This window comes from Puma concolor, chromosome B2 (genome assembly GCF_028749965.1).
Source record: "Puma concolor isolate L17-30 chromosome B2, mPumCon1.1.hap2, whole genome shotgun sequence".
NCBI lineage: Eukaryota > Metazoa > Chordata > Mammalia > Carnivora > Felidae > Puma > Puma concolor.
Genome location: NC_141671.1, coordinates 149,964,655 through 150,253,012, shown reverse-complemented (window position 1 = coordinate 150,253,012; position 288,358 = coordinate 149,964,655).

Below are 288,358 nucleotides of genomic sequence, written 5' to 3'. Positions count from 1 at the left end.
TGAGAAAAACAGTCAGCTGGTAAACATTTGACAACAGTAGAGGTCATCCCCACTGGTAGTCAAGGACATGGGCGATTAAAACAACATTTTCAAATACCAGGTCCGAAGCTACTTTGAAAAGTGTTACTACTCAGTGTGTGAGTCCTGGGGGTTTATTATGCTCATCCCCGGGCTGGTGGGGATTTTAACTGGTATCCTCGTTCTGAAAAGAAAAGTTTGTATCACAACCCTTTGAGAAAGTTCGTGTAACTATGTATAAGGCTACTTGAGACATTTGCATGGTGTGAATGACGAATGTTTATCAAGTTAAGCACACCCGCCTCTATGATTGTGGGTTACTGTTCGCATTCGGCTCCTACCTGCAGCCCAGCTCCTTCTTGAAGATGCTGAGAGACACAGCCAGGACCCTCTCTGACGATGCAGGGAGGGTGGGGAGCTCATAATCATCAAGATCCCAAGATTGGCCGAGGAAGAGGCACCAAATCATAGGGCAATTTCTGGAATCTCCACACCGCCCTTAAGTCTCAGCCAACCAACCACAAGACTCAAAGTTGTCTCCTTTGCCAAGTAAGGTGGACAATGGCCACGAAGGAGCTCAAGGCACAGCTGAACTTGGGATGGATTTGGAGGCTTCTGTGGGCGATGCCCTGAACTCCTGGCTGGACCTCCCAGTGGGGTTAGATAGCTCGGACATGGGCTCTGTACATTGCTTTATTTCATTCTCTGCACTTTCCCTTATGTTTTCTCCTATCTCCGTTAGGGATTATTTTTTGTAGAGGGTGAGCTTTACTGCCCAAACATCCCCACACCTTTAGCACATTGCCTTCTAAAGGACATACACCCAGTAACAACGGATGGTTGCTGCTCTGTGAGTTTTCTCATATTGTCCCTCGCTATCTCGTCTTGTATTTTGAGCAAAGCAGATTACATTAAAAAGCAAAGAACCTAACTAGCCTAGCGTGGTCCAATCCAGCACGGTTGACAACGCGTATAGCTGTGCATTTAGGCTTTTCCATAGATGGGCAGCTGTTGTGGCGTTATTTTCTCACTCAAATTATACTTGTATTTGCTTGAGTTGACATCTCAAGTTCACTGTGTAAGGGTTACCTTTAGAAGTATAAGGACAAAGAAAAAAAATTTTTAAGTTTTATTTATTTATTTTGAGAGAGAGAAAGCATGAGTAGGGGAGGGGCAGAGAGACAGGGAGGGAGAGAGGATCCCAAGCAGGCTCCACACTGTCAGCACAGAGCCCGACGCGGGGCTCCGACTCACAAATCGTGAGATCGTGACCCGAGCTGAAGTCCGTAGCTTAATCAACTGAGCCACCCAGGCGCCCTGAAAAAAAAATTTTGGTCAAGTGAAACTTTTACATTCTGCGTATTTTTTCCAGGTCAACAAAAGCAATTATGAAATGATAAGGCACAAAGGAAAGAAAAAGGAGAAATAAGGGGAAACTCCCCAGCCCTGGTTAACATCTCTGTTGGAATATCTGCCCTAAGTTGAGGTGCTGCTTTGTTTTTTTAAATGTTGATTTATTTTTGAGAGAGAGTGCATGTGAGCTGGGGAGGAGTGGAGTGAGGGGGACCGGGGACCCAAAGCAGGCTCCGTGCTGACAGCACAGAGCCCCACGCCGGGCTCAAACTCAGGAACCGCGAGATCATGACCTGAGCTGAAGTCGGATGCCCAACCAACTGAGCCCCCCAGTCGCCCCTGAAATGCTGCTTTTTTTTTTATTTTCGGAGGTTTCTTTGTCTCAGCAGTGGTCATGCTGACAACTGGAGACCAACTTACTGTGTTCTTTGGAGCCTCCAAAGTGGCTGGCCCCGGCTGTAGCAGATATGCTCCCATCCACTGAGAAGCGGGATTATACGGGAGTTAGGATCCCAAACGGTAATTAATTCATTAAAACGAGGAATGAAATAAAACAGCTATCTTACGAAATCATCTGCTTAATTCATAAGCTAGTGGTTTAGATTTCAAATTTCCGTTCAAACTTCAAATCAAGTCATTAATTCGATGTATAAGCCAACTGCTGTCCTGGGTATGGAGGCCGCTATGGACATGGGCAGGTTAGACCATCAAGGAGCACACGGTCTGGCCATTTCTCTTCAAATACATTGTACCATTGATTCAAATGCTGGCATATCTGAGGATGAGAAGCTGTATGGTTCTTCAGAGAGATCATGGTTTCCATGCTAAATAGTTTTCAGAAGTGCCGAGAAATTCATTGACTTTCTGAAGAACTTTGCCCGCCCGGTATCCATCCTGTTATGTATTCTAGGTATGAAGGGCCAGGCCTTCAGAATTTCGCACGGTGCGGTTGGTTCTTCATCAGTGTGGGGGCTCCTGTCTCACTGTGCTCACTGGAGAGGTTGGTAAGTTCTGCCCGGTCCATTGTAATTTCACTGTGACGGGTGCTGCGATAGTGATGTGATGTGGTGAAGTGCATTTCACGAAGCACCTGCTGATAGCGTTTGAGCTCTGACATACCCCCTGTGGTATGTTTTCTCTCCTTATAATATGGTCCATGCTTTTTTTTTTAAGTTTATTTATTTATTTTTTGAGACAGAGAGAGAGAGAGACAGCGAGCAAGCACCAGCTGGGACAGGCAGAGAGAGAGAGAGAGAGAGAGAGAGAGAGAGAGAGAGAGAACTCCAAGCAGACTCTGCACCATCCGTAAAGCCCAATGAAGGGCTCGATCCCAAGAACCTTGACATCACCACCTGAGCCGACACCAAGAGCCAAACACTTAACCGACTGAGCCACCAAGGTGCCCCACCATGCTTTTTTTTAATAAAAAAAAATATGACCCATATTTAAAAATTTTTTAAAAATTTATTTATTTTTTACGTTTTTGCTATTTATTTTTGAGAGAGAAGCAGAGTGTGAGGGGGGGGGGAAGCGCAGAGAGAGAGGGAGACACAGAATCAGAAGCAGGCTCCAGGCTCTGAGTAAGACGCGGGGCTCGAACTCACGCCCAGAGAGATCGTGACCTGAGCCGAAGTCGGGTGCTCAACCGACTGAGCCACCCAGGCACCCCCATACCCATATTTTTTAAAGAGGAAGAACGAAAACTTCCCAGAGCAAAGACAGCCCTCTCTTGAAATGTTCAGGGGAGGGAGATAGCATTTAGAAAGCTGTTTAAGCTTTTCTTTTACAGATGGCTCACTGCCTTTAAAATGTCGCGATCGTATGGCAACTTTTATAAGTAAAAGAGGAAATGCTCTACCTTGGCAGAGACTGTGGAATGTTTTCATCCATTGATAGTGAATCTTCTGGACTCATTGTTGATGAAAATCAGTGGGCCTCTCTTTGAAGAATGCCCGGGTAGTTTATATACAGAATAGGATCTTCGATCCTTTTTATTTTATAAGAGCACACAGTTAACGGATTTCTCCGGTGTTGGAAGCCTTCCCCAGATTGCAAAGGCTATCAGGAGCCAAGAAGCATCACGGTCATGGGGAGTGGGACCTGTCTCATTTCCTGCCGGAAGTCCTTCTTCCAATGCCCCAGGCTTTCTTTTCCCTTGTTCCTTATGAGTTCTGCCCTTCGAAGAAGAGGGTGAATTCATGAATTGATAATGTTTCTCATCGTTGCAGAAAACAAAATTTGCATATATATTTCAGAGCATAAGGCATTGATGCGGATGACAAACAGAATCCTTCTAATCAATAGTTCAAATGTCGTCTGGTGGTTTTTAGCCCTGGAAAAAAATATATTTTTCTGGAAACTTATAACAGGACACTGGATAAAGTCTCTGCGATCTGCTCAAGGCAAATGTCTGACACACACTCCAATCGGGTTTTCTCTGATGTCATTGTCGGCTGAAGGAAAGAACACATCCTATGGTGTGAAATACAAGGAGTATTGACGGGGAAAAAGTCTGCAAGAGAGACCTAATGAAAACACTTCCATCACCATCAAAACATCTCCTACCAACCGTTATCTTGGGAAGAAAAGTCATCAGACTGGCTAAGACCTTACGTATGCTCAGTTGTCCTGATCTGCTTTTGAGGAGTAGCATCTATCTATCTATCTATCTATCTATCTATCTATCTATCTATTTTTAGTTTATTTACTTATTTTTGAGAGGAAGAGAGAGTGACAGAGAGAGAGAGAGAAAGAGAGCTGGGGAAGGGTAGAGAGAGAGGGAGAGAGAACCCCAAGCGGACTTCACACTGTCAGCACAGAGCCCTACACGGGGCTCGAACTCGCGAACTGTGAGATCATGGCCTGAGCCAAAACCAAGAGTTGGACACTTAACCGACTGAGCTACCCTGGCGTCCCGGAGGAGCAGAATTTTTTAAAAATGATATTTGGAATCAATGTCTTCCTCTGATTACAGGACAGTAAGTCCGCTGTGCCTGTCTTTCTCCTTCCCTCCTGCCTCTCTCTTTCTCTCTCTTTTTCTCTTTCTGACATTGTGGAATAGAACGGTGACATTTTAAGCTTAGGTTATGATCATTCCAATCTTTTATAAAGGAAGGGAAGAGTAAATGTGCCTGAATTAGATTTTGGTGGAAAAACCGTGTCTAAATAATACTCGTTTTCAATGCATGTAACTTTAGGGTCTAAAATAATTCAGTAGTAATTCATTCAACATGTATTCCATCCGCACTTACTCCCATAACAGGGGTGGTGTCCTCAGTCGGACCCTGGGATTAACAAGGTGACCAAGAACCTGTCCCTCTTCTCTAGAATTTCAACATCCAGTCAGGGAGCCAGGCACATCTGTAAATGATTTTATTCCAGGGCAGATATCTGAGGAGTAAGGCACAATATGGTACTGAGGGCAGAGAAGGGGAGAGGGCTCCTTTATTTGTGGATATAGACATACACACACACACATATACAGTCAGTAGAATAGCCTCTTGAAGAAACCAGAACTGGAGAGATCATTTGAAAGATGTCCGGAATCAAGAAGGGTAATTCACGCAGAAGAAACAACTTCAGTGAAGAAAGATTAAGTACTGATTGTGTTAAGGGGAATAGAACTTCATCACCTTATGGGATTTTTAGGGGCCAGGGTGAAAAGCTGACAATAGAAAGCTACGGAATATTTTATAACAAAGGAGTGCCCTTCTAACAGCTCTAACAATGTCAACAGCAACAATAACATTCCACTGTCAAGGGCTATGGTAGCGAGCTTGCAACGGGGCCCTGAACAATTCTCAGACCTTGGTGTTGGTGTCTATACTGGGTTGAACAGGCTCCCCCACCCTTCTCCTCTAATCATGTCCACCAGAATCACAGAATGTGGTATTTTTTTTGGAAATAGGGCTTTTGCAGATGTAATTGAGTTAAGATGTGCTCATACTAGATTGGGTGGATCTCTAAATCAAATGGCCGATGTCCACATATAAGACACAGACAAAGCCTAGAACACCATGCGAAGGTGGGTACAGAGATCAGATGATGCGTCTACAAGCCAATGATGGCTAAGAATCACCGGCAACCACCAAAAGCTAGGAGAGAGGTGAGGAAGAAGTTCTTCCCTCCAGAAGGAAGTGACCCCTAAAGACACCTTGATTTTGGACTTCCTGCCTCCAGAGCTGAGGTAGAACGTTGTTTTAAGTCACGTGACTTGTGGTACTTTGTTACAGGAAACTAGTACAAGGTCCTGTGCCATGCAGTCTTCTCTCGTGTGAGATAGGGCTGGCCTGCATGGCCAACGGGATATTGCCAGAATGACAACACGTGGCTTCTACCTTGTTCTCTTGTGCATGGAACTCTCTGGGGAAGCTGTTTGCTATCTCTGAGGACACATACACACAACCCGGTGGGGGGGTTCATGGGGTGAGGAGCGTCAGGGATCACCAGCACTGACCTGCTCGGTCTGAGAGCAGGCCACCTTGAAACAGACCTTCCGGCCCCGGTCAAGCCCAGATGACTGCAGCCCCAGTGCCCCTCTTGGCTGCAACCTCCTGAGGGACCCTGACCCTGAAACTCCCAGCTGAGCTGACCCCCGATTCCTGTCCCACAAAAATTGTGTGAGATACTGAGTTTACTTTCTTGAGCTGCTAAGTTTTGGGGGTAACTTGTTATATGCTAATCCCAAGTATGCACATTTGGGAACTTTCTTTTCCATGGCTGCTTTTGAGTAGGTTGTGTGGAGTATGCTCTCTTTAATGATGGAATAACTTGCATTTTACTCCCTGCTTATGCAGAGTTTAGCTCTTGAAGCCTTTTTCAAGACCTACCCAATGGTCACGGAACTTTTTAGACCAGGATCATGGTTTTCGGGCAGCACCCTTTCCTCAGAAGCTGTGGGCATTCTGACCTGTTTATTTCTGGTTGGCTGCATGTGGGACTGACCATACCCCAGTTCATTCCTGGACATGCCTTTTAGCTTTTCTTCCTCTGCCCATGCTTCCCTGCTGCCATTTTGAACCTTAAACCACAGGCTCAGGGGTGGAGTCTGGTATTGAACACACATCTGGGCCACTGGTCGACCGAGGAGTCTCATTAGCCTTTGTGGCCCAAAGCTCTGATTGGTCTTATTCTCTTCCATTTGGGGCCAGAAGCACTTGGTTTTTCTAACCAGACTTGCTCAGTTTCAGATGTTCTGTGTTTCCTTTAAGTTCTTCTTGAAAACCATCAATGTGTTGCCCAAGCTTATTTTATCCCTTGCGAAGGGCGGACCAAAGCAGCCCAAACACAGTGATGCTCTGACTCTGTCCTGACCCACTATGCTCTGTCGACCACATTACTCAGGACACAGTTTCACCAGCTGTTTTCCATGGCATCATGAGACTCTCCAGTGTGCCGTGTTGCCTGTCACCTTCCTGCTAAAACCATGTCACAAATTTAAGGTTTCCTTAGGGCAACACCCCCCTTCAAGATAACAAGTTCCGTATGGGTGACTGTAGGCTGATTGCTATAAAAACCAAATGCCCAAGTTCCATGGGTTTAACACAGAGAAAATTTATTTCCTGTGCCTCTAACAAGACCCTATGGGTCCAATTCAGAGTTGGTAGATGTGGGGAATTCTGTTCCTCGTGTTTCATTCAGGGACCCAGGATGCCAAACATTACCATCTTTATATCACTGGGCAGTGTTCGGCCAGCAGATATATAAGAATATGGTGGATTGTGCATACAATGTTTTTACAAGTATGACTTGGCGGGTTTACAAATCATTCCCGGCGGCCGCACATGGGAAGTTGGAAAATGCAGCCTGGCTGTGGCCTGAAATACGAGGAAAGAGGATTGATGGTCAGTTAGGAGTCTTGGACACAGATATTGAATCTCAAGAAATACCATCACTTCAGGAGTAATTATAAGAAGAAAGAAAAACAATACGATTAAAGAGAAGCTGTTCAAGTAGAGTGAGGACCAGCAGAATTCAGTGACCAAAACGAAGCAAAACAAAGAAAATGATAGTTCTAAGGATGGAGGGGTCAGATTTGTGTTTCAGTCATGTACATTTCTCCTCTCACCACTTACATGTTCACAGAAATACGCTACACGCATCGGGTGTGTGCGTGTGCGGGTGTATCTAGAAAGGATGGGTTCACACGCTGGGTGTAAGCAGTAAAGTAGAGAGCAAATGACATCTGATTACCTACAGTATCTCCTATCTTAAAACCTACACGAACATGTGGAATGAAGTAAAGGAGGAGCAGATTAAAGTTATCTCTGCCCTGGTTATAACACAAGTTGATGTGGTTAAGTTGGTCAGTTCTCCAGGCAGCGTGGTCGAGATGTGAAGAACGAAGTCTCCGGCTTCAGACACATTTGGGCGAGAATCCCAGACCCGCCTCTCTCGCAGTGAGACCCTCTCGGGGTCTCAAGTTCCCCATCTTTAAAATGTAGCAATCACGGTACTTATTTTGTACAGCTGATAGGATTAGTTAAAACGATAAGTGGAAATTCTAAGCACAGTGCCTAGAACATAACAAAATATACAGCAATAGCTACTTTCTTCATTTTTAAAGAAAGCGTCCAAGCAGCTTGTGGTTGTGGCTAGAGAATACCTCTAGGGGGCGTGCAGTTTCCCAATCCCCTCCACCCATAGGGATGAGCCGTGCCAATGAATATGGGGAAAGTGACCTTCCCTCTGGCAAGTAAGTCTTGTACACTTTTGTAAGTAAAGTAAGTAAGGCTTTTGGATGGCAAAGCCCAGTGGTTAGAGAAGATCTGTTTCATGTCCTTTTCTGATGTTTTTTGTCGCTTAGAATCATCTCTTATTGTATTCCGCTTCCACGAGGGTGATGATGAAACATGGGCCAGAATTCCTCCAACATGGGGAAAATACTTCTCCCGACCCTCTTTCTCCTAACTCCGAGTTAGAAAGCCGCCTAGTTGCAACCCATGGGACCCAGGACAGAGTAAGCCTGGGAGAGACCACATAAACTCTCATTTTGTCTGATCTTTACTGAAGGAAAACCCAACATTTCATGCTGACACTGAGAGCACACTCGGACTTTTTATGGAGATTGGAGGCTGAATTTCTAGGAATCACTGAGGTGCAGTTTTTTTCTGGAGTGCCTTTTGTGATATGTGCCCAGAGGAAACTAGCAGAGAATGAATTTTCAGAAATTCTGATTCTTTGGTTCTCTCCCCAGAAGAGAGAACATAATAGTGATGAGAGAACAAATCAAATTAGTAAGTGAGACTTCCACCTGGAACTGAATTTTGTTCCCTTTCTAGTTTGAATTGTTTCTCTCTCAATCGATCATCTATCAGCTTTTATTTTAGGAAATGTTGGGAAGCACTAATCATTTCTTTTTTTCCTTTTTTACACTTTTTTAATGTTTGAGAGAGAGAGAGAGAAAAAGAGAGAAACAGAGCATGAGCAGGGGAGGGGCAGAGAGAGAGTAGGAGACAGAGAATTTGAAGCAGGCACAGAGCCCGACGTGGGGCTCGAACTCCAAACTGTGAGATCATGACCTGAGCCGAAATCAGGTGCTCAACCAACTGAGCCACCCAGGCGCCCCGAGAAGCGCTAATCATTTCTAACCTACACATGGGTACTTCTTGATAAAGTATTTCTTTCAGTACTATAAATACTTCCAGAATGTCTTCCGTAAGTTTATTCACATCATGTCCAGTACAGTTTGCTTCGAACAATATCTAAATAGGATACACTGTTGGGGTAAATCAACTGTTGAACTTCTTTTCTTACCATTATTTGGGCTGTGATTATGTTACTGTGGTAACACGGCTATGTCTAATTCTGTGCTATGCACTCAATAATGTTTTGAGGTCTGAATAACAATTAAAAGCAAGCCAAAAATACTAATTTTGTATCAGAGCATGAACTCATCTCTTTCTTTCTCGGTAATAAAAATATTTTTATGACGTTACTTGTTTCTATTCTAATTTCAAAAGAAATGTAACCTCATAGCAGGGTCTATTAGAAATAGAAAAGATTGAGGAAAAAATTAGAAATTGTTACATAAAAATCATTGCTAACACATTTTTATATTCATTTCCTGCAGTTTTTTTGGTAAACATATATTTAAACCCGTATTTATGTGGTGAAAGAATCTGCTTACACAAATATAGATGTAGAGAACAAAATTGGGGTAACCCTGTACATGATATTTTGTGTGACAGAGTTATAAAACGTTTTTGACTTAATATGATATAATGCGCATTTTTAGATGGTATTAAGTATATTTTTAAAAATAACCTAAAAGCATTGCATAAGATCTCAGTATAGATTTGCATTTTAAGCCTTATTCCAATGTTAGTACTTTGGTTTTCTGTTATAAATAATGCTGTGAATACTAATTATTATATTTATTACTATAGTTATCATTATTGTTTCTTTAGAATAAATTCCTGGAAGGAGATTGAAAGGGTGCAATCTTTTTTATAAACCTGCCCTGATTTGCTTTCTCACCAATAATGCATATTCACAAAATAACTGCTTTAAAATCTTGACTAAGATTAGAGAGAAATATACTGGCATGTATCATTTTTTTCAAGTTGTAGTTCCGTCATTTCTCATGAGATGGAATTTTCCCATATTTTTATCAGACATTTGTATTTCTTTACACTCCTAGGAGAAAAAAAACAAGACAGAAGGTAGGTGGTGGGGTGGTGGTGGGTGGGGAGGAGAGATGATAGCAACACCCTGACTTTGCAGGTCAGGGTCACAGGGAGAGAGGAATCAGGACCACTCCGTGGCAGTGCATGCTGGGATTTGTGGCTGGTTTTGTGCTTCACTGGTTGGGACTATTAGGAGGACCCACCGTAGAAGACCCAACAGAGCCCAACTGGATGAATGTCTACTGAGCACTCGGAGAGTGGGATAGAAATTATGTCTGTCAACTCGTCCTGCACCTGAATATCCAAGGAGGGATTTTGGTTGTCATCCAAGTGGATGGGGAATGGGTCAAAAGCAAGCCACATACCCTTCCTATTGGTAAAAAAATGTTTCTGCCTAGAATTTGACTTACTTTATTTTTATTTTTAAAAAATGCTTATTTTTGAGGGGGGCGGGCAGAGAGAGAGAGAGACTGAGGATTCAAAGTGGGCTTTGTTCTGATAACAGAGAGCCCAACACAGGGCTCGGCTCCTGAACCGACAGATCATGCATGACTTGAGCCAAAGTCAGACACTTCACCTACTGAGCCACCCAGACGCCCTTGAGAGCTTGACTTATTTTAACAACAAACAAAGTGTTTTATGGAATACCAAAAGTCCAAGTGACTAACATCTTGAGTCATAGAGAGAAGTTTACATAACCTTTAATTGCTTTATGACCCAAATAAGAAGAAAAACGTAGAAAACTGCTTAACGTTAATAGGTTGTAGGGTAGAATAAACTCAGAGAAACGCATAAGAGAAGAGAAAGCCTCACCAGGGTAGAATAAATATAGAGAGGCATGGGGCAAGAAAGGGCTGCAGTGAAAATTTAAAAACATAATAGTACACTTAAGTCAATGTGAAAGATTTGTCTACAAAATCATGACTGCATTTTGGAGTTAGAAGTGAGAACAGATCCATTCCTCTGTCCACATAGGTATTTTTTTCTTTTTCTTTCTTTCTTTCTTCTTTCTTTCTTTCTTTCTTTCTTTCTTTCTTTCTTTCTTTCTTTCTTCTTTCTTTCTTCTTTCTTTCTTTCTTTCTTTCTTTCTTTCTTTCTTTCTTTCTTTCTTTCTTCTTTCTTTCTTTCTTCTTTCTTTCTTTCTTTCTTTCTTTCTTTCTTTCTTTCTTTCGTCTTTCTCTTTTTCTTTTTTTTTAAGTTGACTATATTTTTTAGAGCAGTTTTAGGTTCACAGCAAAATCGAGCAGAAAGTACAGGGGGGTCCCGTATGTTCTCTGACCCCACACGTGCACAGCCTTCCCTATGCTACTTTTCTTTGTAGTTACAAGAGCTTGGAAAGATTCTGGAAGTATTGGAGACATGTGAATAGTTTACATTCAGAGGTGCAAAAACTTCACTTGCCCTGCCTCGTTTCCTCTGTCCCCAGTTTCAGAAGACAATTGTGCTATAGTCAACAATTTTCAGGATAAATGCCTGCTACCCAAGAAATGTGCCCGGAGAAGTCTTTTATGGAGAAAGGCATTTAAAGCATGTTTAGATATACAGGAACGGGGAACATATACTGCAAATTTGCTCTTCTTAGAGAAAAAAGAATACTTTGAACACGTACCAAGATGTATTGAAGCTATGACTTTAAGAGCAAAATATTCATGGATTCAAAGGGCTGATGAGGCTTCCCTTCCTGGTTTTCACTCCAGATCCCGGCATCCAGGGGTGCTGTGTGCTCTGGCCTGCTCCGCAGGTGGACCCCAGCTTCCCTCGGTGGTCCCATACCTGTCTGTTCTTCTCACCAGGAGCCCCCTCCCCTGGCCAGGCCCCCCACAGAAACAGAACCTCCTGCTCAGTTTCACGTGCACTTAATACGGTTGCTTTTTTTCTCTATTAAAACTTAATTTTGGTAAAATAGGTCCCTCGTTTGGACTCTGAGACCAGAGAATTAAAAAGTCAGCCAACAGAATCTATTTTGAAGTGTATGATGCTATTCCTATTATAGATTCTCCATTCCCTTAATTTAGTCCCTGGGGTTATTTAAAACCTCTCCTCTACTGACAATCAAAATATTCTCAAGGTTCATTAGTTTAGGATTCTTTCAACATGTATTTATTTACTGATGATTTTATGCCAAGTTACTGGGCTGGGCACTGGGGATAAAATGATGGCAAAAAACAAACATGATTCCTATCCTTGGGAAATTTAAACCGTAACAGGAAACACAAGCATTAGTCAAACAATCCACAGACTCATGCAAATGGCTATAGTGGCAAATATTGCAAAGAGGGGGTGCACAGTGCTGTGAGGCCTCGCTAGGGAGTCAGAGTAGTGTGCGAAATGGTCATTTAATACATTGTTTTTGTAAACATCAGTTAAAATATCTAATACCGCTTTCCCCTCCTTTTTGTTATTAGAATCTGACCCCAGCCTGTTCAGGGCAACACCATGCAACTGCGAGGGGGAGTGGGGGTGGGGGTGGGGGTGCGGGGGGCAGGTGAGCTGGTGCTGGCCCATAGGATGTGCTGGGTGGGGTTATCAAGAAGGCTTTCTTTGAACCAGAGACTCAGTGGACACGTTCTTTTAGCTCTTTGCTCTCCACAGTTTGCGTATTTCCTCCATTTACTTGAGGAAAAAATACAGCTCAACTGAGATATAATCCACAGATCATCATTTTTTTCTTTTTAATTTATAGGCATCAGTGGTTTTCAGTATATTCACAGAGGGGCATGCTCATCAGCCCTGTCTGGTTTTAGGTGTGTTTCATCCCCTCCCCCCACCAGGGTTAGAAAACCCTGTACCTGCCAATGATCAGTCCCTCGTCCTCCCTTCCATGTAGCCTCTGGCAACCAGTAACCCGCTTTCTGCTTTCCTGAGTTTGCTGATTCTAGACATTTCACACAGGTAGCACCAAGCAGTCTGTGACCTTTTGTGTCTGGCTTCTGTCACTGGGCGTGCTTTACGGGTTCATCCATGTCATACCTGTGACAGTACTTCGTTCTTTCTATTGCCCAAGATATATCATTGTATGGATTTGCCACATTTCGTGGTGTTAATTCCTTAAACATTCGGTGGAATTCACCTGTGAAGTCATCTGGGTCTGGACTTTCCTTTGTGGGAACGTTTCGATTACTAGTAGAATCTCTTCCCTTGTTATGTGTGGATTCATATTTTATCCTTTTTCTTGAGCCCCTTTTGATAGTTTGTGTCCTTCTAGGAATTTGACCCTTTCTCGTAGGTTATATAATTTCTTGGCACACAGTTGTCCATAGTATTGCCTATAGTCCTTTTTGTTTCTGTAAAGTTGGTAGTGATGTCCCCTCTTTCATTCCTGATTTTAGTAATGTGAGTGTTGTCTCCCTTTTCTTCTTGGTCAGTGTAGCTAAACATTTGTCAGAGAACAAACTTTTGGGTTTAGTTGATTTTTCTCTATTGCTTTCTATTCCTTAGTTCATCATTTCCACACTAATCTTTATTATACTCTTCCTACTGCTTGCTTTGGGTTAACTTTTCTCGTTTTTTTTTTTTTTTTAATTTTTTAAAATGTTTTTATTTACTTATTTTTGAGAGAGAGAGAGAGACAGAGCATGAGCGGGGGAGGGATCGAGAGAGAGGGAGACAGAATCCGAAGCAGGCTCCAGGCTCTGAGCTGTCAGCACAGAGCCCGACGTGGGGCTCGAACACACGGATTGTGAGATCATGACCTGAGCCGAAGTCGGATGCTCAACCGACTGAGCCATCCAGGCGCCCCACTTTTCTCGTATTTTTTCCAGTACCTTGGGTAGAAGGCTAGGTTATTGATTTGAGATCTTTCTTCCTTTTAAATGTGAGCACTTGGAGCTGTGGAATTCTCTCTGTTCCAGGAGTACTTGAGGAGAGTGTTCAGTCTGTTGTGGGTGGGTGTTCTATAGATATCTGTTCGGTCTGGCTGGTTCTTAGTGGTCTTCCAGTCTTCTATTTCTGTTTTGATCTTTCGCTTAATTTTTCCATCTGTTACTGAAAGCGGGGAAATGAAAGTCTCCAACCATTCTTGCTGAATAATCTGTGTATCCCTTCAATTCTATCGGGATTTGGCTCATGTATTTTGGGATCTATTATTCGGTGCGTGTAAGTTTATAATTGTTATATCTCTCCAATGGATTGACTCTTGTTATGAATATAAAATGTCCGTCTTTGTCCTACTAACAATCCTTGTATTACAGTCTGTTTTGTCAGATATGAGGTTAGCTACTCCAGCTCTCTTTTCATTACTCTATGCCTGGGAAGAGTTTTCTACACTTTTAGTTCCAACTTATTCGTGTCTTTGAACCTGAAGTATGCTTCTTGATCTATACTTGGATCGTTTTTTTAAAAACTCATCCTGCCAATCTCTGCCCCTAGATTTTAGTGTTTAATTAATTTATTTTAATGTAATTACTAATGTATGTAAGATCTGTTATGGTAATTACTATTTGTTTTCTGTATATTTGATGTCTATCACCTTTATTCCTTATTAATGTCTTTTTATGTCTTATTAATGTCTTTTTTATGTTAACTGAATATTTTCTAGTGTACCATTTTAATTCCCTTATTTCCTTTGCTATATTTCTTGAACTAACTTTACTAGTTCCCCTGGAATTACAATTAATACTTTAGCATCTAACCATTTAATTATAAATTTAATTTTTTAATCTTTATTGATTTTTGAGAGAGACAGAGAGACAGAGACAGAGCATGAGCATGGGAGGGACAGAGAGAGAGGGAGACACAGAATCGGAAGCAGGCTCCAGGCTTTGAGCTACCAGCACAGAGACCGATGTGGGGCTTGAACTCACGAACTGCGAGATCATGACCTGAACCGAAGTCGGATGCTTAGCCAACTGAGCTACCCAGGCACCCTATAACCATTTAGTTTTTATCGATTTAATTTCAGCAGTACACAAAAATGTTGCTGTTATTCAGGTTTACTCTTCCCCCTCCATTGTGCTATTCTTGTACAAATCACAATTTTACAATCCACGATCACAGTTTTACCATTATAGCTTTATGAAGTATTCCTTTAGCTAGAGGGATGAAACCCTTGCCAACAAAGACTGTTTATGCTGTTGTTTTACACTGACCTACATAGCTCCCTGGACTAGCGCTCTGTCTTTCCTCACGTGGATTGAGTGGCTATCCATTGTCCTTTTATTTCCGTCTGAAGTGCCTCTTCTTGGGGATCCCTGCTACTGACAAATGTCCTCAGTTTTTGTGTTTCTGGGGAGATCTTCATTTCTCCTTCATTTTTGCAGGGTGGTTTTGTTCAGTGTAGAATTCTTGTTTGACATTCTTTTCCTTCCAGCACTTTGAATGTGTTATTCCATTGCTTTCTAGTCACCGTGAGAGATTAGCCGTTAATATTTTTGAGGATAGGTGACAATTGGCTTCTTTCTTGCTGCTTTCAGTTTCTCTCTTTGACAGTTTACGATGTGTCTTGGTCAAGATCTCTTTGAATTTTTCGTATGTGGAGTTTACAGAGCTTCTTGAATGGGTAGATTAACATTTTCAAAAAGTCAAATTTGGGGCGGGGCGGGGGACCTGGGTGGCTCAGTTGGTTAGGCATCCGATTTTGGCTCAGGTCATTATCTTACAGTTTGTGAGTTCGAGCCCGGCGTCGGGCCCTGTGCAGACAGCTTGGAGCCTTGTGCTTTGGATTCTGTGTCTCCCTCTCTCTGCCCCCCTCCCCAGCTTGTGCTCTCTTTCTCAAAAACAAATAAATGAACATTTTAAAAAATGTCAAATTTGGCAAGTTTTCAGACATTATTTAAATATCCTATTTGCCCATTTCTTTCTCCCTTCTCTTTCTGGGACTCCCATTATGTATATGTTGGCCCAGTTGATGGCCCATAGGTCTCTGAGGCTCTGCTAATTTTTCTTCATTATTTTTTATTTCTGTGCTTCCGACTGGAGAGTATCAATTGACTGGTTTAAAGTTTACTGACTTTTTCTTCTGCCAGCTCAAATCTACGTTAAGCCACTCTACTGAACTTTTTGGTCAAGTTACTAAACTTTCCGACTCCAGATTTCCTATTCAGTACCTTTCAAAACCTTCTCTTTTTGATATTTCTTATTTGGTGAAGCATTCCCCCTCCCCCCATATTTTCCTCCAGGTCTTTAGATGTGGTTTCTTTTACTTTGAACATATTTATGATAGTTGACCTAACATCTTTGTCTGGTAAGTCCAATATGTGGGTTACCTCAGGGCTCATTTCTATTGACTGTTTTTTCCCTGCACATGGGCCGTATCTTACTGCTTCTCTGAACGTCATGTGATTTTTTTTTTTTACTGAAAAGTAGACTTTTACATAGTAAAATGTGACAACTCTGGAAATCAGATTCTTCACCAGCCCCTCTTCAGAGTTTGTTATTGTGGCTTTTCTTTTTGTTGTTGTTGCTGATGATTTTCTTTAACGACTTGATTGAACAGATTCTGTGAAGTCTGTCATGTAAAACCACTGAAGTTCCTGCCTTGTTGACTTGGTGGTCAGCTATGATTGGACAGAAGTGTCTTTAAATTGAGTCACTAGGTCTCCAGTGCTTGCTAAGAGCTCTGCGTGTGTGTGCTGGGTTTCCACCTCAGTGCTTCTGTACTTTCCAGCTCTGCATTGTCTCCTCCTCACGCTTGCACAGAGCCTCAAGGTTCACGAGATGGGGGCGTTTAGGACCTTGTAAGGTGTTTGCTGGGAATTCGTGTAGCTTTGCATGTACATGTGGGCTTCTCGATTTCCAGAAGTATGTGGGAGTTTTTCAAGCTTTCTATGGATGTCTCATGCTTTGGATTTTCTTTGTAACCGTGTTTTTGCAAACCTCTTGTTGTATCCAATGGTTATTCCCTCCTCAGGTGGCTGTAATGTTTAGCAATCACCACCGATCATTTTTAATAACTGTCTGGAGGAAAGGAGCTCAGAGCGTGTTACTTCTGAGTAAGGTCAAATAAAGAAAACTCCGAAAGTAGGGGTTTCCAGAGAGTTCGCAGATGGGTCAAATACTGACAGTTCACTGAGGATGGGGCATGGGGGCTCTAATCCAGTTCCTCCCTGTCCCATGGTGGTGAAGCTGCCGGCCTTCCGATCGGCAGTGGTGGGGCTGCTGGTTTGCAAGGCTCTCATGGGGGGAGGGGGGTGAGGAACACAGCAACAGGGCAAGTGAAAACACCAACACCTCACTGAAGGGATGTTGTTTCTCTTGAATAAGCTCTTCTTGGAGTGTTACAAGCCTTTGTTTAATTTCCAGAGTTCTAAAAAGGTTGAGTTGCCATTTTTGCTGGTGTTGTGATTGCTTTTGCGGAGGAGTGTATTTTCATATAATTGGTTCTTCTTTTTTCAAGAAAAATTTTAAGTTTATTTATTTTTTATTTATTTTGAGAGAGAGAGAGAGAGAGAGCAAGCAGGGGAGGAGCAGAGAGAGAGGGGGAGAGAGAATCCCAAGCAGGCTCTGCACTGACAGCACAGAGCCTGCTGTGGGGCTCCATCTCATGAACCATGAAACATGACCTGAGCCAAAGTCGGATGCTTAACTGGCTGAGCCACCGAGGCTCCCCTGTAATTAGTAGTTAGTTCTTATTAATGTACTTGGTCCTTACTCCACCATTCTGAATGTTACCTCTCCCTCTCCCCACTCTTCTTACCAGGAATGTGGAAGATATGTTTGGAGTGGGAAGAGAATCTCATTACCATGAACCCAACAGTTGCACAAGTAAGGGCGGTGGAACAGGAAGATAAATAGAGCTTAAATCCTTTATATGGTTGGACCGTCATGTCCATTCTGTACTGGGATTCCTATTTGTGGGAGAGAATCAAACCCTTATTTTAAAAAATCGTCGTTTGAGTTTTGTTGTTGTTACTTGTAACTGCAGGCAAGCGCAACATGGGGTGTGGCATGGAACACTTGTTTAATACATTCTTTTTGAAAAACATTACTTGATCATCTCAACTATATGCGACTGAGCAGAGGTTTGCTAAGAAATGCTTCTTCTGTGACAATTTGTGCTAATTTAATGAATGGCTTTACTATGGAATGCCCCCCCCCCCCCGGAAACTTACCTCGAAGGAGTTCAATGGGCAGAGCAGGGTGGGAGGGGGAAAGTGTTGGGAGTAAGCATGGCGAATGGCAAGGAGACAGAGAAGGGTGGGGCCCAAAAGGGGATGCTGAGGAAATGGGGTTCCATGCTGGGATTTGGATTGAGAAAGCCACCTTTCCACCAGGCATCAGAGCGTCTTCAGTGGCATGTTAGGGGGTCTGGCCCTTCTAACGTATGCAAATAGGTGGTGGAGTCTGTCTTTTCCCCCAAGTTAAGAAAAACCCCCTTAAAGATACTTTCAGCCTTTGCTTTAAAAGAGTGAGAGCCGCACACCCCCATTTTTCCAGCCTGCTAGCTCTCGGCTGGCGTGGAGAGATAGCACCGGCCCAATTTCAATTTCGCTATCTCTTCTACAAACACATTAGAGCATGGCCAGCAATAGAAATGGAAAACTCATCCTACGGCTTGATAAATGCCTCTCGAGAAGTGCCTGTTTTCCCAGGGGCAGCATCATCTTCTGCAGGATGGGAGGCCTAATGAGAAGGGCCACTCCACCGGTGTGAAGGGCAAATAAAATGCAGAAAACATGGAACCTAAATTCTTCCCAACAACATAGTATTGTTTCACAGAATCGCTCCATGACGGTCATCTTTACATGCCTCTTTAAAGCAAAACAACTGTGTTACAACTGTTTACCAATTTGTGGTGAAAGCTCTCCCACGTAGAAAGGGGAAATACGGGAATGGCTAGTTTTTATACCAGGAGACACGGGGAAAACAGTTCTTGCGGAAACATACAAATCACGAGCACACTTGAAGTTGACTTGAACTGGATGTGACAGTAGCTATTAGGCTACCCCACCCCCGACCCCCCGCCCCCAAATAGGGAGTCACTGCAGCCCGGGTTTATGTTTAATCCATGGGAGGTCCTTATGAAATGTTATTTTCATGTTATTAATACTCCTGTCCATGAATGTACTGCAAGTGAGAATCAGTAAAAACACATTCTTTCTGGTGGGAGCATATCACCCCTCTCAGGGATATATTTCAAGAGGAAAAAGCAAGAAAGTAGGTTGAGAGGAATTGATCTCTTGCCTACGTGGACAGTAAAGGTCAGTGTTTATGTGTGGGTACAAGACTCCATGAAAATGTGTCCCTCGTTTGCTTTCCCGTCTCCGTCAATATTTAATCAGCTCTCAACTTTACGGGTCTTTACTTATAGTCTCTCGCTAGATTGCATGAAGGAGACCATTATCTCCCATGATTACCTGCCTTGCGTTCTAACCGAAAACTGCCCAAACTATCCTTTCTCTTGCTCAAAATATAAAATAATGAAAGCTTTAAGTTTCCATTAGGTAGCCTCCCTGAGTACCTTTACAATATCAGTATAGGGCTGGACAAAATGGAGAATTAATGTCTTTCTCCTTTTGGATCTGAAAATAATGTGCTTTCCTTGCATATTATTTTTATTTTTTAATTTTTTTTTTGAGAGAGAGAGAGAGAGAGAGAGAATGAGCAGGGGAGGGGCAGAGAGAGGAAAACAGAGGATCCAAAGCAGACTCAGTGCTAACAGCATAGAGCCTAATGAGGATCTCCCAAACCACGAGATCATGACCTGAGACCAAGAGTTAGACACTTAACCAACTGAACCCCCCAGGCCTCCTTCTTTGTGCGTCATTTTATATTAGTGCTGTCCAATAGAACTTTCTGCAGTGGCCACTGAGCACTTGACATGTTGTTGGTGGGAGTGAGGAAATGTTACATTTTTCTGCTGTTAATTAATTTACATTTAAATAGACCCAAGGTATTAGTGGCTAATGTACTGAATGTACTGGACAGTGCGATTCTAGAAAACTCAGTGCGTAGTTCAAATCATAATAATTAGACAGCATGCCCAGGAAAACTTTATTAATTTATGTCTGAATGCACATTTCCTTTTGAGCTTCAGAAAAAGACCTCTGCATGTGTGTGTTTGTTCTTGTGTCTGTGTTTTGTTTTTTAAACTAAGATTTACCGAGGTCTAATTTACATACAACAAAATACACCAATTTTTAGCTACAGTTCAATGAGTTTTGATAAGCATTTACAGTTGTGTAACCACCACCAGAAAGTTCCCTGCACAGTCACCCAGGTCCCTCACCCCAGCCCATGGCCACTGCTGACATCTTTCCTGTTGTTAGGACCTCACTGTTCCTTTTTGTCCGACGTCATCTCTCTGTAATGTTTTGGGGTTTACTCGTGTTGTGTTTTGTATTGGCAGCTTGTTCGTTTTCGGTTGAATAATATGCCATCGTAGGGATCCGCCATAGTTTGTTTGTCCTTTTACCTGTTCAGGGACATTTGGATTGTTCATATTGTTTTGTTACTATGAATAAGTCTCGGTGAAAATAATTTTTACAATTTATTTTCAGTAGGTTGGAGGGAGATTGCTGGGTTGTATGATAAAAGCATGGGTAACATGTAAGAAATGGCCAAAACCGTCTTCCAAAGCAGCTGTCCATTTTGCACTCCTGCGGGGCATGTGTGAGGGTTCTGGTTCTTTCCTTTATTGGCCAATAGGCAGAAAAGTCAGTGTTTTAATTTTTCACCATTCTAGGGCATCTGTCATGGTATCTCACTGTGGTTTTCATTTGTACTTGCCTAATAACTACTTACAGGGGGCATCTTTTGTTATGCTTATTAGCCATTGGTATATTTTCTTTGGTAAAATGTCTGAATATTTTCCCCATTTTTTTCAGATGGGTTTTTTTTTTTTGTCTTTTTATTGAGCTCTAAGAGTTCTTTACATATTCTGGATCCAAGGTTTCTTTCTTTCTTTCTTTCGAGAGAACGTACGAGTGGAGGAGAGGGGGCAGAAAGAGACAGAGAGAGAATCTTAAGCAGGCTCCTTGCTCAGCACAGAGCCTGACACGAGGCTCAATCCCATGACCCTGGCACCATGACCAAAACCAAGAGTTGGAAGCTCAACCAGTTCAGCTACCCCGGTCCCCAGTGGACCCAAGGTTTCTAAATTGGATACACATTTTAAAAATATTTGCTTCCAGTATGTGGATTGCCTGTTTCATTTTTAAATGCCTTTAAATAGCAAAATTCTTAATTTGAGGAAGTCTAATTTTCAATTTTTGTTTTATGGTTTGTGCTTCTTGAGTACTACCCTTGAAATCTATTCTTAACCCACAGTCATAAATTCTTTTCATATGAAAATACAGGTTTAACTCTTACATTTAGATTTGACTTTTGTTTGCAGTGTAAGGTGAGGTTGAATCAGAGGAAATCTGAATCTGCCCTCCTCAGTGGGGTTTGAAATCATTAAGGTGGCTAAATCCACGTGAAAGTTTAGAAATACAACTTTAGAGTTGTTTGCATTCTTTAAATTTTTTTTAATGTTTATTTTTAGGAGACAGAGAGACAGAGTGCAAGCAGGGGAGGGGCAGAGAGAGAATGAGACACAGAATCTGAAGCAGGCTCCAGGCTCTGAGCTGTCAGCACAGAGCCCGACGTGGGCCTCAAACTCACGAAGTGCAGGATCATGACCTGGGTCAAAGTCGGAGGCTTAACTGACTGAGCCGCCTAGGCGCCCCAAGTTGTTCACATTCTTAATTTCATTAGTTACCTTAGAAAAAAATTCTGGCAACTCTTTGGGAGAGATGAAATTTTAGGCTAAAATTAACTGGCTAAAAATAGGCAGGAAATTATCATTCTTTTGCAGAAGATATACCCTTGCAACAGCTTTCAATGTCTTCTTCGTTGTCAGAAAACATATGAAGCTCCCATCTCTTGGCTTCTTTAACCACTAGATTATTCCATGTATTCCCTCTTGTATGGAAACAACTCAAATCTACCAGCCTCTCCCCTCCCTGTAACATTTTATAACACCTAGTAATTTTGGCCGTAGGTTTAGATAGGGTCTACTATCTGGAATTTACTTTATCTGCCGACAGTCTTTTATTTAGGGATTCATAATATATATTCACCTACTTTATCCACCCCATTAATATTTAGATAGATGCCCACCAATTAAGAGAATGGGCTCAGTACCTTAAAAGGTATTTACAGAAGAAGATGCACATTCTGAGACTTACTCAGCTCTTATCTCGCACCCATTTGATAAACATATCTATCTTCCCTTTATGGATAGATCAAAAATGATTACAAGGCCAAGCCCTATGTTTTTATCTCTTTTTCTCTTTCTCATCGTGTAAGCATTCGGTTGGAACCGAGTCAGCCACTTACTGGTTCATTGAGGATGACTGCAGACCTCCATAAAGTGCAGAAGGTTCATGTTCAGAGGGGGCAGAGGAAGGGCACTGGACTGGGGCATGGGGAAAAGACCAAGAGGGTGAGGGTTCCATGGCCTGAATACAGTGTGGTGGGTGCCCCCCCCCCCCCACTCTGGGGAGTTTGGAGGGAGGACAAGATGGCACTGAGGGGTTGAGTTCATTTATATTGGCAAGAAGACCTAGCTGGACGTTGGTGGTGCCTCTAATGGACACATGACAAGAGGGAAGCCAGAGAACCCAAGGTAGCAAGGCCAAAGCCTCAACTAGATCAGAACGCTGATAATACATGGGGGCCATATTCACTCCCCTCCCTTCATAAGCACCCTGCTCAGTGTTGGGGGGCAGCGTGAATGCAGTGCCCGGCCTGGGGTTCTATGTGCAACGTTATTTTGGCAACGTCACTCTCCTGCGGTGGCACCTGACCGCCTGCACCTGCTCCAGTCCCTTCTTCCTGCCTCTGATCAAATGACTCCTCCTTTTAAATATAAATGATAAAATTAAATAGTCTCATCTGGATTTTTTTTTAAATATTATTTTCACAGCCCGGCGTCTGCGGTTTTATTTCTAATCAAAACATGTATTCGAAGACCCTAGTATCTGAACACTTTCAGAAAGTGAAGTATTTTATGACATAAAATATGGAGAAGGGAGGCCTCGCTGGCTCCATGGGTGGAGGATGTGACTCCTGATCTCGGTGTCATGAGTTCGAGCCCCATGTTGGGTGTAGAGATTATACTGTTAAAAATTATTATTACATTATTACCATTATTAAAAAATATGGGGAATTGATGATACAGGACAAGCCCATCGTACTGGAACATCTATCGTTCCCTAAATGTGACCTACAATTTTATTCTTTCTGTTTTTTTTCTGTGGTATCCTTTTCTCCAATCCTTCCCAGACTGAAGACCTTGCTTACATGTGGAATCCACCAGAAGCCTTCTGTTCTTCCTGTGCTGCCGTGAACCTGCCTGTACTAATCCTCCCAGGATGGCTGTGCGAGAAGTCTCTCTGTATTTATTCTCTTACGATTGTGTATATACCTCCACTGTAGCACATCTTATATTTGTCTTGTTTGAGAGCAGGTTGTAAAAGTCTTCCCGAGGAAAGGGACCTAATTTTTGTATGAATTTGCCTCAAAACACTTAGTGTACTAAAACATAGAGTGGTCCTTATCACGTTTTGGTTGAATAGGCTTAAGCTAGAAAGCATCAAGAAAAGCATCAGAAAGCATCAAGATTTGAAAATACACAGAATGATAGAGCCAAGAGTAATAAAAGCCATGTGAATATCCTGTCACCGCTCTCAGTCACCCATTGATTGATGAGTTAGCTCGGAGAGGGTCAGTTAAGAATGTAAATCGTTTCCGTGATGGGTCCTGTCCTGGTTCCTCTCATTAGCCTCTCCCCATAGAAAGAGCATATTTCTAGACACATTTTACAGATGCTACATTCCTTGTTAAGTGTGAGACTCAACCACTGTTTGAATGTGCTAATGCCTCAAATTAGGAAACGAATCTTAAGGGAGTTCACCTTGAAATAAACACACAAACTATAAACTTAATTACATAAATGAAGAATTTCTTAGTGGGGCTTTCCTGCCTAACATTTGGTGATTATCTGCAACACAAATTTGCATACATAAATATTTTTGTACATTTAGAGTACATTAGGGTATTTTGGTCTCCTAGTTATGTGTACACACACACATGCGTGCACACACACACAAGCATGCACATATGTGCACACACACACAGATGTGCATCCAGAAGCATGCACATGTACACACTCACAAAAAAGCATGCACACATGGGCACATGCATGTACACACACACAAGCATGCACACACACACAAGCATGCACACACGCATACACACATGCACACACAGCCAGTTCACCCAAGTGAATTAATGTTGTACCTTTAAATCGAATGTGATTGTGGGGCCCCTGGGTGGCTCAGTTGGTTAAGTGACTGACTCTGGGTTTTGGCTCAGGTCATGATCTCATGATTTCACGAGTTCAAGCCTGTGTTGGGCTCTGTGCTGTCAGCATGGAGCTTGCTGGGGATTCTCTCCCTCTCTGTTCCTCATCCATTCACACTGTCTCTGTCTCTTAAATAAAGAAAAAAGTTTTAAAAATTTTAAATTGAGTGTCATTACTTTCATTTTAAGACATTGAAAAAAAATTTAAATGGTAGAGTTAGTTTCTCAAGGCTTTCCTCGTGTCTTATGTTCTTGGACTCTAAGCTAGGACTTGGATTTTGGTGCCCATCTTTTAGCTGTCATGCATTACGTAATGTCTAGGCATTATCTTGCCTCCCCATGACTCATGAGCATGTGGAGACGTGTAAGTAACCTATAGCTACAAGAAATGAGGGGAAGATGGTGTACCCAAGGAACAATACAGTCATTACAGAAAGGTCACATGAATGTAACACATTTACTTTCTCACAAAACGGAACAAATTAAGACCTGAGGAAACTTTGAATGTTTGACGAGAAAAAATAAATTTTGTTAAGGAAAAAAAGCTCCTATATCTTAAACAGTTCCACAAATATTGAAGTTAAGGAGGGGTGACCATTGGAAGACACTATGAAGAGCACTGTTATATAGGGTGTGCTTTTGACTAGTGGATTTATGAGGTGGCCCTGGGGACACGGTCTGACCTGGGAGTGGGACATGAGTCCATAAGTTTGCACTTTTCATTTATCTTATTGTTTTTTTTTTTTATCTTGATGGTGATATTTATAAAGTTTATACTTTTGTAGAACAAATGGAATAATCACTTGCCTCGTACAACTTACAGAGAGGATTCCGTACGCAATCATAGTTTAAGTTCTGTCAGTAAATGTACGTACTTTTCATAAGTATTGGGATTTTAAGTTGTTCTAGCACACAGTTGGGGTGGGGGCTATGTTGTGTACCCTCTTTGTTTCCCTTCCCCCCTGCTCCCGGCCATGTGCAATCAGGACCATGGACAACCGCCAATGTGGTAGTTGTATCTGTGCTTTCTTTCAATGCTGAGACTTCTATGATTTATGTTTAGTCTTTTTCTTTCCTACTGAGGTTGGGTCCTAATGTATTGGACATGATCAATTTTTCTGTATATATTTCTAAAGAAAATACTAGACACGAAATTGGTTAATGAAGAAAGCGTGAAGAACTGTATTTTACCTTATATCAACTGTAAATGGGATTCCCTGGGCCACCAATTCCTGTTACTTTAGTTTATAACATTGTATCTCCTATGCCTTTTATTATTCCGTTCTTTAAATTCATTCTCCATTGATACACAGAGTTTTATGTTTTTTTATGAAGAATTAAAAAAGGATAGATTTCTTTGGGTTTTCCAGTTTAATAATGCCTTTCTTATTTTTTTCAAATTTTTGTTAAATTATAGTTAGTTAACATAAAGTGTAATATTGGTTTTGGGAGTAGAATTTATTGATTCATCACTTACAGATAAAACCCAGTGCTCATCCCAACAAATGCCCTCCTTAGTACCCATCACCCCACCCAAAATTGTGCTTTTAAATTTACCTGGTTATGGAAGTCACTTGATATCATATTAAGCTACTTGATACTGGAAATTGTGTTCTTGAAAACAGTGAAATATTGAAGCTGAAAATCCTCAGACTTGATCTGTAGTTCTAATTCTACATCAACATGCATTAAAAAAAAAACAAAAAAACCTAATTTTAGACTGACTTTATTGCATGTGACATCTCCATCCACATTCGGAGCACCCTTATGTCGAATGAGGGACTGAAATACCATTTTCCACGGAAAGGAATAACAACTACTTAGAGAAATAGCAGTTCTGGGTCTGTGGCAGTAAAACCTTTAGACATTCTATTGTGCTGCAAAGTAAGGAAGCTATCAGAGACTGCAGGGGCAGCTTTCTTTGAAGTTTTCCATTGTTCAAATTAGGTCCTAGGCTTGATCTCCAGCGCTGTTTGCCTCTGGCTGCGGATGGGAATATCCATTTACATAGAGTCAAAGAAGTTCACCGACCTTCACATTATGCTCTACATTGCGATTCATGGATCTGAGCCTGCCATTTTCTCTCTTTAAGGAATCTATGGCACTTGGGAATATCCACCCAAATCTGCAGTCTTTATAATTCTCACTATCCCCCTGTTGTTGTTGTTGTTGTTGTTGTTGTTTTTCAAATCCTGGAGACACTGCAGGAGGTGGTGTATCTCCTTCTGTGTTTGTCCTGTTCCAGTTTACAGAGGCCAAGGCCTCAGCACTCATACTTTTACGTACCTGAGGGGTCCTCCGAATACACCTCTTGCCGTGCCAATCTTAGCAACATCACTGCCTTAGCAACGCGCAGCCAGGCGTGCAAGTCCAGAAGCCCATCCATCCAGAATCCCTTCTTAGGACCTCGACTGTCACCAACCACATTACACTGAGTTCCCTAAAAGAAGTTGCCTCTGCAGGGCTCAGTGGATGTGATTTATTGAGAGAGTGTGCCCCCAGGAAAAGCTATAGGTTGGGACGGCCAGGAGGGCAGGGAGAGCACTGAGCAAGCTGGTCTCAGGTAAGGTCTACTTCGATGGGTTTGGTGGACCAGTGGCCACCAGTGGCGGTGACCCGGCAGTCATCACAGATCCATCTACAAGGAGCTAACTGAAGCTTTGGGGCATAGACAAGCATCCTAAATCTAGGATGTGGGTGTATTAATTTGCTGTGGGGGACATAACAAAATACCACAGCATGGTCTAAGTAAGACAACTTTATTTCCTTACAGTTCCGGAAGCTGGAAGTCAGAGATCGAAGTTTTGGCAGGCTTGGTTTCCCCTAAGACCTGTCTCCTTGGCTTGTGATGGCCACCATCTCACAGTGTCCTCACATGGTCTTCCTTCTGTGTGCCTGTGTGCTAACCCCCTCTTCTTGTAAAGACACTAGTCAGATTGAATTAAGGTCCACCCCAATGACCTCACTGTAACTTAACTACCTCTGTAATGACTCCCTCTCCAAACACAGTCACATTCTGAGAGGTAGAGAGGAGTAGAGCTCCAAAAAGGAGTTTTGAGGGCACACGGTTTAATCCTAGTCCAAAAAAGGGGGTGGGGAGGGGAACCTGCTATAGGTTAAAAAACATCAACAAAGTGTAAGATAAGGGCCTTCCTAGGTCCTAATTCAAGCAAATCAACAATAAAAAGATATTTTTGAGTGAATGGCACCTGTTGGGATGAGCACTGGGTGTTTTACGGAAACCAACTTGACAGTAAATTTCATATTAAAACAAAAAAGAAATCCCAATTCAGACTGGGTATTATAAGATATCAAGAAATAAATTTTAATTTGGTTAAATGCATTAATGGTGGTTTTATTTTTATAAAAATGTTCTTACATGAGAATAGGTACTAAGCATATATTGATGCCTGGGATTGGTTTATTTATTTGAAACGTTTTTTTTTTAAACATTTATTCATTTCTGAGAGACAGAGACAGAGTGCAAGAGGGGTGGGGCAGAGAGAGAGGCAGCCCTGGAATCCGAAGCAGGCTCCAGGCTCCGAGCCGTCAGCACAGAGCCCAACATGGGGCTTGAACTCACAAACTGTGAGATCATGGCCTCAGCTGAAGTTGGATGCTTAGCTGACTCTGCCGGGGATTTATTTTAATGTAACCTAGATGTGCTGTCCCCCATAACAAGAGTGGAAGCGTACTGCTGAAAGAATAAAGGCAAAAATTCAGACGTGTTTGAAAGTGGGTCATTGAAGATTCATTGTGCCACTTTTTCTAATTTATTTTTTTTTTGCATTTTTTTTTTTTATTTAAAAAAATTTTTTTTTCAACGTTTATTTATTTTTGGGACAGAGAGAGACAGAGCATGAACGGAGGAGGGGCAGAGAGAGAGGGAGACACAGAATCGGAAACAGGCTCCAGGCTCTGAGCCATCAGCCCAGAGCCTGACGCGGGGCTCGAACTCACAGACTGCGAGATCGTGACCTGGCTGAAGTCGGACGCTTAACCGACTGCGCCACCCAGGCGCCCCTTTTTTTTGCATTTTAAAAACGTCCATAAAAATGGTAATTAAACATAAATTAAGAAGGGTGTTCACATTGTTCCTTGAGGAGAACATATATGTTGAAGCAAATAGACACCCCTTGCTCTCGCTGTGTATTACCATGGGTCAGGGTGATTAGTGCATTTCTTTTATCTTAACTATTAAAATGGGAGTTAATTGAGGGCAAAAAAGCAAGTTTTCTTCATCTTTTTTACCCATTACATTCTTCACGGGGTCTTGCACAAAGCGAATTCTCAACAAACAAGGGAATTAGCTACGGATTAGAATGTCAGGTTCATAGCATTTATTTTTTTGTTCTTGTTAGATGTTCTACATTAAACATTTTTTTTTTGCCTGTATTGTTATTTATCTGAAATAATTTGGATGATTTCCCAAAGATTTTTTTTTTTTTTGGCTGAGTAATTTTGACTTTGAAATTTCTCATGCAATAACATTTTTGTCAGTAGGCATATTAAATACATTCAGATAGTAGCTCTCATTCAAAATCTAATAGGCATAGTAAAAAGGTAGCATGAGTAACCATAGAAATTTCTTTTGAACACCCTAAAAAAAACCTCTTCTTATGAAGACTTGAGGTCATCGTACTGATGGGCGGCCAACATATGAAGTGCTCATAAACAAATGTTTATGGTTAATATCTATTTAAGACCTTTTTTCTTTTGTTTTCTCTTTTTTTTTTTTTAATTTTTTTTTTCAACTTTTTATTTATTTTTTGGGGGACAGAGAGAGACAGAGCATGAACGGGGGAGGGGCAGAGAGAGAGGGAGACACAGAATCGGAAACAGGCTCCAGGCTCCGAGCCATCAGCCCAGAGCCCGACGCGGGGCTCGAACTCACGCACCGCGAGATCGTGACCTGGCTGAAGTCGGACGCTTAACCGACTGCGCCACCCAGGCGCCCCTTTTGTTTTCTCTTTTTAGGGGCCTCCCAGTTGACGCTGTAGGAAGTAACAGCCAAAGCTTTAAGTTTCCTACAGACCAAATGCCGGTGAGATGCTCGCGTCTCCTTCTATCTCCGTCCCTCTCTGTCCCTCTGTCCCTTTTTTACTTTAAACCTAGTAACAAACATAGAGTTTGAAAGCTGAGAAGCAGGTATGGGTTACAGGTGCCAAAGCATTGGCACACTGGTCTGGCTTCTCATCTCGGTCACCTACCAGATAATGACAGTCTCTTGCCTGTCTGTGCACGCAGTTGTCAAATTTGTGGTGGCAAATCTCATGCACTTAAGTGGAGACTGCATGCTCCTGCTTGTCCGGCCCTTTCTCAAACTCAAAAGAACCCACCAAGAGGCTGAAGTGCCTTGATACAGTCTGCCATTTTACTTTGGAGTTGGCGTTTCTTCCCCGGCGCACTTTGGTCTCCTTCTGCTTTCAGAATATCTCTGTTGGCAGCCTGAAAATTGCGGAGCGTGTTGATAAAATTCGGATTGCAACACTGAGTCCCAGCTGGAAGACAGGCCCTTTGGCTTTGGGACATTCTTTATGTTGATGCATAAGATTTCTTCTTTTCTGCCTACTCTGTTCTGACCCTTGTTTTATTTCTTTAGTGGTAGCCTGAAAAATCTGGCACGGCTAAGAAGTGTCATGTTCTGGAAAGATTAGTTCATGAAATAACTTGTATTCGTGGGCAATGTATTGGAATTTAAAAAATCTTTAGTAAATAAAGAGTCCTGGGGACTCTTTCCAAAGTTTCAACTAAAGGGCACACGATTTAAATCAATTCCACCGTTGGGGCGCCTGGGTGGCGCAGTCGGTTAAGCGTCCGACTTCAGCCAGGTCACGATCTCGCGGTCCGTGGGTTCGAGCCCCGCGTCAGGCTCTGGGCTGATGGCTCAGAGCCTGGAGCCTGTTTCCGATTCTGTGTCTCCCTCTCTCTCTGCCCCTCCCCCGTTCATGCTCTGTCTCTCTCTGTCCCAAAAATAAATAAACGTTGAAAAAAAAAAAAAAATAAATCAATTCCACCGTATGTTTATTTCACTATTGTTTTTGTTTTTTAACTAAACAGACAGACAAAAAAACCCAACAATAACACCAGCTTGGGAAAAGGGCTTAAGAGTATGTCATCTCATAAAACAAGGTTCCAATTACCTTTGACCTGCATTTCCTTTTTTTTTTTTTTTTTTTTTGGCCTCCATTTTCTGTTTGGATCCAATTGTGCTAAAACAGCAGTAACACAAACAAAAGAAAACACAAGCAGCCTCATTATTTCCCAGCCTAGGACACACATGAGCCATATGGACCTCGCACTGAAGTTCTGATCATCAGTCTATGGCAGGGCATTCACGTTTTATCTCCAGAAGATCAAGCAGATAGAGAAGCCACTTCGCGTGGATGGGGAATTCTTACTTAAAGCACAGACAGCTGGAATACTAATGAAGGAAATTCTGCAAAGAGCTAAACTAGTCACAGGTGCAATTTTTTCTTTCCTTTTATAACTTTACCAAGTCTGAAAATTCACGGACGTAAAGACACGGCAGAGAAGAAGAGCACAAATACAAAGTTTCTATTTAAAGTGGTGAGCTAACAGCCATGGATTAGTGGGTCACAGAAATCCCGATGATTGTCCATCGGAAATGCCACAAGGAATACCCTACACGTCTTCCTCTTTGGTCCCAGTGGTAGAACAAGGTGTTAAGAGTATTACAAATATGTACATTTCGTTTTTTTCCACACTAGAAGAGGGGACATTCCTCTTCTCGTCCTCTTCTGAAATACCAATAAGACACACACACACGCACGCCCGTGTGCGCACACAGAGATCGCCACACAAGTGTCGGTTGTGATGGCTGTCACATGGCATTAATGGATTGTATCAGGTGGCACAACGTGGGAACAACTCTGCCTGTGAGTCATTTGTGAGTTTTGTTGCTTTTTCTGAAGGTAGAACCTGTATCAAGAGGAATGTAATTTGTTTCTATAAGAGGAATGGGTAACTCTTGTAGGGTCACTGAGGTATGACGAAAGCTGCCATACTTCATTAGACCAGCTTGTCGCACACTGTTTAGTGGAAATACCTTCCAGCCTTTCTGTCAGTTGTTCTGACAGACCAGAGAGACCTCAGATTTTAAGGAAATATTCCATTTGACGATGGGAAGGGAGGTTGCAGGGTGAGAGGACGCAGGCACGACTAGAAGGCACAAACGCACGTGGAAAACGTAAGTCTTCCCTGGGTGTCACCGGAATTGATTTCAAGATGCTGCACAATGAAATTTAAGGCAAAGTTTTCCAGAATCTCGCAATTCAGAACATCCTCAAGTCTTTGGGTTCCACGTGAAGGTTAGTCTGGCCTATTGATGCTAGAATAATACTATTTTCATCTTACTACTAATTTCTGACATTGCATAGTTTATCGTAGGTCAGGGCACAGTGGAACGCGCATCAGCTTACGGGATACACTTTTCCTGTCACATTCATATTCCGCTGTTTTTATTTTTTAACTCTGGCAGGGGTAAGAGTAGCCATATGCCCTACAATTAAAATGCAAGCATCTATTTTTATGCGAATTTTCTCATCTAAGAGAAACTTCCCCTTGACTGTTGGCACATTATATATGTTGATAATAAATAGCAATTTATGTTTGGTATTATGGAAGGAAAGTCACAAAAAAGGTCTTTGATCTCAATGGGCCCAAGTAGATAAAACAGGATACTGCAATTAGCAACTAATGTAAGCCCTGGAGAGGCATAAAGAAGAGAAGGAGGAATAGGCATTTTTCTTCTGGAAGGATTTTAAGAGAACTAAAGCAAAGAAGGATATTAAAGCAGGAAGATAATGGTTTCTTTTATATGTCTACCAGGATAACAGTGTCCATTGTTATCTGTGTGAAAAACATTCATTAAACATCTAATGGCACACCGAAGGATAATAACACTAATTCAATATTTTAGTCCAGAAATCATTTACGAAAGTTGTTAGTACCATAAAATTCTCCTTGGAAAGTTCGACTCCATCAACATTTGCTAGAAGAAGAGTTCCATTGGTTCAAAGCAATGCATACCACGGTTTCAGGGGCTGCAAAGTCAAATTCTTTGTGGAATTTTGTGATACCCTCGTTGTCTCTTAAAACCATAACAGCATTTGTTTTTTGAATTTCAGAGAAACTAATGTAATTCAATTCTGAGGCTCGTTGAAATGCCTAAGCATGCTCTTGAAACCTTTGGCAGGAGTAGCAATTTCATACATCAGGCTTGGAATTATTGAACTACGGGAAGAGGTGATATGCTCAGTTAATTTGATAAATTTCTGATTATGAATTCACAGTAAAATGTTTTAAGTTTTTTTGTTTTTTGTCTTTTGCCATACAGCCAGTGGAAAACACAGTGACACATTATAAGCATACAGCCGAATGCCTGATCACACGGGCAGAAACCTACGATTCCTCCATCCAGGATGGGATGACATTGAACAGCGCAGACACCTTCGAAGCCCTCTGACCTCTTCCCCATGCCTTTCCTGCCCATAGATAACCATCGTGTTGGCTTCTAACATGACGGATTAGTACTTGAGTCTTATGCAAAACGAATCATATATACATATTCTTTGTGTCTTGTTCCTTTCACTCATGGCGATGCTGGTAAGTCTCATATCTTGCGCGTAGTGGCGGTTTGTTCATTACTTTGTGATGCCCCATCGTATTCCACAATCTATTGTCTCTCCACTGCACTGTGATAAAAACTGTCCATTTATGGGGCACCTGGGTGGCTCAATTTCATGACATTTGTATGACAATACGGGGGCGAACTGGCATACAAGGTGGGTCTCTCCCCTGTAACTTTCTCTGACGTCATATATTTTTCGGCGTACCAAACATTGCATGACAGTGACTTCCACGTCTGTAACAGGAATATACGTAACTTGTAAAGATGTTATATCAAGTCATGTAGTACTTTTGCTCTTTTTAAAAAAAGTTTAAAGCAATCGTAAAATTATAAACAGGTTGTGAGACAGGACGAGGCTTTTAAAACTCCTGAACTATTCGATGCTTCATTTCCTCTAAATATTTTCATCTTCATCTCCTACGAATGCTGACGTCTTCCTACCTAACAGCGATTAAAATCATGTCATTAACACTGATACAGTAATAATATTTAGTTCAGGCTGCATTTGAATTTCTCTGATTGTCCCAATGACATCCCACAGCAAAGGAATACAGTTCAGAATCAGCATGTTTAGTTGTCGGGTGTCTTTAATCTACCCCAGCCTGGATGAGTTCCTCAATATTTGACTTTGGGGGACCGGGCACTTTTGGAGATGACAGGCCAGTTATTTTGCAAAATGTTCTTGGTTTGGGTTTGTCTGCTGTTCCTCATGATTAGATTTTGGAGTTGAGTTTGGTCAGTGTGATGGGCAACTGGACAGAAGCGACCCCGGAGAGCTGGTAAGCATCATCCCCCGGTGTGTCTGTGAGGGGGTGCGTGCAGGAGATGAGCATTTGATTCCGTAAAGAGACCCATCCTCACCACCGTGGGGGGCACGGTCCCATCCATGGGGGGGCACCATCCCATCCGTGGGGGACCTGATGGGACAACAAACCGAAGGAAGGGAAAATTTCTCTCTCTTTTCTCGAGCTAACATTCATTTCTTCCCCCCCCTCCCCCCCCCCCCCATCAACCACCGTGGCTTCTAGTCCTCAGGCCCTTCAGCCTCAGACCGAGTGACACCAGAGGCTTCCCGGGTTCTCCAGCCTGCACATGGCAGGTGGCAGGACTTCTAGGCGACCGGAACTGCGTGAGCCAATCCGTGTGATAAATGTCCCCTTCCATGCCGACCTATATATCCTATCGGGTTCGTTTTCTGGAGAACCCTAACACAGGAATACAATGGTGGGGCTGTTCTCCTACATCTTACACGGAGGCTCAAAAACTTTATTTGTTCTGCTGCTGAAGATGATGAATTGGATCACAGTGATGAATGCAGTGTCTGCCAGGGTCCCTCCTGTGAAGACACTTGTTTACTCCTTGTAATTAATGAACGTGTTTTTTTTTTTTATGGGGAGGGATTTCCAAACCGTGTGGTATAACCCGTCCCTTACGCGTGGAGGTATGTATGTAGCTATCGGGGACTACTGGTTTCCTATTGTATCCAATGAATTACAATTACATTTATTTGTTTGTTGTATTCTGATGTTTCAATGGTCCCAGATTTGGCCACTGGAGGTGTTTCAACTTGGTTTCTGTGTCCTTTTGCACATCATTTTTTGAGCACTTTTTTTGGTTTGTTTTCAAGAATCGCAAGATATTCCAGGTACTTTTTTTTTTTTTTTTTTTTTTTTTTTTTTTACTTTCTCTGTCCCAGATCTAGAATCAGCCCATTCTCCAGGGAGCCTGGTTCCTTCTGGCACACAATGGTGTTAAGAATGTACTATGTGTGCAGCACTAGGTGTAATCATGCTGCTGGGGCCCGGCTGCTCCCAGGCCTGGCAGTAGAGTGGGACACTATACGAATATGTGTACATGCACGATAGGGGCGTGTATGTGCATGAGTGAGTGTGTGCATGGACACGTCTATTTGCTTCTATACATTTCTGCATATTTTGAAGAATGTTAGCTCACACTGACAACTCTAATTATGATCTCATACCATAGCATTACTTCTAGCTTTCTTCTCCCTTGCAATCCACGTTTTTTTATTTATTTTTGGGACAGAGAGAAACAGAGCATGAACGGGGGAGGGGCAGAGAGAGAGGGAGACACAGCATCGGAAACAGGCTCCAGGCTCCGAGCCATCAGCCCAGAGCCTGACGCGGGGCTTGAACTCACGGACCGCGAGATTGTGACCTGGCTGAAGTCGGAGGCTTAACCGACTGCGCCACCCAGGCGCCCCTCCCTTGCAATCCAAAAAAAAATTTTTTTAACTGTTTAATCTTGAGAGAGAGAGAAAGAGAGAGAGAGCAGGAGAGAAGCAGGGAGAGAGAGAGAGGGAGGCACAGAATCCGAAGCAGACTCCAGGCTCCGAGCTGCCAGCACAGAGCCCGAAGCGGGGCTCGAACTCACGAACCGCCAGATTACGACCTGAGCGGAAGTCGGACGCGCCCCCCGGGCGCCCCTCCCTTGCAACTTTTTGGTCACCTGTTTGCAGACATAAACCTGCTCTCATTCTCTTGAAGATGTTTACCTCCTTGGCCAAGCCTCACATGTCACCCATCAATTTCTCCTCCCCCCTTTCCTTGGATGGGGACGCTCACCCTGTCCAGGTTCAGACGCCACAGGCCAGACCTTCCACCCTGCCGGCGCACCCTCCTTGGCCCGCTCACCACTCTGGCTCTGACTTCCCGTCTGCTTCCCCTCCAGCCCGAGATCACCCTGCTCACCCTGCTTGGAGTCACTGCACAGCAGGCCTGCCCCTCTGCTTGGGTCTGAGACCCTGTGGGGCTCCCACGCACGCATATCTTCCTTCCACTGTTCCGGTTCCCAGACTCCGCACTGGGCCACCCCCCAGGCCCCAGCAGAAAGCCATTTTGCTTGGCTCCGCACCGTGGCTTGGAGCGGATTTGTTCAGGAAGAGAAGGAAAGGAAAAGGCAGCGCTACCTCTCTGTATATTTGTTTCCTCTTTGCTGCTGGTACTAAAAAATGCGTTCGAATTTGGCATTTTTACTTTTCTACTTTCGTATCTGTAGCAGGTTAGAGAGAGCAACCTTTGTAAACATACCCATTAATTCTAATAAATTATGTATAGACTCTAGTACATAGTTTAGCACCTAGCTATGCCTCCCGTAAATAGTTGCAGGTTTAATTTCACTTTCCCATCGGTATACTTTTCTTTCTGTTTCTCTCCTAGGTTAGGGTGGGTATGTAATAAGGGCAGCAAGTAGGATTTTAACACAACCCACTGTGGAGGAAGGCTTCGAACATTCTGCCACTGAGGATGTTTTTGCCATTTTGTGTATTTCACAGATGCCCTTTATCAGATTAACGTTTACGTTCCATTCTTAGTTTGCAGAAAGACTTTTCATCCTTTTTAAAAAAAAAAATTATTTCGAAAGAGAAAGAACAGGGGAGGGGCACAGAGAGACAGAGAGAGAGAGAGAAAGAGAGAGAGAGAGAGAGAGAGAGAGAGAGAGAGAGAGAGAATGCCTGCACTGACAGTGTTCAAGCTCACGAACTGAGAGATCATGACCTGAGTGGAAATCAAGCTGAAATCCAGAGTCGCCCGATTAACCGACTGAGCCACCCAGACCCCCATCCTTAATAGATACATTATAAACATGTTTTCTGTGTTCATTGATTTAATTATATGAATTTCCCCACCTACTCTATTGATTTGGAAAATTACGATGAGTCTTGATATTATTACTAAGACCTTGCTTTTGAGGTCACTTCAATATATCTTAGTATATTATCCTTTTTATTTGCTGCTTGATTCAGTCTGCTTCTTGTTCAGGAGTTTTGTATCTATGTTCATGACAGATGGGTCTGAGTTTCCTTTTGTAATGTTTTTTTTTAGTTTTGTTATAAAGATTTTCGCTGCCTTGGCTATTCCCTAAAACAGTTAGTGTAAGAATGTCATTTCTTCCTTCAAAAACATGCAGAACTTTTTGGCAAAGCTTCCTGGAACTAGAATTTTTATTGTTTCATTTTTATGTGGTAGTTTTTCATTGTAAGTTTACTTACTCTCATCATAATAGTGCTATTCAGTTAGTCTATTTTATTTCAATATACCCTGGAAAGTTTTGCTTTTTTGGGGCATTTTCTAATTTCATCTAAGTTTTTAAACGTATTGGTCACTACAAAAACTACAGCGAACTATTGACTACTGGCAACATCTCACCTGCTTAGGGCTGTGATTTTAGTGAAGGCAAACACGAGCCGGGGCAGAATTTAAAAGGACGCTTAGATAATGAGAAGGAACTTGAAAAGCTCTGATCTAGTCCTTGTGATCTAAAAGGCTGCGTGCATATGCACAGCTGTGTGAAAGACCAGCAAAGACTTTGGGAAAGAGTAAGTACCATGAGTTCACCTCTGGCTGACCTTGACTGTATGCACAGCAGGAAGTGAAAGTTAAAGCTGTCTTGTTAAGCGCCTGATGTTTGAAGACCTGTATCCGCATACTGACCCACTTGGCAAAAGTAGGAGACATACAGAGAAGGCATAGAAAAATATCTTCCAACGAAGTAATCGTTGGTTGGTCACTAAATTAGACTGATCCAGGTCTGACCCATATGAAGCCAGTTTTAAAAATAAAAATGAGGATTTAAAGAAAAAGTTATCAGAGAAGTCAGTTGCTTTATATAACCTATATAAAATAATACATAATAATAATACACGATACATAGTAATACATAATATTATATATAGGATATATAATGCTATCTATCTATCTATCTAATGCTATATATATATAATGCTATATATATCCTATATATATTATAATATACTATATATTTCAATACACAGAATCTATAGATTAGTTTAGGAAAGTTGCTAAACAAGTGAGCTACAACGAAGAAAATTAAGATCGACAACAAACACAATAATGGGGTGTGTGTGTGTGTGAAGGAGTCTAATACTAGATATGTTATTATCTAAAATGTTCAGGTTTCGATAAAAAAGTATGTGTCATACAAAGAAGTAAGAAAGAATGATGCACTTACCGTAAAAAGAAGAGTTGACAGAAAGTGTCCCTGGGGGGCTCAGATGTGTACTTAGTAGACAGAGAGAGTCTAAACAATGAAAGGAAAATGTGGCTACAAGGTCTTACCAAACAAAGAATGTCAATAAAGAAAGAGAGATTTATCTTAGTCAGTTCAAGCGGCCATAACAAAATACCCATAGACTAAATGTGTAAGAATATAATTAATTTCTTAAGTTCTGGAGCCTGGGAAATCTAAGATCAGCGTGCTGGCAGATCGGGTATCTGGTGAGGACCCTTTTTCTGGTTCATAGGCCATCTTCTCATTGTAGCATCACATGGGGGGAGAGAGAGGGGTGGGGGAGAGCTTTCTGTCGTTTCTCCTTATAAGGGCATCAATCCCATTCTAAGGGCTCCACTCTTATGACCCAATTAATTTCCAAGAAAATATCCTTCTGATACCATCATATTACGGTGAGGGTTTCAACTTCTAAATTTTGGGGCATACAAACATCGCTCCATAGCAAAATTTATATAGCAAAAAATAGATTTATATTATTTATATCATCTCAAATAGCAATTTTGGACTCAAAAACTAAATAACTGAAATAAAAAATTTCCTAGATGGACGTAATACAGATTTGAGCTGTTAGGATAAAGAATCAGTGAACTTGAAGATCTGTCAATAGAGATTATACAGATTATACATAAAGAAAATGGAGTGAAGAAAAATCAATAGAGCCTCAGAGACCTGTTGGACCCCATCAAGGGTACCAGCAAATGCATAATGGAATACCACAAAGATTAGAGAAAGACAAAGGGTCAAAGGGTCAGAAAGAATATTTGAGGAAATAATGTCAAAAATTTCTCAAATTTGATGAACAAAATTAATCTACACATCGAGGAACCCCAACAATCAATCGGGGCAGTGCATCATATTCATAGAATAATGGAAAAATCAGATGAACATTTCAATAGATACAGCAAAAATCATTTGACAAAAATCCAACATGCTTTTATTATAAAAACTTTTACTCAACAAACTACAAGTCGAGGGAACTTCCTAAATCCAACAGAGGTCATCTGGGAAAGTCCCACAGCCAATATCATACTTATTGGGGACACATTAAGTGCTTTGCCCCTAAGGTCAAGAACAAGATGCTTCTATTCAACATGGCACTGAAGGTTCTAGCCAGTGAAATTAGGCAAGGGAAAGAGGTAAAAACCACCAAGATTGGAAAGGGAGATGTACAGATAGAAGAGCTCTATCTGCCCATTATATGATCTTGTTTATAGAGAAATCTAAGAATTCCCCAATAAAACTATTAGAAATAATAAGTTCAGCAATACGCAAATTAAAAATGGGCAAGTGATGGGAATAGATATTTCTCCAAAGAAATGGCTAATATTTCTCCAAATGGCTAAAAAACAAAGTGAACAGGGACATGTAAGTTAGAATCACAACTGTGTGATGCCACTTCCTACACGGTAGGATGGCTATAATAAGAAAGGCAGACAATGGCATCCATCAGCGAGGCTGGGGAGAAATTGAAACCCTCCTACATTACTGGTGGGAATGTAAAATGATGCAGAACTTTGGAAAAGTGATAGCTGTCAAAAGATTAAACATGGAGTCACTGGATGGCCCAGAAATTCCGCTCATAGGTATAGTGAAGGAAAGCAGGCACAGAAGACCATGTATGGTATGATTTCACTTGTATGGTAGGATTTCACTTCCATAAAATGTCCAAACAACACATACGGAAAGTAGACCGGTGGTTTTTAGGGACTGGGGGGTGGAGAAGGGATTGGAGAATGACTGTTACTGAGGACAGGTGTTTTGGGGATGGGGTGACGAAAATGTCCCAGTGGTAATGGTTGTACAATGATGTGAATATTGAAAAACCACGGATATGTACATTTTAAATGGGTGAATTTTATGATATGTGAAATATATCTCAGGAAAGATGTTTAAAAATCGAAAACTTTAGGGGCACCTGGGTGGATCAGTCGGTCAAGTTCTGAATCTTGATTTCAGCACAGGTCATGATCTCACAGTCATGGGATTCAGCCCTGAGTCGGGCTCCGTGCTGAGCCTGCTTGGGATTCTCTCTCTCCCTCTCTCTGTCTCTGCCCCTCTCCCCTACTCGCACACACACACTCTGTAAATAAATAAACATTATGTAATGTAAATAAATTAAATAAATTTATTTGTAAAATTTATTAATTTATTTATAATTAATTCATAAATTAATTATTAATTAATTTACTTATAAATTAATCAATTTATTTATAAATTTATTAAATAAAGTAAATAAATTTACATTACATTATGTAATGTAAATAAATGAACATTATAAAAATTGAAAAATTTAGAGTCTCTGGATCATGTCCTCCTTCCTCATTTTTTTTTTTTTATAACATATACAGAGTATGTTAAGTAATGAAGTAATCACTTAAATTCTGGTGAGGATTGTTTTTAAGCCTTGTTCAGGCTGGTCTATTTTAATAGCCTCGTCCTTATTCTGAGAAAGTGGCCCCTCTGGTATTTTTATTACAACTGCTCCACCTTGACCCGAACTCCAATCTCTGTGACATTCAGTCCCTCTGTGTTGAAAATGTCAAAGTTCTGGGTAATGGTGTTGGGATGAATGTGAGGTCTCACCTCATTCTGCTTCCCTTGGAGGACAGGGACACTTCATTCTTTCTCGCTTTGGCTATGCTCTGAAGTTTTTTTTTTTTTTTTTTTTTTTTTTTTTTTTTTTTTAGCAGTGCTTTCTTCATTTTCCCAGATTTCATGTTTCCTGCTGGAGATATAATAATAACCCAATTCTCCGTGACAAGTACTGAACACCCCTCTGTAGTGACTGCTTTTAGCATGGAGAATCTCAAGACCTCTATGGCAGACGTCCTTCGTGCTGACACACCCGAGTGCTGCCTCCCTCCTTGCAGGACGTGGGCGTATTTCAAAAACTACCAGGACCTCCATTCCAACCATGGGATCTGAGTGGGAGCTGCCAATCACGCCCTCCCACCCCCGGGCGATCAAATCAACCATAGATCTCTAGTTTTTATTCTTCACTGGTTACATACACTCTTTCCTGTATAGTTACACCAAGAAGTTTGTCTTATTCTTTGAGTTAGTTCCTACTTTTGTCCTAAGCAACGAGGCTTTGGATCTGTAGACCAGGCGGTGACTGTTGTGCCTTTACACCTTGATTCAGAAAATATGTATGTATATTGGTTTTCTGTCCACAGTTTGGGGACCATTGCTTTAGGCAATAGGGAGAAATAGAATATTTATCAAGAGAAACACATGCCTGGATTTATCTCAAAAAGCTAGTTTTGATCACAAGGCAGCACAGGAAATAGGGAGGGAAGAATCAGAAGTCAGAGAAAAGAATTGAGAAGCGCAGTGTAATTTAGATAAGTAACAAACCAGGAAAGTTGTAGAAGATGAGCAAATGAGAGAAGATGGGTATGAGAAGTATTCTGGCAGGAGGACTGACAAGACACGGATATTGACGAGAAAAGAAAAATGAAATAAGAAGAAATCGTAATTTCAGAAGTTGCCAAGAACTGTCACAGGGGAGGATAGGATAGAGGAAGAAACCTCGTGTGTGTGTTTCCTGGGCATCAGTCCTTGAAAATATTGGTGTAGACCACATCTTACCCTGTTGTCACAAGGTCTGATCGTGGACTACACACTTGGAAACAATCGGAACTCATCTATCCTTTGTTATTTCCCTATTCTCGCTCTTTGATCTATTTCCTGGGATGGCTTCAGCTCCCTAGCTTCTCAGAGATTTGGGATGTTATAACCATGCTTATCTGTAACTACGGTGATGTAACATTGGAAACGATACCCAGCTTGTTGGCTGGGTAAACACGTTTTATTTTTCTAATCATGTTTTAGATAACAAAAGAAGAAACAATCACATGTGTCGGTAAGCAAATGGAACCAAGTCTGGATGAGCTCAGCGTTAGAACAATGACAAAATGTTGACTCAAAAATAACCAAGCTTCTTATATGTAACAGTGTCCAATGTGTTTTGATTCTTATTTTGTTGTTTTTCTGTCATCTTATCTATGTCCTTGGAAATTGTAGCCTCATGTTTTATTATAACGAGAAGAAATATTTTCGGGATGCATACAGCTGTGATATTGAACTTGTGACATTTAAAGGGCAATAGAATGCTAATGTGACTAATAAAACAGAAAAAAAAAAGGTTTTCTAACAGGCCATGTGATCATCCTCGGTTCTTGTTCACTTGTCTTTTAAACTGACTAAATTTGACAACTTAGTTTGTAAAAATTGCGATAAAGAGGCGCCACGGATTCAAACTGAAATATCACTAAAACAAAGACATTTCTTAGCTTTCAATACACAGGTTGTCATCTTCTCCCTTTTTTCTGTAAAGAAAAATCTATCAGGAAAGAGGTGAAGGATGTGTTTCTATGAATGTGATGGTCTCTAATGATTTTTGGATTACTCTGGGAGGCAAGAGGTTGCAATACAAAAGTAATCCTTCTTTGGTAATTGATTTTTGTACTTTTCCTTTGAACACACAAAATTGGTTTCAGGGCTGGCGTATTACAAGGTGCCAGTGAACAAGGATATTGATAACTATAGTACGTGAACTCTGCAAGCTTTCAGTGGCCAGTTTTGACCCCGGTGGTTATAGTTGGCATGTAAAAGCCACGTCTCAGTAGCTACAGTGACTGTGGGGCTGAGAATCAGAGCACTTGGTCTGTCAAAGGTAAGTGTGCGTAAGGGAGAATGTTGAGTGAGGTTATTCAAAATAAGGATACTCTAGAAGTTCTACGACATCTAGCCACTCTAGCTAAAAGCTATTTTAAGGAGAAAAGACCATGACATCCTTCCTTCCTTCTTTCATGAACTCAATAGGCATTTTATGACTGTATGGTAATCACCAAACACTTGAATAGGGAGTTGGGAATGGAACCATGAACAGGACCTCCTCTCTAACCTCCTCTTTTTTTTTTTTAAGTTTTTAAATTGATTTTGAAAGAGAGAGAGAGAGAAGGAGAGAGAGAATCCCAGCAGGTTCTGCACCATCAGCATGGAGCCCAACATGCTTGAACCCACGAACCATGAGATCATGACCTGAGCCGAAATCAAGAGTTGGATGCTTAACCTACTGAGCTACCCTGGAACCCCCAATTTTTCCATTTTTAAAAATTATAGTCGGGGCGCCTGGGTGGCGCAGTCAGTTAAGCGTCCGACTTCAGCCAGGTCACGATCTCGCGGGCCGTGAGTTCGAGCCCCGCGTCGGGCTCTGGGCTGATGGCTCAGAGCCTGGAGCCTGTTTCCGATTCTGTGTCTCCCTCTCTCTCTGCCCCTCCCCCGTTCATGCTCTGTCTCTCTCTGTCCCAAAAATAATAAATAAAAAAAAATTATAGTCAGCTTAGTGGGTATAAAGTGGTGCCCAGTTGTGGTTTTGATTTACATTTCCTTTAAGATGGATAATGTTGAGCATCTTCTTGTGTGCATGTTGGCAATTTGTATGTTTTGTTTGATGAGATATCTATTCAAGTCCTTTGCCCATGTTTAAATTGAGTTGTTTACCTTTTTGTTCTTTCTTTTTTTTGGCATTTACATATTTTATTTGAGTGTAGTTGGCACACAGGGTTACATTAGTTTCAAGTGTATAACTTAGTGATTTGCCAAGTTTACAGATTATGCTATGTTCACCACGAGTATAGGTACCATCTGTCCCAGTACACTGCTGTCACAGTATCATTGACTGTATTTCCTATGCTCTGCTTTTGATTCCTGTGACTTATTCATTCCATAACTGGAGTCCTGTGTCTCCCACTCCCCTTCACCCAGTTTGCCTCCCCTCCCCAGCTTCCCTTTCCTCTGGCAACCATCAGTTTGTTCTCTGTATTTATAATTCTGATGCTGCTTTTTGTTTGTTTATTCATTTTTTTTAAGATCCCATTTATGAGTGGAATCATATGATATTTGTCTTTCTCAGTCTGACTTATTTCACTAAGGACAATACACTCTAGGTCCATTCGTGTTGTCTCAAATGGCACAATCTCGTCCTTTTTTACAGCTGCGTAATATTCATTGTGTATATCTGTGTGTGCACACTTTCCTTATCCACTCATCTATTCCAAGTGATGGTCACTTAGGTTGCTTCCATGTCTTGGCTGTTGCAATAACGATGCAATAAACATAGAGGCTATATCATAGATCTTTTCGACTTAGCGTTTTCATTTTCCCTGGCTACATACCCGGTAGTGGAATTATTGGATCATATGCTATTTCTATTTTTAGTTTTTTGAGGAACCTCCATACTGTTTCCCACAGTGGCTGCACCCATTTACATGCCCGCCAACAGTGCACGAGGGTTCCTTTCTCTTCAAGTCCTGCCAACACTTGTTGTTTCTTGCCTTCTTGATTTAGCCATTCTAACGGGCATAAGGTGGTATTTCATCGTTCTTTAGATGTGAGAGTTATTTATACATTTTGGACTCTAGACTCTTACCAAATATGTGATTGGCAACTATTCTCTCCTATTTTGTAGGTCATCTGTTATTTTTTTGATTAATGTCCTTGGATGCACAAAAGTTCTTAACTTTGATGAAGTCCAATGTATTCATATTTACTTTAGTTTCTCATGCTTTTGATGTCATATCAAGGAATTCATTGTGAAATGCAAAGTCATACTGGTTTACTGCTATGTTTGCTTCTAAGAGTTTTATGGTTTCAGTTATTGTATTTAGGTTGTTGATGTCTTTTGAGTTAATTATTGTATATGGTGTGAGCTAGGAGTCTGATCTCATTCTTCTGGATGCAGAAAGCCATGCTCCAGCACCACCTGTTAAAAAGACTGTACTTCCCACACTCAACAGTCCTGGCGTCATTGTGGAAAATCAATAGGCAGGAAGATTGTATATTTTAATACAGTCAAATTATGACTACATTTCATTTTTCATTTTCGTGAAAGCAGATCCTCTGAGTAAACGATGTCTTAATTGTGGATCATAAAGAGGAAGCTAGTCTGCTGGGAGAGGAGATTGAAGCAGAACTAGACAAGAAAGAGCTGTGAGGGATGGAGAGTCCCTGCCCCTGACCAGTTTCCATTTCCAGTCTCTCTGAGGCCCAGCACTGTCCCTGCACTGGGTTTCCTCGTCACACCTCTATCCCCATCGGAAGTTCCACTTAACTTGCGACTCACAGAATTTCTCTTTAGATGCAGTTAGTGAGGATGATCCTTAAGACAAGGGATACTCTCATTGTGCCCAGGAGAAATGGAAAGATAGAAAACGACGCTTGAATTATTGCATGTAGCCCCACCTTGGCAGGATATTTATGTGCAACCACATGAATGGGACAGAGGCCGAATGGCTAGGCTACCATCAAGTGTGTGAGGCTAGAAGGGTTCTTACGGCTTCATAGATGCAAAAGAAACCCTAGTCCAGCTTGTGCACGAGGGTTCCTAGACTTTTATTGCCGGTGGACACATCTTGATCAGAGCTGGCAGTTGTCACAGACATTTACTATGCGGTGGCCAGAAATCCGTGATGCCCAGACAACCTCTCTATTTGCTGATTTGTCCAGAATTTTAATATCCCAGCTCCATTCCTTTGCTTACATAGTTTTTTTTTTTTTTAATTGAGGAGTGCTTATTAAACAATGGGTCAGATTCCCTATACCTTATATGAAAAGACATATTTTTTACTTTACTTATATTAGACAGTCTTTAAAAATGACTTATTACACAAGAAATTGTCCTTTTCTTTGGCTTTTCCTAAATGACCCCACTTCATCAAGTTTTTATATAAAATTTTAATTTTGATATGAATTAATAGTTTGAAGTCATTTAAAACCTATAGAAAAGTTATAGGAGTAGCTAAATAAAACCTGTATATCCTTCATCCAGATTTACTCATTATTTACATTTTACCCAATTGCTCTGGTGTGTTCTCTCTAGACATATACATAACATACAAGTGAAATCATACTTATATATTAGATAAATTTATATATTTATAAATTAAATTATACGTTTAATATATATTATTTTCCTAAACCATTAGACATTAAGTGGCAACAATAGCTCTCCACCCTTAAATACTTCAGAATGTCTCTCTTAAGGAAAGGAGACGTTCTTTTAAATAATCATAGTACATTTATTAAAATCAGGATATTTAACATCGATGCAATACTACTAAATAATTTAGGGGTCAGATGGAAATTTTGTCAATTGTCTCAATAACGTTTTCCAGCTGTATCGTCTAAGGAATTTTTCAATGTGAATTAAGCATTTTTAAAAGGTCTAGTCTTGAAAATTTTGCCTTATCCAGCTGTTTTAGCCTCTAATTTTACAAACTGTCTTTAGCTTTTTCAGTTGACTTTCATGGCACTCAAGTCCTGCCTGCGTGCCCACAAGAGCCCAGCCCACGCGTCTCTCCAGACTTCCAGAGTTGTGTATCTAACTGAACATTCCAGTTCTTCCTAATGCGGGCACGTAGGAGTTACTAAACATTTGGTAAAAGTATGCATTAATGAGTGAATGTGTGGATTTCTGTGCCATGGGCTCATCAACTTCTCCACAAATCCATCCAACTCAGAAATCTGGACATTCATTCTCCTCTCATTTCTTCCCCCAATCAGCCATCACTCCCCACTATCCATGATGGTTCTGAAGTGTTTTTTGTCTCTATTCCTCTGGTCTCAGGTTCTCATTTTCATTTTCTTTGGTAAGGGTATATTTCTCTGCTTCCCGTCTCCTCTCTTCTACGACCCTCCCAGAATGTCTTCTTCAACACTTGAAAGTCTGATTCTATTACTCCTCTCCTCAATATTTCTCTCGGTAGGAAACTTATATGCCATATCTTAGCACACGGGCCCTTGACCCCATTTCTGTGCTTGGCCAGCTGTATCTCTATCTACATGGCCTTCAATGTCATTAGTTGGTATTTGCCGGTTGAATGTTTTTGCAGATGGCAGAAGTGCTTTTATGTTTTTTAAGTTTATTTATTTATTTAGAGAAAGAAAGAGTGCAAGTTGGGGAGGGGCAGAGGGAGAGAGAGAATCCCAAGAAGGCTCCGCATTGCTGTGCAGAGCCTGGCTCGGGACTTGAACTCATGAACCGGAAGACTGTGACCTGAGCTGAAACCAAGAGTCAGACGCTTAACTGACTGAGCCACCCAGGTGCCCATAGATATCAGAATTGCTTTTAAAGCTTAGATTGCATCAAACCTGGTGTAATTGCTCCTAAGGTAGACTAGGCTGAGAAAGAGCAAGGCTAAAGGAAATTTGATCCCCGCAATGGCCATCTGAGGGCCCTGTGGGGGTCCACTCCAAAGCCAAGGCATGTAAGTCAAAGGATCTGACAAATGATGAGTGAAAATTCAACCAAAAAACTAGTGTGGTGGTCTTATGTGAGGTAGGGGGAGGCAGTGGGAAATCTAAGTGACGTGACAGGTTCAGGCTTGGGTAGACAGGCAGTTGGCATTAGCAGGGTACTTCCTCAAACACTGAAGCTCCATCTCAAGGCTGAGGCCAGGACCAGGAAGATTCCATGCAGGTGTCAGAAGAGCTCTGTGACCTTGGAGCTGGACTGTCAGGCCCCTTACATTTCTGAGTCATGGGTGGTGTAGAAACTGGGCCGGATTGGTCCTTCTACGTGAGTCCAGTGTCTAGAAGGAAATAGAGTAGGGGGTGCCCAGAACCTGGGAGCACCGGGGTGCATAGACTAGTGTAGATATTCTGGAAAGCACCTGCTCCTATATCAATGATGTCACCTGCTCTTTCCCCTGCAGGCTTATAAGCTCACCTGTGCTCCATTAGCTATTGAAATAATTGTTTGTGACTCAGTTTCATTAAATATCTTTCAAAGCAGATTAAATCAGTATCCTGTTGATTTGAAAATGAAGGTTTTTAAAATAATCTTTTAATTGAATCTTAAAAGTGAAGAGGCTTTTAATTAAGCACCTGAGAGACAATTAACAAGTGAAAAATCTATTGTTTCAACCGAATCTTACTGACATTTGTAGTTAAAATGGAGACATCTCAAAGTAGCGCTTTTCATGGAGCTTGGATTCTGTTAGTATCTTAATCATTTCTTTTAAAATACTGGAAAAGGAAGAAGTGTGTTCTGGAAAATTAGAAAATATTGAGTACTTTGTAAAAATAGTTGCTGTGGAAATTCAGGTAAAAGCACACTTGGATAATTCCAACAAAATAAAATTAGTGTCTCCAGATGGCATTCAATGCAGGGGTGCAGCGGAATTAGCGACGAGACATTCAACTACTAAGGATTATTTTGAGAGTACAAAAATAGAGACCTGGGAAGGTATCAGGAGGTCAGAAACTAAGAAGTAGGACACATCATTTTAAAAGAGAAAAATAACCATGGTAATTACCCTAAATGTATAATTCGTGTTCATTTTATAAGAAATTGTAAGATAAAATAGCTCAGGAATCTGGATTCTACTGACACTATTTTTTTTTTTTTTTTTTTTAGAGAGAGAGAGAGCAGAGGAGAGGGGCAGAAGGAGAGAAATTTTTTTTAATGTTTATTTATTTTTAGAGAGAGAGAGAGCGAGCGAATGTGAGCGCACAAGCAGAGAGAAGAGCAGAGAGAGGGAGAGAGAGAGTCCCGAACAGGCTCCGAGCTTTTGGTGCAGAACCTGATGTGGGGCTCGAACCCAGGACCCTGGATCGTGACCTGAGCCGAAATCGAGTGTTAGCGCTCTGTCACCTGAGCCACCCAGGTGCCCCTCTACCCACACTATCAAAAATAAAATTCATCAGGGGCGCCTGGGTGGCTCAGTCGGTTAAGAGTCCGACTCTTGGTTTCAGCTCAGGCCATGATCTCACAGTGTGTGAGTTCGAGCCCCGCATTGGGCTCCATGCTGACAGCACAGAGCCTGCTTGAGATTCTCTCTTTCTCCCTCTCTCTGCCCCTCCCCCACTCACTCTCTCTGTCTCTCTCTCAAAAATAAATAAATAAAACTTAAAAAAAAATTCATCAGATTTAAAAGGTTGGTAGCAATTCGTCTAGAGGGTTTTCTTCTCTTTCTTGAGTTGAACTGCTTTTCCCACATTGGATTCCCCTTTCCCTGCCACCTTCTGCTGCTTTAGTGAAATCATCCACTAGCTTGCCGCAGGATGACCGTCAGGCTTAAGTGAGACCAGGTAGGAAATCCCTGCCACACTGAGCCTGGCACATGATGCGAGGTAAGTGTTAACTTTCCTCCCTTCCTACTCCTCCCCAGCCTTACATTCTACTTCTCTGCAGTACTCAGTCTATTCTACTCACTACCCTCCCAACATGAATGCCAGGGTCCTAATCTGTGACTTTCGTCAATCAGAAATGTACTATCTGCTGTCGTGCGGACAGCGGGCTGGGAACCGTGATGGACAAGAGTGTCCACATAACTCACTTGTGCCTTTTAAGAGCTCAGTGTCCGCCTTCAACCTGCAGCCTCCTCTGATCCCCGTCTTGGAAAGTCTTTCCTTCCCTCTTCTCTGACGCTAGCCTTTTGCCCCTCGTTCTGGCTCCATGAAATGCCCCCAGCTCTTCCTCACTCGCCCGGCGATCACGCGGAACTTCTAGAACAGCCCTTCGTGAACATGGCCTGAGGGATTTCTTTGGAATGTTGATAATTTTCAGGCTCCAATACATTCGGGAGTGGTTGATTTAACTGAGGTTACACTAACAGCTTGGATTCTGAGTAACTTGTTTGGTGAGTGTTCTGGAAGACGAGCAAACATTTCTGATAAATTTTAGCTCGATAAACGAGCGATGTCTTCCAATAGGAGTCGTCCGTGACGCCGAATGTCACATGATCGCAACTGAGCCAATGGTTCTTGAAATTCGCTTTGCTATACGAGTGCTTTGGATGACAAGTGTGTTTCTGGAAGGAATTAAGCTCGCAAACCGAGGTTTTACTGTAACTGAGTTTCTTCCCCACAAGATTTCTCAGAGCTTTCAACATCCAAATCTGCAAGTGTTCTGGCGGTGGTGGTGGGGGGAGGGTTATGGTTTACATTTATATATTTGAGAACATACATGATTTCACGGGAGGACAAACGCGGCCCGTGTCCTGCAGCACATGCCCCGCACAGCTCTGTTCTGATTACATGCTGTGTCACTCCCTGATTGTTCCTGTTATGTTTACATGCCTCATTTCTTCAATTAGCATTCTCCCTCTTTTTGAGGACTATGGCTTATGCTCCTTTGTCCCACACAAAGCATGGCACACTTTGCCTTATCCAAAACACAAGGTGCAATTTCAAAGAAAAGCCAGACTACCACTTATCAACACCTTATCTGCAAGGTGCTGAACAGGTCTTTGCAGGGGACACAAAGCTTCTTCTGCAATAGTTACCTTTACGCTTCTGTGATATTTTAGAATTTGCCTCATACTTTTCAAAAAATGTTTATTTATTTATTTTGAGGGTGTGGGGGGGCAGGGCAGAGCAGGGGAAAGAGAGGATCCCAAGCAGGCTGTCGGCGCAGAGCCTGGGATCGGACTCGATCGCACGAACAGTGAGATCATGACCCGAGCTGATCACGAGTTGGACGCTTAACCAGTGAGCCACCCGGGCGACCTTAGAATTTACCTCATACTTGAAAAATACAGTGCTGTCGTTCAGCTTCACAGCAATCTGGTGACGTTTGACAAGTGTCACTCTACCCACTCAACAAATGACTCAACTGGATTCCAGTCAAGGTTGCCAACTTCAGAGTTGTGTGCCCAGTAAGCACCAGATGAGGGATGCGATGTGGCTTTGCCCAGGAGGAACGGAGTCCCGCCTGGGTGTTCACACTAAGGAGTCCGGGAAGTTACCCAAACACTCGCCACCCGATTAACTACCATGTTGACGGGTGCCGGAGGGGCGATTATTTGCTCGAGAGCAACAGTGTTGCCAAAAGACTTCACACAGCTTCGCATCACTGATAGGTTAATTAGGCCAGGTGGTGGGTTGAACAGTTCTTGGGTGTCACAGAGGACCAGACCCATGCCAAGATAAGCTGTGTGATTTGGGGCCAATTATCTAACTTTTCTGGGGTCTCCACGCATCAGGTAGAATCCACCAGCCCATATGCAAATCAAGGAGTCATTTGGTCCCTGTTGCCGTGAAAGCATGGCCACATTTTACCAGAAACATTGCTTTCGCTTTTGCCTTTTAAAGGCACCCAGGCAAGGAATGTCCTTATTCTAGAGAAGAGCCAAGTTTTCTATTCTAGAAAGAAATTAGAAATGCTCATTGCTTTATTTGTGAATTTCATAATTTCTGAAATTATGGAGGGGAACGAACCTGTTGGGATTGGTACCCATCGTGCATGCTTGGCATGATGATAAAAATGCAATAAAAACTGAATTCGGACATATAGGGACAGGTGGCCACATGAGTACTGGAAACGTGACAAGTAGTGGCAGTCTTACAAATTCATGATAAAGGAAGGATTGTACTTACAAATGAATTAAGGCTGCAACAAACAAGTAACAGGCTGTGAAAAATGTTGTATTTATTGTGATAAGTATAGGTATTTTGACTTGCAGAATTTTATAAGCTTTAAGAGCTCACTGCTTTCTACTTTATATTTCATTATGAGAGTCCTAAAAATATTAGTCATTAAGTCATATATATATTTAAATTTTAAGTGGGAGGTATGAAATTGTCCATATTTTCTATAAAAGTTTTTAACTTAGTAATGCAGAAATAGTGTAGTCATCCTGTATAAAAGAAATATCAATGCTTTAAAATTGTAGCAAGGGTTAAGATTTTAACTAGAAATAGGAAAGTCTGAGCATATGAAGTAAAGTGTCATTTACCTGTCTATCTATCTATTTACCCAAGTTAAAATTGTTAATTCCAGTTAGTTATAATACAGTGTGATATTAGTGTTGGGTGTGCAATACAGTGATTCAACACTCCCAGCCATCAGCCAGTGCCCAACAGGACAAGTGACCCTTCCACCCCCATATCTTATTACCCCCATTCTCCTGCTCACCTCACCTCTCGTGTCCATTGATTTGTTCTCTGTAGTTAAGAGTCTGTTTCTTGGCTTGCCTCTCTCTCTTTCTCTCTTGTGCTCATTTGTTCTGATTCTTAAGTTCTACATTTGAGTGAAATCACATGTATTTGTCTTTGTCTGACTTATTTCACTTAGCATTATTCCTACTACAGGTGCTCTCAATGTCCTTTAACATTTTGCCAGTCCTTTCTACGTCAGTACAAACATAAAGATTTGTTGAAGGACTTCCTCTTAGCTTCAGAGTCCTTTCAATTTGGGATTTATCACCGTTACTGTTTGCATCCTCACTGCTCATTAGTGGGCATCTTGTTCATTGATAATGTTTGGAGAAGAGCTTTGAATTGTTCTTTAAAACGACACATGGACGATACAGTATTATATATATTTTTAAGTGTGTTTATTTATTTTGAGACAGACAGAGACAACGTGAGTGGAGGAGGGGACGAGAGAGAGGGAGAATCCCAAGCAGGCTCAGCACTGTCAGCGTGGAGCCCAATGTGGGGCTCAAACTCATGAACTGTAAGATCATGAACTGAGCCGAAATCAAGAGTGGGATGCCTAATTGACTGAGCCCTGCTGATAGAGTATTATTAAAGCACGGTGACAGCCATGCCTACTGGTCTTGGGTGTGCCTTCTGTGGATGACAGAGCACGGGGTTAGCAAACTGAGCAGCTGCAGACTCTTGTACATGAATCTGTTAGGGACACAGCCACACTCACCTACTTGTATGTCGTCTGTGGCCACTTTTGCACTGTGGTGGCAGAATTGAGTAGTTGTGGCAAGAACCTCAGAGCCCACAAATCCTTTTTCTACCCAAGCCTTTACGGAGAGTTTGTCTACTCTGACTTAGAGGCTGTGTCGGGGGGAAAATACTGTTTCCTCTGGCCAGTATTCCGTTTTCCGTTTTCTGGTAATAGCTCATGGTGTCCCTTTAAGGAACCAACCTCCTTGGCTCTCAGTCCGTGTTCTTTGATGAGTTCAGTCCTGCTCCAGTCCCGGGAGCAGGCACCTTGGGCAATCAAGGTCAGCATGACTGCTCAGGGACGGGCACTTTATTTGCTTCGGTCCAATTCAGAAACTTTGAAAGAAGCATTTTTGTCAGACGAGAGGCCTTTTTTCTTGCTGGCTTGCCAAGTTTAGAGGAGCTATAACTCAGTTGCCATGTTGAGAGAGCCTCCCAAGAAAGGAGCTAACCAAGGGAAAGTGAGTCAGCACTGAAGGGGAAGGGATGAGGCGGAAATTGACGATACCTGTATACCTGGATGTATACGTCTATCTATCAACCGAATCCTGATGATGCGGTTGCTGCCCGGAATCTAGTGGTGCTGGACCTCCCACCCTTGCAAATAGAGGCCCCAGTTTAGGTCAGGATTTAAAGAATTCCAATGGGTATTGGGGTGGGGAGCAGGGTGTAGATAGTGGATTGAAGACAGAATCTTCCAAGATCATAACAATGGAAGTTATAGTAAAGGGTCAAAATGTCACACTACCTGGCAGAGGAAAAGGCGGGAAGGTAGAGAAAAGGGGAGCCATGCCCATCTGCTGTCCTTGAGGCAAAACAGTGGGTGTAGAAGTAGCTGGTCTGTAGTAACCCAGACCATTGGGTTCATCTCGGGGATTAGGACAGACATGACCCAGCTAGCAGTTGAACTCCAAAGTCTTTGAAGTGAGGTTTTAAAACAAGGCCCTCCTCAGAAGCATTATGCTCAATGAAAGACTTCGTATTGTATGATTCCATTTATATCATGCATCCTGAAAAGGCAAATTTATAGAGACAGAAAGCAGACTGGTGCTTGCCTTGTGCCGAACTTGGGATGGGGATTAGTTGTAAGTGGGCATCAGAGATACGTTTGTTTTTAAAAGAGAGAAATGGGGGAGGGGCAGAGGGAGAGGGAGGAAGAGAACATCAGGCAGGTTCCATGCTCAGCTCAGAGCCTGATGCGAGGCTCGAGCCCACGAATCGTGACATCACGAACTGGGCCGGAATCAAGATTCAGACGCCTAACTGACTGAGCTCCCCAGGCTGCCCAGGCATCAGAGATCTTTCTGGAGGGATGAAAATATTCCCAAACCATATTTCCAAATACGGTGATCGTTGTATCACTCAGTAAAGTTAATAAAAGTCATTGAATTGTATGTTTGAAATGGGTGGATTTTATGATGTGTAAAATATACTTTGATAAGATTGCTTAAAAAAGAGGCAAGAAAGATAAAAATAAGACGAAATAAATGAGTTTGCCTAAAACAGAAGATTTTATTTAAAAACATTGTTCCTACTGAGCTGGTGCACAGCGCCATTAATAATATCACTTATCACCAAATGCAATGCATACACCTTGGGTGAATTCTGGTGAAGAAAGAAACCCAGTGGTACCAGGCATTCTTGGGACCGTTGAAGACACTTGAGTATGGATTAGCTATCAGGTGGCTTCATAGGGGCGTTTTTAATTTTCTGAGGTGTAATAATTACACCTTGTTTTTACAAGAGACTAGCCTTAGTCTTAAGAGGATGTTGAACCATTCAAGGTAGCAGGTAATGATAATTTAAAAAGCCTGGACATTTCATTGTAGTTCATTGTATCTAATACCCCACTGGTCGTAAGGTGCATCAGTACTGTTTATACCAGGGAAAGGGAAAGAAAGTTGCCTATAAAATGACACAGTCCTTTTACGTGAAAACAAAGCCAACCAGGGGACCAAAGACAAAAACCGATCTCGTGGAGTGAAACAAGATTCTGGAGCCGCAAACCTGAAGGTGTGTAAGTATCCACGGGGAAGATACAAGCTGGCCTCCTGCTTCTCCATCCATCGTGAATGAGGTAGGAGAAAGGGGAAGCTGTGAGATCTTGGCGGTTTTGGAAATTTTCATTCCCAAATGAGTTCTATTGATTTAATGTTTGTTTTATATTACGACGCACACTTGGCAGTTATCACTCAATAACGTTTTTTTAAGTGTATTTATTTTGAGACAGAGATAGAGAGAGAGAGAGAAAGAGAGAGAGAGAAGGAGGACAGAGAAAGAGGGAGACAGAGAATCCCAAGCAGGCTGTGCACAGGCAGCACAGAACCAACGTGGTGCTCAATCTCACGAACCGTGAGATCGTGACCTGAGCCCAACGCTTAACTGGCCGAACCACCCAGGTGCCGTAGTAACGTTGTTTTAGGAGGGGTAGCAGAACTAGCTCTACTGCACACATCACCATGGTGCTGGAAAAGCTGCGGTCCGCTTCCTGAAACCAACATGAGTCAACTAGTGACCTGGAGGGACATGTTGGATGACACATGGTCCTTCGCACGGCGACCACTGCAATCCAGATGTGGCTCCTAGTTTCCAGAAAATCTCATTCTCATGTGGACCACACTGATGAACAACATAGCCAGTCAAGCACAAAGGCTGTCAGGCATCCAAGCCCGTCAAGGAGCTGCTGTTACGTTCACTTTTTTGAAGGAAATAGATTAGGTTTCATATAAGACGGTGAACGAATTAACATATGAGTTAAAGGAAAGTTGAAAATAAGGGGATGGGGAGAGAGGTCCTAGGAAGCCTCAGAGAGAAACAACAGTAAGCAAAGGGGTGTGTACATTTGTGTGAGGAAGACGTTAGCGGAAGGGGCATGCCTCTAAATTTTGGCAGTGAGTAAACGAGGACCATTGCAAATACCTTAATACACGTGCCTTCACAACCATCCACCCATTCAAGAAGGGAGAGAACGAAAGTATTAATATATTCCTTGCCGTGGGAAACTGAACAAGGTGAACATAAAGTATGTCTGGCTTTTGGTTAAAGAAGAGCTTCAAAAATATACCCTCAGAGTAACTTGTTATTTTCCCTTCATGTTACCTACCAAATTTATAACTGAGTATTTCTATAGTTATTTGCGTACTGGTTATGACGCGAACAGATTATAAACCACGTAGGAACGAAACCGTCTCTCTCTTGTATGGGCCTATCCTTAGTGCTGACGCTCTGCTTATCAGAATGTTCATGCTTATTTAGCGATTTTTTGAATGAACAAATGCACGTGCTAGCAAGTTAAAAATATTTCAGAAAAATAAAAGCTCCATAAACTGTTGAGATGTAAGAACGTAAGGGGCCTTGAAAGGTAGTAGAGGGGTTAAAATGGTAAATAATTATTTCTTGAAAGAGCAGACGAGCTGGTCTGCATGACAGAAGCTAAAACAAGAATGCATAGTGCGAGGGGAGGGCTCAATGATCATATCTAATTACACTGGAGTACATGTCACTCCTCCATTCCTGGCAAAATCCTGCTCATCCCCAAGACTCACTTCTATAAACACTGTCTCACCATATGCCTCTAGACGACTCCCATCTTTCCTACAGATTTGGGGTATCATTGTGTTGGTTGGCTAGAAACAATGGCTATGGCTTGGCATGAGTGTGGGCAGGTGGCCACATGTTGGGGACAGAGCAGGAGGCAGAAGGCAGCCTCAGGAAAGAGTGGTCTGAGACTGTAAAGAGAGGATGGGGTGACCAGTGAGGAAGGGTCAGACAGGGTATGGCTGGTGAGTCAGGCAGAGTGCAATCACAGAGAGTGAGTTTGCCATGCTACAGAGTTTTTCTGAAAGTGATGGTGGGCATTTGGAGGGTTTGGGGCAGGGAAGAATTCAGCTATTTAGAAAGATGATTGTTTTGGTAATATGGAGAATGGGATAGATTGGAGGCAGGTAACCTTTTTAGGAAGCAAAGGTTTTAAGAACTTTAGGACATGGGTAATAGCAATAGAAAGGACAGTGTGGATAGATATTAAAGTAGGATGGACGAAACTTTGCAATATATTGGGTATGAGGGTTGAAGGAGAGATCAGGGGGTGAGATGATTCTTGGCTTTTTAGAGTCCATGGACTTTTGAGAATCACATAAAATTTTGACTTAGAAAACGTTATCAGCTCACAAACACACAAAGTTTTGCTGAGAGATTGGAGAAGGAGTTCAAAGATCTACCCCCCCCCCCCCGAAACGTGCTCTTGTTCTATCCCTCAGGTTCCGACCTCAGCAACAGCAATTTCCTACCCAACACATACCCAAAGGCAAGGGAATTAAAAGAAAACATGAACTACTGGGACCTCATGAAGATAAAAAGCTTCTACACCGCAAAGGAAACAATCAACAAAACTAAAAGGCAACTGACAGAATGGGAAAAGATATTTGCAAATGACATATTGGACAAAGGGCTAGTATCCAAAATCTATAAAGAACTCACCAAACTCCACACCCAAAAAACAAATAATCCAGTGAAGAAATGGGCAGAAGACATGAATAAACTCTTCTCTAAAGAAGACATCCAGATGGCCAACAGGCACATGAAAAGATGCTCAACGTCACTCCTCATCAGGGAAATACAAATCAAAACCACACTGAGATATCACCTCACGCTGGTCAGAGTGGCTAAAATGAATAAATCAGGAGACCATAGATGCTGGTGAGGATGTGGAGAAACGGGAACCCTCCTGCACTGTTGGTGGGAATGCAAACTGGTGCAGCTGCTCTGAAAACAGTGTGGAGGTTCCTCAAAAAATTCAAAATAGATCTACCCTATGACCCAGCAATAGCACTACTAGGAATTTACCCAAGGAATACAGGAGTGCTGATGCATAGGGGCACTTGTACCCCAATGTTTATAGCAGCACTTTCAACAATAGCCAAATTATGGAAAGAGCCCAAATGTCCTTCAATTGAGGAATGGATAAAGAAGTTGTGGTTTATATATACAATGAAATACTACTTGGCAATGAGAAAGAATGAAATATGGCCTTTTGCAGCAACGTGGATGGAACTGGAAAGCATTATGCTAAGTGAAATAAGTCATACAGAGAAAGACAGATACCATATATTTTCACTCTTATGTGGATCCTGAGAAACTTAACAGAAGACCATGGGGGAGGGGAAGGGTAAAAAAAAGTTCGAGAGGGAGGGAGGCAAACCATAAGAGACTCTTAAAAACTGAGAATAAACTGAGGGTTGACGGGGGGTAGGGGAGAGGGGAAAGTGGGTGATGGGCATTGAGGAGGGCACCTGTTGGGAGGAGCACTGGGTGTTGTATGGAAACCAATTTGACAATAAATTTCATATTAAAAAAATAAATGTAGTTTCAGTTAAGGACCCCGGCTTTAAGGCGGCCACCCAAGGTGGGGCTGGCATAGCCTGCCAGACAATGGAATCATCCCCTGGCATAGGAAACATGAACAAGAGTGAAGTTTTCAGGGGAAAGATGAAGACACCAGCTGAGGAAATGTCGGAACCTAATAGATACTATTATTAATGTAGCTAAAGTGCCGGGTGTAAGCTAGGGAAGAATGCCCTGCCGGGCGCAATCAGTTAACAGGTGGTATTTAAACATCGGGAATAAGTAAGGTAGTCTGGGAAGTGTGCCAAGAGAAGAGAAAGGACAAAGGACAGAATCTGTGACAACACAAGAAGCGCGTTCCTTCAAATGCACTGAGAGTTGAGCAGACGATTAAAGGGAGTCAGAAACTCATGTTACTTAAACAGAGAGTTTTGAGAAGAACCTTAACATGCTCCAGAGAGGTCCCCGAGGGCGAGAAGTACACAGTCTATTGGATCCGGTGTTGGTCACCAAAGTTGTGTCACTGGGGGTTTGGGGGGGTCCACGGGCACCGAGAGAGTGAGGCAGCGAGTACGGAGTCTTCTGGTGGAGGACTCGCTTGTGAAGGGCAGGCGAGGAGAGGAGTGTGTCAAGAGAGATACAGTCGTCGCTGATGGTTATGAAGGTAAGTTAAAGATGCCCACGGTCCATCCACTTCTTTTTGCAACTGACCCTGCCCTCAAAAAGATCAGCACGTGTCCCCACTTGCAGAGATCCCAGTAGGTTGCACGGACACTTGGCTTGACCCAGAGGACAGTTATCGCGTTGGAGGAGGTGTTCTACCACCGCGCATGTGCCGGAAATAGAATTGGCACCACGGATTTCTAGGGCAAGGGGGTGCTGTTGATAACACCATACGGCGTTCTTGATTCATTGTTTCCTCTCATAAATAATACATATGAGTGTTTCAGCCATGTAGTCCAAACGTAAAAATGCAAGTTTTGTCTTACTCCATGTGTCTAGAATGTAGACCAAACAGAAAAAAGGGGTAAGATCTAAAATCATTAGTTCTTTATATTCATTAGCATTAACTAACAGTTTATATATTTTCCTGTATCTGAAGACATGGGCACTAGATACATTCTTTAACTATTCCAGGAGTAAATAATACATTACTTTTACTATGTCTACACTTTGCACTAGCTTAAAAAACTCTAGTTTTGAAGGCGCCTGGGTGGCTCAGTCGTTTGGGCCTCCGGCTCTTGGTTTCGGCTCAGGTGGTGATCTCCTGGTTTGTGGGATTTTGGGTCTCCCTCTATCTCTGCCCCTCCCCCACCCACTTGTGCGCTCTCTCTCTCTCTCTCTCTCTCTCTCTCGATAAAATTAATTTTTTTTTCAACATTTATTTATTTTTGGGACAGAGAGAGACAGAGCATGAACGGGGGAGGGGCAGAGAGAGAGGGAGACACAGAATCGGAAACAGGCTCCAGGCTCCGAGCCATCAGCCCAGAGCCTGACGCGGGGCTCGAACTCACGGACCGCGAGATCGTGACCTGGCTGAAGTCGGACGCTTAACCGACTGCGCCACCCAGGCGCCCCTCTCTCGATAAAATTAAAAAGAAAAACACCCTCCAGTTTTGAGTAATGCATTTACATCTATGCCAATTCAGGTATCACGACTCCTGTCTTTCTCTCTCCACGTTTCTCAACATTGATGCATTTCAACCACATCGTCCATGAATTGGGATGATCAGAAGCCCAGGGCATCGCTGCTTATTCCTCAGCTCCTTTCCTAGGAAGTGTGCTTATTTCCTTATCAATTAACTCATTCATTGCCTCCGTTGGGATTACTGTGTGCCTAGGTCTAGAGAAGCAAAGGACACGGGAGACACAGACTCTGCCCACGTGCAGTTTACCAGTTGTGGAGTTTACCTTGTGGAGGAAAGCACGGTGTGTGGGGCGGAGGGTCTTCTCTGGTCTTGGAAGTTTGAAGTGAGCCCTCAAGAGGAAGCCTCCCTGATGCTTGAGGGAGGAGCGGGACTTTGCCAGAAGAAAGAAGGATGGAGGGGCACCTGGGTGGCTCAGTCGGTTGAGTGGCTAATTCCCGATTTTGGCTCAGGTCACGATCTCACGGGTTCATGGCTTTGAGTCCCACGTTGGGCCCTGTGCTGACGGTGGGGAGCCTGCTTGGGATCCTGTCCCTCTCCCTCTCTCTCTGCGCGTCTGCCACTTGTTCTTTCTCTCTCTCGAAAGAAATAAACAAATTTCAAAAAAGAAAGAAAGATGGAGAGAATTGTACATGGAGGACACTGGCACTTATAGAGGATCTTGGCACATTTAGGGAACAAGAGAAGACGGGTGTGTCAGGAGCTTAAAAGCATCATGGACAGTGCCACGAAATGGCCTCGCCGAAGGCAGACACGGACCAGAACGCTCAGGACTTTGACGTGGAAAGTACAACAGGATGTCAGCAGGTGATGTCAAACGTAGTTTAAATAATCTCTGTGGCTGCCAAAGGGAGAAAGGATTGTGGAAGGCACGAATGGCCGCAGAGAACCATTCAGGGATCATGGTAGTGATCAGGGTGAGATGATCAGGAGGGAGAACAGAGCCGTGTGGGGTGCTGCGAGGAGCTGGTGAAGTCACACAGGTCTGAGAGGCATCCTGGTAAGTGAGGGATTGTTGGCACTGGGCACCAGCCTCTGGATTCCTCTCCGGGTGTGAGGGGCATTGGGGGATCAGGGCAGGGCGGGGAAGCATGGGTTGTGAGAGCATAAGGCGAGGCATAATAACAGTTAAAACCGTTTTGGTCTTTATTGCAAGGCACCGGTATTATTTTATCTAACTACCAATGACGATCAAGCTTATGAGATCATTTCCTTGATGACATTTTGAGTGGCTTCAGGCTGTATTTACAGGAAGTAGATGGTTCCCGACTACGTGGCTTTTGTCAAAGACACAGTTAAGACATCAGGGGGCTATGTTCTGCTTTGGTTCTCTTCCTCTTCATAGGAGACGACCTGAAATGAGAGAACAAGCAGATAATTTCAGCAACGATGATTTATTGCTCTCCGGCCTGTGCCTGGGCACACGTACCAACTCTGCCTCAGTTCCCTCAGCACCCACAGTGATGTGAGTGAAACCCAGCTCCCCTTCAGGAGCTATTCTACAAACGTCCCCCTGCGAACAGTGTCTCTCAGCAGAGAACATCACAGGCGGGCATTCTGGGGCTGGGGTCCTGACAGGCGGAGGGGGGAATTCACAGGGGATGTACATGCACTGGGATTCAAGCCCGGGAAACAAGCCAACAAAAGAAAAGGACTTACTTAAAAAACAATCTCAGAAGAAGTTTTCAGGAGAATGCAATCTAAAACTCCCCCACCCTCGACACTGGGGATGCTCCCATCTTCAGGGAACACTCAGATGTCCCGCAAGATCCAGAAAGGCCTTCAGAGACCCGTAGGAGGGAGCTGCAGGGTGGCCGTGGGGAGGCAGGGCTCACAGCCCGCGCCTCTTCGGGTGGGCGCGCTCGTGACCCAACGCTGGGCACCTGCCCCAGGTGCCCGCAGAGGGGACCTCACATTAGAGTATATGGGCCCAGGTTTTAATTATTTGGAAATTTCTGGAAGTTTCTGGAAAGCAACTCTCAGTCGACTTAAATGACAAAGAAATGACATTTCCTAAATATTACTGTGGACTCCTCTCCAAATGGAGCAAACGTCACTGTCACCATTCTGCTCCCCTGTGTGACAAAGTTCTGTTTTTGGATGCACAGCAGCTGGGTTTAATCCAATTAACACAAGATGCATGAGATGTTGGCTGGCAAGAAAAATATCCCCAATAGCTGCCCATTATTGTGCCTTTACTTCTTCCGAAATTGGGCGCTGATTGCCAATTCTCAAGACAGTGTGGTGCTTTACCGCCATTATGCACTTGTGTCTCTGCTTTAAGAACCTAAATATCTCATCCTTTTCTAGAAAAGAAAATCCTTTTCCTCTTCTTTACCAGCTCCATAAGAATTAATACGATTATTATTTTTTACAAAGGCCTGACCATGAAACATGTTCTCTAGCGCTGCCAGTATAAAGCCTCAACTATTTCAAACATAATGTTGATTATCTCTCAGAAGGAGAAAAATAGGGGCGCCTGGGTGGCGCAGTCGGTTGAGCGTCCGACTTCAGCCGGGTCACGATCTCGCGGTCCGTGAGTTCGAGCCCCGCGTCGGGCTCTGGGCTGATGGCTCAGAGCCTGGAGCCTGCTTCCGATTCTGTGTCTCCCTCTCTCTCTTCCCCTCCCCCATTCATGCTCTGTCTCTGTCTCAAAAATAAATAAATGTTAAAAAAAAAAATTTAGGGGCGCCTGGGTGGCGCAGTCTTAACGGTTAAGCGTCCGACTTCAGCCAGGTCACGATCTCGCGGTCCGGGAGTTCGAGCCCCGCGTCCGGCTCTGGGCTGACGGCTCAGAGCCTGGAGGCTGTTTCCGATTCTGTTTCCGATTCTGTGTCTCCCTCTCTCTCTGCCCCTCCCCCGTTCATGCTCTGTCTCTCTCTATCCCAAAAATAAATAAACGTTGAAAAAAAAAATTTAAAAAAAAGAAGGAGAAAAATACATTGTTTCTGCTTGGCTTATCAAGGGACGCAGCTTAGACTGGGTTCTAAGGCGCGTTGTTTGCTGAGTTTCCTGGTAAAAAGAGGTTGAAAATTAACTCGTGGTAAAGTAAGGCAGGGCTGGGACTCATCGATATCAGTTTGGAAACCCTTCTTTATCTGGGGCTAGTGGAGAAACGGATAATTGTATAGGAAAGGCATTAAGATAGCGCGGCCCTATCCATAAGCGGAGCAATTTCAGGCCAACATCTTAGCGACCTGAAGACTGGTTCATCTGTCCTGCATTTCCCTCCATATGCTTCTCATGGCTTATCTCTTGCGGGGATCACACGTATTTGAAGGACCCCAGCTTGCTATTTTCTTAACCTCGAGTAGACTCCCTTCATCCAGCGAGTTCAGTTAGTATTTAGATCCGTATCTATACAGTGCTGACGATTCTCTAGCATTGAAATTTGTGCTTATATACAAAAAAAGGCAAATAAGGTCAAGGTTATGAAATTTCATCAGGAGAAATGGCGGTAGCCGCTTGCCTCTTCCAATGAAAATATTTTCTGTGGTTCAATGAAGATTGCTAAAGATCTCTCAAAATCTTTCAGGTGGCCCATACAGTCACAGCCTTTAGAAATTTATTTTAGGCCATTATTTACTTTCGCAAAGGGAACAGGGCTGGGTGTCTCCATATCCGACACTCAACGTGCCAGCGTATCAGGCACTGTATGGTGAGTTCATGCATGCATCCAGCCACCTGCTGGCTCGCAGACGCCCTGGGAGCATCCCGGGTGTGATCTGAAACCAGACCCTTTATGTGGAGCTCAGGGAGGGACCAAAGAAAGGGGCAGGCCACCCCAGAGGACTGGTAGCAGGTTTAATAAGCAAGGGAACTTGACCCATGAGGCTTCCGTTGGGCGGCCACACGATGAGTAGATCTCTCTGCCTGCACACCAAATCTTAAAAGATTATATGGAGGCCTGGATCGAGTTTAGCCACATCTACAGATGGTCTCAACACCGCATCACTGTCTCAAGCCTGTGCCCTTGGGGCAGCTTCTGGGGAGCAGGGAAGGCAGGCAGAAGGCACATTCCAAGGACCAGGGTGCCTCAAATTGTTGGGGTCCACCTCATGGGCCAACCAGTGCTTACATATACTCAGCGACCTCCGCCAACACCATGAGTCCGTGAGTTCGAGCCCCGCGTCGGGCTCTGTGCTGACCGCTCGGAGCCTGGAGCCTGTTTCCTATTCTGTGTCTCCCTCTCTCTCTGCCCCTCCCCTGTTCATGCTCTGTCTCTCTCTGTCTCAAAAATAAAAATAAAACGTTAAAAAAAAAAGAAAACTGCAGAGAATTGAGGGTTTCGATTCAAATTTTAGATCCCTATTATTATGAATGAAAACAATAACACAATTGTAAAGTACTGTGGATCTAGAAAGAGGCTTAACATTTAGCCTTCGAAATTCAGACTTTGCATGAAATGTCTTTATGGTAATTGGCATGTTCAGACATCAGTTTTAATTGTAGATGCACAGTGTCAGGAAATAAAACTGTCAATCTGGCCATCAAGGGAGAACAAGACATTCAAAGATATGCCTAGAGAAAAGAAATTATATCCCTGAAGCAAAAATAGAAAACTTTGAAATATGTGCAATATTAGAAAACACTCTACAAAAGAAAGTAACATACTTCAAGTCACGTATTCTAACCAGTGGGTATTAAAATGAAAGCCACAAGAACATTTTTTTCTTAGGATAAACATATGTTATTTTTCTAAGGAAAAACGTCTGATCTCTACCACTTTCTGGATAATTCTGCCAGCACAGAGGACTTGGGACAGGGCGGTATAAAAATTCCTTAAGAAATGACGGTTCCTTCCCAAGACTCAATTCTTCAGTTGTTTTGTTACAAATATTTATGGCGAGGCCCGTTGATTGGGCTTCATAAAACAGTAATAGTTACCTCCATCAAGTCAGTCTCTGTGATTTTGTTGAAGTGTTCATAAGCACTGCTTGTCTACAGTAAGGCCATGTTCTTCTGGTTACAAAAATCACCAAACTTTGGAAGTATCGTGGAAGCTGCCTTCACCGAGGAAAGTCACCTGAACGAATCATGCCTTAAGTTGACAGTTCAGTTTGCAAAGGCGTATTCATGTAACGCAAATGTCATGATTCTTTTTCCAACTGGTTTCTATATCAGGTACGCTCCCAAAGAGAGAAACATAACCCAGTTATCTTGCATTTTCTACTGTGAGAAAACTTTAATTAGGTATAAATGAGTTTGATCAATGATAATTAACTTCTGTTAAAGTTTAAGGAGATTGCCTGACCTGTGGCCGCTCTATTCTGAATTTAATCTGGAATAGGCTGGATAATTAGTGTTAAACGAGTTGATGCTGGAGGCTGTCCTTCTCGGTCTTCCCACCGGACAGGGTTGAGTCAGCCAAAGAGTTCATTTTACAGTCAACTTCTCAGCGTTCAACAGACTGTAGTGGGCAATTCTACCGTTAAACATAGTCTATTAAGAAGCTGATGCTGCTGTTTTCGCTGGGGGCTCCCAACCTTCGGGAGACGTGGTGATCGCTATCTGAACGGCTGTTGGCCCATGTTTCTCAGATCTAAAATTTTAGAGCGCACTTTCAAGTTTCACTCAGCAATCGTGGATACCTTTGTTCATCTACTCATTTGCCTTTTATTTCATACCTACGATAGGCTGGCAGTGTGCTGGTTGCTAAGGACAAAAATTTATTCCAAACACAGTTCCAGGTCCTGGGGAACCTACAATGAGAGAGGCAGAAAAATACATGAACAGTTTAGGGGCGCTTGGGGGGCTCAGCCGGTTAAGTGTTTGACTCTTGATTTCGGCTCCTGTCGTGATCTCACGGTTTGTGGGATAGAGCCCCGTGTCAGGCTCTACTCTGGAAGCACAGAGCCTGCTTGGGATTCTCTCTCTCTCTGTCTTTGCCCTTCCCCCACTTTCATGCATTCTCTCTCTCTCTCTCAAAGTAAATAAATAAACGTTAAGAAAAGAGAAAAATACATGGACAGTTGAAGTGTGATGTGACAAGTGCTATATTAGAGGCTCGCAAAATACTGAGGGTCACAGAAGACACAAGCCCTAACTGTCTCTGATTAACAGTAATGGGCGAGCTGAGCCTTTGTGACTGTGTTTCTCTGGCTCGACTGCACCAATGAAAGCGTGGGAGTGAGGTTGGGTGGGGTGCGCGGGGCAGTGCGGTGAATGGGTGTGGACTAGACTTGAAACAGTGCTGACAGATGCAGTTCTCAGAAAACCCCATTTCTCACCCGTGTGCTTGATCTCTTGTTCTCAGCTCTCTGAATTAGTTTGTTTTAAAAATTCGGCAATTACGACGTAATTTTACGTAATTACGACGTAAAAGGTGATATTGAGGGCAAGGTAAGAATAAAATGAGACAAGGATACTTCTCTCTCTATTACAGTGTAGAGTTTACTGTTAATAACACAAAAACTCTATTTGGGAGAAATTCGAGTACCGAAGTCCTCACCTTTACTAGTGATTATCTGAAGTGTCTACCAGGTTTTATAAGAAGGTAAGAATTCTAAGCCAATACTAAGAGTCACATAGATTTGAGGGCAGCAGAATGATTCACGTTTTAGTGTTTCTGTTCCTCCATATTATTATTCATCACATTTAATAAATGCAAGTTACTCCTGGGGAGGTCAAGAGTGTCGTTCCATAACCACGGCTGCCGTTAGTACAGGAGTCACATTTTTAGAAGTTTCAAAGCCTCGTATTCTCTCACTTACCAGTTTACACAACCTTTTCAGTTGGAAACTGTCCTTCCACTTCTGGGTGGGGAAACCGAGCTGGCGGATGGAGGGCGGCCTCACGCAGGGAGCCATCAGATGGTCAGATCCCGGTGGGAGGTTCAAGCTGGAACACATGTCCCAGAGATTCTGATTCTCCACCTCCCCACTCAGTGTAGGGGAACCACTAGTTACTGAGTCTCTGCAGCCGCTGAAGAGAGTCTACCCCTAGGACACATTGTAGAAGGGGAAAGCGTTGAGGACCGCTGGCTGAACATCTCAGCAGTGGAGCTTCTTCTGTAAAGAGTACTGTTTTATGAAAGCCACTGCAGTAAACACATTTTCATGATTTCTGGACATTGACTGACTGTTGAAACTTGATGAAATAAAGGAAACCTTAATATTGGTCAATTATTGATTCATCCTGAGTAAGTAACACTACAGTTGACCTTTGAACGTGTGGGTGTTGAGGTGTTGACTCCCCATGTAGTTGGAAATCTGCATATGACTTTTCTTTTTGAAGAGGGGGAGGGGTAGAGAGAGAAGGAGAGAGAGAATCTTAAACAGGCTCAATGCTCAGTGCAGAGCCCGGCACAGGGCTTGATCTCACCACCCTAGGATCATGACCCGAGCCGTAATCAAGAGTCTGATGCTCAACTGACTGAGCCACCCAGGTGCCCCCGGTGTATGACTTTTGACTCCCCCCAAAAATTAACTACTAGAAGCTTACCATGGACCGAAAGCCTTACCAATAACACAAACAATCCCTCAACACAAATTTTGTATATGTATTATATGCTGCATTATTAAAATAAAGTAGGCTAAAGGAAAGAAAATATCATTACAGAAATCACCAGAAAGAGAGTGATTACAGTACCATACTGTATTTATTCATGGGTAAGTAGACCCGCACGGTTCAGAACTTTGCTGTTCAAGGGTCAATTGTTCTTTGGATTCCTTCCCTTTTTTAAAAACCCCCATGAAAGGAAAAGGAAAAATAATTGTCATGTGTAAGTGGTACAGGGTAGGGACATGGGAAAGAGAAAAATGCTGAGGCCCTGTGAACAGAGATTAATTTAGATTATCCCGTAGGCTATGCTTGAAGTAACGCTTGAAGGGAACAGACAGTAGGAATCAGATTGAGACGGATCAGCAGCACGCACTGTGCGCAGGTGTCTGGAGGCGAAGGTGGGCCAGCTGACTGGGTTGGGACTTCCTTAATTGTGCCTCATCGTTTCTGCGATCGTGAAGTTGCAGCAACTGGGGAAAGACTTTTTTTTTTAAATTTTTTTTTGTAATGTTTTTATTTATTTTTGAGACAGAGAGAGACAGAGCATGAATGGGTTAGGGGCAGAGAGAGAGGGAGACAGAGAATCGGAAGCAGGCTCCAGGCTCTGAGCTGTCGGCACAGAGCCTGACGCGGGGCCCAAACCCACGGACTGTGAGATCATGACCTGAGCTCAGGCGGATGCTCAACCAGGCGCCCCCATGACTTTAAAATAAAAAGTGTGGGACCCAAAAGGGGTATTTCCTGAGGCTGGGGGAGGGGGAGGACTTCCGGGAATCTGGAAGTTTCCGGAAGCTGTCTCTACACGACCCTGTGGGGGCTGCAGGGCTGGGACAGGCCTACCCCGGTGACGATGGGTGGCCGCCTCTTTTTTATTTTTTAAAAAATTGAAGTATAGCTCACCCATGACTTAACCTTAATTTCAGGTGTACAGATAGGGATTTGACCACTGTGCATGCCATGCTGGGCTCACTGCACGTGTGGCCACCAGAATCACCACACAATGCCATTGCAATACCTTTAGGTATATTCCCTACACTGTGCTTTTTCTTCCCGTGACTTACTCCAAACCCGGACACCTGTGTCTCCCTCTCCCCTCCACCCCCTTCATACCCTACCCGTGTGTGGCCTATTCTTGAAAGACATTTTGCATGGGGGAGGGGGACCCTGGGGGAGAGGGGCCAGTTCAGGCCAAACCCTCACCAGCACCAGATGTGGCAGAATGAAGGGAAACCCATGGAAAGGGAAAAGGGCAGGCGGGGCTCATTTGCGACCACCCATCAGAGTAGCCTTCTGTGAGGACAGAGGCGGGAGCCACCCGGGACCACCTTGCGGTGTGCGTGTGGTGGATGTCCAGGCCGTACAAAGACCTTACAGGTGCAGTGACTATGGGCCGACCTTCCCCTGTTCCACCCGAGCACCACACCGGTGGCGAATGCGGGACGTTCTTTATCTCCTTCAACAGCAGAGAGTTCACACAGGAGAAAAGCCTTCGGAGTACAGCAGATGCAGAAGTTCTTTAAACAGCTCATGACAGATCAGAGTTCAGCCAGGGGAATGGGCTTCTTCTGAGTGCAGTGAATGTGGGGAGGCCTCAGGTCTGGTCCCACCTGACAGGGCCCTAGAAAGCTCAGGCCAGGGGCAGCCCTAGGAGGACAGCGACCGTGGGAGAGCAGTCATCCTGTGGGCTAATCTGATTAGCACCAGAAATTTAACAACCCAGAGAGGCTGTTTGTTGAGGCAGCAGATGTGGGAAAACCTTTGCACAAAGATCGAAACTCTTCCAGAACCAGGAAGTTCCCAACGGAGAGAGGCTTTAGTGTTGCAGAGATCATGCTCTCTTTTTTCTTTAACGTAACAGCTCATGACAGAGACAAGTCTTGAGGACAGTCTTTTTTTTCTTTTTTTTTAAGTTTATTTATTTACTTTGAGAGGGAAAGAGAGATCAGGAAAGGGACAGAGAGAGAGGCAGAGAGAGAATCCCAAGCAGGGTTCACACTGTCAGCACAGAGCCCAACACGGGGCTCAATCCCAGGAACTGAACAGTGAGATCATGCCCTGCGCCGAAATCAAGTCTGACGCTTAACCGACTGAGCCACCCAAGTGACCCATGACAGAGGAGTCTTGATGACCCAGATGGAAAGGGCTCTCATTGTTCACTGGTCTTTGCAGCCAAGGTTGAGGACAGAGATGGCCGAGTGAATACGGGGTTATGAAATCTTCTGTTTTTCTAAAATAAGAGGTAAATCCAGATTTTCTTGTGCAAAGATTCATTTAAACATTTTATTGAAGGTTAATTGATGTGTACGAAACTATAAATACCTGGTGTGTGCAATTTTGTAAGTTTTGAAATACATATTCATGGATGAAAGCATCATCATAGTGAGCATACCCATCGCCCCCAAGTTTACCCTTCTAATCGCTCTCTGCCACTCCTCTCCAGCGTCTCGTCTTCAGGAAACCAATGCTTTCCTTTCTTTCTATTAGTGAATTGTTTGTCTCTTCTAGAATCATAAAGTGTTCACTTCTTTTTGTCTGATTTCTTCATTACAGCATGATTCTCTTGCGATTCTCCCCGCTGTGCATGTGAATGGTTCATTCATACGATGAATGTACCACGGTTAATCTACTCTTGTTAATTGACTTATGAATTTTTAGCTTTCACAAATGAGTCTGCGAGGACCATGAACATATAAGCCTCTATATGAACATATGCTTTCATTTCTCCTGAGTTAATGCCTATGTCAGAGAGCACATGAATGTTTAACTTCTTAAGAGACTGCCAAATTGTGTTTTAAAATGTGTGTTTCTGACAGCAATGTGGAGTGGTTATGGTTCTTTAACATCCTCGCTTAAAATTTCCATGGTGGGGGTTTTTAATTGTTTCCCTGCCGATAGATGTGTCTTGTGGTTTTAACTCGTATTTCTCTAATGAGTCATGATTTTGAGCAATTCTCATGCGTTTATTTGCAACCCCCATAGCTTCTTTGGTGACACGTAAATCTCTTTTGTCTATGTTTAAATGCACGTTGGTTAATATTTCCATTTTCATTACGAAGGAAACAGTGAAACAGCAAAATATTTTGAAAGGTCAGTCATTTATCAGGGATACCAATAGCTTCTTTTCGGAAGGGTAGAGCTGTTTGAATCTTAGAAGTGTATTTCGGGGCGCCTGGGTGGCTCAGTCGGTTGGGCGACCGACTTTGGCTCAGATCAGGATCTCGCGGTCTGTGAGTTCGAACCCCGCGTCAGGCTCTGTGCTGACACCTCAGAGCCTGGAGCCTGCTTCTGATTTTGTGTCTCCCTCCCTCTCTTCCCCTCCCCCGCTCATGCTCTCTCTCTGTCTCAGAAATAAATAAACATAAAAAAAATAAAAAAAAAGTGTATTTCATCCATTTTTCTGTGGTGTTCACAATGTCAAGCTGTGGACGTGGTGTACTTTTCAAATCCATCAGAACTATTATATCGTCACCGCTCTAAGTGAGGTAAACAATAAATCAATTCAGTGACAACGCAAACTCTGGAAATAACTTAAAAATAAAAACAATACATGCAGATTTCCACAGCCAGGTGTGTTGTGTATACAAGTGTGTAGAGATGCATGTTTGGGGATGCTTACGCTAATATGTTTATAACAAGAATGTAGAAGCAACTAGTCACTGGTGGGGCATTGGCTCAGTCCGCTGTGGAGGGTCCGTGGAAGAGAAGGCCATGTGGTGTGAAAAGGACAGGTAGATTCACGTGTGCTGCTGCGAAAAATTTCCAGGACACGTGGGAAATGATGTGCACAGGCACGTGTGTGTTAAAAAGTCCTACCTCTAGATGGCGCACCTGGGTGGCCCAGTCGGTTGAGGGTCAGATGCTTAATTTCGGCTCAGGCCTCGTTCTCAAGGTTCGTGGGATTGATCCGTGCATCAGGTTCTGCGCCGACAGTGTGGAGCCTGCTTGCGATTCTCTCTCTCCCTCTCCCTGCCCCTCCCCGGCTCTCTCTTTCTCAAAAATAAAATAAAATAAAATAAAAATAAATATTTAAAAAAACGTGCTACCTCTAGAAATGAAACGAGGTATCACTGGAGTTGGGTGGGGGTTACTTTCATTCCGTATTCATGCCTTCTTTAGGAGTTTACTATGGACATGGGCTACGTTATGTTCGAGACTCCATATTTAACTCTGGCAATCGAAGCTGAAAAGCAAATGTGAGATTTAGGACAAGGGGTGTGTTTGAGACGTAGACGCACACGTAATTCCAAATCAGCAAAGTCGATGTTTTAGAGATTTCTTCGACACGTGAGAGTACAATGTCTTTGGTTTTCGAAATAATTTGCACCACTCTGCGGTCGGTGTTAGATATCAGCTAGCTTGAAAAGTTACCTAGAATCAGAAGAAAAGACCACAGACCTAGGAAGTCAGGAGGCCCGTGCTGTGCCGGTGGCCTGGCTGCGTGGGGTGCCAGGCACACTTGACTTTAGTTTTAGGGCGCACGGTGCATGGGGGCAGATGTCCAAGCGGAAAACGAGGCTGCTGGAAGGGTGCTAACGCATGAAGGCATCTCTCAGAAACCATCTGGAAATCGGAGCCCCTCAAGCCCTTTGTGGAGGCTTTTTGCTTTTCCTTTTAGTGGGATTTCCTTGTTGTTCTGTGAAGGGGCAACGATCATGTGATCATGTTACACCTGAGAAGGGGCCGGCCTGGTTTCTCAGAGTCCCCGGAAACAAATGGAGGTTCCTGTGATGGGCTTCAGTGCTCCTTGGTCCGGCGTGTTAAAAGAAAATTTTCTGTAGACAATTTACTCATCTACGAGGCTTTTATCCTGTGATGAATGAGTCGGGCAGTGTCTGGTCTAGCAAGGAGAAAGGTTTTCTAGAAGAGCTGAGCAAAGTGAGATTTTTATCGACCAAATGGAGCAGGAACAAGCAAGTTATCCAGGGCATTTGCTGATGGGTGAAAACAGGGTTATTTTCTGTAGGTGCAGCAAAGGGAAGGCTTGGAGCTGGTGGGGTCAGGTAATGTGTGCCGAGCAGGCAAGGGTGGGTTGGTGGACCCCGGCCTTCCTTTTCCAGCACAGCAAGCCTAGGAACTTCAGCGTTACTGGTTTACTGATGTGGGGCTTAGCATGAGCGACTCCATCTTGGGCTTAATCTGGTTACTTTAACAGGTGTGAGCCACAGGGGTCCTTGTCCCTGGGCTTCCCTCCTTGTGTTTTCAAGCAATCCTCCCTTCCTCTAACTCGGACTTTCCCGGTACACACGTCAATGATGATGTGACCCTCTGTGATGTTTCGGTCACAGTGTGAGTGTGGCCACGCGGGCATTTGTGTGATTTCTATTTTATTGACACTTAGGTGGTTTTAGCTCTTTCGTTTATTTGGTAGTTGATGGATTTCACTTCAAATTTACTTTAAAATAAAAACCAGGGATTTACTTTCCAATGGAACAATGATGAGTATGTTTCATGCCGTGGATGACAGTGGCCTCCTTTGATTCTGAGGTGGGGTTCTGTGGGTTCACCCTGGACTTAAAACCAACCCTATCATGCTTGTGCCCAATGAAGCACCAGGTCCCAGAATCAGTGTCCATCGGCTGCTGTCCAAAATTCAGTCAGCTTGATCACTCAAGTTTGCAAGGTCTATTTTACCAAAGACGAATGATGAGATTGGCTCTGGCAAACATTCAGAGGCCTGCTGGAATTGATTATAAAGTCAACGGGGAAACAGGATTCCATCTCCCAAGATTTTGTTTCCCTGCAACTTTTTAGGATCTCATCTAGTTTATGATAATTGCACACTTATTAGAAAAACACTAGCACGAATGATTTGGTCTCAGCTCCACTGGCAGATTTCGTTTTAGATTTGTTTCCCCAATTACATCCTTCTATGATGGGAACTTTAAAAATGAGGAGGAACAGAAATATTTGCATCCCTGTCACAAACCTCATCTCTAAAATGAGCTTTTTTGGTACTTAATATTTAACACGTTATAAATTGTAACACATTTTCAAAATAAATTTTACTAGCTAATGAGTTTTTGTAATTTCTTGTTGCAGTTGTATTAACTACCCATATCGATTAGATTCAAGTTTCCTTCTGTTGAAGAGCCATGAGAACTTTCTAAGAGAAAACATTTGTTAAGGCTTTATTGCCTATGGTACATAATACACAGGCTCAGAATCCTGTGGGGGCAGTTGTTGTTGAACGTGTTGCTTTACAGATTGTAACGCTGATCCTTGAGGAGGTAAAGCGATGCGTAAGTCATGGGACTTGGGAATTCTGAGGTTTTCGACTCAACCCAACGTCATTCTTCACTCGAAGTCTTCGGCAGTGTTTCAGCCGAGGAAGTTAAGAGGCAATTCTCCCAGCCAGCAGTGTGGTTTGACCGAAGACGTGTGGGCATCAGCACCTCTTCTGATGAGCAACGTTTTACTGGTTAGTTATGTCACCTAACACAGTTAAGTTACTGTTTCCTATGGAATGGGAATAGATCATTGCATAAAGACTGATTTCTCTGAGAGGAAAAGATGGAGGCAGTTTCTGCACAAACTACCGAAAGTAACTGAGAAGAAAAGAGAGACTATGGAGCATATAAGAGTATTAATGTCCAACGATCAAAAGAAGTAAGATATCGTTACAGCAACGAAAGAGAAATCAGGGGATGAAGAAAGCCTGGTTCTCAACATCAGTCATCACCAGGGAAATGCAAATCAAAACCACAGTGAGATACCGCCTCATACCTGTTAGAATGACTGTCATCAGAAACTCAAAAATAACAAATGCTGGCCAGGTTGTAGAGAAAAGGGAACTCATGTGCACTGTTGATGAGAATATAAATTGGTGTGGTCACTATAAAAAAACAGTTGGGAGGGTCCTCAGAAAATTAAAAATAGGATTATCCCATGACCCCACAATTCTACTTCTGGGCATATATCCAAAGGCATATATCCAAAATGGGATCTCAAAGCGATATGTTCACCCCCATGTTTATTCTGATATTATTCTCAGTAGCCAGGAGATGGACACAAAGTGTCGGCAATGAATGGATAAAGAAGTTGTGGTACATATATATGGTGAAGTATTATTCTGCCATGAGAAATAAAGAAACCTGCCATTTAAAACAACATGGGTGAGTCTTGAGCGCATTATGCTAAGTGAAATAAGTCAGACAGTGAAAGATACTGCATGGTATCATGTATATGTGAAATAACAATAATAACAATGATAATAAAAAGTAAACCCCATGGAAACTGAGAGTAGAAAAGTGATTTCCAGGGGCTGGAGGTAGAGGGAACAGGGAGAGGTGGGTAACAGGGTGTAAGTTTCAGGTATAACATGAGTAAGGTCTGAGGATCTAAGCTAAACCATGGTGACTACAGTTGATAACACTGTATTATGTAACTGAAATTCACTAAGAGAGTAGAAGTTACGTGTTTCCATCAAAACAACACCAACAAAACTGTAAACACGTGAGATGTGAATGTGTAAGGAGAGGAAAGCAAGTCTGGTGCTGAAGGCATAAAACTCAAGAGCAAAGAACTAAGGTGAGTGGCTACACCTGTAGGAGTTGGGGGAGGTCAGAAACGATCACGCAAAATTGTTCCTCTAGTATTTGCCAGTAAGCAAGGGGAGATTAACACTGGCCCTGAGAACGATATTGCACGTCACACCATCAGGGAGATGGTGAGCAAATACTCCTTCAACATCTACAGAATTATATGTTTTCCCTTAACTCTGCTGTTATTAGTGCTAATGCTTTATCTAAAGAATGAGGTTGGGGGAGCAGAGGGTATGGTTTGATAAAGGGACGCCCAAGGACTTAGACATGGATTTGGGGCAGTAAGCCCTAAGTTCCTTCTATCATTGCGTATAATGTATATATAATGCATACATGTGTATATTATTCATATCCACACACATATATGGTGAATATATAAAGTATACATATATATTAGCCATAGCAGACATACATGCACATGTACAATGGAACATTTCAGTAGTTAACTTCTCATAGTGGAATGCTTCAGGCGTGAAAATGTCTCTCTCACACCCATCTTTTCTCTCTAGTAAACATGGTTAAGAAATGTCTGTATTTCGGTTTTCCCGAGGAAAAACACAAGAAGAATGTACTCAAGGTTTTCTGGAAGTTACACCCACAGATAAAATGTGATTCCTTAGAAGTCGAAATCCAACCCCTGGGCCAGGGGAAGGGAGAGGCAACGTAGGGTAGGGAGCAAAATTAAAAATGGCGGGGGTAAGTGGGGTTGTGGCAGATGCCCAACAAAGGAGCACGGGGGTAAAAGGGAATTAATGAATATAAGTAAGAGAGCAAAGGCAGATTTGAGAATATAGGCAGTAGAAATAAATGGCTTCATGATGCCCTTGCGGGCAGCAAAAAAGCAAAGAAAGTGTGCAAGAAAAGAATGGATGAAACTTCAGAACAATCTGGGAAACATGACATATATAAACAGAGAACAACATTTAGGGCAGGGAGACTCACACCACACAAGCCCTTTACCTGTGAGAATGAAAATAAAGCCCTGAGCAGAGAGAGTGATGGGGTCAAATAATGTTAATAACATTAAGCCCATGAAATGTAAGGACAGAGACTATGTGACTTTGAGAACAATAAAGGCTCTATATTGCTCTCCTGTCCAAATCCAACCCAAAGCCAAAGAGAATGATGAGTGATGCCAGAAGGTGTAGGATTGAATGAATTCCACTGAAGTTTTGCTACGAGTAATTTATATGTGGCTGCCACCACCTGGATGCATGGGTTTCGCAGCCATGATTTTTATATTGCTTTTTGGGACAGCATTATTTAGAATCACTCCTTGACCTTACTTCGTCTTCAGGCTTATGTATTCACTATGCTCTATGTAATTTTGATAAATTGCTTTGTAATTGTTCTGTCATTTCACGTTGCGGCTCCCTGAAAATATTTTAAGTTCTTTGAGGTTAGGGACTTTGTCCTCTCTGTTTTTGTATTTATAACCTATGTTTCCCTTCTCTGAACTTCCTTCCTTCCTCCCCTTCTCTCCAACACACACACACACACACACACACACACACACACACACACACGTGCGCGCGCACTCAAGCACACACATGGCACCTTGTGTATGGAAAATGATCTTTAAGACTTGCCTACTGACCGAAGACATCAGAAAACGTTAACTGGCAGCTTTTCTTTGCATTAAATGGGCATGACATTTTATTTTTAAAAGTTATGGATAAATGGGGCTTTTGAATGGTCAGCTGAAAAATTTCAGTATTTAAAAATTGATAGAAGATTGACCCTGCTTTTGGAAGGAGCCCTGTGCTGGAAGTTGCCACACGCCAGTTTAGTTCTGACCGTGTCTTAGCTGTATGACATGGGCAATTTACATAATCTCTCCCGAAGGGAGTTTTCTCACCTATAAAATGTGAAGTTCGGCTAGATGATCTCTAGAATTCTCCCAGTGATACAAGTAGCTTGCTTTGGAAAGAAAGTAAGGGGGGAATAGAAAGATGGTGCCCCGAAAGAAGACAACTGAATGCTAACAGTGGGTTAGGGTTGGAAACAAAAACAAGAAAATGGAGCACGGTGATTATTTTTTAATTCTCTACCTTCAGCCAACTCTCAAGGGCTTACTGAATTTATTTTCTGTCCTCCTCACTTCCATTCCTTTATTCTTATCCCATTGAACTAATAATTGAATCCCCCAGATCAACCACTCTTCTTAAAAGAAACTACTTCATTTCTCTGTCCTGGTCAACTCATAGCTAGTTCACCGCACAGTGGATCATCCCCACTTGGTCATCATGACTTCTCAATCACTTCTCTTTGTTTGCATGCTTTCTTTGATGTGCTGGCCCGTATTGGCAAAGTCATTGCTAAGTAAGAGCCTTTCCTCTCATCTAGAAGGGAGATTGGGATAAGTTTCAGAAGCCAAAAATCAAAAGAAGCATCAATCTATGAGTTTCCATTAAGAGATGCCATAGCTGACGTCCATGGAGGCCACCACTGGGAGAGACCTGAAAACCGAGCACTTGAATGCAGGCTTGCTTCCTTGGACTAGGACTTGTGAGGGGCGTGGTCTGTCCAGACTTTAGTAGCTTCTCTTAGGTCCTGAGCATCCTTTCCCACACCCTCACAAACTGACTTGGAGACGACTGGCGCAACATTGGAAGACCTACTGTCTTCCAGCCCCACCTTGCTTACGCCAAACCACCATCAGTCACCCAGCAGTGCTGTGCCTCTCCTGTGGGTCCCTTCCTGCACTTGCCGCCTCCTTACCTCTCCTTCTGTGCGCACTTGCCCCGCTTCTCCCCAAATAACCCTCTGTGCCCAAACAAACCGCACCCCCATGATGAGAAAACTACATCTTGACTTCCTCCTTCAATGTTCCCTTCAGTTACCGGCCTCAGCTGTGCCATGGTGGCCGTCACATCAACGGCTGGTGCTCATTTCCCTTACTTTTCACCTCCATCGAGTTCAGAAGGAGAGGGTGACATTTTCCTTCAGTCCAACTTCTACTTCTAGACTCTTACTCCTCCACCTTGTATTAAATAAATGAACAAATAAAAGAAATCAAACAGAACCACACACACACACACACACACACACACACACACACACACACAGAGCTCAGCTTTTCCAAAATATGTGCTGTATAGTTTTACCTCCTGCTCATCACAGATCTGCAGAAATATACACCCCGCCATTCACTGAGGGTTTTGGAGGCCACTTCACAATCTTCTCCCCACCTGAGTCCACCTTTCACTCTGACTTTCATGACTGTAGTGTCTCGGTTTTCCTTCTTCTCTTGCTCATCCTTCCAAGTCTTCCTGACAGCAATCACGTTCTCTGCCTGTAAGTATTGTCGGCCCTGTGCCTGCGTCCTAGGCTCTTCTCTTCCCACTACCTACGTGGTCCTTGTCAGTCTCTTTCATATCAACATCTTCTCTGACTTTTTAGATTTTTTTAAATGTTTATTTATTTTTGAGAGACAGAAACAGAGAGAGAGAGAGAGAGAGAGAGAGAGAGAGAGAGACAGGGTGAGAGCAGGGGAGAGGCAGAGAGAGAAGACATACAGAACTGGAATCAAGCTCCGGGTTCTGAGCTTTCAGCACAGAGCTGACGTGGGTCTTGAACCCATGAACTGTGAGATCATGACCTGTGCTGAAGTTGGATACTCAACTGACTGGGCCACCCAGATACCCCTTCTATGGCTCGTACTCAGCTTGTTTCTCTCACCTCTCTATTTCTTGCGCAAACGGATTGTCCAGACCCCATATGGATCCTGAATTTTCCACTTGCATGATGTACAGATAAGGGTTAGAGAACTCTCTACGTGCAAGACTCAACAGCCACACATCACTTCCTGCAGTTAACAGCCTCTAATTAAAACTTCAGCCACAGGTTTCATTATCTCCAATTTATTCTCCACCTTGAAAACAGAGTGCTGGCTCTATACGAATCTGGTTATATTGCCCTCTGCTTAACAAGTAGTTTCCTGTAACTCTGAGGACTTATCCTCGCACTGTGCATTCCAGCTAACTGTCCCTGTTGTGTATAAAGGCCTATATATGATGTGTGTGTGTGTGTGTGTGTGTGTGTGTGTGTGTGTGTGTATGGAACACTTGCACTGTTCTTTTCATTTGGTTCAGTTCTGCTCATTTTCTTAGTTGAGACATCACTTTCTTCAGGAGGTTTTTCTAGAAACTTCAAACAGAGTCATTAATCCCAGAGTCCCTGGACTTACCCCTAAGGTAGTGCTTTTCACATTATGAATTCTCTTTCTTTGTTTGTGTCTCCTACCGTACTGAAAGTTCCTTGCGGTCAAAAAGTCTGTCTTGTTTACTGTTTTATGTACAGTCCCAACAAAGTGCCTGGAACGAATGGATTCTTGTCAAAAATTTATGGAATGAATTGATACTTTCCTGTCATTATGTTGTGATTACTCAGCTTTCTGTAGGCTTTTGTTTTTAAGTACATTTCATTAAATATCTTCATAGAGAAAGAGAAGACACTGGGGGGGGGGTTGAAACTCACCATTATGGAGACATAGTTTATGGCTCTGCAAAGTGGTGATTCAGAGGGGCAGGGGAGGCACATGCTGAGCACACGGGAAATTACAGCAGCACTCTCGATAGTGTAAATAAGGTCGAAGTCATAGAATCACTTTCTGAGAAGTGATCGCAAGACCACTGAGCAAAAATAAGGTAATAAATTACCCAAAGACAGACATTTATATGAACAGTTTTGGGTGTTGGCTGATATTCGATGGGTGTTGAGGGAGCATAGGGGTAGGGTGAGGAGAGCTTTCTTCCAAGCAGGCAGATCTGGGTGCTGCCTGGACATACAAACCAGGAATCATACTGGAGTTGGTCTTGGTCTAAGTTTGCACGTCTGTAAAATGGAGGTCTGTAAACCGAATGTTTGTGCCCTCCCCAAACGCGTATGTTGAAACGTAACCTGCAATGTGACGGTGTTAGAGGAGGGCCTTTGGTGGATAATTAGGTGATGAGGGAGGAGTCTCCATGATAGGGATTAGTGTCCTTCTGGAGGGACCCCAGAGACCCCACCCCCCCTTTGCCCTTCCAATGAGTGAGGAAACAGGCAGAAGACAGCTCTCTGGGAACCAGAATGCAGGTTCTCACCAGACGCAGGATCTACCAGTCCCTGGACTTGGACTTCCAGCCCCCAGACCCATGAGAAATAAATGTCTGTTGTTTACAAGCCCTTGGTCTGTGGTATTTTTGTTACAGCAGCCCAAACGGACGGACACACGAGGATAACAAAAACCACCCACTTTAAAGCTCAGTGGCAAAGATGAAATAATGTATGTGTGAAGCCCTCATCATTAAAGAAACTCAGTCCAAAGTGGTCACTGTAGTTCCTGCCATCATTGCTTCACCGCCAAGTGTTTCTTAAAGGACTGCTTCCCATCAGGAATTGTGGGCAGACAGTTAGACGCAGGGGATGAGACACGTGTAAGAAAGCAACGTATGTACTTAGTTCTTCGTGATGCTGACTCCTTCTGAAAGGGAGGAAGAAAACAATTGTATTTTCAAGAGAAAAATAGTCAATAGATGATACTGCTGGGAAGGAAACAAAAAGTACTTTTGGGGAACACTTTTTGTAAACTGTCTTTTAAAAAAGAACTGTATTCATGTATCTCCACTGGCGGCGGGGGGGGGGGGGGGCGGGGAATCTTTTTTTCTAGCGAAGCCTGTGAAAATTCAAGGGATAATGTATGCGGATCTATATTTGCCATTTGTGTTGCTTGGAAGAAACTGCTTAAAAATAGGTGTTTGTTTGTTTGTTTTGACAAAACTCATAGATACAGAGAGCAGATGGGTGGTTGCCAGAGGGAGTGGGGGCAAGAGGCGGGCGAAATGAACGGAGGGCTCAAGAGGGAGAAATCTTCAGTTATAAAATAAATAAGTCCTGGGGGGTGTAGCTACAGCACGTGACGATAGTATTAATACTGTGCTACATCTTGGAAAGTTGCGAAAACGACAGATCTTGAAAGTTCTCATGAAAAAATTATAACAGCTCACTGTGACTGACGTGACGTAATGTGGTGATCGGTTCCCGGTGTATACCAACATTGCATCATCTCGCATACCGGAAATTACTGGAACGTTACATGTGAGTTATACTTTAATTAAAAAATAGGTGATTAAAAAAGCTCTTTTTAAGGGGAGAAAAATATTTTAAAAAGTTGCATCGTTTCCTTTTTCTTCCGCCTTTCCAGTCCTTTTGACACAGCTTAAAAAATGGGCAAGAGTCTGGTTTCTTAACGATATTGTTAATGGCACACTCACCGTGAAGTAGGTTAGTTCACATCTTTGTGCTTAACAAGTGTGGGCTTCAGTAAGAGAGCAAGTGTTATGGGTCAGAAGAAGTTACTGGAAGGGGAAAGTATGGTTCTTGCTCAGAAAAAGGGAATTCATTGTTGTTTTTGGAAAAAGAATATAAAGCATCGAGGCTAGGCATCATCAATTCACCTTAAAGGGAAGCTGTGAATCTTTAATCCTCATATTTCTGAGTCATTTGGAAACCTTTTGTGTTACTAATGGAGTCCTAAGAAAGTGTGGGTGGCAATCAAGGGTTCACATCACAATCTCATGGTACCTGAAATAATTATGATCCCATTTTAAAAGGTACACGAACGGGTGTTCCAGAAGAAGAAGAATAGCGTACCAAAACAACACAAGACAAAAAGAACAGTACATGTTTCTGGGTCAAATGCATTTTGTAGACGTTGGGTCAAATGATGTCCAACGGGTATCTCTTCTAAAACACTCCTCACAGACATTAATATACAAAGGGGGGTTAGTTCGCAGTTTCCCAATGTTTTCAGAGGCTGAGCTGTTTTGACTGAGCATATGTTCCGTAGTACACAACAGTTTGCTGGAACATGGTCTGGAAAGTGGTTGTAAAACTCAGAGGTTGGGATTAGGTCAGTGGTTTGGACTGTAAAACAGACTACCGTAGGCTGGGTGCTTATAAACAACAAAAACTGACTTCTCAAAATTCTGGAGGCTGGAAGTTCAAGAGCAGAGTGTCAGCATGGTCAGGTTCGAGTGAGAACCCTCTTTGGGGTTGCAGACTGCCCACTTCCTGTACCCTCACATGGCAGACAGCAGAGCCAGGAAGTAAGCTCTTTGGTGACTCTTTAAGGGCACTAATCCCACCGTGAGGACCCCACCTGCCTGACCCCATCTAACCCTAATTGCCTCCCAAAGGCTCCACCTGGTTCTATCGTCACACTGGGGTGGGGGCGTAGGGTTTCACTATATGAACTTGGGGGAAACACAAACATTCAGTCTATAGCCATTGGTGCCTCTGTCTCTGCACCAATCAAGATGGTTGCATAGAACCTATCAACAATGATTAAAAATCCAAGGCATATTCTGGAGCCTCATGGTTTGGATATTTGCCTGTCAATGGATCTAGTGCTCAAAGAAAAATAATATGAGGAAGAAACGGATTAAATCACAATGAATTCAAATCTGTTTCCTTCTTACTACCTCCTTTTCCTGTTCAGTGGCACAAATGACATTCACCTTTCACCTGGAAAACCCCAGCATCCTCTCACGTTCTCACTTTCTTCCCTGCGTGACAGCTTCATTGTTTGCCAAAAACAAGTCTGGGGGCTCCTGGGTGGCTCAGTCAGTTGAGCGTGAGACTTTTGATTGTGGCTCAAGCCATGATCGGATCCTTGTGGGATTGACGCCTATGTTGGGAGCCTGCTTAACATTCTCAATCTCTCTGTCTCTCTGTCTCTCTCCCTCTGCCCCCTTCCCCACTCCTGCTCTCTCTCTTTAAAAAAAAAAAACAAACAAAAAAGCAAATCTGGCTATGTTAGCCTTTGCTTAAAGTTTTCATTGGCTACCGTCTAAAGTCTTCCATGGCTTCGAAGGCTTGGCCAGCCTGGTCTCTCCCCAAGTCTGTGGCCTCATCTACATTTCCCTCTGTGTTATGGTCTGTAGTTAAGCTGTAGCGACCTTCACAAGACCTTGAAAACCCCATCCTAGCCCTCATCACAGGCTCCCCCCTGCAGTCCCTTCTCCTCCCAGCCTGTCCAGCGTCACTGAGACAGTTTCTTCTCATCCTCCAGATTATACCTCAAAAGTGATTTATTTGAGGAGGTTTTGTTGATCTCCCCGATTAGGTCGCCTACCTCTGTTATGCACGTTGGTGGTACTTTTTTGATGATAGCACTCATAGCTGTGGTAATTATGCATCCATTTTTGTGATTGGTCGATAATTCTCCGCTTCCCCTCTAGACGACAGCCTATGTGAGCGCAAACACCATTTCTGTTTTCTCCATCTCACTGTATGTCTCAGGCCCAGTATGGTCCTCGTCCCTGGGGAGTATTTAGCACATAGTTTGTTTGCTGAATTAACTAAACAGTTGGTTTTTCGAAAGGCTATCTAATGAGTTGCCTTAAACTCTTTGTCAAGGGAACCTATTCGGTACCATATACAGGCTACACAAACATGGCCAGAAGTAGCCCACGATGTAACATCCCCACCCATGTATGTGTGTACTATATATAATGTACATAAAACATGTTATAGGGGCGCCTGGGTGGCGCAGTCGGTTAAGCGTCCGACTTCAGCCAGGTCACGATCTCGCGGTCCGTGAGTTCGAGCCCCGCGTCAGGCTCTGGGCTGATGGCTCAGAGCCTGGAGCCTGTTTCCGATTCTGTGTCTCCCTCTCTCTCTGCCCCTCCCCCGTTCATGCTCTGTCTCTCTCTGTCCCAAAAATAAATAAACGTTGAAAAAAAAAAAATTAAAAAAAAAAAAAAAAAACATGTTATATATCTTCAGGCATAACTGCGGGCATGCGCAGGTACATGCGAACGTGGGCATCCCCAAGCCCACGGCAGGATCCTCTCTTGCTCTGGCCAGTCCCTGGGGTGCTTGTTTCTGTGTAAGTCAAACTGCGGTGATCTTCCCGCTTCAAGGGGAGCCCCGTGGTGGGGCGCTCCACTGTGTCTCAGGGCTGTCTCATTGATTTGATTGTCTAATAAGTCTTTTCATTTAAAACCACAAGCCTGTGTGGCACCAGTTCATCCTTTCCTTGGAACACGCCTCCCCTGGGACAGATTCTTTGGCTTGGCTGCTGCCCTTTTATGACTTTTATCTCTCCCTCTTCCTGCCACTTTATTACTCTGTCTTTCCCCGATACAAAGCAAGTCGTTTCCTACGTTTTATGAGTCTCAAGCATGGGTCGAGACTCATAATTAATGTGGGCACAAGCCTTGCTCAACACTAGAGTGATGCTACCCTTGAAGAAGGGAAGGAGCCACTTTGCTTTCAGATGGACTTAGAGAAGGAAGGGCTGATTGAGGATAATTTTCCAAACGGGTTTGCCACACGTGCCCCCTGACTGGACATTCTCCAGGGGCAGCATTGCGGGGACAGCATGGAAGCTGGCTCCCCTGTCACCCCGTGGCTCCAGATGTCACATCACCCCGTGGCACCTGTGGGCCAGCAAATAGCCATCATTTATGTGTATCCTCCATTGGTATGCCACGCGTTATTTCATTTTCTCTCAAGTCCCCACCAACGGAGAACAAATATTTATTTCCTGCTTCCTTCTTGACTCAGAGGCAAACAAAAATCTGCTTCTCTTTCTTTCTCTCCTTTTCCTTCTGAGCTTGTAGAAAAATTGTACCGCAGTTTCAGTCAACATCATCCCTTCCTTCATAAGTTTTCCTGGTGCTGGTGTCTCTGCATTTAAGTCCCATCTGAGCAAAGGTGCGTCCTGAACCGGATGATGAGTCTCAAATAATTCACTGTTTAATTCACATAAGTGAATTATGTAAATATGTGAGTAGGTGCTCAATAACATTTGTTGAGTCAATGAATGGATTTTGAAGATAAGACGGATTTCAAAGCATGACTCAGTATTAAATGAAAAATCTATTCGGTTTAGTTACCTCAACTAAAGTAATTTTCTGGTTTGATTATATATTTTATGGGTGTAGCTCAATTATTCAAATTCCATGACCTTATTAGTTAGCTTTCACTAAATAATGAGCCATCCCCAAACTTAGTGGTTAGAAACAATGAACATGTATTATTTCCCAGGATGCTGTGGGTAAGCCGGGGGATCTTCTGTTCTGCATGGGCACAGTCAGGACTGGATGATCCGGAAGGCCTCACTCATGTCTGGCCATTGGCAGGCTGGCTGGGGGTCTAGGGTGTGTGAGGTGTGTGGGATGCTTAGTTGGTTGGCTCATTTCTGCTCCATGAGGGCTCTTAACTACATCGTCAGGTGAGTGCAGGGTCCTTCACGTGGCGACAGAAAGATCCAGGGTAGCACGAGACAGCAGGACCCAATGAACATGCATTTTTCATGTCTCTGTCTCTGTCTGTTTGCTATTGTTCCACCCCAAACAAGTAACATGGGCAATCTGCGACTCCATGTGGGAGTGGATTATGCAAGTGTATGGACACAGGGAGGTAATTATGGCAGACGTTTTGCAAACAACCCACTACAGTGACATATGGTGAACTAGTGAAATTTAAAAAAGATGATTCACAGTGATGTAACATGTCCACTTTATGGCTAAATCATTTACTTTGTAGCATTTTTTCCCCTTTATTTTCTGGATAGAAAATACAATTTTTTTCTTCAGTTCAAGGCCAGAATTATAGTGCAGCTACTATATATTCAAACATCTTTGTGGAATGATGCTAATGCCAGGATACTAAAGCTGTAACACAGAGCAGAAATGACCTACAATGTCTTTGTGTGAACCTGGAATCCAAGTTTCTCATTGTGAATAAACTAGTTTTTAGCGTTTATTTATTTTTGAGAGAGAGAGAGAGAGAGAGAGCAGGGGAGGGGCAGAGAGAGGGGGAGACACAGAATTCAAAGCAGGCTCCAGGCTCTGAACAGTCAGCACAGAGCCCAATGTGGGGCTCGAATTCAGGAACCGTGAGATCATGACCCGAGCCGAAGTCAGACGCTGAACCGACTGAGCCACTCAGGTGCCCCATCAATAAACTACTTATTCTTAAAAGAAGATCTTGGCATTATGTTTTTGGGGCGCCTGGATGGTTCAGTCGGTTAAGTGTCTGACTTCAGGTCAGGTCAAGATCTCCCATTCAGAGTTCGAGCCCTGTGTTGGGCTCTGTGCTGACAGCTCAGAGCCTGGAGTCTGTTTCAGATTCTGTCTGTCTGTCTGTCTGTCTCTCTCTCACCCTCCCCTGCTCATGCTTTCTCTCTCTCTTTGCCCCTCCCCCACTCATGTTGTCTCTCTTTCTCTCTCTCAAAAAAAAAAAAATTAAAAAAATTAAAAAAAAGATACGTTATTGTGTTGGAGATACTGACAGAAACGGCAGCATTCCTGCACTCAAAAGGAGAGGCAGACAAAGGCTCAGAACACCACAATGCACTGTGGTAATAACTGGAACAAAGGGTTCCAGAAGTTACTATCGGAGCATATGAACAGTACCTACTCCAGATGGCAGAGGAGGGAAGAGGTCAGGAAAGACTGGTAGACAAATTTCAAAAGAGAGGACTTAGGTAAAAATACCAGTAGGAGGTCTCCAGACTGAGGGGAGAAGAGGAGTGAGGTCAGCAAAGTGGGCATGGCCGTGGCACACTTTGCTGATGTGGGCACGGAGGGCCCCCCAGAGCAGTAGAGACAGAAAGGTGTGCCCCGAAGGGTGTGGGATGCTAAGTTTGGCTTCATCCACTCATTTATCCCACAAATAAATACCAAATTCCCTAATGCTTGAGGGAAAGGACACTAAGTGACTGGGACACAGTAGTAAACAGAGTATATAAGAGTCTTGAAAGGTCAGGAAGCTTAGATTCTAACCGGTGGAAAAGATGGAATCAGAGCAACAGTCCGTAAACAAACATGATTTTACATTGTGACCCACGCCAGAAACGGGGTTTTCCTTTACCCTTGACAGCACCTTGGGGAGCAATGGAAGCATGTTACAAAGAGAAAAGATTGATCGTGTTTTAGTTTGACAAGAATAAGAGGTATCCTGGCAGCCAAGGGAGGGGATAATTTCAGGAAAAACTAGGTGTTACTCATATGCAAGATAAGAGTGAAAGTATCTGCTGTATTCACAACTAAGTAGTTGTATGATCAATGACTGTTGCTTAGTTGTAAGTACATTTTACAGATGTTTTAACTCGTTGTGCCTATTATCTTCAAGTAGGAGATGATGAAAGAAACCAGGTTTTGATATTGTGAGTAAAGCCAACAGACACAGTTCAACAGGAGCTCAGAAAATGACCAATTAAGTCCATCAGAAGAATTGAGACTTCGTGGAACATGGAAAATCGAACTGACATTGAAGACTAGAAGCATACGAAAGGGTTGGGCGTCTGACAACATGATGGGAAATACGGAATGAGCATGTGACGTTTTATCCATTAGGATACTTTCAGTTGCAGATGGCAGAATTTGAAAGTTCAAATGAATAAATATATATATAGAAAAGATGTTGGCTCAATATCAGAACCGGCCACATCTGTGACTTTAGACACATCATCGGCAATCTGTCTCTCCGTGTCTTGGCTCCACCTTCCCTCTAAAATAACCTCATTTCTGGGGCAGCTCTCTCAGCTCTAGGAGACCGTTTTTAGCAGCTCCTGGCTTACATAGCTCCAGCACCATGGGATCTAAGTCAGAGATGCTTTTGCTCAGAGCATCCATATAAATCTCTAAAAGGGGTATGATTTACTTTTCTCCGACCATGTGCCCAGACCTTGGATACTACAGTAACTATCAACCACTGGGTTAGTCTAATGTCGGCTCTGACTGTACAAAGCTGAGAGTCAACAGTACAGGCGCTGATGGATCAGGGTGAGTTTAGGCAATGCCACAGTGGGGAGGGATAGCTTATCACGGATATTGTTTGGAATTACAGGGGTGTGGTGAAAAGTAAAAGCAGACTCTTCAATGTTTTTAATTATCTCTGGATAATTTTATTGTCTCTTATTGTTCCTCTCAATTGGTACATAACCAAGTGCAAGCTGATGTCTTTTTTTTAAACCTTTTTTTGGTAGTAATTTGACCATTTTGCTTTTTCAAGGGAGAAGGTTATGTCATCTCGATTTTATAGCACTTAAGCAAATGACCATTATTACAGAAGATAAAGTTCTAAGGAAGGGTGTAAAATTAAGTCCTCAAAAAACCTGTAGGGTTAGCATGACTTTAGAGAGACAGAACCATTCAGCAGAAAGAAATCCACTAAATGAGACTGAGAATCGCCTGCTTTTGAAGACTATTCTGTTCTCATGTTCAGCAGGATGTGTCTTATCACTTATCATCATGGCAATCGAGAGCCTCTGCCAATCTTTGGAAATTTTAGAAGATCTGTGATCAGGCTTTGGGAATGGCTTTTTTGACCGTATTTCTTAAGACTTCAGGCCATATGTTGTTGGCCTTCAGGAGCTCTGTGGGAGCACAAGACATCCGTGCGCTCTGTGAGTCTAGGCTCTTTGAGGTGCTCCTTACACAGGGGAAGAAAGCAGGCTCTGCAATGCTAGGGGAGCAGTGGGTGAGTCCTCTGCAAATCCCAAACCCTGGGTCAAGTCCTAAATCTGGTACTAACCAGGGATTATCCTGAGAGACTCACTTCACCGCTTTTTGATGTGGGTTGCTCGCCTATAAAGTAAAAGGGTCGCTTTGATCATTGCCGATGTCTTCTGTGGCTCCAACTGTGTATGCAATCTAGAGAGTTTATATTAAGGTTGCAAAAATATTTGGATACTTCCTTTATCTACGTAGCTTTGCTGTTTTCTAGAGAATCTTGAAGACTTATTAGGACATAAAGTTAACCTTGAGGATCCTTGGATTCAGAACGAAGTCCAACATTGGCCCCAAAGAGACAATGGAAAAAGTCCAGGGAAGAAAAGGGGACTGTGTCAGTCATCATTAAAACAACCACTTTGTTGCTGACCTGTTGCTCGAGCTGAGGCACAGGAGGTGCATCTCAGCAGTGTGTGTGTGTGTGTGTGTGTGTGTGTGTGTGTGTGCACTGTCCCCTTTTTCATGCCTCCGTGTGGAGGAGGCTGTGAGTCTGTGGTGCGCGCTCCCTCTCGCAGGTGGAGGCTCTCTGTAGGGATCGCACGTCTCTAGGGTGCACTTCCTGTTTCTGCTCTCGGCAGTGTGCGGAGCTGTGGGGGATGTCGCGGTTGTCCCCTGCGCCAGGGGTGCGGTAGAGTCACCTGCCCTCTGCATTCCTACCGGTGGCAGCGTGCCGACCTCAGGCTGTCTCACGGCTCTGGTTTTCACTGGGCCTGAGGTGCAGGGAAGGGAAAGGGTGTTATGTGTCCACAATCTCAGGCCCCAAGGTGTGCAGACACACGTGTGCACGTGCTAAGGGAAGCAGGGATGCTCCAAGTGTACCATGTGCACCTGCTTGGGAGAAGTCGGGGGTGGGGTGTGTTGCCCTTGTCTCTGCCACGTTGGCATTGTCGTTCTGGGCTGCCTTCCGGCCCCATGACTCCTCTCCCTTCCTGCCCTGGTGATGCGTTTAGCTCAGGTCATCTGGAGGAACGAACATCAGATACTCTGTCAAATGGTTAACTTATGTCACACATTTGTTTTGCTTTCAGTCTCGGAAAGCAGTTCTGATTCTTGTAATTCCTGTGGCTTTAGTTAGAAATTGTGTTCATTCGCAAATAATAAAAATCCCTAATTTCAATAGCTTAAAATTATAAGCTATTATAATATTTAAACAGCTTAAAACGTGAGCTATTTACGCTCTACCATAATAGCTTAAAGAAGATGAATGTGTATTAGACCATCTCTTTGTCACATATCAAGTAGCCTGGAAGTTGTCATCCAGGTTGGAACGTTGTCTCTGGACAGCCTGCCATCAAGCACCCAGCCCTTTGTTTTCCTCCTTAGCCGTCCAGAAAATATGGTTGCTGCACTTCCAGAAGCCCCGCTGAATAATTTCGACTTAGGCCTGACGGACGTGTGGCAAGCGTCTGGCAAATGGAGCCCTTTAACAAAGAGGACGGGGCGGGTAGATATGGCGGCATCTAATGGTTTCCGAAACACCTGCACTCAGATCCTTTGTTCACACAACAGGACTGACGCCTCACACATGGTGCATGTCTACCTTGGGGCATTTGAATTTTAACAGGGACCAAGTCTATGTAGTTAAAGGAGTTAAATCCCCTTCCGAATGTTAGATATGAGTCAGTTTATAGAGTTGGCCATGTGGGGGCTGTGGGACCCCCTCCAGACCCTTGGACTCACCTATCTATGGAACAGTTGACAGTTAATTTAATTACTAGCATTAGCCCTGACACGCTCAGCACATCTGGCCTAAGACAGTATACTTTTAACCTGATAATAAAGCCATCACATATTAGGTTGATGTAATGATGTCATCACCAAAATGCAGAATCATGAGCATATTAAATGGCCACTTGGATGGCTTCTATTTCTCGTTCACGGTCTGTTTTTCATCACTATGTTTCATTCTCCCAGCCACGAGATGAAAAGGAAAGGAAACCAAAACCATTAATTCATGTCCTTGTGTTTCTTTTTGTCTTCAATTATAAGAAGGAGTTTGTTTTGAGGTGTGTGTTGCAAACATGTTTCTGTCTAGCTCTCGATATTTTCCCTGAAGACGTATCTTCATTCTACGATCTATTTCCCCATGATAAAAATTTGAGATTATTTATATCTGTGAATCAGTGTTTTTCTTGCCACGTGCTAAACTTGGGTAATTTTGTATTGATTACTTTTGCCCCCACAATTGATCTGTACTATTGAAAAGACTGAAAAACTATTTATTATTTCAATTTTCAGCCGGGGAAAAGAAAAGAGAAAGAAAGAAAGATCAAGTGACTGAAATAAAAGAGTACATCGATGAAGCGAAAACAACGTCTCGGGTCCCACAGATCTCCATTTCTTGCCCAAATAAGCCCTTACGTTTTACTTCCATCGGCACCGTATCTAAGTTTTATCGGACTGGTCCATTTCATTTTCCCTGATGTATTTGTTACATTGGAATAAACCAACTCAGGAGTGTTTTTGCCATCCTTTAATTACGAATCGCTGTGCCTTAATCTTTAGCCGTCCGTCAGCCTATTTGCGGGACTCCAGCGACCTCAGCATTTCCCTCCATTTCAGATTCCTCACTCCTCCTCTGCAGCTTAATAATAAACCTCACGGCTTCACCTGCACTCTCTCCACCCAGCCCCCATCTCATCAGAATCCAGCTATGACAGGCAACGATGGCTTCAGGGCAATTCTCATATCAATAGCTCAATAGCCTTTTTAACCTCTAGGAGGCAACCGAACCCCTAAAAACATGTCTTTATCCTTTTCTTGGTTCTGTCTTGTCACGAATGCCAACCAGAGAGCCAACGTTCAGAAGCGGAGGGGCTTTCAGTAGTATGAGACCAGCCCAGTAGAATCAGAGGTTCAGAGAGTGTTTACAAGATGGAAAGTTCCTGATGGTGCAGGTGGGAAGTCAGGGACACGACCTTATCTGCTCCTTGCTAGAAGAACAGGCAATGGACCGCCAAGATCGTGTGGTGGGCAGCTAATCTAAGTACGTACATGATGCTTGGGGGCTCATGGTTTTGCTCTGTCACGGTGACTCCGTGCTTTCATCTTTTGGAAATTCTCAACATAATTGTTCATATTTCAGCCCTACGTACTTAAAAAGGTTTTTCAGATCCCATGCCCATAACTCATACTTTTCATTAAATCCCAGTATTTTCCTGCAGTGCTTTAAAAAAGTTTAGAGATGACTTTCTACGGAATGAAATGCACAGATCTCAGTTAAATGAGTTTCGAGAAGCACATGCACTGGCATAACCAATCTCCTTATCAAGATACAGAACAGTTTCTTCATTCCATGAGGTTCATTTGTGCCTTTTCCTTCAATTCTGTCCCAAGAGGCAATCAGTGTTTTGCTCCTGAGCACTATAATTTTTCCTGTTCAAGAACTTCATATAAATGGAAACGTATAAGGGGCACTGGGGTGGCTCAGTTGGTTGAGCGTCCGGCTTCGGCTCAGGTCATGATTTTGCAGTTCGTGAGTTCAAGCCCCGCATTGGGCTCTGTGCTGACAGCTCAGAGCCTGGAGCTTGCTTCGGATTCTGTGTCTCCCTCTCTCTCTGCTCCTCTCCCGCTTGTGCTCTGTCTCGCTCTCTCTCAAAAATAAATAAACATTAAAAAATTAAAAAAAATAAATGGAAACGTAGAAAATGTACTTGTTAGTGTCCAGGTTCTTTGCTCTATTGCATACTTTGAAATTCATTCATGTGGGTCAGTAGTTTGTTTGCTCCTTTTTGTGGCACCGTTCCTTAATCCATTCTGTTGTGGATGGACATCTGGGTGTCCAGATTTTGGCTATAATGAAGAAAGCTGCTATGAACATTCTGATGTGTGTGTGTGTGTGTGTGTGTGTGTGTGTAATATATACTATATATATATATATATATATATATATATATATATACTGGTATATATATATCAATATATATGTATATTGATATATATTGATGTCGTTGTTTGTCTTCACTGGTTAGTACCTGCAGAACAATGTTGAATAAAAAATGGTGAGAGAAGACATCCTTCTCTTGTTTCCTAATTTTAGGGAAAAAGCATTACTTTTCCTATTAAGGGTAATGTTAACTATATTATTTTCAAATGACTTTTATTAATTTGATAAAGTTTCCTTTTCTTTGCGGAGAACATTTATTAGCATAGGGGTTGAATATTATCAAATGTTTGTCTACATTTTATTTGATCAAATTATATAGTTAATGTCACTATTCTCTGTTGATATGGTGAATTATTGATATTTAATCATTCAATTATCCTTATATCTCTGGCATAAAACACTCTTAGTCATAGTGTCCTTTTTATGTATTTCTGGATTTGATTTACTCATGTTTGCTAAGTGTATTTTTGTCAAGTTTCATGAGGGGTATTTGTTTGTAGTTTTAATTTCTTATAATGTCTTTATCTGGTTTGTTTTGGTTATAAAATGAAGTGGTGTTTTTTTCCTCCTGTAATTTATGAAATGATGGTACTTATTTTTTAGGCTTTGAATTAATTGATTGGTAAAACCATCTGGGCCTAGAATACTGATTGTGGAAAGGTTCTCAATAGTGAATTGAAAGATAAGTGGGAAGTCAGGGACATAAGGGAATAAGGAAAGTCAGCGAATAAGGAAATCTCTTATTTCCTTAAGAGATAAAGGGCTATTCAGATTTTTATTCACCTACAGTCAATTTTTAAAGTTGCATTTTTCAGAAATCATGACTGTAACTATGTTGTTAAATTGATTGGCAAAAAAGTTTTCATTTTGTTTTCTCATTCATCTTTTAATGCTTGTAGGGTCTGTATCTGTAATGATATCTCATTTTCATTATGATTTTGATAGTTTGAGGGGTTTTTCTTAAACCTTTTTCACCCTTACTCTCTCAAGCACTGTGATTTGTTATTTTTTACAATTGTTTACTTTCCATTTTATTCATTCTGATCTTATATTTAGAGTTTCCTTTCTACTTCTTACTTTGGCTTTAATATGTGCTCTTTTTCCAGCTTCTTTAAGTGAGAATTTAGCTTCTGGATTCTAAACTTTTCCTTTGTTTTCTGATATATATATATATATATATATATATATATATATATATATATTTATATATGTTTTATCTTTCCTTTCATGTGAATTTGAAAAAAGTTTGATTTCTTCGGTTGTTGGGTTTGGGGATTGTCATAGAAAGACTTTGAGCTGGCCCCCAAGATCCTCTCTCCTGGTACTTATGCTTTTATGCAATTCTTTCCCCTTGAGGTTGGGTCAGACCAGTACCTTGCTTATAACCAAAAGAATAGGGCAAAGGAGAGGGATATTTTCTTACTCCTGTAATGACGTGATTGTGTTATACAAGATTTTGTCTTGTTAGCAGACTCGACTTGGAATTTCTCTGTCTTTGGGTTCTGTCTCTGTCTCTCTTACTTGCTGGGTTTAGTAAAGCAAGCTTCATGAATCCTTCAGCTGCCAGGGAATAAATTCTCCAATAACCAGAAAAAGCTTGGGGGGCGATCCTTTCCCAGTCTGGTCTCTGATGAAAATGCAGCCCCTGTCAACACCAGCATTGTATCCTGATGAGACAATAAAACAAAAGACCCAGCTAAACCATGTCCAGATGCCTAACCTGCAGGAACTGAAATGATAAATGTGTGTTGTTTTAAGCCACTAAATTTGTGGTAATGTGGCATATAGCATACCCAATGATTGCTTTACATTACAGTATTTTATTTTTAAGTGTACGTTAATCAAGATAGTTAATAATGCTGTTCAGATATTCCTTAGGCTTACTGATTCTTTGTCTTATTCTTTTCTCGGTTACCAGAGAGAGGTATGAAAATCTCCTACTATGATTGTGGGTTTGTCTATATCTTCCTGAACGTCCGTGAGGTTTTGTTTGGTCTGTTTTGAAGTTCTAGGCTCAGTGTGATATTCAGTTTTCTTTGTCAACTTGTCTAGCCTATTGCCCCAGTTACATAGTTAACACTAATCTAGGGTGTGCTGTGAGTGTGTTTAGTAGATTGGACTGACGTCTATAATCAGTTTATTTTAAGTAAGGAAGATTAGTCTCTTGGGTGGGCCTCATTCAATCAGTGGAAAGGAAATCAGTGGAAAGGCTTCAGGAGCAGAGCTGAGGAGGATTCTCCGAGGAAGAAATTCTAGCTGTGGACTAGCTTCAGTTCGTGCTTGAGAGCATCGGTGTGCCCCCTCCTGATGCCCTTGATAGACTTTGGACTTGCCCAGCCAACGCCCACAGCCATGTAAGCCAACCCCATTTAATAAATCTTTTAATATATAAATCCTACGGATTCTGTTTCTCTGGTGGAACTCTGATGGAGATGGTCAGGTTCAAACACATTTATGATTATGAAGTGTTCATGATGAACTGAACTTTTTATCATTCTGAAATGTCCCTCATTATCTCAGGTGATACACCTTGCCTTGAAGTCTAGTTTGTCTGATGTTAACATAAGCATTCCAGCTTCTTTATGCCTCCTGTTTGCATTTTGTATCATTTTACTTTCAAACTGTCTCTAAAGGACATTTCTTACAGATAGCATCTAGCTGGATTTTACATTTTTATGCATTGCAATAATTTCAGCCTTTCCATTGAAGCGTTTTGTCATACGTACTGTCTGCTAATTTACCTTCACATAGACATTAGCCCCGCCTTAATCACATACGTTATAAAGGAAATAAGAGACGAGTTTAAAATCTGGTGTTTTAATATTTTCATACCTATGCTGATTTTGGTGGTCCTTATCTCTTTCAGAAGATTGCAGTTTTCCTCTGATAACTTTTCCTTTCCTTGTGGTGCATGTCTGCTAGTGATAAGTTCACTGAGTTTTTCTTTCTTTTCAACGTCTTTTTATCTTCTAAGTTTTTGAGTATATTATCACCGGCTATAGAATTTGAGACTGACATTCCTTTTTTTTTTCTTTCTTTCTTCTCATACTTTATAAGATGGCATTCCATTATTCTGGTCTCCTTTTTTTCTGGTAAGTCAGCTAGCATTTGTATCATTGTTTTTCTGTCTTTAATTTTTTTTTTATTGGTCTTTTCTCAATATTGTTTCCTCCTCTCTTATGTTTACCTGTTTGGCAATGATGTGCCTAATCATGGTAATTCTCAAAAGCATGGTATTGTGAAATAATTTCAGACTTACAGAGAGTTTAGCAAAAATAGCATGAACAATTCTCATATGCCCTTTACTCAACGTTAATACCAGATTTATTTTACATAGGAATATACGTTGATGTACTGAGGTCATTATACATCTACTCTATCAGTTTTTTCTGGACCTCGTAAAGTTGCAGACATATTTTTCCTTACAGGTAAATAATTCGGTGTGTGCTTCCTGAAACCGAGGACAGTCTCTTACATATCTGCAGTGCAAGTTATCAGTGGTTTTAACATATTTGTTAGTCACCCGTCATCACTCACATGTAACCAATTGCCCCAGTCATATCTGTGTTAGCAGAACAAAATTGATCAGAGAGCCAATCCAGGAACACTCATTGCCTTTAGTTCTCACTTCCTTCTTGTCTTCTTTAACCTGGAACAGTTCATCAGTCTGCGACATTTTGACAAGCACAGACTAGTTGTTGTGTTCAATACCCTTTAATCTGTGATTGCTGGATGTTTTCTAACAAATAGATACAGGGTGTGCATTTGTCACTGGAACAACACAGACGGATGTTTTTAGTACGTTATATCAGACGGCACATAGGACTGACTTGTCCCTTTCCCAGTGATGTTAATTTCGAGCATTTTGCTCAAGTTACGTCTTCCAGGTTTCTCTACCATAACGTTACTGCTTTACCTTTGTTATCAAAAAGTGTCTTTTGAGGAAATGCTTTGCGATTCTGTCAGTATCTTGTTTCTCCTTAAATTCTGTCAATATCCTGTTTCTCCTTAAATATCGCATCCACTATTTTTAGTATCTGTTTACGATTCTCGCCTGAATAAATGCTTGCTGTAATGATAATCAAATGGTGCTTTTCTAATTTGCTCATTCCTTCTAAATGTACTCTTCAGAGTTGTCGTATAAGGAAGTGCTTTGAAGTTTCGACTCTTCATTTATCCACTTTGATACGGAAGCATGCGTCCTTACTTGAGTCGATGCATTTTAACCCTTGGGAGCCCCTTCGGACTTGTTCACGTCCTGTGTCCTGGCTCCAGTATGTTTTGTCTTGTTTTGTTTTTAATTTTTGGTGTAACAGTATACTTCCTCTTATCTTGTACTTGCCCAGCCTCAGCCCTGGACTCGGTATCCTAATGAGCCCTGGTATATTTTAGCGGAGAATGTTACTATGGAAACCAAGATTATGGTTTCTAAATATCATAATATGATGAGGTACACTCGCTGTTACTGGATATTACTGCTTTTAGTTCCTCTTAGCAGACAGAGCCAGGAAACATGTGCAGATGTGCGTGCATGCACACACGTGCACACACACACACACACCCCTGTTTAACTCTCAATATATCAACTATACATGTATATGTCAGTATGTACATCAAATCTACACCTGCCTATCACATCATGGGTTCACACTGGTACCTCCAATTCCAATGCAATATAGAAGGTTTACTCTCAACTCCTCTCTCTTTACGCTTCACAGGAAAGCCCTGACTTCATCTGGCTGTGATATATTGACTTCTTTGCTCAATCCTAGAATTTGGAGAAAGTAGTATTAGAATTGTTAAGTCACACCCACTGAAAAAAAAGCAAATCCCTTATAACTAGAGTTTAAAATGTGTTTATGTTTCATTTTTTTCTGTTCATCCTGAGGCTATCTAATAAAAAATAAACTGGCTAAACATCACTTGGGTCAGTTCCTCTCACCCTTTTGGGTGTGGTTATGTCTCCCGTTAGAAATACAGTTAGGTTGCTTGCTGTTTGCCTGCAATTTTCGTATTCTTATTGACTTTATTATTTACTTTTTTGCATATATGATACGTGGAAATCATTTAAAAGTCAGACTGTGAAAAATAGTGTACTCAGATGGGTATCACTTGCCGTCTCTTCTGTGCTTTTCTGATCCTACCTCCTGTTTGGTTTTGTTTACACATCTGTACTTCTCTGTGCACTAGTGAGTAGATGCATATTTATTTTCTTCGTTTTCCTTCTAATATAAAAGGTCACAATATATAGACATTTACACTTTACTTTTACTTGGCAATTATATCTTGGAAATCACATTATGTCAATTCATTGAGATGTTCTTTATTCCTCAAAGCTGCCTAATGTACCCTTGGGGACATGTATCAGTTTTGTTCAACTCCTGTATATAGGTATCTGGTTGTTCCTAACAATTGGCATTCATAAACAATGTTGCCATGAGTAACCTTATGCACATATACAGTTGTATGGTTGAAGTGTATCTTCAGGGCAAATTACTAAAAGTATGATCGCGAAAGATAAACGTTGAGTAGGTTTGCTAAATATTGCATGAACCAATTTGCGTGTCAACCAGCAATGTATGAAAACGCCTGTTTCCCCAAAACCTTAACAAAAAGGTGAAATGGTAATAGCAGAGCCATTCTTCTACAATTTATCGTGGTTATAATTTGTATTTAAAAATACATCTACCTTGATCACATAGTTTGATGACTTTTGACAAATGTATACATCAGTGTAAACACCAGCACCATCAAGTTCTAGAACATTTCTATCCCCCGGAGCTTGTTTATGCCTCTTTGAAATAATTACTCCTTTCTACTTTTGACAACTAGCATACCTCTGGGATACTTTTTGTCACTATAGACTGGTTTTGCCTGTTCCGCAATTTCACATGAGTAGAGTCACAGCACGCACGCTTTATTTGTCTTCTGTTGCTCAGCATGGTTTTGACTTTCATCCATGATACTGAATATATAAATAGTTTGGTCTTTTTAATTGCTGAGAAATAGTACAGATATGGGTATACCACAAGTCGTTTATCTCTTCACTGGTTGATGGACATTTGGGTTATTTTCAGATTGGAGATACGTGAATACATCTGCTAGGAACGTTTGTTTAAAAGTCGTTGTGGGAACATATGTTTTCAATACCTAATCTGCATTTCTTTGATGAGTAAAGATGTCAAACATTTTTCATATGGTTATTGACCATTTTTGTGTGTTCTTCAGAGATGGTAAATACTTTGCTGATTTTCACTGGTTGTTTTCTTACTATTACGTTGTAAGAATTCACCATTATTTTGTCTGATAGATATATTGTAAACCTTTCTGTGGCCGCATTTTCATTTTCCTAACCCTGTCTTTGAAGAACAGGAGTTTTAATTTGATGCAAGTTGGATGTATTGATTTTGTTGCACAGTTCTTGTTATCGGTGTCATAACTAAGAAATCTTCATGTCTGAGGGTGCCTGGGTGGCTCAGTTGGTTGAGCTTCTGACTTTGGCTCAGGTCATGATTTACGGTTCGTGAGTTCGAGCCCCGCATCGGGCTTGCTCCTATCAGTGCAGAGCCCGCTTCAGATCCTCTGTCCCCCTCTCTCTGCTCCTCCCCTGCTCACTCACTCTCTCTCTCAAAAATAAACATTACAAAAAGGAATTTTCATGTATTCAAAGTCAAGTAGATTTTCGCATGTTTTCTTTTACATGTTTTCTAGTTTTAGCCCTTAGGCTTTGGTCAATTTATTTTATGTTTTGTCAAAAATCAAATGTCCGTATACCTGTGTCTATTTTTGGATTCTTTACTGTTTCTTATGGTTTATATGGATATTATGCAAAGTTGCCCAATAATCCTTAGGGAAGGTGCAGTAACTGTATAACGATTTATGGGTGGCCCCCTTCATGGTGATGGTGTCTTATGAAACTGGCCCATCTGAAATCTCAGAAGTCAACCTGGTCACTCAAAAGTCAGTCATTTACCCTAACTTGGCTGTGAAGGTTTTGCCTTATCCAGAAGGGGTTGGAAAGTTACTCCTATCCCCCATAGAAATTTATATATCGTTTAGTATGATCAATTTTGTTACGTTCATTCTTTCAGTGCATTCTGGAAGGGGTCAGAGGGTGTTGGCATAAAACCAGTAGTGTAGCTTCAGTTAACAGCCAAGAGACTAGAGCAAATTCTGACTCTGTGTCTTACCGACGTCATGAACTGAGGAAGTTCTATAATCCCTTAAGCCTCAATATGCAAACCCTAGGGACAATAACAATATACGTGCTTTAATATCTGCTATTGTCTAATAATATATACATGGTAAAATCTTATATATTAAACACTTAGCATATCTTAGTGGCATATAATGATAACTAACATTAAGAATTTCAGTTAATGTTTATTATCAGTACTTTTATTCTGTGACAACTCAGCGTTTTTTCTTTTGAAAAATCTCCAAGTAGTTCAATATATAGTCCCTATGAGATGTACGGAGAGAGAATATTCAGATACACCTTTTCAGGTGTCCATTGAGCTGTGTTTTCAAAGAATCCCTTGTTACGATTTCAGACATACCAAATCTACTTGGTGCTTGTAACATCTTAATTTGTTCGTCATTGAAAATTCACCTTTGGACTTCAAAGTGAGGACATAACACTCCGGAGGTGAAATCAGTACTTACTGAGTCAAGCAAAACCAGCTTTCATACAATGAGGTGAATCAATGTAGTGCGAACATCAGAAGACTCGTGCTCATCGGCCTCGCATTTTTAATTAATGACAGCATCTGAAGGTAATGACTCAGAGCTCTTCAAATAAATGTGCGCCATTTTCTTGAGTAATTTCTCGATACATAGGACATGGCTAGTAGAATGGCCTGCATTTAGTGTGCAAGGCAATAAATTCGTAACTCACATAAACATAAATTATTAAAAAGAAACCGTTATTGTAAAAATATATTCATGAATCAGACATAGAGATGATTTTTCCATGGTAAAGAATAAACCTCTCTATTGACCACAGCATTTGTTCTGACTTTACGTCACTATAAACTGATTATCGTTCTTGTTTGACGGTCTAGATGCCCATGCATTTTCAACTGGTAGGCTAGGAACTTTATGGGGATTAGTAAACCCTATGCTTCATTAACACTGTCTTTGATCTCGCGAATAACAGCTTCATGTCACAGAAATATGCCGGATAATTTCAGTGCCTTTAATTCCTGGGAAAATCACCCAGGAGCTTATGATAATAGATGAGCTAAGTAAAATAAAGAATGTGGCCTGAAAATAAATTTGTTAAGGAGAACTGACTTCTCGGAAGGGATTCTATTGATGGTACAACAGACACCCCCCACTTCCTCAGCTGTAGCTCATGTTATCATCGGATAATATTGGTGTTCTGGTTCACAAATCAGTCTCTCAGGAGTTTGGTTATAATGAATCATTTTTCCCAAACTTGATCAACTGTGAATAAGCAGATAAGAACCAGAGCCACTGTACTGTGTTACTGCTGGCCACAGGCAAGGGCTCGTAGGCAGTGAAATCTGTACTGAGGTCACAATCGTTCAGTCCCCGGTCGGACTGCTAATGTTGCGGTCACTTTGGCATCAGGCTCTCCATAGACTTGAAAGGTCTTTAGCAGCAGAGGCCCGCGAGAGTTTGTTTTCGTGGAGAAGCTTCTGAGCCTGACATAGTTTAGGTTGTCCTTTTCCTTTGTTTAGGTTTATTTGAGAGAGAGAGAGAGAGAGAGAGAGGGAGAGAGAAAGCATGGAAGGGGACGGAGAGAGAGGGAGAGAGAGAGGATCCCAAACAGGCTCCGTGCTGATGTGGGGCTCATTCCGTGAGCCATGAGATCATGACCTGAACCGAGGTCAAGGGTCTGCTGCTTAACTGACTGAGCCACCCAGGCACCCTTATCAAGTTTTCCTTTAAGGGGCTTTACTTATCCTGTGAAGAACTGGATATAAATTTTACCTGCAGGGAGAGATGTGGGTTTGACACAATCAAATACTCTGGGGGAGAAGACCTATTATTTTGCTTTTCCTTATTTCTCTCGCTAGGGTCTGGGATTTATTTTTCTCTAATTCCCTTTTTTGAAAAAAAATTTTTTTCTAATGTCTAGTTTTGAGAGAGAGATAGAACATGAGCAGGGGAGGGGCAGAGACAGAGGGAGACACAGACTCGGAAACAGGCTCCTGGCTCCGAGCTGTCAGCACAGAGCCCGACGCGGGGTTCGAACTCACGAACTGGGAGATCATGACCTGAGCTGAAGTCAGACTTTTAACCGATGGAGCCACCCAAGCGCCTCCTTCTCCAATTCCATAAGCAATTCACTGTCTACTAAGCACACAGCTTAGCTCAGAAAAGGGATTTGGAGAAGGGTAAATGCTTTCTAGGTTCATGCGTTCATAGCATGTCTGAAGGGCATTGTAGAAACAGAAGGACTTTTTCTCATTTCCAAACAGGAATTTTCAAGGCCAGGGTGTGTTGGCAAGGTGGGGCTGCTTCGGAGGTGAGGAGAGAACCTAATGAGGGAAGGCATGTAGAATTAAAAGAAAACAGCCCGCCTCATTTATTAGTGGTTCAATAATGAGCTCTCCAGCTCTGGGATGGCTCGAAAATATGTCCCCATCTGCCTACCACACTCCCCAGGTACAGGGGAAGGCTGGCTCATGTCTGCTTGTTCCAGAAAGACAACCTGGCACTCGCTGTGCGAATGTTCCTCCTTACAGAGAGGTGCACTGACAAATCTTGAAGACGAACATGGCAATTTTAGGGCCACCCTGCAAAATGCTTGGGAGTAAATTTCTGGCTCCAAGGTTGAAGGGTGTATTTGCTAATGGAGACAACACATCCAGACCCACGTGGGTCTAGGCCCAGGCACAGAGTGACACAATCCAGTCACAAACACCCCCAATTTTATTCATTCAGCAATTGCTTATTGAATGTACACTCTGGGCCAGCCAGTCTGCTAGGTCCAAAGAATAAGCAAATGAGTAAGACAGCATCCCCTGAGTCAGAAAGTTTCTAGTCTAGTGAGGAGGGCAGGCGGGAAAGGGGTCACGTGATAAAGAGAGACAACACACTTCAAGGACAGAGTTTCCAGTCAGGTGGCTGGTCGGGGAAAAATTCTCTGTGCAGGTGAGGTTTAGGTAGAGAGAATCCGAGAGACACCTGAGTGCACATTCACTGAATACAAAATCCAACCCTTTATTCAGGCATGTGGGGACCTTCACCGTCTAATTCTTGCTTCCCCTCTGGACTTCTTGTCGATGACTCCCAAGTTTTCAGATTTTCTTTGATCTCCTCACAGAGTACTTTATAGCGACGTCTGTTTAGTACTAATCATTTCATATTATGACTTAATGGTGTACCAGGAATGGTCATTTAAAAAAAAAAAAAGTCAGTGTCACCATTCATCATCAAAGATCACTGCACAGTGCACATGTGTGCATGCAGAGAAAATGAACCCAGAGCAGACCTTGTTCGTTTTGTTAACAGTCCCTTGGGAATCCTTTCTAGACCAATGCGTGTGTATGTGTGTGTGTGTGTGTGTGTGTGTGTGTGTGTGTGTGTGGTGGTATTTGAGAGCCGTTAGTTCATATCGTGAACTTTCTAACTCTGAGAGAGGGTTAGAACAATTTAAAAATAATTGGGGGGTCATCAATAGGAAAGAACCTCTGAGCACGCGTTAGGTAGGGCAAGAACAGGTTCAACAAGCCCACTGCCTCTTGGGGGCTTAATATGACGGCCGTTTGGTGCTTGCTCATGTGGAAATCCAGGTCCGACCATGATGGCTTCAAGTCCATGGTTCCTCACACCTTGCACGTCCACTCTTCTGTCAACAGGAGGAGAACTACAGCGTGAAGGAACTCATCTCGACTTTTCTCCTGCCGTGACTTGTTAGTGACAAAGGTACTTCTGTTTATGTTCCATTGGCAAAACTACATCCATGGCCCCTTCTAGAGGCAAAGAGAGGGCCGGGGACTGTCACTCTGGATGCCACCAAGGCTTCCAGTGACAACTCTGTACTATAGGGAGAGGTGTAGGTATTTTCGTGTTAGTTTCGTCATCCAGTAGTAGCACCCGATATCTGTTTGCACTCTTCTTCCCAAGGGGAATTTTTTTCCTTAGAAAGAAAGAGCCTGAGTGGGCGGGGCGAGAGAGAGAGAGAGAGAGAGAGAGAGAGAGAGAGAGAGAGAAAGAATCTTAAGCAGGCTCCACGCCAGTGTGCAGCTTGCTGCCAGCTGGGTCTCACAACCCTGAGATCATGCCCTGGTCTGAAATCAAGAGTCAAGACTGATTGAGATACTCAGGCACCTCCCCAGAGGCAATATTCTTGCCTGTTCCCAAGGGAGACGACCCAGGGTCCCACCCAGTCAGTACATGTCGTGCAAAGTCCAGACCTCATTACTATCTGCAGGCTTGAATGTGGCTTCTCAGTGTTTAGAAAGCTATGGCCCAATAGACAAGTCCCTCATTCCGGCCATGGAATGAAGAACCACATGCCAATAACCGCAACCCAATGTCAAGTGCAGAAAAGCATTAACTAATGGCAGACAGATAATAGCATCCACTGTTCATACCGTTCCAGAATAAATGCCAGGGAGGCTCTTTGGAGACTCTGTGGCTAACGGAGCCTCATTTTTGATGAACTCTAATTCTCCTTACTGAGGAGAAACTCTTTTATCCACTTTCCCTGTCTCGTGGGACTTCCCTCCCAGTTGGATAGAACTGAACAGACATTATTTGAAAACCTACAGCATATTATGTACTGAGCAGTGCTAAGAAGAACGCAGTCAATGGGGATGGGGTTTTGTACCTCTAGACAGGATGGCTTTATGGCTTCAGGTAGCATCTGAGTAAAGACCTGGAGGAAATGAGAGAGACGGAACTGGAACCAAAGTGATGCCAGGGAAGAGCGTTCTCGAAGAGGAGCCAGCTTTTGACAGTGGAGGTACTGCAATGAGTCCTGTGTCCCTGGATTGAAAGGAATGGGGACAGAGTCGTAAGAAGAGAAGTCACACAAGCAAGAAGGAGGCATATCATGTGAGGCCACGCTGTCTACTGTGTGGAATGTTTGATCAGACGTTGATCAGACTTGGAAGTCTCCATTTCAGTGAATAACGACATCTCTGGCTGTGAAGCTATTCATATTACTTTCTTTCCCCCTGTTTGCAGACTGGTTTATGAAGATGGCTAGGAAACAAAACACTAAAAGCATGGCTTCAACCGACGTGCACTGAATCAGTGAAATGCCATGCATTCTGAAAGAGGTCTTAAGTATCATCTACTTTGTGTGTTGAACGTGCTCCTTTCCTTTTTCACACGAGAAATTTGAACCCTAGGGTGCTTTCGATGGTGGCACAGCTAAGAAGTGTGAGTGCTAGTCTTAGAACTGAGTTTTCCTAACTGGGCCTTGTTTCAAAAAAAAAAAAAAAGAGTTAATTGAATTGCTGGAAGTAAGAATAGAGATTACAGATAGAGATTGCAATGAATAGTTTCTGTCACTTTTTTATATTTCTTCATTTTTCCCAATTTACAAATTAAAACATAATTAACTTACATGTAATGAAATTCCCTCTTTTAGTGTAGGGTTCAGTGAGTTTTGGCAAACATATACAGGTAGGCAACGACTACCACAACAAAGATTTTGTACACCCTAAAACATTTCCCTCTGCACTCTTGTAGTGGACATCCCCCCCCCCCCCCCCCCGTAGTCCTGGGCAATCGCTGATCTGTTTTCTGTCTCTATAGTTTGCCTTGGTGAGAATGTCATATAAACAGAACAATGCCGTGTGTAACTTGTGGATATGTCTAGTTTTCTTTCCACTTTATATGTTTTTGCTTCATTTATTTTAAGCTTCAAAGAGTCACATATATGTTTGGGTTTTTTTTTTTTTAAATAAAGACTTTCTATTAGAGCAGATTTCTTTTAATGTTTCACGTTTTTTAAAAAAAATTCTGGTTAGTTACCATAGAGTGTAACATTGGTTTCAGGGGTAGAATTTAGTGATTCATCACTTACATATAACACCCAGTGCTCATCCCAACAGGTGCCCTCCTTAATGCCCATCACCCGTCTAGTCCCTTCCCCACCCATGTCCCTCCATCAGTTTGTTTTCTATCATTAAGTCTTTTACGTTTTGTCTCCCTCTCTCTTTTTCCCCTTGTCTTCCCCTATGTTCATCTGTTTCTTAATTTCCACCTATGAATGATATCACATGGTATTTGCCTTCTCTGACTTATTATACTTACTATTATACTCTAACTCCAACCACATCATCGTCATCACTTTATTTTTTTTTTTACAGTTTATTTAGTTATTTTGAGAGAGAGAGAGAGAGAGAGAGAGAGAGAGCAAGAACAGGGGAGGGGCAGACAGAGAGGGAGAGAGAATCCCAAGCAGGCTCCCGCTGTCAGCCTCGACAGGGGCTCGAAGTCACAAACCATGATACCATGACCCGAGCCGAAGTCGGATGCTCAACCAACTGAGCCACCCAGGCGCCCCTCTTTCATTTCTGATATTAGTAAAAATATGTGTGTGTATGTTTTCTTAGCTAGCTGGCTTATCAGTTTTACTGATCTTATAAAAAAGGAGTTTTGGGTCTTGTTGATTTTCTCTATTGATTTCCCATTTCCAATTTCATTGATTTCTGCTCTGATTTTTATTATTTTTATGCTTACATTGGACTTAATTTGCTATTTTTCTCAAGCTGCTTAAGGTGAAAGCTTAAATATTTGATTATAGATCTTCCTTCTTTTCAAATATATTCATACAATAGTTCAAGCTTCCCTCTACTGCTTTTGTTGTATTCTACAAATTTTGAAAAGTTGTGGTTTTGCTTCCATTTCGGTAAAAAATGCTTTAATTTCACTGTGATTTCTTCTCCAACCCATGTGTTATGTAGAAATGTGGGGACTTTCTTTCTCCAATTGATTTCTAGTTTAATTCTAATGTGGTCTGATAGCAGATGTGGCTGTGGCATGATTTTTATTCTTTTTTAAAAAACTTATTTATTTATTTTGAAGGGGGAGGGGACAGAGAGAGAGAGGGAGAGAGAGAATCTAAAGCGCGTGCTCCTGGGGCGCCCAGATGGCTAAGTCGGTTGAGCATCTGACTTCTGCTCAGGTCATGATCTCGCGGTCCCTGAGTTCAAGCCCTGCATCAGGCTCTGTGCTGACAGTTCGGAACCTGGAGCCTGTTTCAGATTCTGTTTCTCCCTCTTTTTCTGCCCCTCGCCCACTCATGCTCTGTCTCCCTCTCTCTCTGTCAAAAATAAACATTCAAAAAAAAATTTAAAGCGCTGTGCTGCCACGCAGAGCCCCGCGTGGGACCCAGTCTCACAAAATGTGAGATCGTGAGCTGAGCTGAAATCAAGAGTCGGACGCTGAACCAACTGAGCCACTCAGGTTCCCTTAATTTTTATTCTTCACAAAGTTTTAAGGTACATTTTATGACCCGGAATGTGGTCTGTCTTGGCGAATGTCCCGGTGAGGTCAAGTAGAACGTGTATGCTGATGTTGCTGGATGAAGTAGACTTATTGACTTTCCGCTACTGGGTCAGTTCATGTCTGATAGAGCAGAGTTCAAGTCTCTCTTATAATAGTTCAGTCATCTATTTCTTCTTGCAATTCTATTGATTTTTGCCTCATATATTTTTATGTTTTGTTGAGAGGTACACACATGTTAAGGCTTGTTATATATTCCTGGAGAATTGACTCCCTTATTGCTATGTAATGTCCCTCTTTGTCCATGATAACCTTCCACGATCTGAAGTCTGCTCTGTGTGAACTTAATATACCTACTCCTGCTTTCTTTTGATTTGTGTCATCATGGTGTATTTTTCTCCAACTGCTATCTTTAATCTACATGTGTTTATATTTAAAGCGGGTTTCTTGTAGGGGCACCTGGGTGGCTCAGTTGGTTAAGCGTCCGACTTTGGCTCAGGTCATGATCTTGTGGTTTGCAGGTCCGAGCCCTGTGTTGGGTTCTGTGCTGACAGCTCAGAGCCCGGATCCTGCTTCAGATTCTGTGTTTCCCTCTCTCTGCCCTCCCCCACTTGTGCTCTGTCTCTCAAAAATAAACACGAAATTTTTTTAAAATAAATAAAAATAAACAAACTGGGTTTCTTGTAGACGACATACCGTTGGGTCTCCTTTTTTGATCCAGTCCGATGACTTCTGTATTTTATTTGCTATAGTTAGACCATTGACGTTAAAAGTGATTATTGATAGGGGTTGCTGGTGGCTCTGTCGGTTAAGTGTCTAATTCTTGATTTCAGCTCAGCTCATGATCTCACGGATTGCTGAGTTGGAGCCCACATTGGGCTCTGCATTGACAGCATGGAGTCTGCATCATATTCTGTCTCTCTCTCACTCACTCCACCCACCCCTGCTCACTCTCTCTCAAAATAAATAAACATTAAACAAAATACGGTGATTATTGATACAGTTGGAATGATATCTATCACTTTTGTTACTGTTTTCCATTCTTTGCCCTTTTTCCTTTTTTTTTTTTAAGTTTATTTGTTTTTGAGAGAGAGAGAGAGTATGGGTCAGGGAGGGGCAGAGAGAGAGGTAGACACAGAAACTGAGCTGTCAGAAGAGCCCGAAGTGGGGCTGGAACTCACGAACCCCAAGAACATGACCTGCGCCCAAGTCCAATGCTAAACTGACTGAGCCCCCCAGGTGCCCCGCCCTTTTTCTTTGTTCCTATATTTGTCTTCCACTGGTTTTACCTTTTGTGATTTTAATTCAGCCTTTTATAAGATTAGCTTTTCCCCCCTTCTCAACAAGTTACACTTCTTTTCTTACTGTTAGTGGTTGCTCTAGACTTTGCATATACATTTACAACTAATACAAATCTGCTTTCAAATAACCCTAAACTGCTTCTCGGGCAGTGCAAATACCTTACAACAAAATAATCCTAATCTCTCCTTCTCATTTCTTATTTAATGGCTGTGAGTTTTACCTAACTGTTTTAAAGTAATCTGTTTGCAGTTTACTTAAGAAGAAAACAAATAAGAAGGTTATAAAATGTCTATACACCCTTATTTTGTCCCTAAATATTTTTCTCTCAGATTAAAAGAGCTGGACTCTGGACTGTAATTTTTATACTTTTTTTCCCCTTGGCTGAGAGGTATCAGTGGGCAATGATTTTGAAAATTCTTTCCTTACATGTTCTTAACCACAAAGTACTGGTAAATGTGAATAAAGGCCCATTGATGTTTGCTTTTGAATTAATTACAATGTTCATATCTATGACAAATTCCCAGGAGATCCATTTGTTTTCTAAACAAAAAATTCAGGTAATTCAGGCAAATCTTGGAATGCTATTAAGTGAACAAGGCGAAGTTTGATTTTAGGGTGAGTTCCTTCTTTTTGAAGTCCTGTATTAAAACAGTAAGTGGGTGCTATATAACGCATTCAGTGAACCAACTGAGCCACCCCGGCGCCCCCTATGGGGTGCCATTCAAAGAGACCAGGAGGTGCATGGTGCCTCCCAGATTTATGTAAAATGGTGGCCTTGTTCCGGAAATAACATGTGTGCACGCACTGAAATGGTGTTCCATTAATTGTGTCTTTGCCTTAACCACAGTCGGCATTGTGGGGTCAAAAAGGAAGAGAAAGTATTGGAAAATCATTGTGGATCGTGTTCTATTTGTGGGCCTTGGAATCTTACAAAAAGACAGAATGTTTCACTAAATAAGTTTGGAGTTTGTCCTTCCGTATTTTGTTTATTTCTCTCATCTTTTCCAGACAATCCTCAGGAAGATGAATGGTGTTGATTTAATTATCTTTTAAGCTGCTCCAGACTATAACTGCGTGCATCCTTATTTCCGTGAGTGAATGATTGAACAGTTCTATTACTGAGACTATTAGATTTGGAGAGTTTATTGATTTGGAGTCTTGGAACAAGACTGGTCAATACGCTGGTTTGGTACTTTAAGCTCATTTAGATTCAAAAATTCCTGGAGATAGTGGAGACCGAGGTTCTCCTTTTGAATTAAAGATTATGGTGGCTAAGCAATTTCAAAAACTCTGAGCTTCCCCTTCATGGACTTTAGAAGATAATGTTAGAAGATCAATCTGTGCATGTGATTACAAACACACACCGGCCTTTGACATCAACTCTATGAAACAAGTGTGTCTAGTCTGATATAATTTGGGTTTTGAGAAATGGTGCCTTATGGTAATTGATTCCTTTACTTGAATCATCTTGGTAATATTTTACTCAGCCTAATAAAATTGGTGTATTCTCCGGTGAGGTTCAAGATGGATCACCCAACCATCATTAGTAGAAAGAATTGATGAATTCTTAAAAAATCAATCAACATTTATTGAATTTCTCCAAAAAGCAGGGATCTATTGCCAGAATCATCCGGCTTTGCTGAAAATCGGGTTATATTTACAAATTATTTTGAAAGATTTAAAGTGGAGCTAAATTGGAATTGCTTATTTCCATCCAAAATGGAAATGACTTTCAGCTTGGCAGTGCTGCACTCCTGGCCCTTGTTTTGAGGAAATGTACCAAGTCAAACCGACTAGAGATGAGGCCGAACAGAATGCAGTGTTGGAGAAGGCCCAAGGAGAATGAGTGTTATCAGTCTTTAATTTATGGAGCTCTGGAGGTCTGAATTCCTCTAAGTCCTGGAAGAAATTTTAGCCATTTTAACCCTGCCTGCATGCCAGCAGGCTGTGGCAGATTGGAACATCTCAGTTGGTGAGTGTATCAGCCTACAGGCCCGTGATGACCTCAGGGACCTCCCCAGGAGCTGGTTAAGAAAAAACGTGTAACCAGCAGACCTGTTTTGGTGTAGACCTATCCGAACAGAGACTCAAGTAGGGTCTGTGTTTGTGTTGGTCGTTTTCGATAACCTGGAAAACTTTTAATTACATAGGGAGAGATTTGGGCTTTTGATCAGAAACGTAAACCTCTCCAGGGACAACAGGATTATTTCATTCATAGTAAGTATCCTTGAGAAGAGGTTGCAAGTAGGGATTTGCCTCACAAAACTGTGATTTTTGTGTAGGAAAATAACAGTCTCCTGAAGATGGAAGCATGGTTTCTGCACCTGCTATTGACTCAGGCTTTCTGGTTGATAACGTTAGTCATTTCTGACACCAACTGTTGCCTTTGGGTGCCTCTTGAGTAGGGTTCACATTAGGAGATCATGTATTGTGAGAGCACATGTTATTTCTTTGATGTGTGTATACAAGGAAGTCCAATAGAAGATGTGAATGGGATTTAATTTTAATTTAATTTTATTATTTTTTCTGAGAGAGAAGAAGAAGTGGGACTTATCCGGGGCTCGTGTTTTACGCAAAGCAGGGCTCACGTTCACCCGAAGCGGGGCTCAAGCTCACGGGATGTGGGATCGAACTCGCGAACTGTGAGGTCAAGACCTGAGCCAAAGTCAGACGCTTAACAAGTGAGCCACCCAGGTGCCGAGGATGGGATTTTTTAAGGCCGAGGAAAAAAACGACCCAAAACGAGATTTGGCAGGTCCTGCCTCTCATATCAAAAATCTCCTATTTCCTTATTTGTTGAGCTGATTTGCCCAGACCTGCATCGCTTCATTTTCCCAGTTTTGGTCCCCCAACGTACTTTTCAAGGCTGAGTTCATTGTTTTTGAGATGATCTTAAAATGTGTTGTCCTCTTAACAGTGACCTGAAATTCTTAACAGAGAAGAACTAAAAAAAGAGAAATCCTTTGGTGACCTTGGGGTATTTGCTTTCTTGTGAGGAAACTAGAGAAGTAGATGGCTAGTAATGGGCTGGGGCAGCAGTGAGCTCACCCGAAGGGACGCTGTCATATGGGATGCAGGACACTCACAGCCACCCACAACAGGTGTGTGTTGATCTAACTCTGTGACCGGGTTCCAGTTCTTCCTTAGTTTACGCCCAGAGTGATACATCAATTTGTAAGCCAATGCTTCCTTAAGAAAAATGTCTTTTGCTTAAATGAACACCAATATATTTGAGGCTTCATTAACAGAGGCGTGAAACCCACTAACTCTGGCTTTCTGAACAATTGTTTTCAGATTGAGCAGAAGATCGTCTGTCAAGATCTCCCTTCATAGTAGAAATAAATGCTCCTGGTAGAGTGCGTGAACTATGATAATGACAGCTTCCCAAAGCTAGTCCTGCCACAGAGGCCTGCCCAAGCTGCTGTGTAGGGACGCTGCTGGGGTAGGCATGTTGTACCCAACACAGTTCAGAATACATGCTATGTGGGAAGAAATTGTCCTGTGTGCAATTTGTGCAAGGATACCTCAAATCATTTCATTAACAGGAATATAGATATATAAAGGGATGCATGTAGACACATATCTAACAAATATCTAGCCCCAATTCTATCTTGGGACTTTTACTTATGTAAATAAAGTCCCTAATCCACAGACTTTGAGGTCATCAAAAAGCGTATGGTGGGCCTGGCCTTATTAGTTGAGTCCTATAAAAAGCGTTTGGGAGGCAGAGCTGCTTTCTCTTGTTGGCCTTGAAAAAGCTAGTCCCCATGAGTCTTACAGAGGCAAGGAAATAAATGCCTCCGATGCATGTCATGAGCTTGAAGAGCAGGGACCCTGAGTTTCAGAAGAGAACACAGCCCCAGCCCACACTTGGATTGCAGCCCTGTGAGACTCTGAGCAGAGGATCCAGCTAAGCTATACCCAGAACTCTGACCCAGAGAAATTGTGATACAACAGAGGACTGTCTTTTAAAGCTGCCAAGTTGGTAGCAATCTCTTGTGTGGCAGTAGGAAACCAACATGGCACCATACGTGGGTTGGTTGCTGGTTCAAAGAATTTATCCCGTCTTTGAGTGTAACTTTCTAAACTTGCACGGTGTGCTTCCCAGTTGGTGCTGGGAGTCTTCAATAGGCCATCCCAAATCTGGATGTGGCAAAGACAGTGCATTCTGCGGGTGGGAGCCCCCTGCAACACTTCTGCTGAGAAAATGAGGGGTTCTTGGTAGATGCAGAGCATCCCGGAATACCACGGCGTTGAAGAGGGCATCCAGCAAGCCCGGGATGATGGCTCTGGAAGAAGCACTGGGGGTGGGGAAGGCACCTCCATATCCATGCAGAGTGTGTACTCTGATAAGGACAAGACCTGAAGGAGGTTTCCATATGACCAAGGTGGACGAGGTGGCTCTCTGCTCCACCCAGGGATGACGCCACGCGGGGGGCTCAGGTGGCCCCCACTTTGGGCAGGTTGGGCAATCGGTTGAGTCTTTAGCCAGACAAGCTTCGGTGAAGGGAAGTCCAGGGTGTCCGTCCATTCCTGCCACCCTGGCCGTTTTCTCCGTGAACTTCAGCAAGCACCAGGGTGGATGAGGAAATGAGTGACACGCGCAGAACGTCCCCCGGTCCACCTGATGCGTGAGGGCCTCCTCTTGGGCGCACATGCGTGAGTGTCCACACAAAGCCTTCACACATCACGCCTGTCCTGAGGGTCCACCTACAGGTTTCTGCCCCGGAAGTTCTGGCCATCTATCTCTCCATCTTTTATGCCAAGTTCCTGCCCGTTGGCCAGAATGCTGGTTGTTTGCTATGACTCAGCATCGATCTAACACATCCGGCCATTTCCCAGGCCAGGCAAATAGGAAGCTCGATGTCCTCTCTGAAGCTCTTCCTACCTGGTGGTGGTGGTGGGGGGGGGGGTTCTTTAACTGCCATCTCTCAGTACAGAACTACAGCAGTGTAACCAAAGAACCATCAGCAAACCAGGCTCAGGACTCTACTTCCTGCTTTCGCTGGCCCTCGGGAAGCTCTGTGAGTCCCTGAGTGGAGGTGAAGTGCAAGCTGGCAACGAGCCGGAAAAGTGCCACCAAAGGGTGAGCTACTGGCTCATGCCATGTCTTCGCATCTTTGGGAGCCACCGCCCTGTGCTCTTGGGCACACGTTTGCCTCGCTGACGTGTCCAGCCGTCAGTCTGTGGGTCAGCGCATTGTTAACTCAGACCATACTCCCCCATGAGCTGTCTGAGCCCTGAGCGATTGTGGTGAAGGCACCAGAACCAAGATCTTCCCCCCCTCCCCTGCAACGTGGAGGGAGGGAGCTGGAACCCAACATTCTCGCCTTGTGGGGGCTCATCTAATATTAACGGTTGCTCTTGGCTCCCCTGCTGTGGGATCAGGAATTCCCCATTTTGGGCTTTTCTTACCCAGGCCTTCCCTCCTCTTTCTGGAATACATCCTGCGCCGTGATCTGAAGGCCGGCCACCTGTTTGGCTCCCTCCTTTCTGCCCACCCACAGGCTTTCCCTGGTGAACCTCCCCCCAACCCCCGACCCCAGCCCTCTCTCCATTCCTGCTTCCTATGCAGCCTGGTGCCAGTGACTAACTGTGATCCTCTCTTTCCGAAGGAATGAAGAAAGGCATTCAGTGGTGCTCAAAACATTCCATTTATCGTGTTTCCCCTTTGCTTTGGGTGTAGGGCTTCCTCTGCTTGGGTTTCAGAGTAATCCCTAAGAAGGGGATTTAAAGCCCCTGGGCACAGGCCAGGGTTGCCGAGGAGCTGGTTTGTGTCTGGAAGAGCCGGCCAACGTCCTCCCTCCCGAGGACAGCGGCGTGCAGCCGGTGGCTTTGTCCAGAGAGCAATCCTACACTGGCCCGTCTGTGGCGGATAGAAAACCAGGGCTAGCACTCGGGGAGCTGATCCGGGAAAGGTTTTGGAGTCTCCAGAGTTCAATTATAGAATCAATCTCCCTATTTTCAACCTCTTTCCTCACCCCAGGCCTCTGCTGTATCTCCTTTCTCAAACCCTTATCCCCCCCCCCCCCCCCATGTTGAGGCTTTCCAGAAAATAAGCCTCCAGTTCTGTGGATTGGAGTCCGTCGGTGGTGGTTTGTGCGGGAGGGGGGGCCAGAAATCCAGCCCCTCCGTGTGGGGACCCTGGTTCTCCTCTGACGTGCAGCCTACCCCCCCCCCAGCCCCAGCCCCCTCATGCCCTTTTCAGATGTTCCTGGGACCCTCAACCCCTTTGCAGCCCTTCACCTCCCGAGCACCTCTTACAATCCAGTAAGTCACCCCAGCGTGTTGTTCCCGGTCTGGTTTGCTCGGCTGGCTGGGCTCGTGCTTCTTGCATTTTGTTGCGGTGATACTTGGAAAGTTTTGCAAGGAGAGGGGCACGCAGGTGCCTTCGACCTGCTATTTTAAACTGGAAGCTTCATGTTGAGTTGCCGCCAGTGATTCTTGGTGGGTTTTTTTTTTTCCCCTCCTTCCCATCAAGGTGGTTAGTGAAGCCACTTTTGTGCCCTTCTGTCATACCCTGGACTGGCCCTTGGAGACCTGGTCTTGAACGCCCCACCAACCCGTTCCCCGAACAATCAGGGGCCAGACTTGGTAGTTTTAAGTCTGCATAAAGCCTGCACGTAGTAGAGGAACAGTAAAAACTTGTAAAGAAAGCAAGATAGTACCAAGGTTGGGTAAATCTGGGTTTATGTTGCAATTCTCTTGAGAAAGTTTATCAGTCGAATCAAGTGCTTAAGTCGGTATATGTTAATCGTTCTACTTACATGATATATTTGAGCACAACATGTGGGTGACAGACAGCGAGAGGGAAGAAAGTGCAGGTAACATTCCAGTGATGTTCTGATTTATTCTGACTCACTAAAATTGACTTTGATTTTAAAGCTATGTAGCTCCTTGTATAGATCATATGCATGCATAATCTTCTACTTGAATATTTGAATATGACTTCATCACAAGTTCATGAAGTTTAAAGTTTAATTTAAGAGCACTGGGAATGACAGACTTTCTTATGAATAAAATTTCCTGTTTTTAAATCTTAAACGGGCAGTGGGAACCTTCTTTCATTGAGCAGAGATCATAATTTTCAATCTACTTGTAGTGAAAGGTTTTCTCCTCTCTCTTCTGTCCAGAACGATGCCTCTATAATTCTACAAATAGAAATCTCTTATAAAATTACTCTTACTGGAGGTAATTTTAAATTCCCCATTTTATTTTTTAATCTTTTAAAATGTTTATTTATTTTTGAGAGAGAGAGAGAGAGAGAGAGAGAGAGAGAGAGAGAGAATGAACAGGGGAGGAGCAGAGAGGGAGATAGGAAATCTGAAGCAGGCTCCAGGCTCTGAGCTGTCAGCACAGAGCCTGACTCGGGGCTCGAACTCACGAACCGTGAGTCGGTGCTTAACCAACTGAGCCACCCAGGCACCCCTAAATTCCCCCATTTTAATTAAGCACAGGGTATTTGGGCAGTATTTTTATCTGACTTGACTTTTCAAATTTCTTACAGTAGATATATTGATAATCTTGTCATCCATAGTACATATTCCTTAATTTGGACTCTACCCTAAATATTATACGGAACTTAATATTTTTTGCAAGACTCAAATTCTCAGCTTCTTATATATTAACCTATTTGAGAGTGTTCGGAATACGGGAGCTCTCAACCTCGCTTTTTTGCTTCTGCTGTGGGACACATTTCCATAATCTCAAAACGGAGGCACAATTTAAACTTGCACAGAGGTTAATATTATAGGGCTCTTGGGCCGTGGAGCTGACGGCTTCTCCCACACTTGAATTCTGATTTTTCTTCAGGAAGACCCTACGTTTTCATTCAAGGCTGATGCAGATGTTACAGATGTAATCGAACAGCCTCAAGCGGTTGCAGAGAAAAAACCGGTTCTTTTCTGGTTTCATCTTGTCTCCCGGTTCATTTGGACGAAGCTTCCCATTGAGCCTAGACATCGTTCTAACACCCCGCGATGCCGAGTGTAAACTCAAGCCACGTTCTTTCTGTAAGATGATGGAGAAACTGCGTCAGATCGGTGGGGAGGGGAACCATGGAAATAGCACAGCAGGGAATCTTGCATAGACACACCATATTTACATTTCCATACTTGGATCCCCCTCCTTCCTAACAAAATTTTTGAGCGCAGTTGACACACAATGTTACGTTAGTCCCCAGGGAGTCAACCTCTCTGTGCAATGATACGCTGCGCTCACAAGTGTACCTTCCATGGTCACCGCACAAACAGGTTACAACATAATTGACTATCTTCCCTACGCTGTGCCTTTCCCCCCCCACCCCATGACTTATTCGCTCCATAACCGGAAGCCTGTACCTCCCCTCTCCTCTTCTGCCATTTTACCCAGCCCTCCCCTCCCCTTCCCTCCTGCTGCCACCAGTTTGTTCTCTGTATTTACAGGTCTGCTTCTGGTTTCCATTCATTTGTTCACTTGTCGTTTGAGATTCCACCTCGGAGGAAAATCATGTAGCACTTGTCTTTCTCAGCATGACTTATTTCACTTAGCATAATATATACCCTCCAGGCCCATCCAGGTTGTGACAAATGGCAAGATCTCACTTTTTTTTTTTTTTTTTTTTACGGCTGCGTAATATATAATATACACCCACATCTCCTTATCCATTTATCTGTCGGCAAACACTTAGGTTGCTTCTGTATCTTGGCTGTTGGAAATGCTGTGGCAATAAACAGAGGCGCCTGTATCTTTTCAAATGAGGGTTTCTGTCTTCTTCGCGTAAATACCCAGTAGTGGAATTATTGGATCATATGGTATTTGTATTTTTAATTTCTTTGAGGATCTTCCGGGCTGCTTCCCATAGTGGCTGTACCAATTTACGTTCCCACCAATAGTGCGCAAAGGTGTCTTTTTCTCTACGTCCTCACGGACACTTGTTATTTCTTTCATTTCTGATTTTAGCCATTCTGACAGGTGTCAGATGATATATCATTGTGGTTTTTATTTGCATTTCCCTCATGATAAGTGACGTTAAGTATATTTTCATGTGTCTGTGGGCCATCTGGATGTCTTGGGGAAAACGTCTCTTCAGGTCCTCTGCCCATTTAAAAAATTTTGTTTTAATGTCTATTTTTTTGAGAGAGAGAGAGAGAGAGAGAGAGAGACAAAGGGTGAGTGTGGGAAGGGCAGAGAGAGAGGGAGACACAGAATCTGAAGCAGCTCCAGGCTCTGAGTTGTCAGCACAGAGCCCGATGCGGGGCTCGAACCCACGAACCGTGAGATCATGACCTGAGCCAACGTCGGATGCTAAACCCACTGAGCCACCCAGGCGACCCTGTCTGCTCATTTTTTAATTGGATTATTTGTGAGTTTTTGTTTTGTTTTGTTTTTGGTGTTGTGTTGTATACATTCTTTATATATTTTGGGCATTAATTCCATTTCAGATATATCATTTACAAATATCTTCTCCCATTCAGTAGGTTGCCTTTCTGTTTTCTTGATGACTTCCTTCACTGTGCAATAGCTCTTTGTTTTGATGTATTCCCAATAGTTTATTTTGCTTTTGTTTCCCTTGTCTTAGGAGACATATCTAGAAAAACATTGCTGCCATCAATGTCAGAGAAATGACCGATTGTGGTCTCTTCTAGAGTTTTTATGATTTCAGGTCTCACGTTTAGGTCTTGAATCCATTTTGAGTTTATGTTGGTGGCCCAGTGTCATTTTTTTTTTTTTTTTGCATGCAGCTGTTTAGTTTTCCCAATGCCATTTATTGAAGAGACTGTCTTTTCCCCATTGTAAATTTTTGCCTATTTTGTTATAGGTTAATTGATCACACAAGCATGAGTTTAGTTCAGAGCTCTCTGTTCGGTTCCATTGATCTGTGTGTCTATTTCTGTTTCAGGAACATACTTTTTTGATGACCACAGCTTTGTAGTATGTCTTGAAATCTGCGATTTCCACTCCCCTGTGACTTATCCTCACAATGTTTACAACTTACTCTTGATATACTGGTAAAAACACACATAACAAAAGGTCACAGTGTCTCTTAAAAGGTTTACTAGGAGTTTCACAGAAAACTGTTCCTCAGACCACAGAATGACATGATTGACACATGTGGCTGGGAAATGATATTGGCAGTTTTCTTTCTGCCACAGTGAGCGTGCCTGGCGAGCATCAGGTGTTCATCTGGACGTCCGATGTTTGGGAATATCTTACTGTTTCGAAATCTGCCCTCTCCTTCCTTATCAGCGTCTTCCTTAAGTTTTCTTTATAGTTGATTCATTTATATGAATTGTTTCCTATTCTCCTTATTCTGTACTCTTCCCGGTACCTTTTAAGGGATTAGTTGTATTATTTTTTGCTTTCTTTGCCAGAAAGCAGAGTTTAATTGGAGTTTTGGGATAAAATTTGCTAGTTACTTATGATGGAGAAAGTCACGATGGTTTCTATTTTCTCCCCCCTGACATCCATCTTTAGTTTTTTAAAATATTTTTTTAGGTTTTAATTTAAATTCCTGGTAGTTAACATGCAGTTAGTTAACCATTAGTTAACCTACAACAGACGGTTGTTCAAGTGTGCAACAAAGCGATTCAACTCTTCCATTCAGCATCTTTATTTTAAACATCCCTTCCCCACCCCTGCAACACGCTGTTGTTGTATTTGGCATTAAAGGTGAGAAATATCTGGTAGTTAATCGTCTGAGAACACTAAGCTGATCAAAAAGGCATAGTTGATATGTGACGGGACATGGAGTTCTGTACAAATCAGGGAGATAGCAGAGTCTAGATTACAGAGACTTGTTGCATGGTATTGTTACCAAGGGTGCCATATGCAACAAGTCAAAATACAGGGCACCTGGATAAACTTGAATTTCAGACAAACAGCAAATGGTTGTATAGTGCGAGTATATCCCAATGCAGTATTGGGATAAACTTACGTGAAAAATAATAGTACTGAACATATACTTGCCCTATAGAATTATTCATTATTTATCTGAAGATCGAATTGAGCTGGAGGTCCTGTGCTTTGTCTTACAGCCCCAGCCATTATCTATAATGACTTTACAAAAGGTAAAAAATATCAAATTGTGACGAGGTCTACTTGCTGTTATCTTCACTACCCTTCGAATGTCAGATTTCAGCCAAATGGCATTTTGAGGTAGTTGTCTTGGTAACGATCTCTTGAAATTTTCATTATGTATTTCTTTTGGTAACAGTGAATTGTCATCTTTCTCAAATTTCTCACCATAAATTTTGATGGGAAATATGAAAACTATATTTTCATGAACATCTAACCATTCAGTTTTATTTACATGGATACTTGAAAAAAACTGCCTTGTTTGAACTGAAAGTTTGGTCGAAACTTTATAAAGTTTATAAAATTTATAAATTTTTTTTTCTGGTAGTTTTTTTGCGGGATCGATAGTTAAACATCCAATCAAAGTATTACATGGTTATTTACTCTAATAATTAATGAGAATCAAACTAATTGAAAACAAAATTGAAAGAAATGATGTTGAGTGTCTGGAGGTTATACATAATCTCAAATGAAATATTCTAAGTTTATTGTTAATTTTTTATTGTTTATTTATTTAATTTTTTTTAACGTTTATTTATTTTTGAGACAGAGAGACAGAGCATGAACAGGGGAGGGGCAGAGAGAGAGGGAGACACAGAATCGGAAGCAGGCTCCAGGCTCCAGGCTCTGAGCCATCAGCCCAGAGCCCGACGCGGGGCTTGAACTCATGGACCACAAGATCGGGACCTGAGTTGAAGTCCGACGCGTAACCAACTGAGCCACCCAGGCGCCCCAATTGTTTATTTATTTAGAGAGAGATTAGGGAGGGGCAGACAGAGAGGGAGAGAGAAAGAATCTCAAGCAGGCTCCACTCTGTCAGTCCAACACAGGGATTAAACCCACAAACCATGAGATCATATCCTGAGCTGAAACCAAGAGTCGAGCTCTTAATTGACTGACCCACCCAGGTGCCCCTCTAATGAAATAATTCTTATAAAACATAAAACAAACTAAAACAAAAAAATACTTCTTTTTTTAATGTTTTATTTATTTTTGAGAAAGACAGACAGACTGTGAGCGGGGGAGGGGCAGAGAGAGAGGAAGGCACAGAATCTGAAGCAGGCTTCAGGCTCTGAGCCGTCAGCAGCACAGAGCCCGATGCGGGGCTTGAACTCATGGACCACGAGATCATGACCTGAGCCAAAGTCGGACGCTTGACCAACGGAGCCACTCAGGCACCCCTGAAATACTTGTAAAGTAAGAAGGTATAAAAGCTGAACTGCTCTAGTTGATGCATACAGGAGCTCATATCTTTATCCCCATTCAAATTTCAGATGTCTTTGAAGATACTAACTTGGAAATATTTGTTGCTTGATTTGTGGTGCACAAATAATCAAACTACAATGAAAAAAAAAATCCCCAAATATAGGAATTCTAGGGTTTTGTTTTGTGTGTGTGTGTGTGTGTGTGTGTGTGTGCGTGTGTGTGTGTTTAGAGAGAGAGTGTGAGCTGCAGAGAGAGAGAGAGAGAGAGAGAGAGAGAGAGAATCCCAAGCAGGCTCTGCACTCTGAGCTAAACCTTACATGGGGCTTGATCCCACGACCATGAGATCATGATCTGAGCCAAAACAAGAGTTGAAAGATTAACCAACCGAACTACTCAGGCAGCCCACAATTGTAGTTTTTGATAACTTCATGTCCCATCTGAAATGGGCTAGAGTACAATTAGTTTCCAAATATGAGATTTTTTTCTTAAGAACAGTAGTTAATTCCTACCAAAAAATAAGGAGATGCTGATGGGGAGAAAATGGAAGGGCAAAGGAACAGGAGAAAGAACAGGAAGAGAAGGATCAGAAGAAGGAAAGGAAGATGTTGAGTTAGAGTTTAGGGATTGGATTCACAGAGTGTTTTTTAACAATGTGAGTAGATATGACATGCCAACGTGTGTTTGTAATGCTTAATTTTATGTCTCAACTCAATTTTATGTTTCAGACAGAGAGGAAGGCGAACCATAAGAGACTCTTTTTTTTTTTAAAAAAAAAAAACATAATTTATTGTCAAATTGGCTTCCATGCAACACCCAGTGCTCATCCCAACAGGTGCCCTCCTCAATGACCATCACCCACTTTCCTCTCTCCCATACCCCCCATCAGTCCTCACTTTGTTCTCTGTATTTAAGAGTCTCTTATGGTTTGCCTCCCTCCCTCTCTGTAACTTTTTTCCCCCTTCCCCTCCCCCATGGTCTTCTGTTAAGTTTCTCAAGATCCACATGAGTGAAAACATATGATATTTGTCTTTCTCTAACTGACTTATTTCACTTAGTGTAACACTCTCCAGTTCCATCCACGTAACTACAAAAGGCCATATTTCATTCTTTCTCATTGCCACGTAGTATTCCATTGTGTATATAAACTACATCTTCTTTATCCATTCGTCCGTTGAGGGACATTTAGGGTCTTTCCATAACTTGGCTATTATTGAAAAGAGACTCTTAAATTCAGAGAACAAACTGAGGGTTGATGGGGGGCAGAGGAGAGGGGGAAATGGGTGATGGGCATTGAGGAGGGCACTTGTTGGAATGAGTACTGGGTGTTGTATGGAAGCGATGAATCATGAGAATCTATCCCCGAAAACAAGAGCACACTTTACACATTGTTTGTTAGCTAACTTGACGACAAAAGACCTGGCTTTGATCCCAATTAATCCTGAAAGTGGTTATAAAATTAAATGACACAAAATTTTTTGAGTTGCGGAAACTGAGCGTTCAAAGCGTATTTATTTATCACGTATGCATGCATTCGTTCTCCCATCCATCCAAAGATGGTTAGTGTTTATGTAAGATGTGCCTAATTGCTGGCACTGACAACCGTGAGGAACTCACCACACAATGTCCCCACACTTTGAGGACTGTCCCCTCCGATGATATTCCTAATTTCAGCATCTACCCATGTGCAGATAGCCTATTCTCATGAAGAATAGCGCCATCAAAATACTCTTTCTTTATTGATCCCAAGTCAAACATTTCTGACATGAATTTTCTCTATCCTGGTCAACCTCATTTGGGCTGAGCCATGTTCCTTTTAGCATCAAATTGAGTGTTCCAGGTGAGTGCTGAACTGTGCTAAGGACAGAGAGTGCAGCAGGGCCCAAGTCATCAGCACCATATTTTGCACAATCTAAAGTCCATGATGATTTGAAAAATAGCTTTTGATAGGTGTCCAATGAAGAAAATTTATGTTTATTTGTAGTTTTACCATAATACAGTAAGCTAACTACTTTTTGGAAATTTAGATTTTATTCAAGTTTAAAATATTGTAAAACTTTGTGGTAAATTTATATACTAAAATTCTGTTGGAATTGCACTAAAGCACTACTCTATCTTGGTTACAGTTAACGCACTTCCAATGTAAAAAGAATCATCTGGGGGCGCCTGGGTGGCTCGGTCGGTTAAGCGTCTGACTTTGGCTCAGGTCATGATCTCACGGTCCGTGAGTTCGAGCCCCGCGTCGGGCTCTGTGCTGACCGCTCAGAGCCTGGAGCCTGTTTCACATTCTGTGTCTTCCTCTCTTTATGCCCCTCCCCTGTTCATGCTCTGTCTCTCTCTGTCTCAAAAATAAATAAACGTTAAAAAAAATAAAAAAAAATCATCTGGTCAGTAACATGGATACACCACCTCATTCAAGGTTTCTTTGATTTCTCAGTAAAATTTTATAGCCATATTCATATAATTCTCACAAAAGTCTTCTTAAGTTTATTCCACTTTATTTTGTGATGCCAAGTTTGAATTCTACTATTTCCAGTCATTTTTCTAAATAATTATTCTGGTGGAAAGGGATACAACTGACTAAGTGAAAGAATGAAGAACAACTTAAAAATCACATGTACTAGAGAGAGGATATTCTACTTATTAGTTGAGAAATTGAGATATATTTTTCATACAGTAAATGTGGAAATCTTAATTGTAAAGCTCAAAGGATATTTACTCATGTATATACTGCACAGACTGATACAGAATATATCCAACACCCACAATGCTCCTTAACGCAGCATCTCAGTCAATGTCCCTGCCAAAGGTAACCACTATTCTGACTCTAACATCAAAGGTAAGTTTTTCCTGCTTTTAAATTACATACAAATAAAAAGACTCTTAACTATAGAGGACAAACAGGGTTGATGGAGGGAGGAGGGGATGGGTTAAATGAGTGATGGGTATTAAGGTGGGCACTTATGATGAGCACTGGGTGTTGTATGTAAATGATGAATCACTAAATTCTACACCTGAAATCAATTTTGCCATTAATGGGAATTATGGTATTATGGAAAATATAATAAAGGGACATCTGGGTGGCTCAGGCGGTTAAGCATCCAACTCTTGATTTTGGCTCACGTCAAGATCTTAACGTCATGGGATTGAGCCCCATGTGGGGCTCTGAACTGAGTGTCGAGTCTGCTTGGGATTCTCTCTATCCCTCTCTCCCTCTGCCCCCCACTCGTGCTTGTGTGCCCTCTCTCAAAAAGAAAAAAAAAGAAATTACATATAAATGGGATCATAAAAATGTAGCCTATCCTCTCTAACTTCTTTCACCCGGCATTTTGACTGTGAGATCCATCCATCTTGTTGTGTGAATTAGTAGTGCCTTGTTTTTCATTGCTGGAATTGTATCCCTGGAATAAGTCCCAGGAGGTTATGATATTATCTTTTTTATATATTGCTGGATTTGAGTTGCTAATATATTGTTTAAGATATCTCTGTTTTTGTTAGTGAGATAAACTATCCTGTAATTTTCTTCTCCTGTAAATCCTCATAACATTTTGGTATCAAGGTTATGCTGGCTTCATAGAATGAGTGGGAAAATATTTCCTGATTTTTGTATTCTTTGGAAGAGGTTGTGTAAGAAGTGATGTTATTTCTTCCTTGAATATTTGGAAAAAATTTACTAGTGAAGTTATATAGACCTAGAGCATGCTTTCTTCAATAGATATTGGAAAATTTAGGTTTTATTTTACTATTATGAATGTTTTACCAAATTGTGATTTTTTAAAGAATGACTATGTTTCATCTCTAAAAATTTATTGGCATAAAGTTCAAAATAATCTCTTGTTAATCTTTTACTATCTCTAGTATCTGTAGTGATGTCTCCTTATTTTCCTGATATTAGTAATGTTTTCTGATTTGGAATCAGTCTTGTAAGGTGTATATAAATTTTATCAATGCTTTCAAAGAAATAACTTTCAACCATGTTGATTTCCTCTATTGTACATTTTTTTCTTTCATTAATATTTGGTCTTTAAATTTTTTTTCCTCACCTCTGTTTAGCTTGGTTTTATTTGTTGTTCCCTTATCCAGTTTCTTAAGTTGAGAATTTATGCCATTGTTTTTGACTTCTGTTTTTTCTCTTAAACATATTAATCTAACACTATGAATTTCCCTTTAAATACTAATTTAGATTTATCCCACCTATTTTTATATATTTGCATAATTATTCACCTTAAACTCTTTCTAACTACCACTATAATTTCTTCAATGACATGTGGACCATTGAGAAATGTGTTACTTACTTCCCAATCATTTTTGGATTTTTTTGGTTATCTTTATGTTATTGTGTTCTAATTTGATTCAAAGTGGTCAGAGAATCTTTTTATTTAAATTTTTTAATGTAATTTTTTTTAATTTGAGGATAGTTGATACACAATGTTTCATTGGCTTCACGTGTACAACATAGTGGCTGGACAGTTTTAAACATTATGCTATGCTTGCTGAAAGTATAGCTACCATCTGTCACCACACGAAACTATTACAATATCATTGACTATGTTACTTACGTTGTTCCTTTTACTCCTGTGACTTTTTCATTTTGTAACTGGAAGCCTGTGTCTCCCTCCCACTGTCGCTCATTTTGCCATGCCCCCTCCCCCTTCCCTATGGCCACTGCCAGTTTGTTCTCTGTGTTTATGGGTCTGCCTCTGCTTTCTGTTTTGTTTATTCATTTGTTAAACTTTTTTTTTTTTTAATGAGCCAGGTAACATCTGTTTGGTAAATGTCTCATGCTTATGAGTACAAATTGCATAGTTGGTGGTTCATACATGTAAGTTGAATAATCATGTTTTTCAAATTCTGTATACGTTAGTGATTTTATGCATGTTTATTCTATCAGTTACTTAGTTCTCCCACCATGGGTATGGATTTATCAACCTCTGCTTTTAACTTCTATGAAAATAATTTCTCTTCTACGTACTATTGTTGACTTATGTTTCTTCACCACTTTTCTTAATTTTAAATACACAGGGTCCATGCTGAATCTCCTATATATTTTTATATTACTTATTACTTATACTTATTTTTCGATTCTATAATTGATTACTACGTTGATTATATACAATAGAATTATGACGAATGGCAATAATGAACTGGGGTACACTTAGTTGCATAGTATGTCTGTGTAATTGTTTCATTAATAGGCTTTACTGTTTAACTTTTTTTAATGTTTATTTTTGAGAGAGAGAGAGAGAGAGAAGGGGTGGGGCAGAGAGGGGGACAGAGGATCTGAAACAGAATCCACGCTGATGGCAGAGAGCCCTGACACAGGGTTCGAACTCACAAACCATTAGATCATGACCTGAGCCAAAGTCAGATGCTTAACCAATTGAGCCACCCAGGTGCCCTCTATTTAATTTTCAAGAAGGATGTTGGGTATTGATATATTTGTTTTTATTGTTTTTAGGATACATCCTCTCATTTTCACATATAATTATCATTTTAATCAGTAATGAATATTAAATTTTATTGCATTTACCAGAATGTTCATAATGATCTAGGATAGTAGTTGATTATGAAGTTTAACCTATTTTTACAATTTTTAATTCCCCCTACTCAGCTTTGATACTGTTATATTGAAAACTTATAGCATTTTGTATTTTCGTGTTTTACTTGAAAAAAATTGCTCCTACATCACCAAGAGTTTGGACTATAGCTTCTTTTTTTTTTTTAATGTGCTATTTTTAGTCAGGTTTTGCTAAAAGAGTTTTCATTAGGTGAAAGAAGGTTTTGTAACTTTTAGTCTTTTGAGATCATTTGGATCAAATTTTATGTATATTGAAGTTATTACTTTTAAGCCCAAGAGAAATTGTTAATAAAAATTATTGGTAAAACTCTTTGAACTTAAAAACATTTTCAAGACAATTACGTTATACAATTAAATATATGTTACATGATTATTGACTTTTTCAAGCATTTTTTAATTTTATGTATTTATTCTTTGAATATTTATTTTGAGAAAGCGAGAGAGAAATACAGTGACCATGAGCTGGGGAAGGGCAGAGAGAGAATCCCACATAGGCTCCAAGTTCAGTGTGGAGCCCCATGCGGGGCTGGATCTCACAAACTGCGAGAACATGACCCGAGCTGAAATCTAGAGTCATACACTTAACCAACTGAGCCCCCCAGGTGCCCCAAGTATTCTTTGATTTTAAATCATCCTTTTATTTTATAGAAATCATGAGGATACCATAGAGTTCCCATATATCCCACACCCAGTTTTTCCTATTAACATTTTATATTAGTATGGTATATTTGCTATAATTAATAGACAACAGTGATACACTATTATTAACTAAGTCAATATCTTATTCTGATTTCCTTAATTTTAACCTACTGTCCTTTTTCTTCCTCAGGATTCCATCCAGGATTCCACATTCTATTTGGTAATTTAATGTAACCTATGATTTCTTAGAACTGCCATAACTAACTACCACAACTTGAATGGCTGGCTACAACAGAAGTTTTATCAAGGTGTCAACAGGGACATACTTCCTCTGCAGACTCTTGGACAGAATCCTCTCTTGCCTCTCCTGAGATTCTGCTGTTACCAGACATTCTTGCCTTTTCTTGTCCTGTAGACGCATCAGTCCAATCTCTGCCTTCATCGTTTCACCTTTCCCTGCTTCTCACCACACGGTCTTTCCTTTGCACATGTCGTCACTGTGTCTGTTCTCCTCTTTTTATAAGAATATCAATCATATCGGACTAAGGGCCACCATGAGCTCCTCTTAACTAATCACATCTACAAAACCCTTACTTCTGAGTTGTGGGATGGGCATAGGTTTTCAGGGGAGGGCACCATTCAACCCAGTATAGTTGTCCTGTCTCCTTAAGAAGCTCTTGGCTGTGACTGTTTCTTAGCCTTTCTTTGTTTTTGATGGCCTTGAGAATTTTGAATAGTGCCGGTCATGGTCATGTACTTTATAGAATATCATGTTTTTCTCATGACTGCACTGTGGTTATGTATTTGGGAGGAAGACCACAGAGGGGAAGTGCCATTTTCATCCCAACATTCCAACATGATTTATCACTGTTGATGTTGACCTCGATCAATTGATTGAGGTACGTTTTCTTTTAAAATTTATAATCTGTTTGGATCATTTCTAAAAGACAAATTTCCCTGGCATACTGCTTTTCAAATTAATTAACATACATATTGCATAATCGTATTTATCATGGAGCTCGAGGCTAGTAGATCCAGAGACAGGGACAATGTATAAATGGATTTCAAGACAAGTTCAGACAGATGGGAATTCAGCCAAGCATTCAATGCCGTGGCTGATTTTTTGCAGCTTGAGCAAAAAGGAAGTAACTGAGTAAGGGCCCCAGGCTGCCAGGCCCACTGAGTAGGAAACAAGGGGGAGTTTGATGGATATTTCCTTGGATTAAAATGTGGTCGGGGCGCCTGGGTGGCTCAGTCGGTTAAGCGTCCGACTTCAGCCAGGTCACGATCTCACGGTCCGTGAGTTCGAGCCCCGCGTCGGACTCTGGGCTGATGGCTCAGAGCCTGGAGCCTGTTTCCGATTCTGTGTCTCCCTCTCTCTCTGCCCCTCCCCCATTCATGCTCTGTCTCTCTCTGTCCCAAAAATAAATAAACGTTGAAAAAAAAAATTAAAAAAAAAATGTGGTCTTGGTTACTCAGATTACCAATAGATTATATAGATACAGGGAGACGAAAACCTATGGGGGTGCGAAACTGGAGGTTCCTATTTCTTTCCTACCCAGGGTACAAGACTGTCCTAAAAGTCTGTGCTTGTCCAGCCCGGCTCTACGTGATTGGGAATGGACACACAGGGGACAATGGTCAGCCTCCTATGGCTGCCAGTTGTATGAGTGAGTCCTCTTTCTAAATCTGATGGCCTTACATCAGGTGGGGATTAGGCTCTGTGTAGAAAATTAATGACAAATGAAATGGAGGAGGAGTGGTTAGCCTGATAAAGGGAGCCAGTAAGTAGATAATGGATACATTGGATAAACACAAAAAGAAGGAGGAGAAAGAGGAGAAGGAGAAGGGGAAGGAGGAGGAGGAGGAGGAGGAGGAGGAGGAGAAAAGGGAAGGAGGAAGGGGGGAAGGAAGGAAGGGAGGGGAGGAAGGAAGAAAGGAAGGAAGGAAATGAAAGAAGAAGGAGAAGAAGAAGAAGAAGAAGAAGAAGAAGAAGAAGAAGAAAGAGGAGGAGGAGGAGGGGGAAGGAGGAGGAGGAGGAGGAGGAGGAGAAAAGGGAGGGAGGAAGGGGGGAAGGAAGGAAGGGAGGGGAGGAAGGAAGAAAGGAAGGAAGGAAATGAAAGAAGAAGAAGAAGAAGGAGGAGGAGGAGGAGGAGGAGGAGGGGGAAGGAGATCTGACAGCCACAAAGTACACATTGAGAGTCTGAGAGCAACAGAATGACATCATCTTTTATCACAGATGCTCATGAGAGAGAAGATTTTTGTCTGCAGAAGCTTCCTCTTTTGTTTGAAGATGAAGGGCCAGGATGGATCCCAGCAGGCGGGGGGAGTGTTTCATCCAGATGTGCCTTGATGATGCCGGCAGCGCCTTCTAGATGAACACTTGCTGGATGTAATTCTAGTGTTACTTTGTCTTCGGGTTTGCCTTTTAAAGCTATGTGTCTTTCAGGGGCCTCAGCGTTTTGATCACCTTGAAGTACGTTTCCTACAAGAGTGGCGGGAATGTGTTTAATTCTTTTCTTCATTTGACAGCTCTCAGAGTGAGACGTTGTGCCTCGAGCAGACACTGTGACGCCTTGCCATAGTCCCTCAAGTTTTAGCATTTCTGCACAAGCTTCATTTCCTTCCCACCAACGGAAACTGCACTCTTTGCCTGATGGCTTCCTCAGACGGCCAGACGTCACTTTGCCTGGGGTGAGGGACCAGAGGGCAAGGGGTTTGACGTCACCACATCCCTTCCTCATTGCTGCTCTGTCACATGACAGGTGTGAGCGGAAAAAGACACAGGATCCTGCACTCCCAGCTGAGAAAGCTCTGAGGCGTTCGTTGTACACTGGCTTCTAGAATTCTCCATGAGGATTGAACTCTGGTTGACCGCGGTGATGGGTAGCTGGATAATGCCCACTCTGTAAACTCTCTCAAGCTTGTCTCCTGTCTCCACCTCACCTTACCCCACTCTTTGGGCTGGTGTTTCCAGGGGTTATTTCCCAAAGACACTGCTTACACACAAGTCCTTGTCCCAAGATTTGTTTTGTGGGGACTCTAGTTACTGTCAACAGTAAGAGTGTTTTTTGTTCTCCCCTTACTGTTTTTCTTTAGTCTAGCTCTTTCTCTTTCACTCTCCTTTAGGCAAAAACACACAAAAAATTTTTTAATGATTTATTTACTTTTGAGAGAAAGAGAGACAGAGTGTGAGCGGGGCAGGGGCAGAGAGAGAGGGAGACACAGAATCCGAAGCGGGCTCCGGGCTCCGAGCTGTCGGTACAGAGCCCGACGCGTGGCTTGAACTCAGGAACTACGAGATCATGACCAAGGCCAAAGTGGGATGCTTAACCAGCTGAGCCACCCAGGCGCCCCATCAACTTTTGGGGTTTTATATATTCGTTGTGTTTTAGTCTATTAGTCATTTGGAAAGTGCCCAAATTGTCACAGTTCCAGTGATTGGCAACACTTTTCATGTTATCATGTTATCTCTTTAGTTCCCTCTTTGTTCTTTTGTTTTCTTTTCTCAAAAATAAAATTTCTTTTTTTTTTTTTTTGAGAGTGTGAGTAGTGGAGGGGCAGAGGGAGAGGGAGGAAGAGAATCTTAAGCAGGTTCCAACCCACTGTGGAGCCCCACACAGGGCTTGATCTCTCGACCTTGAGATCATGATCGGAGCTGAAAATCAAGCGTCAGATGCTTAACCAACTGAGCCACCCTGGTGCCCACAGATGGTGCCTTTCTTTTTTGTGCTTAATAATATCCCATTCTCTAGATGTAACACATTTTATTTATTCACTTACTGAACAACGTCTTGTTTGCTTCCAAAATTTGGCAATTATAAATAAAGGGGCTATAAACACGTATGTGCAGGTTTTGGTGTGGACATAAGTTTTCAATACATTTCGATACATTTTTCAATACAAAAACCAAGCAACATGATTGTTGGATTGTGTGGTCATAGTCTATGTAGTTTTGTAAGAAACTGCAGGACTATCTTCCAAAGCGACTGCACCATTTTGCTTTCTCACCAGCAATAAATGAAAGCTTTTGTCGTTTCACATCATCGCCAGCATTTGGTGTTGGCGGTGTTTCAGATTTTGACCGTTTTATTTAATGGGTGTGTCGTACTATCACAATGTTGTTTTAATTTGCATTTCCCTGATGGCCTATGTCATGAAACAGCTTTCCATACGTTTATTCGCCATCTGTATATTTTGGTGAAATGTGTTGACATATTTTGCCTACATTTTAATTCAGTTGTTTATTTTTTTTTGCCGTTGAGTTTTGAATGTTCTTGGTGCATTCTTCATATGATAGTCCTTTATCAGATGTGTCTGATTTTTTTCCCCAGTCTCATATTTGTCTTTTTCATTCATTTTATTCTCATTTTTTACTTTTACTTTTTTTTAAGTAGGCTTCATGCCCAGCGTGAAGCCCAACCAGGGCATCGAATCACGACCCTGAGATCAAGACCTTGAGCTGAGATCAAGAGTCAGACGCTGAACCAACTGAGCCACCCAGGCACCCCTCACTTTATTCACACTTTTTCAACGGCATTTCCTATTGCAGGTTAATGTACACAAACAAACGTGCACAACGTGTAAGTGTAAGCTCAATAAACCATCACACGATGAAGGCAATCTTATAACCTATACCGCAGAAGTTCTCATGAGGTTTCATGCAAACACTACTGTCTAGGTAACCTCTATATGGAGTTCTGTTGCCATAGATTAGTTTTGCCTAATTTAAAAGGAGTTAGTTTTTGCCTGTTTTAAAATAATTGTCTACTTAGAAAGGGGTTCATTCTGTGTCTGGCTTCTTTCACTCTAGGGTGTGTTTGGGAGATTTATTCCGTTTTGATGGGGAGTGGTAATTTATTCATTTTCATTATTGCACTTCATCGTATTAATGTAGCACATGATATTTTTCCACTTTTCTGTTTTTGGACATTTAGGGTGTTTCCGTTTCCAGGGTCAGTTATTATGAATAAAATTATGATGAATAAACTTGAAGAAAAAATTTAAGGGCATAAATAAGATTTCTTCTGTATATACCTATGAATAGAATCACTGGTCATAGTGTAGGTATAGATTTGCTTTCTAAGAAAAAGCAAAATACTTTCCCAAAGTTACTGTGACCTTTTACATGACTGCCAGCAATGTCTGAAAGTTTCTGGTTTTGTACATCCTTGTCAACATAGGGTGCTGTGAGTCTTGTCTTCCACCCACTTTAGTGAGTATGACAAGGTGTCTAAGGATGGGCAGAGTTTGCATTTATTTGATGATTAATGATGTTGTATTCCCAACTGTCGACTCGTAGTTCTTCTGTTAAGTATGTGTTTAAGTCATTTGCCAATTTTTAATTGAGTTCTTTGTCTTTTTATTGTTCATGTTATATAAGTTTTTTACATTCTGGATGTAAGTCATTTGTCACACACGTGTAGAGAGAATATATTCTTCCAGTGTCTGGCCTTCCTATTAATTATCTTACCAGTGTCCTTTATCGAGCAAAAGTGTTTTGAACTCTTTTATAATGTTGTTGGAGTCCGATTTATAAATTTTGTTTTCTAGCTATTTCTTTTTGTGTGTTTTCTAAGAAATCCGTGACTATTGCAAGGTAACTAATTGCCTAACCAACTACATATATGTACGATCACATATTTACTTACATATTTACATATACAGTACTCTTAGCAGTCAACATATTGAATGTTTTAAGAACTCTGCTGATGTATAAGTCACGCACCACAAATTTACCCATTTAAATGTAAAATTTAGCTCTTTTGAGTAAATGCATTGAGTTGTGCATCCATCACCACCATCCAGTTTTAAAACATTTCACCCCACAATGAACCTTCATGCCTGTTTGTAATCATCCCCAGCCCCAGGTAACGACTAATCTGCTTTCTGTACCTATAGAGTTGCCTTTTCAAATATTCATACACATAGAATCATGCAATACTGTGATAGGCAGAATTTAAAGTGGCCTTCATGACCTTGATCCTCGGGTATTTTAATGTGACTATGGTACTTTAAATAAAAGGGAGATTATTCAGGTGGGCCTAATATAACCACTTTAGGTCTTTATTTTTATTTATTTATAAAATATAATTTGTTGTCAAGTTATCTAACACACAATGTATACAGTGTGCTCTTGACTTCCGGCATAGATTCCCATGATTCATTGCTTCCATACAACACCCAGCGCTCATCCCAACAAGTGCCCTCCTCAATGCCCATCATCCATTTTCACCTTCCCCCCCGCCCACCCCCCCAACAATCCTCAGTTTGTGCTCTGTATTTAGGAGTCTCTTCTGGTTTGCCTCCCTCTCTGTTTGAAACTATCTTTTCCCCTTCCCTTCCCCCGTGGTCTTTTGTTAAGTTTCTCAAATTCCACAAATGAGTGAAAGCATATAATATCTGTCTTTCTGTGACTGACTTATTTCGCTTAGCATAATACCCGCCAGTTCCACCGACGTTGCTTCAAATGGAAAGATTTCATTCTTTCTCTCTCATTGCCAAGTAGTATGCCATTGTATATATAAACCACATCTTTATCCATTCATCAGTTGATGGGCATTTGGGCTCTTTCCCTACTTTGGCTATTGCTGAAAGCACTGCTATAAACATTGGGGTACATGGGCCCCTATGAATCAGCACTCCTGGATCCTTTGGATAAATTCTTAGCAGTGCTATTGCTGGGTCCCAGGGTAGTTCTACTTTTAATTTTTTGAGGAACCTCCACACTGTTCTCCAGAGCGGCCGCACCAGTTTGCATTCCCACCAGCAGTGCAAGAGGGTTTCCCTTTCTCCACATCCTTGCCAATATCTGTTGTTTCCTAAGCTGTTCATTTTAGCCACTCTGACCGGTGTGAGTGGTATCTCAGTCTGGTTTTGATTTGTATTTCCCTGATGAGGAGCGACGTCGAGCATCGTTTCGTCACAGTAGAGCTTTAAAAGCAATGGGTTTTCTCCAGATTTGCAGCAGAAAGAAAGACAGGACTAAGCACTAAGAGGATTTGATGAGCCCTGTCTGGCTTTGGAGAGGCAGGAGGCCCCTTGTGGGGCTGGGGAAGGGGGTGTCTGTGGGTTGAGAGGGTCCCCGGCTGACAGCTGGGCATGATATGAGGAACTCTTATCTTCAGGCTGCAAGCGACTTGAACAAGCTAGAAACAGGTTCCTCCCCAGCGCCTCCAGGTACTTGCCTAGTCTGACCTCCACCTTGAATTCACCTTGGCCTGCACCAAAGACCCAGCCAAGCTGTGTGCAGATTCCTAACCTGCAAGCGGGAGGTGCTCGAGGAGAGTTTTGTCAGCCACCGAGTAGAGGATGTGGCTGTTGTGATGCAACAGTACAAAACGAATACAAACATGTAGTCTTTTGTGCCTGGTTGATTTTATTTCCATGGAGGCTCACATATGTTGTTGCGTATCAGCCCTCCATTCCTTTTTAGTGACAAATAGTGCTGAGTACAGTTTTAAATAGTTAATTTTAATAATCCTTCTTACGTTTAAGCAGTTAATAATATACAAAGAAAAACACTTGAGTGTATACATACTTATCGCGTGAACACATTCTATAAATATTCATATGGGAGCGAGGATAAATTTAGTTAGCGTTTATGTGTATAGTTATAACGTTTATTTACACTTACAGTTTTAACATTGATCCATGATCAATTTAATTTAGCTTGTAGATCAAAATGATCATTCATTGGTCAATTCATAATAACAGAAATCACATTTAGAGGAAACGATTGTGGCTTCTAACGTTGGAAGGTATGGGGGAATTCACTGTTACAAATATATATTTTAGGGGCGCCTGGGTGGCTCAGTCGGTTAAGTGTCCGACTTCGGCTCAGGTCATGATCTCACCGTCCATGAGTTCGAGCCCTGTGTCGGGCTCTGGGCTGATGGCTTGGAGCCTGTTTCTGATTCTGTGTCTCCCTCTCTCTCTGCCCCTCCCCCGTTCATGCTCTCTCTCTGTCTCAAAAATAAATAAACATTAAAAAAAAATAAATAAATATATATTTTAGTTCAAAGGCATGGATCTCATTGATAAGATCTCATTTGTATTTTAAGACTTTTCGTTTTTATATCCTTCTAATAGGAAATTTAAGTTGATCTAAGATTGCAGAGAATACCGTGTAATTATACATAAAAATGATAGCACTTCTCTCCACATCATGTTTACTAAATTAATCCCTTGAGGCTAAAAAAAATATAAAGGATAATTGCAGATAAAGTAAGAAAATGTCAATGAAAGCCTAGTGAAATTTCTGCAAGTGGTGCAAAAAAAAGGAATGTAGTTGATGTGTGCTGCAGAATCACGTAATATTATCACTTTGTCTCTTTCTGAAAATGCGCTGATTTCAATTATCCGGATAGAAAAAATAGTGTATGGTAGAATGTGAGGCAACCCCCAAGCCCCCTCAATTTGGACACTAAGGTGTTTTAGCACCATTTGTTGAAGAAATTTTTCCTTTTCTTATTTAATTATTTGGTGTTTTTGTTGAAATTTGATTTTCCACTTAAATCTCGGTGTAATTCTGGACTCTATTCTGTTTCATAATGTATTTGTCTATCTTCATTCAAACCCCACACTGTCATGATGTCTCTTGCATTAGGTCTTGAAATCAGTTTGGGCAGGGGAGCCTGGGTGGCACAGCCAGTTGAGTGCCCGACTTCAGCTCAGGTCACGATCTCGCTGTCTGTGAGTTCAAGCCCCACATCGGACTCTGTGCTGACAGCTCGGAGCCTGGAGCCTGGAGCTTGGAGCCTGTTTCAGATTCTGTGTCTCCCTCTCTCTCTGCCCCTCCCCCACTCATGCTTTGTCTTTCTCTCTGTCCAAAATAAGTAAACATTAAAAAAAATAAAAAAAAAAAAAGAAATCAGTTTGGGCAAACTGCTCATCATCTTGACTTTTCTAACTTGTAATCGTAGTATGTATTTCACTTTATGGAGGATGCCTTTAATTGTGCTGAAAAAAGTTTTGTCATTTTTTGGAAGAGATCTTCAACAACTTTTGGTGTATTTATTCTTGATCATTTAAATGCTTGATATTACTGTAAATGGTATTTATTTTAAATTTTATTTCCAATTGTTCATTGCTTACACATAAAATTACACCTGCTTTTTGCATATTGACCTTGTATCCTGTTACCTTGCAAAATTCACTTACTAGGTTTAATTTTTTTTTTGTAAATTCCTTTGGATTTTCTACTTTTACAAACACATTATCTGTGAATGGAGACCAGTTTATTTTTTCCTTTCCAATCTCCGTATGTTCATGATTAAAATATTCTGAAAGTAATTATGTTTGTGCATTAGAAATAGAAATGTCATGAAGTTTCGCCAGTGTGGTTTCACCTCCACCAAAATGCTTTGAGTTTTGTTTTTCTCACCCAGGAGCCCTGCTATGTAAAAAAAAATATTTCAGTTTCCTGGACAAATATTCTGTGGAAGGGAGAGATTATGTAACAAGACCAAGAAACAGATACTAAATTTTTGAATTTGAGCTAGGATTTGGACAGAGGCATTACTGATTTCAAAGCCATCTTTAAAACGACTATGAATATTGACTCTTGGTTGGTCGAATAGCTATTTTTACATTTTATGCACAACATACAGATATGCTGTCTTCTTACATCACTGATAAAATCCGACCAACAGAAAGACCTTCTATCACACCAATGAATGCGTGATGTTCGACCAGTCATAAAGCCACTCACGCAGACGTCAACATTCTTTCATGGACCTCCTCTTTAAATATTCCCAGTGAAAGTCCTCTGACATAACTGAAGAACAATACAGATTCTGAATAATAAACACTACAGGGATCCTTAAACCACAACTTCCAGTGTCAGAGAATCGTGCAGATTATTGGCATGGATCAATGACGGTCACATGAGTCTCGTAGGTTACCGAGCAATCTTTATTCACCTATTTATTTTTTGATTCATGAAAAGGCATTTCCTAAATGCCCCTTGGGCATCCAGTTGGCAATGAATATAAATTTAAAATACAATAAACCTTTCTTCTCTATAACATTTTTTCTAACATACTGCGAAAAGAAAATGCTACAGGGAAAGAACTCAACAGAGGAAATCATATGAGCATTACAAAGACTCATTAAATGTTGTACATTGGGAAATATAAATGGGTTTCACTGAATATTTAATTAAAATTAATTAAAAAGAAATCTCTCACAGGCTCCTATTGACTTTCTGTGTGTATGTCTAAATACTATTATATCCTATGGCAAAACAAGACTTCACTGCTATCTCTAAATAATGTATGCCTCACTATTGATATTATGTATTATGCGTGTGAAATATGGGGTTGAATTATATATGCATATAAAATTATAGCCGATGATATGAACGCCATGCTGTCAGGAGGGAATTGCGAATATTATAAACAATCCTAGTGATGTTGTTTTTAGATTTTTTTCTGATTCAATAGCAGCAGCCTATCAATAGTGTCGTGCTGCAGAGATCCCACCTGATGGGAAGAAATAAAAGGATGAGGAGGGAGAGAAGGACTTCGGAAACACAGTCCACTTCCTGGACCACATACGGATTACGGTGACCTGGTGGCTGGAAGTTGGAAAGCCCGATGGAAGGGGAAGAAGGTGTGACAGGAGAGCTTTTGAGAGCCAAGGGTAGTTCTTGGTTTCACTTAGCCAAGGCTTTCCCTAAGCTTATGAACAATGTAGAGACAGAGACAGAGATCGAGATGACACTGATAGAGATAGCTAGAGATAACTAAATTATGTTGTGGGTTTCCTCCTGCATCTTCCCAGGTCATTGACTCATAAAACGGTTTTCAGCAGGTCAGATCTGATGGACGTTCTATAATGGACCTAAACAGGGGCAGCCGGGTGGCTCAGTCAGTTAAGCGTCCGAGTTCCGCTCAGGTCATGATCTCGCAGCTCGTGAGTTCAAGCCCTGTGTTGGGCTCTTTGCTGACAGCTCCGAGCCTGGAGCCTGCTTTGGATTCTGTGTCTCTCTCTCTCTCTCTCTGCTCTTCCCCCACTCGTGCTCTGTCTCTCTTTCTTAAAAATAAATCGACGTTAAAAAAAGTTTCTCATGATTGACTTAAACACATTTGTGTGAGTGTCTCCTCTGCAAGCTTAAACAGAACTGATGTCAGACTTTCAGCCAGAGACTCATCATTATGGCACAGGAAAGAGTTTTTTAGAGGTCTACTTAGGGAATTGAAAAATAATCACATATGGGTCAATTTTTAACAAAAACAAATTACATTTAGAAGCAGTAGCTGGCAGCCCCTGACTTCAGAAAGTTTGGGATAATTTATTGATAGAAAAACATATTTTATTGAAAGACCTCATTCTGGTTGGGGAATAAGGCCTGTTTTATACTTCAGGACTTTATGTTTGAGACTTTATGCATTTTAAAACTTTGAGGAGGAAGATGTCTGGAGACAGCACTTGGTTTTTCTAGTTGCAGAAGGCTACTCCTGGCATTTAGTGGGTAGAGGCCAAGGATGCTACTGACATCCTGTGACGCAGGGGACGGGACCCACCAACCCTCACCCTCACCACGAGGAGATGTCTGACCCCCGGGTGCCACAGGGAAGCGAGCCATTTCCTGATATGCTTGAAGGTCTATGTAGACCAGCGATGGGCCTCTGGGCCTCGTCCCGTTGACTTCATGCACAGATGTTTGTCGATGCAGAGCACATGTCTCTGACAATTTCTGACTCTACCTTATGGTAATTCGGAAGCTTCTTCAGGCATAAGCCCTTCGAGCATTTCCATGACAGGTCATAACATGGGATAAAAGCAAGCTTTCTCACACATGCACAGAGGGAAGTCATCTTAACCAGAGGTGAATACTAAGGCTGCTTTAAAATACTTGAACAATCTAGCATTGAACCCCATTGTGTTGACTGTAGAAGCCATTTTAGTAACTCGCAGGTGCTGATGATACTACTGAGAAACAGAAAAATTCACATCACCCAGCTGCCTCTGGAAAGTTTCTCATAAAACATAAACTCCCACCTGAAGAAAATGAGTCACTGTCTCTGTGTGAAAACAGACATTTCTCCTGAAAATAACAGTTTGCGTGGGCATGGAAACGTTTCACCTCTGTGAGAGAGAAATGCTCAAAAGTCAAGAAAATGTACCACACGTTCCTTCAATCTGCTTTCTAAACCGAGGTTTGCCTTTTGCCAGTTAAGGGGAGAGGGGGTGCTGTTTTTGCAGCGTGTCCAGACACGGGGAATTCACTTCCACAAGGCTTCAGTAGCCAGGTGTGTGCGTGTGTGAATGTGTGTGGGTGTGCGTTTGCGTGAGGGAGCATGTGCACACATGCGAGAGAGTATGATGGTGTTTGTGTGTAACTGTGTGCATGCAAACGAGTGCATGTACCTGTACACTACGTGTGTGTGTGTGTGTGTGTGTGATGCTATCCAGCTTCTGCAGAGGAAGGAGCCCGTCGTCCTAAAGTCAAATGCTTCATAAGAGCCCGTGTGCAGATGAAAACCCAGGAAGAATGAAGAGGCAGTTAGTTTCCTGCAAACAGCCTGTGGGTGAGACAGCTCTTGCTTCCTGTGGGGGTTTTCCTTGACCATCGCAGGGCCGGAGGGCCACATGGGTCATTGTTAGAGAAGCTGCATACCCTTCTGTCTATTGGGCGTCCCTGAACAGGGCCCTTAATGACATCACACCGCTTCCCAGGTGGCCTTGTGTCTGCATCGCTTTTGCTGGTCGTGTGGCCCCAGGAGAGCTGTGTGAGAGCAAGAGCCCTTTCTCGTGGTTTCTTCTCATCTCCACTTCGTCCTCCTCTGGTGCAACACAGACACTTGAAGTGGACCTGGCCGTTTCTATTGTCAGGGTGCTGAGGCCTGTGGTCCCCGTGAGGAGACAGCCTGAAGCACCCTTGGAGGCGTGCGAGGTCACAACTGAAACGCATGGGGTGCTGGTGTGGATGGAGCCCGCGGAGAGGCCAGGGCGGCTTCTGGGGGACTTCGATTTTGAGACGGGACTGAGATGGAGCTTTCTCCTGGAGGAGAAATGAGTCCAGAGAGGAATTTGAGATGAGGAAGAGTGTGAGGCAGTGTATGGCAATGAGGAAGGGGTTGGCTTGTCTTGGAAGCAATTGCTTGCCTCTGCCACGTACGTGTCCCCAAGAAGCGTGTTGGTCTGACTCTCTCTTGCTGTCTCTCTGTCCATCTGCTCAGGCTGTCCTAACCCAATGCTATGCACTGAGTGGCTCCAACAATAGAAATTGATTTCTCATGACTCTGGAGGCCGGGAAGTCCAAGAGCAAGGGCCCAGCTGGCTGGGTTCTTCGGGAGAGCTCTCCTCGGGGCTTGCAGATGGCCACCTTCTCGCTGGGTCTCACGTGGGGTGGGGAGGAGCCACGGAAAGTAGGCTCTGGTCTCTATTTCTCTTCTCCTCAGGAGTCTAATGTGTCATAGGGGCCCCGCCATCATGACCTCATCTAATCCTAAGTACCTCCCAAATGTGCTGCCTCCAGAGAGTGTCCTGCTGGGGAGCAGGGCTTCCGGGGGGAGTTTTTTAAAATCTTTATTCATCTTTGAGAAAGAGAGAGCATGAGAGAGGGGAGGTGAGGAGAGAGAGAGGGGGACAGAGGATCCAAAGTGGGTTCTGTGCTGACAGCAGAGAGCCGGACGTGGGGCTCAACCTCACGAATGGTGAGATCGTGACCTGAGCCAATGTTGGTCACTCAACTGACTGACCCACCCAAGCATCCAATCAAGGTGGGAGTTTTAAGGGGACACAGTCCTGCGTCCTACATATGATCTCTCAAGTCGTCAACCTGTCCGTGCACATCCAGGCTGTTCGTGAAGGGTAAACACAGACTTGTCATTCTTATTCTATGGACAGTAAGGAGCCAGTTTCAATCTCTATACAGAATGAGAAAAAACCCCATGGACAGAGATGTATTTTATAAAACTCAGTGCACAGGAGGTGATGAGGGTCCAACGGGAGCCAGCTGAGATCTGGACAGGGGAGGGTGGAGTGAGGGAACACTGCAGACATCAGATGATCGAGTTTCACTCATTAGCTGAATGTGAGTGTACAGGAAGACTGAACAGGCGTGGATAATTCTAGATATTGTAACCGTGTGCCCAGCGATGTCAGCAGCCCAGGAACCAAACACCAAATATTCAGAGGGGGAGGAAAGTGCAGGACTGTGGGCATCGCAGTGTGGACCTGCACTCGTGGCTCATGAAAGAGCATGGGATTTGAAGTCAGGTGGGCTTTACTACAAACACAGGCTTTCTTGTTCTTCCAGAGACCCCGAGCCCTTTGCTGCAAAACCGGGGTACTTGGGCGCTTCTTACAACAACAGTAAGAATTAACATATATAGCTTATATCGTTTATAAATTATTCTTGAATAAAAGGTAACTGTGCCTGGTGTATAATAAACATTCAACTAGTACCAGCTATGAGTATGTAACTCCCCCCCCATCATGGTAAATACATTGACAGGTAACAGGTGTACCTGTTTTTGCTGAGTGAAAGTGTTCTCAGTCCTTTCCAAACAGCAGCGTAACATTCTCCGAGTAAAATCGTACGATCAGTACTTTTATTTTGCACATGAGCAAAGGGGAGACGCAAGAATCCAGCAAACGAGGCAGCAGGGGGAAAATCACTAAGGGGGGTATGATGCAGAAGCCAAGAAGAAAACCGGAGGGGGGGAAGGAGGGATTCGCTGTGTGTGCAGGCAGCTCACCGCCCAGGACGAGGAGGACGAGGAGGATAGAGGCTGGGATGGCGCTGGGCTGTGTGTCAGGTCGGGACGAAGGAAAGGCAGGCGGCAGGGTGAGCCCACCTGGCCTCACGTGTTACCACTGTGTCTTTAACCGACATAAAAAAAATAGAAATAAAAATGACTTCACCTAAGGCAGGTATCGAATTCCTCATTTGGTGTCTGCGGAAGACGTTCTGTTACCAAGGAACAGAGCGGTTGTCTGCCTCGAATGCCAAAGCTGCTGCTTTCAAAATAGTTCCTGGATTGTGCCTTGACAAACATTGCTTACATTTTCTTCTTTATGGGTAGTTTGGTTGGGTCTTATTTACCCGACACGTCCTAGAGCGACGGGCTTTGAGTGTCACAGCAGGGCTCTCTCTGTCCTGGTTTGTATGAAGCTGCTTCTGTGAAAAAAGCACCAGGAGGTCGACCAGGTGCCCAAGAGGTCCTTAGTGAAGACGATGGACCATGTGTCTATTGAGACACAATGAGAGATGGTAGTTCTGATTCCGCCGGGATTCACCCGTTATTCACGCCCAGCCTCTGGAAAAGTTCTGTGGACGAGTTGACAGGGGGCATTTCCTTGGAAGAGTCTGCGGTGGACTCTTGGTTACTTTCTTTTGATTTAAGGACTGGTGTTTGGCTCATGCTGGCGTGGGAAGGTGGAATGAGGATCGTAGCCCTGTAAGGGAGCTGCACTTCCTCCAGAGATGCATGTTTTCCAGAAGTTGTAGGTGGACTCCATGGAAAGACCTGCTTGTTGGTACCACATGAGAGGGCACAGAGGTAGAAAAGTCAAAGCTCACGAGAGGGGAGTCCTAGGCCGGAAAGCAGCATCGTCCAACCTGCACGAGGGGGTAACCTCATCGTGTCACTTCCATTGTGCTGGAATCTTTGTGTCTGCAGTGGGCAAGGAAAACCACGCTTCTTCCAGTGCAGGGTGGTGTTGGCACTCGGGAGAGCTGGCTGTGCGCACCTCTTCTCTCGCTTGTATTTGGCGATGCTGCCTTGGCAATAACGGGTGAATCCTGGCTGGAGCATCTACAGCATGGAGGTCAGTAAGCACCACTGATCAAGTCCTTCTCTATTCTTTGGAAGGCTGGTCATTAGACATTACCAGCACACCGCTGTGTTAGGTTCATCTGTCCTTCACCCTGGCCTTGAAGGGATCCAGGAAAACCACTCGTAAGTTGGGGAGGATGGACTTAGGTTTATGGACTCATTATGTCCAATTCAACGGGACGGACCCTAGGAGTGCCCTGAAAGATAGCAGATCTGATGGAGTTTCTTCAGGGGAAGGAAGGTAGGAAAGTTCAGTGAGGATGGCAAACAAAAAGTGAGTGCATTTCAGATTTTTAGATCTTAAGTACATCTTTTTAAACTGGTTACAACTTGGGGCGCCTGGGTGGCTCAGTCGGTTGAGCGTCCGACTTCGACTCAGGTCATGATCTCGCGGTCCGTGAGTTCGAGCCCCGCATTGGGCTCTGGGCTGACAGCTCAGAGCCTACAGCCTGTTTCAGATTCTGTGTCTCCCTCTCTCTCTGCTCCTCCTCTGCTCATGCTCTGTCTCAAAAATGAATAAACGTTAAAAAAAATAAAAAATAAATAAACTGGCTACATCTTGATGGGGTTTTCCTATGGCGATGGAATCAGACCAGTTCTGGTGTTTTTGTGATTTAGAGATTACCTTATTAAGTAGCAGTTTACATATCAGAGGACTAGTCTTCTCCTGAGCTACTGTGAAAGAAATAATCTGTAGCTCTCCTTTGAAGTCTCAAAACAATCATTTCTCTAGGAGTCTGTGGTTTAAAAGCCTTACAATTAGAGAAACCTTAAAATAGTAATATTCACATGCGAACTGAAGCTTCTGTGTTTCATCAACTACAACAGTTAAAAACCAGGGCAAAACAGATAAGGAGTTAGGCTTTGTATGTGGAAAAATTCAAAGGAATCCCTCTCCGGTCCTGACCATGAGAAAATTCTGAAAATCTGCACATGTTCAGCCAATGTGCTGAATTGTGAAGACTGACAAGGCTTTCCAGAAGAGAAGGAACACAAGAACGGTTTTACCTTTGGCAGCAGGTGGGAGAAAGAGGTGGCTGTTGTGAAAGTAGGTAAGAAGAAAGCAGATAAAATTTTAACACGTTCTTAAACGCCAGGTGTGGGCTAGACAACAGCCTAGAAATCAGGAGAGACGCTCCCGCAGGCAGGAGAGAAGTTCAAATGGTCCCATTTCTTCCTCGGGCTGCTCTGCTAGGTGCTCGCGAGGAAGAGTGGGGACAGGGCTGAAAACTGGGGTGGGTCTTCCCTGGACGGTGCAGACATCCCAGTGATGACCGACTGCTTCCAGGGCCAGTGAAGAAAGCTCACCCGCTTCCCCACACCCTTCTCTATCTGGAGTCAAAACTTTGAGGTGAGGGGCAGGGAACCCTCCACCCTCCAGCCCAGGCAAAGATCCAGCGCTTCTGGAAGAGGAAGAGTAGAAGCAAAGAGTAGAAGCAAAATGCATCTGCAGCTGTAAGAGGGCAGTAGAAACCCTCCTGCCCGTGGACCTAAGTGAGACTCACTGAGTATGGGAGAAGATCAAAACTGAAAGGCTGCCATCCCTGGGGGAGGAAGGAGGAAACTCTCTTAGGCCCAAGGCCATGCCCAATGCAAGCAGGTGCTGGTGCCGTCCAAGAGCCTCCAGAGATACAAGGCAGAGTGTAAATGCCACAGAGGCGAGGCCCCAGAAATGCTGATAAGGCTCAGCTCCCAATGCCTGAGCACACAGGGCTTGCCCAAGACCGAAGATGGATCAGCGAGGACTTCTGAAAGCAGGACTTCGGGGACAAACCCTCTGTCCCTTGAGGCCCGAGGCCAAGCACAAATTAGCAGCAAGTGCTGTTGCAGAAGTTTGGAGCCTGCAGACAACGGGAGAGATTCGCTGCAGACAATAGAAGCAAACAGCGGAGCCCAGGCCTGACTCAACGGACCACACTGAATCTAACTTCCAGCCCAGTGGCCTTTAAGCAGAAGAGATGTGCCAGTTTTTGTATATAAATAAAATTGACCTCAGTCTCTATCATTTTACTCTATACATTCAAAAAAGAAATCCTATGTTCGATTAATGAGAAACACAGTAAAAGCAAAGATGATAAAAAAAAAAAAAAGATCAGTATCAAGAGATAAAGCAATCAACAGAACAAGATCTGGAGAAGACTTCAAGGTTAGAGCCATCACACAGGCGCTATGAAATCACTACATTTATGTTGAAAAAGACATAGTGGGAAAAGTACACAGTTCAGCTTGTATGGATAGATGGGGAATTTCCCAAAGAGTTGGAAACCATAAAAAAGAATCAGATAGAGGGTCACCTATGTGGCTCAGTCAGATAAGTGTCTGACTCTTGGTTTTATCTCAGGTCATGATCTCACCGTTTGTGAGTTTGAGCCCTGCATCCGGCTCTGTGCTGCCATTTGTGGGGCCTGCTTGGGATTCAGTGTTTCCCTCTCTCTCTCTCTGCTCCTCCCCATTCATGTTGTCTCTGTCTGTCTCCAAAAATAAATAAACTTAAAAAGTAAAAAATAAAATAAAAAAGAATCAGATAGAAATGCTACAAATAATAACCACACACACACACACACACACACACAACAACAACAACAGTACACATGCAAAGTCAGGGGAGGAAGAACTTAATCCATGCACTTAACCGGCAGACCGGGCATCTCTAAAGGTAACTGGCAACCTTGAAGTTGAGTTGGGTTAGTAGAAACTTTCAAACTGAGTCACAAAGAAAAATAATATGAAAAAAGAGTAGTACATTCGAGGATGGTGGGCCACCCAAGTGTCGAAGATAATCACAACTGGAGTTCCAGAAAGACAAGAGAGAAAGAAAAGAGAACAGATGGGTTAACAAGTGAAAGGTTTGCAAAATTAGTGAAAGAAACTAAACCACAGATGCAGGAAGCTCAGAACCACCATGCACCATGGAAAGTCAAACTCTGCACGTAGTGACTCCAGAGGAAAGCTCCAGGAAACCAAGGATGAAAAGGCAAAGCACAGAGGAGTAAAGAGAAGTCAGAGCGGTCCCCTACTCAGAAATGGTGGGTGGCCAAAAGGATGGAACAGCATCCCAAAAGTATTCAAAGGGGGGAAACCAGTTAACTCAGAAATCTGGATTAAATATTAAAGTGAAATATAAACTATTTGTGAAAAAAACCCACCGTGAAATAATCTACTGCCAGTACACATGCATGTTAAGAAATGTTAAGAAAATTCTTCAGGCAGAGGATCATGATGATAGATGGAAATGTGGAACTTAAGAGCAATGAAGATCATTGGAAACCATAAACGTGAAGGTATACATAAAATATCGTTTGTAGTATTTTTAAGGACTTCCAAAGATAACTGTTTAAAGGAAAATTGTAACAATGGATTGTAGAGGTTACGACCTACGTAGAAAGAAAACGTACGAAAGCCTCAGTGGTAAGGGGCAGGAGGAGAAAATGGAAGTGAGTTGTGGGGACGCTCTTATCCTCTGTGTAACGTGGGATAGTATTTGAAGTCAGACAATGGCATGTTGAGAGGTATCTTGTAGACCCTGGATCAGCCACCAGAGATAAGAGGAAATCATAAAACTTTTAAATCGATAATTAAGAATAAAGGGGAAGAATAGGTAACAAAGAATGGATGTGGAAATACAACAGACTTAGCAAAACGGTGCCTTTTATTCCAACCATATTAATAATCCCACTGATAATAATTCATAATTATTAATAATAACTGACCCATCAACTTTACTCCTAAGTATTTCCCAGGAGAAAAGAAAACTTACATGCACACAAAGACCTTTCCATGAGTGTGTTCAGGGTGATTGAGAGGCTCTGTCTTCATTGTGATGGTTGTGATATAGACAACTGTGTGCCTTTGCCCATATGTTTCAAACTTGATCTTTAGAGAGACTACGTAACAAGTGTAAACTATACTACGTTAAACCTCACTTAAAAATCTCAAATAGAGGGGTGCCTGGGTGGCTCAGTCGGCTGAGCGTCCAACTTCGGCTCAGGTCATGATCTCGCAGTTCATGGGTTCGAGCCCTGCATCAGGCTCTGTGCTGATGGCTCAGAGCCTATAGCCTGCTTCGGATTCTGTTTCTCCCTCTCCCCCTGCCCCTTCCCCACTCATGCTCTGTCTCTCTCTGTCTCTCAAAAATGAATAAACGTTAAAAAATTTTTTTAAAAAAATCTCAAACAGGTAAAAGTGTTACTCCAAAAGCTATGAACAAAACCAAACACCAAAAAAGCAAACATTTTTGTTAATTACAACAGTATAATTTTATGTTGGTTTTCATTTACTCAAGATTTGTCTGTGTTTGTGTATGTTTATGAGGAAATGATGTAATTTTAAAATGAATGATACAGAAATAAAATATTGACTATTCCCTGGAAGTCATGAATTTGCCATTAAAGAAAAGCCATGCTATTATTGGGATGAGTGAAGGAATTTAAAAAAAATGTGACAACATTGTGACAATTTAAAATTTTTAAAAATGTTTATTTTTGAGAGAGAGAGAGAGGGAGGCAAGGAAGGGCAGAGAGAGGGAGACACAGAATCCGAAGGAGGCTCCAGGCTCTGAGCTGTCAGCACAGAGCCCTTCGGGGGGCTCGAACTCATGAACCGAGAGATCGTGACCTGAGCCGAAGTCGGACGCTCACCCGACTAAGCCACCCAGGCGCCCCAACATTGTGCAAATTTAAAATACTTTTATACTTTCTCAAACTCTGTAATCATTTTTTGCTTTAAAATGAGTAAAATCTAGATACATCTCTTTCATGCGCCTGTTCTCTGCTTCTCCCCGTGAAGCTATTACTACCTCAATGTGTTTTATAATTGATGGCATTTTAGAAATGAAGAAACTAGGTAGCAGTTCAAGAGTAAAATGCTGCATATGAGATCCTTTAAGTGCCCTTTGAATTAATCAACCACTCTTGGAAATGCAGAACAACTTTAGAAATGCATTGCTGTATGTGCGGGGTTTTGGGCTTTCACGACCAATTCTTCCTCTGCCTTCTTTTGTGTGTCATTGTCTCCCTCCCCCACCCCGAGTACCGTAAGCCTCTAAGACCTATAGATTGAGTCCACTCGCCTTCATTTCTTAAAACAACCGGGTCAAATTCTAAAAATACACTCAAGTAGTCCCATTTGGTGGGGCCTGGCCGGTCCCACATCAGATTCCTGAGGAGTCGACCTGACTATATGCTGTTGCTTCATTTGACAACATAAATCATAACTAATGTTGGAAAGCCCACTGAAACCACTCTGAAAACACTCAGAGAAGGGATCGTTTCAGTGCTCTCGCTTTTGGGAATTGAAATTGACCCCGTGTGTGTCATCATTAACGGCCCAAACTTTCAGAACCTTGGGGCCGGAGTGTATTTCAGGCTGCAGTAAATTTCTGCACGTAGAGGAGTCTCGTTTCTCCTTTCAAACATCAACAGATTTTATATTGCAACCTGAAGAGGCATTAAAGTAGGAGAACAAGGTTTATTTTACGGACGAGATGAGATACTTTTAATATCAGCAGTAGAAAATAACCCTGGTTACAGAGGATTGAGTCTGGAAACCATCTCTTTAAAACTTATAACTGTCTCTAGAGTTAAAATTTGGGGAGTATGTCCTAAGGAGGTGAGCATAACTCCATAAATGGGGGCCATTCGCAGTGATTTCTTTCCAACATGTGCGACAGGAAAAAGAGGAAAAAGCAGACTTACAAGTGGCAAAACTGACCGCCTGGTCTCTGCCAGGTGATAAAGGTCAACGTGGACACTGAGGAACCACGCTGAGAGTGCGTACCCTTGAGACGATGCGATGAGAATGACTTTCACCTCTGTGATCTTCCTCTTCCAAACCCAAACCCCTATCTAATATTGAGAAAACATCAAAGAAACCAATCGGAGGGGCCTCTTATAAAATATTTGATGAGTACCTCTCAAAACTGTCACGAATATCACAAATGAATCTGAGAACCCGGCATTAACCAAGAGCAGCTTCAGGAGACACGAAGAATAAATGTAATTTGGCGTCTGGATGGGGCCGTGGGACAGGAAAGGACATTAGATGAAACTAAGGAAATCTGTATAAAGTGTGGTTTCTAATGAATAATAATATTCCAATACTGGTTCATTAATGGTGACAAATGTACATTTGTGTAAGATGTTCCTCCTAGGGGAAACTGAGTGTGGGGTAATAAAAAAATCTCTGTACTTTCATAATTTGCTGGGAATCGAACATTGTTCTAAAATGTAAATTTTATTAAAAAACGTTGGAGATACAGCCGTATGAAGTGTAACACTCCATTCCATTTCAGACAATGCTGCTGTCTGAGAATTCAGCAACCTCATTTATTAAATGGAGAGTTTTATTCTTATGTATCTTTAACCTCATTCGGTATTTTTCACACTCTCTTATATTTACTTGCAGACTCCGTGTTTCCCATTAGTTGCTGGCTTACAAATATACACACATTATACTTTGTAATTAATGCAATCATTTGAGATAGCATCAATGTGCTTCCCTGTTGATATGAACATTACCAGCTAGCTTCTAAAATGAGCTTCTGTCTTCTTCAAAAGGAACAAATAGCCACCAAAAGAATATTGGTCTTGGGTTACTGGATATCATTTTTTTTTTAATAAGCAAGTAATTTCACATAAAGAATATTATAGATGGAGAACTTGGGTCACTGTCTGCAATGTCTTTTGCTTCTGTTATTATTTTTAATATGGGGCACTTCTTACTCAGCATAAAGTAGCTGGAGTGGTTACAAATTCAGTGGGAATTTGAGTATTTTTTAATGATAATTGATGTGCAGAAAGTATTTAGAGCAGAAACCACTGGCTTGTTCTTCCTGAGTGTCAAGAATCTCTTGCATCCTATTTGGAGATAAATTCCTTTGCCCTGGTCTTCAGGGCACCGTGTGATGTGCTGGGGCATTATCTTAACATATGCTGCCCAAATTTCTTGAAGGAATAAACTCGAAGTAAAAGAAAAAACAACAAACAAAAACAAAAACGAAAACCAATTTCCTCTTATACAAAGATCAGAATAAGGTGGCAATTTTCGATTAGTATTAGAGGTAAGCAGTTTTAATGACAGTTTGTATCAAATGAGTAGTGGTTCAACAGTAGTTTGGCAGCATTTGAGTGGACTTGTATTTGACATTGACAAGAAGATGCATCAGCAAATGTGCAAGTCTGTGGCGGGGGACAATGCCCTTCACTAGTGGGAGAGTCCTTCTCTCTTGAGTGCGATTAGCAAGAACATTGTTCTCACCCATACAACAACAACAACAACAACAACAACAACAACAACAACAACAGCACAACACTGGATAACTGCAAATTAAAACTTTTCTCGAGTTCATGAGAAATCTGAAGTCACAGAAAAAACAACTAATTTCAAATCTGGAGAGAGACGGTTCCTATAAGGAAAAACGGATCCCAAATATTTGCTTACCTGGACAGGTGTCACCGAAATAAGTTGGTCAGAAATTCTTTTTTTTTTTTAATGCTTATTTATTTTTGAAGAAAGGAGAGACAGAGTGTGAGTGGGGGAAGGGCAGAGAGAGAGGGAGACACAGAATCTGAAGCAGGTTTCAGGCTCTGAGCTGTCAGCACAGAGCCCGACGTGGGGCTTGAACTCACAAACCGCGAGATCATGACCTGAGCTGAAGTCGGTCACTTAACCGACTGAGCCACCCAGGCACCCCGGAAATTCTTAATGAGTTGCCAAAAGTGGAGTATGGGCTAGCCTGAGAAGGTGAAAATCCTTCAGGTCACAGACATGGGACCGTGCGCAGACTCTTGTAGGCTTTTCCTCAGAAGCCTCGGCAAGCACTCACGGAGTACGTCAGGGAGAATCCTGAGAACATTCCCCGCTGGTGCCTACTGGGGAAGGGAATGGCACTCATCATAGATATTCTGCTCAGACCTATCTCCCCTTCCTCTCAAGGAACAAAAGCTTTAATCTGCAGGGGAAAGGCCATGAAGCTGTTGACTGAGAGCCCTGGTGGGAATCCCACGGATGAGGAAAAGGGAAGAGAAAAACCAAAGCTCTACGTCTAGTATGGGGAATGCACTTGGGAGGCCCACCATTGAACCTGGAGGCTACCATCTTGCCCAAATCACACCTGCGGACCCAGAACTGGGGTGCCTGCCTACGATCAAGGCTCCGTGAGAACACTGCTGTTGGAACCCACAGCCACGTTCATTCTCTCAGAGCTCTGGAACTCAGAGTCTGCAATCAAGATGTGGGCAGTGCTGTGTTCCTTCCGGAGATGCCAGAGATTTTCCAACTTCATTCCTTGCTTGTGGACTGTCCCCCACGAAACCTTCATCTCTTCTTTCCATCACTCCACCCCTTGTCTCTACCCTACCCCCCTCTGCCTCCCTCTTGTAAGGACACATGTGGTTATGTTTAGGGCATACCCAGATAACACAGGGTAATGACCCCATCTCACGATCCTTAGTTTAGTCACTTCAGTGGGTCCTTTCTGCCATGTCACATTCGAGAATGCCAGTCTCGGGTTCTGGGGACGAGGACACTCACATCTTTTGGGGGGACGGTTATTCAGCCTCAACACCATCGCTTCAAAGAGTTGCTCCTTTTTATTTGGGTGTTTGTTTGCTTGTTTTCTCCACATCTATAACGCTATGTGCTGACATTTCTCTTTTTAAACATCTCTCTAACGGAAACACTGTCATCCAAGAACCATTAGCATTCTCCTACGTTCTGCTCACCCGCTCTCAGAAAATTCTCTTACTGTCTCCTCCTCCTGTTTGTAAGGAATTCCTGACCACTTCTGGTGAGGATATTCAGAATCATCTCTTTAAGGCGTCTGGGTTTTACCTCCAAAAAAAAAAAAAAAAAAACCAGAAAGAAAGAAAAAGATGGAAGGAAGAGGGGGAGGAAGGAAGGAAGGAAGGAAGGAAGGAAGAAAGGACTTGACTTCAAGCACTTTGTCTTTTCTGCCTGCCTTAAACATTTGCTGAGACAAAGGAGCATATTGTCTGACCATCTGCTTGGAATGGGAGGGAGAGAAGAATAGGCAGAAAAGACTCAAACAACTCACTGCCGTTGGAAGCAACAGATCTGAGCTTAAATCTGGGTTCTGCCCCGACTGACTGCTTTGCGGCCTTGGGTGTAAGGCAGAGATGGCAATACGTACCTCACAAGCCTGTGAAGAAATGATCAACGAACTTGAACACGCCATACCAACAGGAATCACGCTTTTATGTGGTTAGAAGCAGAACCACCATTCAGTTCCTCATCCATTTCTCTGGTCCCGTTCTTTGGCCGGTTGTTCTTGACCTGTGGTGTAGACAACTGGAACACAGCGCATGGAAAATGTATGTTTTCCCCTCTTTAACACTGAGGGGGACACACAGTTCCAAAGCCATTTTTTAATTTTGTGAAACCGCGGTGGACTGACCTGTGCGAGGTTATTTTGCTGCAGAGCTATGTGAGACTAACCTCAATAAGGCAATTGATTTTTTCATCGTTCCTTATGAAGCCCGTTAGGCAGCTTTCGGTGGAGAGTCCATTACCGCATGGAGAGCCATTGGCCCTTTTTATGACCGGCAATATAAGAAGGCTCATTAGCTCTCAGCACCTACACAACGCAGCGAGCCAGGGCGGAAGGCCCAGGGCAGGCGCCGGGCACAGGCTTTTTTTTTCCCCCTGCTTATTACCACCTTTTAATGGACAGTAAATCACCACCTTCACTTGTCTGCCATGGGCTCCTTTCCCAAGGAACAGACACACACAAAGGGCCTGTGCGACCCGTGCTTTCGCTTGTCAGTGTGGTTATTAAAAGTTCATGGTGGCAAAGGCAAGAAATGGTTTGGAGAACACGGAAGAAGCTAGGTTTGGGCTTCCCTCCTCCATGGCCCGGACACATAACCCGAAGTGGCCAGTGAGTTTTTGTTCACTGATTTAGTTAGACATTTTCCAACGTACGTGCACCTGTTCCTTCTACCTCAAATGATACTCTCCTGAACACAAGATAACTGGGGGGAGACATTGAAATGCAGAAGCATTACCAGAGGGCAAAATTCAAAGCTGCGAAGCTGGTTTTCTTCTGAACCCGCCAGCCAAATTTGGGGGGAAGTACAATTAAAGTTCACGGGTGACAGGGGAGTTCTAGTCCCTAAGTAGGTGAGGTCACAAAAAGCTAAGATGGATTTGAGGCGGCCTTCAAACCCCAGGGACTCTGACTTCTTGACTTGTGTTGTGTGGTTCAGCGTTCTATCCACTTTTAAACTCTAATCATCTCCTTATTGCATATGGAATATATCTTCTTCGGAAAGATATAATATGCAGGACGATAAGAAACTTACGAGATTCTCTCCTGTGTGCTGTGCAAGTTTCCAGTATTTCTGTGCATATATTTAGCCATGTGTAAGAATTTTGCTCACTGTGCCATGACGCTAGGGACAGTGTTTCTGAGTGACGAATACAATCAGCCACTGTTTTCAGGGCGCGCCTATAGTGAAACTGCACGGATTCACTCCGAAATCCTTAATAACTGTACTGTTGCCCTCAGCATTGTTTCCTGCCCCCCCTACCCTTTTTCTGTTCAAATATGAATGCAGGAACCACCCATGAAGCAGGCACTATGGTGTAGTATTCTAGCACCGATTTGTGTAGACTCTGGGTTTAAACGCCTGCTCTGGAGTCTGGGTAGACAGCTGTGAGAACTCGGATGTGTTTCTGCACGGTGCTAGTTCATTCATGTGCAGATGGGAATGAAACTCAGCAGGGGTTTGTGGGGAGGAATTTCAACCCCATTTGTGGTCCTGTCCTTGGAATGCAGTCAATACACTATTAGTGGTGGCCATTCTGCATCAGTTCAAAATGTAATTATCTTCCTGTCTATTTCTCTGGGCTACATCCTTAGAAGCAGAACCCCTGTTTTCCTAGGAGGAGTCTTACTTTTGAAAACCATCCGAAGAGATACGTGTGCCATTAGGCTGTCCTCCACAAAGCTTGTGCCATTTGACATTATAAACAGTGTGCTTAAGGTGCTGATTTTCACTTACATTAGGTGAACATTAGGTGTTTCCACTGATAAAAAGAATTTCATAGAAGATCATCTCATTATTAATTTCCATGTCTTTGGCTACTAGTGAGGTTGCACTTTGATTCTTAACAGCACCTATGTTCTTACTCAGCTAGTAATACTTACTCTGTATTTCTTTTTCAGTGGTTTGTTATTTAAGCCTTCACTTTTTTTTTTTTTTATCGATAACACCTTCTCTGGGTAGTGAATTGTAACTCTTTTTGTGACATAGTGGCAAATATTTTTTTTTTTGGGTTGTCACTCAACTTATTATCCTTTCCCTGTTTGCTTCCCCCCCCCCAAAGTTTATTGATTTATTTTGAGAAGGGCAGAGACAGTGGGAGTGGGGGACGGGCGGAGAGAGAGAGAGGGAGAGAGAGAGAATCGCAAGCAGGCTCCGCACTGTCAGTGCAGAGCCTCACGTGGGGCTGGAACCCACAAAACTGGGAGATCACGACCTGAGCTGAAACCCAGAGTCAGACGCTTAACCGTCTGAGCAACCCAGGCGCCCCGCCCTCATTTCCTGCACACAGACATACAGGTTCTAAAATTAATTTGTGTCAGCAAATCTACTAGGCTTTTTCTCTAATATTTCTGCCGAGGGGGGGTCATAATCCCCCATGCTCTAGTAGGAATCAGAATGCACTCAGATTTGCTGGTTTGGCCTTCTATATTTATTTAAAATTGCCGGGAAACACCTTTCTTTGTGAAAAGATTTCAAAAATGTTATACACTTAAACCAACTGTGCTAAATACTGATGTGAGCAGCCAAAGATTTGTGTAGTTTTAGGGGTCAGCTACGAATGAGAACGTTCACACATATCAGCCTAAGATATCGTGGTGGTCACTTCTGACGTGGAGATCAACTGCCTTCATTATGGATTATGCTAAATCAAACATCTCCAAGCATCTGGTCATGCACATATTAGATTTTGCCTAGATGGCGCCATCGTTTCTGGCTGAGCCCAGCTTGTCAGGTTTCCTGTGAATTTTGGAAGATATTTGCTGTTTTTAATAAACTCTTTCATTGTTTAAGATAAACAAACAAAAGGCATAAATGGACAGATACGTGAATAGACATAAAACAGTGGGCTAAAAATAACCAGAGACCTAGAATATCCAAACAGATGAACAGACTTTGTCATTTATCTATTGTCTGTAGAAATAAGTTTACACATTCACCATTTACACACAAGTAAAGAACATGTGTTATTTTTAAAAGCACATGGAATATCTAGCAAGGATAAAAGACACAGGACACAAAACCCCCAAATGAAGATCAGAAAGAGGATGTAACCACAGACGGCCTCGGCACGAAAAAGACCTTAAGATGATATTACGTGCAATTACATCAATCAATTTGAAAGCTTAAAAGACGTGGACAAATTCGCCGATCTGGCTGGTTTTACTGGTAAAGTTTTATCTTCCCTGACGCCATAATTACTAGGAAAATGAAAGCGAGCTCTGGCATTTAAATGGCCTCTGCACTGCAAGTCTCGGCACCGTGACAGTGACAGTCTTCTGGAGCTTTCCTTAGTCTGTAGAAATTTCAAAGTTTTCATTATTCTTGTTTTCTCTTATGGTGTGAGCCCTTATTCCATTTTCTCCTTGTCAGAAGAGGATTCCAGTTCAGAGGACGCACCTTGGGACAGCAATTGATGTCATGACTTGGAATCGATGCGTCTGATCATACAATGTGAGCCCCAAATCCAAGAAATAAAGGTTTTAAGGTACATGTGTATAAACCACTGAAGGACAAATTTCTTCTCCGTGGGAGAATACCACATCCCGGTCCCTTCGTGGTCACTGGCTCCTGTGTCTCCATTCGGCACGGTCGAGGTGGTTAAAAGGTACGCTCACAGATGTGCCCGGTAAGAGAGGCTGTGATCCACAGGCACGTTATAAAGCTGGTTATGGAAACCATGGGGGGGTGCCACTATGGAACTCAGGGAGCAGCAGGTTTTGATTTGCAACCGAACTGCTGTCTTCTCTTCTGGGATTTTCTCTTTCTCTCCCTCCTGTGATTCAATTGCACTCATCACCTGTGTGACACGCGATAACGATTGTATCCTTTAAGATGATTCCTTTTCATGAGGCACAATGCAGTTGTGTGGTGGCATTTGGAGCCACACTGGGTCTACCTTGCTTCCTTACCTGGGAACCTCTGCTGCGTGGCGTGGGCACTTGTCCCCTGGAATGGTGAGGCATCCACACGCAGGTGCTCCGGGTCGCAGGTCACCGCTACAGCGTGGCCTCACACGTCGAAAGAGGCTGAAAGCGGTTATGATTTACAAAAGGCTGTGACGTGCAAAATTCTTAGCTGGTGAGTGCTTTCTCCAAGGCTTTTCTGATCCACACAATCTTAGGGAATTTTCTTTTATTTGTTTATTTAATATGAAATTTATTGTCAAATTGGTTTCCATACAACACCCGGTGCTCATCCCAACAGGTGCCCTCCCCAATACCCATCACCCACCCTTCCCTCCCTCCCACCCCCCATCAACCCTCAGTTTGTCTTAGAGAGGGAGGGAGCCAAAACATAAGAGACTTTTAGGGAATTTTCACAGAAGGTCGTGCTGGCTTCCAAAGTTCTCTGGCACCTATCACCAAACCAATCCACCAGCTTGTTTTTGAAACCTAAACAAAATGAATGACTTTCTTAGCTCCTCCTCTCCAATATCTCCAACAGGATCTTCTATCCTTTTGGGAAACATTGGGGAGTAAATGACTAAAATAAAATAAATGTGTTTTTTTAAATGTTTATTTATTTTTGAGAGAGAGAGACAGAGCACAAGTGGGGGAGGGGCGGAGAGAGAAGGAGACACAGAATCCGAAGCAGGCTCCAGGCTCCGAGCTGTCAGCACAGAGCCCGCCGCGGGGCTCGAACCCATGAACTGTGGGATCGGTCATCCGTGGGATCAGATGACCTGAGCCGAAGTCGGACGCTTAACCGACTGAGCCACCCAGGGTGCCCCACAAAATAAAATAAATGTTTTAGGTTCTCATCCCTACTCTTCTCTCTCTGAATGCACAGAAGCACATGCACACAGAAGTCTGGGTACACAAACACGCACACAATACACGCTGTTTCTGAAGGCATGACGTACATGAATGTGTGTGTGTTTGATCTGGCGGGAAGGGAAGGACCGTGACCTGCCGACGGCGGGAAGCCTGGAAGCAGGCTGACCAGGGCTAACCGTAGGCCTGTGACATATTCGGTGGGCTGGATGGCTACACCCTTGCCTCCTGCAGTCTCTGGCCCCTGGGTCACCTTGGGGTCCACAAGACAGATGCTGGAACTCCCACCATTCTGAGGCACGAAGAAGGAAGCAAGAAAGAAGGACGAACAATGCTGACCAGTTTAGGCAACCTAAGAGCTTTCCCAGACACCTTACTCTATGGCCACAGCTTATATTTTATTGACGTGTCTGCTCCAAAGGGAGATCAGCAAAATGTCTAACAAAATATTGAGCGAATTGCGACCCTTATCGATATAGGGGTTCTGTGAGTGAGAAAAAAAAGGGAAAATGAGTCTCAGGCAGCCACTGTTTGTCCACCATCCATACCTGCCTGTTGGGTTTTGTATCTGTGTATCACTCACTTAAAACAATAATTAAAAAAAAAAATCCTGCTGTCATAAGACGGTACAATGAATGATGGTGGAAGAAGACAATAGAATCAAAGAACTAATTCAAGAAGGGGCTCCAACCCAGCGCGTGGGACTGAGCAGCCGCCACCAAGTTGGGGAGCTGGGGAGGGGACGGGCGGGGTCTCTGGGTTCGTGGGGAGGTCAGGTTTGAGCGCCCAGGTCCTTCAATCACCAATGTTGGAGAACGGCCTGCTTTCTTGGGGCACATAATGCGTCAGGGACGTCTCCTCTGAGAGCACATCTAGAATGTCTAGAATGCGTTAAGTCTCCTCCCGCCGCCTGGTACATGCCAACCCTCGCTGCACAGGGACCTCTTACCGGAAGCTGCGCTTTGTCACTCCCTGTTTCCTGGAACTAGCGTTCCATCTAACTCCTAAAAAGAACCTGAGAAATCGTTTTTGAATCCATGAATAATAACAGTCTAAGGATTCCTTAAACTCTAAGGTATGTTGATTTAATAAATATTATATTACTTTTAGCTTAACATTTGTTGCCTAGATTTGACATAAGAAATGTCATGTGGGACGCCTGGGTGGCTCACTCGGTTAAGTGTCTGACTTCGGCTCAGGTCATGATCTCACGGTTCGTGGGTTCGAGCCCCGTATCAGGCTCTGCTGACAGCTCAGAGCCTGGAGACTGCTTCGGATTCTGTGTCTCCCTTCCTCTGCCCCTTCCCCACTCACACTCTGTCTCTCGAAAAATGAATAAACACACATTAAAAAGTTAAAAAAAAATGTCATGCAAGATTGTAACAAGCCACCACACAGATTTTTATTTTAAATTATGGTTTTTAAAATCCTATGAATATGTTTGAAGACAAAGAAGTCTTAAGAAAAAACAAAGGTACTTAATGCTGTATCTACAAATGATTAAAGAGAATTAAATGAAAACAACACAGGTGTCCAGTTTGAAAAACAAAAGTTTCGGAGTCAAAATCCATTTCCATTCTGGTCTCTGTCCCCAGGGACTGTTGTGGCTTCTCCGTATTTTCTTCCTTTAATGTTATTCCAGTTTATCTATCAATCCATACATCCACCCTCCTGCTGTCGTCTGTCTGTCTCTAACATCTATTTACCCTTTCAAACTTACATAAAATATTTACTTTGTTCATTTACTGTTTTTGAAAGAATTTTCTATATTGGCACAGACAGACCCGTTTTATTCTTTTTAAACACGCAGTATAAACACTGGATGATATATGTGTAGGTAAAAAGTGGCAAAACAAACAGAACACTGTGAAATAAAACACAGACTTGTGTGTCATCCTTGAGCAGCACTTCCCTAGTCCCCCCCAGGTGACCCTAATTTCAGTGGCTCACATCACATATTATTAACCAGTCTCTTTCTGAGTGACGCTTGATGGTTTTTCATCGGCTTGCTTTTATAAACTATGATTTAAATGCATGTTCACTTCTAGGGGCGCCTGGGTGGCGCAGTCGGTTAAGCGTCCGACTTCAGCCAGGTCACGATCTCGCGGTCCGTGGGTTCGAGCCCCGCGTCAGGCTTTGGGCTGATGGCTCGGACCCTGGAGCCTGTTTCCGATTCTGTGTCTCCCTCTCTCTCTGCCCCTCCCCCGTTCATGCTCTGTCTCTCTCTGTCCCAAAAATAAATAAAAGTTGAAAAAAAAAATTAAAAAAAAAAATAAATGCATGTTCACTTCTTACACTTCACATTTAGGATTTTATCAATAAGATACATTTGCAATAGAAGTCACATGTTGAAAAGTGCTTGTAATGGACATTGCAGTTGACCTAGGCAAACCGTGCTTTCTAAAGTTTGGTCCAATCTACCCGCTCACCTAGCATATTCGGGTATCTTCGAGCAAGCTAAAAAGTAAAAGTAAGGTAGTGGTGGGTGCCTGGGGGGCTCAGTCAGTAAAGCATCTGACTCTTGATCTTGGCTCAGGTCATGATCTCACCATTTGTGAGTTCGAGCCCCTCATCAGGCTCTGTGCTGACAGCTCAGAGCCTGGAGCCTGCTTCGGATTCTGTGTCTCCCTCTCTCTCTGCTCCTCCTCTGCTCATGCTCTCTCTCTCTTTCTCAAAAATGAATAAATATTAAAAAAAAAAGTAAAATAGTGGTGCTTATTTGAGATTCCACTGGTTGTTTACATTTATAGGTGAATAAACATTGGTTCAATATTAACTGTACTTACTGAGATGTTTTCATTTATTTCAATGTGTCTTTGGAGGGTTTAATATATTTTCTAATCGGCTATTCCCAGTGTATTAAAAACAATGGCAATAAAATTTTAGAATGTGTCACCTTTCTACTTGCCCTAACTTTTCTAATAGTTTTTGGTTAATTCTCTCTTTGGTTAATATATATATATTATACATATAATACACATTATATATGTATATATACATTATATTATATATTGTATATATATGTGTATACACATAATATAATACATATATTATATAAGTATATATGTGTATGTATATATATATTTTATATATAATGTATATATATGTGTATGTGTGTGTGTGTATAGACATATACACACACCATAGGAGATAGATGTACATATTAGTTTACATAGATAATTAATATACTAATTTTATATATCAGTAAGTATAAATGCATGTGAGTATGTGTGCATGTGTGTGTCAAACAGACAGAGTTTATGAAGCTATCAAACTGTTTTAATCTTGGTTGTTTGTTTTTTTCTTGTTATTCCAACGTAAGAATTTTCTCAAAACCTTCACAGAATCTATTGTCATATTGCATTTCTTTCTGATCTAGTAGTAAAAGCATCATATTAATCAATTTTCTAAAAATAAAACATTCTTGAATTTCATGAATCCAGCTCATTCAGTCATGATGAGTTAATTTTTTTTTAAATTTTTTTAATCTTTATTTATTATTGAAAGACAGAGAGAGACAGAGCGTGAGCAGCGGAGGGGCAGAGAGAGAGGGAGACACAGAATCCGGGCTCGGGGCTGTCAGCACAGAGCCCGACATGGAGCTTGAACCCAAAGTTGGATGAGTTGGATTGACTGAGCCACCCAGGTGCCCCCTCAAATGATTTTTATATGAAACCACCTGGATCTTATTTTTTGAAGAAAAATGTATAACTGAATTCTTTTTTAAAATGTTTGTTTATTAATTTTGAGAGGGAGAGAGAGAGAGTGCAAGCATTAGTAGGGTAGGTGCAGAGACAGCGAAGGGGAGAGAGAGAGAATCCTAAAGAGGCTTCACACTGTCAGTGCAGAGCCTGACACAGATCATGACCTGAGCTGAAATCAAGAGTCTGACGCTTAACTGAGCCACCCAGGGACCCCACTGAATTCTTTTCAATGCTTTACATTATTTCTGTTTTGCTTTGAGTTTCTAGTATCTCTTGGAGCAATTTTGATGTTTTCTGATAAATTATCTGTCATAGAAATTTTAAATTAAATGTTATAAAATATACACACCTGTTTAAAAAAATTTCCTTTGTAACCATAAATATATTCCCCTTTACTGTTGTGATTTTTGTATTTGTGCTTTCTCCTTTTCAAAAATAATTATCCTTAACTCGCGGTTGATCCATTTCTTGCAGGGTTTTTTTTTGGTCTGTTTCATTTTTCTTGCTTTTTTTGGTTTTCCCACTTATTCTGATTTCTGTGCTTTAACGTTGCTCTTTAAAAATAGAAACACCTCAAAACCTATGCACTACATGGCAACAACAGCTTAAAAAAACCCACTCCCATTTATTTATACAATAAGTTTAGACTATGAATTTTCCTATGAGTATAGCTTTGGCCATATCCAATAAACTTTAATGCGTAAAGTTTTCATTATCAAATAATAATTTATGTATCTTTAGTCTAAGTATTGCTTACTAAGGTTTTCAAACTTTCAGATAACCACTTTTTGTCTCTTTTTATTATCATTTTACAATTTTTATTTCCCATGGTCAGAAAACACTATTTATATTCTTTTTACATTTTGGAATTTATTTGGCTTCTCTTTATGATTATATATGTTTACATTTTGATTCAGTGTGGCTTCTCTTTATGATTATATGTATTTACAATTTTGATTCAGTGTTTCATAAAACTTGAAAGTGTATTTTATCAGATATTTTTTATTATCTATTAATTTAACCTTATAAATTATGTTCTTTTGATTCTTTACATGTTTTCTTTCTCTTATGTTCTTGCTCTCCCAGGGAACAGAACTGCAATTTACTACAATACCTGAAATGTGTGATTTTTCGAGTTAGATTGCTACTATCTGCTACATAAATATTTATGCAAAAAACCTCATTGAACATTGTGTCCCTCACTGTCATACAGTGTTTCACTTGATCTCACTTCATACCTTCTGCATGTGGAAAATCCACTGAGCTTTCTTTTTGTAAACACTTTTCCTGGGGATTTTTGACAAACTCTTGTGTTTCACAAATAATAATATTTCATTTCTCAACTCAGTCTTTGTGTCAACTTTGTCTTAATGAGTTTATTCTATATTTATTTACTGATGTAAAATAGATATTTGGACTTAATTCTGACATCCCGAATTTGTTGTGTTTTTGATTACCTTACATTGAATCTGACTGTATATTTGAGAAGGCCCAACACACTCCACAATAGGAAACTAGTTTCCCCCATTAGGTCCCCTGGAGCTAGAAACATTAATATTAGCATCTGAAAAACTGATCCTATGCTTGCCCGTAGTAATACCTATGTTATATAAATAGGCTTGCTAATTCAACAAGCAATAATTCAACTCCCTAAAATGCGTGTAGTACCTGGCATTATTAAATAAACTCTGCCTGTACTTGCTTTTGTATTTGATTCTCATCCATTAAATTTAATATTTGGGAAGAAAAAGAGGTCGATGCAAGTGCTTGGTCATTCTGTCTACATCAGAGCGTATTACTAGGCCTATATCAAAAGAGGAAAATCACATTCTGAAATCGATTTCCCAGATTATTAATGTTATATGGTACTAATCATGCTGTGTACTCCAAAGAAGAAATTATGAGTAATGGCCCCAAATTAGTTACTGAGAGTGGTAACAGAAATGAAAAAAAAAATGTCTGTTTATTCCATAAGTAATTTGTAGTGCTTTTGGCAATCGATAGAAATTTCTTGTTATTAAGCACTAATTAATTTGTCAGCTAGTTTACTTTATGGACTTGCTGGCTGTTCTTTTTTCTCATAAATATTTTATTACTTTGGTTAAGTAATTAAAGTTTCCTAACTGGCTTGTGTTTCGCGGGGCAGCTTATCCGTGAATTACAATGAACTCGGGGTGAACCTCTTCCAGAGAATCTATTTTTGAAAACCACAAGCTGCATTGGGCAGCCGGCTCCCTGGTCCACTTCCCTCCACCGCCTGGTGCTCAGCGGGCACCTGCCCAGGAAGTCACGCCTCCTGCTGGAGGTGGTTCTGTCTGGGGACACCAACAGGAAAGAAGCTCAGATCATGATCTGAAGTCTTAGTTCCCTCTGCCACTGCACTAGCCTCTTCATGCTGTCCCCACTGTCCCCATCCCAGCCTGTCTGCCTGTCAACCAGCAGAATAACATCATCTCGTAACCTGATGGTTGTTACTTTCTGGAGACAGTGGTGGCCTCATTCACCTGTAGGACCCTGACTGACCACCAAGGATGAACCCTCCTGGCACCTCCCCTGCCTGCTTTTTTGCTCACACCAGATGGACCTCCGACTCACAATAAGGCTTCTTTCTTCTCCTTTGCAAGTTTTGTTTGTATTTGTGTTTGCTTGTTTAAAAAAATTTTTAACGGGGCACCTGTGTGGCTCTCTCGGTTGAGCCTCAGACTCTTGATTTCCATTCAGGTCTTGATCTCGTGGTTGGTGGGATCCAGCCCTGAGTGGGGCTCTGTGCTGACAGCGTGAAGCCTGCTGGGGATTCTCTCTCTCTCTCAAAAGAAATAAAACTTATTATTTTTAAAAAATTTTTATTCATCCCACTCAGAGTGACTTTCTTTTCTCCCCCAGTATTTCTCCTCTTCGTGAAAATTTACAGGGTCTATAAATCCATTATAAATGCTTCATCGTCCACTGGAACCCCAGGTTCCATGTGAAGCGTGTGCAAATTTCATTTGCAATCAAGTTGGTATTTTGTCATTGTTTTAAATCTAAAATTAGACCTGAAACTCTACATCTGGTTTGTGCATGCGGCAGCTCTATGGAATAGTAGGTACTTGGAGTGCGAGTAGTGAGGGCATCTGAACAGTTCATTTTTCATGGGTACCTTTCGTTGAACGTTTTGCTTTAAGGAAGAATGTTTGGAGATTTGACTTCAGTTCTTGATGTGGCCGTGCACTTCTTCATGGAGAACCATATCAACATGGTGGGAGCAGATTCCCCAGTGGTATCTCACATCACTTGTCGCAGGGTGCTTTATCATGCTAATGACTGGGGGGTAGGACTCTCCTGTTCTTGGATGAATTGCATGGGCACATTTTCTAGAGCAGTGTACCACAGCAACCGGAAAAAGTAGTATATTTTCCTAATGTTTGTCTGGGAATAGCACTACTGTATTATTGTTGAAGGTTTTTATTTATCATGAATGAACGTTTTCTTTAATTATGTTTTTTTTTTTTATAGATGAATGAGGACAGGTATATTCGTGTCACAGCGATGCCTGTTTTCATTTGTAAATAGTTGAATACACACACGAGGCAAGACTTCTGACTTTTTGCAGTGTTTGGACTTACTTTTTACTTTTACTCTTAGAAAATTAAGATTTGATTGCATTTTATGGACCTTCAGCCTGAGTGAGATGTGCGAAGGTGTCCTGATAGTTTATGAGTATCTCCTGCAGCTAGTTATGTGAATAATAAACAGTTATGTTTAGGGAGAGAAACAAACAGTGGGCTTGGATTGTCCCTTCCATTACTGAGCTGTATTTTCCCCTTCCTTTGGACGTGTTTTTCTTATCCATAAAATAATGGTATTTCAGTAGATGTCTTATCATTATCTGTGTCTCTCATTTTTGGTGAATAAAGAGTCAGTTCATTTTTTTTTTACATTAGACATTTAAAAATATAAAATTGTAAAGTACTAAAATATACTGAACACATCATGACATTAAAGATATTTTAAAACTTCTTTCAAAATTCAAATAAAGCAGGCACCATAGCCAATAGGAATCCAATAATTGAAGTTGATCAGTTTACAAAAGGTTGTTCTCAGTAGAAATTCACAAGTTGAATATGTGTATTAACAGGAATAATCTATTTACATAGACACGTTTCTACTTTTATTAATGTATGTGAACATTTGAAGTGAAAGAATTCTGTTCCTTATTTCGAATGAAATTTTCTAAAAATGTTACTGCTTTTAACCATGGCTAATTGGAAAACTCATTCCTGTAAATAATTGTAAACCTCGCATGTGTTTATCCTGGAATTATTTTAATTTTCTCTTTTATTATCTCTGTTAATTTTCTTTGGTAATTAAAAAAATTGAATTATAACAAAGATAGTGACATCCTTCTATGAATTAATACTTAGCTATGAAGTTTCAAGCATCTGGGCCTTGAGTAGCTATTTATTTGGTTTTTAATGATTCTTCATAAATATTCAACAAATAAAATAATAAAGAACAATTTTATTTAACAGCTATGGAACTGTTCTCTAGCAACATTTTTCTTTCATCTTTGGTTAATTTTCTCCTTGTAAAAATTTGACTTCTGACCTTTATTGGCAACCTATTTTTCATAATCATTTAGTAAAAGCCGAAAATTCCTTTAAAAATCCAAGCCTTCTCATCCAGAAAGAGCTAACGAATTCCCAGGTGAACTGATAGTCTGTTGCCTGAGCTCATTTTTAAAAAGAGATGTTTAAATAAACATAAGAAATTATACACTAACATAGTTGTTACCTCCACATACAGAATTCCTATTTAAGGATGCTATCTGCACCTACGAACCTTGCTTCTTCCATCATTCAGGGCATATTTAGAACACCCCTAAAATTAGTTTTGGAGTCTGAAACACACAGTTGTCTGAATATTCTAAGTGGTAGTTGACTTTTGTCTTGTGTGTATCTGTGTGTCTGTGTTAACAAACTATTAACTGTTGGGAATGCAAGCTGGTGCAGCCACGCTGGAAAACAGTATGGAGTTTCCTCAGAAAGTTAAAACCAGAACTACCCTACGACCCAGCAATTGCACTACTAGGCATTTATCCACGGGATACAGGTGTGCTGTTTCAAAGGGACACATGCACCCCCATGTTTATAGCAGCACTATCGACAATAGCCAAAGGATGGAAAGAGCCCAAATGTCCATTGATGAATGCATGGATAAAGAAGATGTGGTGTGTGTATATATATATATATATATATATATATAAAATGGGGTATTCCTCGACAATCAAAAAGAATGAAATCTTGCCATTTGCAACTACGTGGATGGAACTGGAGGCTATTATGCTAAGTGAAATTAGTCAGTCAGAGAAAGACAAAAATCATATGACTTCACTCATATGAGGATTTAAAAAGACAAGACAGGTGAGTATAACGGAAGGGAAACAAAAATAATATAAAAACAGGGAGGGGGACAAAACAGAAGAGACTCATAAATATAGAGAACAAACTGAGGGTTACTGGAGGCGGTGTGGGAGGGTGGGCTAAATGGGTAAGGGGCACTAAGGAATCTACTCCTGAAATCAGTGTTGCACTAGATGCTAACTAATTTGGATATAAATTTAAGAAAATAAAAAATAAAATTAAAAAAGAAAACAAGAAAACCAATCTATTAACTGTGATTGGCAGTCAACCTGGATAATAAGCTATTTGGGACCAGAAATGAGATGTGCTTATAAAATAATGAAATTTATTTCATTTGTGTCTTCTGAACTGTTCCTGAATTAATTCACTCAGAAACATTATAAAACCACTTTGAACAACGGCAGCTTCGTTGTAACAAATGCACAGTCTTTTATAAAAAATATTTTATTTTATTTTTTTATTGATTTTTTAATGTTTATTTATTTTTGAGGGAGAGAGAGAGAGAGAGAGAGAGCTCAAGCAGGAGAGGGGCAGAGAGAGGGGGAGACACAGAATCCGAAGCGGGCTCCCGGCTCTGAGCTGTCAGCACAGAGCCCGACGCAGGGCTTGAACTCACAGACCGCGAGATCATGAGCTGAGCCGAAGTCGGACACTCAACAGACGGAGCCCCCCAGGTGCCCCTATAATAAATACTTTAAATAGAGGTGTAAAGGATAGAATATCAGTTTAGGCTGCTTTAGGTAAAATGACCTTTTTGGTCAAATGCCCAAAGGGGCCGGCTTCAGGCCTGGCTTGACAAAGGTACTCAAATGTTACCTGCTCTTATTGCTGCCTCTCACCTCCTCTCGACTATGTTGACCCCACTTAAGCTCTTGTGACCAGAAGTTCAAGTCCAACTGAGATTTTGCCTCTACCTGGTTGCTTCAGAAAAATCCTGGGGTCCACTCTCACATGATCAAATTGGATCCAGGGGGTGAAATCACATTTTTGGAGAGATACTAGGCCATGTATCTACCATTAAGTCAACTGGACAAGGGGAGTTCAATGCTTCACTGGTCAGATTTGTGCCATATTCTCCATTCCTTGGCTAGGTATTGAAGCCCCACTCCTGGACGACCAGGGCACCTATCTTGTTTCCTAAAAGCAAATCTATTAACTTAATAAAGGAAAATGAATGTAGGCTTTGATGCAGCAAACAAATAGCTTCCATGCACTTAAAGCCCAAGGTTTTGGCTTACATCGTTAAAGAATTGCCTACCATTATTGAATAGTAACTAATAATACGAGAAGTTATGTGTGAAGGTCTGCAAGGAAAGTTAGTTTTAACGTTTATTTATTTTTCAGACAGAGAGAGACAGAGCATGAATGGGGGAGGGTCAGAGAGAGAGGGAAACACAGAATCAGAAGCAGGCTCCAGGCTCTGAGCTGTCAGCACAGAGCCCAACGCGGGGCCCGAACCCATGGACTGCGAGATCGTGACCTGAGCCGAAGTCGGATGCTTAACCGACTGAGCCACCCAGGCGCCCCGGAAAGTTAGTTTTAAAACTTGTTTTATACAATCCTAAAATTTGTGTGGAACCACAAAAGACCCCGAACAGCCAAAGTAATACTGAAGAAGAAAACCAAAGCGGGAGGCATCACATCCCAGACTTCAGCCTCTACTACAAAGCTAAATCATCAAGAGAGTATGGTATTGGCACAAAAACAGACACAGAGACCAATGGAATAGAATAGAGAACCCGGAATTGGACCCACAAATGTATGGCCAACTAATCTTTGACAAAGCAGGAAAGAGTATCCAATGGAAAAAAGACAGTCTCTTTAGCAAATGGTGCTGGGAGAATTGGACAGCGACATGCAGAAGAATGAAACTTTCTTACACCACACACAAAAATAAACTCAAAATGGATGAAAGACCTGAATGTGAGACAGGAAACCATCAAAACCCTAGAGGAGAAAACAGGCAATGACCTCTTTGACCTCAGCTGCAGCAATTTCTTAGTCAATACATTTCCAAAGGCAAGGGAATTAAAAGCAAAAATGAACTATTGGGACCTCATGAAGATAAAAAGCTTCTGCACCCCAAAGGAAACAATCAAACTAAAAGGCAACCGATGGAATGGGAAAAGATATTTACAAATGACATATTGGATAAAGGGATAGTATCCAAAATCTATAAAGAACTCACCAAACTCCACACCCCCAACTCAAATAACCTGGTGAAGAAATGGGCAGAAGGCATGAATAGACACTTTTCCAAAGAAGACATCACATCCAGATGGCCAACAGACACATGGAATGATGCTCAACAGCACTCCTCATCAGGAAAATACAAATCAAAGCCACACTGAGATATCACCTCACACCGGTCAGGAAACTATAGATGGTGGCGAGGATGTGGAGAAATGGGAACCCTCCTGCACTGTTGGTGGGAATGCAAACTGGTGCAGTCACTCTGGAAAACAGTGTGGAGGTTCCTCAAAAAATTAAAAATAGAACTACCCTATGACCCAGTAAATGTCCATCAACTGATGAATGGGTAAAGAAGATGTGGTTAATATATACAATGGAATACTACTTGGCAATGAGAGAGAAAGGATGAAATCTTTCCATTTGCAGCAACGTGGATGGAACTGGAGGGTATTATGCTAAGAGAAATAAGTCAGAGAAAGACAGATATTATATGCTTTCACTCATATGTGGAATTTGAGAAACTTAACAAAAGGCCACGGGGGAAGGGGCAAAAAAATAGTTACAGAGAAGGAGGGAGGCAAACCATAAGACCCTTAAATACAGAGAACAGGGGTGCCTGGGTGGCTTGGTCGGTTGAGCATCCGACTTCGGCTCAGGTCATGATCTCGCAGTCCGTGAGTTCGAGCCCCGCATTGGGCCCTGTGCTGACAGCTCAGAGCCTGGAGCCTTTTTCAGATTCTTTGTCTGTGACCCTCCCCTGTTCATGCTCTGTCTCTCTCTGTCTCAAAAATAAATAAACGTTTAAAAAAATTTAAATACAGAGAACAAACTGAGGGTGGATGGTGGGGGGTGAGGAGAAAGTGGGTGATGGGCATTGAGGAGGGCACTTCTTGGGATGATCACTGGTGTTGTATGGAAGCCAATTTGACAACAAATTATATTAAAAAAATAAAGTTTGTTTTATTAAAAGTATTAAAGAAACAAGTGGATTCAAATTGATGCCCATAATGGATAATATTATTTCCTGTCCATTCATCATACTCTGTAGAAAAATCGGATAAGAAGCTGGCTTCGCTATTATTATTTCTTTATTTCTTTTTTAGGAAAACTCTACTTACATACTTAGGCACAGCTCAGGGTTTAGAGATTTTTCCAGTGTAACTTGGAAATTACATGGTCTATTTTTTTATTATTGTAAATTTAGTTAAAATAGGTAGGATATTCATATTTTCATGCATTTGTGTGAGAGGTTTCACTGTTTTGGACTTTACTTTCCCTTATGATCACCTAGCTCTTGTATCTTTATCTGATAAGACATAGGTTAATACTTGGAGAATTTATTATTATATAAGTGGCAATTTCGTGTCCATTTTTTCCATACTCTATACTTGGATCAATTCCCCAAGCATCGTTTCTCATAGGGAAGTCACGAGACTACTCACTCTTTCTCTCTTTCTGTTATGAAGTCATATAATATTACGTATTCTCTAATTTCTTATTTTGCTAAGCTGTTCAACCCATTATATCAGGGAGGTGTCCCAAGAGAATACAAAGAAAGGGGTAGTAGAGATAAAAGATGATGCAAGACGAGGTTTTGGGGGGACCGATCGGTCAAATTGGTATTTGTGTTATGCAGTAAGTAGAATTGTATCAAATGCTGCCGATATGCATTATTTTTCTCTAGATTTTAATATTAATGTAAAAAGGCATTAAAATCTAATACACATCATCTTCTTGGTCCAAAATACATTAGTTCACTCTTCCTTTAATAGATTTTGAAAAAAAAAAAGGAGGTAGACTGAGGATATAAAGTAAAATGCACATTTTGATTTTGTTTTTGTTATTGAGTTTATGTTTTAGTCTTTCATGTTATTTACATACTTCTAAAACTCCTATGGAAATGATTTTCAGCCGGGACAAATTGAGAAGAGGAAAGTCATTGCTGTTGCATACAATTTGTTTTCACTGCTTTAACAGTTCCACGTGGAAAACACATGCACCAGCTAACTGCTAATGTATAAAATGGGAAAATTTTCTATTTCTATAGTAAAAAGCTGTAAGGAAACATTCCCCAGGTAAGGAGAGGGGAATTCTTTTTATAGTAACATGCCGTTAGTATTTCCTTTCACTCCCTATTTTTAAAACTAAGCAGCCACTAATTGTGGGAGGGATGGTACGTTCTCACCAAAGATTCACGTGCTCCGTTTTCTTTTTCAGGTTCCTCTGAGGGACTCTCTGTGTGGCTCTGGCCAGTGGACTGTGAGAGCCCATGGTGGTGAAGACCAGGGGCCTCTCTGTAACTCTCTTCCTTACCCACAAGGATCTTGGAGGCCACCTGTGCCATATGGCAGAGCCACAAGATGGTGAACAGCTGGTCTACCTAATTTGGACTTTGCATGAGTGACAAATACAATTACATTTTGTTAAACTACTGGATGGTTCGAGATTCAGGCCTGCTGGCAGGTAAAATTAATCCAGATTCGTACATCAAATTTTATTTAAAATATTTGACGTTCGATTTTAAATGTATCATGTAACTCTTGTAAGTAAAACTTAGGACAAAAATGAAAACAACCAGTTGGCGCCATCCAAAGTTAGTACTTTTATTTTGTTGACGGTCCAACAACATTGCCCAGTTATAACTTTAAAGACTCCCAGGATATGAGATCGCTGCGCGAGGTAGCCATGCCAGCTCTATTTTTATTTCCAGAAAGTTCGCCAGTAAGAGGAGTATAAATGTTCCCTGGCATTGCTTTATTTGCACAGAATGATAGCAATCGAAATTTTGCCTTGGCGTCTCAAGTAAGTGATACTTTAACTTCTGCCACATCCTGTTCTTTTTGTTTGTTCACCTTTGTAATAGGCGAGTGCTTTTCCTATTAATTTCATTTTCGTTATGAAACATTCAGACGTACAACGTGTTATTAAAAAAAAAGTAAAATAGGAATACCGGTGAGCCCAACATCCAGATTAAAAAACAATAGATGCAAAGAGCTGCTAAAATCATCTGGGTAAACTTCATGGCTCTCATTACACAATCAGCCATAGTTCCCTGCCGGCTTTCTAAAATGAACCGTGATCTTGAATTAGCTGTCTAACACTCCGATTTATTTCTTTACACATTTACTTCCCACATACGTAAGTCATACAACTGATGCTATGTCTATGTTGATAGAGAGCATTAATTTACTCCAATTTGAGTTACGTCAAGCATTCTGTGCTCTAATTCAATTTTTCCCCAGTTCTCAACAAGTAGTAGGTATCGGACAATTTTTTGAAAAAAAATTGAATTGGAGCTGTGTTAGGCGTTGCTTAATTAAGGATTCGCAAAGTTACCTTAAATATTTATGTAAAATTTCACCCAAATATATATACACACACATACACACACACACATACTTTTCTTTTGGGATTATCTTTCTTTCTTCTCTGAACGTGCCTTTCTTCTTGCATAAATGGTGGATGTCTAGGTCATATAAATCAGAAATATTTACCGTCCTAAAAATTAGGTAACAATTATTGTGTTGGCAATATTTCAATTTATAAACCGGCCACTGCATACATTTTAGTCACAACCCATACTATAGTTCAGATCCTTCAGTGTGTTGAAGAATATGGTCAAATACCACAATTTCACAGTTTATAATTTTTTTAAACCAAAATGCAATATGCATTAACATAACAAGCACTGGTGAAGATGTGGAGAAATCGGACATCTTGGACATTGCCTGTAGGATTGAAAAATGGCACAGCCACTTTGGAAAACAGTTGGGGGTTCCTCAAAATGTTAAAGATACGTTTAGCATGCAATCCAGCAGTCCCACCCCTGGCTGTTTACTCTAGAAAATTTAAAATATATATTCACACAAAATATCTGCATAGGAGGGGCGCCTGGGTGGCTCAGTCGGTTAATTGGCTCAGGTCACGATCTCATGGTTTGTGAGTTTGAGCCCTGTGTCGGGCTCTGTGCTGACAGCTCGGAGCCTGGAGCCTGCTTCAGATTCTGTGTCTCCCTCTCTCTCTGCCCCTCCCCTGATCATGCTCTGTCTCTCTCTGTCTCTCAAAAATAAATAAATGTAAAAAAAATTTAAAAAAATATCTGCACAGGAATGTATGGTGGTATCATACATAATAGATAAGAAGAGACAACTCAAATGTATATCAATTTATGAATAGATAAATAAAATATGATATATTCACAAGATGGAATGTTATTTAGCCATAAAAGTGAAGGAAATACTGGCACATGCTACAACATGGATGAACCTTGAAAACATTATGCTAAGTAAAACAAGTCAGAAAAAAAAGAACAAACTTTTTTTAATGTTTACTTATTCTGAGAGAGAGAGAGAGACAGAGAGAGAGCAGGGAAGGGGCAGAGAGAGAGGGAGACACAGAATCCGAACACAGGCTCCATGCTCCGAGCTGTCAGCACAGAGCCCAACACCGGGTTCAAACCCAGGCACCATGAGATCACGACCCGAGCCGAAGTTGGACGCTTAACCGACTGAGCCACGCGGGCGCCCCCAAAGAACAAATATTGTACGATTCCACTTTTATGAAATGTTCAGAGTAACCATATCCATAGAAACAGTACATAGATTAGTGTTTGTTAGAGGTGGGAGGAGAATGGAGGGTGATCACTAATGGGTATGAGACTTATTTGGGGGGGTGATGGAATGTTATGAGATAGTGTTGATAGTTGCACACCCGTGTGAACCTACTAATGGGTCATCCCTTCCCCCCACATTGTATACTTGAAAAAATGGAGTTTACAGCCTGTGAATGATAGCTCAAAATATCTCTTATTTAGAAAATAAATTTAGGGGGGCGCCTGGGTGGCGCAGTCGGTTAAGCGTCCGACTTCAGCCAGGTCATGATCTCGCGGTCTGTGAGTTCGAGCCCCGCGTCAGGCTCTGGGCTGATGGCTCGGAGCCTGGAGCCTGTTTCCGATTCTGTGTCTCCCTCTCTCTCTGCCCCTCCCCTGTTCATGCTCTGTCTCTCTCTGTCCCAAAAATAAATAAACGTTGAAAAAAAAAATTTAAAAAAAAAAAGAAAATAAATTTAGGAGGCACCTGGGTGGCTCAGTCCGTTAAGAGTCCAACTTCAGCTCAGGTCATGATCTCACGGTTCGTGGGTTGGAGCCCCACCTCGGGCTCTGGGCTGACAGCTCAGAGCCTAGAGCCTGTCTTTGGATTCTGTGCCTCCCCCTCTCTCTGTCCCTTCCCTGCTCATGCGCTCTCTCTCTCTCTCTCTCTTTCAAAAATAAATAAAAAACATAAAAAGAAAAAAAGAAAATCAACTTAGAATTATATCACTGAAGTGCCGAAATGTTTATTGCTTCACTTCTGTGCTTGATCACTTTTTTGGATTCTGTACGGATATCTCCACCCAACCCATTTAGCGAATATTTGTTCATTAATAATCAGTAAGAAACTCTCTCCGATATCAAAGTGTACACATTTATCAGCAGCTGTATTTAGAAATGAGCCAGGGTTACAATTGTGCCATCACTCAACAGAGCACTGTCACTTGACATCACCTGCGGCTCTGGGACTCACATTCCCCAGAAGCAATAATGGGGCCGATGAGGACCAGCGACTGCTTCCCGCACAGACCTGCTCCGTCTGTCTAGACTCTGAGTTTGCATACAGTTAGATGCTTTGAATTGCACACCTAAGCTTTCTAACTTTGCTCCTTGACTGATTACTATCAGCTCCAGGAAAAGCCCTTGGGGGGTGGGGTAAGGCTGCAAGCCTCCATATCCTGAGAGTTAAAGGACCAGTTTCGCGTATTTGGGATATCACTGGCACGCAGAGAAGTCTTGTCACAAGCACACTGGAACTCAAGAACCTTAGTGCACAATATTTCCAGACCAACTCTTGGGACACGAGCACTTGCTCAGAGGTCGACTTCTTCACCTGCACTGCTTCTAGGGCGAAGCAAGCCCCATAAGAGTCTCTACCAATTTGTATCGTGTGTTGCTCTCTTTGCTTGTTCACCTTTAAAACAGGCTAGTACTTTTCCTCTTGACTTTTTGAGAGGGTTATTTTGAGAATTCAAAGGCCCTTGGCATACATTCCAAGAACGGTTTTCAGAAGCACGTAACCCATATTTAAAGGGGGTACTATCATATATTTGATAATGGGGACCAGCTCTCTTCTGAGAGCGGAAGACCCTCGGCAGGAACTCACAGGGTACTGTTGGGAGTGCGTGAGGTGCCTGAGGGCAGGGAAACGGATTCTGGAAATGGCACGCACCGATTCTGTGCCTTTGAATGGCTGCTATGTGTACTTGAATCCATGATGTCTGTGATCATGCCATCGTCAGGGAGCCCAGATTCAAGCAGGGCATATGTATGACTCTATAAGTAACGTGTGATGAGGCAAATGCCAGAACCAAGGATAACAAAGGGCTGAGCAAATTAAACGCATAAACAATTACTACTTGCAGGGTGTGGAGGAGGGATCCTGGAAGCAGAAATATTATCGGAAGTGACCTCCGTCAATGAGTGGAGATTCTCCCTGGAATATAACCAGGGCAAAGTCATGGAGTAAGACGTGTGTGTGTGAACAAAGCAAGTGGTAAATGTGTAAGATGTCCGAGGAACAGGTGACTGTTGCAACCTAAAGCCACGTCACAAAGAGCGTGACAGATGCTAAGGAGTCTCCTATTTTTGGAAGGAATGAACAGCTCTTTGTAGTGTTTCTAATGATGAAAATTTTCAAAAACACAGAAGCAGAGCGAACGTTACAACAGACTTATCACATAGCTCCAAAAATTATCAACTCACGGTTAATCTTGTTCATCTGTACAAAAACAAGAAAAACACACATTTTCTCTATCTCCGAGATTATTTTGAAGTAAAGGCAAGGCATCAGTGTATCTTATCCATAAATATTTCAGCGTGTACTTCTGAAAGATAAGGACTCTGAAGGAATGTAACCATACCACGATCTTACCTAAAACAATAAAAAGTAAATTGTAATACCAGCAGCCGTACGGTTAATATTCGATTTTCTCATCATTTTTAAAGCTATTTTTGGAATTGGTATCAAAATAAAGTTCAGACATTGTCATCAGTGGCTGTGACTTTTAAGCCTCTGAGGTCGACGGGCATGCCCAGCTCATGTTTTCCTTGAATTTTATTTGTTGATGAAACCGTGCTCTCTGCATACAGATTCTGTGGGGGGAAATCACTAATTGCATCCCTGTGATATCCTTTCATACATCGATCCCCCCTCTGAACTTTCTGTGAGTTGGTAGTGAGATCTTCAGGCTAATCTGAAATCAGATTTTGGCAAGAATACTTCTTACGGGGGTCGTCCGTTTCCTTCCATCAGGAACCATGAATGGTTATCTTTCGTCTGTGAGGAGAACTGTTCATAAGGATGTTTATAACCTTGGTCCACAGTTTCACTAGGTGGCATAAACGGTGATCATCTAATCATTATTCATTTACTCACTCTTCATTAATTAGCTGGGACACTTCCACGAAGAAAAACTTGTCACATTTGGTTATGCTGTGATAAAGCTCATAAAAGGAAGGCAAAATAAGGGTTTGATTTTTTTATTCATTTTCAAACTAGTGAGTAGGTTTCTTAGTATCTTGACAAGGTGACCAAAAAAGCTTATTTACTCATTTATTTTTGTGTTTTTTATGACTAACAGATTTAAATGTTTGTGGCATTCAGTCGACTATGGTTTATACTTACTGACGTTCAAATTCTGACCATTTTTGGTTGATGAGAGCCTCTTCACTTTGGCTACGGGGTCTTTTTATAGACATCTTTTCTAAAAATATAAAATGCATGCCATTGAATTTTCAAAAATTTGAATACTCAGTTCAAGAAACAGAAGGTTACCAGGACCCTAGAAGCTGACATTTGCTAGGTGCTAAGTACTGAGACTGGGGTCGGGGGCAGTGCTGCACAGAAGATTTCTGCCCATTTCACAACGCCACTTCCATTCATCACAGAGGGGGGCGTGCAAAAAACCTCTTGAGAACAAATTGGTTAACTTTCACTTGGTAGAATTGGAAGTCTAGGGCCATCCTTCCATTAGAGCAATCTGCTATTGCAATGTGTTGATAGATTTCGAAAGGCATTCTAGCACCTGGAACAATGAACATTTGTAGGTAATGAGCAATCTTTGAGGGAGGAAACTTTTCTTTCATAACTTAGAAGGAGAGGTCCCCTTTACATAACTTTCTCTTGACAAAGGGTCGCTCTCCTGTATGCGTCATAGCTCTGTATTCTAATCTGAATGTGGTTGGCCAGTCTTCTGTGTTTCAGGGAGTGACAGCAGGAATTTGCAAACAGGAAAATCATTTGTGGTGAAATGTGGACAACCAATATTTATTAAACACTATTATGTGTCAGATACTGTCTTTGGTGCTTTCCAAGAGAATCACAACTAGCCCTTCCCAGAAGTCCTTGGGCAAGTGAAGTTCTCCCTTTGGGAGAAAACCCGAGGTTTTAAAAAGAGTAAGGTGGCTCATTCAGGAGCACACAATTGGCAAGTGGTTGACCCTAGAATTGAAATCCCTTCAACTATAACACGCTTCTCTATTACACTCTACATTTCTTCCTCTTTTCTCTCAGGCTCAAAGAAGACTATACTGGTAGCATCCTAACGTGGACTGGAGACTTGCCCCAAAGTGCTCTATCTCATTGATAAAAATGCACATAAGCGTCCACAAGAGTCAATTCTACTAAATCTATGATGGTATGCTATCGCAGGTTATCAATACTTGTCTGTATCTGTACAAGTCACTGAGGATATGAGAGAGACACTGAGAGATAGTCCGTACAATGCCTTGTCGACACTTATTCTGCCTACTGGTTAATCATTACAAAGGACCTTGAGGCTCATTTCACTATAATTCAAATCATGGAACCAACGTTAAGGAAGATCCAGAAAGATGTCCCACGTGGCATGGGACATTTAATCCTTTGGAAGGCTTCTCCCAGGGCTACTTGGAAATAGAATCATTGGAAACATTTTCTCTTGGGTAATCTGGCTTTGAATGTTCCTTACACACCTGGCATTTCATGGAGGCCATGCAGGGAAGATAAGTAACAATCCCTTTCTATTCTTGCTGTGGAGTCACCTATCATTCCCACCCTCGATATCATCCGGATGCAACTCTGCCAGAAAATACACACTGGTGGCTGAAATCACCATCAAAGACAAGCCTGTCACCTTTGCCAAAGGCAGCTAAGTTTCAGATCGCCTGTGGCTTCCCCTGATGCCTGTGTTTGCAGCCCACATTGGTTTTATCAACAGCGGTTTTCACATGCATAAATCCATTTTGTTGAAGACTTTCTCACCTATTGATAATTCTACTGTTGGTTAATAGAATATAGTTTTTGATGATTAAGACTAAGAGATTTGTTGGAAACACATGGTGAGCTAAACACTCTGCTCTGTGAGGATCCATGGGATCCTGTTTATCCAAATCAGAATGTACCAGGGAAGCCCTTTGGAGCAGGTGACAGGGGCAGAGCTCTGCTCCTCGGTGTTACCATTTGAACACGTCTCGTCCAGAAAACACCCCAGCCCACATGTGGCGCATGTGGACGGCTCACTGTCTACAGAGAACAGCTGCCGCCTGGTGAGTTCATTCTCCAAGGACGGCGAGCTAATACCCCCATTCGTCTTCTTCCCTTGTAATTCAGGAACTGAAAATCAATTCATCCGCAAGGAAATGGAATTGAGGGAACATTATCTTGTAGATCCAGATGATCTTCTTGCTTCCATCCTTTAAAGATAATCTCTGTCATCATTGCATATCCTGACAGAGTACGTTCAGAGCGAGAGATAGTACCAGATAATCCAGGCAATTTGTCGCTGGATTATTACATGCTTAACAGAGAGTGCTGCTGTATGACATAGTTTTGCTGGCCTTGAGAGCGTGATGTGGAGTTTGCCATCTGTGTGTTCCATTTGTCCCCCACAAGAAAGCCAGAGTTTGGGCAGGGGGAGAGGAAGGTCTGCAAACTCACCACCCTCTCTCTCTTCCCAGTGCTCTGTGACTTTTTAAGAAATTAGGAAAAGGATGATCCCCTTTCTTCACGCTGTCAAAACCTTGTCTCAGAAGAGACTTGTAGATTCACTCAAGGAGAGGTACGTGTGACTGGTAGTTACATCACCCATCCCAGAATTGTTTTTCTTTAGGTATGTGGTATGACTTGAATATAAGCAAAAAAAGATTCCCTGAGGGCTTTAGAAAAAGCCTGTCCAGGCAAGGATATAATTTAGGAAATAAATAGCTGCCTGTTTTGTCCACTTGAGAGAAAGTTCTTAAAACATCTTTAACATACTCTTTCTGGTATCAGTCTGTTCAGGGTAAATTCACCCAGGGCGTTTCGCTTCTGCACTGAATTTTGTATATCCTTTCTTCTTTTTTTATTTTTGTACAGTTTATTTATTTATTTTGAGAGAGAAAGTGAGAGGGTGTGTGCATGTGTGCTCATGAGCGGAGGAGGGGCAGGGAGAGAAAGAATCCCAAGCAGGCTCCGTGCTGTCAGCGCAGAGCCCGACGTGGGGCTCGATCCCACAAACTGTGCGATCATGGCCTGAGCCGAAATCAAGAGTCAGATGCTTCATCGAGTCACCCAGGCACCACTGTATTTCCTTTCACCTTGGTTAACTCGAGGAAAAGGCAGACTGTTCCCTATTGACTGACACGTACTTATCATATGTTGTCTCGCCTAAGACGCGAGGCCTCATGAGGATTTCTAGGTAACAGAACTCAGAGTGATTACCTGTTTCAGCCGGTGGTATTTATGTTATCTTTGGTCTTTAAAAATACTTAATAGCAATTCCACTATTACGAAAAAGAAAGTTCCAAGTTATGGGTCACTAATTTTGGTCACTGGGTTAAAAAACAATCGTATCGAATAATTATCTCAAACCAAAACACAAATGTGTAGTTCTTGGTCTTATTATTTTGGCTTTTTCTATATTGTTAATTTAACGATTGGCATTGACTTATTGGTATTCATTTAACAAGCCTCAGATGTAAATCATGTAATTGGGGAGGCAGCCTCCAAAGAAGAGACTTTTTTCTTTGCCGCGTGAAAGAGATTAAGTATTACAATATTGAAGTTATACAGAAAGGTAGTACTCATTTATCTCACCCATTTCCCCATGTCATTCAAATGACCCAAAGATCCTTGGTCCTTTTTAAATTGAAGCAGTAATTGGCCCTTTGCACTTGTGACTCCTCGTAAAACGCACTTGTTCTTTCTTGACACGACAGGATTCTCTTTATTTTTCTCTTTTGCAAACTCTGTGAGAATGGCGTTTTCTTCTGTCTTTTTCTGGATGGATGCGTGGGTGGCTGGGTGGGTGGGTTCCTTTTAGCTTAAAATGCAAGGATTTAAAAAATAATACAATTTATTTTTAAATTAAAAATTTTAATGTTTATATCTTTTTGAGAGAGAGAGACAGAACTCGAGTGGGGGAGAGGCAGGGAGAGAGAATCTGAAGCAGGCTCTGGGCTCTGAGTTGCCAGCACAGAGCCCTACGTGGGGGTTGAACTCACAAACCGTGAAATCATGACCTGAGCCAAAGCTTAACTGCTTAACTGACTGAGCCACCCAGGTGCCCCAATAAATTTTATTTTTACAGAAGTTTTAGGCTTGCAGAAAAACCAATCATAAATTAAAGAGGACTCCCATATTCTCTCTCTCCCCCTGACTTCAGGTTCCCTAGTATTAACATCTTGCATTCATGTTGTGCATTTGTTATGATCCGTGAACCAATATTGATACATTATTAGTAACTAAAGTCCAGAGTCTGATTCGGGTTGCTCTGGCAATTATGTTTCTGTAGAGTCATGTGCAGGTTTGGGTGTGAACGTACTTTTCACTCAGGTAAATATCTAGAAGTGTGTTTACTGGATTATACGGTGGGGCTAAGTTGGCTTTCTAAGAAACTGACGGACTGTCTTCCAAAGAGACTGCCCTATTAGGCGTTCCCATCACCACTGAGGAGAGTCCTTGCTCCACATCCTTACCCGTATTTAGGCCAGTTTAGCCATTTGAGTAGGTGCGTAGTTGTATCTCACCGTTATTTTGATTTGCAATCGCAAAATGACATATGATGTTGAATATTTGTCAAATGCTAATTTGCGCTTTGTAGGTCTTCTTTGGTGAGGTGTCTGGTCAAAGTCTCCCGCCCTTTTTAGTTGCTTTTTTTGTTTGTTTGTTTGTTTCTTTACTGTTGAGTTTCAAGAGTTCTTTGTATATTTTGTGTGTTTTGGACACAAGTTCCTTTCTTAGATATGTGTTTTGTTAATGTTTACTCCCAATCTGTGGCTTGTCTTCATTCCCTTAACAGTGCCTTTGCCCGACAAAAGTTGTTAATTTTAATGATGTTCAACCTATTAATATGTTTTATGGGTGAAGCTGTATTTAAAATTGCATGCAATTCGGGGTCTTTTATTTTTTCTCTTATGATATTTTCTAGGAGTTTTATAGTTTTGTGTCTTATGTTTAGGTCTATAATCCATTTTGAGCTATTTTTTGTAAGAAGTGTAAAGTCAGTGTCTGGATTCATTTTTTTCATGTGAACACCCTGATGTTTCAGCAGTATTTGTTGAAAGACTGTCCTTTCTCCAAAGAATTGTCATTGCTCCTTTGTCAAAAGATCAGTTGACTATATTCGTGTGGGACTATTTCTGGTCTCTCTATTCTGTTTCATTGACCTGTTTGTCTATCATTTTACCAGTAGCACTCTGTCTTGATTACTGAGGCTTGAAGTTTGGTGAGACTGAAGTCAGCTATTGTCAATTCTCTGACTTTCATTTTCTCCTTCAATATTGTGTTGGCTTTTCCATTTCTTTTGCCTCTTGGAATAAACCTTAGAGTCAGTTTGTCAATATTCACCCAGCAACTTAGTGAGGTTAGATTTGGGTTTCACTGACTCTTCAAGATCAAGTTGGGCAGAACAATAGTGAGTCTCCCTATTCATGAACATGGAATATCTTTCCATTTATTTGGATCTTGTTTATTTAGGTCTTACTTATTTCTATTTATTTTTGTCTAAGATGGACACTTAGACAGCTTAGTTTATGTCATTCAACTTTTCTAATTCATGCCTTCATTGCTGTGCATTTCCTCTCAGGACTGCTTTTTCTGCATTTTACAAACTTGTATTGGTTATACTTTCACTTCCACTTAGTTCAAAACATTTATTGCCTTTGAGACTTCTTGGACTCAAACATGTTTTTTAGATGAGTATTGGTCTAGTCTTCAAATATGTGGGTCTTTCTAGCCATCTTCCTGTTACTGATTTCTACCTTCATTCCATCATTGTTTGAAAGCTTACTTCATGATATCTATTTTTTAAAAAATTGTCAAGATGTGTTTTATTACCCAGAATGTGTTCTGTAGTGTTGGCTGTTCTCTGTGGGCTGGAGAAAAGAATGTATACTCTATTGTTGAGTGAAGTAATTTAGAAATGTCAACCTGACCCAGTTGATTGATGGTCCGATTCAGTTCAATTATATCCTGACTGACTTGCTGAGTCTGTCCATTGCCCATACAGGGGTGCTGAAGTCTTCAACCATAATAGTAGATCAGTCTATTTCTCTTGGCAATTTTGACTCACCTATTTTGATGCTCTGGTGTTAGGAGCATCCACATTAAAGATTTTTATGTCTTTTTAGAGAATTGATGCTCCAATTTTTCTCTGATAATTTTTCTTGCTCTGAAGTTTGCTTTGACTGAGGTTAATGTAACTTTTCCGGCTTTCCTTTGATTAGTGTTAGCATGGTATAGACTTCTCCAACCCTTTACTTTTAGCCAAATCGAGCCTTTATATTTAAGTGGGTTTTTTTGTATCCTTGAAAGACTCTGTATTTTAATTTATATATTTAGACCACTCACATTTAAGAATGATTATTGGCATATTTGAATTAATGCCTACCATATTTGAAATTTTTTAGTCATTGCCTTTTCTCTTTTTTTTAAAATGACTTCCACTTTTTTTTCTGCCTTCTCTAACTTTAACTGAGTATTTATATGATTCCATTTTCTCCATTTTCTTAGCATGACAATTTGACTTTTTTTTTACTTATTTTACTTATTTTTACTTATTTTAGTGGTCCTTCCTCCTCCTTCCTTCCTTCCTTCCTTCCTTCCTCCGTCTGTCCTTCCCTCCCTTTCTTTCTTTCTTTCTTTCTTTCTTTCTTTCTTTCTTTCTTTCTGCCTCCTGCTCCTTCTTATTATTCCAATTATGTGTGTTTTACACCTTTTGCAATTGGCCCACTGTTATTAGATTTTCTGTTCATATTTTTCATTTTTAAAATCTCTTTGCATTTCAGTTTGTGTCATTTCTGTGAACATATATATCTTCAAGCTTGCTGGTTCTTTCTTCAGCCATGTCCAGTCTACTGATGAAGTCATCAAAGGCACTCCTCATTTCTGTTACAGCATTCTTGTTGTCTAGGATTTCCTTTTGATTTTCACTTAGTTTCCATCTCCATGCTTAAATACCCATATGTTCTTTTTAAAATTTTTAAAAAAAATTATTTATTTATATTGAGAGAGAGAGTGAGAGAGAGAGAGTATTAGCAGGGGAGGGGCAGAGAGAGAGGGAGAGAGAATCCCTAGCTCTGCACTGTCAGCACGGAGCCTGATGCAGGGCTCGAACTCACAAACTGCGACATCATGACCTGAGCTGAAACCAAGAGTTGGACGCTTAACCAACTGAGTCACCCAGGCGCCCCACATACCTATATATTCTTACATATTAGAGGCCCTAGGATATTAATTGTAGTTACTTTGAATTCCCAGTCTGATAACTCCAAAATATCTGCAATTTCTGAGTCTGGTTCTGATTCTTGGTTTGTCTCTTTAGATTGTGTTTTTTGCTTTCTGGAATGCCTTGTGATTCTTTTGTTGTTGAAAGCCAGACATGATATACTGAGTAAAAGGCACCAAGAAAGAACTTTGGTGTGAGGTTTTACGTCTATGTGGCTGGAAGCTGTTTACCATGTGCAGTGGCTGTCATGTCTGAGGTTAATGTTTCCTTTAGTCAGTGTGTTTTGTCTCCCTTGTTTCCTTTGGGTGTCCCTCCCGCCTCCTGAAATGGGGCTGCGGCTTGCAATTCCCATTACTGTGCTGCAGCCCATTGATTGGAGGTAAGAGGTAGGAGGAGGAACATTCTAGTCTGGAGGTGAGGCCCCAGTCTCTCAGTGAGACTGAGTTGGGTATTTCCCTTCCCCAGATCAGCTAGGTTTCAGTAGAACCCCAGGCAGTAGGGCTCTGGTAAAACTGTGTCCCCTGAGAGGAGACCTTGTGAAGGAGACCAGAGTCCTGGGCTTATTTCCACATGCTCACTTTCCCTCACCCCCCTGGAGGGAGCACCGTGGGTTTGTTCACTGAACTTCACCCTGAGGATACCAGGGGCCTCTGGCGGTGAAACTCAGGAAAATGTGGGGCCCCCAAGACTCAGGTTTTAAACTCTCAGCATCCGAACGGCCGCCCTTCCATTGGGTTCGGTTTACATGCTCCTGCTCGACGCTTGTAAGTGGCTTCTACTCCTAGGTGTGGGCTGGGGGAGGTCGTGGTTCTCTGCTCCCGCGTGTCTGTCCCCCCCCCCCCCACAATTTCCATGCCGCCTGTGACCGCAGTTCTCTGAGAGAGAGAAAGAGAGCTGTTGATTTTCATTGTGTTCAGCTTTTTCCTGGGGGTGGGGATGGGAGTGGTTAATTCCGTGTTTTCTGCGCTCCAGACCAGAAACCATGCAAGCACTCTGCGTGGCTTGTTGACAGGAATGAGTGAAGTACCACGAATAAGTGTCTTTTCTTCATGTTAGTCACCTGGATGGAGGGGCACACACCTGGTCTTCACGTATGAAGCTGAAGCTGTCACTCCCACTTTCCTTTGACGTGTTTAACTTGCACAGAAATTCATGAAACGCGGCTCTGGGAATATTACTGTCCAATTTTCAATGACAGGTGGAAATTTGCAAAAGTGACATCAGGTCATAGTTATGCGTGTGTGATATAAACATGTGCTGTACTCGTATGTTCATGTATATTAATATTCATAGGTTTCACATATATGTGTAGAAGGTTTCGTTGGATTATTCATTTATTTTTATACATTTAATTTCACATGTACTTATAGGTGCAATACTTACACCTCTAGAGGAGAGAATCATGGGAGGTATAAGTCCATAAACCCATTACAGGCACTGGGTTGAACGAACAAGACAGGGCGAGCTCTCTTTTTAGCCCTTTCCAGCCAACATGCTCCTTGGTCAATGACTATTTTATGGATGCGCCTTAACTTGATGGAAAAGTGCACATGTTTTGGATTAAGACAACTTGGGAGCAAGTTTCACGCCCACACTTGCGAGCTGGACAGTGGCTTTGGGCCTCCGTCCGTCCCTTGTTGATTCAATGGAACTGTTAAGAGCACTCTCCACGTGTGATGGGCTACTGTGAATACATTGCATGGGAGTAGCCTGGAGCCTAATATGTTCTGGATATGCCTTATTATTGCGGCCATTGCCAACGATAGTACCTTTTCTGCTCTTTGACACTTTCTGTCATGTTTTATTCAGCTTTGGGGGCATTAAAGAACATGACTGAACACGTAATCTGGGTGCGATGGCCAGAAGTTCCTGGCTTCAACTCAGTTCTGTGTCCTGGCATCTCCAAGATCGACATGTGCAGCCCAGAACTTTCTTCTAGGCTCCAGTGCCATATTCCTGTGTTGCTACTATTCGTCTCTATCCTGGAAAACAACTCAGCTGCCCTTCTCTTCCCACAGATCAATTTTAGCCCAATTAGATTAGCAAAAACTTAAAAATATAACGACAGCTGATAAATACAATGGGTTAGTCCTTCTCCACACTGCCATGTGAGTTCAAATTCCTTTATTAAAGTACTTTGGGTCATGTATCAAAATCGTTCAGATATTCTTTTTTCTTTTTTTAATGTTTATTTATTTCTGAGACAGAGAGAGACAGAGCATGAACGGGGGAGGGTCAGAGAGAGAGGGAGACACAGAATCCGAAACAGGCTCCAAGCTCCGAGCTGTCAGCGCAGAGCCCGACGCGGGGCTCAAACTCACCAACCGTGAGATCGTGACCTCGGCCAAAGTCGGTCGCTCAACCCACTGAGCCACCCAGGTGCCCCAATCGTTCAGATATGCTTACCATTTATTCCAGTATTTTTACGGCTGGCATTCCAGCCTAGAAGAATCAGAAATGGGGCCAAATATGATGTAAAATTTCATTTATTGTATCACCTCTTTGTAGCGGGGGAATTATTGGGTATTGGTTACATATATTCTCATAACGTAGGAAACGACAGTTATAATAATGCTAAGTGAAAAAATAGTGAACGCAATTCATCTATACGACTGTTTCAAAATAAAGACATATGTAAGTACACTGAACATACTCATGGGGAAACACACTGTAGTTCAAAAGCCTGAATGGCTAATTATGTTATACCTGGAAATGAGGATATTCAGTTGTCATTTTCTTCTTTATGCAATTCTCTCATGCCATATTTTATAATTCTGATAAATTACATAGGAAAATACTACAGACAGAGGGAGGAGTCCCACAGTTTGGGCGCTATGTTTTACAAAGATCATATGCTTTCTTAACACTCTTGTTCCCACTTGAACGCCTGGAGACTCGGTGTACCCCTGTGATTTGTTTGTGGCATATTTTTAGGGTTATTATGTTAGTACTTATTTAATGTCCCCCATACGTCAGACAGACTAGTACACATTACAGCTCTCACTTTGAGGGAGAAAAGTAAAAAAAAAAAAAAAAAAAAAAAAAAAAAAAAAAAAAAAAAAAGTCGAAGGAAAATGAAAGGAAGAGAACATAGCACCTGCTCCTTGGATGGCCATGCCCAATAGTCCTGCCTTTTCTTTTTATTTCTATTTGATTTAGTTAACAAAGAGTGTAGTGTTGGCTTCAGGAGTAGAACCCAGTGACTCATCACCTACGTATAACACCCAGCAACCATCCCAACAAATGTCCTCCTTAATGCCCGTCCCCCATTTAACCCATCCCCCAACCCCCTCCTCTCCAGCAACCCTCTGTACTTGTTTGTTCTCTGTATTTGGGAGTCTCTTATGGTTTGCCACCCTCTCTGTTTTTATCTTAATCTTCCTTCCTTTCCCGTATGTTCATCTGTTGTGTTTCTCCAATTCCACATATGAGTGAAATCATACGATATCTGTCTTTCTCTGACTGACTAATTTCACTTAGCATAATACCCTCCAGTTCCATCCGCGTAGTTGCTGATGGCAAGATATCATTCTTTTTGATGGTCGAGTAATACTCCATTGTATATAAATGCCACATCTCCTTTATCCATTCATCCGTCAATGGACATTGGGCTCTTTCCATACTTTGGCTATTGTTGATAGTGCTGCTATAAACATGGGGGTGCATGTGCCCCCCAAAACAGCATTTTTGTAGCCTTTAGATAAATTCCTAGTAGTTTAATTGCTAGCTCATAGAGTAGTTCTATTTTTGTTTTTTTGAGGGACCTCCATACTGTTTTCCAGAGTGGCTGCATCGGTTTGCATTCCCACCAGCAGTGCAAGAGGGGTTCCCCTTTCTCCGCATCCTTGCCAAGACCTGTTGTTTCCTGAGTTGTTAATTTTGGCCATTCTGACAGGTGGGAGGTGGCACCCCATCTTGGCGGCTTCCTCTTTGAGGGTCTTACACGACATTTTAGAGTGTGTGTGGAGATGGCCGTCCTTGCCCATCCTGCCGTAGCTCCTGAAGATTTCCTATAAAAGACAGAAGGAGCAGAACAGGGGCTCAGCCAGCAAACAGAACGGGGAACGTGACCACAGGCCGTAGTCCAGGGAGAGCAATGGCAGAAAGCATGGGCATTTTATCTTCATTGTCCTCACTAGAAGACTGCATTCCCCTGGCCACTTAGATACGTTGTTTTCCCCTCACTACCGAGGAAAGGAGGTTCTGAGAAGCTGAGTAACTTTCATGGCTCGTAGACGGCAAGGCTGAGCTGTGAGTCCCTGTCCTTGTCATTGTTCCTTGCTACTTTCGGGGAGATAATGTAAGGCATAGGGTCTCCAGCTCACAGCCCCTCTTGGGAGGGAGTGGGTGCCAGCGCATGGGAGAGGGGGTGGTGGTCACAGGAGGTCAGGTGGTCCACGGGAGAGGATTCACAAGGCCTGTGGGTCAGTCCCCTTCCCCTAGGACCACAAATCATAAGCTTCCTGCAGGTGCGATATTCTGGTAACTGGTCACTGCCTTCCTTGCAGGGAATCCTATCCACGGCTTCCAGAACACAGCCCTGAGCACGCCCCGACCCGGCACAAGAAAGGTCAGAGGCTGGGAGTCTGACATCCTAACCCCGCCTGGCCTTCAGATCTCTCCAAATCTGTCCTCAGATAGCCTTCCCGACTCTTTTCTTGCACACTCTCTGGGGCCCCTTCCCAATCAGTCCAACATTGACCTCCCTTCCTCTTCCCAGACCGGCCCCATTTCCCTGCCTCGTGGCTCTTCCTCCAGTGCCTCCCCCTGCCTGGACCGCCCTCCCTGCATCTCACATCCTTCAGGAATCAACCCAGTGTCCTCTCTCCTTGGCGGGAATCACGGGTGCCGTGCCTTATGCTCTCAAAAGAAAGCCCTCCGTGGTGCCACATTGTTGCACTGCCGGGCAGCATCGCACAGCACAGGTGGCTCCCAAGTCCTCACCGTACACACGGACCTCGTCACCTGTCCCGTGTGACCCTGGACAGAGCGCTTTCACTGCCCTCAGCCCTGCGTCCTCATCTGCGAGATGGAGAAATCAAGATCAAACTCACCATGCTGTTGTTGGGAATAACAGTGGGACTGAAGGCGCCTGGGGGCCTCAGGGGATAAAGCATCCGGCTTCGGCTCAGGTCATGATCTCACGGTCTGTGGGTTCGAGCCCTGCATCGGGCTCTGCACCGACAGCTCGCAGCCTGGAGCCTGCTGCAGATTCTGTGTCTTCCCCTCTCTCTGCCCCTCCCCTGCTCATGCCCTGTCTCTGTCTCTCAAAAATAAATAAATGTAGGGGTGCCTGGGTGGCTCTGTCGGTTGAGCGTCTGACTTCGGCTCAGATCGTGATCTCGTGGTCCGTGAGTTCCAGCCCCCCATCGGGCTCTGGGCTGACAGCTCGGAGCCTGGAGCTGCTTCGGATTCTGTGTCTCCCTCTCTCTCGGCCCCTCCCCTGCTCACACTCTGCCTCTCTCAAAAATAAATACACATTTAAAGAAAAGGACTAACAGCGGTGTTGTCTTGTACCTGGGGTATGGCAGATGTTGGACAAACGTAAATAGTCGTTACGACGTCAGTCAACGGCACTTCTAGATGTTTTCTGTGTCTTAGCCCGTCTTCTCTTCACAGCTGCCCTATGAGGGACCCTGCCATCATCGACCCACCACAGGTGGAGAGACTCGGGCACAGAGAGACAAAACGATGCTCCCGGGGCCACGTGGCGATGAGGGACAGGTCTGTCGCCGCTCCCCTGGGGCTGGTGACAGAGCCTGCAGGTGCTGGGGCCTGCAGAGGGGACCCAGGCGGGGTCTCTTCTCCAACCCTGCCTGCCCTGAGCCACCTTTAACCCTGTGGCCCCCAGGGGAAGAGAGCGGAGGGGGTTTGTTTCGCCCGTGGTGCGCACGTCAGGCAACCGCTTTGGGGAGGTACGGAAAGACACCTGAGCCTGTTGACTTCTGGAAGGTGTAGACAGCATTGTGGGAGTTCTTTTGCGGCCAACAGAGTCCATATCTGAGCATGGACGCTGGCAAGGCAGTTCCCAGCCACCCGCTGCCTGTTCATGGACACACGGACGCCAGGCAAGACCGTAATCCTGCGCCTCATCGCAGGGTCCCCTGCGCCAAGGTGCAGCCTTGTTAAGTGCCTAATTATTCCATCGGGACAAGGTGGCCTGATGACGAAGTCCTGCCCCCTTTAATTTTCCTCTTCAACTCTTCCGCTGGAAGAAAGCTCGAGGCATTCCTCGCACCCGCGATCCACTGTGCAGACAGCTTCTCTGGGTGGTTTCGGCCAACTGGCACCCCTCCACATCCTTCCATCCTTGCCGGTGACCGCAAGTGTCCACGTGGCCTGGTGTCTCAGCCTCCCAGGACATTCGGTCATCGGGTCTCATCCGTGTCCTCGGGCAGAAGACGTGCCTCTGATGCCACTTACGTTTATGATGTTAATTTTAGAAGCATGTGAATTTTTGGCTGTGTTTTATTGAATTTGTTTTATTGGGGGGACAAAGAAGGAATGCAGCTACTCTGTCCCGGTACAAATATTTATTTATTTATTTATTTATTTATTTATTTATTTATGTTCCCAACAATCTAGGGAATTACCAACAAGATAAAGAGAGTAAAGAAGCCAGCCATGAAATCTGTTGTTGGAGGGGCACATGGCCAAGACCGGAAACGAGGAAGATTTGACCTGCAGGCACGTATAAACTTTGAAAACATCATTTCCTGGAGGAGCACCTACCACTCACTTCTCTTTCACACCGACAAAAGCCGTGTTACCGGGGAGCCCTCCAGGGTTCGTTCTCCCAGCTCACCCTACCGAGTGGTCACTGCATTGAAATACCTGTGCTCCATCGAAAGACCTCAAATATGTTCGTTTCCCCTCCTGCTCCAGCTGTAAATGCAGCTCAGGAAACGGCTCCCCACCCCCCCCACCCCTGTACTCAGTCTACCACCTTGCAAACCGTGCTGAAGTTTTCCCTGCTCTTGTGGTCCGTGCGTTGTTTCCATTCGAGCAACACGCGGAGGGCAGGGGCTGTGGCCGCAGCTCCCTGGGGCCCAGCGTCCTGACCACTGCACCCACAGCCCTGCCCCCTTCGGTGAAATGCTTAAGGCGGCGCTAATTAATTTCTCCCTCCTTATCCTCCAGGCCCATCTCAGGGTATCTGATCTCTCAATCGACTTCCTGGTCTTGTCCTTTTTCACAATCCAAATTAGCTTAATGCACGACAGGAATCTCATCTCGACCCAGGGCCCCGGGCAGCTGGCAGTCTCCCGGGAGAAATCAAATACCGAGTCAATTTGGGGGGGAAAAAAAAAGAAAAAGAAAAAAAGAACCGCATCGAATTTATTTCCAGCACCTTCGAGATCCGGAAGGGAGAGCCCCTCACCAATGACTGTTTAGCCTCGGGTTTTAACCAAATAAGGCTCCGACCAAAAGGCCACGTGTGCATTTATTCGCTGGGGGCGGAGAACGAATCGCAAGGCGACAATCTGAAAGTTCCCTCGAAGTTCTCGCCCCTTCTCTCTCCTCATTCGGCCTGGCTGTCGCGTAGACGTTGCTGAAACCTACCGGGTACATAGCTGCCATACAGAGCACCAAGGTACTGGGAAAGCACAACCTGCCAGAATTGTGTTCAGAACTGTGTTCCGAATACAGTTCCCCGCGCTCCCGCCGGTGTCTGGCGCGTCTGCAGCTGGACTGGCCAAGAATACCAAAAGGGGGTCAATCGGCAGGTCCGGGAGCTGAGGGTCAGCTGGGACCTAAAGCAAGAACTGTCGTAAGGAGCGCGGTTCCCCTCGCGGCCGGCAGGTGGCAGCAGAGCCCCGGGATTGCGGGGAGCCGCCCAAGCGGCTGCAAAGGCCCCCTTCCTTTTCCCGGGGGGTCCACTCCTCAGATTCTCCCCAAGGGCTTTCTGCGGAACGGACCCTGAAATTGCATCGGTTCGTGCATAATCGTATATTGCCAGCATCTCTCCCTTTTACCGCTTATCAATGGCATTAATTCAGAGGAAACAGGGACCACTGATCGTTTGGGGCAACGCTCTGCATAAAGAAGATATTCATAAAAAGGCAGGCACACGGCAGGGGCAGCCAACTGGCCTGAGATAAAGAAGTGGGTTTTAAGGGAACGGGGGAAGCACGCGGGAAGAAGAATTGACACTTTGTATTTCTTCCCTTCCTTTACTCTTCTTTTTTTTTTTTTAATTTTTTTTTTTTTTTACGTTTATTTATTTTTGAGACAGAGAGAGAGACAGAGCACGAACGGGGGAGGGGCAGAGAGAGAGGGAGACACAGAATCCGAAGCAGGCTCCGGGCTCCGAGCCGTCAGCACAGAGCCCAGCGCGGGGGCTCGAACCCACAAAGCGTGAGATCATGACCTGAGCCGAAGTCTGACGCTTAACGGACTGGACTCAAAACATAGGTTTTCCTTATGATGCATTTGCTTAGATGTCCAGCTGAATATTTTCCTATATTTAATAAAATCCCATTTGATGCAATGGTTTTACATATCCTGTCCCCAGACTATATAATAAAAAAAATGATGCCGAGGACTGAATTTTGCGTGGTAGAAACAGGCCCTCTGGTACCCCAGTCCCTTCAGGGAGATCTCAGGGGCCTGTTGGCAAAGTAGACAAGTGTCTGGAAAGCGATAAGATGCGAAAGTGAAAGTATTTGGCCTACCACAAGTTCAAGTGATTGAGGGTTAAACTGAGGAGGTGTAAGGAGAAAAGACAGTTATTATTCCCTCAAATCTCACTAAATCTATGGAACAGGAAAAAACTGCTTTGCTTATTAGAAAGATTGTCATGATCTCAAAAGACTCTAGATGGTACTACCGAATCACCCTGTACCACCATTTATTACGATCTCTTTTTCTGCTTTTTTTTAGGGCGTCTGGGGTGCTTGCGTCAGAAAATATATTAAGAAGAGAAGCTACAGGGGAAAAAGGCAATACTGTAAATGCAATCGATGAGAAATCGCCAAGTCTGGGGACGATGCGCGGGATGTCGCATGCGCGTTTCATTTGAGACCCCGAGTTTCGAATAATTTTCAGCCGAGTGTAACCGTCAAAATGTTCTGGAAGTACATAATGGAATTATGCTGCAGCATTAATGAATCGTGCTGACTTGAAATGAGATTTTCATGAAACGTACTAGCAGAATAAAAGGAGACATCATTTGCCACCAAGTCGGGGCTGTGCCTCTTTTGCTCTGCGTTAGCCTTTCTGTGCAGGTGTGCGAGGCAGGGGCGTGTCTGCACGTGCATTTTCCTTTCTTCCCAACCAGGAAGCAGTTCTTTGCACGGGGCGACGCCTGTGGGCTCAGACACAGGTGCACACATACGAGCCCACGCACGCCTGGGCCAGGTTTCCTTACACACCCAGTGCCACGTGTATGATGTTAACGGCACGCGACCGGCTTTCCAGTGAACAAAGTGGCTTAAGACACCTTTTCTGGGGGCGCCTGGGTGGCGCAGTCGGTTAAGCGTCTGACTTCAACCAGGTCACGATCTCACGGTCCGTGAGTTCGAGCCCTGCGTCAGGCTCTGGGCTGATAGCTCAGAGCCTGGAGCCTGTTTCCGATTCTGTGTCTCCCTCTCTCTCTGCCCCTCCCCCATTCATGCTCTGTCTCTCTCTGTCCCAAAAATAAATAAACGTTGAAAAAAAAAAATTAAAAAAAAAAAAAAAGACACCTTTTCTGCTGTTGCTGGAGGTTGGGACAGAGAAAGCAGGTGCAAAACCACAGGGAGACTAAGACGGGAGCATTTACAGAGCTATTTGGTCAGAAAAAGATTCTTCCCCCTAAGTTACCTGGCCACGAGGCCTTTGGGATCGGGTCTTCCTCCTTCAACCTCGCGTCTGCTGACTGGCCCACTATTGCACTTAGGGTCCTCATGGCAACCCGAGCGGGTCTTCCAGATGTGCCGTGGAGATCCCACATCGCGCTCCAATCCCCCTCCCTCCACTCACCCCAGACCACTATCGAAGTTCTACATTTGTCATCCCTGCCCTTAAATGCAATCCCTCCCTTTTCGATCGCGGAACAATCCCCTCCTTTTCAAAACCCACAAACACATGCACCTTGGAGGCACTCCCCTGCGTGCCAGATGCCGTCAGGTAAACCCTGCACCACATGACTGAACTTAAACCCGTGCGTAATTCTTCCTCAGGAGATAATCCTGCTTTACCGGTGATGGCATTGAGAGCCCGAGAGGCTAAGTAACTCGCCAAAGGCTCTAAGCCACAAATAAGGGCGAAAAATTCAAAATAGAGCCGCATCTGATTCAAAATCCTGTGCTGTTAGCAAGTGTGTTATAAGGTCTTATATCATGTGAAAATCTACTGTATTGAAAAGGAACACCTACAAAAAGCCAACAAATGGAAAACTTGTCTCTGGATCCTTTATCTGCTTCTACCTGCCTCATCACTATCCTTATTCATTTATCAAAGTCCTACTGAATGCCTACATGCTCTAGTCACTGGTTTTTGGAGTCACAGCCTTGGGGCGTTAGCCCCAGAAACCCACTATCGCCACACACAGCGTCTGTTGAGAGAGGACCCATAAAGCACGCCAAGAACATTCTTCAAAGACCAGTCTACTCTCATTTGCCGCGTACTCTTCCCGACCCAGCCGAGCACAGTCTGACTCTTGTCCTCCATCGGTTCTCTGAAAGTTATTTTTCAGAGATCAATTCCTCCCTAGTTGTAGGTTATGGAGAATGGGGGGGAGGGGTCTGTGGTCAAATCTAAAGGCAAAAGCTGGCCTACAGGGGTGCCTGGGTGGCTCAGTGGGTTGAGCGTCCCACTCCGGCTCAGGTCCTGATCTCACAGTTCGTGAGTTTGAGCCCCGCATCGGGCTCTGTGCTGACAGCTCAGCGCCCAGAGCCTGCTTCACATTCTGTCTCTCTCTCTCTCTCTCTCTCTCTCTCTGCTCCTTCCCTGCTCACATGCTGTCTCTCTAAATAAATAAATAAATAAATAAATTTTAAAATCAAAACCTGGCCAAGTCTGAAGGCACATTTCAGGTGGGTTGCAGATTTAGTCGGGGTAGATGCGCTTCCGGGGAAAAGACATAGGTCAGAGACGTTCCCTTGAATGCTACGGGCTGCATGCCCACTCCTGACTTCGCAGGCCGTGTTGTCCAAATCCTGCTAACTGTGCTGGATGATATTTCGGACCTCGGCGGTTGGTGGCCGATGACCCTCAACCAATGTTACCGTGCTGGCTTTGGTGGGCACTGCTTTTCTCAATATGCTCGAGGAGAAACCGAATGTGCCTTCACAGTTCCATGAGCAATGCTTGGGTGCCAGTGGGTTCTATCACAAGCTTGTTGTCCCCTCTGCGTACAGTTTCACGAGAGCACCTGTCCCCCTGCTCGCGTGGGCAGAGCACTCTGCCACAGCCAGGCCAGCTGACCTAAACCGAGTGGAGTGCAGGGAAACATCACCAGCCTCCTCGCATTCCAGGCCTCCCCCGAGTCGTCGAGCTCGCTTGGAGGTGACGAAACGGTGGCGTGTGCTGTCTGTGGGGCACATCAGGAGCCGGAGGAAGTGGGTTCCTGCATTTTGAGTAATACTAGAAACCACGGTTGCGGTTTAGTAAACAACAACACGGAGAGATTGGCAATAAATGCAGGATATCTTGTTCTAGTTTACGAAAGATGTGCTCGTGTTGACCCCTGTTAGTGTTTGTCCCACGTGCAGAACATAATCAGGCTTTTCATTTTCCTCATCTGAACGGGTGTGGTGTCCTGGCTTTATGACCTCCCACGTGGCCCAGGGCACGTGGCCATCGGGGCTTGGGGACACCAGGAGGGAGCACAGGCTTCGACCCGGGCTTGGGACCCTGCGGAGGGGCGATCCAAGCAGAAGGAAGAGCCAAGTCAGGGTCAGGAGACAAGAGCAGATGTTAAATTTAAGTGGAGAGGAGTGAATATTGGGCAAATCCTTCAAACCGCAGACCAAACATTGCCTCTTCCCTGAAACTTAGCCCGATGCACACTTCGCTTTACGTCACATGTGCATGTGTGTGTGCATGTGAACGTGTGTGTGTGCTCACGTGGAGTAGCCAGGTTTGCCACGGAAGCAGTGACACCCAGGTCTCAGTTCCCTATCATAATGGGATTTATTTTTTGTCCACAGTATGAATGTGGTAGCTGTGGATCGACCCCAAACACATAGGTCCTAAGGGCGCCTAGGAAGCCCTTAGCGTGCACTTCTATTATGCTATATGCTATTGCCGTTATGACAACCGTGTCTAGGGCAGTTATGCACAGGGTGGCTTTATTAGAAAATTCACGTCTTCGGGGCACCTGGGTGGTTCAGTCGGTTAAGCGTCTGACTCTTGATTTCGGCTCAGGTCACGGTCTCACGGCTCGCGAGATCGAGCCCCGTGTTGGGCTCTGTGCTGACAGTGCGGAGCCTGCTTGAAATTCTCTCTTTCCCTCTCTCTCTGCTGCTCCCCCACATGGGCATGTGCTCTGTCTCTTTCTCAAAACAAATACATAAACATTAAAAAAAAGAAAAGAAAATCCTTAGCTTCACCTCTCTACACATATCATTGTCATTGGCTCTAAAGTTATGAAACGTGGAGTTTGGCATTTGGAATGTCATAGATCAGAACATACAGCTACAATAGACTTGCAGATTATATATGGGATCTCCCACGTATATACAAGATGTTCTCAAATAAGGGGAAGTTTATTTTTCTTTTCATCATGCAAGGCAATACGAGAGCATTCATGGAACAATGAGAAGTCAAGGCATTTGGGGAAAAAAAATGGGTGGGACATTGCGCTAGTGACACGAGATCTCCTCCTACAGGTCAAATGAAGCCGTTGTCCATGAATGCCTTTTTTATTCCACTGGAAACCTGGTTTGCTTCCATGAAACAATGCTTATTCCAAGCCTGGGCAACATATTTTAACAGACTGCTTTGCATTGATTTTCATTATCAGATGTCAAGAGATACGTGTTTGCTTTGAGGAAAAGTTTCATTCATTTTCTTTATAACTTTTCACCTCTTTTCTATTGAAGGTGCGGCTGCCAATGTTACATGAGCTTCGGGTGTACAACAAAGCGATTCAACAAGTCTGTAAGTTACGCTGTCCTCACCTCAAGTGTAGCTGCCATCTTCTTTTATCACTGTTAAAATTTTATTATGAAACGTACATATAAAACAGTGGACAGAAGAATCAAATTTCTACCTTCAAAAATTAAATATCGTCAATATGGCCCAAGCCTCCACTTCCAAGGATATACCCTCCTGATCATCTTCTCTGATCCCTTTTCCCTGGGAAAAATAACTTTTTGAATTTGATGTTTATCATATCTACACATTTTATGGTTTTATTTCAAAATGCATATGTTATCAAACAGTCTATGATGTCACTGTATATATTTTACAACATTGTAAAATTGATACAAGCTTTTTGTTCAATCACTGGGAGACATGCGTTGATAAGATCCGTTGTTTATATACTTTAAGTATGAAATACTATTCCATTTTGTGAAAATACCACAAAATGTGCTCCCTTTCTTTTGTTAGCATTTTTGTCATTTCCGCGGGAGAAAGTGCGCACGAACATTCGCCGTACGTGCTCGTTTGTGAATATGTAAAATGATTTTCCTAAAATACTAAGATTAAGGAACAGATTTCTTGGGCTACCCGGCATTTGTGATCTTCAACGTAAGTGAATATTGCCAAGCAAATCTCCAATGTAATTGTATAAATTTGTATGACCATCAATTATGCAAATAGTTTTCCTCCACATTCTTGATAACATTTAATATTTTAATTTGTGAGAAATGAATTATCATCTTGCAAAGAGAGTTACTTTTGACGTTGACATTTTTCTTCATATGTTTAGTTTATATTTCAGTTGGTTTCCTTTCCCGTGAACTGCCTATTTGTGTTGACTGGTATTTTCCACTCCTTTGTCTATTGTGCTGCATATCTTTTCTTATTGACCTATTGTACTGCTGTTTACAACGTAGAGGGTACTTTTCCCTCTTCAGTCGTATGTACAGAGTGTCACTATCTCCTCTAAAAGTGAGGGCTATCTTTTTACCTTCTTCGGGTGTATTTAGATACAAGCATACTTTTTAGTATTCACGAAGCTGAATTTATCAGTCTCTGTGTGTAATATTTTGAAAATTAATTTCAGGTGTACAATATAATGATTTAAGAATTCTGTACATTTCTTGGTGCTTATCACAGTACATGTACTTTTTATTCTCTTCACCTATCTCACCCATCCCCCCACCGTCCTCCCCTTCGGTTCCACCAAATTATTTTCTGTAGTTAAGGGTGTTTTGTTTGTCTCTTTTTCCCTTTCTTTCTTTATTTGTTTTCTTAAATTCCACATGTGAGTGAAAACGTGTGTTATTCGTCTTTCTCTGTCTGACTTATTTCACTTAGCATAATATCCTCTAGGTCCATCCATGTTGCAAATGGCAAGATTTCATCTTTTATGGCCAAGTAATAGTCCATTGTCTATATACACCACATCTTCTCTATTCACTAATCTATCGATGGACACTTGGGTTGCTTCCATATCTTGGCTACTGTAAATGATGCTGCAATAAACACTGGGATGCAAATACCTTTTTGAATTAGTGTTTTTGTAAATACCCAGTAGTGGAATTACTGGGTGATAGGATATTTCTATTTTTAAGCTTTTGAGGAAACTCCATACTGTTTTCCACAGTGGCTTCACCAATTTACATTCCCATGAACAGTGCACAAGAGTTCTTTTTCTCTATGTCCTTGCCAACACTGGTTATTTCTTGTGTTTTTGATTTTAAGCATTCTATCGGTGTAAAGTGATATCTCACCGTGGTTTGTTGTGAAATATTTAACAAATATTTTCCCAACTTATAAAGATATGTCCTATAACTTCTTCCAGTATTTTGAAGTTTTTCTTTTTCTTTTAATATATATATATTTTAAAGTTTATTGATTTATTTTTGAGAGAGAGAAAAAGCATGAGGGAGGGAGGGGCAAAGAGGGAGGGAGACAGAGAATCCCAAGTAGGCTCCACGCTGTCAGCATGGAACCCAATGTGGTGCTCAAACCCACGAGCCATGAGATCATGATCTCAGCAGAAATCAACAGTTGGACGCTTAATTGACTGAGCCACCCGTGTGCCTTTCTTTAAATGTTTTAATCTACCAGAAAATGACTTTTGTGTGGGGTTTATGTACAAATCCGGTTTGATTTTCCCACTCTGGACAGCAATATGTCTTAGTATCATCACTGGCACGCACGTTAACACACTCATCTGCAATTCCAGTTCTGACTGTATGGGTTTTCCACATTTATGATGAATTTTTCTTCCTCAGCCAGAAGACTAAGACTAAGAGGAAGGAGGAGGAGAAGAAGGAGAAGTGGGAGGAGGAGGAGGAGGAGGAGAAGAAAGAGAGGGAGAAGAAGAAGAAGAAGAAGAAGAAGAAGAAGAAGAAGAGGAAGAAGGAGGAGGAGGAGGAGAAGGAGGAGGAGAAGGAGGAGGAGGAGGAGGAGAAGGAGGAGGAGAAGAAGAAGGAGAAGAAAGAGAAGGAGGAGGAGGAGGAGGAGAAGGAGAAGAAGGAGGAGAAGAAGGAGAAGAAGAGGAAGAAGGAGGAGGAGGAGGAGGAAGAGGAGAAGGAGGAGGAGAAGGAGAAGAAGAAGAAAGAGAAGGAGGAGGAGGAGGAGGAGGAGGAGGAGGAGGAGGAGAAGGAGAAGAAGGAGGAGAAGAAGGAGAAGAAGAGGAAGAAGGAGGAGGAGGAGAAGGAGGAGGAGGAGGAGGAGAAGGAGGAGGAGAAGAAGGAGAAGAAAGAGAAGGAGGAGGAGGAGGAGGAGGAGGAGGAGGAGGAGGAGGAGGAGAACTGGAATTAAGTGGTCATTTAGCATGTAACACATTTGCATTTAATTCTTGCAACAAGACCATCTTATTTTCGCCTATATTTTCTTCTCCAAAGATCTCTTCTGCTGAAACCTTAGACGATACGTTCTGTTTTGCCATGGAGCCCACGCCCTCCTGAAGATTGAGTGCCCTCTTGTAACCTGATTGCCGACATCCAAACTCACGGCCTGTCTGTGAGCTGGGAAGCAGGGTTCAGTGTTCTGGCGTGGCTCCCGGAAGCTGCTGGCCTAACTCACATGCACTTGCCCAGCGAGCAGGTGGTTATCTGCCAAGGATGTTTCCGCTTGGACCTGTCACCGGGTTGTGATGCTTTGCTGGAGGTGAAGAGTCAGTGGTAGGGCGTTCCGATGGTTATTTCTCTTCTCCTGCTTTGAGTGAACACCTGTCTTCGGCCAGTGAACTGCCGAGTGGAGCAAGTGGAGCCTTTCTGTTCTCAGCCTTCCGGCCACGTAGAGCCCTGACGCGCGTGGGCACGGAAGAGGCTATCGTTGGACACCTCTCGGGTTCATCAATCACCTGGACTCCTGTTATCGGAGCCAACGTACCTTTCAGCTCTTGGCCAAGGGCAAGAAATAGCATGGAACATAATTTGTTTGCAGTTGGTCTTCTGAGGGCTAATTCCCCCAATCAGGGTCTCCTTTCTGGGATTAAAAAATGGACGAAACACGAACCGATTCGTCTGCTGCCAGCCAAGAAAGTATAAACCCAGCAACTAGTCTGCAGATATGAGAAAGCAGTCTCAGCAGCCGGTAAATTCTGCGGTTCATTATTTGTTATTCATCACGTGAAAAACACACAAACGAAAGGCCTGACCTTTCCCAGACAGCAGTGCTGCTCTGACAATGGTCAATAGTTACCAGCTAATAGTGGTGCAATTTAAGATCTGCTGTTTAATGATACATTTGTAAACACATTTTTTTCCTCGAGCAGTGTGAATGGCAATCTACTGGCAGCAGATATAAAAATAAAATATCTCCTTCCGGCTGGTGGTGATCCCTCTCCTATAATTAGAATTCATGGGGGATTCATCCCGGGGGACGACGAGGCCCAGGGCTGGTGAGGAGGGGCAGGGTGAGGGGCGGCGTCCAGGCACTTTTTTGCCCTCCTGGCCCAAGTCTTTTACCGACTGAAAGTCTGTGGTTCTAAAAATGCCATTTGACTGTTCGGTGGAGGGAAGTATCTACCTTTGCGGTGGGCAGAATGTGAGAAACATGTCCGCGCGACAGGGATGTACTTAGAGACGTACTTAGGAAAGTCGCCCGCAGGTTCCCTTTCCAGTCAAAGATATTGTATCTCGGTGTATAGTAACTACTTGTTACTTGTCCTACTTTTAAGCAGTGTTTCTCTGTCCCTTTGTAAGTATACACATTCCCTGAAAATCCTCTCTTCAGGGACAAAACACTGGCTTTTGCCATTTTAAAAGGTGTGACTTCTATACGCTCCCTAATTTCTCCATGGATAGAAGCTGGACATCTGGTACCTCATCAGGAAACCTGCCAAAACCATCAGAAATGCTTAACACAGAGTTTGGGCCAAATGCATGCTATCAATTCAGAGAGCAAAGCCAGAACAATAACAGGAAAGGAATCGTGCTAAATTGCATCAGACATTTAATTATCCTCCTTCTGTGTATCCACACTCACACACATTCACATACCACTCACCAGAAGCTTTAAGATCAAATAAGATCACGTTGCCTCTGCGGTGCTCGGCAGGTCCCCGCCTCCCCAGGCTCACAAACATCAGGCATGGTGCAGACCTTGTCAGGGCCTGTGCTGGAGAGGAGACGCTCCCACCCCGGTTGTCCGCTGAAGAGTCGCCATCTAGTGGGAGAGGCAGACAAGTAAATCGACAAGTATTATGGCTCCTCAAATGGACATCTCTAGGATCTCTGAAATGTTACCTCTAGGTTGATGAAAAGTATATAGATGAGGCATCTGTTGGGCTGAACCTTGTCTACACTCTGCCAAAGCAGATGCAACAAACAGTCTGAAAAAGATATAAGGCCTTGGAAAAGCAGCCTGGTTAGTTGAGGAAACTGGACATGGGTTACGATGCCGCAGGGATGCGGCAGGGGAGGGAGGCAGCGGCTTGTCATGATACCTGCATGTGCCAGGATGAGGCATTTGATCTATATACCAAGGTGGAAAGTGAGCCACTGAAAGGCTCTTGGCTTACTTGGCTTTTTGTCTTTTTTTGGAGTAAACTCTAGCTACTCACAAGGGTAGCACGTTTGGAAATCCATGCTTTATAGGCTGCTGTTCCCTCCGTCCCTTTTCTCCCTTCCTGATTTGATTGGGATTCTCTCCAAAGCAAAGCACTCGCACTTAAATGTTTGTCTTAGCTTTTACTTCAGGGAGCCTAATCTGTAATAATAAAGAAGGCAGAGTGAGGACTTCTAAGAGAAATTTTAAAGGGAAAGAATCCCAGGGGCACAGCTGATGTCTGGCTTCATAGAATAAGGTAAGACACAGGCATCTAGGGTTGTGATTTGGATCGCGGGGTCAAGGTGTCGCCATTCATCGAGAACGGGCCATAGGAAGAACAGGAAGGCTGAGAAGAAACACTAGGGACTTAATTTTGGAATATGAATCTGATGAGTGCTGGAGACATCCAAAATTGACGTGCTTAATCAGCCGTATGTAACCAAGGCATAAAGGGAATTCTGGACTGAAAACTGAGATTTCTGATTGAGTAGTATGAAGTTGGAGCCTTGGAGGAAAAAGAGGCTGCCAGGGTCATGGGAAGGCAGCATGGGGCACACGAACACTCAGGGGAAGAAAGAAGAACACTCAGGGGAAGAAAGAAGGGGAAGAAAGAAAGAAGGAAGAAGAACACTCAGGGGAAGAAGAGAGTCCCCACGAACAAGGAGCAGCAGGAACACCACGGCAGTCAGATCATTGGGACATAACGATGTCATGGAAGCTACAGGGAAAGAAAACTACAAGAGCGAGGGAGAAGACAGGGTCCAAAGTAGACACAGTGGTCAGTGAAGATGAGGAGGAAATCCCTGCAACCCTACGGGAGACATGGGGGGATGGTGACAGAGCAGCGGCCTCAGGGTGAGAGGGCAGTGGTAAGGTTCAGTGGTAGTCCGGGAGCAGAGGCAGTGTCTGTGCATTGATGGCACGCAAACATTTGACAACTGTGAAGGCACAGGCTCAGACGAATCCCGAAAAATTTTGGCAGTGACTCAGGAACAAGGTTCTGGAGACAAGACACCTGGCCAGGCATGTCCTGCCCAACTGCTGGGTTATGGAGCCGTCTGGGTTCAGGAGGAGAAAGTCCAGGGTGTCAGAAGATGTGGGGGCTGGGGGAAGCTCTTCTTGATGATTAGAATCACTCCACATGGTGCTTGCTGGCTATTGGTCCCATCAGTCGGGGTGCTCTTGCCCTGACACTAACCCTTACATACACATGGTTTGGAAAATAGCCCGCATGTAGGGGCAGATCAGCCTGGGTGCAGGTGGCTTCTCCATGGAGAGGGTGCACCTACCGATGCAGCATGAGAAGGGGGACGGGAGGTCTGTCCGGTCAGAGCAGGGCTGCTGCGGATCAGAAAAGGGAAGGGAAGCCCAAGAGGCTCAGCTAAACTCAGCAGAGCCACGATGATATGACTGAGTACAGTCCTGGCGTGAGATCAGAACACTCCGGAATCAGGATATCGAGGTACCGTGCACCGTGCATCACCCCACAAGAAGGACTTGGTGAGAGTTGGGCTCTGTTCTGGGTACAGAGGAAATATTTGGCCTTCCCTCCGCTCCGGGCCTGCCTCACATTGGAGAGAAACATATGGATGCAAACTATGGTCAGTTGTCCATTTTTCCAGCTCGGCTTGCTTCTCCTGCGTGAAGTTGAGTGAGCCCTTTTCCCTGAATGGTCATGCTTAGCCAGGCCATCATAGGGAGGACAGGAAATGGGTGAAACCTGGCTAAACGGGAAAGGGCAGGTTCCCAGGTGTGCAGTGGGGTTCAGTTCCCAGGTCGTGTAGGATCAGGCTGGCAATTCAACTCTCCAGGAACACAGCGAGTACAGGACAGAGTGCCTCCTCCAAGGTACGCAGACAAATATTGACAATGATTGCGATCCGCATGAAAAAGGTAGGCGCTCAAATTCCGTGTTGCCCTTCTGGGGAAAGGATTGAGCAGCTGCCTTTTTCTTCTCCAGGAAAGGGTATCTGTCCCCTTCTACAGAAGTGCCGTCCTCTTTCCAGCTCATGGCCATATTTAGCAGCAATATTAATTTCAGTTTCTCACAGTTGCAGCTGTGAACAACTGAAAAAGGTCATTTTTCTATACTTGAAATATGGAACACATATTCATTTTCCAGTAGATTAACTTAATGATCAAAACTGGGAGAGAAAAGAAAACACTTTTGGGGGGGGGAGGCAAGAAGGAAGAGAGTCGTTTTCTCACCCTGAGCCCACACCGGATCCGTATCCTTGTATTCCCTACAGACATTCGAGTGGTCTTGGTAGAAATCCACGCTCAGGTTTCGTAGGGCCCCTGAGCTGCAAGCAGGTGGGGTGCAGCGTAACACTGCCCCAGAGGGTGGCATGGAACGTACCCCCAAGTCAGTCTTGTATGTGCTCCGGGCACGTGGGACACGTCCCCTCAGATGCTTGTTGCTATCACTTATCCTCACTTTGCTTTTACATCTCCAGAGTCCTCATTTCTAGGAGTCTCACGCCAAGGGCTGGGCCACTGCAATTATTTGAAACACTTTCGCCGACGTATCACACTTCAGCGTCTCTCTTTCAAGTTCCCAGAATGCTCAGAACATCAATACTTCTTCCAATCACCAGTTGAAGAAGGCGGAAAAAAAATATGTAACCGTTTTGATCAAATTCACCACAAACCTTTCATACTGAACTTGAACACAAAGCTTCTAGTCACCTGGCAAACCTGTTATTCATTTGGGGAATTCAACGCAATGGTTGCAGGTATTTATTGAGGGCCTGTGTTTTCTCAACTACTGCAGATTAAAATAAACCCTAAAAAGTAGAAATGAGGAGGTGGCGTAAGGGGAGTGTGTATAGAAAGAGTCTGTGGCATGCACAGGCTCCTAGATCAGGATATTTAAAGGGCAGGCAAAAAGAGCAGTGATCTGGAAAACCGAGAGGCAGTTCTATGAAGGAGGGTGGTCGCCCTCCTGTCCTTTAAAAACTCCTTCTGAGGGGCTCCTGGGTGGCTCAGTCAGTTGAGCATCTGACTTCGGGTCAGGTCATGATCTCACAGTCTGTGAGTTCGAGCTCCATGTCGAGCTCTGTGCTGACAGCTCAGAGCCTGGAACCTGCTTCGGATTCTGTGTCTCCCTCTCTCTCTGCCCCTCCCCCACTATCTCTCTCTGTTTCTCAAAAATAAATGAAAACATTAAAAAAAAAAAAACCAAAAAAACTCCCTCTTGTCCCAACATTCAGTTGGAACTCTATCTTCTTTTTTTTTCTTTTTTCACATTCCTTTTAACTTTTTTTTTTAAGTTTATTTTTTGAGAAAGAGAGAGAAAGAGAACTTGAGCAAGGAAGGGGCAGAGAGAGAAGGAGAGAGAGGATCACAAGCAGACAGGCCCTGTGCCATCGGTGCAGAGCTCCATTCGGGGCTCGAACCCTTGAACCGTGAGATCAGGACCGGAGCCAAATTCAAGAGTTGGTTGCTCAACTTACTGAGCCTCCCGCCCCCCGCCCCCCGCCCCCGCGGTTCCTCTAAACTTCTAAATGACTGGCACATGGTTAGCTATACTCACAAAAAGACCATAACAAGTAAAAGCCATTTTGCTCTTGGAATACCTGCATACAGTCGGTCTGGTTGTTTATTAAGATTACAGAGAAAATAGAGATAACAATGCTTTGTAGCCAACCAGATAGTAAGAGCAATCGCTAGGTTCACTGACACCCTCCCTTCTTCGTGTGCAGACCTAGTACGTGTTGCTTTTTTTGCCTATCTAAACAGTTACTATTTTTTCTCTTTCCTATCTTCCCTCAAATGCTGGCTTTACATTAAGAAAATATTTTCTTCAGCAATATTGCCTCATTTATTGCTATACGTCACATACCGCTCAACTTTCTGTAACAAAGATGTGCATATTCTTTTCCGTTTGCAACGATGCTCCGCAACGAAAATACAGCCCAAGCACTAAAATCCCCTTCTGTACGAGGCAGGCACAGTAAAAGTTGGCATCCTAAGTACTTTTATTGGTTTTTTGTTTGGTTGGTGTCAGTTTTGACCAAAAAAAAAAAAATCCTTCTGGGATTTTGACAGAAGTTGAGTTGATTCTATTGATCATTTTTGGAAGAACTGACATCTTAATAATATCGAAACTTCCACGCTATATTCATGGAATGCACTATGTAGTCTTTCTTTACATTTTCTCGGCCAGGTTTTATAGTTTTCGGTGTTCAGACCTTTCATATTTTTTTGCCGAATTCATTGCTTAGTATTGTGTTATCTTCAATGTCATTATATGTGCTATTTCATAAATTTTCATATAACATATAACATATTTCATATGTTAATTGGTCTTCTATGGAAATACAATGGATTTTTTTTGTTGTTCTCCTCTGCAACTTAATCAACTTGTTTATTAGATCTACTACTTTGTTTATAGGTTCTATCAGATTGCCTGTGTGGATGACCTTGTGATATACGTTTAAAGATCATTCTGTTCTTTTTTTCTAATGTGGATACATTTTCTTTTTCATGCCTGATTGCACTAGCTAGTACCTCAGTACAATGTGGAATGTAGGTTTTCAGAGGAATATCCTTGTCAGTCTTCGATCACCGAGTACGATGCTGGCTCAAGTTTTTGTTGATGTCCTGTATCAGGTAGAGAATGTTCCTTTCTATTACTACTTTCCTGAGAGTACTCATCGGGAAAGTCTCTTGGATTTTCATCCTATACTGTACCCATATTACCATACATATTGCAGTGACAATGTGTGTTCTCTCTTTTTTTTTGTTTTTTAATATGTAGAATTCCATTCTTAGATATTCTGAACATTAAATCAACTCTGCATTCATGTGGTGAACCATACTTAGAATATGTTTTCCTTTTTTTATATTGTTTGATCAATTTGTTAAAGGTATTGTTAAGAATTTCTGCATTTACGTTCTGAGAGAGATGAGACTGCCGTTTTCTTATCTCATAATGTCTTTTTCTGGTTTATCTGGCTTCTGGCTTCACAGGAGTTGGGAAGAATTCCTTCCTCTTTAATTTTCTTGATGAGTTCATGTGGAATGTATTCTGTTATTAGGTGAATAAATATTTAGGGACTGCTGTGTTTTTTTGAGTAATTGATATACTGTGGCCTTCTTTCTTCCTGGTAGTATTCTTTAATCTGAAATCTTTGTCAGGTATTCATACAGCATGTCAGATTTCCTTTTGACTGGGATTAGCCTGATATGTCTTTTTCCATTCCTTTCCTTTCAGCCAGTTTATTTTTATACCTAAAATGGATTTATTGTAAGCAACATATAGTTGGGTCTTGCTTTTTTATCCACTCTGACAATCCCTGCTTTGTAATTGAAGTGTTTATACCTTTTGCATTTTATGTGACTATTGATATAATTACATTTAAGTTTATGATTTTTCTGTTTTTGGGTTTTCCGATTTTCCTCTATTTTTCTTCTCTCTCTCTTCTTTTGGATTGAGTATGTTTTCATGATTCTGCTTTATCTCCTTGTTGGCCTATTAGCTATAACTCTTTGTGTTCTTTTTTACTCATCCCTATAGTGTTTACAATGTATCTCAAAATTTCTTGATTTTTCTCTCCGTTTTTGACAAAAGTTTTCTCTGGATATAGATTTCTAGGAGGACAAGCTCCCTCTAGGATTCTAGAGATGCTGCTCTCATCTCACTTACAATGCAGGACGGCCTATAATATTTAACTCCACTGCCCTCTATGCAGTACCTTCCGTAATATTCTTCTGTTCACTTTAATCCATTTGGATGATTCTGTCCTCAACATCAGGTAGATTTTCACAGACATGCACTAATTAGTACTCTGCTAAATACCTGAGGGGACCCTCTGTAGATCTCTCTCTGTCCTTATCCTTTTCTCTCGTCTCTGTGTGCCTCTTTTCTCTCTCTCTCTCTCTCTCTCATCTCTAATATTCAGTCATTTAAACTCCAGCCAGCTTCTTCTCCCAAAGCTTCTGTGTCACTTCATCATGTGACCCACTGGATTCTGCCTAGCTTCCCTTCCCTGTGCTGTGCCCTGCAAACTTTTCAAGGCATTGAGCTATGGTGGTTACAGGGTTCATCTCATTTGTTTCCTATGTCTTAGGGGTCATTATCTTTCTTTCTTTCATTGCCTGGCATTCTGCATCTCGAAAATCATGGTTTCACGTGTTTTTAAAAATTGTGTCAGTGGGGAGGGAACATCTAGCCTCTGTGTGTCCATGCTGGTCAGACACAAAAGCACCATTATAGTTAAATTTTAAAATTCACTTTGAGGAGCACCTGAGTGGCTCAGTTGGTTAAGCATCTGACTCTTGGTTTTGGCTCAGCTCATAATCTCATGGTTTGTGAGTTTGAGCCCCACGTGGGCCTCTGTGCTGACAGTGCAGAACCTGCTTGTGATTCTCTCTCTTCCTCTCTCTCTGCTCCTCCCCCGCCTCCAAAAATAAATAAAATAAAACTTCAAGAAAAATAAATAAAATTCACTTTGAATGTGAAATGTCTTTTTTTTTTCCTTTAAGATAGAGAGAGGCAGAGGGAGAAGGAGAGAGAGAATCCTAAGCAGGATCCACACCCAGTGCAGAGACTGATGTGGGGCTTGATCTCATGACCATGAGATCATGACCTGAGTTGAAATCAAGAGTTGGGTGCTTAACAGATTGAGCCACCCAAGCACCCCTGTGAAATGTCTTAATTGATTTGAAAATTATGAAGAATTTTTATTCCTTTAATCAGGTATTCTTTTGATCAATATGCATCGAATATGACAATTGATACAGTTGTTGGACATACATTTTCCTTGGAATCTTTTAATTCAATCAGAATGATAGCTATTCATAAAGGAAAAAACAGTTATTATCTTTCTAAATTTCTCCTGGGACTATAGAATATGTTTATTGGAACTGAAAAGAAGCTCAAAATAGTTAATTAAAGATACTTTCACTTAACTTTCTGTTGAGGTCTAGAAAAACATATGACTGTTCTGGTTATCTATAGCTGTATAATGAATGATTCCAACACAGTGGCTTTAAAAAACAATAAATATTTTATTTTTTTTATTTAAATTTGTTTTAACATTTATTTATTTTTGAGAGACAGAGAGAAATAAAACATGAGCGGGGGAAGGGCAGAGAATCCAAAGCAGGCTCCAGGCTCTGAGCAGTCAGCACAGAGTTGGACGTGGGGCTCGAACCCACGAACTGGGGGATCATGACCTGAGCTGAAGTCGGACGCTCAACCCACGGAGCCACCCGTTACCCGCAATGATTATTTTATAAGTAGCTCCTATGGTTTCGGATCTTGTCTAGACTCTAATCGATGGTTTTTGCTAGTCTCTCGGGCAGAGCTGACAGTGGTGGGGCTGAGGTCGCTTTGTGGTTCAGTCACATGTTTGGAGGTTGATACTGGCTGTCATCTGGCACTTTAGTCGAGGACAGTCTGCTGGAATGTTTACACATAAATGCTTCATATAGACTCCCTCCTACTCAGGGCGTAGTCAATGGCCACCAAGAAGGGGTGTCTCATGAGGACTGGCAGAAAATCTATTGCCTTAGCTTCAGAAGTCACACAGTGTAGCTTTCACAGTAGCTGCAAACCTCCGCAGATCCAAACTGAACGAACTCTTGATGGCGGGAGGGCCCGAGTCACACTGCACAGAAGACTTGTGCCTGGGAGATCTTCTGTGGACTTCATGGAAAGGGTGGTCTGCCACCCTGACCGTCATCGCCATCCTTGAAGTCACCACTCTATCGTCATAAGTAGTGCCATGAATACAAGGGTCCAAAAGCAGAAACAACAAAAAACCTAAGCTCCCTCTGGGTTTCTTGGGCAATGAGCTAACGAGGACTGAGGATTCCTCCTTCCCCTGGTGTTCTGTCCTGGTGTGAGCTTAGCCTCTGGTGGAACACTGGGCTGTCTCTCCAGGCTTCCATGGATCACCCTACAGGCTCCATGTTTCCTGGGTGCTGAGTGACTGGTTTTCCTAGATAACTCCTATAAGAGTTGGCATCCCCCTCCAGGCCCCTGAGTGCCAGGCAGTTTGTGACATGTCCCACTGACCAGGTAACTCACCTTGGTTCCCTGAGAGAAAGGCAGGGCATCACGGGGCTGTGCCCGTTCGTAGAGTGGGACACCTGGCCTCAGCTCGCCTCTCTGTGCATGATGGGGAAGTAGAAGCCCACCTTTTCTTCTCTCAGTATCCTTTGGCCTCTAAAGCCTTCTTTTTCTCTCTGATAAATCCTTTTCTTTAACCTCTGTGATGTGACTTTGTGACACTTGTCCCATTCTTAATGCATAATTGGCAGAAACTCAGAAGGAAAGTATCATGCCACACCCATAGGAAAGAGTAAAGCAAGACACCTTATATGTATTCATATGATATATGTTTCACCAATTTCACTGATGAAATTCTATTTGTTTCCTAATTTCACTCATATTTACTTGGTAGATTATTGATACCTGTGTAATTTAGTAGGACATAGTGTAGACTTGTCTGGCATAGGGTCAGGTTCAAAAGAGCAACAATAGTACTGTAAACATCCCTCTTATTTAGAATAATTCCCAGCACACAGCAGTGGTCCAGTGCGTTTTGTTAAATAAATGAATAAATGCTTATATAGGAGTTTATTGGTCATTCTTATGACTAAGGTGCCTATTTGGATGGCCCCGAGAGGCCACTTTGCATTTTGGGATGGGTCCTCAGTTATCTCAAATCAGTTGCAAACATGAATTTTATTGGTGCAAAGCCGACAATGTGTTATAACCAGGACAATGCCCAAATGTTTGTGGGGCACAAACTTTACCAAACTTATGACCTACCCTAAAACTCTGGGGCTGCAAAAAATTTTTAAGGGTAAAACTAATTTCTGTACATACGACAAACAAAATATTAATACCTTTAATGTTTTCAACACCCTCATGAATCAATAACAGAAAGAAACACACATCAACAGAAACAATGGATTAAGAGTATGGATAATCATTTCTCTGTAGAAGAAACAAAAAAAGAGGATGAACTTATGCAGGCATCGTTGATGTTCACTACATTGTACATGACTCGTCAAATTGAGAATGATAAAAATGAATGCCACACATTGGTGATGACAGTGAAGCGAAAAATGAAATGTTACGAACTTTTAGGAAGATGGCAAGTCGATGCAAACTTTGTGTAGAACAGTTTGGTAATGTTTATTAAAATTGTCGACCAAGCAATTCTTGCTTATTACAAAGATACCCTAAAGAAATATTGAGAAATATTTTCAGATTTTAAAATTTATTTATCATATCAGAACATTGAGATAACCTTGGAATCTATCAAGAGGAATTTTTTTAAAAGTAACGGCACATGTAGTCGTGGAATATTAGGTACTGAGTTCGAATATTGTAAGAAGTATGTCACAGCATACACATTTGCTATCTAAAAGGCACATTTTAAGACTATCATAGTAAATGCAGAGCCTTGATAGGAGTGTGAGTGATTTTTATTTTCTCACTGTTGTTTTTCTGTATGTTCTTATTTATAGGGCGTATGTGTACTAATTTGGTATTGGGACAGAGATCACACTAAAAATAAAGACTGTCACTGAGTAGAACGGGAGGCTCTGATAGCTTCTTTGAAAGTGGTCCCCTCACCAAGTAAAATAGCAGAAGCCACTCGGGGCTGTGATTTTGAGCGCATATGCACTAAAAGCCTAAAAGCTTTTTCAAACTCTCTTCGGTTTCACTTGGATAACTTATTGAAACCTAAGCTAGGTAACAAAGTGATTTCTCTCCAGTTACAAGTTAAATCGTTTGTCCACTTCAATCAGAATATAGATGATTACTAATTAATTAACTCATCCATTCAATATATAGCCAACATTCATTCGACTTTGTGCTGTTAGGTTGGGCATCTGGGGCACTTAGGATAAATGTGACTGGATGCCTGCCCTCCGAACACTTGGTGTTTGCACATCATCAGAAATCATTTTCGCACATGCTGACTACTCATTAAAATATGTATCTTAAAAATTTTTTTTAATTAAAAAAAACGTTTATTCATCTTTGAGAGAGAGAGACAGAGAGACAGAGAGCGACAGAGGGAGACAGAGACAGAGCTAGAGCAGGGAGGAGCAGAGAAAGGGGAGACACAGAATCTGAAGCAAGCTCCAGGCCCTGAGCCATCAGCATAGAGCCCGACGTGGGGCTCAAACCCACAAACCATAAGATCATGACCTGAGCCAAAGTTGGACACTTAACTGACTGAGCCACCCAGGTACCCCAAAATATATATCTTAAGGTAGGATTAAGTTGGTAGCTGTCCTACTAATTAGATGCATTATTGCCTTCAATATACTGATTTTACTTATTTATTTATTTATTTATTTATTTATTTATTTATTTAGTTTTACTGTGGATAAAATCTTTTTTAGGATAGATCTTCTAAAAGGCTATTGATAAATGGGTACCATGATATGTGTAATTAACCTATTATAGATCTTCCTACCTAATGAAGAGGAAACTTTGCAGGACTCCTACATTACCCTTAACTCTTTCCTTTTACATACTGCTTTGAATTATCTTCACATTTTTGATGTTTACTTATAAATGGTGGAGCCAGGACACATTTTCAAAAATCATAAAATAAAAAAAAAATTAGTCAATATTGAAGGAATAAAATTGAAGCTATCGTTAAATTTTTTTTTTAACATTTATTTATTTTTTGAGAGACAGAGACAGAGCATGAGCTGGGGAGGTGACACAGAGAGAGGGGGAGTCACAGATTCCGAAGCAGGCTGCAGGCTCCAAGCTGTCAGCACAGAGCCCGACTCGGGGATCGAACTCATGAACCATGAGATCATGACCTGAGCTGAAGACGGACGCCTAACTGACTGAGCCACCCAGGTGCCCTGAAGCTTTCATTTTTAAATAGAAGTGGTCACATTATTCATAAACAGATCGCAGGAGATAGGAGATATTTGCCTGGGTAATATGCAAGAGGGAAAGTACTTGCGACATTGATAGAAAAATAGGAATTAAATTATTAGCCAGACTCCTTCCTGGATATGAAATATAAAGTTCCTTTAATATTCCCTGTTATCTTTCTGCATTTCTGGAAACCTCCTCTCTGGTTTATATAGTGAGGTGAAAATGTCCATAATATACCCAGAAGTCTGATGCAGGTGTACGAGATCAAAGATTTTCTTTCCTGAGCCAAGAGCTAAGATGAGAGGAATCTTTCTGAGTTTCCTGTTTAACCAGAGCAGCGAGGCAGTGATTATGGCCAAAGGCTGTCTTCCTCCCTTTTTATATTCAAGAGATTTAAGTTACCATCCCTCTAATCAGAGCATTGAGTACTGTAATAGACTTTTCTGAAAGAAGGTAAAAAAAAAATTCCCTTACCTTTTTTATGATAAAAATTCAGTGCCATATAGAACTAGAAATGCTTTTCAAGCTTCCTGGAGAAGTTCATCCTCTGCAGAGGGTGAGTAATTTGACATGGCAGTAACATGTTCTGTTGGTAGAGAGAATGATTGAATCCTACAGTACTCTGCACTGGAGATCATTGCATGAATCTATTAGGCTTTATCTAAATGCAGTCCAGCAAATTACATTAATGACTGCCTGATGCTAACTTAACATCTGGAAATCCATTGTTTTTGACTTTATATGATCCCAGTTTCTGAACTAGCTTGAAACAAACCACTTTAACCCTCTTGTTTTCTGTGTATGAAGGAAAACTTCGTTCACCATCCCGAGCTAGTAAAAACAGTGCTTAAGATTTGAGAAGCAGATATACTGGACTTCCAAAGAGTAGCAATGAAGTATGCAGTGAACTTCCTGCTTCCACTCTGTGTGCCTCCAATACAACCTGCACATTGCCATTCAATCGCTTTTAATTACAGACTCTGAGACATGTGATTTCCTTGTTGAGAAATGTACACCAAGGCCCTCCATTTGTCCGCACCATGGCTAGATTGTGACGAGGAGGACAAGATGCCTGACATGGGATAAGGCCAAGGCTGGAGACAGATTGGACAGAACCGAGGAAGCTGATGGTCAACTCAAGGCGTAGATGATTAGGAGTCCTTGAGCTTCTCCAATGATGGAAGTCAAAGTCAAGAAGAGAAATGAGCCCAAAGCAAGGCAGACGCACCAGAGCCAATTAAATGGTATAAGCAATGGAGTCCAAATCCAGAAGCACACAGCCATCAGAGTCACTGGTTAGACAGAGAAGAAATGGGCTCCTGAGAATTAAGGTGACAGTCACAGATCAAAGAGCCTGGAAGAAACTGAGGACAACACAGAGCAGCCCATCTATTCATTTTGTTTTCCATCTATTCGTTTTTAATGCTATTTCCTTAAAAGGTTGTTAAAACCAAGTTTAAGGGCATTAGACGCTTAAACATGAGGTGTTATGCCAATATTATTTGTACACTGAGCCTAAAGCCTTTTAATATATGAAACAAACATATAGAGACATATCAAATTAAAATGTTTGAATTTAAACTAGGAGTCTTTTATGAGAGTCAGGGGAGAAATCTCGGAGCCATAATTGGGTAATAATGTTTCTACCAGACTGGGCACGGAGAGATAAGAGAAACGGCCGTACACAGAAGAGATCCATTCAATTCATTTTCTTTACGAGAATATTTTTACATTTCTAATGAAAACTTTCCAGTTTCCAGGAGAACAAACACCAGTTTACAAAGGAACATGGTGGTCATAAGTCTCTTTCTGTAAAAATTGTTTCAAAGAAGTATATGTAGGGTAAAACCAGAGCAGTAAGCTAAATAAAATGTATTTTCCTACACTGTACATGTATTTCATGTTAAATTTTGTTTGAACTGACTGGGGGTTGGAAATAATTTTGGCCTCCATAAAATGGTCTAATTAGTGGTGTTTAAACAATTACTCTTATGATGCACCATCCGTCTTAGCCTACTCACCTAACTAGCTTTTGTTTTGAGGCCATGTATGGAAGTATTGTAGCTGAAGCAGTCGATGGCTACTACTTGCTCCTCTCCGCTTTCCCATTGCTGCAGGTGCACACTGCAGAATTTACTACCATCTGAGTCATGGTCCAGTAGTTGAGCAGGTTCCTGATGCTTTCACCCAAGTTAATCTTTGAAGCGATTGAATGTAATGCGATCCAGATGTGTTTCATAGGACCACCCAAGGTTCCCAAAGCACCCCCTGGTTTTTCTTGGTAGATAAAAAGCACTTGCCTTCAAGGTACTCCAGCTTCGCTGGACAGAATCGGTGAGGAAGATTAAAGGGAACGATGATTTTCTGAGTGAGAGGAGAGAGGAATACAATCGTACCCACTGATCTCTTCATACAGCAATTCAATCTTGCTTTGCTTTCTTGTAAATTCCCCTAAGCCGTGTCATAGATGTTCTCTGTGACAGAGAATTTAACCTCTTTATTTCTTTGGCCAGCAAAGGCAGTAGTTCTATCCTTTTTGATCTTAGATTGTAAACTTCTCGGGGGCATGGACTCTGTTAGTTTAATTCACCTCAAGTCAAGCATAGCACCTTTACAGAGAAAACTCCATCCTTCTTATGGGTGACTTTTTACTCTTGTTATTATTAGATGTACATTCCTTTTCATGTCTAAGCTTCAGATTGGGGTGATATCTCTCTTACTCTTTCGAATGCCACCATCAAGGTGGCTGTTTCCCTCAATGGCAACACATATAACTGATTCAGCAACATGATCGTCCTTGCGTTTCCAAGGGTTGTCGCCGAACGCTTTCCCAAATGCATGGCCCTTTTACCGCCTGCTCCTTCTTTTCACATGAAGTGGATTTTAATTCAAGTCGTATATTATAATACTGGAATGGCTTATCTATCAGCGCCTTTGTATTCTAAGGTGCTAATGGGGATGGCCAAGAGAATCAGGATTTTTCGGAGCCTGAAGGCAGTGCTTCTATGTTGCCATTGCATTCCCATTAAATAAGTTTTTGTAAAGAAGTACCCTAGTTTATAGCTCTGCCTTTCTATTTAATAATCAGACCAAAGGCTTTTCTTTCAAAGAGCAATTTACTTCGTAGGGCTGCTGACCAGAAGGAGGGTTTCCCAGCCCTCTGCACACTTGCTGCTCAAAAGTGTGGGCCATGGGTTGGCATCATCAGTGCTCCTGGGGAATTGTTAGAGATGCAGAAATCCAGGCCTCCAGGCTCACTCCAGATCTGCTCTAGCAGACACCACAGTACAACAAGAACCCAGGGGATATGTATGTGAGGTAACATTTCAGAGGCTGGACTCCATATTCAATGGTCCTATTTTCTGAGATTGTGATCCAGTGACCCTTTTTGGTTTGGCTTCTTGGGATCAGGTGCCCACTTCAACAGGGCCCTGCTGAGGTGGCTACTGGGGTTTGTTTTGGGCACGTGGTAGGTCCAGTAAGAACACCTCATGGAAAACAAGTCTTCAGGGCCCAGGCCTTCCAGTCTCAGGGCTTTGTTACTGGTGACTCCGTTTGGCAGCCACTTTGTATCAAGTGTCACTGCTTCTCTATTTATCTTGTTGTTGACACAGTACAATAATGAATAGCTTTGGGGAACCTGGGTGGCTCAGTCAGTTGTGTGTCCAACTCTTGATTACGGCTTGGGTCATGATCTCATGGTTGGTGGGATCCAAGCCCACGTTGGGCTCTTTGCTGATAGCACAGAACCTGCTTGGCATTCTGTCTCCCTCCCTCTCTCTCTCTTTCTCTCTCTCTCTCTCAAAATAAATAAATAAATACATAAACTTGAAAAAATAGCCTTTGTTCCCCTAAAGGTTCGTATAACTACCAGTGACAAGAGATACCTAAGATACAAACCGCAGTTCAGTGCTTTGACACCTACCTGTCCTGATGCTTAAGACTGATGTAGATGTTGCTTTAAACTTGCTAGCATGGTGCTCCAGAGCTCTTATTTAAAATTAATACATACACCATTAAAAATGTCGGGCAAATACGCTGAACATTGTCATTGGAGTGATTTTATGATTAACTGGACCCTTGAGGAAACTTCTGGATAAAGTTGAAAGAGGTCACACCGTATTCTTGACCTCCCCTGTTTTACCCGCATGGAGTGGTTATCTATTTGGAATTTTAAGACTTCCTGGAATATAGTACCAGAACCCCCGGCATACAAGAATGACAATTCCTCATCCCCTGTCAATATTGCATATGATTTTCATTTGAACAATGGGTTTCACTGTCTAAACTATGGAATTCCTAAATGCTCCGGGATTATGTGTGTGTGGAATGAAGTATGATATATTGGTCCCACTGGCAATGGACTTGTCCTCTTATCTGAGTGGCATCGCTTAGCGATGGTGTGCAGTTACCAAGATAAGTAGAAAACTAGTTGGTGTTTAGTGTCTCCCCAAGCCTGTCCAGGACCCTCCCATGTAGGATAATCTTTAACCTGCCTTGTTTGGAGTCTAGTTGGACGTCCTGGTGATTTCTCTCCTTCTCAAAGTTAGAGGTTCATTTTTAAGCGGTTGGCTGCAAAAGGGACGTTTAAGCAATGCTTCAAGGCCACTTCCTGCAGAGTGAGACCTCAAGCACTGTCTCACTAATCATCATTTACTCCTGGCTTGAGAGTGATTCTGAAACATTATTATCAGTGAGTATTGTCTCCCGAGTTTGTGACACTGTGATCATTTAACTACAGCCATTGCTGGATAGCTCTCTTCCATACTTCCGGGACTGCCAGTAGAACTTTGCAGTAGGAGCATTTCCCAGATGTCTAAACATATACTCTGACACTTGGTTCTAGATCTCTTGCTTCGTGCTGGGCACACATGGCTGACAAGAAAAAGCTGATTAACACAGTGACTTTTTTTTTTTTTTAAGCCAGGTACAAGTATTAGCCTGTAGTTGTAAATAAACTCCCTAGAATAATCAATTATTATAGATGGGCATCAAAGCCTACTTCTCAGGTTAACATGTGCATCATCTAAAGGCTTGTAGAGGTCACCGTGAACTTATGAATTGTTGAGGGTCTACTATGCACCCAGCATTTCTATGCACGGACAATGCACCAGAGCAAATGGACACAACCTGTGTCTTCGTGGTTCTCACTAATAAGTGGGCACAACAGACATTAAACCATCATAAATCTAAGATTTCACTTATGTAGCTGACAGACTTTGCATAGAGAGAGAGCCTGAAGTCTTAGGGACCTTGACCAACATTTTGAAAGAACTCACTAGACGGGTCACATGGAGCTTCCCTTGTGAGGCTAAGGCAACACCTTCCTGGAGGCATGTGACTTCTTCCTCAGTCCTGGCCAGTGCAAAGGGGCGCCACACAGAAGTGGAGAGAACCTGAACACTTTCAAGTTATGTGACTGTGAGTGAATTGGGTTTTCCCGCATTATGAACTTAATTTGCACGGTCTCTGAGAGTGTATGTGTAGTAGCAAACTGGTGGGAGAGTTAAACCTTGAAAAGTTTTTGAGGAAAAACACAGGCATCTGTGCAATGCAAGCTGGTGAAATACTCCCTGGAGACCCTGCATGAAGAGACACCCCCACTTCGCTCGTGGGGGCGTGGGGCTCACAGCCGCACAGCCAGCTCCCTGGGACAACTGAGTGAAGACTGGGAAATTAGCAGTCAGCATAGAATCCTCGTCACATTCCCCCTCTGAGTGCCTGGGACTTGGGAAAATGTACTCTCGGAGGGTAGCAGGGAGAGGAATCCTGAGGCGGCTCACCCTCTGAGTCCTTGGCGGGTCCTGAAAAAGAACGTGGCTGCTTCTCTGGGGGGAGCTGCAGGAAGGCGGTGCTTAGAGAGAGATGCCAACATGAGGAGAGATTGTGTGCTATGAGCTCAGAGGATGCCAAAAGTTGGCTTCCCTTAAAGGATTTAACTTCCTAGGAGCTTTCTTTTGGGTTCTGAAGAGTGTCATATTCTGCACCCATCTCCAGATTTCTTCCTCAGAGATTAAAAAATAAGTCCATTCACTGATGACAGCCTTTAAGTCTATACTCAGAGATGTTGTACACAACACACAGTCTGGTCTAACGGTGGCTCCAATGACACCAGGATGAGAGAGCGATCATGGGACACAAACCTGCTGTAAATCCACAGCAAGCCATGCTTTATTAAGGTTGTGAGTCTTCCAAATCTAGGTGATAGATAGGGGGATAATTGGGGATGAGGGACACGTAATGGAGTCCTCTTAATGGACACCTCAGAATAATGTTGACTCAAGTATGTTCATTTGCTGCTTGCACATGAGGAAGTTGGCTCCTGAATGATTCATGGCGGTACGTGGTGGTGAATAAAGGAAGGTGTTTAGAATTTCATTGTTGGCTGCAATATTCCCAGGGAGAGATGGTGCAGAGATGGGTGTTTTTGATTGCTTGGTTCAGGTAACGTTTATTCGAAAGCGTATCCCTGAAGGCTGGAAAAGAGCTGCCAGGGAAGGATAAGGAAACTCCTGTGACTTGTGGTCTCCTAAGTGTCAGGAGAGAGTATCTCAAGGAAGAGGAAGGAGGCAGTTGTGGTGAATGCAACTGACAAGTCACATAAGTGCTGACACGCATCCCCTGGATTCGTCCACAGGAAAGCCACAGGCGACCTCACCCGGAGTAGTTTCCACTGGGGTGGGGGTTGCCATTGTGTAGATGTCTACGGGCATGGGAAACCATTGGGTTTGAAGAAGGAAAGGCATGTTACACACACATGCACACTTGATTTCTCACTATTAGTAATTTGGCATGTTGGGCAATTTGTTCAAGGCTCTAGTTGTGGAGGCTTGCGTAGGAAGTTTAGTTCCTTATTTGAAGATCTCCACAGAGGTGAAACTCTAACGGCATTGGCAACTTCATCAGAAATGGGCAGAGGTCTGTGGACTCCTGAGTGATTTGCAGGATATTTCCATTGAACATTCTCAGGGGTCTGGCTACTGGTCTCCTGAGTCCTATGTCTCATTCATCAGGCTGGCTAGTTTGAGCTGGAAAGTCCAGTACGATCTTTCTTGAGTAACAAAGAACATCGAAATATTAAACCCACACTCTCTTCTTCCCCTCGCGTCATCGTCAGCCTCAGTCTCAAATGCAAATTGTTGGGCGCTGTGTAATAATGCTCAGTGTTTTCATCGCTGTCTAATTGGTATCGGAGCAAAATAATACATTTAAATTGTCTGACACAAGGTTGGTGCTTCATAAACAGAATCCCGTGATAAATAGATTCCCAATAGTAATAGTACTATTGGAAACAAGAGGTCAGATGAAACCCTTATTTAGTTACATACAGAGAGGAAGATGAACTAGATTTTTCCTTTTACCATTTGTACTAGAGTTTTTATCAAATTTGAAACAATTCACTTGTCCCATGTTCTCTCCCCTTATATCCTTGAATGAGGCTGACACATGATTATAACAGGGATTCGGGATCCACATCTCTAAGCCCCTGGCCAGTGCTGTGGCAGAACAGATTCAAAGGGTCTTGGGTGACGCGTGAAAATAACCACAACTAACTGTGCGTTACTTGTGCTCACACTCCCAGATCAAAGCTTTGGAAGAAACTTTGAGGTTGTTATACCGTGATACGCCCTCTCCTCTCTCCATAGTACAATGCCAGCTGTCAGAAGCTTATTTATATCATTTCTGGAAAGCTTGGAATCAAGAAATCAGTATCTCTAGAATTCCATATTCCTTATTCTTTTCAAATATACTTGGAGAAATTGTGTTATTGCTGTATATACAGTACGTTTACCTTCTTAGCTACCAAGCTAAAGACTTTAAGCTAATTTAGAAAACAGAACACGTACCAAAATGAATCAGCGAAATCAATGTATCCTTAGCTGCATTCTGTGTAAGAACCATTTTAAACTCTCAAAAAGAATCTCCTATTACATAAAAAACATGGGAATCCAGGTCAAATCTGGGGATCATTGCACATTTCATAAAGGACATCATTTTATTCAAGAATGGAAACAATCTTATATTTATTGAGTCTTTATTCCATGCTTGGCTTTTGAAGAAGAAAGATGTATTATTTATTTTGTCTAACAATCCTATAAGGCAGAACTATTTTGTCCAATACCCATATAAGAAAAAAAAGTAACCGGCTGACGCTCGCACAGCAGACAAACAGCATAACTAGAATTTGGGACCATGTATGTTTACCCCAGGGACTTCTCTCTGCCCTCTGCCATACATTGAGAGCGAATATTTATTCTTTTTTTTTTTTTTTAATTTTTTTAACGTTTATTTATTTTTGAGACAGAGAGAGACAGAGCATGAACAGGGGAGGAGCAGAGAGAGAGGGAGACACAGAATCCGAAACAGGCTCCAGGCTCTGAGCTGTCAGCACAGAGCCCGACGCGGGGCTCGAACTCACGGACTGTGAGATCACGACCTGAGCCGAAGTCGGACGCTTAACTGACCAAGCCACCCAGGCGCCCCGCGAATATTTATTCTTAAAAGTGTTTCTATTTCATAATTTAACTTCCAGGTGTTTACACTCTGGGAACAGTCATAGACTTATTCCAATAATTGTCTATAAGCCTGTTTGGTCTTACTTTTTTAAATAACGAAATATTTAAAATAAGCCGGTGTATGAAAATAGATTATTGATTAAATAAGTAATAAGAAGCCATGCTATTTTATTTTATGGAGACAACGTAAATGAACGTTTTATTTTATTTTTAATTATTTAAAAGACTTATTTATTTATTTGAGGAAGACAGAGACAGTGTGAGTGGGGGGAGGGGCAGAGAGAGAAAGAGGCAGAGAATCCCAAGCAGATCCGAGCTGACAGCAACAGAGCCCAGCATGGGGCTTGAACTCATGAAAACGCGAGATTATGTCCCAAGCCGAAACCAAGGGTCGGACACTTCACCAACTTAACCAACCACCCAGGTACCCCTCTTTTATTTTTTTAAAGTTTCTTTTTATTTATTTTTTTAAAAAAAATGATAGAGAGTGAGCTGGGGAGGGGCAGAGAGAGAAGGAGACAGAATCCCAAGCGGGGCTTGAACTCACGAGCCGTGACCTGAGCCGAAATTGAGAATCAACTGCTTATATGACTGAGCCACCCAGGCTCCTTCAAAAGTTTTGTAAAAAACGCTACTTTAAAGTGAAAAATGAATGTGGTTTTCTGTATATCTGTTGCCTAAAGCTAATAAAAGGCCCATTACACAAGTTTTCCTTTAGGTCAGAAACACAGTCATTTATTCAGATGGGGCTCCAACATCCCTGGATTTTCTTTAAACGTGAGGGCCTCTTTGAGGCCCAGTTTCCCAGCCCCCCCCCCCCTTCGTTGCCCTCTGTTCTAGACGTCTGTGCTGTGCCCTCACTGTCAGTTTGAGCGGACTCACCTGGTCCAGCTACACTGCTAGGTTCTTGATTCCGGCATCTGATTTCATCTCTATTTTTAGCAAGTGCCGTAGCAACCAAAGTGTTTCTAATACTGTGTCTCAGGGTACAAATCAAACTCAATAACTTTTAAGTCAGACAAGGTGAAATGTTCTGTCAAACTCGACCACTGTGAACTTTCATAGACCCGGCACTGGTCGGGGAGAGAGACTGATATTGATTACCTCCTCCTTACTTGGGAGGCAATTGTTCTTCGTGAAGCGTTCGCAGGAAGGAACCAGTGGAAATTTAGCTACCGTTCCTGACCACTATTGGATTCTGGGCAACTAATAGGTTCTTTGGGGAAATCCCCTGCTTCCCTGAGGCCCACAGCATGTTTGTCCCAATTTTAAATGCTGTGAGCTGTCTTAGGGTTTGGCTCGATGTACCCGATTGCGAATATTGAACCATCGGCAGTCAAACACAGAAGTGATATGCGTCTGAACCCTGGCAAAAGAGACCAGGGGAAGCGGACTGTGGAAGATTCAAAGACACCCTGCCTGTTTGGGACAGGAGCCCGGCACCCGGCCTGCATTCTTCCCACCAGTTATAAATAAGCAGCATCGATCGCTTGTCTGCTGAGGCCCTGTGCCGCACCAGAGGCTGGGGGGACAAAGCCGGAGAGAGGACAGAGTGCCTGCTTCAAGGAGCCCCTTAGATACCTCCCTCCCGGGAGCTGAAGTCTGGCAGTTGTTTCTGTGAGATTTCAGACAGGCATCCAAGCAGCTAGCGTGCCCCTCAAGGTAGTTCACACCTGCAGACACACAAAGAACATAGATAGCGAGCCTCTCGCCATCTATAGGGACAGGGACCTTGCCACTTTCTCCTTTCACTCCTTTCGTCTTAAAAAAGTTTTTTGTAATGTTCATGTATTTAGTTTTTGAGAGAGAGAGAGAGAGAGAGAGGAGGGGAGAATCTCAAGCGGGCTCCCCGCTGTCAGAGCAGAGTCGCGTGAGGGGGGGTGGTTTGAACCACGAACTGGGAGATCATGACCTGGGCTGAAATCAAAGGTCGGGCACTTAACCAACTGAGCCTCCCGGGTAATGTTTTACTCCCTTCTTTTTCTGCCACCTCCACTCCCCTCCTGCTTTAGCTCAGATCCTGACCCCCCGCCCCCAAAGCTCGTCCACGGCAGTAACCTCCTAATTTCTCTCTTGCCCCAGCCACGGTCCCTGTAATAAGTCCTTCGCCGTGACGTCACATTGCTCCTGCTAAAGTGCACACCTGATCTTGACTAATCTTGCCAGAAAACATCTGATGATTTCTCACTGTCCAAGCATGGAGAGACTGCAGTAATTCTCTACGTGTGTGTGTGTGTGTGTGTGTGTGTGAGTGTGTGCACGCACATTCACACATGCACACTTGCATAGGCTTCATTCTCTACGTACAATTTTAATCATGCTTTAAAGTAATATTTTAAATAGTTCTCATGTAGAGGCGCCTGAATGGCTCCGTTGGTTAAGCGTGGGACTTCGGCTCAGGTCATGATCTCGAGGTCTGTGAGTTCAAGGCCTGCGTCGGGCTCTGTGCTGACAGCTCGGAGCCCGGAGCCCGCTTCGGATTCTGTGTCTCCCTCTCTCTCTCTCTCTCTTTCTCTCTGCCCCTCCCCTGCTCATGCTCTGTCTCTCTCTGTCTCTCAAAAATGAATAGACATCAAAAAAATTTAAATATTTCTCATGTAACTGAATAATCTTCTCATGGCGAAGATTTTTCAACCAATGTGTGTTATTCCATCTGTAACTGTCCTGAAATAAATCAGGTCAATCCATTATCGCTGGGCACTTACTTCATTGCAATTTGCAATAGGGTAAATAATGATTAATAAATATCATTATACTAAAACACAGAGATCACACCGAAATCTTTACTCTAAATAATCTGGTTATTTACCAGGATAGAATCAATGCAACAGAGAAAATAATTATTTTGATGTAACCCCGCATTTGTCAATATACTTCTTTTCTAAAGTCAACATTTAATATGGTAAATGTGTAGTGCTTTTCCCGTGAAAGTTCTGCTTCTGGAAACCACCAGAGAAGCACTCATTTTCAAGTATGAAAGCACATGTTTTGGGGTACAGGTGGGGGAGGAATCATGCGGATTTTAGCATTTAATGCAAAAATCTTGAGGTAACAGTAAATGTTAACTTGTCTGCCTATGGTAGAGAACAGGATAAATTCTCACATTGCCTTTTTTCTCAAGGGAAATTACAGAATAAGAATGTTGAAAGTGTAAGATCTGCCAATTGCTTCTTTTTTTTTTTTTTAAAGTTTTCTCTTAATGTTTATTTTTGAGACCGAGAGAGAGAGTGAGAGAGACAGAGAGAGACAGCAAGCAGGGGAGGGGCAGGAGAGAGGGAGACAGAGGATCTGAAGCAGGCTCTGTGCTGACAGCAGAGGACCCGATGCAGGGCTCGAACTCACGGACCATGAGATCACGACCTGAGCCGAAGTTGGAGGCTCTGGTCACCCCTCCAATTCCTTCTTTTTAGGACATTCACAAAATAAGAAGTTGGGGTGTAAGGAACTTCTGGGCCATACTTCAGTAGGAGAAACAGAAGCTTTCTGAGCCACACTTCTGATGGTTACAACAATATGTGAATACTGCCTCAGTGTTGCAGGCGTATACAGGAGAAGTGGCCGGAATGGATCATGACAGAGTGAACGGATATGACATGTTCACCTCCTGTCTCCTTTCACTTTTTCTTTCCCAAGCCCACTGAAGAAAAGATTCAGATAAATAATTGTGTCTTTAGCTTCTAGCTTCTAGTCTAGTCTGACTGCTAGAACTACAAAGAGAGAATAAATAATTTCATAAAGGGAATTACGGATGAAAATTCACCTCTCTCTGTGTGCGTCAGCTTGGTTCTTTTCCACTGTACCGAAGAAAAAAGAAATTTGTCGGGTAGTTACTCCACTATTTAAGACTCTGAGGTTGTCTGAGATTTTTAAACAATTTTTTCTTAACATTTATTTATTTTTTGAGAGAGAGAGAGAGCACTAGCAGGGGAGGGGCAGAGAGAGAGAGAGAGAGAATCTGAAGCAGGCTTCAGGCTCTGAGTTGTCAGCACAGAGCCGGATGCAGGGTTCGAACCCACGAACTAGGAGATCATGATCTGAGCTGAAGTCAGACACCCAGCGGACTGAGCCACCCAGGTGCCCCTAAGATTTTTAATAGAATCGAGTGTCCGTTGAGTAAGCAGAATGGTGCATACTGTCCTAAAGTATATTCTTCCTGAGAAATTATTTGTACACGTGCCCCCTGCTCATGGATAACAAGGGGACTGTGTTCTGTGCTGAGTGACACATATCGGACAGGCACAGGAGAAAGGACACATTTGCTGAGCGGGAGCCATGGATACCTGAATCCCTGGGAAAGGAAAGTTGACAAGTGCCTTGTGTGAATGGTTAAAAATAGCTGTTTATTTAATTAGTTACAGGAAAGGCCTATGTTTTGTGAGTTCTATATATTGGGAATTTCAAATATTGCATTGAACTTGTTCCACTAAGATTTTCGCATTAAAGTTTAGTTTTAAAATAGGGAAAATGCATCCACTTCAAATCCTGCGAATCCCTCTTGCTTTTGTCATTTATCTTAGGTGCTTCATTTTTTTGTTTGCTTATTTTATTTTTTTTTTGCTTTCTCATAGGAGCAAAATTTTAAAACATGCCTTAGGGGCGCCTGGGTGGCGCAGTCGGTTAAGCGTCCGACTTCAGCCAGGTCACGATCTCGCGGTCCGTGAGTTCGAGCCCCGCGTCGGGCTCTGGGCTGATGGCTCAGAGCCTGGAGCCTGTTTCCGATTCTGTGTCTCCCTCTCTCTCTGCCCCTCGCCCGTTCATGCTCTGTCTCTCTCTGTCCCAAAAATAAATAAACGTTGAAAAAAAAAATTAAAAAAAAAAAAAAAACATGCCTTAAAACCTGTTTGCTACCCTGGAAGGAAAAATAAAAAAGGAAAAAAATAGGATTGTTATCCCATTTGCCCATGAACAGCAGAGACCATAAATGAGATAACTCCTCAAATACGTATGGCTTTTCTTAGGGATATATTTGTTCTCCTCACTGTAGAGGTTCAAAGATGATGAACTTTAAGAAAGGACACACTTTTCAGGGGCACCTGGGTGGCTCAGTCGGTTGAGCATCCAACGTCAGTCAGGTCATGATCTCACGGTTCGTGGGTTCGAGCCCTGCGTTGGGCTCTGTGCTGATGGCTCGGGGCCTGGAGCCTTCTTCGGAGTCTGTGTCTCCCTCTCTCGGCCCCTCCCCAGCTTGTTCTCTGTCTCTCTCCGTCTCTCAGAAATAAAAATGTTAAAAAATTTTTAATAAAAAAAAGGAATGATACACTTCTCAAAGCATGTTGTTATGTACACTGTGGCAGAAGAACATCATTTGCTATTTTCACTACATTTCGCTTCACATATGCATCTACACACTCTATAGACATATACACCTTACATAACATATATATAGATATAGATATAGGTCTATACGCTGGCTCATGAAAATGAAATCATTACCTGGACTCGTGTTTACCTCTTCCCTGTGAACTAAGCCATCTCACTTTCCTGTCAACCTCCTTTCTGCCTGCCTGTTGAGCTGAGACATCTGTGTTCTGCTCTTGGAACTCTTCAGCTCCCTTGGTTCTGAGGCCTTTGAACAAGATTGGAGTTACACCATTGGATTTTTTGGGTTTTCGGCTTGCAGATGGTTGATCATAGGACTTCTCAGCCTCCATGATGAGTAAAACAAATTTGAGAGGGAGAGAGAGAGAGAGAGAGAGAGAGAGGGAGGGAGGGAGTGACTGTTGGTTCTGTGTCGATTGTGTTTATCTGGAGAATCTTGAGTAATAATTTATTTTGCAAATTGCAATTTTCAGTTCCCACTCTGTCTCACATGATTTCTCAGTAGCCTTTGAGCTGGTGGATTCATTCTTCCTTCTTCAAACTCTACACCTCTCTTGACCTTACAATTTTTTTTTGTTTGTGTTTCTCTTACTAGGTGTGCCGTTTTGCATTTTCATCAGCAATGTATAAGAATTTCATTTGCTCTTGTCAGTACTTGGTTTTATTAATTTTTATCTGCCATTCTAATAAATGTGTGGTGGTTTCTTATTGTCATTTTAATTTTCTTTTCCATAATAACAAGAGCTGTAGGGCATGTTTCAATATGTTTGTTTGACATCCATTTGTCATCTTTTGGAAGTTCCTGCTCAAATATTTTGGTCATTTAAAAAAGGAGTTGTTTGCTTACTATTGCATTTTGAGAGTTCTTTATATATTTAGGATACAAGCTCTTTTTCAAATATGTAATTTGCGAATATTTTCTGCCAGTCGGTGGGCGTGTATTCTCTAAGAGTGCTTTTCTTTTCTTTTTTTTTTTTAATGAGTGCTTTTCAAAGGTGTAAGTTTTTAATTTTGATGAGGTTCAATTAATCAATATTGTCTTAGATGGGCCATTTTTCTGGGGCCATGTCTAAGAAATCTCTGCCTAGCTAAAAATCACCAAGATTCTTCTAGTTTCACGTGTCTATTTACGATCCATTTTGAGTTAAATTTTTATTGGATGCAAGATATGGATCAACTTTTTAATTTTCTTGTAGATACCCAAATATTCTAGCACCATTCTTAGAAAAGACTATCCTTTCTGCATTGAATTATCTTTGCATCTTTTTTATTTATTTATTTAAAAAAAATTTTTTTTAACGTTTATTTATTTTTGAGACAGAGACAGACACAGCATGAACAGGGGAGGGGCAGAGAGAGAGGGAGACACAGAATCCAAAACAGGCTCCAGGCTCTGAGCTGTCAGCACAGAGCCTGATGCGAGGCTCGAACTCACGGACCGTGAGATCATGACCTGAGCCGAAGTCGGACGCCTAACTGACCAAGCCACCCAGGTGCCCCAAATTATCTTTGCATCTTTACCTAAAAATCAAGTGATGGTCTCTATGGTCCTATTCCTGGATTCTCTATCCTGTCCCATTGACCCAATAGGTAATATTTTTTCCAAACACACTGTGTCGGTTGATTAGTTTAACTTTATAGTAAATATTTAAATTAGATGCTATTATAAGTTCTTCAACTTTCTTCGTTTTCAAAATTGTTTATTCCAGTTTCTTTTCATTTCTGTGTAAGGTTTAGGATCATCCTGTTAATTTATAGAAAATATTTTGTATAATTTTTCTAATTTTTCTCTAATATTTATCTCAAATTGAGCTGAATCTATAGATAAGTTTTTGAAGACGGATGCTGATATGATATCGAGTCTCTTAATCAACCAATGTGACACTCCTCTCCATTTATTTAGATTTTCCTTGATTTTTTTTGTCATTATTTTGTAGTTTTCAGCATACAGATCTTAACGCACATTTCGAAAAACTTATACAAAATGATTTCATGGTGTTTGGTCCATTTTCAATGGCAATTAAATTTTTGTGATTTCAAATTGCTCATTGCTTGTGTGCTCTTTGAAAACTTACCTTACGGTCTGTGTGATCTTAGTTCTAGTTCTTTCTCCGGGGTTCTTTGTGAATATCTAACACAGCAATCATGTTGTCTGCAAACAGGACGCTTTTGTTTCTTTCTACCCAGTCCACGTGCCTTTTGCTTCCTCCTTTTGCCTTACTACACATCCCAGTCCTTCCACGAATTTGTTGAATAGGAGTTACATGTGGACAACCACACCTACATCAGATCTTAGGGGAAAAGTAATTGGTCTCTCACCAGTCGGAATGATGGGATCCATAGGACTTTTGGAGATAGCTTCTACCAGGTTGAGGAAGGCCATCTCTGCTCCTCGTTTGCTGAGAATTGTAACCATGAACATGGAAAGAGAAGAGGAGCATGGGGAGGATGTAGCCAGGAAAGAGTCCAACACTGAGCACCAGGAAGAAGACGGTGGAGGGAAACCATCCTTCTGGGAGCAGCAAGTGACGGAAATGTGCAGAAATCCAAAGGAAGGAGTTTTGAAGAGGTTGGGAGAGATGAAAAGTGACCATTGCATTTTGCAACATGCAGGTGGTGTTTAACCTTGACAAGTGTCATTACGGTGGAAGGAAGATTCGAGTATGACAGCAGTGAATGGGACGCGTTAAGTAGACATCTACAGACCCTTTCAGTCTTTCTTTCTGCAAGGGGGCCGGAGGAATGGGGAGATTCCCTGAGGGAGAAGGGAACGTAAAAGCAGATTTCTCATGCCAGTATAACACAGCCTGTTTTCATGCCAAAGGATGCGACGTGAGAGAGGAAGGTGACACCAATAGTGATAAAAGACAAAGAATGGGAAGGACTATGGATGTGTCACAAGTTCATAAAAAACAGAAGTAAAACCAATGAATCATCATCACAGCAGTAATCAGGGCAAGTTTATTGTGCACACACCAGAAAGACAGTTGGCAAGCTGGGAGCACTCAAACTGAAACATGGAATGAGGCTCAGGGGTGTAGAGTTATAAAGCAGCTTATATAGTGAGAGAGCAGCGACTGTTTATTCTTCACAGGGATTGGTTATAATACCAGAGTTTTCTTACATGATAGGGAATTGGTCAGTGGTTACCTCACATCAGCCTTAGAAAATAGTTCAAGTTGTGCTTATGATTTCCAGAGGCAGAGCGATAAAGGATTCCCATCGAGTTAGGCTTGCAAAATAAGCTAAATTAAGCTTCGTTTGTATGGCTCAACTGGTTTTATTTGTTCAGGGAATTTTTACGACTCGTCTCGGTTTGTTTTTTATTTTAACAGATGGAAATTCATGAATAAAGCAATAACGAACAGGAGCCAAAGCAGAGTTCGCAGGTCTCGGTCTTTGAAAAGAACAGGAGTGGGGCGCCGGGGTGACTCAGTCAGTTAAGCATCCAACTCTTGATTTCGGCTCAGCTCATGATCTCGTGGTTCATGGGTTCGAGCTCCATGTTGGGCTCTGGGCTGACAGTGCAGACACTGCTTGTCATTCTTTCTCTTTCTCCCTCTCTCTCTGCCCCCTCTCCTTCTGCCCTCTCTCTTTCCCTCAAAATAAATAAACATTTAAAAAAAAGAAAAAAGCAGGGGTTTGATATATGTGACAAAGTGTTGTTTTTTGTTACACAAAACAGAAAGAGCTCTTCAAATAAATAGGGAGAAAACAGAAAAACTGTGAAAGCATGGGTACATAATCCACGAAAGTGAAAATATCAAATAGCAAACAGAATCATTTTCAAATGGGGGAAGGAATGAGAGAGAAGCATGAATGTCCAGATTTCTGAGTTGGATGGATTTATGGGGAAGTTGATGAGCCCATGCTATAGGAATCCCCACGTTTCCTCATTAATCCATACTTCTACCAAACATTTAGTAACTCTTACATGCCCGTGTCAGGAAGAACTATTTAGAAAGCATAGTTAGGGGCGCCTGGGTGGCTCAGTCGGTTAAGTGTCCGACTTCAGCCAGGTCACGATCTCGCGGTCCGTGATTTCGAGCCCCACATCGGGCTCTGGGCTGATGGCTCAGAGCCTGGAGCCTGCTTCCGATTCTGTGTCTCCCTCTCTCTCTGTCCCTCCCCCGTTCATGCTCTGTCTCTCTCTGTCTCAAAAATAAATAAACGTTAAAAAAAAAAAAGAAAGCGTAGTTAAATGCACCACTCTGGGAGTCAGGAGAGACGTGTAGGTAAATAGAATCATTTTCAAAAGCTTCACCAACGATGATAAAGAATAACAACAGTAATGCTTAATTCTCACCGAAATCGACTATAAAGCCTGCTATGGAGAATGCTGAGTGGTGTGTGTGGCCAGGTGAACCGGGGGTCACCAGAACGCAGGTACAGCCCAACGGGGATGATGGGCATACGACTTCCTTTCTAGTATCCCCCGGCATGGACAAATAGAGTCTAAACCCAGACGTGACCATGCAGGGCCGGTGGGAGAGATGCTGGGCACACCTTCTAGTTCCTGCTCCTGGAACGGAAAAGGAAATTTCTAAGTCTCAAGAAAGAATGGGGGGAATCCTCCAGGATTTTCTTCCTTCCATTGTCTCGCTTTGTTCATGTCTCAGTCCCTGGGCTGTCGCAGGCAGAGGCGATGGCAGGGCAAGAGCTTCAGGAACAAAGTTGCAGGAATCAAAATTCCCAGGAAGGGAGCCTTCCTTGGTGGGGTAGAGCTGCGTCTCTGGGATGGAAGCGTCAGACCCTATGGCCTGTATTCCTCTCCATGCGTCCCCCTCCCTGCAGGGCCCAGAGATGGCACAACCATGGAAGTGGTGAGTTTCTGGTAGAATTGAAAGGGGAGCCTCTGGAAGGGGTAAGCGCTGATGTTCTAAGTCCTAGAAAGGGAGCAGCTCGGGAGAGCCGCCCTGGAGGCAGGTTTATGAACTGCTGCAGGTGCATCCTGGCTTGCTGACCACTTCTCAGAGGCCAGCAACAGAACGGATATCGCTGCAACGGCTTTGGAAGCAGAGCTGACGTTTCAACCGTGGCCCACAAAAATGCTGACATTCTCTATAGACTATAAACGAGACCCAGCATCCCATAACGTCAAAGGTCCAAGATACAAACTGAAATTACTCTGCAAGCGAAAATTGCAAACATCTCTACCGACTTTGTAAAAGAGCATTGAAAGAAATAAAGGGACATAAAGAAAGAAAAAATGAGGCAGTCAAGTATATACAGGGTAATTATATAGTAAACTTTTTTTAGCGTATCTGGTGGGAACTTCAGGACGATTCTTAAAGGCAATAAAAATCCATAGGGCTTTTAAATATCTAACCCCTGTTATGGGCTAAACCGTGTCCCCTCCTCAACCCCCAGAATTGATATGTTGAAGTTTGACTCCTAGTATCTCAGAATGTGGCTTATTTGGAGACAGAGTCTTTAAAGAGCTGATTATGTTCAAATGAAGTCATTAGGATAAGACACAATCCAATATGATATTGGCTACACACGGTCTGAGGTTCAGTTTCTTTCTTTCTTTCTTTTTTTTTTTTTTAGTGTTTATTTTTATTTTTTGAAAGAGAGTGCGAGTGGAGGAGGGGCAGAGAGAGGGGGGCAGCGGATCCCAAGTGGGCTCTGCGCCGGCAGGGGAGAGCCGGATGTGGGGCTCGAACTCATGAATCGTGAGATCATGACCTGAGCAAAACCAAGAGTCAGGTGCTCTCAACTGACTGAGCCACCCGGGTGGCCCTGAGGTCCAGTTTCTTTTTCTTTACAATAGTGATTAAACACAGTTCCAGAGTCGTTTGCTTCTTAGGTGGCAAGGATAAAATGAGTCAATGGGCATCCATACCTTCCATCAGTGTTCTCCACGTTGTATGGAAATGGTCTGCGAACAACTCTTCACTTTTGTTTTCCTTCCAGTCCCGCTCTGGAGCCAGAGACTCATCTCTCTTGGAATTTATGTCCTCGTGCCTGTCAGACACATGTTAGGAGCAAATAACATTTGTTTCATTGAAATTAAAATATGTTTTCAATTTCGAAGAGCTGGATTACTAAACAATAAAATGATTTGTTCGGTATGTGTGACTCTAAAAATGTCTCTTAATTCCAGCAGAATAAAACCAGTGTGAAAACAGTTTTTGTCTATTCTTGAGTTATTCTGTCATCTTGTAAGTTGCAAAGAAATATGCAATATATTTTAACTTATAATTAAGTACATTTAATTAAATATATATATAATTACAGAAATATGTTTTACTTATTTAATTTTTCTGGTCAAAAAAAGATTTTATTTTACACAAGGCTGAGATATAATTCTAGTTAGTATGATTTACCTTATTCTTTATTCTTCCTAAAATCAGTGATACTACATTTGCCTGTACTTACTGGGGTACATTTGGGAAGTATTGCCCCCCACCAAAAAGCAATTTTGGACTGAAATGGATAAAGTGTCAAAACACACACATCAATAATATCTAAAACATTACATATTTTTCCCTATAGTTTCCAGACGAGCAAAGCATTTTGTACCAGGTACATTTAGTTTCCTGATGCCAAGGTAGACTGTGCATTTCTCTTGCAAAATATTTATGTGGCTTTCTCAATTTGCATTTGCTTCTAAAAGTGTTTGATTCATATTGATAATGTTCCTGAAAGATTTCTCATATGAAATTCAGCCTACCAACTTCCATTTACACATGTACAAAATCTGACTTTGCCTAACCATTTTCTTCTATTCGTGACTGGCCAATAATGTGAGCCACTGTTCCCGGACTTCGTGTCACCCAAGTTAAATTTGAGTCAATGGGCCAAATGTTTTCAGAGCTCCACCAGGTACAAGAAAGGTTACTGGGTGCAACAGATACAAACACAAGGGGAGGAGTTTTGAATTCTGGTATCATAAGGGAATGTATACAGAAAAGTGATCAGGCAATCATAACACTATAACTCAGGTAAATGTTAGTCTGAGGGAGGAAGATACTGTGAGACAAAAATAAGAATATTTAACGAGCACCTGAGGATTGGGGTTCGAGGCCCGCCCAAGGAGGTAACGGTAAAAGTGCGACCTATCAGCATCGGGCATTTAGTCAGTGGTATTAAAATGGAGGTGTATGGTGACAGATGGGAGGTACAGGCTTCCAGGTATGGAATGAGTAAGTCATGGGGATACAGGGTTCGGCACAGAGAACAGAGTCAATGGTATTGTGACAGAGGATGGTGACAGATTGTAGCCACACTCGCGGTGAGCACAGGATAACATACAGACTACATTGCACACCTGAACCTAATGTAACACCGTGTGCCAACTATCCTCAAATTAGACAAAACCCAGAAAAGTGAGACCTATCAGGTAGGCACTGTAATGGTTATCCAAGCAAAACATTTGGGAGGAAATGGGGAGAACTGGGCAGAAGAAATGGCTCGGACGTAAATACACAGCTGGGTGCTTTCAGTGCTAGGATCAGAAGGTGATTGGAGAAATCTAGAGGGACGAGTTTGCAAGAGAGTTGAGAGGAGCTTTGAGAAGTTAGCAGGTGCAAGGCATACAAACCGTGAGAAAGTGTGAAGGTAATGGGGAAACTTTGGAAGACGTCAAAAGGGGAATGTCTTAATATTTGTGCTTTAGTTTAGAAACCTCGCTCTTGGTGCAGTGGAGGGAATGCTCCAGAAGAAGATGGCCGAATCTAAGTTGATGGGGAGAGGCTGATAAACTACGCAAGGTCAGAACTCAGATTTAGTAAAAATGAAGATTGCTTCTCTGACAGGCCCACAGAGCACAGGGGAAAGGTGAAACATTCCTGAGCCAAGCAGTTGGGAGGCTGGCCGTGCTTTGACTTCCAGGGGTAGAGCTCAGAAGCAGTGGCCCGTCGGGGAAACCCTGCCCCCACCCAAAAGCATTCATGACACATTCAGTTCTCAGTGGTAGGCTATACAGAAGTGATGTGAATCACGTCTAGGCTAAGGAAGTCACAGAGCGGTCTTTCCGTCCACACTTCTTCCTCTGTTATTAGATGGATGGCATGCCTATTATGACCATGGACTACAGGCGACAATATGGTAGGTCCTTTTCCACTTAATTTTCTTTTTCCTTTTTTTTTTGTTTTAATTTTTTTTAAGGTTTATTCATTTTTCAGAGACAGACAGAGCGTGAGAGGGGGAGGGGCACAGAGAGAGGGAGACACAGAATCCAAAGCGAGCTCCAGGCTCCGAGCCCTCAGCACAGAGCCTGATGCGGGGCCCAAACTCAGGACGGTGAGATCATGACCTGAGCTGAAGTCAGAGGCTTAACTGACTAAGCCACCCAAGTACGCACCTCCCCCCACCAACTTACCTTAATTTATTAACTTAATTACTTCATTCACTCTACTTAACTCTTAAATTACCTGGGAGAGTAAAAAAGGGGCACCTTGACGTAAAGTATGGCCATAATAGAATCATGTTAGTGTTCAGAAGGAAAACTATGAGGAAAGGCTATATTTTGTGTGCAGTGGCAAAACATTTGATAAAATGTCACTTATAAAAATTTGGAAAGCAGCCCATATGCCTGTTGTGGTGTGGTCTGGAGGAAGAGATTGGAAAGAGTCAAATACAGTATAACTCTTAATTTCTGCTTTTAGCAAGATCCCAAAAGAATGAGGTGAGCTTAGGCAAAAATTGCTTGAGAGAACAAGTAAAACAAAATTAATCAAAACCATTGGGGCTTTAAAGGGTCTGAAAATTCAGCTCCCTTCTGATCCCAACAAGAGGAGACAATACAGAAAAGAAATGGCCGGGACAATAAATGTTTCTTAGAATTTATAAGTTATTCATAGAGATTCATCCCTGGGTGTCTTTCCCTGCTCAAAGCCTAATTTCAGATGGTCTCAAGATAATTGATATTAAATTGAGAGAGAAAGGCTTGGGAGCAAGAGAAAAAGTAAAGCTCAAAAGTTATTTCTAGTTGTGAAGAATGTAGTTACTGGCACATGTATCTGACTGGAGGCAAATAAATCAGAAACTAACTAAATTTTAAATTTAATTACACTGTTAAGAAATGTAAAGCTATACTTGTGCCCCCAAAGTACATCAAGAGAAGGCCCACGGAGGCTGGGTAGCCCCCAGGAAGGACATAATTAATTGAAGTCTATCAGATTTGCCACGGAGAATGAGGAACAGAGAGAACTCCCAAGAGTGAACTGGAACCAGAAGAAAAAAATGGGTAACGAATAAAAGAAGGCAAGTGACTGGAAAATTGGATTCAAGGTGACCAGCTATCTTGATTTGCTCCTCACTTTCCTAGTTTTAACACTGATAGTCCTGTGTCCTGGGGAACCAATCAGTTCCAGGTAAACGGGAATGGTTGGTTACTGTACAATAATTCTAGGAATGAGTTTTTCCTGGTGGATCCTGATAGAACAGTGGGACAAAGTTGTTGGAGATATAAGTAAAAGTGTAGTTGTACCGATGGATGCTGATTCCAATCCAGCTGTGGAGGGAAGGACAGTAGAAATATCTGGCGGGGGGGGGGGGGGTGGGTGGGTGGGGGGGAGGGGGTGGGTGTGGGTGTGTAAGGGACTAGAGTTCAAGATGAAGTCCAGATGTAACCACAGTGGTTTTTTGATGTAAAAAACTTTAAAGCATAGTATAAGGAGTCATGAATAAGAACGTTGAGGAAAGATGCCTGGCACCTATAAATAATTTATTAGTGTCTAATTTATATTGAGACCCTATTACAGTGAAAGTCTGGGTGAGCCAGTGTATTCCTTTGTCTTTCCTTGACTTGTTCCACAGAGATAAGCATGATAACAGGTGCGTATAAGAGCATTAGGAGTAAGCATTTCTGTATCTTTCAGTCACAGTCTATTCAATCTCAAAGCCTCTAAAATTATGAAGTTTATCCTGGTTAATATCCTGCCTTCAATTTCAACACCTCTCCCTCCCTGTTGGTTCTAAACAAGAAGGCACCAAACACGTTTGATTTATGAAGTGTGTTCTTTCCTTAACAGTTGGGACGGGGCGCCTGGGTGGCTTAGTCTGCTAAGCGTCCCACTTTTGGTTTTGGCTGCCATCATGATCTCACAGTTCATGAGTTCGAGCCCCGCGTCAGACTCTGCACTGGGGCTCTGGGCTGGCAGTGCGGAGTCTGCTTGAGATACTCTGTCTCTGTCTCTCTCTCTTCCCCTCCCTTGCTTATTCTCTCTTTCTCAAAATAAATAAATAAACGTTTTAAAAATTAAAAAAAAAAACCCACACAATTGGGATGAGTTGGGAAGCATTAATACCAAAAGAGTTGCTTCTAGAAGACAAAGCAGAAAGCAAAAATGGTTTTTCTTTCACTTTACTGTATTTATTTACTATATAACTGATGTTAATAGGTTTGGAAGAAGGCAGGGGGGATACAAAGGGTGGATTTTAACTCAGTTTGAGGTGTATAAAATGCAAGATTACAAATAATGTGCAAAGAGCCAGTCCTATTGGTGGGGCTAAGGATGAGCTTGGAGCTAAATTACATTGTTTAGACTCTTATATTTTCACATTTGTGCAAGACACAAAGAATCGATCCCTACTAACAGGAGACATTCTAGATGGTTTGCAAAAGAGCCCTCATTCACTCTGATTCATGGTTATCTGTGTGGTAATGCAAGTGTAAAGTTTTTGCACAAACCATATTGCAAGCAACGAGTTTGAATCAAGGAATTGTCTTGATTATCTAAGTCTCAAAAAAAAAAAAAAGGGGAAAAAAAAAGCTAGTGAGACCACTTTTCTTGAGTCGCTGTCTAATGAGATGGATAAAAAATGACTTTGAGCACTAAATTAAGAGTAAGTACAACTTGTATAGCAGTGCTCATAGCAGAGACAGTAGCCTGGAAAGATAAAAAGGAGGATGGTAATGATTGCTCTCTATTATCGATGCCCCTCCCCCCCGCTCCTCCCCCAATAATGACCATGAACTACCTTAGAAAGGACACTTCGGGCACCCCTTAACCGGTTCCTTGTACTTTTTATGCATTGTTTAGAGGCACTGAAGTTCATCAAGCTAAATCTGTGGCTGGCAGTTATCAGGAGAAAATAGCAGTATTATGTATCAGGGTCCTGATTAAATAAATCAGCTAAGCTTTAGACTCTGCAGAACTTGGAGGAATATAGCATAAGCTTCATTAAGCCTAACAGGTGAATGATCATGTTATGGCGGGCCTCGTTACCTTCCATCATTTGCCTATATTTTTGTAGAGGGCACAGGTTATTAAATGGCTGTCAAGGGAAACAGGACTTACTAGGAAGAGGAACCAGTTTCATCGTGTATCGGTCATATTATTTGGCTTTGATTAACCCAATTTTGGTCCCCCAGATCTCTGTAGGGTAGACAATAGGAAAATATGGGCAATGTACTGGAAACTTTCTTCGGAATTCTTCAGAGAGGTTTTGGGAAGATTTCTCCCTCCAAACTAGTGGGGAAGCATTCTCCATTCCTGATGCTGTGGTTGTGGGTTGTGTTCATGGTTGTTGGTAAGCTGCCCCAGGGAGAGTCAGGGAGGAAAATCCCTTTGGCTCCACCGTCTCTGAAAACACCAATTGTCTTAGAGAGGTAAAACAAAAAGAAAAACGCTCACCACCCCTACTTCTATGCAGAACAAAAATCTCTCTCAAAATTGAATATGAAATAAAGACGTTTTCAGAAACACTAAACCCAAGGAGCCCTACTGCCAGTATATTTTCACTAAAAGATCTTCTGGTAGAACAAAAACAATACCAGTCAGGAAAGGGAAGTATACAAAAGCAAATAAAGAACTCTTGAAATGATAAATATGAAGGTAAATATAACTTTTTCTCTTATTTTTAAATGACTGTAATAAATAGATGTCTTAAGCAAAAATATGATTTTAATTTTTTTTACATTTATTTATTATTGAGAGACAGAGAGACACAGAGTGCCAGCAAGGGAGGGACAGAGAGAGGGGGGAGAGACAGAACCTGAAGCGGGCTCCAGACTCTAAGCTGTCAGCACAGAGCCCGATGCAGGGCTGGAACCCACAAACCACGAGATGATGACCTGAGCTGAAGTTGGACGCTCCACCGACTGAGCCACCCAGGTGCCCCTTATGCAAAAATATTGATGATAAACTTTCAGGGTATTTGACAGGGCAAAATGTATTTCAAAAATAGCATAGGGGAGCCTGGCTGGCTCAGTCTTTGGAGCATCAAACTCTTGATCTCAGGGTTGTAAGTTTGAGCCCCATGCTGGGCACGTAGCCTACTTAAAAAATAACATAAATGAGAACATATACATACACTGTTATAAATTTCTTAAGTTTTATATACATTGGTTAATGTTTTAGAAATGTAAACCACAGTAAAATAAAATATATATTGAAAACCCTATGGCAACACAAAGATATTAGAAAAAGAGGCAGAACTAACAAATCCATTGTAGAGACACAATGGAAACACAAAAGCACTCAAGTGATCCAAAAGAAACTTTTAAAAAGTGAGGCACCTGGGTAGCTCAGTTAGTTAAGCGTCTAACTCTTGCTTTTGGCTCAGGTCATGATCTCACGGTTTGTGAATTCAAGCTGTGCGACAGTGCAGAGCCTGCTGGAGAGTTTCTCTCCCCCCACCCCGCCTCTCCTCCACTTGATCTCTCTTTCTCTCAAAATAAATAAACTTAAAAAAAGAAATGTTTAAAAATAAAATAAATAAATAAAAGAATGGAAAAGGGAAAGACAACTTGCAAGGTGGTAGATTTAGATACAACTGTATTGACAATTATGTGCAAATGGTCAAATCTTACAAGAAATAATGCCAAAGCAATTGGGCATCTTTAGAAAACAATAACTGCTACCTGATACCAGCTACAAAAATTACCCCAAAATGGACCATGACCTAATGTAAAACTGAAAGCATAGAATTTCTGAAGGGAATCCCCCCTAAAAGCAGCCAAAGTACTATCAAATCTTTGCAACACTGATTTAAGTAAAGACATTTATTAGATACAACACAAAACGCTCAAATCACAAAAGAAAAATTGATAAATTGTACATCGTCAAAATTTAAAACTTCTGTGCCTTGAGAAACACTGTTAATTTCAAAGATAATCTACAGACTTGGAGACACCATATGTATAGCATATGTTTTACAAAGGACTGGTCTCTAAAATACATAAAGGACTCTTACAACTCATTAATACAACAAATTTTAAAAATTGGCAAAATATGGAGCACCCAGGTGGCTCAGTTGGTTGGGTGTCAGACTCTTGGTTTCAGCTCAGGTCATGATCTCTCATTTTGTAAATTTGAGCCCTGAATCGGGCGCTGACAGTGTGGGACCTGCTTGGGATTCTCTTTCTCCCTCTCTCTCTGCTCCTCCCCCACTCGTCCTCTCTGTCTCTCTCAAAATGAATAAATAAACTTAAAAATAAAAGAAAAAATTGGCAAAACGTGTGAACGTGCATACTTAGCCAAAGAAAAGACATGAATGGAAAGTGAGATATGAAAAGTCATTCAAATTTGTTTGTCATCATGGAAGTGCAAAGTAAAGCTACACTGAGATATTTCTAAATATTTGAATGGTTAAAACTTTAACCTCTTATAACATCAAATACTAGCAATGAAGTGAGGTAACGTGGACTCATCAATTTCTTGTAGAATTAACAATGGGATATAAATTTTGAGAAATAGTTTGGCGGTCCCTTAATTTGCTTTACTTTTACTTCTAAAATTGTGGTCAAGAACACAAAACATGAAATTTACCATCTGAACCATTTTTTAAACTTACAGTTGAGTGGTAGTAAGTACATTCATATTGTGCAGCCTTCACTGCCATCCATCTTCCAAACTCTTCTCATCTTGCTGTACAGAAACTACACCCACTGAGCAATAATTGCCCATGCCTTTCTCCCCATATGCCCTGGAAACCACCATTCTACTTTCTGTCTCCATGATGTGACCAATTGATGAACCTCATAAAAGTGAAATTATAAAATATTTTTATATTTTATATACCCTCAAGTTTCATTAACGTTGTAGTTGTATTAAAATTTTCTTCTTTGAGGGGCGCCTGGGTGGCGCAGTCGGTTAAGCATCCGACTTCAGCCAGGTCACGATCTCGCGGTCCGTGAGTTCGAGCCCCGCGTCAGGCTCTGGGCTGATGGCTCAGAGCCTGGAGCCTGTTTCCGATTCTGTGTCTCCCTCTCTCTCTGCCCCTCCCCCGTTCATGCTCTGTCTCTCTCTGTCCCAAAAATAAATAAAAACGTTGAAAAAAAATTAAAAAAAAAATAAAATAAAATTTTCTTCTTTGAGTCTGAATGGTATCCTGTTGTGTATATACAGCATATTGTCCTTCTCTGTGCATCCTTTGATGGAACTTGGGTTGTTTCCACCTTTAGGATATTGTGGATAATTCCTCTGTAAACATAGGTGTCCAAAATCTCTTTGAGATCATGTTTTCAGTTATTGTGGGTACATATTCAGAAGTGGATAACATACTAAGTATATTTTTAGTTTTCTGAGGAAGGATCATCCCATTTTCCATGGTGACAGCACCATTTTTCATTCATACCACCAGTGTACAACTGTTCTGTTTTCTTCATATCCTTGTCAACACTTACTGTTTTCTGTTTTGTTTATGTGTTTGTTTGTTTGTTTTATAGTAGACTCAATTTGTGGCGTAACACATCATCTGTCCTGGAGGATGCCCCATGTGCACTTGAGAAGAATGTTTACTCTGTTGTCGTTGAGTATGGTGTCCTTGAAAGGTCTGTTAGATTTAGTATATTTATTATGTTGTCCAAGTTCTCTATTTCTGACTTTTCTTCTATTCTATTTGTTAGGTTCTATTCATTGAGACTGTGGTATTAAAGTCTCCAACTAGTGTTGTAGAACTATTTCTCCTTTCAATTTTGTCAATTTTTTCTTCATGTGTTTTGGTTCTGCTATTATGTGCAAAAATGTCTAAATTGCTATATTTCTTGCTGTATTGAAACGTTTGTTAATATACCCTCTTTGTCTCTTATAACCCTTTTTATTTAAAGTCTATTTTGTCTGGTATTAGTATAGTTGCCCTGGTTTCTTTTTGTCACTATTTACATGAAATATCTTCTATCCCTTCGCTTTCAACCTGTGTTTGTCTTTGGATCTAATATGAGTTTCTTGTAGACAGTATACAGTTCAACCATGTTTTGTTTTATTTTGTCCCCTCACTCCCATTCAGCAAATCTTAGTCTTTTCATTCAAAACTTTAATCCACATACATTTAACGAAATTACTAATAACCAGAGACCTCATTTCCATCATTTTGCTATTTGTTTTCTAAATACCATATAGATTTTTTGCCCCTTATTTTCTGCATTATTGTCTTCCTTGTATTTAGTTGACATTTTTAGAGTGAAATATTTTAATTCTATTTTAATTTCCTTTTGTGTATATTCTTCAGCTATTTTCTTTTCAATTGCAGTGGGAATTGTGTTTAACATCCAAAGTTATCACACTCTGAGTTGATTCCAGCTTAACTTCAATAACATAGAAAAATCTGCACCCTTTTTTTAGTTATTAATGTCACAGAATTACATCTTTATATATTGTGTGCCTCAAAACACAGATTAATATTTTTTTTGCATTAGTTTGTTAAATCATTTGGAAAGGAAAAAGTGGAGTAATAAACCAAAACTATATTACAAATATGCTGACTTTCATAATTGCCCAAGTAATTACCTTACCCAGAAATCTTTGCTTCTTCATATGACTTTCAGTTACTGTTCAGTGTCCTTTCATTTCAACTGATAAAACTCCCTTTAGACTTTCTTTCAGGACAGATCTAGTAGTAAGACTTCCTTAGCTTTTGTTTATCTGAAAATATCCTCATACCTTCCTCACTTTCAAAGATCAGTTTTGCCAGATAAAGACTTTTTAGTTGACATTTTTCTTTAAGCACTTTGAAAATATCAGCCCATTTCTTTCTGGCCTCCAAGATTTCTGGTGAGATGTCTGCTGATAATCTTACTGAGAATCCCTTGTATGTGACGGGTTGCTTCTCTCTTGCTGCTTTCAAAACTCTCTTTGTCTTTTGACAGACTAATTATATGTGTCTTTGTGTCTTTGTGTGGGCCTCTTTAAATACACCCAATGTGGGGCGTCTGGGTGGCTCAGTCGGTTGAGCGTCCGACTTCGGCTCAGGTCATGATCTCGTGGTCTGCAAGTTCGAGCCCTGCGTCGGGCTCTGTGCTGACAGCTCGGAGCCCGGAGCCTGCTTTGGATTCTGTGTCTCCCTCTTTCTCTGCTCCTCCCCTGCTCATGCTCTGTCTCTCTCTCTGTCAAAAATAAACATTAAACAAAATTTAAAAAATAAGAATAAATAAATAAATACACCCAATGTGGAGTTTGTTGAGCTCTTTAGATGTTTATGTTCATTTATTTCATCAAATTTGAGATGCTTTGGTCAAATAATCTTTCTGTCTCTTTCTGTCTTCTTCTTAGGGGACTCGCACAGTACATATTTTGATCCACTTAATGGTACCCCACAGACCCTTAGGCTCTGTTCAGTTTTTCCCCCAACCTTTTGGGCATGAACAGTGATTTTCTATTTTTCCCAGTTGCTTTTGAACGTTCCAGTCCTTAAAAGTCAAGGTCCCAACAGAGAAAAAAAAGAAAAATGAGGAGAAAAAAAATGTGTCAGCCCTTTAAATTCTCTAGAAGTCACTTCAGCCAAATGTAGTAAGGCTTTCAACAATAGGATGGGGGATTGTGAAATGATGGCTACCCATCTCTGCATCTGCACCTCTGTGATCACAGGCATCAATCAATCAATCAATCAATAATAAAAAAAAAAACAAAAACCACAGAGCGCAAATCCCCAATATTTGGAGGGCAAGTTCCTTTTTGTTCCATTGGCTTCTGCGAGGTGTGTATAAATTGCTCCCAGAACACATGAACAGCTGGCTGCCAGGGACCTAGGAGTGGTAAGTGATAGCTGATGCTGTACTAAGAACTGAAATTGGCTTAAACTAACCATGACTTACCATCCAAGCCTTCTCTGGAAGCTGGAAGCCTTCAAGTAGGTGCAATTTCTGAAATAGTTACCACAGACAGATGCTGCCAGTACAGTTATTGTCAAGGTGGGGAGACAGCTTTCTGGTGCTTCTTATTCTGACATCTTCCCAGAACCTTCTTCAGCATTTTTCTTATTGAGCTAAGTTTGCACTTTTGTCCCAATAATCTCACTCCTAGGTATTTACTAAAAAGCAATGAATAATGAATATCCACAAGATAAAATGTATGTGAATATCTTAAGGGCTTTAAAAAATCATCTCCCTAAACTGGAAACAACTCAAATAATCTTCAACTTGTGAATGGTAAAAAACAAAACCAAAAAACAAATAAACAAAACACCAAGTTAGTATAACCATATAATGGCACACAATTAATCAATAAAAAAGAGTGGAAACATCTGACCAGAGAAGTTGATGTAGACTCAACTTTCCCTTCTCCATCCAGTAAGTATATCTACATGCAAGAGACATAACACAAAAGATAATCAAATTAGAACTTTGAAAAACAGAAAGAGGAAGGTGAATTAGTTAGAAATACCAAGACAGGAGGAAAAGCATAGGGGTCATTCTTCTTAGCATCCCCACGCTATCCAACAAGAAGAACATGGTTCAGATCTGGTGATTCTGACCTCCAAGTAAGCACATAATGTGTCCAATGTATGACTAGCCATCCACCGGATCGAATGGGAGTCTGGTGACAAGACCAGGAGACCACAGCAGGATCAACAAGAGGTTTCAGCCAGAAGCTTCACTGCCAAGAAGTACACAGGGGAAGCACTCAACATCTCCACTCAGCTGAGATTTTCCAGCCAGAGAAAAATGCCCATCTTGGGAAACTGACAAAAGGGGTACTGCCACAACAAACATCCATCCTGGGAAGAACTCTGAAAACAGAGAGAAAATAGACTGAAAAACAATTAATAAGCAGAGCTGAGGGACCTATGGGACAATAACAAAAGATCCAACCTTTGTGTCATCTGTGTCCCGTAGGAGAAGAGAAAGAGAATGGGGCTGAAATGGTGTTTGAAAAAATAATGGCTGAATATATCCTAAATGTGATGAAAGATAAACCCACACCACAAAGAAGCTGAATGAATCCAAAATAGGATAAACTCAGAGAAATCCATGCAAAGATACATTGTGATTACTGAAAACTAAAGATGAAGGAAAAAATCTTAGCAACAGAGAGAAAAGACACATTATCTATAGGGAACACCAGTTCAAATGACAGCAGATTTCTCATCTGAAACCTTGGAGGTCAGAAGGAAGTAGCACATTTTTCAAATGATAAAAGAAACGTCAACCATGGATTCTATATCAGGTGAAACTGTCCTTCAGGAATAATAGGGAAGTAAAGACATTGTCAGATGAAGTAAAACTAAAATTATTTGTCACTGAGAGGCCTACTTGTAAAGAATGGCTAACATAAGTTCTTTAGACAGAAAAGAAATGTTAAGGAAGAAATCTTGGAGAATCAGGTGGAAGCCAGTAGGAAAGGGCAGAAAAACTGGTAAATGCAATAGACTATCCTTATCCTCATGAGTTTTTAAAGACTGTATGTGATGGTTAATACAAGAGTTATAATGCCATCTGACACTTAAGACAATGATATTTATAAGTGGGAGAGGTAAAAGAAGTTAAATGGAAGTAAGAATTGCACACAACTAAAAGTAATAGAACACTGATGTCATTATATACAACTCTTTGGAAATGTACAACCTTTTCAAACGTTTAATTAAAATAAAACAAACAAACAAACAAAGAGCAGGACTGAACAACCAGTCATGCAACACCAATGATGCTCTTAGATACATGATGATAAATGAACCAAGCCAGACTCAAAGGCCACAGAATGTATTTGATTTAAAAGACATGCTGACATATGCAATCTTCAAAAATAGAAAGTTCATCCATGTTTACGAGGGACTGCGGTGTGAGAAGCGGGATTGACAGCTAAGGGGCACAAGGGAATATTTGTGGATATGGAAATGTTCTGTATCTTGATTTTGGTGGTGGTAACATGATTGTTTGTGCTTGCCAATGTCCATAGACTGTACACCTAGGAAGGGTGAAATTTACTCTGTAAATTATAGTTCAAAACCTGCATGAAAAAATATATATTTATTTTTTGATTAATCGGAGTTCTAGATAGCTGAATTTCCTCATCACTTCCATTTCTGGCCTCTATACAGATCTATGATGACATTCTTAGGAGAGGATATCTCAATGTCTTTATTTAGTCATGTGGTTTCTAGTAGACTTCTAGGAAATCATTTCCTGTAAGTCTTTTTTCCTCTATCCATTTTCCCATGCTATTCTAGGCTTACTCACATGGTTTATTTAAGTGTCTTAGTCACGGTCAAGTCTTTGCTTAACTATATGCCAGGGTTGTGCTTACTACTGGACTTACAGATGTAAAGGGAACAAAGTTTGGTCTTTATCCCTATAGATACACTCCCTGTCTCATATGACAATGGGACCATCCCAGGTACCCAGATCGGAACCTGGGGGTGATCCAGGGATTTCCCCCTTCCTTTCCTGAATGATCTAATTGAACCCCAATCTTGTCTAGTCTACTGCCTTACCTGCTTTCACACAAATTCTCTTTGTTTATTCCTCACTGCTCTTTCCATATGCAAAACCATAATCACATTTACCTTAAACTACCACAACCATATGTAACTGACAATTTACCTCCAGGTCTACACTCCTCTAAGCTGTTTACAGACAGATATTCTGTATGCTGCTGCTTCTTCTTCTTCACGATCTTTTTGCCAAACACCTTGCTAAATCCTTGTATATACAAGCCAACAGAACACAACCCCTGGTTAAGAGGATAAAAGAATGAAGTAGGTACTTTGGTCCACTGAGGGGAAAACAACGATGAATGTGAACTACAAATATTTATAGACAGATAATAAAAGCGTTCTAATATGGAGATTTGAAGCTACCCTGGTTGAGGAATCAAAAACTAATACATAGGAGGTTGTGGATTCTCCTCTTGTACAAACAGAAGCAGAAAACATTCAACCAGGGCATTCTAATCACCAAGTTCACCTGGCAATGAACTCTATGTTTCTGTGAGTCCATGTTTTCTTTTATTTATTATAACAGACTTATAATTTTTGTTCTTGTAAATGACTCTATTTTCAGAATCAACATACTTTTCAAACTTCATTGGAAATGAATCATTGGCTCTGTATGAGCCACAAAATATAAGTAATTATTCCTTTGATTTTTATCAGAAAAGGGGCATTGTAGCAGACCATTTTATATCAATCTGGGCTCGAACTTAAAATTGCCATGAGGGCAGGCTGGGAAAGGTCCTTACTCGATCAATATACCTCCCATTTTGTCTGCCACTTAGTATACTCCATTTTTCATTTTCGGAGGAATAAAAATGCAATAGAAATCATGCTTTTTATTGAATTGCCATGGTCCAGAATGTTCAAAACAAATTCTGTAGGTTTTCAAAGCTATTCAAAATGAAGAATTCAAAGTCCTATAATGATGTCTCATTGCAAATACATAAAAGCATCTCACTGGATAAGTTTAGGCATCTCCCAAAAGGCTGCCTGAACAGTTAGCATAACCGTGTGTGTGTATAGCTCTGGCAGATTTTTTATTTAAAAATTTTTTTTAGGGGCGCCTGGGTGGCGCAGTCGGTTAAGCGTCCGACTTCAGCCAGGTCACGATCTCACGGTCTGTGAGTTCGAGCCCCGCGTCAGGCTCTGGGCTGATGGCTCGGAGCCTGGAGCCTGTTTCCGATTCTGTGTCTCCCTCTCACTCTGCCCCTCCTCCGTTCGTGCTCTGTCTCTCTCTGTCCCAAAAATAAATAAACATTGAAAAAAAAAATTTAAAAAAAAAAAAAATTTTTTTAGTGTTTATTTTTGAGAGAGAGACAGAGAGATAGAACCTGAGCGGGGAAGGGGCAGAGAATCCGAGGCAGGCTCCAGCCTCTAAGCTGTCAGCACAGAGCCTGATGTGGGGCTCAAAATCACGATCCGTGAAATCATGACCTGGGTGAATTGGGTCACCCAACTTACTGAACCACCCAGGCGCCCCACTCTGGCAGGTTTTTTTTTAAGCCATTACTCTGTAATAAGAAGAACAATGGCTGGCATTAATTGAGTGCTTCCTTTTTATCAGGTTTTCTTTATATGTCACTTCTGTATTTTCAATTAATGTTTATGATAATCCTATAAGAAAGATCTTACTAGGATCCTGACTTACAGGTGAGCAAATGCAAGTTAAATAACTCATCTAAAGTCATACAGGTAGCAAGTGGTAACCCGGTTACTTAGCCATTGTTCTTGAATTCTGCTGGGCACAGGTGGCCTGCCATGTGCAAGGGACCTGAAGGGAGAAATTAAAAACTCAAAACCCTGCAAAATAACTTTTCCACCTACTGACTGCTTACATGCCAGATAACCTAGTCACAGTTATCTTTCTAACTATATTAGTGAACACATCTAAATAGTACAAGACGACTTTGTGTCTGCATCGTTCATTGCTTTCAGCTTGGGGGTGAGAACAGGTACAGGTTAGAGATTCTATAATGGAAAGAAAAGAGTACTGAGAAGAAAGGAGTAATTTAAAATCATAATGTCCTGGGGCGCCTGGGTGGCTCAGTCGGTTGAGGTTGAGCGGCCGGCTTCGGCTCAGGTCATGATTTCATGGTCCGTGAGTTCGAGCCCCGCGTCAGGCTCTGTGCTGACAGCTCAGATCCTGGAGCCTGTTTCAGATTCTGTGTCTCCCTCTCTCTGACCCTCCCCCGTTCATGCTCTGTCTCTCTCTGTCTCAAAAATAAATAAACGTTAAAAAAAATAAAAAAAAATCATAATCTCATGGTCATTTGCATCACATTAGGATTAAGTATTGAGGAATGTCATAACATCAGCAGCGATGAATATACAAAGGAGAGCCTTGAGGGGCTTTAGCTACCAGGAAATCTTTTGTAAATGTTTATTTATTTATTTTGAGAAAGAGCACGCGCGTGTCCGTGTGTGCCGGTGCACAAGCGGGGGTAGGAGGGGGGGGGGTGGCACAGCAGAGAAAGAGAGGGAAAGAGAGAATCCCAAGCAGGCTCCGCAGTGTCAGAACAGAGCCCGATGCAGGGCTCAATCTCATGAATCATAAGATTACCGCCTGAATCAAAATCAAAGGTCAAACGCTTGAACCTACTGAGCCACCCAGGTGCCCTTTCGATTATGAAACCTTAATTAGTACCTCAAACCACCCTAAATAAACATGCGATTTAAGACACTGATATGCAGCTTCAAGTAAAATTCTACAAAGAAAATTTCCTCCCTCAGGTCCCCTTATGGAGAAATTTAGGAGCCAGTACTGATGTGCAATATGAAAAATGCACAATGACAGTATTTCTGGTTTTCATTCCTGATCCAGCCATTCCTTCTTCTCTTGCACACACATGTACGTGCACATGCATGCACACACACACGCATATACACAGCATGCCCCTTGAAGAGAACACTGTAATACCTTCCTACAGCAGAATCAGGAATATATTTCCAGTAGCCTCAGCTTGTTCCAGTGCTCAGGATAAATCTCGACTTTCAACCTGACAACTTTCATATGTGAAAAATTTACCTGGACGCACACACAAATAGTATTTAATGATCATTCTCTATTTAATTTTGCTGTTGTTCTCTAAAGGCTGCATTGGAATCACCCATGCTTTCGTTTAACACGCATACAATTACCATTACTAGAAAATTGTATAGAAGAGACAGTACCTATCTGTCTCCACACACACTTTTATACACTTTATTAAAATCCCTTACTTTGCCAATTATATTTCTCTGTGCCTGGTTAGTCAGGCATCCTTTATGCTTGCGAAGGTCAGTCTACATGCTGTCAGGTAACATTAGAGAGACTTCCAATTTCATTTCTATATAGATTCTTCCCGAAGTCCCTATCATTAGACACACTGCCAGTGAAGCTTCCAGTTGGGCACATCGGGGTTTATGTCACTATGACAGGTCACCGAAATATGCCGGTACCACACTAACACTAGCCTTGCATTTTGCTTTTACATTTGTTTTAACCTTAATGAAGCCTTGTGCTGGAAAGAGAGACTGGCATAGTAAAGAAGAGTGAGTCATTACAATCCCCTGCGATCCCACAAGGAAATGTCAGTGAAACAGCTCAATCTTCATTGCTTTTTATATCTGAGGACCAGGTAGATTTTCAATTTCTTTAAAATACTTTCAATAATCAAGGTTTCCTTGCAGCCTCTGTCTTCCTTAAAATCTGCAGTCTCTTTCCTTTCCCTTCCTTGCTATTTACAGAAAAAAAAAAAAAAAACTAATCATTTTGAAAAGTATCCGTACTGAATTTTTGTTTTGTTTTCCCAGAAAATCATGAAAAGTGTAGTTGTGCATAAATTTGAGACATTTTGGCCCAAAGTCATACAGTTATGAGGCAAATTATTCATCTTTATCATTTAGGTGAATTGCAAGAATTAACGTACAAGAAATTAGAGTGCATTGAGTTGTCAGAACTTACATATTTCAGATGTATGCTTATCGACACAGGTGCTCTTTTAAGGAATTTCTTTTAAAAAATAGTTTCTATGGCAACCACATTACATTTAAGACCAAAAAGAATGATCTTCAACTCAAATTGGAGAGTTGCACTGTATATTGAGATCATTCCAATAAATTGCAACAATGTAATCTGTGCTAACACTCTAATGTTTTTCAGGTCTTGTCATTTTTTTTGTAACACACCTAAGTATGCCTCTGGGACTGAGTGAAGTCTCAGGGTGTAGAATCCAGATTGACAGGTTTTTTTGTTTTTTTTTTTCTTATTCCTTTCAAGGTCTGCCCAAAATGGCAATCAACCAGGAGAGCACAAGGATATACATTTCCTTTCCACACTTTCCAACAGTGGCGTAAAACTATAAATTTCACCAGCCTAACGAACGGAAATATTAAGTCTGGCTTTGTTTGCATATTCCATAATACTAGTGAAGGTCAAGGAGTATTCATTACTATCAGGTATTTTATTTCCTACTTTGTTACTTTGTTTTTGTTTTTGAGGGGTTGTCCCTAAAAAAATATTTTATAAACAAATAAATAAACAAACAAACAAATAAATAATTTTATTGTTTTTCACCAGATTCTTCCTAGGTTACATATGTAGGAAATATATTCTATAGGTCTTTATCTTTTAACTTTGCTTTTAAGGACATAAAACGTTATTTCCTTGCGATCGAGAGCATCTATCAGTCTTTGCTGGGCTTTGTTCTAGGGTCTTCTTTATGAGCATTTCACTCGCTGTCTTAGCCCATTTGGACTGCTCTAACAAACTACTACAGACTGGGGGGCTGATAAATAGCAAGGATTTATTTCTCACCATCTGGAGGCTGTAAGTCCTGGTTCAGGCAGGGTTCCAGGGTTCTGGTGAGGGCCGGGATGCAGACTTCTCATTGTGTCCTCACAGGATGGAACGGGCAAGGGAGCTCCCCGGGTCTCTTTCAGAAGGGCACTAATCCCGACACTCAGGATCCACCTTCAGGACCTTATCACCTCTCAAAGGCCTACTACCCCCCAAAACTATCATGTTGGACATCAAGATTTCAGGGTATGAATTTTGTGGGGACACATTCAGACACAGTCCCTTACAACTTCATGGAAGAGTATACATCTTCATTTCCATACTTCGTTTCTATATTGTTTATTTAATACAAATCGTACACTGTTTTAGTAACTTGAAATGTAAAATATGTTTCTGTATCTTAAAGGGAAAGCTCCTCATTCATTATTTTCCACAACAGCCTTGGCTCTTCTTGTGCAAATATTGCATTATATACATATTAGTATCATTTTGTCAGGTTCTATGAAAAACTCCTGTTAAAGCTTTGCCTGTAATCGTGCGGTATTTATTAATTAACTTTGGAGACTGGACATCTTCAGGTTCTATGAAAAACTCCTGTTAAAGCTTTGCCTGTAATCATACGGTATTTATTAATTAAATTTGGAGACTGGACATCTTTGCCATGTTGACTCTGTGCCATGGACATAATATTTCTAGTAATTCAGGCTACCTGTATATCTTTAGTAATATTGCTAATATTCTTATCAAAAGTGGTCTACTGTTTTGTTATTTTCTAGGTATTTTATTTTATATTCTTTTGTTTATATTCTTACCATTATATTTTATAATTGTTGTTTGCTGACGTATGATATTTATATTTTCGTCTTGTCCCAGACCATTTATTGTAAAGGTAGTTTTTCAGTGGATTTTCCTGAACTTTCTAGGTAGACTCTCACTGTCTGAACATTCTCACCAGTTTCTATCTATATTATCGCCTTTATATTTATTTTTGTTTTTCCCTATTATTTCTTCTCTATACCTGTCATCTTTCTTAATTGTTTATATTTCCTTCTTCTCCTGTGAATTCCAGCCACACATGATCACTTTGTCTCTGACATATTTTTCTGCATTCATAAATTGTCTCCTTTATTCTTTACACCACTGTGAATTGTTAAGGCAAGACTTTCTTTTGATGTACCAATCCCTTTTCTCATTGAAAATTGGTTTTTAAAAAGTTTCCATCCTTTATATCTTGTTTCGTAGTGTTCTTGTCTTATTTAAATTTTAAGAGATTTTAGAACAAATGCTCTCCGTCGTTAATTTTTTTAAGTTAAAAACGTTAGAAACCTAATTTTCCCTTTTCTTTATTGATAGTTTGATTCTTTTTATGTTGTAACATAATTTCATGAGACTCATGTTGGTTTTCATGCTTGTTAATCATTGAGCAAAGAAAACGCTGTAGCTGATGCTGGTGATTTCTCGAGTTGAGTGTGAGTATGGGTGCTCACAGTTCATTTGATGCTATTAGAATTTTTCCTGGATTTTTTAAAAGTTTATTTATTTATTTTGACAGAGAGAGAGAGAGAGAGAGAGAGCATAGGGGAGGGGCAGAGAGAGAGGGAGAGAGAGAATCCCAAGCAGCCTCCACACTGCCAGCATGGAGCCCGACACCGTGCCCGAACACACGAACCATGAGATCATGACCAGAGCCGAACTCAAGAGTCTGCTGCTTACCTGACTGAGCCACCTATGTGCCCCAATTTTTCTTGGCTCTTAAGTTGGAGGATGATACAAAAGATAAAAATTGAGGGTGTTGCCTTTTGGTGAATCTGAGCAGAGTGTCTTCTTTACATCTGATGATGCCACTACCTCCCTTACCTAGGTTGATCTCACCCCATGAAACTTCGCCCTTAGTCTTACTCACCTTAAGAAACGGCACTTAGACCAGGCCAATTGCACAAGCCAAACCTAGGAATGACTCCTGACATTTATCTCTCTGTCACCGAACATCCTGTCAATGCAACTTCCAGGATACTTCCAAAAAATACCCATTTCACTCCTTCTTCATTGGTAAGCCCCTACTTAAAGTCACCATGATAACTCAGTAAATTGTGGAATCGATTCACCTGATCTCTCACCCAGTGCCTTCTCTCTATAGCACTCAGGTAATTTTTAAGCACCTAGATTGGTTATGGCAGTCCTTTCTGGACAATATTCCCAGATTCTGCGTACCTTGTGGATAGTCACTCTGATTTGTTCTTATTTGTATCACAGGTGACACATACCTGGCTGATAGTCACATAACTCTTTTCCAATAAGAATGAGATAGTATTCTATATTCTACAAAGCTTATTTTGACCAAGAAATACTACCTAATTTTCTAGCCCATTCAAAGGGGAAAGAAAATCTGTGGCAGAGAGTAAAAGCAGTCTTGGAAGACGGTGTTGAATATTCTGTTATCTGGTCTGAGGCTGCAGAAATCTTCTTGACCTCTAACACTTACTAAATTTGTGTGTGTGTGTGTGTGTGTGTGTTTAACTGGGGTAGTCAGCCTTCATTGCTGACTTATTTATGTAAATAAAGTTGAGATTAATGTACATTCATCTTATGCAAGAATGAAATTATTTTCTTTCTAATTTAGCAGCCACAGCACACAGTGGTGAAAATAAAGGTATGCCAGTTGCATTGGCTGACTAGAAAGAGGATGTTTCACTCTCTTTTTGACCTAGGATATCACACTATATTAGACCTGAGCCAAGATAAAGAAACAATAACATCTCCCGTCCCCTGGTTTTCTTTTCCCATAGATTGCAAATGGGCAAAAATACAACCAGCCATGTTTGTTTTATTCCTAGCAACTGGAATCAAAACAAAAACAACCTGGGCGCTTCGACTCACGGGATTAGCACTGACTGGATTTGATTCAGAATGAAGGTCGCTAACTGGTTTGGCAGACGAATTATAGCAGCCATCAGTGACCAAATGATAAGGATTTTGTGTTTGCTCCCAACTGAAACCCGTAGTGAATGAAGATTCGTTTGTGATGTGTGGAGAAGAGGTTTCCCTACCATTTTAAAAACTTCCTTTTTTTTCCTTCATAAACATCAGTTTCCCCAAACCACCAATGAAGCAGACTCTTAGGTCTAAAGGTATAATTTGTGTCTGAAAGTGTCCCGTCAGATGCGACCTCTTCAGATGAATTCCGACTCTTCAATACAGTGATGATAGGTCTCTGGGACGAGATGAAGATCTCAGTATGATCCTCATTCTGTCGCCTGTGCGCACAGATCACTCCATGTGAACCGCAGCTTATGAGGTCGTATCACCAGTGAAATAATGTATTTGTTTTTCCATTGCCACAACATCAAGTCCAAGTGGCCCGTCACGGCAGGTGCACGGCAATCGTCATTTTACGCTTTATGTCCTCCCCGTCTCCTTCAGCGGGCAGGCTTTGGCCACACCAAATCTGCTGTTTCCCGTCTCAACACATCTGCTGTGTTGCACACACTCTCCCCTCTACCATGAACCTTCTTCCTCTCTTACTCGTCCTGCAGGTAAACTTCTAAGTGCCTTTGAAGCCACTGCTCTGCAGGGTCCTGCCCTGAGAAGGCGCAGACACTCTTACAGGCAGTGAATCACTCCCTCCTCTGTGATCCCGTTGGAGGTGATTGGCTCCTTCGCTGGAGCATTCATTTTGTGGAACTAAAATCAGTTAATTTTGAGTCAGCCCTCTTGTGCTTCTTCAGGCAGGGCTGTTTGTTTATCTCCATGTCGCCTAGCACATTGCCTCACATGTAATCTCTCCTTTACCAGACGCTGGCTGCACGCACCCTCACGATTCCTGCTTCTGAGGCCTCTCTCCCTCCATTCTCAGGGCATGTGACACAACCTAGAGACTTGACAATTGCCTACCACTGAGGGGATCGCACAAGCCTTAATAACACCGAGAGGGAAGGGGAGAGGAAGACGGTGAATATTAAGCATCTGAAAATGTTACGGCAAAATCCGTTTGGACCTCTTGTAAACACGTGGCTTGGCTTCAGTCAGTGTGGGAAATGTAATGTTGACTAAGGCATCTTTTTCTATCTTCCGTTTGAAACAGAATTTATGAAACGATGACTCCTCCGACTATTTTTATCTTGGGAAATAAAATAGCCACGGGTCGTGAAGGTGACATATAATTTGCCAACAGACACGGGCAAGGCCCGCACACTGTTCCACTTGCAGCTGTGAGGGAATGGTTGACAGCAGATCACCCAAACAGTGAGATCCGTTAGAAGAGTTGCAGAAAATAAAAACAAATAAAAACGTCTGTTCGAAGGCATCTGAAAACCACAAAGGCATTCGGGATGTAGGAAGCCAATATCCCCGAGAGAAGGAAAACTCATTGAGGAAAGCACCATATTTCATGTACCGTTTCCTTTCAACGTAGTTACCAATTCATAGCTGCCTAAAAAGAGCACCAAAGGAATCCCCAAACAAAGTGTTACTCCAGGTGACAAGGGGATGGGGTGATGGTCTGAACCACTTTTGGCATTGACTTATTAGCTTAATTTGAAGCTTTGCCAACACTGAGCATAACTTGGCTGCTAAGATAATGAGAAACTAAATCGAGCGATTAACACTTTCATGGTGCTGAAGAAATAAAAATTGGAGTTCAGGGATTGCCAGCGTGGAAGGACCTTAAAAGACACCGTAGGGGCAGCTGGCAAGCCTGAACGTTTAGGCCGGAGGAGAACGTGTCACCCAGAAATAAACCAGGACTCACAAAGAACCTCCCCCGCTGAGAATCAGGTTGCCTGCTGATGGCAATAAGGTGATTTTCTCCCGAATTTATTACTGGAATAAACTAAAGTAAATCCCTTATGAAGAAAATAGTGTCATCTGGAAGTTCTACTTTTTTTATACGTATAATGTCCAGTCTGTAATAAAAATAAATGACTGACAGAGCAAAAGACAGAATCTAGAGAAAATGAAAACCAAACAAAACAAAGAGTGATAGACTAACCGGTGATAGAAATACTGAGTTTGCCAGACTTGAGCTTTAAAATAACCAGGACTGACGTATTTCAAAAAAGGACGTGAAAATAAATAGGTTTGCCTGTAGCCAACGTGAGACCTTTACACTGAATATCTAAGGTGAAAAACTCATAACTGAAATGAAGAAGTAATGAATAAATGGTTTTAAGAGCCAATTATTCAAAGTTGAAGAAACCACTAGCAGTCAGAAGAAACATTGTCTAAAGTATAAAGAAAAAAAAAAAACAATGAAAATTAAAGGGTGTAAAGAGATATATTTGACATAGACAATATTTTAAAATATTAACCCCCAAGAATTTCCACAAACTCACAAAAGACATCAAGACACACATTGAAGGGGTGCCCTCATGGTTCAGTTGGTTAAACATCCAACTTCAGTTCAGATCTTGATCTCATGGTCCGTGGGTTCAAGTCCCGTGTTGGAATCTGTGCTGATGGCTCGGAGCCTTGATCCTGCTTTGGATTCTGTGTCTGTCTCCCTCTCTCTCTGCCCCTCCCCTGCTCGCCACTCTGTCTCTCTCTCTCTCAAAAATAAATAAACATTTTAAAAAAAGACACAGATTGAAGGGGTATCACAAATCCCCAGCAGGAAAAGAAATATACATCTGTACACAACATAGTAAATCTATTAACCAAAGTAAAGAGAAAAATCTTAAAAGTAGCCAGAGGAGAAAATTAGTATCACCTCTCAAAGAACAACAGATAAGACTGATGGCTGACTTTTTAGAAGAAATGGTGGACTCCAGAAGATTATAGGCTGTCATATTTAAAATAAAATAACTATTGGGGCGCCTGGGTGGCGCAGTCGGTTAAGCGTCCGACTTCAGCCAGGTCACGATCTCGCGGTCCATGAGTTCGAGCCCCGCATCAGGCTCTGGGCTGATGGCTCAGAGCCTGGAGCCTGTTTCCGATTCTGTGTCTCCCTCTCTCTCTGCCCCTCCCCTGCTCGCCACTCTGTCTCTCTCTCTCTCAAAAATAAATAAACATTTTAAAAAAAGACACAGATTGAAGGGGTATCACAAATCCCCAGCAGGAAAAGAAATATACATCTGTACACAACATAGTAAATCTATTAACCAAAGTAAAGAGAAAAATCTTAAAAGTAGCCAGAGGAGAAAATTAGTATCACCTCTCAAAGAACAACAGATAAGACTGATGGCTGACTTTTTAGAAGAAATGGTGGACTCCAGAAGATTATAGGCTGTCATATTTAAAATAAAATAACTATTGGGGCGCCTGGGTGGCGCAGTCGGTTAAGCGTCCGACTTCAGCCAGGTCACGATCTCGCGGTCCGTGAGTTCGAGCCCCGCGTCAGGCTCTGGGCTGATGGCTCAGAGCCTGGAGCCTGTTTCCGATTCTGTGTCTCCCTCTCTCTCTGCCCCTCCCCCGTTCATGTTCTGTCTCTCTCTGTCCCAAAAATAAATAAACGTTGTAAAAAAATAAAATAAAAAAAAAATAAAATAAAATAACTATCAAAGTAGCATTGGATACCCAGTGAAAATAGCTTTCAAAAATAATAGTGACTGGCAGGCATTGTAAGTTCTGGTCAGCCCATCCTTCCCACAGATGACTTCCTAATCTCTGGACAAAAAAGGACTCTGAAGAGTAAACAGAGAAAAAGCCTTGGGCAGATGATACAAACAAAGGTAAATTTCTCATCTTTTCAATTCTTGTGGCTTTGCTCAAAGATAGACTCCAGTCAAGTAACAGTTGCAGAGACAGAGACAGAGACAGAGAGAAAGATCTTTCTCTCTCCACTCATGCACCAAGAAGGCCACGTGAGGTTGCCATGAGAAGGCAGACATCTTCATTCAGGAAGAGAACTCACCAGAAATCAACCCTGGAAACACTGAGAGGGTGCTTCTGGCCTCCAACACTGTGAGGAATAAATTTCTGTTGTTTAAGCTGCCTAGACTATGGGAACTTGTTGTGGCAGTCCGAGCCGACACACGCAAGCACCCATTTTAGCTATGCTCCATGAGTTAAAGGAACACACACTTGACGTGAATGAAAATATAGAAAACCTCAGCAGAGAAATGACAACTGTAAAAATGAACCAAATAGAAATGAGCTCCACAGCAGAATAGTGATGGTAGTCAAAAGAGTCAGTGAATTTAAAGGCATTGCATAGGCCTTGTCCAATCGAAGAGCAGAATATGATATCCTTCAAGCAGAAGGGCAATGCTTTGAGAGCTGTAGATCTCTCATCTGAAAGTTTAGAGACTAGAAGTGGCAAAAAAATCCCCTTGAAACAAGAAAACAGGCATCGTCAATCCGGTATTTCATATCCAACAGGAATTAAAAGGAAGTTTCAGATGAAAACAGTTAATACAACGTGTTATCAGCAGATTGTTCCACAAGACACGGCAAAGGAATTTCACTAGGGAGTTAAAACTGATGGCAACTTGGATGTTCAGGAATGAAGAAAGAGCATTAGAAATGAGGATAACTATTCCGCACACACGTATGGACACATGCAGGCACACAGGTTCATGCACACACATATCTTACGCATATCAGACAAACAACTGCATGGATATTCCATTGTCTTCTCACAAGAGAACTTACATACTGACCTGACATTTTCCCAAAGGCATGTCCCATGACACCACAGTGATTGCATCTTCATAAGTTTCAGCATCTGCCATATGCCTTTGTCAGTCTTCTAGGCTCTGAGGCTTAGTCTCACTTACGAGTTTATACCCTGCTCCAGCATGTATCCATCATTTTGAACATTCAAGGCAAGGTGTCAGGATCCCACTTTCCTTTTTTCCCAAATGGCCCTTTGGTCTTTGCATAAATGCAAATATATGCACATTGTTAAGAAGCCATGTCAATCTTTACCCATCCGTTTCTTTTTAGATGCCAGACCTTGGGCTAAGGGTTGCAAAGCAAATCTGTGGGTCAAATCTGACCTATCACTTATTTTTGGAACATTTTATTAGAATACAGCCTCACTCTTTGCTTTACGTATTGTCTATGGCTTCTCTCATGCTGTAACAATGGAGTTCAGTAGTTGTGACAGCAAACGTATGGCCTAGAAAGCCAGAAACACTTCTTTTTTGATCTTCTTTTGTAAAGGTTTGATCCTCCAGAGAAAGGAAAACATATATTTGGTTACCCTCTTTGCAAAAACTGTAAGTAAATACATCCTCTATACCTAAATAATAAAAGGAACAATGTAATGATATTTCCGGAAAAGTAAAAAGTCATCCTTATTCTAAATATACCGATTAATCTTTAGGAATTGAAATGATTGGCAATTTCCTTATACTCCAGATTAAAAAGAGACTCTAGACCTGCTCCCCAGTTTGGAAGTTTTCACTGGGCATCCCGTTATCATCCCACACATAAACACTTACACACAAAAAATAAAGCATAGTACCCTAGAACAAATAACAAACAATAAAGGAAAAATTTAGAATTTTCTAAACAATGGAAACTGAATTTGTTGCCAGCAGAAATTGCATCAAAGGTAACAGCAAAAGAAGTTCTTCAGGAAGAAGAGCATGGAAATGCAGAAAGTAATTGAAGCCGCAAGGAAAGGTCATATGTGGTATGAACCTAAAAGAACATCGTCTATATAAAGCAATAATAATAACTTCATGTTATGTTTAATGTATATGTAATTAAATGACAAAACTAATAGGACATGAAGCTGTTAAAATTTCTTAAAATCCCTTCACTGAAACTAGCTAAAGTACTTATATCTATTAGACATTGTTAACTGAAGGATCTTAATAAGGTAACCAATAAAATAAATTAATTAAAAGGTAGAATGAGGTGATAAAAATATATTTTTTATCATATAAAAGAAAGAAAGTAAGGAGACAAAAGGATTGGACAATAGAAGGTACCCAGATTTAAACGAAGTGTCAATCGTAAATTTAAATAAAATGGATTAAGTACTTCAATTAAAATGTAAAGATTATCAGACTGGATTAAAAATCTTCAAATCAATATCACTCTCAAGAGATTCTTAGATATAAAAGTCACATAAAGCTGGAAGTAAGGAAAAATTTTATACCCCACATATCAATTATATCTCAAAGAAATAATGACATTAAAGTAAGAAGAGTTAGTAAAAGATAAAGGGCATTTTGTAACATTATGTATCGACTTCCTGGCCAAATATAGCAATGATAAATTTGAATAGATCTGACAGTATAGCTTTAAAAACTAATATAATGAAAACTAATATAACATTGCATGTCAGTCATACTTCAATTAAAAAAAAAGTATAAAAAAAGAAAGGAAATTCAATGACAATGTGTTTTTTAATTGGTATGTTATAATAAAATGTTCACAAAATAAATAATATAATCACGGGTAGACCTGAAAGGAAAGGAAAAAAGCCATAGCGAAATTTAGATCCTCTAATGTACTCTTCTTAGTATCCAATAGAATGAAGAAATTAAATGAAATCAGTGAGAATATGAAAGATCCAAACAGTAAAAATAAATATGATCTAATTGGCATATAGATAACATTGTGTAGAACTGATAAGAAGTTGTCTTTAAACTGGCTACAAAACTTGTCTTTCATTCTAAGAGTAGAAATGACTCAGAGCCTGTTGTCTGATTATAATGACATTAATCTAGAAATCAATAAGAAACAGGTAAATAGAAGATCTCCAAATAAAACTTTAATTACTATATATTTTAAAAATACCAGAGTTAAAGAAATGATAATGGAAATGAGAAAATATTTTGGGCTAGAAAATGATGAAATGTGTGGGATACATATCCAGCTGTATATTTATAATCTGTGGACATTTCCTTATGTATATTATACTTCAAGAGATTCCTTAAAAACCAATATGATTAGAGTAGAAGAAAAATTAAGATATTAAGATGCTATTTTACTAGTCCAGGTTGGAAATAACAATATTTCAAAACTAGGTGATAATAATAAGTAGGCAGAATCTGAATACATATTCTTACAACAAAAGAGTAGTATCCAAAGTATATAAAGAACACCTACAGTTTAACAAATAAATCTGCTTTAGGTACCTAAATGGAATACTGTGCAAAGGAGAATATCCAAAGGGTAATAAGCATATGAAAAGTTACTCAACCTCATTTTGATCAGGGAAATACAAAATAAAACATCAAACTAACCCACTGTATGCACTTTGCTAACATGAACAAGATAGAAACGACCAAGGATTGACATGGCTATGTAGTAATAGCCCTCACACACTTCCTATACAAGGTGATATTTTACCACTTTAAAAACCCTTTGATTTTATCTTTAAAAATCAGATATATTTATATCTCATTAGCTTTAAATCTCCTACTATTTCCCCGATTGAATTTCATGTGCATGTGGATCAAAAGCATATACAGTATGTTAATAGCAGCACTATTTAAAATAAGCAATGATTGGAAAAATCCGATTGTCAATGGATACATGTTAGCCTATTCAGACAATGATAAATTATGCAGTAATAAAACTAGGTATGGACAGCTAGGTGGCAAATTACATTTTTATGCACACTGGAGAGCAGAATACACTTTAAGAATATTGTATATAAATTCAGTGTCTATTTCTAATGGCTGTAACCAATTAGGAAAATAAATATTGAAGACATTCATGCACTTTGTTCATTCACAACATTTCACTTAGACAACTATTGAGTATTTACCATGTTTTTAATATTCTATATACATTATCTCACATTCCAAAATTATACGGAGTAATCAAAGACCAACGATAGCCAAGATACTCCTGAAGAAGAAGACAGGATTTATTCTATTATATATTGAGAATATAACTTAATATAAAATATATAATACATATATGTAATATATACATAATGTACAGATAATATCGCTACAGATAATATACAGATAATATACATAATATACAGATAATATGGCTACTAGACAACAGATACAAATATAACATATACTAAGTATTTCATATATACTTGTAATGCTATATTACATTTCATGGTTGGTATAGAATTAGGAATAAACAAACAAATGAATAGAAAAGAAAACAAGAGTGCAAAACTAGATCCATGCATATATGAAAACCTGAAATATGTTAAAGCTGTCATTTTACCTGAGTGAGGAAAGTCATTACTACATAGTACACGGAAAACAATCAGTTATTTAAGTGAGACGCAAGTAACAGGTTTCCATCATAATAGATAAGCAAAAATTTAATCCATATAGTTAGTGACATTTGAATACAATGTTTATCAATTCCCAGGGCTGTATTCACAACGATATCTTGTCTTATAATTACACTAAGGATATGTAAGAGTTAACGTGATAGGAAGCTGGGAAAAGGAAATAAGTGAATTTTCTATACTATTTTTGTAACTATTCTGCAAATCTACAATTCTTTTAAAATAAGAAAAAATTTAAAAAGTAATGTAAATAACATATGGTCAATAATAAATTGGATTCCATATGAATTATGAATTTAAATATGAACAGCAAAACAACATTTAAAAAACAATACAGGAGAATGTCTTTAGGCTTTGCAGCAGGAAAGGCTTTCTTAAATTAGATTTAATAAATGCATACCATAAATAAATATATTGATCATCCAACTACATTAAGAACCAGAATTTCTGTACGTTACAATTTATATCTCATTTCCACACTTGCCATAACAATTTTGAAAAGCAAGGGGCTAAGGGGTCAATATCAGCTGATATCAGATAGTTACCAAGATTTGGAAATGAGATTGAATCTCAGGTCTGCCTAATTCCAGATTTCTTGCTTTCAGTAACACTACCTTTTGTTCCTTCCCCCAAATAACATGTTAAACAACAATGTAATCAGCCTGCAATCTTGAAAAACATGCATGAATAATATAACTTATATTCACATTAAAGTAAATTAAAAAGCATGACAGTTTAAAAATGAATGAAAAAAAGTAACTTACAGTAAATCCAGATGCCTTTTATGATGTAAACTATCGGGGGACATACTGGATGAAATAGTGTGATGTATTACAAGGCCTGATGACATAGTCAATGCTTCATCCGCATAAATTTATATTCAAGAGAAGACAATTCTTAATTGGGTAGAGTCCACACTTTTTCTGTAGTTTTGACATTTCGAAATAGGGCATAAATTAGACTTTTTTTTTTTTTGTTTTGAGAGAGAGAGAGCACTGGGGGGAGAGGGAGAAAGGGAGAGAGAGAATCTCAAGCAGGCTCCATGCTGTCTGCATAGAGACCAAACATGAGGCTGGATGTCATGACCAGTGAGATCACTATCTGAGCTGAAATCCAGTCAGTTGCCCAGCTGACTGAGGTACCCATGTGTCCCAAGACTATTCTTATATGTAAAAGGTATTGTGTGTATTTCAATTACAAATACAAACTGACACAGGAATTTTGGGATAGTGACACATACAACGAACAGTGTGGCTGTTAGTACCTTGATTTTTCTGGAAATGTAAGTAAACTTTTGGTAAACGTCTGGACAAAACAAAGTACACTCTTCTTCAACTTTCATGATAAAATGAGGTTTTGGATAATTTCACAGATATTAAAGCTCAGCAAAAAATGCGTCATGCTTTGGGGTGCCCGGGTCGCTCAGTCAGTTAAGCTTCTGACCTCAGCTCAGGTCCTGATCTTGTGGTTCCTGAGTTTGAGCCCTGGATTGGGCTCTGTGATGACAGCTCAGAGCCTGGAGCCTGCTTCAGATTCTGTGTCTCCCTCTCACACTCTGTCTCTCTCTTTCTCTCAAAAATCAATAAGTGTTAAAAAAATTTTTTTTTAAATGCTTTATGCTTCAAAAGAGTATGAGAAGTATCCAGACTCAGATATTCACGCATCCAAAGGAAATTGGTGGGGCATTTGGTTGCCAGGTAGAAAGGACTGAACAACTTTTATTGTGCAGGGCTGTGTACGAACGTCAGGGTGTCTAAGTCACATGGATCCAGCCCACTAAAACTCCGCGCCTTCCTACTTTTCGTGACGGTGCAAAACAACTCCCATATTTCCAAAGAATTTTGGGGCACCCTATTGAGAACCCCTGGCCAACGGACACCAAGCTTTGGATTAACTTCATTAAGCCTGGCAATGTTATGTTTAATGGAAACCACAACATAATAGTTCCTTATGTTTGTCTGCCATTTTCAAAGCCCTTTCTACGTTACGTCTTCTCGAAATCTGCAAAAGGCAGATTTTTCTACTTTTCGGATAAATTCAACTTTGCAAAGGTTGCTCCAAGTCGAACAGCTGGTGGGTGGAAGAATGGGTCTTTATTCAGCTGTCAGTGAAACTATCCACGCCCTTGAAATTGACTGGATCTTTCCCACAGTAGGACATACGCCATCTTGGCCCCATTCAGTAGAGGAGAGCGGGGGGTGTGCGGTGATTCTCCGCTGCCACCTTACGTGGCTTCTTTTCCAGGAATCCCGTGGGAAGCAATTGTTTTCCCTGGCCTGTACTTCACAGGGCAGCCAGCCTGTCTCTGAGATGTGCACCCAGCATCTCTTGAAGCCTATGTGATATATTAAGAGACTGTGTTCACTGGTGAAGGCGGCCATCTGTTCCAAAGTGCTGACACATTTGTTCTGATAGCAGCTGTGGGAAGAAATCTAACAGCGCTGCAGAGGGTGCTGAGGACAGAGAGCAGCTGACAGCCTGAAGCCCAGTAAGGACACGGCAGAAGGCTCTACAGGCACTGAGAAGGACCAAAACAATCCTATGCAGGTGATTGACTTGGGACCCCAGAGGTACCGTCCAAAGCACAGAGTGGAAGCAATTTTCTCTATTCCTCTCCTAAGGAGTAGGTAAGGAACGTGAGGTCATCCTGGGGAAGCAAATGCAAGCCTTTGCAAACTCATCCCTCCCTTTTGGAATAAACAATTCTGATGTAAAAAGATGATATCAAATTCTATGATTAGAGACACCCCGCCCCACCCCACCCATGCCTTCTTTTAGGCATAAGAACTAACTTGTTCTCTGCTTCTTAACAATATAATGGTGCAGCAGGTGAGAACGTATATATGAGGGACACCCTGGTGGGCTTTCATGCTAGCGAATACTAAAGCAGTCACATAAAAGGAGTGTGGTAGGCAAAACAACAGAACCCCAAAATGTCCACATCTGCATTCCTGGAACCTGTGAGTTTGTTATGTTCTCTGGCAAAACGGAGTTAAGATCGTAGATGGAATTAAATTTGCTAATCAGGTAACTTGGAGATGGATTATACTGTATTACCTGGATAATCCCAGGGTACACTGGGAGAGACTCAGTGTAATCACGTAGGTCCTTATAAGTGACACTGGGAGGCAGGGACATGTCAGAGTGCTGCAGGGTGAGACTCGACCAGCCAAAGACACCTTTAAAGATGGAAAAGGGACCCCAGTCACAGAATGCTGACAGCTGCTAGGAGCTGAGAAAGGCAAAAAAAAAAAAAAAAAAAAACCCAAAAAAACTGGATTAACTCCTGAAACCCCCAGGAAGGCAAGCATCCCTGCTGAGAGATCATAATTGTAGCCCAGTGAGACCCATTTCAGACCTCTGACCTCTGGGCCTATGTGATAATAACATCGTGTTCTTACGAGTCACTAAGTATGGCATAATTTTTATAACAGTGATAGGAAACGAATACAGGGTCACAGGGCTGCTGGTGCCTTTCACTTCCATTGCATGATGTCAGACTCAGAGCGGCAGGTTGATAAATTTAGCAGCCGTGACTTAGTGGTGAGAGAGAGAGATGTCTCATGGCTGCATGTGTCTGCATCATATGTTGAATCCTATCATAATTGGAGCTCTCCCAATTTAGAGGCAACAGAAACTATAATCAAATGAATTCCTCTTTGGGAAGAATTCCAGCCTTGTAGTGAGAAGAAATCATAAATGGTGTCCATGCAAATTAATTTTGGCTATAGCATGAAGTATTTTCTATCACACATCGAGCTTCCTATTTGTCACAGGTGTAGTGATAGTGAGAAGAGAAGATTCGAGGAATAAATGCTTCAGGGAGGCATTTGAGATTAGCTGGGGCCAGCCGGGCCAGCTAGTGTCATTTTTTTCTTTATTCATTCATTTGCCAAACGTGTTTTAGGAGCTGTGTTCAATGTGGAGATGATGGAACGTTGACCACACTTAGTCTCTGCTCTCTACAAGTTAATTGCCCAGTGAAGGAGATAATCCTATGGATGAGTACAATGCAGCCTGGCCAATGCTTCTCTGGAGGCCCGAGCTGGATGCGTGGAAACAGGAAGGTGGCATTCAAGTATGACTGGAGAGGATAATCAGCAATAACCCCCAATATGACCATCTTGCTTGTGCCCTCATTGTATCCAGGAGCAATCCATTCTTGCAACCAACATCATATTATATTGTTCTAATTCTTTACCCATCTATCTTCCTTGGTTGTTTTTATGCCCTTAAGGAAGAGGGTTATACTTTTTCTTATCTGAATTCCTAGTATCTACCTCAGGTTTGGGCCATTCTGATGATGCTCAATCAAGTCATTCCTTTATTGAGTAAGCAAAAGAATGAGGGAATCAGGTGACATTTGCCCTGATGGATCTTGAAGCACAAGTAATCGATTGGGCCAGGGCAAAAAATATTGCAGGTAAAGTAAACAGTACTGTATTGATTGGATCTAGATTCCAAAGACGTCCCAGCACTGCACTATTCTTGCATAAAAGGTCACCTAACTCTAGGTGCTAACAGATGTGCAAATACTAGACCAGCTCCAGTGTCCAAGGAGGTGAACGTGTAAGCATTCTGTCCTCTTTCTCCCAATACACAGTCACGGTAGCTCATTCTAGTGACTTAGAAACATAGTCCTTGATAGCAGGGCTCTGGGAAACGGAATATGGAAAAGGCTTCCTCATTTTGTCCTTGGTTTCTGCTATCTTTGTCACCTCAATGTCTCCCTCGGTCCACTCTCTATTTTTACTTTTCCTTGGTTCTTTCCTTTCTTCACAGTAGCTCTTGCTGAAACCGAAATCACTCTAAGATCCAGAATAAAATAGCTAAATGTAAGTGCTGTAAAACATTGGTTTGCAAGCATAATTCATTCCAGAAACATGCTTGTAATCCAAAGCACTTGTATATCGGAGTGAATTTCCCCATAAGGAATAATGGAAACTCATATGATTGTTCCACAACCCCAAAATATTCATATAAAAATGATTACAGTACTGTGCTATAATACAAAATAATAAAGAAAACACAAAATAAAAAGGAAAAATAAACAAATTAACCTGCAAGTGCCTTTGAAAGCCTTTGTGGCTGATGTGAGGGAGACAAGAGAGAGAATTATTGTGTAGGAATGACTTTCACTATTACTAACAGAATCACTGCTATCTATTGGCTCAATGGAATCTGTTTCTTTTTGTGCAACTTTAACAAAGAACCCATCTGATGATGACCTAGAACGAAGCAAAGCATTCCTCAGCTTTCTCTTGTATGTAAAAGCAAAGAACTGTCCACAGGTGCTTTGAAGTGACAAAACAATATATCAGTGTCCATTGGCTCAGTTGTGATCATGTGACGTTCGGCATCACATGCAAATCCTGTTGCAAGGCATCTCTCGTTTATCAAGTTAAAATTTATTAGAGACGTTTGCTTGCCTTGCGGAACACTCACAGAGCAAGTTACTTGCAATTCAAGGTTTTACTATATTTGCTTGCTTCTAAGGGGCTAAGAGACCCTAACACAATTAGAACCAGAGGGATCATAGGCCTTTCTTATACTTCCAGAATTCGTATCTCTAATGCATCGCAGGTTTGTTTGGGTTCACTTTCCTGTTTCCTAATCTTTTGGAGGTACAGTTCTATCCATTTTCTTCCTGCAGAAAAGTTAGAGAAGGGAAGTCCAAAGTACCAAAGACCAGAGTGGGCAGGGGAATGAGATGCCGATTCCCCAGTGCTGTATCAGGGCCCGTCAGAGAAGAAAGATTTGGAGCCATTTGGTTCTTGGGAAAAAGTTATGACCAAACCTGTGAACAGTTTTCTCCCACTGATAACTGTGGGTTGAAGAAATTTTTGTTTAAATATTCATGTAGCAGAGTTATTGAAATTGCATTTTTGGTAGGAACATACTGTGGGCACTAATGAGCTTTTATGATGATAGCTAATTATAGGAGGTGTTTCAGATGGTTTAACAAGGTAATTTTTGAAAATTTAATTAATAACTAGCATTTATGTGTCATTCTTAAAATATGATATTGCATATCTTTTATTGGAGAAGAGAGAAGATTTCTGCAGTTTGTGAATTTTATTAGGAACCTGATACTTGTTATATTTGTATATACCCAAACAACATACAACAACTGTCTCTTGGACTTTCTTATTTATAGTATTAGTCACCGGTTTGCAGATTTGCAAAATCATCATTCCTAGAGTTATAAAAATGCAATTTTATGCTCTGCTAGTCATTTCCATATAAACACTTCAGTGGATTTTGAGGTTATATTGGAGCCTATCCATTGATAACACAATAGAATTTGCTGGAAACAACATTAAAACCTATTATAACCCAGTACATTATACAGGTGACTTTTGAGCTAAGTGGTAAATGTGACACACATATGGAGCTTATATTAAATTTCTTAAATTTATTACATCCATTATTATGAATGGTTTTATAGAAATATATAAATAATATATACATTTTTGGAAGCTAATATTAATATTTTTAAAAAACAATGCCAAAGTTTCAGGAGAGAGGGATTGTATGAAAACACTTTACATATTCAAACACTGAGACTATCAAACAAAGAGGTCACCTACTAAACAGAGCAGACTGGGATCGAGCTTTAGATTCTTAACTGTATGTGATTTATTAGATAGGCACACAGTCAGACACTCAGTACAGACTGAGTTGAACGAGGGAAAGTAACCAGAATGTCTTAATGTAATGTCCACATAACCAGGAAGAAATATACAAGTATTATGGGAAGAAACACTGTAAAGATCCCCATAAAACTCAAGAAATTTACCATGTAAATCTTGAAATATATACTAGTTACATTTTAGAACACTGTAAAAATTACAAATTTTTAGTTGAGATTACAAATCAGAGATCAGATCTCATGGCGAGTCTTGAAGCTATTATGTTCGTATTTTCCATGCTACTCTCAATAAATAGATGCATACATACATACATACATACATACATATGTACATATATACATACATACTTGCATACATACATACATAACCTTTTCTCATAGTGTAAGTGGGGGATTGGAGTCAATGGCATATTCCTGCCAGGAGTCTTGATACTGTGGTTTTAAAGGAACTACAAAATTATGCTCTCGTTGTTTTTTTCCTTTCACAATTAGCAAACGATCGAAGAAATGGTAAGCGTAAGTCGAGGAAAACCCAACATCCAACGTTCTTGAGAGACTGGGCTTAGACTATTAAGCCATAGTCTCTAAAAAGAGGTTGTCTTTTTAACCTTTTTTGACTACAAGACTCGAATCTGTTTGGATGTGACCTTCAGTCTCTTAAGAAGTTCTATCAGAGTCACTGACAACGTGAAGTTTAATAGCAAATGGCAACGGAAGATCAATAATGAGGAGGTCCCAAAGAATTGAAGCCAAGCGTCCTGATCCAGGCATGTCTACAAGATGATTGACAGCATGACATCTGAGCAAGTCCTGAGCTTCACAGATGAAGTAGGGTCACCCCTGGACGCGTGAGTCGAAAGCTGGCGCAGGGACATACGGAATCACTTCTTCAGGCAGTTAGAGCAGCAGATGTGCATTGGTGTGCCAGGCGCAACATGAGATGGAAAGATTCATTCTGGGCAAGAAAAGCAGCCATCCAAGGGGCAGAACCTTAGAAAATGACAGGTCTCAGAGCTGAGGGTACCCCTGTGCTCCAAAGAATATGTGTCTGCTATGTTAAAATTGCTGCTGGGCACACTGTCAGTAGTGACATTTTTGAAAGTGCTCAGTGAAGGATGAATTCTTTGAGATGGCAGCTTCTGGGTAGTTGTCAATACAGTGGACACTGAAACAATGTCACTGCCACAGACCCGATAAGAATAATTTGTTTTTAAGGAATTTAAATGATCCTTTTAGTGCCTGATGATGATGATGATCTCCGGGGAGGTAAAAAAAAAAAAATTAAGATAAAGAAAGGAAACCACAGATGAGGATGAACAAAGAAAAAAAGACCAAGTTCTATGCACTGCACTATTTCACGATCAGAACAGAGTTTTTACCGTATAAAGGTGACCGGTAGTACCATGGAAATAGTGACAAAATAAGGTTTTACTTATTACACATGTTTTACAGAAAATTGTTCTCATTGCAGTGGGCACGAGGCTTCAAATATCGGACCTCTCTGACACAACTTTACTGCCATACATAATATTGGAAACGTATGATGATACACGCAAAATCCCCTGGGAATGAGATGCTTGATGAGAGCAAAAACCTTGCTTATAACATATCCATCAACATTTTCAAATTATTTGAAAATTCCGCAAAAATCAGAGTCATCCTTTCATGGAATATTTGTAAGCACAGGTCATATGCAAGGACTGAGTGAGACATTGATGATGTGGATATGATATAGATCAGAGAACACTTAATTCTTGTCCCCAAAGGAAATGAGGTGGTATTTCCCAGACCTCTTGCCATCCTCTGGAGAAGACAATCAAGGGAAGCAATGACTAAAGCAAGTTATGACAAGGACCCTCATCTAATTTATAAATAGTGTGATAGAGAACCAGAGAAGAGAAATGGGTTTTGTTTTTGTTTTTGTTTTTTACTTTTTGGGAGAAGACACATCTGTATCAATTTAAGTCTCAAGGGGAAGATGTAAAGTCAAGCTGAGTCTGGACCAACACAGAAGAGTTTGGCCATTTGTAAGACTTTGAGGAGAAGTGGCCAAGGAAATGTCCTGGAAGACAGGCTAGCTTAATAAGTTTTCCGTTATCTTGAGAAGTGTGACGTGAGTAATGTCCTTTCCAAATAGTTTAGTCTCGGGATTGCTTTACACTCTTAAAAGTTATTGAGAACACCAAAAAGCTTCTGTTTACATGGGTTATATTTTGTCAATAGTTACTGTATTTGAAATGAGAACAGAAATTAAGATATTTAAATTTAAAAATAAGAACACTCAACTATTTAAAAATAGGAACAATCAGCTCATGGTTAGCATCAACACCATATTTTATGAAAATTACTATATTTTTCAAAACCAAAAAACCACCTTTAGAGGAGTGACATTGTTTTCCCTTTTATCTATTAGTATCTGGCATAATAGAAGACAGATGGATTCTCATCTGCTTCTGTATTCCATCTGTTGCAATATGTAAACTTGTAGTGTGAGCTTATATGGAAAAATCTGGTCTCATAGAAATATATAGATGGAAAAGAAAGCAGTATTTTTTAGCAGTTTTTTGGACACAGCGGATATTCTTCTTTTGATATTACACCAAAATTCAACAAATAGTAGTATCTCAAAGTTTAGTTGCAATGTGAAATCTCAAACAATATCAGTAAGCTTTGGTTTATTCTATCTTATTGGTCTACCTTGTACTTTCAGTGGATCCCAAGCATGTTTTGGGTCATTTAGAAAATACTGTTTTATTGGGTTACTGAGTTATCTTTCAAATATTGACTCATTTTATCGTATGATATTTAAAAATATCACGTTTGTTAATATCACTGCTGATCTTATTAGAAAGTTATACATATTGGGAAGTTTTTAAGGTTACATTGATGGATATTCAAAACAACTATATTTCATTTGGGAGCTATTATTTTGTTTATAAATTAAAATCTATCACTTTTTTTCTTTGTATATTTTAGTAAAAATTGTATATATTTAAGTGTACAACATGATGATTTGATATATACATACATAGTGAAATGTTGACTATAGACCGGGTAATTAACTATCATCTCTTCCCATAGTTAGCATTATTTTTCAGATGAGTGCACCTGAAATCTGCTCTCTTAGAATAGTTCCAATATCCAATACAGTATTGAGTATAGTCACTATATTTGCATCCAATCTGTAGACTTATTCATCCTACATAACTACAGTTTTATACACTTTAACCAAATTCTTCCCATTTCTCCCACCTCTCCGGCCCTAGTAACCAATGTTCTAATCTGTCTCTACCAGTTCAACTTTTTTTTTCCACATGTAAGATCACATAGTAGTTTGTCTTTGCTTTATTTCATTTACCAAAATGTTCTCCATGTTCATCCACGTTGTTGCAAATGGCAGGATTTCCTTTTTTCTCGTTCCTGAGTAATATTCCATTGTATATCTCCATTCGTCCATCGGTGGACGCTTAGGTTGTTTCTAAGGAATCTCAGCGATTGTAAATAATGTCGCAAGGAACATGGGAGCACATATATCTCTCTAGGTTAGTAATTATATTTCTTTTGGATAGATACACAGAAGTGGGGTTGCTGCATCATATGGAGCTCTATTTTTTGATTTTTTGAAAAACTTTCATACCATTTTCCAACTACATTCCCACCAAGAGTGTACATGGATTCCCTTTTGTCCACATCCTGGCTGACATTTGTTATAGTTTGCGTTTGTGATAATCGCTATTCTAATAGGTGTGAAGTGATATCTCATGGTGGTTTTGATTTGTATTTCCCTGATGATTAGTGATATTGAGTATCTTTTCATATATCTATTGGCCACTTGTACACCTTCTTTTGAGGAATGTCTATTCAGGGCCATTGCCTATATTTTAATCAGATTGGTTTTTTTTCTTTTTTTTTTTTGTTCCTGAGTTTTATGTTTGCAAATACCTTCTCCCATTCAGTAAGTTGTCCTTACACTCTGTTGACTGTGTCCTTTGCTGTGCAGAGCTTTTGGTTTGATACAGTTATATTTGTCTTTATTTGTTTTGTTTTGTCTGTGCTGTTGGAGGCATCCTGAAAACTATCCTTGTCCAAAACAAGGCCAAGATTTTTTGTTTTGTATGTTTTCTAATAGTTTTATGGTTTCAGATCTTACACATAAGTCTCTACTCTATTTTGAGTTGATTTCGGTGTATGGAATGGAATAAGGGTCAAATTTCATTTACCTGCATGTGGAAAACCAGTTTTCCCACAAGCATTTATTGAAGACACTGTCCTTTCCTCAGCGTATTCTGTTGGCCAATGTGTTGAAGTCAACTAACCATAAATGAGTGGATTTATTTCTGAGTTCTCTATTCTGTCCCGCTGATCTATGTTTTACTTACAACACCTTTGTGGTCTATTTCAAAATCAAGTACCCTGATGCTTCTAACTTTGTTCTTCTTGCTCAAGATTGCTTTGTCTAGTCACAGTCTTTTGTGGTTCCATACAAATTTTAGGATTATTTTTTTTTTCTGTTTCTGGGAAAAGTTCCAATGGGAATTTCGATAGGGATTGCATTGAATGTGCAGATTACTTCGGGTAGGATGAACATTTTAACGATACTGATTCTTCCAATCCACAATTGTGGAATATCTTTCCATTTGTTCATGTCTTCTTCAATTTCTTTCATCAATGTTACAGTTTTCAGCACGCAGATCTTTGATCCCTGTGGTTAAATTTATTGCTAAGTATTTCTTTTTGATGCTATTATTCATGTTTTCTAAATTTCGCTTTTTGGATAGTTTTCTGTTAGTGTATGGAGAGGCAACTGATTTTCGTATGTTACTTTAATAAATGTTTTCATCCGTTTTAATAATTTTTTGGTGGCCTCTTTTGGGCTTTTTACTACATGACATCATGCCACCTGCAAACAGCATTTTACTTCTTCCTTTCTGATTTGGATACCTGTTATTTATTTCTTTTGTCTTCTTTTATTTTTCTCCCTCCCCCCTCAATTGCTTGGGCTAGAACTTCTAGAATTATAGTTAATAGAAGTGGTGAGGGTGGGCACATCCTTGTTCCTGATCTGAGAGGAAAAGTTTTCATCCTTTCACCATTGAATAGGACATTAGCTATAGAATCTATACTATCCATACGTCGTATACTTTCACACATTATATTTTGATACAACAAATGCCTTTCATATGATGAATTCAGGCTTTCATAGTCCGCTGAAAACAGTCCTAGCATTTGGAGGTCACAAACTTATGGTCAAATTAGGCTTACAGATATGTTTAGCATGACCCACATGCATTAGATCACACAGCCCTTTACATTTGTATTTGTTTTTTTTAAAAATTTTTAATGTTTATTTTTGAGAGAGCAACAGAACGTGATCAGGGGAGGGGAAGAGAGAGAGAGGGAGACACAGGATCCAAAGCAGGCTCCAGGCTCTGAGCTGTCAGCACAGAGCCTGACGCTGGGCTGGAACCCACAACCTGAGAGATCATGACCTGAGCCGAAGTCGGACGCTCAACCGACTGAGCCACCCAGGCACCCCGTACCACACAAGCCCTTTAAATTAGGTGGCGATATTTAAACATCAAGAAATTTAAATACTCAGACTTATGACCTCTTTGCATATTCACAATGTATGGCGAGGTAAACCTTCACTTCTTCACGACAACATCCAGGTGAAGCAGGTTTGAAGTGGTCCCTTTATTCCAAAATGTCCCCTCCAACTCAACCCAGGCCCCCCGCCCCCTTCTTACACAGTTGCTGATTAATCTTGTATTTTGCCTGCCTTGCTTATCCATATCACCTCCCTGGTGCCTGTCGCCAGCAGCTCAAAATAAGCAGAATAAGAGATAGACTGAGCCAGGTTCCAGCTGATTTCCTCTCAGGCATCTCTCCCTTCCAGCTTTTTCCTTCTGTATCCCTGGGGCATTGTTTGTTGGCCATCGACCACGCTCCAGCAGGCTGGACAGCTGCTTCCCTTAATGAGGGCTGGTTTGCCCAGAGAGGGAAGGAGAGAGAGCAAGAGAAGGAGCCCAGATGAGAGAGAAGTTATCTTAACTTTGCTGCAGGTTCTCCAAGTCTTTTAATGCTGACGGAGCAGGTAGGATTTGGTAAAAGATGCCTATGAGGTTCTCGGTGAGAGACTTTATAACCTTTTTTCTTAAAACTCTTTTTGAAATAGAAACTTCTTTTCAACGTAGGATCTGCCCTGTGACTGGCAGAGATTTCCAGACATTAGGAATATAACGAGCATATGACAGCAGGCTTCTTCACTGTCCCCCTGCCCCAGTGCCACCTTGTTTACATGGAGACTTGACCTGACAGCTTCCACTGGGCACATACTCTTGTGGTCAGAAAAGATCTAAAGTCATTTCAAATGTACCTCATCAGACCAGGGCTTATAATGTTTTTATTAAATTATACTAGATAAACAGAAAGGTGCACAAATCAGAATTACACAGTTCAACAGTTATCCCTACATGAACACAGCCATGAACTTCAATCAAGTTCCTGGCATTTTCACTTAATGAAGTATCTAACCTTAGGCCAGGTTTAAAAAATTTCCTTCCGAAACACCGTCTTTTGATTCGACTCCATTGTTACAATTCTATCCATTATATTAAAGAAAACAGGGTCTCCAGTGGATCAGAAAACAATTGTGTTTTTTTGTTTTTTTGTTTTTTGTTTTGTCCCTACTGAACATCCAAATCCACTCTGCGGGACAGGTTTTCTCATACACACGAATGAAATCTAGGCCAAGTGCAGTCATATTTCAGCTCGTTTTTCTTGCGATAGAAAATTTTTGATCATTTTCATCTTTCCACAGTGCTCTCGGCTCTATATTTTTCCACAGTTAAAACATCCATAAGTATAGTAAAAAAAGGAAAAAAAAATTCCAAGTTAATTGGAAATTAAATCTATTGCTTTGAGCTTGCTTGCAGGCAGGGGTCCGGGTATGAAAGAAGGGTGGATGTGGCTGGCTTTCCCACCTTATTTAAGACTGTTTTCTGATTCTTCTGAGTTCAGGGATGGGAGTTTGGAGTAAAGCGGTAAGCAGGCAGGAAATAGTTTACTTCTGTTGGTGCTTGAGAACTGCCGGGACTTGGTTATTATTCAGAGCCGCCTCTGTCTATACGTGGTGCATGATCAACCGCTCAAATTCTTTCGACACACGCGTGAATTTGTCGGGGACCCTCCCATGGCCAGGACGCTCCTGCACCCCAGCCGACCTGTGTCTCTGGCTGTCTCCCTCAGCCTTTTGTGGTCCAACCATCAGCTACGATCATATTTCCAATCTGAACATTTCGCCTGGGCCAGATGTAAGGTTAATCCAAGGGCAGTTCTCTCTCTCAGCCGTGTCTGTAAACAGGAAACACTAACACATCTGCTGCTTCTCCACACACGAGGATGCTCGCTGTGCTCACAGCGTTCCATCTTTGGAGCACACGGGCATTCCAGAACTTTCTCCCTTTAAACTTTTCAGCTAGGAGTCAGACACCAGTGGGCACATAGCAACCTCTCCATTGTTTTCCTTGATATTCTTCTCGATATGTTTTGCAGGATATGCTTCTTGCTGAAGCGGTTGTAGAGAAAGGAGCATATGTGGTTTCACGGGAGCGGAATCAGAGAGGTGTCATGTTATCATTTTGTCACACGGTCTACGGAAATCTTTTTGAAACCTGGCTGTCAGAGTTTACTTGGTTTCACTTACAAATTTTAAATGCAGATTATTTGGCATTAACACTTTTTTTTTTTTTTTAATTTTTTTTTTTTCAACGTTTATTTATTTTTGGGACAGAGAGAGATAGAGCATGAACGGGGGAGGGGCAGAGAGAGAGGGAGACACAGAATCGGAAACAGGCTCCAGGCTCTGAGTCATCAGCCCAGAGCCTGACGCGGGGCTTGAACTCACGGACCGCGAGATCATGACCTGGCTGAAGTCGGACGCTTAACCGACTGCGCCACCCAGGCGCCCCTGGCATTAACACTTTAATTAACAGTTGGAAGAAAGGGCCATGGCCAGGGATAAAGTCCTCGTGGTAGGCTACCAGATAACTGCTCTTGAGCTGGAATGTTCTATAGAGGAACACTGTCCATGTACGATTTGAACTGCATTGCTACCTAACTATATTATCATTCAACATCTCTGTGCTGTGTTCACAATGATGTATTATGGGTGTTTTTTTTTTCAAATGCTTTGTAGAAGCACAGATATTAAGCGCATTTTTAAAAGGAAGTGTATTCAAAAGAATGCACAAGAAACACACCAACAAATTAGGTAATAAGAGGAAGACTTTAAAAAAAAATATTTGCGATTTCTTGGCACGAGCTTCTGACTGAGATGCTAGAAATTGAAAAACCTAGTTGGAATATCATTAGAAAATTATCAGTGTGAGAAAAAGGCAAATAACAAACTGGGAAGAATATTTATAGCATGACAGGCAAGTGATTAATGCTTTTTATTATTTTAAAACCCCCAGAAATCAGGAAGAAAAAGACAGAGTCTCCATTAAAACGGGCGAGAGATACGAAGAAGTAATACATAAATTATTATGACGAAATCCAAATTTGTTAATTATCTAAGAAATGCAAATATAAACAAAACGGGAAGCCATTTTTTATCTTTCAAGTTGGCAATGGTAAATGGCAGTGCTTGGTGTTAGCAAAGGCTCAAGAGGTTCTCGTGCAAAGCTGATAAAAGGAGAAAAAAAATGTTACGCATCTTCGTTTGGCAAAGTGTATGAAAATGCTTAAAATATCGCTGCCCTTTGACCCATCAGTCACGTCTAGAAACCTAAATCAAAGAGATAATCAAGGTTGTGCGCCGAGATTAGCCACAAGAATGCGCAGAATTGTTTCTAACGGTGAAAACTTTGAAAACAAATTCAAACACGAAACACTAGATCGGTAGTTGATTGTCTTTATACTTCCTTTTAATGGTGTGCCCTTTATCTACTAAACTGCGTGTAGCAAATTAAATGAAAAATTAGCTCCTTCTTTCACACTTTGTATTTGCTCAGCACGTGCACCATGTGAGGGGCTTTTCTAGGTACTGATGATACAGCAGGGAACAAGGTGGGTAAACCCCTCCTCTCACAGACTTTACCTTCTAGTGAGTTCAAGCTAATTCCAGATAGTAAACACTTTGATAAAAATAAAGCAGGCTATGAAATAGAATCAATTAAATTAGGTGACAGCATATACACCCAGACAGCCCTATTGCTTTCTTTTCAAGAGAAGTATTTTTTAAACGTAAAAGTTAATCTGAGCAGGGATGTCTAGGTGGCTCAGTAGGTTAAGTGTCTGATTCTTGACTTCAGCTCAGGTCGTGATCTCACAGTTTGGGAGATTGAGCCTCATGTCAGGCTCTGCCCTGACAGCATAGAGCCTGCTTGGGATTCTCTCTCCCTCTCTCTCTCGGCTCCCTCCTCTGCTCACTCTCAGGTGAGCGTCCACTCTCTCTCTTGCTCTCTTAAGATAAATAAGCATTTTTGAAAAAGTTAATCTGAGCAGCAGAAATACTTTAAATCGTTCTCTCCTATTCCTTGCTTTTACCTTTCTAATGTTTTATAATTCACTATGATAATTTCATGTATTTGTTAATTACCGTAAATCAACTCAGATTTTCTGGTGTCGAGTGACCTAAACCATGATCAGATAAGTTGTATTTCTGTTCCTTTTCATCCAACTCAGAAAATATTTATTAGGATACCATGCATTCACTATACACGTTTATACTCAGCTCCATAAATAATCTCACAGCAATCCATAAATGTGGTTATGTGCGTGTAGGCGCATCCCTTTCTTAGCGAAGTCTGCATTTCTTCTTAGTCTTTTTTGTTTCATTACACAGGGGTCTGCCATCTTCCTCTTTACCAGCACATGGTGATGCACATTATCAGCCTGAGCATACTGTCCTCCTTTCCCTCTTCCTAAGCCCCCCGATCACGTGCTATTCTAAGGACAAGCAAGCTGGTGTGGAAACGCAGGGCAAGGAGGTGTCTCCACCGGGAGACAGGAGATGCTGTCTTTGCTTCTCCATTCTTCACCTCTTTGCTTCTCCATTCTTTGCTTCTCCATTCTTTGCTTCTCCATTCTTTGCTTCTCCACACCCTCTTTGCTTCTCCATTCTTCAGACTGACAGTCCTGGAGACCTCCTGTATGGTTCCCCAGGGCTCCTACCGGAAATGGGCAGGTGCCAGGTCTTAATACGACAGTCCTATTGGCCTTTATCATCCTTTGTTTCCACATGCGTCCTTAGATGCCTCCTACAGAAAGTAAGTTCACCCGGGGTCCTGTCCCAGGCTCTGATTAAAACAAGATGTCAGAGGTACTCACGAGACTTTGTGCATTGCGTTGTTGTTTTATAAAGATGGGCTAAGTTACAGTACATGCTTTGCACTGTGATTCATTCCTTTTTATGGAAATTCTTCTTACCACGTGATTGCATCTGAATGTATCTCTCTCACTTATTGTCTCTCCCTCCCTCTCTGCCTCTGGATGCACATGCACGTAAGAGATGTGATGCATAGTACGCATACAGACGTGTGTGTGTGTGTGTGTGTGTGTATGGTTATGTTTCTTTGTTTATCCTTTTCCCACCTCAAATAAAGCTGGAAGGAACCTCTGCATGTTCTAGTACTTGGTTTCTGTGCACTAAATTGAAGAGTGAGGGTTGTTTGTCAAAAGGTATGTGAACGGTATTTGAATAGTGTTACATGGTGACAGACGGTACTACACTTGTGGTGAGCACAACACAATGTGTAGACTCATTGAACCGCTCTGCTGTATGCCCGCAGCTAATGTAATATCACGTGTCAGCTACGTTCAAATAAACTTTTTTGCTAGAAGGGTGTGTATATGTTCTTCTATATAATTTCAGTAACGATGTTACCAAATTATTTTCCTTAAAAAAAAGGGTAGTATCACTTTCCATTTTTGTCAAAAATGTTTGAAAGTATTCTTTACCACACATACCTACTGGAAATAGGCTTTGTATCTTATGTGTTTTCAGTTTAATGAGAAACGATATATCCTTGTTACTTTTATTTACATTCGTCTACCGCCAAATTGTGTCTTTTCCTGTGTCTCATGGCTTTTACATTTGTACTTCTGTTAATTATTGCATTTAATTTCCTTTGCGTTATTTGGTCTCTTCTTGCAAATTTTTAGTATGTCACTTTATATCATAATAGTAACACACTGACATCTGCATAACAAAAGTTTTCCACCTGACGTGGTTGTCTATTGGCATTTTTTATGCTAACTTTTGCTCTACAAAGATTTAACTTTTTCTGTAGTTCAATGTGCCAGCTTTTCTTTAAGAAACACCCAGGTGTCCAGCCTTGATTAAAAAGAGAATTTCTTGGGGTGCCTGGGTGGCTCATTCGGTTAAGCGTCCGACTTCGGCTCAGGTCATGATCTCACAGTCCGTGAGTTCGAGCCCTGCGTCGGGCTCTGTGCTGACAGCTCAGAGCCTGGAGCCTGCTTCAGACTCTGTGTCTCCTTCTCTCTCTGACCCTCCCCCGCTCATGCTCTGTCTCTCTCTGTCTCAAAAATAAATAAACATTAAAAAAAATAAAAAGAGAATTTCTTGGACTCCCATGTGTAGGTTTTCTATTAGGTTTTCTGTTGGCATTAACTCTTCTCATTTTTTTAAACATTCAACCATCTAAAATTTATTTTGATATGAGGTCTAAGATTTGAGTGAGTGTGGATGCCCTTATTTTTGTCTTCTTGATAGACAGTCGATGGTGGCAACACCAGTCATTAAATAAGCCATTGATTTTTTATTAGATTATGCTAACACCTATTTCTATATTCCGATATCCACTTCTGTTCCAGTGATTTATTTTTCTAATTTCATGTTTCAGTAGTGATCAGTTAGCTTATGCTGAGTTTCAAACATCCCCCAAATGTCAATGTTTTAAACCAACAAATGCCTATTTTTTGTTCATTCTGCATGTTCCAGGCAGCTTTTCTGAGACCCATGGTGGAGTAGGTCTCTAGTCACACACACACTTCCACAGTCTTCCAGCAAAGAGAATGGAGATAAGACCAAAGCATTTGCTGTGTTTCTGCCTGGAAAGATCACACCAAACATTGTGCTAAATATAGTTCATCGATCGAAGCAAGTCATGTGGCCATATTTCTTCAGAAATGATGAGGAAGGAAAAGAAGAAGTAGACTAGCTATGACAACCACAGTGTTTATTCTTAAGGGCAAATACCAGACTGACTTTGTTAGTTTCTGTGAGACTATGGATTGATGTCTTTCATCAGTTCAAACAAATCCTTGGTCTTCATGTCCTTTGTTGAACCCGACTCATTTTCTCCTTGCTCTCCATCTAGAAATTCAAATAGATGATGGTGTATGTTTGCATATAATCTTCCATGTGTGCTATTTGTTATTTTAGATCTCTGCCTCTTTTTCCTCTATGCTGTGTTATAATTTATTTTGATCTATTATCCTACTGAGTAATTTCTTCTGCTGCCATGTCTATTTTTAAAGCATATTTTGTTGAGTTTTAATTTCGCTTTCAGCATTTTTCACGGGGAGTTGTTCTATTTAATTCTTTTGCAAGTCAGCTGAGACATTTTTATTAATTCCCAGATTTTTACCATTTTTTTTTCAAATTGGTTTGTATTTCTTTAACCAGAGTAAGACAGTTGCTGTATATGTAAACAGTTTTAGGTCTATTTTCTCAGAGTGTTTTTTCTTACTGATTCTTGGTTATGATATCTTGATTCCTTGTGGGGTTAAGTATTTTTGAAGGTTAGGTGCTAATTTTCCTTGAATAGTTATTTGTGGGGATTACTTAAAGCATAGGAGGAAGGCTCTATCATTGGAAAAACATGTGAATTTGTCCCTCCCTCGTGCCTATAAATGTTTTAAATCGGGGCCACATTAAATTAAAGTGATGGTGGGGAGCCTGGGTGGCTCAGTCGGTTGAGCATCTGACTTTGGCTAAGGACATGATCTTGCGGTCCATGAGTTGGAGCCCCGCATCGGGCTCTGTGCTGACAGCTCAGAGCCTGGGGTCTGCTTCAGATTCTGTGTCTCCCTCTCTCTGCCCCTCCCCCAGTCATGCTCTGTCTCTCTCTGTCAAAAATAAATTAAAAAATAATAAATAAAAAAATTAAAAAAAATAAATTAAAGTGATGGCTACAGGTGTTGCAGACCAACCATGTTATACACATTGGGTTGCAAGATGCACATGTGAGGTTTGCATTCAAAGAAAGAAAAAAGTCTCAGTGAAGGGATAGAGAACTTCAATGGAGAATTAGAAAATAGAAGCAATAAAATTCCATGCTGTATGGTAATTCAAATAAAAAATTCACTAGATGGACTCAACAGCAGAGTGGAGATGACAGAAGAAACACTCAGTGAAATTGAAGATAGACGGACGGACATCAGCCAATATAAAAAACAAAGGAAAAGCCAATAAGAGATGAACAGAGTCTCAGAGCCCTGTGGTAATGCGTTAATGTGTCAGTATGAATGTAATCGGAGTTTCAGAAAGAGAAGAGAGAGAGAAGGGAGCAGAGAAAATATTTGAGGAAACAATGAGGTAAAATATTCTACATTTGGTGGAAAAGTTATACAGATCCATGAAGCTCAACAAACTCCAAGGAGAGATTAAAAAAAAAAAAAAAGAAAACCACCTGGGAACATTGTAACTGAGCCGTCGAAAGTTAAATATGGGAGAAGATATGATAAGAGAAAAACATTTCATAAAGAGGAGAAAAACCAGAATCCACCCTGAGTTCCTATTAGATAAAAATAAAAGCCAGAAAATATTGGGCACCATGTCTTTATGCTACGGGGGAAAAAGCAAGAACAGAATTCTTTAAAAATTTTTTGAGTATAGTTGACACGCAACGTTACATTAGTTCAGGGGTATAGCACAGTGATTGTACTGCATCATGTCACGATGTGTTCACCTCAAGTCTACCTGCCATTTGTCACTACGTGACTCCATTACAACACCAGTGACCATATGCCTTATGCTGTGCCTTTGCCCCATGACTTATTCCCTCCATAACTGGAAGCCTGTGCCTTCCACTCCCCTTCCCCTATTTTGCCCATCCCCCCCTCCGACAAATCGGCTTGTTTTTGTTCTTTGTATATGTAAGTCTGATTCTGCTTTTTGCTTGTTTGTTTACTCATTTGTTGTTCAGATTCCACATGAGGCAAACTTTTTAAAACAATTTTTTTTAGTGTTTATTTATTTTTGAGACAGAGAGAAACAGAGCATGAGTGGGGAGGGGCAGAGAGAGAGAAGGAGACACAGAATCTGAAGCAGGCTCCAGGCTCTGAGCTGTCAGCACAGAGCCCGATGCGGGGCTTGAACCCACCAACGGTGAGATCATGACCTGAGCCGAAGCTGGATGCTTAACCGACTCAGCCACCCAGGCACCCCTAGTCAAACTCTTAACTAAGAATTCTACCTGCAACTAACTTATCCTGAAAAAATGAAGGGGAAATGTATTTTTGGTACCAGAGGAACAAAAATTGAAACTACTTGTCACCGGCAGACTTCCATTATAAGAAATGCAAAAAGAGAGGAAAAAAAAAAGGTCCTTTTTAGGCCAAGGGAAATGACTCTAAATGACAAATCCAATCTAAGGAAGGAAGGAAGAGTTGCATGAATGGTGAATATATGAGTAAGCATGAAAGATTATCACACACTGGGACAGACACCTATACACACACACACACACACACACACACACGCACACGCGTGCCTGCTTTCTCATACACAGACTTAGAAGGTTAATCCCAGCAGCCCTGGAATTGGCCTGGGCTATTTTGTTGAAATTGGTGGTGGTCCTGTATAGCACTGACCCCTAGTGAAGGCATGAAAGGTATTGATTAATCAACACGCCGCTTTGTGATGAGGGGGCCAAGGGAGTTTGGGGTGGTTTGCACAACAGAGTCGATGATTTGTGTGGGTCCGGGTAAGAAACCCAGAGGGCTCTGCGAGGGCGGTGGTTACATTGCAAGCTGGTCATATACCACGGGATAAGCCAGGTATAAGATGCCCCCATTGAGAATCTACTTTGGGGTGTTCCATGCACCTGTTAGCGATTCTGGATTTGAAAAGGAAGCACTTTTAGTTGAGACAACCTGAAGAGCAAAGACCACCAGGGCTGATGCTGGCTCTGCAGGACCCACGCAGAGAGGCAACCTATAGATACCCTCACCTTAATGTAGTTGCTCCGTTGTATCCTTTTCCAGAAGTAAATGATTCTCCTGAGTTGCCATCTGGGGTCTCGTGAGTCTTCTTTAGTCAGAAAAATCAAACCCTATGTGAATGAGACTATTTGAGTTTTGTCTACCTCACTAAAAGATATAGGACTGTTGAAAGCAAAAATGGTCATATTTTTTGGTTCAGTTTATAATGTCTATAGGATGGTGGATATGACAATAAGCCCTAAGGATGGGAGTGTTACAAACAGACTCATCAGAAGTTTCCTATAGCGCCAGAAGTAATTGAAAAACAATTCTAAGACTACTATCATACATTACAGATGCATATTGTAATCTCTAAAGAAACTACTAAAAAGTAATCCCAATAAATACAGGAAAAAAGCCAATAGTGGTAATAAAGCAGATTCATAAATTATGTAATTAACAAAAAAATGGAAGAAAGGAAGAACAGAAGTTAAACAAAATGGAAAACTAACAAACACTTAGTAAAATGGCAGACTTATTCCCAACCATAGCAATAATGATGTTAAATGTAACTAGACTGAAGAATCCAATCGAGACAGAGATCATCAGACTGGATTTGAAAAGCGTCCATTTTATTTTATTTATTTATTTATTTATTTTTTAATTTTTTTTTTCAACGTTTATTTATTTTTTTGGGACAGAGAGAGACAGAGCATGAACGGGGGAGGGGCAGAGAGAGAGGGAGACACAGAATCGGAAACAGGCTCCAGGCTCTGAGCCATCAGCCCAGAGCCCGATGCGGGGCTCCAACTCCCGGACCGCGAGATCGTGACCTGGCTGAAGTCGGACACTTAACCGACTGCACCACCCAGGCGCCCCTATTTATTTATTTTTTTAATGTTTATTTACTTTTGAGAGAAAGAGAGAGAGACAGACAGAGGCATGACTGGGGGAGGGGCAGAGAGAGGGAATCACCGAATCCAAAGCAGCTCCAGGCTCTGAGCTGTCAGCACAGAGCCCGACGTGGGGCTCGAACCCACAGACTGTGAGATCACGACCTGAGCCGAAGTGGGACACTCAACCGACCGAGACACCCAGGGGCCCCTGAAAAGTATCAGTTTTAGCCTGGCTAGAAGAAACACCTAAAACACACAAACATAAGTAGGTTGAAAATATGTTAAAAATCACATGCCCTGAAAACAGAAAATGGCCGAAAGAAGGAGAGGCTATAAAGGCTCGTAATGTTCAATAGGCCAATACACCAAGAAGCTGTCACTGTTACATGCATATGTTTGAAACTGCTGTAGCTAAAACTCACAAGATTTAAGGGAGAAGTAGGTAAATCCACACACAAATTTGGAGACATTAACGAACATCGCTGGCAATGTTAGTTCATCTTTTTTTTTGTAACTTACTGGAGAATTAAAGAAAAATAATTTAGAGTGACGTAGATCTGAATAGAATTCAGAATAAAGTAGATGAAGAACCACTTTAGCTTAATTGACATTTCCGTAAGGGCCTGTCCAACAATTGCATAACGCACTGTTTTCATTTAAACCTCACCGGTGGATACAAATACCTGTACATCCTACAGCCTTTCCTCTTAGTGTTTCCTCTGCTGTGTTCCCACCTGGTTGTCTCTTCTGCCTCATTGCTTCAATTTTATTTTATTTTATTTTTTCTGATAGAGTCTTTTCTCACAGTTTTCAGTGAGTAATATACTTGGAATTTTTGCATACCCCTTAGTTAGGTTTTTATTTTTCTTTTTAGCCCCACAATCGTAAACATGATCGTTTTTTTGCAACTGTCTCTTTTATTTTCCTCTTTGTGTTCCGCGTTGATTGTTTTTTAGCTGGTAGGGTACTGGACCTTCAGTTAAAAACCTTTTAAGATTTTTCCTATATCCTCCACCCATGCCTCGATTTGATTCGTAACTCTTTTTATCAATCGTCTCTGGAAGTGGTGAGCCATTCTAACTTACAGGCTTCAGCTCGTTCTTCGTGTAACAGTTTTCCTTCTTATCAACACTGAATTAGTAGAAGAATCAGATGATGATTATTGAGGATAAGTTCCAATCTGTGTATATTCTCCTTCTGAAGCTTCTGTTATGAATATTTTTTTATCTTTTTAAAAAAATTTTTAATGTTTATTTTTGAGACAATGAGAGAGACAGAGTGCAAGCGGCAGAGGGGCAGACAGAGGGAGGACACGGAATCCAAAGCAGGTTCCAGGCTCCAGGCTGTCAGCCCAGAGCCTGACGTGGGGCTTAAACTCACAAACTATGAGATCGTAACCTGAGCCAAAGTCAGATGCTTAACCAACTGAGCCACTCAGGCGCCCCAATATTTTTTTTATCTTAATCTACCCTCCAATTTTCTAATGTTTCCTTCAAGATATCCCCCCCCCTTTTTTTTTTACATTTTTGCACTATGGGTTTGAAATGTCTTGAACTTTCTTTTGCAAAACACAATCTCAATGTTTTTCTTCCGTGCATCTATTGCACTTTATAGAAGACCTCAAGCTCTCTTTTTCAGGCCCCCAAAAGATGAGTAGACATTTGTGTGTTACATTTCAAACCTTAAAGTTCTGTCTGTTACGCACACACAACTTGGCGGGGCTCATCTGTGTCCCCTGGCAGGCCAATATCCCTCTTTTCTGCAAGGTCTCCCTCTCTCTGGCTATTTGGTTACTCAGCCTGCCCTGGATGGTTGAGCTGCTCGTTTGCTGGTTTCTCGCAAGCTTGGAAGGAAGGTTTTCCAGCCTCTCCCACCCTCTCTGTAACTACAGCGTAGAGCTGAGAGAATGTCAGTTGCTTCCTGAGGATTCAGAGGAGGTTTCCCCTCCTTGGCCCCAATCTTTGGGGTGTAGAAGACTCAACACCCCTAGTCGGCTCTCTCGACCCAGTCAGCAGCCTGTAACTGTCACATGATGGAGGGGTGACTCTGTTCTAAGGCCATGTCTTCACGTTGCTTTTGGGTCCTTTCCTGGGCGATAACATTGTTCTGCAGTGTTTCTTCAAGGGGGTGAAATTCTGTGGAGTGTCCTGTTCTCTCGGCGGGGATGCCCATGAACACCCCCCTCCTCTCTTCTGTCATCAGGGACCGCCGCTCTCTGTTGAGAAATGACCTGCTCCATGTGACGTCACCAGTAGATCTTTTTCTCTAGCCGGTGTGCCCCAGGGCCGCGTGATTGCCATAGCCTTTCCTCCAGGCCTTCTGGACACTGTGGCGTCTTGAAATTGAGGTTAAAATAGATCTGTGAAAAATTCAGAACAATGAGCGATACCCCTCAGCAGCCCTGTGCTATGGGGAATCCTTTAGAATCTTCGGACTTTACAAAGCACGCAGGAAAAAAAAAATCTTCTGTTTTTCTTGATGGGAAGCAGGAAGAAACTGAATGAACGTGCAACAGAAGAGCTTTTCAGAAGTCAACAAGACATAACTTCCCAGGATGGTAAGACCATGAAACATGGGGAACTTGCAGCAGTAATTACGTGAGATTGGACAGGTAATTGCACTGAGAAACGTAACTGCAGTTCTTCAAGAAAAAGTGCCAGGGCAACTTTAAGATAGTGTTGGTTACAGAGCCAGAATCATTGAATCATAAGCTTAATAAGAACCGTGAAAAACAAAGATATTGGAAGAAATTTTAATATACATTTTTGGTTTCAGAATTGATGAAATATATTTAAATAATACATGAAGTCAGACGGCATTTCCAACGAATGACTGTACAAGCTTTGCCAATTACTTACGTTACTCAGCCGAAATAGAGAAAAAAATATATCGTGTTCAGTGTAAGCTGTTAAAATGACCTGAGACAATTTACCTATTGTAATAAATATTCTAATCAAGTTTCTCCCCCAGAATAAAACAAAATGTAGTGCATTGGAAACAAATTAATCTATCTTTATTCCAATTTTAATTTGTACCCCTAGCTATTGAAACCTTTCCATAGCAACACCATACATACAGATTCATAGGAGAGAAAGCAAAAACAAAAAAAGTCTACATTGTCGCTGCTCTTCTGGCAGAGAAATTTCCAGGGTAATGCCAAGTTGACATGAATGTGAAAAGAATTATAGCAGGTGTAATACATGGCCATTTAAATAAATGGTATTGATCTCCACCTATCGTAAAGTGAAAAGCACAAGAATCATTGACATTCTCTCTATTGGCTTTTTTCTCTCAAAATCTGTTCTAGAAGATAGCAATTTGTTATGACAACCTGTTCTATTCATTAGGACTAGAAAGAATCAGGCATTTGTAAATATGCATTCTGAGCAATGTATTTGGTGCAAACAGCATACTGGGGCTGAAAATTAGTCTGCAAAACCAGCTACCTGATACGCTAAGCACAATGCAGCATTTACAGCTTCTCTATAGAAATTGTAAAACGCAAGAAGAAACGTTGCTTTTTAACTGAATGCATGCATGTATCCATTTTCTTCAGTCCATTAAATACTGGGTTGTGCTTTGGAAGAATGACATGTAAATGGCAATAAAACACACACACACACACACACACACACACACACACACACACAAATTCAGACAGTCGTAAGTATCATGAGTTGCTGAGTTTTATCTAGATAAAAGTTCTGGGGGTCCAAGTAGGCTCTGTTATTTCCGTCACAACAAATAATCTCAGTGAATTAACCATGAAAAGAGGGGATTCTCTCGCAAAGATGGTGAGCTCTGGGTTGGCGTAACTCCCAGGAACAGTTGCCCCATGTGTGGGCTTGATACTCTGCGCTGGGTCAATCAGAACTTACCAGCAGACCATCGCCACCTCAGTAAACGCTTCTGAGCACCATGGGAATAGCCACCTGGAGAGGGAACGCCAGCCGGGAGGCATGTGATGGCTATGATTGCCAGTGACTGAGAGTGACTCCTGGGCAAGTCAGGCACACCTGCCTTAGAGATGAAGGAACACAAGAATCCCAGATGTGCAAGTGTGGAGGAGCACTGGATGTTGCTGAACAGTGGTTGCCTGCCTTTGTGCTGCTCTTCTGAATTTTTCCATCTCTCGAGTCCACCAATAACCACGTCCCCGAGCCTCAACACCATCGCAAATAATTCCTCCTATCCCAGATCGACCAAGAGCCTGGCACTGTGCTAGATACTCTGGATGCATTACCTTCCTTCATTCTTATGTAAATCTATGAGGTCAGTGCACTGGCATCCCTATTATACAGACAGTGAAAAATGAATATCCCAGTATGCATGCAGTCAGGACTCAACCCCACTTCTTTTTCTGATTCTAAAGCTTAATTCCCAGGCTACTGACTCATACTATGTTTTGCTTCCATTCACCAATTACTGGCTGTGTTCTTTTATGTTAAAATCTACAATCAGAAAGTGCTTATAAAATGATATTAGAAAATGAAGAGTCAAGAAGAATGGCGTAGAAGCTGGGCTGTAACCCATCCTTTCTACTGGGGAACACCCAGGGTGAGACGGATAAATAGAAAAAAGGAAAAGGCTAGAAGATCTCCCTTTACACCTGCTAATCAGAATTCCTGATAGAAGATAATGAAGAGTCTTTATCTCCAGAATGCCTTTAGCAGGTCGTATCTGCACTTCTTGTCTTTCTAACAGTAAGCCAATTTTATGGATTTGTGGTTTATTGAATTATGGGGCACACCCACTTAAACTGATAGGGAAAAACCTATTATAAGATGGCCAACAGGACTGATAGGGGACTTCCAGTCAGTCCCTGCCTGAAGACTCCCCTTCTGGGCTTTTCTTCCCACCCTGCTTGCCTCCTGTGCCAAATTACTACTAATGTGGAATGTGGAAGTAACGGATTATAAATTGTCCCCTCTGCTCATGCTCTGGGCTCAGACCTCGGGAGAGCGATCTCCTCTGAGCCCGCAGGTGTGAAATAAACCTCCCGCCTTCCAAGACCTCTAGTGCCGCTTGGTTCTTCCGCTGGGTGATCT